This window comes from Antechinus flavipes, chromosome 6 (genome assembly GCF_016432865.1).
Source record: "Antechinus flavipes isolate AdamAnt ecotype Samford, QLD, Australia chromosome 6, AdamAnt_v2, whole genome shotgun sequence".
Taxonomy (NCBI): domain Eukaryota; kingdom Metazoa; phylum Chordata; class Mammalia; order Dasyuromorphia; family Dasyuridae; genus Antechinus; species Antechinus flavipes.
Window position 1 is genome coordinate 187,808,760 of NC_067403.1, and position 288,358 is coordinate 188,097,117.

Here is a 288,358-nt window from a genome sequence, read left to right on the forward strand (position 1 = left end):
AGTTGTCCTGTCTTTGCAACATCTTCTAATGCAGTAGTGTGGTCCTCTGGAGACCTTGCTTGGAAATATTGAAATGAGTGAAGCTTCAGAATAGCTTCTTAGTGGATTTGCTGCTCTAGTTCAGATCACTTACAGAATTCCCTTTCTTTATTAAGCATCTCTGAGAAAAGACATCTTAATACATTTATATTCTCCTTTGCTATGACAATAATCAGGTCAGATAGTGAGATCTAGCTCAAACCTTAATTCCACCAATATGAACATCACTAGATCAGAGAATTTACATTTTTAGGTTGGAAAATTCAAATAACTGAAAAATTTTAAAATTCTGAATCTAAATTTTATATTTGGCATATGTAATCACCTAATCTTGTTACAACTATTTATTAAAACCAATTTAAAAATTATCATTCTAGCTATTTTATTTTCTAGCTGTTTTCTTTTAGCTACTCATTCCTCTTCTAGGAGGATGAGATTTTGCTGGGGAAATATTAATAGAACACTGTTTTTTACAATGATAATGTGGGATACACAACTGAATTCATTTAAAAGTTGCCAAAATAATTGTAATTCTCAGAAAAAGTTCTGGAATGGAGCAATCAATTTCAGGGCAGTGCAAATCAAGTAAATTATTTAAATGAAAATAAGTTTGCCTTTCAATACATGCAGATAGTAATTATAACCCTAAGTAGGATTGGCTTTTCCTATTTAGGTAGCATAAGATATTCTATCATTATTTTTAAAAAAAAATCTCAAAACATTTCTGTTTTAGGTTTAATAATTAATAAAACAACAATTTGGTCCCATAAATTGTTCCATCAATACTCAATTATCCTCACACTAATTTTAGGAAGGACTAAAATTTTAGACTAAACTATTAAGTCATTAGAGTTGATAGAGACAATAATTATCTAATTTAGCATGGTTCAGTGTGATTGATCCAATCCTATAAGGAGATGTTATGGGCCAGAAGAAAACAAGGTACTTAGTAGAACTGATAGACAATAATGCTTGTGTTCACACCTTTAGAGAGCTCATATAAGCAAGACGTATTTAAGTACTCATTGGAATTCACAAGTATGGGAGATTCACAAAGTTAACTGTGTAACTTTGTGAATTCACACCTCCCTTGAAGCTCTTAGGGCCAGAAAGCACTCTGGGAAGAAACCCATAATCCCATTCTCCCAGAAGAGTCATATATAAGCCCAGTCAAGAGAGTTTAGTTGAATTAGATTGGAGAAGAGCACTCTGGTGCAGACACAGAGCACTCTGGGAGATTGAGAGCCAGAAGCCCTCTCTCGAAGGCAAGACAAATTCAATATGGAGCTGAATTGGAAGCTGAAGAAAGCAGAGGCAGAAGCAAAGGACAAGGCTGCAAGAGCTCTTGGAACCAAGCAGAGAGCTAGGCCTCTAAGCTAACCAGGCTATATTGGAGACAATAAAAGATCTGAACTTTTATCACCTGGCTGAATTTGGGTGATTATTACTTTTAACTGATACTAAGACTGCCTCCAGAAAACCTCCCCAAGAAACCTACTTTCTCCCAAGAAAACCCATCATATATATTATTTTAAAGAAGAAAAACAAGGCAAACTATGTATTAAATCTATGAAATATGGATTTCATATTGCATTTATACTGATAACTGCAATGATTATAGAAATTTGCCATGGAAAGAAAATAAGAACATTAAGGAAAAAATGCATCCCCAATTTTATGTCAGTTACAGACTAGAGCCATATATTTATTGAGCCAGGCTTAAAAGATGGGATATTTTCCATTCAAGAGGAAATCATACTAGTAGAGTCAGGAGAAGCCTCCTTCAGTCCCTAGTCATTCTCCCAGCTTTCTCCATGAGAGCTCCACCTGCAATTCATGTAAAATTACTGGCATCATGGATCATTATACTACTAGGATTGATGGTAATGCCTGGAATCAGACTCAGAATGATATCAATTACAGTTCCATTAGGTCTAACAGCAAGTTCTTAGCTTCATAATTTTAGATAGATTCTATTATTAAGTATTACATATCCTTGATATAGATAAAAAAATTCAGTGATCTATAATTTTATATTTCCAAAGCAGGCCATATTCTCAGATGAGCTTTGAAGTCTCCCTTCTAAATCTGCTCAATATAAAACAACTCAATATAAAATAGAATTAAAAGAAGAATTATTATTTTTAAAATATATAGTTCACCTGAAATGTTGGAGATTTTGTTTCATCAATGACTGAATTAGAAAGAATTAGAATTCTCTGTTTCTCTTAACATCATTAGATATTTCAAACAATTTTTACATGTAAAATTCTTAATCCAATTTGAACATTGTGTCACATTTTCCACTAAGTGATATCTCCCACTAATCATAAAGATTGTTATAGAATGTTATAGAGTGGTCTCTTATAAAATAAATAACTCACCACTTAAAAGGCCATTTCTAGAATACAATGGGAAGAGAATAAGATGATTTCCAACAGAGTCCATATACCCAAATAGATTACACTAGGACATAATTTCTTTAGTGAAAGTTGTGTATCAGAGAGAGCTGTGGTTTTAGAACCAGGGAACAGTTTAACCTTGGTCAAAGATTAACGTGGGCATAATAATAATCTTTTTCTGTAAGTGTTCAAATAGTGCAAATTAACAGATTGGCCATCAGTGAATGTGACTTGAAAGGCAAACTGATTAAAAGCCACAAAAGCTAGACAAATGGCTGTCATGCAATTTGCCACTGAGGTGGTTTCTGGAGTAACCCATTCATGCTTAATTAAATCTGTTGCCATCTGTTTACCACCCTTATGATTACCCTAATGAATGAAAAAGTAGACCTGGTAATAGAAGCTCTGGGAAGGAGTGCCTTACCTTCCTTATTCATGCAGACCTAAGAGACCTCTCTAGCTTTGTATTGCTATTTCTACTTCTTTACCACAATCATCACAATGAATAGTTGGTTCAAAATAATAGCATTAAAAAATACAATTACATGAGTTGCCAAATGATTCTAAATGACATCTACTTTACTATCAAAAGTTTTATTTCTTCACTTTGGGTAGCAAAGGCTCTAGTTTCTCAAATGCCAATGTTGCAGAGTTTGAAAACACCATGTCAGTAGGACTCATACCAAAAAATCTCATAATCAGAAATGTAAAAGGATTTTACCATGTTTTTCTCTCAACAGTAATTTACTATTGTTATTATTATTTTCTAGTTGTTTTTTAAATGTACTCTAATAATCATAATTATGTCAGATATATTTATAATATAACAGTATTCAGATTGAAAAGAGGAAGAAATTTGCTTTAACAGCTTCTCTTAGCCTTCTTGTATTTAAAAAGTCACCAAAACAGGTGATAAGATTTAGTTAAATATCTTTCAAACATATCAATTTATATAAAGTCATTTATCTTTTTACCCCTGGCATTTTCATGTTAATCATAGGATTTCACATTTCAAGTTTTTTCCCCTTGTAAATATTGTTAATACACATTGTTCTTTGAATCGTGTTGGGAAAGAAAAATCAGAGCAAAAGGGAAAAATTATGGGAAAAATTTTAAAAAAAAACAGAAAACAGAAGTGAACATAGCATGTGTGGATTTATATTCAGTCTCCTTAGTTCTTTTTCTGAATGCAGATGGCATTCTCTGTCCAAAGTTTATTGGGATTGCTTTGAATCACTGAACCACTGAGAAGAATCAAGTCTTTCACAGTTGATCATCGCACAATCTTGCTTTATTATGTACAATGTGTTCCTGGTTCTGCTTGTTTCTCTCAGCATCAGTTCATGTAAATCTTTCCAGGTCTTTCTAAAATCAGCTTGTCATCATTTTTTAAATAGAATGATAATATCCCATTACCTTCATATACCACAACTTGTTCAGCCATTCCCCACTTGATGGGTATCTACTAATTTTCCAATTCTTTGCTACTACAAAAAGAGTTGCTGCAAATATTTTTGCACATTTTAGTCTTTTTCCCCCATTATGATTTCTTTGGCTTTTTTTTTTTTTTTTTTGCCATGACTCAGTCATGGCACTGCTGAGGTCAAAGGATATGCATAGTTTTATAGCCCTTTAGGCATAGTTTCCAAATTGCTCCCCAGAATGGTTTGATCATTTCACAACTCCCATATTTCAAACTTATTCTATGTTTTGAAAGTTGCTTTTGTAGTATCCCTACAAAGTCTGGACATTACAGAGCTCATTCTTTATACAAGCCTGGCACTGTGTTCAGCAGTTTCCAACTGTGCATTTCTCTTAACAACCGGAGGAGATAAGTATAAATATTTATTATTCTCTTTGAACATTCAAAGATTGATTAAATTCTCTAATTTGCTACCATTACAATATTTTAAATCCAATAAAATTTGATTTATAATGACTAGTGACAACAACTAAATTTCATTTTTGCAAAAGTTTTTGTTATTTTAGGTGGCTTTGTTGTTGTTGTTGTTGTTGTTGAAGCAATTGGGGTTAAGTGACTTGCCCATGGTCACGCAGCTGGGAATGTTAAGTGTCTGAGATCAGATTTGAACTCAGGTCCTCCTGACTTCAGGGCTGGTACTCTTATCTACTGCATCACTTAGCTGCCTTGCTTATTATTATTTTTTTTTTAATTCGTGTTGACACTTCCAACTTCCCGTTACTGCTTCTTTGTTTCTTTTAGTTACCCAAAAAGCCAAATCAATTCCTTTAAACTTTCTAAATTATTAATCCTTTCGTATGACTATTTAAACCAGAACAAAGAAATAAACCTTTCTCTATCAATTTATTAACATGCATTTAAAAAAAATTTTAATAGCTTTTTATTGACAGAACCCATGCCAGGGTAATTTTTTACATTATCCCTTGTACTCATTTCTGTTCCGATTTTTCCCTTCCCTCTCTCCACCCTTTCCCCCAGATGACAAGCAGTCCTTTTCATGTTAAATAGGTTACAGTATATCCTAGATACAATGTATGCGTGCAGAACCAAACAGTTCTCTTGTTGTACTGGGAGAATTGGATTCAGAAGGTATAAATAACCCGGGGAAGAAAAACAAAAATGCAAGCAGTTTATATTCATTTCTCAGTGTCCTTTCTTTGGGTGTAGCTGCTTCTGTCCATCCTTGATCAATTGAAACTGAGTAAGATCTCTTTGTCGAAGAAATCCACTTCCATCAGAATTCATCCTCATACAGTATCGTTGTTGAGGTATATAATGATTTCCTGGTTCTGCTCATTTCACTTAGCATCAGTTCCTGTAAGTCTCGCCAATCCTTTCTGTATTCATCCTGCTGGTCATTCCTTACAGAACAATAATATTCCATAACGTTCATATACCACAATTTACTCAATCATTCTCCAATTGATGGGCATCCATTCATTTTCCAGCTTCTAGCCACTACAAACAGGGCAGCCACAAACATTTTGGCACATACAGGTCCTTTCTCATCTTTAAGATCTTTTGGGGGTATAAGCCCAGTAGTAGCACTGCTGGATCAAAGGGTATGCACAATTGGATAATTTTTTGAGCATAGTTCCAAATTGCTCTCCAGAATGGCTGGATATGTTCACAGTTCCACCAACAATGTATCAGTGTCCCTGTTTTCCCACATCCCCTCCAACATTCCGCATTATCTTTCCTTGTCACTCTAGCCAATCTGACAGATGTGTAGTGGTATCTCAGAGTTGTCTTAATTTGCATTTCTCTGATTAATAATGATTTGGAGCATATTTTCATATGTCTATAAATAGTTTCAATTTCTTCGTCTGAGAATTGTCTGTTCATATCTTTTGACCATTTATCAATTGAAGAATGGCTTGATTTCTTATAAATTAGAGTCAATTCTCTATATATTTTGGAAATGAGGCCTTTATCAGAACCTTTGACTGTAAAAATGTTTTCCCAGTTTATTGTTTCCCTTCTAATCTTGTCTGAAAAGGGATTAAATTTAAATTAGAATTAGTTACAATCATAAAGTTTTTGTTAGTGATAGACAAATAGATCACAAAAACAACTCACTCAGCACAAGTTCCTCATTGTCAAGTGTTACAGATTTTAGTAAGATTTTAGTAAGCAAAATGACTGGAGAAGAAGTCAGTCAATCTCCTCAAAGTTAATCTCTTTTATGCTGGAAAAGCATTCATCCAGCTATTATGATAATGCTCAAGGGGATTGGCCAAAGCCCAACTATGAGACAGGAACATAAAAATAATTATACTACTGGAAAACTATCTGACAAAGATTGTATTTTTTAGAAAGGCTCATTTTGTGATTTTTTTCCTATTTTATTTCTCTATTAAGATTCAAAATTAAATCAACTTATTTTGTTTTTAAAAATAATTTTGCAAGTTTGACTTTTCCCTCTGAAATTTTAGTATTTTAAACTATTTACAAGCCATATGTTGATTTTAATTTAATCTTTTATAATATGAGCACTCTCTATTAGATGTGCATGAACTTAATTTATTTCTATTATCTATTTTATATATATTCTTATTTAATTCTATTTTCAATAATTCTTTTCCTAACTCACTTTAGCTTTATTTATACAATTTGAACTTATTTTCACTAACCAATTGAGTTCAACTCAAATTTTATTGTGTTTTACTTTATCTAAACAATTGACTTAAATTACAGTAGTATCATTAAACTACACTTACCTTGAGTTGCTTTCTGATTTCAAACAAGTTTTCCTTTTCTGAGAGAATTTAAGGATTAACTTTCAATCCAGTGTCCTAGTCAGGACTTGCGCAATGTTCTCAGGTTGATTGTTTAAAGGAAGTAAATTATAGAAGTGTAAATCAACTCCAATTCTACACAGTTTCATTCTTTTCTGAAGATGATCTAAGATTTCCATGTTCTGCATTCTAATAATAAAAATTTCTTCCTATAATAAACCCATCCCAACTTTAAGTGAAGTTTTTAAGTATTCCTTTATCCTACATTAAAATTTAAACCAAATTTGCAGATACACTAAAACTTCAGACTTAGAGATTATCTAACTAAAACTTCTTCAGGCTTAGCAAATGTGTTTCCCTTTAACATTCTGAATTGCAGAATTATTTCAGCTCACAAGAGTTTAATCTAATTTCTAACCTAAGTGAATCTAATTTCCCCTATACAATTTTCTAAATTTTTCTTATTTTTAACACTTCCCTTGAATTCCTATTTTTCTGAGTCTAAAGTTTAGGAATATTGAACTTTGGGGAAAGTTCCACTTATTGTTATGCTTTCCAGTATTTTTTTTTAATGAGAATGAGTGTCTTATTTTGTGAAAAGTTTTTTATGTACCTATTAAGATAACCATATGCCTTTTATAGGTTTTGTTATTAATATGGTCAGGTATGCTTATAATTCTCTTAATAGTGAACCAGCCCTGAATTTTTGGTATAAATCCCACCTGGTCATAGTATGAGATATATCGATATAGTCTTTTTTAGTTGCATGCCCAAAAAGTATGATCTGCTCTTTCTCTATTTTATTGTCATAAGCATTTAGTGATATAAAATTTCCTCTAAGAACTGCTTTGCTCCCTTAAATGTTGGTATCTTTTCTCATTGTTGTCATTCTCTTTAATGAAATTATTGATTGCTTCTATGATTTGTCCTTTGATCCACTCACTCTTTTAAAAATATTTTGTTTTTTGCTAATTTTACATAAAAATAATTTTAACATTCATTTATTAAAATTTTCAGTGGCAATTTCTCTCCCTTTCTCCTGCCCTTCCCCCCTCATGGAAAAGGCAAATTATTTAATATAGGTTATACATGAGCAACTATGCAACACAATTCCATATTAGCCATGTTGTGAAAGAAAACAGATTTTAAAACATGGAAAACAATAAAGAAGTTTAAAAAACAGTATGCTTCAATCTGCATTTAGACTCCATTTGTTCTTTAACCCACTCATTCTTTAGAATTAGATTATTTAGTTTCCAATACTTCTTTAATCTATGTTTCCATAGACATTTGTTGAATGTAAAAATTTGAATGCTATACCATTTGCTGCATATATATATTTGGTACAGATATTGCTTCATTTTCTATCAAGATGTGTGAGATATTATATATATAGGCCAAATTGCTTTCCAGTTTCCCCAGCACTTTTTGTCAGAAGGTCAGAAACTCTAAATTTTCAAGAAATGAAGATGAGAGAGAAAGCAATGAAGAAAAAAAGAATGAAGGGAAGGAAGAAGGAAACAGGAAAGAAAGGGAGACACATACACAGAGACAGAGAGAGGAAGGAAGGGAGGGAGGAAAGGAAGGAAGAAAAGAAAAGGAAGGAAGGAGGGAGAAAGGAGGGAGGCTGAAACAGTCACATGGGAGTAGACTGTTTTTGTTTATCCCTTAACCATTGCAGAGACTGGTCTTTCTTCCTCAGTCTTCCTAGAGTATCCCAGACCACCGTTTCATTTCTTGGAGCCATACAGTGGGAAGCAGGGGCTAGTTCCTGGGGTAGGGGTGAGGGGCTGTAGGAAGTGTCTGGAGGTGTGGGGGAGGCGGGGAGGATGGGTGGAATGCCCTGACGGAGACTCCTGGCATCTAATGTGAGATACTACAGCAGAACCAACAAATCCACCGAGATGGTGTCTCGTAGAAACTGTCGCCTCTTTCCCTGCATATTCTGAGAGCCAGCCCGGGCGGCGGGTCGCGAGGAGACCGTGATAAAGCGGCCCGAGCTCTCCAGTCTCACAGCGCTAGCTCCCTTTGCTCTGGAGGTATCTGCCATGCTTCCGTCATCCTGAGGGAACTGACTTGGCCTCTTGGCTGCCGGACCAAGATAAACGTTTGTTTTCTTGAAATATTCATTTTCCAAAGGCGAGGGCAAGGGGAAGGAGGCTAGCTTTAACTATACCTGGTAAGGCGGGACACCTGAGGCCATCGTTGGAACCCAAAGCTGCCGGCGCGGCTTATTTGCGGCCGCAGTTCCTCCACGTTCCCCGCCCCGCCCCGCCCCCCAACACTCCCTTCCTCCCCACCAGTAACAGTATCACCATCATTCATTCCCACAGCATCTCTTCCAACCGGCTGTCCTGAAGGCCCCTCCTCTCCTCTTTTTTCTTATATTTTATCTCAGCTCTGGATGTCTCTCCACACCCCCATTTAGTCGGTCCCTTTATCTTTTTTTTTTTTTCCCCGTAATTTTGTTTCAGTCTTCCACTGTTTGGCGACTACACAAGGCACGCCCTATAATCCTTGATATGCAGTGTCGTTCTGTACTTCCAGCTTTAAGTTCTTAGCAGACTTGGCAGTGAAAGGTCTGCGATCTCAGATTTTTCCACGAGGCAGAGATAGCCCATCTTTAATTTGGGGGGCAGGAAAGAGCAAAAGGAAGGACATTTCTTCACCAGGTATCGATTGTCTTGCCACCTTGATGTCTAGAGTACCATGGGAGACTTTGCAAATCTAAAGCCAAGCTAGATCTATAACCACAACAGGTCTTCCAAGATACTGGACATGTTGGAACAATGCAATAGGAATCGCTTCTGTCCATCTGTACCAGTAGGGGTAGAGAGGAAGGGGAAGAATATCCTACAAGTTAGAGGGCCTGAGGAGAAAGGGTTGAGGTCTCCCTTCTTCTCTTGGGAGACCTTGAGTCTCACAGCTTGCTTTCTCTCATTCCTCCCCTGCAGGCTCATCCTTCCCCCCTCAAGTCAATAACCTCTACAATATCTTCTCTCCCACCCCCTCACCTTCAATTCCTATTCATATCTCTCATTTGATCTGTTATTGATGATTGTTGTGATTTGGAAAGATGATCCAAAGGTGTGTGATCTCAGGAAAAGGAAGCATTCTCTTCTTCAAAAGGAATGCCATTCCTTGTTGGAGGGGATGTGGGAAAACAGGGACACTAATACATTGTTGGTGGAATTGTGAATACATCCAACCATTCTGGAGAGCATTTTGGAACTATGCTCAAAAAGTTATCAAACTGTGCATATCCTAAAGAGATCATAAAGAAGGGAAGGGGATCTGTATGTGCGCGAGTGTTTGTGGCAGCCCTCTTTGTAGTGGCCAGAAACTGGAAACTAGGTGGATGCCCATCAATTGGAGAATGGCTGAATAAATTGTGGTATAATATTATTGTTCGGTAAGAAATGGCCAACAGGATGATTTCAGAAAGGCCTGGAGAGACTTACATGAACTGATGCTGAGTGAAATGAGCAGGACCAGATCATTATGTACTTCAACAACAATACTATATGATGATCAATTCTGATGGACATGGCCATCTTCAGCAATGAGATGAGCCAAATCAGTTCCAATGGAGCAGTAATGAACTGAACCAGCTACACCCAGCGAAAGAACTCTGGGAGATGACTAAGAACTATTACATTGAATTCCCAATCCCTATATTTTTGCCTGCCTGCATTTTGGATTTCCTTCACAGGCTACTTGTACACTATTTCAAAGTCTGATTCTTTTTGTACAGCAAAATAACGGTTTGGTCATGTATACTTATTGTGTATCTAATTTATACTCTAATATATTTAACATCTACTGGTCATCCTGCCATCTAGGGGGAGGGGGTGGGGAGAAGGAGGGGAAAAATGGAACAAAAGGTTTGGCAATTGTCAATGTTGTAAAATTACCCATACATATAACTTGTAAATAAAAAGCTATAAAATTAAAAAAAAAAAAAAAAAAAAGGAATGCCATTCCTGACAGGGGGCAGAGAAAGTGGCTGGGGGGGGGAGGGGAGAGGGAGACACAGAGAGACAGAGACAGAGACAGACAGACAGACAGACACAGAGACAGATACAGACAAGTGAAAAGTATTATAAATCTAGAATATGAAATTATTAGGGTAGCTTTTGTAATTATCTTGTTAATATAGATTAAGATGAATTAATGACAACTGTTGGAGAAAGTTAATCTGTGTGAATTGTCAAGAAATGAGAATGGTACTAGATTTCTGACAAAGGGGGGTGGGGGCACACTTCAAATCTACATTTCATCATGCTTTGCAAGGGAGAAATTACTTAAATTAATTGGAGGCCTGAAGCATGAAGTCAAGGACAGAAGTCTTTATTGTGCTTCATTTGTATGTGTGTTGCAATTGTAACACTTGAAGCAGTTAATGTAACTGCAGAGGTTACATGTTGACTTACATTATGTCCAGGCATTTCAGATATTTTTAGCATTAATTTGTTCAATTTAGGGTTGGACTTTGGAGACATTTTTATGAATGTTCATACATTTAGCTGTTTCAGATACTTTAATATTAACTAAGCACGATTCACTCCCACTTTCCTACTTCTCTAACCCCTGCCTCCATGATTAAAAAATGGTAGAATAATATCACAAATACTGATCTAATGAAATTGTGAGGAATTGACATGTTAAAAACAAAGATACTGAATTCAGAAGATAAGGGTAAGGAGAGGGAGAGACAGACACACACGCACACACACAGAAAGACAGAGAGAGAGAGAGAGAAAGAAAGAAAGAAAGAAAGAAAGAAAGAAAAGAAAGAAAGAAAGAAAGGAAGGAAGGAAGGAAGGAAGGAAGGAAGGAAGGAAGGAAGGAAGGAAGGAAGGAAGGAAGGAAGGAAGGAAGGAGGAAGGAAGGAAGGAAGGAAGGAAGGAAGGAAGGGAAGGAAGGAAAGAAGAAAAGAAAGAAAGAAAAAAGGGAGGGAGAGAGGACAGGAAAGGAAGGAAGGAAAGAAGAAAGAGAAAGAAAAAGAAAGAAAGACAGGAAGGAAGGAAGACAGAAAGAAAGAAAGGGAGGGAGGAATAGTGGGATGGATGGAGAGAGGACTGGAAAGAAAGGAAGGAAGAAAAATAGAAAAGGAAAAGACAATTCCTCCATTTATTTTCCTTTTTATTTAAAAATAAATAAATATAAGTTAACCGGTTTTTTGAGCATTTCGTTTCCGTATCAGTAAAATTTCCTCTCCATCCTGTCACGCACCCTCCTTTCTCCTTTTCCCTCCTCCTCCTCGCCCCCAGCCAACATGACTACTTATTATAGGACGCGCAAGGAGCCCTGAAACTGGATTTAAATCCAGACAATTTTCTTTCAGGGACGTGGTGGGAGGTTGGAAATGGAGCCGCTGTTGTCCTGCCGTCTGGAAGGTAGCACTCCCAGCTCCTGAGGATGCTTTGCCAAAGGACAGCGTCAAATCTCACCAACTCCTACAGAGTAGCGGTTAGGGGTGAGCTGTCTCTCCGGGGGAGAGTGTAAATCTCCCGGCCAGCTGTCCCCAGATCTGCAGCAGGTTTCCAAGGTGAACGGCCTCTGGCATGTGGAACAATGCGGCCAAGGGAAATCAGCAAGCCGGAGCCGGAACTTTGGAATAAGAGCTGGGGTCAGTCCGCTACGGCGTGAATCCAAGCGCCACAGTTGGATGAGGGAGTGAACTTTGGCCCTTCTCTGGCGTTTCGCCTGCCAGTGGACCACTTCTCTTGCCCCTCCTTTCCAATTTCGCCCACTCCCTGCCAGGTTCCTTCTCTGAAGCTCCTCCCATCCCAACCAACACACACACACACACACACCCCGTCAGCCAAATCTCTACAGCAGTAGGGGGGATTAGAAAGGGGCGCTGCATTAAGTACTAGGTATAGAACTAAAGGTTTTGGGGAAAAAACAGTCTATACTCTCAAGGAACTCACAATCTTCCGGGGCAGATAAGATACAAGCAATTGTATAAAAGAAGTGTGTGTGTGTGTGTGTGTGTGTGTGTGTGTGTGTGTGTGTGTGCATGTATGTATATATGTGTATATATGTATATCTAAAGGATATATTTGGCCATAATCTCAGAGTGTATAGACACAACCATTACGGAAAATCTAAGAGGCTTCTTGCCGGAAGGTGGGATTTTAGCTGAGGCTTAAAGGAAGTCAGGGAAATCAGCAGGCAGAGACAAGGAGAGGGAGCATTCCAGGCAGGAAAAACAGTCTGCAAAAATTCGGTGTCCAGAGATATTGTGTTCTTTAGCAAGGGAGCTGGGATTAATGAATCACAGATTTGCAGAAGCTGGTAAGGTATATTAAAAAAAAAAAAAAAGTTGGAAAGGTAAGAGAGGAGCCATGTTGTGAAAGGTTTTGTAAGCCAGAGAATTTTGTATTCAGTCTTTGAGATGATATGAAACCAATGGAGTGTACAGAGTAGGGGAGAGGCTGACATGGTCAAGCATGGGCTTTAAGGAAGATCCCCATGACAGCTGAGAAGAGAATAGACTGACAGGGAAGAGATTTGCAGCAGGCAGAACTGCTTGATTATTGCAATAGTCCAAGCATGAAAAGATAAGGGTCTCCACTAGGGTGATGACAGTATCAGAAGAGAGAAGAGATCATATTCCAGAAATATTATGAAGGTAAAATTGACAGGTCTTGGCAACAGATTCGCTATGGCTGAAAGAATTGGAGCTGGGCGACTGAGAGAACAGTGGAGATTTGAGGAAAAGAATAATAAATTCAATTTTGAACATGTTAAGTTTAATTTTTTTATGGGATACCCTGTTCAAGATACCCAATAGGCATTTGGTGATATGAGACTGAAGATCAGGAGAGAAGCTAGACTTTGACAAGTAGTAGATCTAGGGTCTTTTGCAGAGAGATTTAAATTGAAATCATGAGACTGATGAGATCACCAAGCAAAATAGTCACTGGTTCCCTTCATTAATTTGCATTATTTTTAAGGCTACAATGCTCTTGATATTCCCATATGATATTTTAAACATAAGATTACATATCCAATTGATATTGCCTTTACTCCCATTTTTAAAATTTTTTTTAAATTTTTATTTTTTATTTAATGATTACTTTATATTGACAACATTATTCCTTGCACTCGTTTCTTTTCCGATTTTTTTTTCCCCCTCCCTCCCTCCACCCCTCCCCTAGATGGCAAGCAGTCCTTTATATGTTGGATATGTTGCAGTATATCCTAGATACAATATATTTTACTCCCATTTTTAATTAGTTGGCAAAGAAATTATTTTTCTGAATAAAGTATTTTATAATTTCTTTTTTTCTTGTTAGGTTAATTGATATTTTAACTTCAAATTAAAATATCAAAGTCTGTCCTTTTATCCATTTCTCATTGTTCAATATCAACAATTGTTTTAAATAGGTCAGGTTGGAATTGACTTATATTCCCTCTCTTCTTATCCATTTTGTTACTTTTGTTTTCAGTACTGAGTGTGATTCTTGAGGTAATAAGGAGGTAATAATGACAATACATAGATAATTTTCAATTGAGTGTTCCATTGGTAACTGAATGCTTCCTGTCTATATGGTTGAGGTGATGTGTTTGGGACAATACTCTGGGTATAGTTGCAGAGAAAGCTCACAAATTGCATCACATATACTCTTCTGTTGCTAAGTGTGCCACTGTTAAGTGTCAAAAAAATTTTCAAAACTTTCCATGAACCAGGTATTAGCTGATATCTTTTCAATAGCAGCTGAAAGGAATTTTTTTTATTCCAACATAAATATCAAACAAGAATTCAGGGAATCCCAGTAAGGGACTAGCAGTGAATGAGTTGGGTAAGTCAAACAACAATAACAAAATCAGAGAAGAGTTCTTTACTGTGTAGCAATAACAATGACAAGTAAAGATAATTTTTTGGCTAATTAGATTGGACACATTTTCTTACTGGTTCATCTCACACACACACAAAAATAAATGATACTATTCTGTTTTTAAATTATTATTATAGTTTTTTTGTTTACAAGATATACACATAGGTAATTTTTCAGCTGCAAATCTTGCAAACAGTTGCAAATCGTTTTGTTCCAACTTTTTCCCTCCTTCCTCCCAACCCTTTCTTCAGATAGCAGGTTGACCAATACATATTAAATATGTTAAAGTATAAGTTAAATACAATATAAGTATACATGTCCAAACAGCTATTTTGTTGTATAAAAAGAGTCGGACTTTGAAATAGTATACAATTAGCTTTTGAAGGGAATCAAAAATGCAGGTGGACAAAAATAGAGGCATTGGGAATTCTGTGTACTGTATTCTGAAAAAGAAAAGGCACTAGAGGCCAAAGACAGTTCACAAGATGGCAGCAGTGAGACAGATGGAGTAGTAGCAGCAGCAATGACCAAGCAATTCCAAAGTTTTCCAATAGATGGAAGTATATCCTTTCTGCAGAAAATATCTTTCCCTCCTATTCTTGTGATTCTGAATAGAGATAGGAATATAAACCTTTCTCATGCATCAAGAAACTGATTCCCACAGTATCTGAAAAAGGCTTGAATAAAAGCTCTGACATTTTCATTGTAATGGGGGGTTTAACCCCCACACAGATTCCCCTTGGACTGTGTCTCCCATGGGGAGAAGCTGGAGATCCTACTTCTGGGTCAGTATCAATGACATGGAATGGAAATCTTTCTGATAGTTCCAGTAATTGATCCCCATCTAATATCCTTGTGGTGAATGGAAGGCTCTCTGATTGACCACAGAAGCAGCCCTTAAGCAGCTTCTGCCATGGTTCTCTGCCCTCAGGTCTTCAGCTGTTCTATTTGTAGTTGGAGTCCTTTATTCATAATTTCTAGAGACATAATATGAGGGAAGGAGCTTTGGAGCCTTCTCTCAAAGGTCATATGGCCTCAGTTCTTGGATCTCAAGTTGAAAGTAAAACGGCAACCTTTCAGGCTATCTTAGAAACAAGAGGGATAGATATAGCTAGCTTTGTTTTGGAGAGTAAGCTAGAACATACTCTTGCCAGACTGATTGGAACTGGCCTCTAACCTATGGATGGTGGGAGCCAGAGAGCACAGTCTAGACATAGGAAAATCAGGAATCAAACAAATATTTAGTAAATTTCAAAGTGAATAACATGCTTGCAAGCAGAAGTCCTCCTAAAGAGGAGAACTTAACATGCTGGGACAAAGACAGTGCTTTATATATTATATAATATGATTTGATATTATATGGATGTATATATATGACATGTATATGTGTGTGTGTGTGTGTATGTGTATGGGCTGGAACATGACATGATCATTCTTAGCTCTTGAGAAGCACTTCTCACAGCAGGTTGAAACATGGACAAAACAAGCATTACTAGGTCCAAGATGATTATCTCTCAGCAGGGTATAAAAGCAGAATTAGTGTGACATGAACAGGATATCTGGTTCAGTTCACTTAGCAGTTTCAAGAAACAGGGATTGTGAGCATGTCAAGAGGTGAGAGGGATCACCTGCTTCTGGCTTTCAGGTTCCCAAGAATCAGGGGGAATTGCCTTAGTGAACACTTGGTTCTGGCCAGAGCAATACATTTTGCCTGAGGGTGAGATCAATAAGATAACAAAGGATTGTTGTTATGCTAAGCTAAAGGTACAGCCTGCTTGCTGGGATTTAGCTCTTAGTTTTAGGCATTAACGGGTTATGTCTAAAATATTTTGACACTCTCTAGTTACTATTAACAATAGTAAGAAAGACAATCAAAAGAAGATCAATGTAACCTATGAATCAGCGCTCTCTAAGTCTCAAGGAGACCCTCCCTATTAAATTTGTGGGCACTAACCACTCTGTGCAGTCTCTGACTTCCAACCTCTCTCTCTAATCCACATACACTGTCCCTGACTTTTCTGGGGAACGGCTACTCTTTCTATTAAGTCAGAGGCCCTCACAATTTTCCTCAAGAAGAATGACTGACTTCAGTGGGAAGAGTAAGGGCTCTAGAGTCAAAAGTTTGGATTCAAATCCTGTCTCAAGAGCAGACTCCTAGTGTACTCCCATGCTTGTCACTTACCCTCATTTGATAAAAATTGTTGAGAATATTGAAAAGCATTTTGGCAGAAATTGGAAGTGGATAATACATTATTTATCAGACTTATTAATAGGAGAACAATTTATGTAAACAAGAGATAGAGAACATTGTGAAGTAGAAAATGGATAATTTTGATTGTATCAAATTAAAAAAGGTTTTGTACAAATTTAAAACAAATGTAGCTAAGATTTTAAGGAAAGCAGAAAAGTGGGAGAAATTGTTTCATAGACTGTCTTTCAGATAAAGGTCTCATTTCTCAAATATATAAAGAACTTTGTCAAAGACATAAGAATGCTATTCATTTCCCAATTGATAAATGGCCGAAGAATACAAACAGTTTTTTGATGAAGTAATCAAAACTATATGTAGGTATACAAAAATGCTCTAAACCATTATTGATTAGAAAAACACAAATTAAAATTCCTTTGAAACATCATCTCACATCTATCAGATTGGCAACAATGATAGATGCCCTTCAGCTGGGGAACGACTAAACAAGTTGTGGCATATGATTGTGATAGAATATTATTGCTGTATAAGAAATGCTCAAATAGTTGGTGGGGCGGGGTGGATAAAAAGATTTGCAAGAAATAATGAAAAGTGCAATGAGCAGTACTAAGAGAAATATTCTTCTAAAAACAATGTTAACTAATTTGTCACAAATATTCAAACTTCTTATAAAGGACCTGTGAAGGAAGATGCTTTCCACCTCCAGAAAAAGATCTGATAAATAGAAATATGTATGGAGGAGGTACTGAATGGTATGTTGGACTAAAGAGAAACTAAGGAATTAATCCCTGAGGCAAGAAGAGAGAAGGCATTAATAGAGAGCAGTTTAGCTTAGCGGTCACATCATCTGGAGAGGTCACTCAGTCAGAAATCCAAATTAAGTCAAATCCCTGAGACCCATCCTTTGTAGGGGAGTTAAACTCTCACATTGTCACTCCTGTCAATAGTCCCAGTCATGTCCCTGAAGTTAAATTTTCCCTATAAAATATCTTTAAATGCTGTCCCATGGCTGCTTCCTTCCTTTGGATCAGTCTGACGCAGCATTCTGCTTTGTGGTTTCTTTCTCCAGAATGACCAGAGAATGACCATTGTGAATTCTTCACATAGCTAAATCCCAGCTTTTGCTGCTTACCATCATCTGGGCTACACATCATGTATAGTGTGGTTTTATACATTTAAATGGATACACACATATATCTGTGTTTAATTGCAGCATTCTCTAGGGCAGAGAGGAAGGAAAAAATAAAGTATAAAGTTTACAGAAGAAAACATAAAACTTAGAGGAAGCACAGAAATACAGTGTAACTTGGAAAATAATGTGAAATATTTATTTCATTTTTTAAAAAGTAAACATTCTGAAATGAAAATTCATGGTTTTATATTGAATCTTCTCTTTATATTGTGCTGTTTATATAGTCTTTTTTTTTTTTGTCTTCTTGTGCTTAAGTTAAAAAATAAAAATTGAAAAAAATAAGCTGGAGAGAATTTAGAGAAAAAATTAGGAGGAATTAAGACAGAAAATGACTAGGACTGTTTTATTTCACCACCAGAGCAAAAGAAAGTGTTGATTAGAATGTGTGGTCCTTTCTAGGCTACAGTAGCCCAACCTAGCTACCTCTGGAGGTGAGGAGCAAAATTTTTGTATCATTCTAATTGTCCTACTGACCCCTATGAATCTTTTAAGATATGACCAGAAATAACATAGATAAGGTTTTCCCTAAAATAGATAAATAGTAAGACACCAACAAAGAAAAAAAATTACTCTTATGGCTTAGAGACTCATATATAAGATCTACAAGTTATAACTGCAGAGCTGATTTTTTTTTCTCTTATATGATTTATGATCCAGTGATAAAGGACAAATTAAAAAAAAATTATTGGGATCAACTGGTCAGAAGAAAAGAATCCAGGAGAAGGGACCATATAAAGCAAGAAAAACCAGATCCCTTGTTTCATAAAGCCAAGCATACCTGTAAATTGCATTTTCAGTATAGGCAAAATGGGAAAATACCTTCCCTACCTCTCACTTGGAGCACCCATGTCCCAAGACACAGTACTAACATCCCTTTGGGAGTACTCTCTCATTGCATCTAATAATATGTATATGAAGAAAATATGTCCTACAGCAAGCCCTAGTTATGCTCTTTAAAAATGGTTGAATGAACAGAAATGCCAAGTAAGCTTTTCTACCACCTCTTAGATGAGCTAATGACTATTCACAGACACTTATATACGAAACAGACACAAGAATAAATATACTTTGCCAGCCAAGTGATGGTTATTTGCTGCCCCCCTTGCCTATGGGATAGAACCAAATTAGAATGATCCAGGTATGGGAGAGAGTGGAAAATAATATGTTATATGTTTTGGCTGTGTATCTTAAAAACTGTATGCAGTTCATTATCAACACCCTAGTCCTTTTAACACCATAAAAATTAAACTTTTTCTGATGTAGCTCCCATGTCAGATGGACAAATAGACAAATGGCACACTATCTCAGGGATCAAAGGCCAAGTGATCAAAAGTCACTTGGAGATGGTCTTGCTATACCATTGACTCCGTGGGTAACTACACAAGGTATGCTGCTTCTCATGCAGAAAAAAATGGAATCCAATCAAAGGGGAAAGGCTCTGGATTCTATGAACTGAGGAACAAGCTCTACTTTTTACATCCAATAAGGAATGGGTTCAGGGAAGGGGCATGGTGGGGTATGTTCTTATGGCTGCCCTCTAAGGGATACCATTCCCCTTTAACTACCTCTTATAGAGGACAAGAAGAAAAGAGACAAAAGACTTAAAAACATTGAAAATGTGTCAGAGATGAAAGGAACCACAAAACAAAGACTGTCAGAACTCAAAAGGGCAGACAAACAAAGAACATCAAAAGAACCTTTGGACAGCAACTGAGGGTTCATCCTTCTCTTTCCCCCATTCCCACCTTCTAGCCAAGCTGTTTCTGAGTTCTATTGATTCCATCTTTCTAACATCTCTTGTGTATATATATCCTTTTTTTCTCCTTTGACACTGTCACCCTGTGGCAGGCTCTTATCACCTCACACCTAGATTATTTATAATATTTATTAATTATTTATAATTCATAATAGCCTTTTGATCTCTCCTTACTTTGGCCACCCTACATTTGGCTGTTAAAATGATTTCCTAAAGCTCAAGTATGATTGTCATCCTCGTTTTTCATAAACTCCAGTGGCTCCTATTACCTTTTGGATCAAATAGAAAAATGCTCTGTATAGTCTTGATAGCCCTTCATAACCTAGCTCTTTCCTACCATTCTAGACTTCTTATACCTTACCTCTTGCCACATACTCTGTGCTCCAATAACAATGGCCTCCTTACTGTTCCTAATACTAGAGACCCCGGCACTTTCACTGACTTTCTCCCACACCTGGGATTCTCTTCCTCCTCATCTTCAGGTTCCCCTGATTTTCCTAAATTCCACATTCATCTCATCCTGCTAGCAGATGAAGGAGGTATTCTCAGGCTGACTCCTTGACAAGAAATCTTAGAGAAGAGAAAAGGATTAGAGACAATAGAATTGAATAATTCAGTCTGTGAATATTTTTCCCCCCTAAAGCTTAATTTAGAAGCTTTAGTCCAATTGGATTATTCTTTCATTCTTTTGCTTCCTCCAGTTCAATGCCCTGAGGGAAAGGGGAAGAAAAAATGAAATCTAGGCAACCTGCAATGGAGTAATTAGAAGACAAACCCCCAAAATGAAGGATTTTCAATTCCAGGATAAAAATATTATACTTGATCTTAATAAATAAGAGCAATATGACCCTTGTTTTTCAGGAGCTCCAGGAAAGCAAGCAGCACCAGCTTCCTGATTATCTTTGGAATACTTCACAGACCCTTGTAATTTTAAGACAGTCATGTCCAAAGCTCAATCTGACCTAATGGCTGTGAAGGGGACTTGACATGTATCATTCACATGGAAAGATCCTGGATTGAGAATTAGCTGATCATAGATACAGAGCCTTAGGGAGTATCTAGCCCAACTCCCTATCTCTACAATGGAGGAAACTGAGGGACAGAAAGGTTAAAGTTACTTGTCTGGTATCACATATAAAGAAATATGTGATATACACATATACAAGATATACACCCAGGTCCTTCCTCTCCAAATCTTAGTCTTTTGCATTGTATAACACTATCCTTCGCAACCCATAGAGATGGGTTCTAGTCCAGCCCCAACACGGACAAAATATCCCTTTTCCTTATTTTTTTCAGTTATAAATTGAGTATATTAAAATTATCTCTGCATCTCTTCCAAGGCAGTTCTTGGGATCCAATAAGATAATGGATTTGAAAGCATTTTACAAGACATAAGGCACTTTTGTCTTATTATCACTATCATTTGTCTTAGAGACTGAGTAAAGTATTGGGAGAACTTCATATTAGAAGATTAAGGGAACAAATTATTTTGATGATGGACTATGACTAATGAATATAATTTCAGGGATTTTATCGGTGTAGGGAGCAAGCTAGTAAGAGAGTCTTTCTATCAAAATACGCTGGTAATTGTCCTATAACTTAAAATTGAATCACTGAAAGGATAAGTGACAAACCCCAAGTCCCTTTCCCCATATCTCAGAGACAGAATTTGATCTCAGATCATTCTGACTTTGAGGCTGGCTCCTCTATTACACTGAAACAACACCAACACTACTACTTGGTCTCTTCCCGCTTCCTCCTCTTCCTCCTCCTCTTTCTTCTTCTCCTTTTCCTCCTTCTTTCCCTCTTCCCCTTCTTGCTCCTCTTCCCCCTTCTCTTCATTTTCTCCTTACAACACTTCCTCTCTAATGCACTTGTGTTCTATTTTGAATCATATTCATTTGGGATTTTTTGCTGAGGCAATTGGGGTTAAGTGACTTGCCACCTAGCTGCCCCCTATTTGTGATTTCTAATTATGAGAAAGATAATGTTGGGAGGAAGGGGAGAGGGACTATATTTTGTTTCCTATGATTCTCCCGAATGGTCTTGAACACAGGAGATATTTGATGAATATTTGCTGAAGAATGAATGAATGAATGAGCCAGTGAGGCTCCAGTTCTGTTTTAAATCAATTAACAAGATTTATTTCTACACACCACAAGGGGGCAATAGAAGGAAGACAAAGAGCAGCTAATCGAATAGGAACTTGGCCAAAATTTAAGTGCTTTAAAGATCTTACAGCAATCCTATCAGCCCCACTTCTGATTCCCAGGGGGCAATCCTTCCACCCGCCTTAATGGCCTCTGTACCGGAGGTTTCAGTCCATTCTACTAATGGACCCAGCCAGGAAAGTCTTTACAGTGAGTTTGGCATCCTAAAGGTCCCCTGAAAGTCCCCAACTGTCAACCAGATACAACCGCTGGGAGCCCATCATTCCTTTAAATCAAGTAAATTCGTATATAAGAGTTTTCATATTTAAATACAAAATTTCAAAAAGGGGTAATATTTAAATCTTTAAAGAATTCTAATTTCTGTTAACCTTTCAGGTTACAAAACATGGAGCAATAATTAGAGAGTCCACCTCAGAGTCAGGGAGAACAAGGTTCAAGTCTAGCTTCTGATACACTGTGTAACTGCAGGTACCATATACCAATTGTATATGGTACAGCAGCAAATGTTCTGTATTGGTAGAGAGAAGCTTCCTCAGTGGAGAGTCTTTATACCAATGAAATTATACATCCAGTCCCCCCAGCCTCCAAAAAATAAATGTTTACCGACTATGAAACTTTCTTCACTATAATTCTGTGAAGAAATCAATATCAATTAACAACTTTATTATAAGAAGACTCATGATTACAATAACAGCTCCTCTTTATATTGTGCTTTTTTCCCCGCCTTGAGGCAATTGAGGTTAAGTGACTTGCCCAGGGTCACATAGCTAGGAAGTTTTAAATGTCTGAATCCAGATTTGAACTCAGGTCCTTCTTATTTCAGGGCTGGTGCTCTATCCACTGCATCACCTAGCTGCTGCCATAGTGTACTTTTTCAAGTTCTTTCCCCAGATGACCTTGGAAGGGAAGCAATTCAGGGTATGGATATTTTACAGGTATTTATAAATGGGGAAATTAAAATTCAAGAAATGTGAAGTAATATTCCCTCCAAAACATGAACTCCTCCTACTTTGCCAGTCTTATACCCCACCTCTTTATGTTCTTTGATTCAGTGACAATTGTTCCTAGCGCTAAATACTTTAAGTACTGGTTACAACAGTACAACCAACTGGTTGTTCTCCATTCCTTGAATATATTTCCTCCTCATTTCTGCCTCCTGGCTTCCCTTGCTTTCTTCAAGTCCTAGCTAAAGATTCAACTTCTACAAAAAGCCTTTTCTCACCCCCCTTAATATTGGTGCCTTCCCTTTGTTGATTATCTCCAATTTATCCTGTATAGCTTGTTTATACATAGTTGTTTGTATGCTTTCTCCCCTTTATATTGTGAGCTCTTTGAAAGTATGGATAGTCTTTTGTGTTTTCTTTGTATCTCCAATGTTTCACATAGTATCAGGCTCATAATATGTGTTTGATAAATAAATGTTAGTTGAATGGATGACCAACAATCATATTATTTGTGATTCTACGTCAATTCTTCTAATTCCTTCTTTAACATACCATACTAACCTTAACTCTCATCAGGATGGAGTGGGATAATAGCAGAACAAATCAAAGAATCTCAGGTTTAGAACAGGGAGTCATTTTTCAACTCCAACTAGTCCAACTTCTAATCCAATTTCCCATTTTATAGAAGAGAAAACAAAGATTCATAAAGGTTAAGGGACTTGCTGAAAGTCACACATGTATTAACTGGCAAGACTGGGCTTTGAATCCAGATTGTTGTTCTGTCAAAATCTAGTATTCTTTCTATTATACCATATTTGGCACATAATTCTTGGTGTATTTCACAATTTTGTCCAAGGTAGATGCTATGGGGAGCAACACACACACACACACACACACACACACACACACACACACACACACATCCCATGAACACCACCAGCTTTGCCACCATTGGAATCAGAATTTTATATAGCTGGAAGACAATCAGCAAATGACCTAGTTCCAAAATCACATTTTACAGAGAGAAAACTGAGGGACCTTAGACAACACCAGTTTCACAATCTTCATTTAAGAGAGAAAGATATGGAGACTCTTAGGAATCATCTAATCACAAACTTTTGTTTTACCTAGAAAGAAACAGAGCTCCAGGGAAGGGAAATGATCTAATTATCACATTGCATTTAAGAAATGAGAACTTCGTTTTTTCCGTGCAAGGGAAGTGCCAGAAGTGTTGGCTGGCACAGATGATTATACATGTCTTGCAAACTCTCACAACCACATAATTCAGCCATTGAGACTCAGCAAATTCAGCATCTGTCACTATGGAGCATTACGGATTTAGAGAAATCATTAGCTGTGAATGCCAGAATGCTTTAGCAAAAAAGGAAGCTCAAGAGTGTTACCATAGTTTCCTCCAATTTAGAAGCTAAATCATGATTTCCTTTGTTATGCAGTACTGTGAATCAAGCAATCTGATACTTAGCGAGGGAGCAACAGATATAAACATATGCAATCATGGCAAGCACCAGAAAAGAGAAGTTATTCCTCGTAAGCATCAAGAGATTGCTTAAATTGCCTGAACTTCGATCACATTGGGATATTTAATTTCATTTCAGTTCAATTCAGAAACATTATTAAAGATTTCTCTGACAAAGAGACTTAACTGAGTTTCATTGGATAAATGATGGACAGAAACAGCTACACCCAAAGAAGGAATACTGGGAAATGAATGTGAACTATTTGATTTTTGATTTTCTTCCTGAGTTATTTTTACCTTCTGAATCCAATTCTCCCTGTGCAGCGGGAGAACTGTTCGGTTCTGCAAATGTGTATTGTATCTAGGATATACTGCAACATAATTAACATATATAGGACTGCTTGCCCTCTTGGGGGGGGGGGAGGAGGGAGGGAGGGGAAAAAATGAAACATAAGTGATTTCAAGGGATAATGCTGTGTAAAAATTATCCTGGCATGGATTCTGTCAATACAAAGTTATTATTAAATAAAATTAAATTAAAAAAAAAAAAGAAACATTATTAAAGTCTATCTGAAAGACATCTTCAAGAAGCTGGAACTACAATCATCAAAACATAATTGTCAGGGACAGCTAAGTGCGAAGTGGATAGAGCAACAGCCCTGAAGTCAGGAGGACCTGAGTTCAAATCCGACCTCACTTAACTCTTCCTAGTTGTGTGATCCTGGGCAAGTCATTTAACCCCAATTCCCTCATCAAAAAAAAAAAAGAAAAACAACAACAACAACACAATAATCCCTGACTTCAAGAAACTAACAGTGTACTATGACATCCAGTTAAGGAATGAAAAGAGAAAGGAGAAAACAAACTGAGCATTCTAGAAATATTTGAAGAAGGAAAAGCAGTAATTAGAAGGACCAGGAAAGGCTTCAGAAAACAGACATCTTAGCTGAGCCTTGAAGAAAGATAGGAACACTGTTGTCTGTGCATTCTCATACTCGACACATAGTAGGTGCTTAAAAATTGTTAGCTGATTGATTGATCTTAAGATGTAAGAGATGAAAAAGGTGTGCAATCCATTCACAGATAAAGATATATGCAAATGCAGAGGTCGACAGCAGAATGTCAAGTACACTGATAATTCAATTCTGGCAATTCAGTTTGGACAAAATTTAGAAGTGGTTGAAAAGGAGTGATTTATACAAAATCATAGAAGGTTTTAGAAAAGATGAGTGAGATGTTTAGATCCATTCTTTAGGAAGATTATTTTGGCAGCTGGGAAGAAAAGAGAAATTGGAAACTGATGGGGAGGAGAATAATTAAGAAACAACTACAATAGTCTAGGGGAAAGTGAGGAAACACTGAAATATAACAGTGACCATGTGAGTGAAGAAAAGAGCTAAATGGGAGACTGAGGAGGGAAAAAGTAAAAGACTTGGAAACTTAACAAATATGTATGAGAGTGAAAGAGGAAAATATTAAAGATAAATCTGAAGTGTCAAGACTTTTTGACTAGAAGCTTTTAACACAAGTAAGGATATCTGGAAGAGGAGAAAGTTTTGAGCTGTGATGTAATGAAGATGAAGAAAATTGTGACTGATAGACACATTTTATCAGAGATTAGAGGGGACCTATATATAACTATGTAACTATATATATATACATATATATGTATATATATATATATACATATATATATATATATATATATATATATATATATATATATATATATATATATATATATATATAGTTCTACCCCTAGTTGGAACAGCTAAAGTCTCAGATGGAAATTCTTTATTCCTTCTCAACTCTAGTTGCTTATAAAACAAGGAGACAGTAAACAGCAATATGAATATGTCGTCATATTTACTGTGCTTCTGGGTTCCTAAATCAGCAGTTTCCCAGTTTCCTTCAAAATTCAGTTCAAATTGACCATCTACATGAAGCCTTTATTTTCCCCCACATGCTAGTGTCTCCCCACTACCTCCCCACAAATCTCTCCTTATATTTTATTTACATATATATACGGACAAGTATTTCTTCCAAATAGAATGCAATTTCCAAAAGGGCAAGAAATATTTCATTTTTGCCTCTGACTAATCCCTACTGCCTAGTTTATAAGCAGCTTTAATAAATGTTTGCTAATCATTGATTGAACCATTAATAGTGTGAAAATGTTATGGTAGCAGTTAAGTCAAGCTATAATCTTGAAATCAATGACCCATTTCTGTTATGGGTTTCTTGGTTTCCATTCCTCAGGCTGTCATGGAATTAATTGACCCATATATGTAATATAAACAAATTAATATAATGAAGAAAACAAATGCTGATGAATATTAAGTACAAACTTATAGAGAGATGTTCTTAGATATTTTTAAGGACTGTCAAAACTGTGCTGATGACTATTCCTGATTATTAGATTGTGAGCACATGAAGCATTTTCATAATTTTTTCACATCTGTACCTTGTGCGATTCAATTGAGACACAGCTGACTCTGTCTCAGGGTGCACGGGATACCAAAGATACACCAAGAGAAGCAGATGCCTCTATCATTTCCAACTTCTCTAATCCCAGGAGCCAAGACCTATCCTAGTCTGGCATTTAAAGTCCTCCATAATCTAGCATCCACCCAACCTTTCCAAATTTATTGCATATGGCACTCCTTAAAAACAGCTAGAGATTTTGCAGAATGGTAGAAATGAAAAGAACTTCAAAGATCATCAATTCCAATCTTTCCACTTTCCTGAGTGTAATCCAGAGAGAAGTAATTTGCCCAGTAGTCACCCAGCATATGAGTCAGAATCTGAAATTGGAATCACATTTAAGAAAGAAGCTCCAGTCCTCCTACAGTTATTTATGTTGTGATCTGCTTTTGCTTCCATCAACCTATCCTGACACTGCTTCATATAGACTGATTTCCCCTCCCCAGAAAATCCCTATTATAAAAATAAGCTAATTATACTTTTTTCCTGTAAAATAATATAGTTTATTATTTAAAAAATTAATAGCATTTTATTTTTTCCAAGTACATGCAAAGATAGTTTTCAACATTTACTTTTGCAAAACCTTGTGTTCCAAATTTTTCTCCCTTCCTTCCCTGCTTCCTCCTATCCTAGATAGGAAGCAATCTGATATAAGTTAAACATATCCAATTCTTCTAAACATATTTCCATATTCATCATTTAGCTAGTTATTCTGAATGTAAGTGGCACTACACATAGTCATGCATTTACTGGCCTACTCTGCCATCTTCCCATTAAATTAAATAAATGAATTTAAATTTTAAAAAAACATTCCTTAATCTTATAGATAAGGATGTTGTGGCCCAGAAAGGAAAAGCATCTTGACTAGAGACACACACTAGTAAGCAGCAGAATCAGGGTATAAAAACAGTTTTCTTGAATCTTAATGAAGTGTATTGCAACTAAGCCACAGCCTATTGCTATTTGGTGGATTCTTTAACCAAAACAGCATTTGGAGTCAGAGGACCTGGGTATGAATTCTGTTTTTGACATTTACTTATTTCTGTAATATCTGGAAGTCACCAAACTTCTTGGGCCTCAGTTTCTTCAACTATAAAATCAGGGATTAGATTAAATGTCTCTGACTCTCTTCTGGTTCTTAACCTGGGACTTTAGGATAATTTTGTCATGTAATATTGTGAGCCATTAGTTTCTCGGTGTGTTTTAACCACTTTCTAAACTAGTAACTCTCAGGGATCAGGCAATATACCAAATTTTCACCTCCCTTCCACTTCTGACCTCCTCTTCCCTCACAGAAAGAACTTCCATAATAAAATCGAAACAGATGGTATGCTAAGGTAGTCACTGCTGTATTTCTATATACTTGATCCATATATGACACATAAAATAGTATCATGACAGAAAGAACACTGAATTTCTAGTGAGAAGGCCTGGCTTTAAAGCCTAGCTCTGCTATTTACCCACCTTGGTGATTCTGGATAAGAGTAATAGGTTTAGACTTGGAGGTGCTGGTTTGAATCTTACTTCTACCTGCAACTCCTTTGGCCTTGGGCTCAAGCTTTTGGTGCCTGTTTTCTTTTGGGTTGAGCTAGTTATCTTCTGAACTCTTTTCAATTCCTAAAGCCTGTGGCTTTCTTTTCTTTCTTTCAATAGTATTTTATTTTCCCAATTACATGTAAAGATAGTTTTCAACATTCATTTTTGTAAGATTTTGAATTCCAAATTTTTTCTCCTTCCATCCCTTTCCTCTCCCTTCTCCAAGATAGCAAGTCTAGATTATACATGTACAATTGTTTTAAACATATTTCCATGTTGTTGTGAAGGAAAAATCAGAGCAAAAGGGAAAAACTATGAAAAAGAAAAAGGCAAACAACAATAAAAAGAATGAAAATAGTATGCTTCTATCTATATTCAGTCTCCATAATTCTCTCTCTGGATACAGATGGCATTTTCTATCCCAAGTCTATTGGAATTGTCTTTGTAGGAGAGCTAAATCTACCATGCTTGATCATCACATAATCTTGCTGTTACTGTGTACAACGTTCTGGTTCTGCTCACTTCATTCAACATCAGTTCATCTAAGTCATTCCAGTAAAGCCTGTGACTTTCAATTTTTATAGAGATGAATTAAATCTGTTATCTGGCCTTAGGGGAAAGTATAAACATTTTCCTACATATAGTTACCATATCTAAGAAAGCAGGAGAAAAGCAATGATTTTGATAGGAAGGGGTCCTTCTATTCAGTGGAGACAATCAGCAGATTTTTGGTGAGTCACCCAAATGATGAGAATCAATGAGAACCATTCTGCTTTTAAGGATACAAAGTGCTCTTTTCATAACAAGTTTTGGAAAGCAGTTAGAACAATTATTATTTCTTCCTTTCTACAGATGAGAAAATTTAGAAACCTTTTTATGGAAGAGGAAACTTAGAGTTAGTAACTTGTCTACAATCACACAAATAGTGATGGAGCCAGGACTGGAATGAATTCAGGCTTTTTTTCTCCAGCCAAATCCAGGGCTCTTTCAACTATACTACGTGAAATATCTGCATTGAAAATATTAATCCTATCAAATCTGGACAAACCTAAAAGTCTGAGAGATAAGGGACTACATGGTGGAAAACTGGATAACTATGAACAACATCATTCTGAAAGGAAAAGGATCATAGGATTTAAAGTTCAAAGCTACTTCATACATCATCCAATTCCAATTCCTTCACTTTGCAGATAAGGAAACTGAGATCAAATTAGTATTACCCACTAGTAAGGTACTTCAGATTCAGGTCTCCTGAATCCAAGGTCAATGCTTTTTGAAAACACTACATTTTTTCATCCATAAGCTATTTGGAACTAATGGATAGAATACTGGATTTGGAGTTAGAAAGCCCTGAATTCAAATCCTGCCTCAGACATTTACTAGCTATGTGACTGGGAAAGTTATTTAACCTCTCTCAATCTCGATTTATTCATTTGTGAAATGGTGATAACACCTACCTCCCAGGACCACTGGGAGGATGAATTGAGAGAACCTTTGTAAAGTGTTCTGCAAACCTTAAAGAGCTATATTAATGTTGGGTATTATTCTTATTATTACTAATATTTGTACTTCCTACCTCTCTGGAGCATTGTAAAGGTCATCAGAGTTGGTAAAAATGTACCACAATGCTAGCTAAATATGAATTGCTGGTGTATAAATATATAAATTCTTTATTTCTCCCAGGTACATCCTTCATTTCTTCCAGAAGAAAATGGTGACTTTCAAGACCTGACACAGTATGTGTATATGGACTCCACTCACTAGCATTTATAACCTTAACAATTGCTATCTACAAGTCTCCTAGGAAGGAATCACAACATCAAACCAAATTTAGAAACCCTATAAGTGACAAACATTCCACTGTATTCAAGAAACTATTTATGAAAAGTGAATCTGCATTAGTTTTTTAGCCAAAAGGCAAAAGATCTCTCCCAACACCCAAATAAAGAAAATAGGTAGAAAATTTGTCATCAGCTATAAATTTTCAAAATATTATATTCATGACACACAGTCTGCTAGTTATTAACGGTCCATTGCTTATATTACCATAGAGTCATAGACCTCCCTGTCAGAGATGTAAGTAGCTAGAAAAACAGCAAAATTTTAGAAAAATCATGCTTTAAAATAAATAAATAAATAAAATGAGCTCTAAAAAATATAATCACCAGGCAATCATAGTTACTTTCTCTGGGGTCCCAGTCATTGTTTTAAAGAGAAAATACACAACACATACATGCACACAAAAAAGAAAACCACTATTAGGTTCATTAAAATACAGCATCCTATAGTGCTTGGATAACAACCAACAGAATGTTTGTGAGTTATCAACATTAAGTAAGGCCCATAGTGAAAAATAAGTCTGTGTAAGCATTTGGGAATCCACAATGGCAATAGGAGAGCAATTCTATCTCTTGGGGCATGTGAGGAGTTTGTAGTTTAACTTTGAATTGACAATTAGTTTAGGAAGAAAGATACTCAGAACTGAGACTAAACAAAACCTCTAGAACAGGGCTTCTTAAATCTTTTTCACTCAAGACCCGTTTTTACCCAGGAGTTTATATGTGATCCTGGGTATATAGATATACAAAATAAGTATACAAATCCAACATTTACTACAACTAAATCATAAAGAAATTTAATTTTAAATGATTCTTTGATATATACAAAATTTTACCATTTATTAAGATGAAAACAAATTTGCACACCAATGAGATGGATATGTTTGTTTATTTTTACATAAAGAACTAAATCTTGGAGGAATATTTGATACCTTTTATTGTTGCCAAATTCAATTACAAGACCCCATATGGGATTTTGACACACAGTTTACAAAGCTTTGGTGTAGCCTTCATATGGTGACAGTAGATGAAGGAAAAAGCCACTGCTCCCCACTGCAGCCCATTCAAATTTGGATACCTCTAATTAAGATTTTTTTCCCCTTTAAATCAAACTGAAATCTGCTTTTCTGCTAGGTCCATCCATGCTCTTAGTTCTACCACTTGGAGACAAATGGAACAGGTTGAATCCCTCTTTCAGATAACAGCTCTTCAACTACTTGCAGAGAACTATGATATTCCCAGTTGGTCTTTTCTTATTTAGGATCCAGAATCCCAATTCATCTCACTGATTTAGGTATAAGTTAGCTTTGAGATTAAAGTACAGTGTTCTTTACTTAACAAAAAACACACTGTGGTTTTCCCACACTGAAACACTGGGAGTGTTCCCAGGAACACTGAGGATACTTAGTCTAGAAAAACAAAAGCTTGGGGCAAGGGCCTTGAAAGGTACCTTAGTCTCTTAATAACTACATATGGGAAAAGGATTAAGTTTGTGCTCAGGATTGAAGGACAGGATTCACACCAACTGATTAAAATTTCAGGGAGGGAAACCAGCTAAATATAAGGATCACCGGAGGTTCCTAAGTTTTGAACTACAGGGAACCTTGAAGATCACTTAGTTCAATCCCTTTTTTTTTTTTTTTTTTACAGATAAAGAAATTAGAGTTCAGAGGTTGTGACTTGCCCAGAATCCATAGCTAGTCAATATCAGAATCAGGATTTGAACCCAAGTTTCTCATGGCTCCTTGTTGACTTGTTATTATACCAACCAACCCTCTTTTCTAATAATTGTATCTGTGCAAAAGCAGAAAGGGTTCAGGTGGAGGAGAGCAGAGATCGGGGAAAAGGTGCCACAAGGAAAGTTGGAGAGAAGTACCTGTTACAGGAATTCTTCAAGTTAGCTGTGCTACAGACAGTGTCCTTCTTAAAGTCTTTTTTAAGAACTTTAGAATTGATTGACATGGGAGATACTGACATGGGACTGCTCAGCATGGCATGTTCTTATTAGAGAAGGTGCTGTGCTCTATGAGCAAAGTAGAATTGAATTAGCCTAGGAGAAACTTGAGATGCATAGTTAGAGATTTCACCCCAAATGTTCATAGGAACTATTTATATCTGACCTGTAGAAAAGCATTCCAAGCTCATATTGGTCTTATCAGCCACACTTGGGCCCACTGTAACTCTATTTTAACATAGTGACACCATTTTGGTCCTCTTCGAGAACAAAGGACAGCTACTAATCAACCAGCTCTGTATAGGAGTTGGACTAAATAGACTTTCCAATCCTTTCCAACTCAGAAATTCTATGAGTCTATGACTATAAGAGAGAAAATTCTACTTGGAGTTTGTCATGGATGGTTACTTTGTTCCTTCCCATGAAAGTTTCTTCTTAGCTGTGTGTAATGTAATTGTCAACTTGTAAAATGTAATGTTGAAGCTTTCTATCATGAATCCCTACATAATTCTATAATGTCTATTATGTACCATGTAGGAATTGGGAAAAGGAATAGGCATTTCCTATGCACATCCACAAATAAAAGAGCAGGGCTTTTTTTTTTTTCTTTTTTTATAAAGCTTTTTTATTTTCAAAAAAACACACGCATAGATAATTTCAACATTCACCCTTGCAAAATTTTGTGTTCCAAACTAAGAGCAGGACTTTTAAATGTGAATGAAGTGCATAGAAGTAAACTATTTACAGAAATAAAATTTTAAATGGATCATATAGCTTTGCAAATAAAAGTTCACTTCAAGGAGGAGGGGAAGAGGGAGAGGGAGAACTCCATATCTTTCAAAGTATATGAAACCAGGTTGAATAATTATATACATACATACATACCTATACATACACATAAAGAAATGGTTTTAATTTCCTACAATAATCTCTCTTGCATCCTGTTTTCCATGGCAATTCAAAAAGAAAAAAGGTTTTCTGTTCCTGGAAACACAGTTGCATACAGATGGAGTTTCCTTTTAAGAGTTTTCAGCATTTAAAAGTCTGGAATCATCCTTCCTTTACTAAGGACTGTTCTCTTTTCCAACCACACAATCTTGTCCCTATTGGTGTAAGAAATTTCTCAGCAGTTCCTGCCATGTGGAGAACCTTTTTAGCACTTCTGCCTACTGATCCTACATTTTCTTCCAAATCTCAGCTGAAAACAGATTGTTGGTTTTTTTTAGGGGGGTCCTGTTATTTTTGCCTATATACCTCTTTTAACTTTCCTTCTTTCAGGAATTGCCTCTTTGACTTTGGCTAAGACACCATTTCTCTCTGAGCCTCAGTTTCCCTTTCAGTAAAGTGAGGAGGCTGGGCAAGGTGGATAAAATGATCTCAAATTCCTTTAACTCCTATGATTCTATGGTTCCAAACACAATTGCTTGGCATTCTTAGGATTTAGGGTTAAAAGGGACTTTTCACCTTGTTCAACCTCCCCATTTTGCAGAGAAGGAAATTGAGGCAAGGAAAAAGGAAAGTGACATGTAATGCACAGAAAAGCAGTTCCCCCAATAAAAGTACCCCCAATTCTAGTTCTGCTTGGCAAGTTCTCTAGATTGCGCAAAGGGCTTGGGAAGTATGGTCTGGAGTGACTAGGAAAAAAATCATTCACCCAGCTCTCTCTGGTTCTAACTCAGACAGAAGAGCAAACACATCTGAACTTCTGTTGCCAGTCTCTAATACTATCCTAGAGCAGAGTACTTCTCTTCAGTCACTAATTCAACATTAACACCTTTCCCAGTCACCCCCCCCCCTTTTTTTTCCATATCTCCTGGATTTACCCTCCCTTTACACACATCTCCATCTGAGCCACTTTGGCCAGATCGGAACACGACCAGAAACCTTTCAAGGTTACCAAGAATACCAGGATTGTCATGGTCCATGTAGGCACTGCCTCCTGGCCTTCCCATCCATACCCACTCCCCATCCTGGACAGGATTCTGGGGAACAACAGCCCAGCCCCAGATGGAGGGGAATCACCTTCACTTGTCACCCCCTTGGGTTTGCTGTATTTTACTTTCAGAGATTTCTAATTCTACAGTCCCATTGAGATGATACTAGTCAACTTGCTCTTGGCCTAGGAGGCTGCCAACTAGCAAAGAGTGCAGGGAAAGCTGTCGGTAACTTTAGATCTCTGCTAGAAGCCCTTGTCTCTGGCCCCTAAATGTCGGGGGAGACTGGCAAGTGAGGTGTCTAGGGAAGGGTAGAACGGGAAGCATCAGTTGGGAAGAGGGGATGGGGTAAGGGAGGGATAGAAAAGGCAAAAAGGAGGAAAAAGAAGCTAACCTGGCTTCTGGGACTGGGATCTGACCGGGACTCCAGGTAGGAGGGTCGGCCAAGGAGTGCGCTCCGAGATTGTTTCGGTGTCAGAGCCAAGGGCTCCAGCCCAGAAGTGCGCAGGGCGCCGGGCGCTGCTCTTGCCGCCAGCCTTCCTCCTTCTCCTGGCATCCCTCTTCTTTCTCCACTAGCTCCTCTCGACTTTGATCTTCTTCCTCCTTCTAACTCTCCCTCTCTCCTCCGCGTCCTCCTCCCCGCCCCCTCCCAACCCCCCGGCAGAACTGAGTGGTACAGGCGGTAGCGCAGAACTAAGCAGCTGCGGGAGGGAAGAAATCGAGGAGGGCAGGGAAAGCTGGAGGAAGGAAGGAGGCTCCACTCCAGCTCGGATTCGCCCACTAGGCTGCCTGGGGTCTCAGAGATTCCGCTCACTCTTAGCTCGGGCCAAGCCAACAGGTGGCTATATGGCTGTACCAATGCCAACTTCGGGAGAGCAGGGGGGGGGGGAAGGGGGAGAGACGGGCGATTCTCTTGGGGAGGTAAAAATAAAACCAGGCGCCCTGCAGACCATCATCCTGCTCCCTTTACCTGCCCGTTACAAGTGTGGGACAGGAGTGACAAGTAATGGAAGGCAAGCCGGGCACCTGTGGTCAAGAAATAGGGGGAGGAAGGAAACCAAACCCTAGCTTTATTGGGGGGGGGATGGAATTTTTATTTTTACTTTTTTAATGTGTAAATATTTCTACAATTCCCTTGTCGCAAGAGAAAAAAAGAAAAGAGAGCAAGAAAACAAAATGCAAGCTCAGAGAACCTGAGTTCGAATCCCTATCTTGAGGAGTCAGGTTGTTCCTTGGTAAAACAAAATGAACCTTTTTCTTCTTTTCTTGTGTGTTTGGACGAGAGAAGTTCTGGGGAGACTGCTTAGTGTTAAAAAAAATCTCCTTTACAGAAGAGAGTACCCTATGCTCCTCCAGCCCACGTGTTTGTTTTTATGATTGACTTCTCTGGCCCTAAGGAGAGAAACCTAGGGATCTTTCTTCTTGCCTCATGGAGGGAGGACATTACCTCCCATCTGCTACCTAAGTTAAATTGTCTCATATCCTTGTTCAGTTTATTGCTGAAGAAAGCAGATATGTTCCACACCAAGTTTTTCCAACAGACGCAGTGCCTGGAAGAGGGTCAGGTACAGGAAAGAAAGATTAAGAGTCAAAAAGAAAAGAATCCATTATGGCTTTGGGGAGAAAAAAGAGGAAAACCTTTGGCCAGATTTATTTATTAGAAATACAGAATTTTGAGCTGAAAGAGATCACCAAGTCCAAATACATTTTCAGATAAGGAAACCGAAACAGAGAAACATCCAAAGCAAAACATTCAGCAAACTCCAGATTCAGGATCCAAGCCTAGTTTCCTTTAGATGTTAACTCCAAGCTAACTCCTTAGACTTGGTAGTCTAAATACTAATAAGGACTTCCATCCTCTGAAAGACCATCTTTAACTCTGCCTCCTAGGTGACTGAAATGCCACCAGAATTGTTATTTCATCAGAATTTTTTTCCTTTGAAACGAAGTATAGCATTTATCTTCTTTTTAAATGAAAATACCTTCTTTTTTATGATGGCAAGGAATTGGAAATCTAGTGGATGCCCATCAATTAGGGAATGGCTGAATAATTTATGATATATGAATGTGATGAGGTCTTGAATGGTGTGTTGGACTGAGAGAAACTAAAGAATTGATCCCTGAGGCAAGCAAGTAGAAAGCTCTAATAGAGATCAGTTTAGCTCCATGGTCCCACCCTCTGGGTAGGTTTCCAGTCTGAAATCCAAGTTATGTCAAAACTCCAGAGACCCACCCTTTGTAGTGGTCTCAGCAATCTCACCTTGCCATGCCCTCTCAGGAATCCCAGTCATGTCCCTAAGGTTAAATTTTCCCCATAAAATCTAGGTATGGGCCATCCCATGGCTTCTGCCTTCCTTTGGGCCAGTCCCACCAAGGCACCCTGCCTTGTGGTGCTGTTCCCATTCCCCTTCCCCTTCCCTTTACCCCATGCCACGTGTATCTCTCTTAACTCTACTATACTTCCCAATCCCACTTCTCCTTACAGCTAACTAACATTTTTAGGATACTAAGTCCCTTTCAAGATTTAGCTTGCCAATTAATGGCATGCCTGAACCTTATAGGGTGCTCCCTTTCTATTGGATAATCGTGACTTCCACTGAGGAACTTGTCTTTCATATGCTCTTCCACTCTATTTCATATTTACCAGTCCTGGTGTCTATTATATCCCTTTATTTTGTCTGTAACCTCTTCCCTAAATAAATCTACCTTTTGCCAAAGAGAATGGCCATTGTGAATTCTTCATATAACCCAATTCCAACTTTTGATACCTACCATCATCTGAACTACATAACCCATATCATTTTGGTCCTTGAACCATATCATTTGGTGCCTCACATCATAAACCACATCAAATGGAATGTTATAAGGATGAAATTTTTTGATTTCAGAAAAGCCGGGAGAGACTTACATGAACTGATGCTGAATGAAGTGAGCAGAACCAGGAGATCATTGTGCATGGCAACAACAAGATTATGTCATGATCAACTATGATAGACTTAGCTCTTCTCAGCAATACAGTGATTCAAGAAAATTCCAATAGATTTGGGATGGCTTTTGCTTTCCTGGTTCTTTTAACTTCTTTGACCATTGGTCTCCTTTCTGACTCTAAAAGCAAATTCTCAATTTGTTTACTCTTTTTCTTTTTCTTTCTCTTCCCCTTCAATCTATCCGACATGATGTTGTCAAAATAATAATAATCTTAACAGGCATCTCTCTGATCTTCTCATCTTTGACTCAAAATGACTTCCCACTTCCCATTTGTTAAAATGGTTTAAGAATCTGTGGTCTGGTGTTCAAAGCCTTCCCGAACTATATTTCAACTCCAAACTTTCTTTTTTTGACATTATGCTCTAGTCAAACAGGACTTTCATTGTTTTCCCAAAACTTATTTTTTTTCTACTGCTCTTATGCTTTTGTAAACCTTATGCCATATCAGTGTAAATTGTAACTAATTTTTTTTACTAGATTGTAAAGGCAGCTTGACATAGTAGCTAGCTAGGTTTGGAATCTAGGAAAAGCTAACTAAAAGTCCACTCCTTTTTTATGTGCAAGTACTGTGTGACTCTGGGAAGGCCTCAACCTCTTAGACTTAGGCAACTCTCTTAAGACCATGAATTGTACAAGTATTTCTGATCTTTGCTGAACTTTGGGAGTTCACTATACACATAATAATAAATAAATAAAAATATTAGCGACTACCATCTGTATAGTGCCTACTGTGTGCCAGGTACTGTAACAAGTGCTTTAAAGATATCTTATTTGATCTTCAAACTGCCCTGGAAGGTAGGCACTATTATTATCCCCATTTTACAGATAAAGAAATCAAGGCAGACAGCAGTTAGATGATTTCCCCAAAGTCATACAGCTAGTTCAGAAGCCAAATTTGAAATTCACATTTTCTGACTCCAGACCCTCTGTGCTATTCACTGTTCCAGCGAGATGCCTCTAATAAGTAAAATCACAGGTTTCAACAAGATAAAATGACTCAGAAAATGTATATTAATCTTTGCATTCCATTTATAGCATGATACCTGGTCTTTGTACATCATGGCTTAATTGAATGGATGAATCTTTAAGTAATCTGGTATAGTGGAAAGATTGCTAGATGTAGAGACAGTGGTGTTGAGTTCATGTCTTAACTTCTACTGACACTGCTTGACTTTGGCCAAATTACATTACTTTTTAGACCTCAGTTTCTTCATCTGTAAATTAGAGATAATAATATGTGCACTCTCTATCATGAAGAAATGTTGTTAGGGAAGCATTTTGTTACTTTAAGGTGATCTAGAAATGGGATTTATTATTACTAATAATCTTTCTTTCTTTCTTTTTTTGTTCTTGAGGAATTGGAGTTAAGTGACTTGCTCAAAGTCACACAGCTAGGAAATGTTACGTGTCTGAGGTCAAATTTGAACTCAGGTCCTCCTGACTTCAGAGCTGGTGCTCTAACCACTGCACCACCTAACTGTCCCCATTACTAATAATCTTATCTCCAAAAAAAGTTTTCTTAAATTGGTCTCATTTTCTTTCTTTTTTAAAATTAAAGCTTTCTTTTCTTTCTTTCTTTCTTTCTTTCTTTCTTTTTTTTTTTTTTTTTACAAAGCATATGCATGGGTAATTTTTCCAACACTGACCTTTGCATAACCTTTTGTGGCAAATTTCCCCCTTCATCTCCTATCCCTTATCTGGGGATATCAATCTCCCCTATCTGGCAGGTAGTAATTGGTCTCATTTTCAAGGCAGTAAAAACACAGAAAAAAGGAAGAAAGGGAACCAAAAGGTGTAAAATAAATTGGTTCTCTGAATTATCTGAGCCAGGTAGGAAACAAAGAAAACATTCTAGGTGTTTTCTACTGTAATGGGAAGAGATGATGAATAAAGTCTGGAACACAACTAGGATTTATGGGTGAAAGCTTTTAATGGGGCTAAATCTTTTTGTGGGAAAAGACTGGAGATTAAGATTGGTAGAAGGAAGACTAAATGTAAATAGCAATCATTTTTTCATTGGCCAGAAACCCTGAAGGTCTTCCCCTCCAGGATCAACTAATTAATTAATTCCTTTGGCGGCGGCTGGGGGGGGGGGGGGAGGGGGAGGTGGGTGAAAGAGGAGATTCTTTGCTTCGATTGCTACTTAGCTTTAATTACTGAATGGGTGTGGCCTCAGTCAAACTGAGACCCGTTAAAGACCTTAGCTTAAAAACTCCCAGTCTCCCACTGCATCCTGAACCTACTCCAGTCATCCAGATATCTTCCACTGGACCCAGATGGCTTTGAAGGAGAAAGTGAGGCAGGTGACCTTGCCCATCCCTCCCTCACTTAAATCCAATTCATTTGCATGTCATGGCATCACCTCCCTGATGTCATCATCCTCTGGGAATGAAAGACAAAACAACAACAATAAAGGGGGAACTACAATAAAGAGAAGTAAATTTTTTGTCAGGACCATGTTTTGGTATTTTCTTTACTAAGATATTATATTAAGACTTTAAAAAAAATAATATTACTTAGGTTACTAGTATCCGATTGGTGCCAAAGGGAGACTTGTGGCCAAATTGGCTTTCTTTCCAAATTAAATACAACACCAATGTTCCCAATTTGAATAAAAACACAAGAAATGACAAAGAGCTGTTATTCGGAGACATAAAAATGTGTTCTCATTTCACAGAATCCATAGATGTGGTTTGCTGCCCCAATTTCTTATTAACTTGGGATGTGTTCAGATAATGTACTTCATGTACTGTAGGTGATAGAATGTGTTTAGTTTGTATCATTTTCGACTGGCCATTTCCCAGCTTAGGAAGTGAGGTTTGTTCTGCAGGGGTCAAATCCCAGGGCCAAGATTTTGCATTTAGGCTGTGTCTGTGATGTTTGTCCTCAAGAATAAGGGAGGGGAAGTTTATTATAATGGAAACAGAAACAGGAATCCTTGTCATGGGGGGTAGGGGAGGAAAAGGTAGAGAGCTAGCTAGGCTAGCATTAGACTTAAATTCAGAAAGACATGAGTTGAAATACTGTTTCCACCACTTACTAGCACTGTGTCCATGGTCAAGCTACCTCATGTCTCAGCCTCAGGTTTCTCATCTGTAAAAAATAAATGAGACGATATATGTAAATAGCTTTGCAAACTTTAAACCCTATATAAAGTCAGTGTTTATTATTACTGTTGTGGTCGTTGTTATTGACGATGATGGTGGTGGTGATAATAACAACAACAATAATAATTAGAGCCCCTTGTTTTTATTCTAGCTAAGACAGCCAGGTGCTGGACCTCTTCCAACTTAACACACACAGCATTTATGCAGCGCTCCTTTCGCACACTATGGCCATCGTTGGGCAGCTTCAGTTTCTTCTCTTGTGAATTTCAGTGCTTGCCCTCGGGCCTCGAAGGAGCGGCCGGGATGTGTCCAGCTCGGGAGAGCTTCCACAGGACCAGGCTCCCCGCAGGTCTTGCGTCCCCCGCAGCATCAGGAACTCTCCATGGTAGCAATGTGTCAGGCTCCCGCCCCCTCTGGTTTTCAAAGACATTCCTCCTCCACCAACTACACAGTCCCTGGAACACTATTAATTGTAATTATCTGCATGAGCAAATTACACACTGTTTACACTATTAATTACACAATTAATGCTCTCATCTTCCCCCCTCCCCTTTCTTCCCTCTCACTCCAGCCTGAGGGAAGCGCGCGCGCTCCTGTGGCCTCCTCGGAGAGGCGAGCCCCCTCTGGCTCGCCGTAGTTGCCCCGCCTCAGAAGGAGGGGAAAGTGAGGGGGCGGGGGCGGAAGTCCTAGTACCAGGGATCGGCCTCGGTTCTCTGGGAGGTGTCTGGTCCCGGCAGGATGAGACTCCCGGCCTGGCTGCCGCCGCTATGGCTCCTACCCCTATGGCTTTTGTTGTCGCCGCGAGCGAACGGCCTCCGAGGCCGAGAGCCCGGCCGTCTGAGGGCCTTCGTGGTGCCTCACAGCCACATGGACGTGGGCTGGGTCTACACCGTCCAGGTAGGTAGATGCGCGTCCCTGGTTTGCCAATGTTAAAGGCTGCAGGGGTCTGACATTCCACGGGTGCAGCCACCTGGTACAAGGGGAACAGCTTAGCGTTCAGGGGGACAATCAGGTGTTGCAAGGGGGACAGCTCAGCCTTCAGGGGGACAACCAGAGGTTGCAAAGGAGGGCACTCAGCGTTCCAAGATCACAGCCAGAGGTTGCAAGGGGAACAACTCAGCGTTCAGGAGGACAATCAGGTGTTGCAAGGGGGACAGCTCAGCCTTCAGGGGGACAACCAGAGGTTGCAAAGGAGGGCAGCTCAGCGTTCCAAGATCACAGCCAGAGGTTGCAAGGGGGACAGCTCAGCGTTCAGGAGGACAATCAGGTGTTGCAAGGGGGACAGCTCCGCCTTCAGGGGGACAACCAGAGGTTGCAAAGGAGGGCAGCTCAGCGTTCCAAGATCACAGCCAGAGGTTGCAAGGGGAACAACTCAGCGTTCAGGAGGACAATCAGGTGTTGCAAGGGGGACAGCTCAGCCTTCAGGGGGACAACCAGAGGTTGCAAAGAAGTTAATTCAGTGTTAGAAGAGGACAACCAGAGGTTGCAAGGGGGACAGCTCAGCGTTCCAAGATTACAACTAGAGGTTGCAAGGGGGACAGCTCAGCCTTCAGGGGGACAACCAGGGGTTGCAAAGGGGGACTGGTCAGCGTTCCAAGATCACAACCAGAGATGCAAAGGGGACAGCCCAACATTCCAAAGGCAACTCCTCAGTGTTACAAGAGGGCATCTGGATGCTTCAAGAGGAGCAGAACATACATTCCAGCTGCCCTCATAGTCCCCAAGAAAGTAGAATATGTGCTTTCTTGAATCTCAGAAGTAGAGGACAAGTATATCTACAGTTCCTTCTCCTTTGCCTGTGTAAGGAATTTTGGAGCCCACCCCACTGCCAGAATTCAGGGATGAATCCTCTTTTGGAATTTTTTCTAATTCTGATCCAGAGTACTTGATTTGCTGTACCAACCTCTCCCCTCCTCCAGAAAGTCAAAATGAGGAATCAGGAACTTGTCAAAATATAGTCAGGGGGTGGAACGGACAGAACCCTGGACTCTGACTCATAGTCACTTCTCTGCTGTATGATCTTATGAAAATCCTCTAAAGCTTTCTGGATCCATTTTTCATCTATGTAAAATAAAGATGTTTTTTGAGGCTCCTTCTAGTACTGAAACAAGATGGTTGTAGAATCTCCTGTGGCTAAAACAGAATATACTCCATCTGGCAATTTGGAGTACATGATTGTTTCCCTGAGGATACCCAGTCTTTAGCCAAAAGGTCGGAAAGTTAGAAGGTCACTGACGGACCATTAAATAGAGTGAATTTTCCAACATCTAACACACATTCAAAAGTGACCTAGTAGGAATTAAGAGGTTGGCCCAAACCTGATTGCAGGTGGCCCTTTTGGTTGTGTGCTGAGCTCACTTAGCATCTTTGTCTAGAGTCACCTGAAAGATTTCTGGTACTTTCAGATTTGTCAGAGAAGATTGACGAATCCCTTAGAATCAATTCTAGAGTTAGAAAGAGACCTTAGAGGCCTTCAAGTACAAGACATTTGATAGACAGATGAGAAAAACTGAGGCTCAGAGTTGTGAATTCAATTGTCCAAGGTCATAGAATGAGTAATGGAAAAATCGATCTCCTGAATTCCAAGTGGGGTCTTTCCCATCACATTAGTCTGTCTCACTTTGAGCCTATCTCTTCCAAGAAGTCCTCCTTGACTGGTCATAAATTTATAGCTGCAAGACATGTTGGAAATCATTCAAAGTCTTTTATTCTGGTCCAGAGGACTCCATTTTACAATTGAAAAACAAGCCCATTGAGTTTAAACTACTCTTAAGTTCTTCTAGATCCCAAGATTCAAACTCAGGTCCTGTGATTTCCTTTATTCTTGTCATCATACCACACTGACATTTCCTCTTTGTTTCCTATACAATCTTACACTGGATTATATTATATTTGTTTTCTACTTGTTTCATGTATATAAACTTACTTTCCTCAATCAGGAGTTCATTTGCACTGGATATGCCCTGTTTACATCCCTGACTTGTAGGATGGGAGACAGCATGGAATAAGTACTAGATATGGATTTAAAGACTTGATTGGAGTCCCTTCTTTGCCACTTACTGCCTACATGACCCTGGGTAAATTAAGATGCTGGGGTTTATCTCTAAAGAAAGAGGTTAACTGGATATCTATATGATATATGATATCCCTTTAAGCTCTAACATTCTGTAAGCGAAGGTCGTTTCCAGCTCTAACATCCTATATTTAAGATATTCTTCAGCTCTAAATTCTATAGATTCAATTTTATCACTTATTATTCATATGATCTTGGGCAAATCACTTTATCCACTGGACCTGAGTTTCTTCATCTACCAAATGAGGCTAACCATACTTATACCCTCTACTTCTTAGGGTAGCTATACCATATACATATACATATTTGGTATCGTTTCTAAGGATGGATAATTCCATTTTGTTCATTGCAAATTACAGCCTTTCCTTTTCTGGTCCTTGATGGATGTTTAATAAGTACTAGTTGTTTGATGGACATGATATATTCCTGTGGCTGAGAAGTCATTACCCACTGGTCAGACCTTTGGTGATAAACCTGGCTACTTTTAACTAGGCTGGCCCCTTACATTACAAACAAACTAATTCCTATAGAAGAACTATATACTTGAAATCTTCATTTTGGTAGAACTGTTTCTGCCTTTGAGAACTCAAGGCCATGTCTACACTAAAATGAAGTATGAGAAAATCTCTTGACTTACTTGGGATGAATACTCCTTCCACCATTGCCTAACCCAACTCTTTCAGCCTATTAATCACGTCCAGTTCTTGTGTAGCTTTTCACAACTATCCCTCTCTCCAGTCCCTGTCTGCCCAAAAAATGTATCCAAAGACTGTCTTGTAAGTACTTTTAATATCTTGATAGTTCCAGAATAGTTCCTGGGCAGCTGGTCATGGAATCAAGAAGAATCTTCCCTCAAATACTTCATAGCTGTGTGGCTTTGGACAAGAATCTTAAACTATCAGTCACAGTTTCTTCATCTGTAAAATGAGAATAATAACACCTCAAATAAGATAACATAGAAAGTACTTTGCTTAAAAGTGCTTTTACAAGAAACCAACCTTTATTATTATTGTATATTAAACCATGACCTTTTACAACTGGATTCTCCTAATCAACAGAATCAGGGGCCTTTTTCAGTCCTTTTTTTCTCTGCTTCTGACTTGTGATTACACTGGATTTTCTCTACCTCCTCAGCTTCAGAGGTATTACAACTTCCCTGTTCTCCTCCCTATTCATTCCTTCAACATTTCAAAAAAAAAAAAAACAAAAAAAAAACCAAAACTACCACTACTTTCTCATCTTCTTCTCAACTCTTAATTCAGTTCCCCTCATAACTTTCCATAGGCCCTTTCACTTCTATCTGCACTTCCTATCTTGTTAATTGTATTCACTCTCTTGGTTTTAGCTACTACCTCTTATGATAGTAACTCCCAGATCTGCATCTCTAGTCCTGCCCTATTTTCTGGGCTCTCAGCTGGCATTTGGAGGCTGCATGGTCCACTCAGAACAATTCAGGATTTGACATCCAAGATCTTGCTTTCAAAATCCCACTAACCTGGAGTCTGGAATGTACTGCTAAACTTAGTTCTTATTTAAAACTCTCCTTAAATACCCTCCTTCAGAAATCTCACTCTAATTAACAACAACCTCTGTCCTCTTTGCTCACATATTGCTTTGCTTTGTATTTCTGAAATGTATTTGCTCCCATGCTTTGTTGCATCAATCACCTTATCACTGATATGGACACTTCCTTCAACAATGCAGATGGCAACCTTGCTCTCAGATCTTCTATAACTGTCTTTTTGGCCTCTAGTAAATCTGCCATAAAGAATTCATCCAATTTTCTGGAAGCCTTCTTCATCTCTTGGACATGTTTAATATTGTCCTTTGGAGCATACAAACTTTCTATTGTTGCCCCTTTTTCTTGCTCTGGATTTCACCCAGCTTCTTTTCAGTTGCCTCTCTCTAATGATATTTTTTTTTCCTTATTTTTTCTTATTTTTTTCCTCTGTGTGGGTATGGCCCAAAGTCACATAGCAGATATGTGGTAATTTGAATTCAGATCCGACTCCAAGATCCACTTCTCCACCTAGCTGCCCCTTTGTTGATAATTCTTTTTTACATTCCTTTTCCTGTGAAACCACAGCTGAACTGCCCTGAACACGGAAGGGAAATCACTACTGAAAATAGTCCTGATGAGGGCACCAGCCTTCTATTACCCTGAGTCTGGCTGCAGATAAAAGCACTCAGACACTGGGCTGGATTTGCCTGGGATCAGCCTTTGGGCTGATGTTGCTGTATGGAAGCTGTAAAACTGATTGCATTGGAAGTAGGGAAAACAGCCCTGGGAGATTTCAGTGGTACAGAGCAGGGAGGTTCTGTGGAGCCCACTCCCTAAGTAGCTGTCAATTTTTGTATTTACCCGAGATAGCCCTGTGGTGTACAAATTGTTTGCCTTGGGCAGAGAGAAAACTAGAGGGCTGGGTAATGACAATTTTGTGCTATCAAATCAGTGATGTTTTTGGCTTAATAGCAAGTCCCATCTTAGTTTTTGCCTAGTTCTTGGATATGCTTGTATTAGAACTTATAGAACTCTAGCAGCTGATTTCATGGCCAGTTGTCCATTTTGGGAAAGGGGTCATCTCCTTGCTCTGGCATCAAGCCAACATGCCCTGTTTTAAATCATGTTTGTGTAATTCATAGACGGTCATTTCCCATTTCCCCTTTCATGCTCCACTTCCCTCTCATTCTGCAGGAGAGCATGCAAGCCTATGCAGCCAATGTCTACACTTCTGTGACGGAGGAACTAAGCAGAGGGAAGCAGCGCAAATTTATTGCTGTTGAACAAGAATTCTTCCGGCTCTGGTGGAGCACAGTGGCCACAGACACCCAGAAACAGCAGGTGATTGTGTTTGATTTATTAATTACTGTGGTGGGAGCTAAAAAAGGCTTTCTGAATGGATACTGCAACATTCAGAGGAAAAGGAAACCACATTCAACCAAAGAGCATTGTAAAAGTACTCAAAGGACCACTGATCTGCTGTTAAATCTGATCTGCTATTTCTTCTTTTGATAAATGTGGTTTGCATTTTCTCTGAATTGTTTAGAATTCTAATTCTGGCTAATAGCCCCATTAGGAAATTTTACTATGATATTTGCACTAACATTGTGAAACAACTGTGTCTCCTGGTCCTTATCTGTAGGGTGAAGCTAAATAACATTATGGCTTTTTTATTGTTTGTAGATGAGATCAGGTCAGTATTTCTTAAGAGAACTTGAGAGGTCCCAAGGAGTTAGTAAATAAAGATAAAGCTTGGAGGACCTAGTTTCAAGTTCAGTTCCTTTCATAAACTGGAAATCTAGATATTTCTCTAACACTACAAGTTACAGAGAAGGTATTCATCTGCACGAGTTGACAGTAACTCCAATCAGGAGACTTTGATGCCAGTGAAATTCCAGGCCTGGGGCCTATTCTTTTTCCTTTTTTTTCCTTTGCCAAGAAAATTCTTCTTTTTTTTAAATAACTTTTTATTGATAGAACACATGCCAGGGTAATTTTTTACAGCATTATCCCTTGCATTCACTTCTGTTCCGATTTTTCCCCTCCCTCTCTCCACCCCCTCCCCCAGATGGCAAGCAGTTCTTTACATGTTGAATAGGTTACAGTATATCCTAGATACAATATATGTGTGCAGAAGCGAACAGTTTTCTTGTTGCACAGGGAGAATTGGATTCAGAAGGTATAAATAATCTGGGAAGAAAAACAAAAATGCAAGCAGTTTATATTCATTTCCCAATGTTCTTTCTTTGGATGTAGCTGCTTCTGTCCATTTTTGATCAATTAAAGCTCTCTTTATCGAAGAGATCCACTTCCATCAGAATACATCCTCAAACAGTATTGTTATTGAGGTATATAATGATCTCCTGGTTCTGCTCATTTCACCTATTCTTTTTCCTTATAGCATTCTAAGTAAATGACATTGCGCTCAACCCATTAATTTAAGGGTGAAGAAACAAGGTTGAGAACTTTAGAGGGAATGCTTCATGGGTAGACTACTTCTCTGTGTGGGACCTTGGACAAATCCCAGCTCTGACACTTCCTGGCTATGCGAGCTTGGCCCCGTCGTTTCCCTTTCCGGAATATCAGATTCCTAGTCTGCCTGATGGAAGGGTCAATGAAATGATCCCCAGAGACTTTTTGAGCCCTAGCTTTTGGGTTCTGGGTGAAGCAGAAGGCTCAGCAAATGGCTGAGAAGGCCAAGCTGTGTCATTATATATATAAAACAATCTGGACTTTTCTTGAGTGCTGATCTGTGCAGAGCAGTGGGTTAGGTGCTGGGAGAAATGAAAGGATCAATAAGACATGGTCTCCACCCTCTGTATTTAAAAAAAATAATAATAACAGCTCATATTTCTGCATTGCTCAATGGCTTGCAGAGTGCCTGCCACCTAAAAGCCAGGTGAGGTGGGCAGTGCAAGGATTCTTATCCTGTTGCAGGAGTTATACTGAGGCTCAGCCGAGTGACTTGCCCTGGGAGAAGCTACGTGCCATGAGGACAAGTGTTGCTAAAGTCACATCCCATCCCAGAGAGTTATGTGATCCAGGGCAAGTCATTTAACCTTTCCATACCTCATCTCCTCATCTGTAAAATCACAGGGAAAATCGTAACTTCTTTCTATTTTGTAAAAATCTCAGGAAACTTCTGGAGGTAGAGCAGAAAAAGGTTCTTTAAGAAAGAACTCTCTAATGAGCCAGATTTCTGGGCCCTTCCTTCAGGTTCCCTTTAATTAAGAGAGAGGCTGGTGCCTTCCTTAGCTTTCTCCAGACTCTCAGATCAGCTTTTTTGCCTCCTCCATTGAGCTGACCATCGTCATTGCGGGTTAGGGTAGCACAGCCCTGCTTATGGCACTTTTGTCCTAGCAGCTAAAATGGTATCTGTGCCACTCCAGGACAGGAATACCATGTCATCTTAAAATTAGTTTTTTAGCAAATGGCTGGGAGACAGGAGACAGGAGGCTGTGCTTCTGATTGGCTTTGCAAATCAATTCTCTAGGAGCTTCCGTTTCCTCTTCTGGAAGGTGGGGAGAATCCTCCCAACCTGCTGAGAGAATATTTGCTTTATATTTTGAAAAGCACTGATTCATTGCAACTTTTGTGTTGGCAAAGAACTGGAAATTAAGGAACATGCCCTCCAGGCAGATTATGGTATGCTGATGTATTGGAACATCATTGTGCTGTGAAAAATAACTAGACAGGACCAGAGAAAACTAGAAAGACTAAAATCAACTGAGGAAGAGAGAAGTGAGCAGAACCAGGACAATGAATATACAATGACCTTATAAAGAAAAACAACTTTAAAGTACTTGGGACTTTCATCAATGCAGTGACCAACCATAATAACAGAGGACTAAAGATAAAAGTATATCGGCCTCCTTCCTGAGAACAGAGACACTTGAGGTAAAGACATTCATTATTGAACATGAACAAGGTTCAGATTTGTGCACTCTCTCTCTGTCTCTGTCTCTCTTTCTCTGTTTGTCTCTGTCTCTCTTTGTTTCTCTGTCTAGCTCTCTTTGTTTCTCTTTTTCTCTTCCTCCCTGCCTTAATTCTTCCCTCTTCTCCTTCCCTCCCTTTCCTTTTCCTTTTCCCTTTCTCTTTCTCTCTGTTTCTGTTTTTCTCTGTCTCTTTGTCTCTCTCTGTCACTTTCTCTGTCACTTTTTGTTTCTCTCTCTGTCTCTGTCTCTCTCTCTGATTCTCTTTGAATTTGTCTCTGTCTTCTGTCTCTTATCTCTTTCTCTCTTTGTCTCTCTTCTGTCTCTGTCTCTTTCTGTCTCTGTCTCTTCAGTGGAAAGGAGAGAAAATGAATGTTAATTGGAAAAAAGTAACAAAATAACATTTTTAAAGGAAAAGCAAAAAAGAAAAAAGGAAAAGTACTGCCTGGAGGTCAGATAGTCAATAAGTATTTATTAAGTACCTACTATGTGTCTGGAACTATGCTGAGCACTGGAGAGACAAGGACAAAGATAATCCCTGCTCTCTAGGAACTTACAGTCTAATGGAGGGCAGGAATTGCCTCAGATATTTGGTGGCTGTTTGAACTTGGGCAAGTCACTTAACTACTGTCTGCCTCAAGTTTCCCAAGCTGTTGGAGATTAATAACATCTACCTCAGAGGGCTTTTGTGAGGATCTAATGATAAAATATTTGTACAGTGCCTAGCACATAGTATTACTTAATAAATAAATAAATTAAATAAATATGAGGAAACTGAAGTTCAAGAGTATAAGTTACATATACTAGGTAATGAGACTTAAGCTTTAATTCATAGAATGACAAAGCAGGAGACCTTAGCTATCCTCTGGGTCAAGATGGGCATTTTGTAGATGAGAATAAACTGATTCCCCAAGTGGGGGAGGGACTTATCGCTCAGGGCAGCACTGGCTGAAGTAGGGAGGTGCCCTTTGACCAGTGTGGTGCATCTGCTAGATGAGGGAGCCCGGGTCTTCAGGCTTGCCTCCAGTCTGCTACTCCCTGTTCATGTGGCTCCAGAGATTGAAACCAAACCCTTAAAACTCATACTTGCTGAGTAAATGTTTTCTAGTCTGATTATCGACTAGATTGTTAATGGAATTATTTGTTTTTTTTATTATCAAAGGTCCATCAGTTAGTGAAAGAAGGACGACTGGAATTTATTATCGGAGGCCAGGTAATGCACGACGAAGCAGTGACCCACATTGATGATCAGATTTTACAATTAACAGGTTTGTTTTCTTTACCCATTTAGTAATGACTCATTGAATGAATGAATGAAGCATTTTTGAAGTACTTACTGTGTGCAAAGCACTGTGCACTGGGGATACAAAGGGAAAAGTAAGAAAGTCTCTGCCCCACCAGGAGCTCACATTCTAATGGGGAAAATAATATGGATGAGAGATATCAGCTACAATTCAGATGGAAAGCCTCCCCCCCATCCTTAAAGTACAGCAGACAGTGATACCTCTTTTTAAATGTCATTTCCACTAATAAAATCCTCTCTGTTCTTCATGTTACAACATTGAACAATGTCACCAGAGGGTGGCAAATACTTTTATTCTGGGCCACTGACCAGTGGTGTAGCACCAGCAGGAGCAGTGACCCCTCTGCATCCCAGGATAATCCTATCTGCCTGTGGGGGACAGTTGTTGCTGGTTATGGTGAGGAAGGTGGGCTCCTTCTCCACAGGGGGGATTGTGGGAGCTGAACTGGAAACAGGTGTGTTGGTCTCAGCCCGGCCTCTTGGGCTCAAGCTCCTTGGCCATCTTTATTAGGGTCTGAGGGAATGGAGGTGGTTTGATTTTTCTGGTACTCAGTGTCCTAGCTCTTCCTCAGGATGCTTTGCTGCTTCAGCTGGGCAGGGCCATGACAAGAGCCTTGAACTGAAAGATGGAGACTTTGGCTTAATACTGGGCTCTACAACAAACTAGCTGTGTAACTTTAGACCAAGTGTCTCTGAGCATCTGCTGCCTGATTTACAATATGAGTGGCGAGGATGATATGTCCTTCAGGTCTCTTGCAGTTTGAACACTGTTCTGAGCTACCTTCCCATTTTAATAGTCTTTGTTTTATGTCCTAAGCCCTGTTCTAGTGCTAACGTTTTGGAATTCCAAGATTTTTTCCAGCTCTGACAGTTTACATTCTAGGATGTTTCTCTCCTTAAATTCTGTGATTTTATAAATGGTATCTTGGGGATTCCATAGAAGGAAAAGAGACAACACAGTCCTGGTGGAAGGACATTGGGCTGGGCTAGAATGACTTCCTCTTTGGGTCTCAAGTTTCTTCAACTGTAAATGTGATTTCCATATTACCTTCCCATTCTTCAAGCATTCATGCTGCTTTTAACTTCTGTAGCTGAATTTTTGGGATTAAATAAATGTTGATGGCTTGGCCTGGTAGATAACATCCAAGACATAATTCAAGAACTTTTTTACTCTTCCTATCTCCAGAAGTTTCTCAGGGATTTCAGACTAAACTCCAGTTAATTGTTAACTCTTTGTTGCTGGCAGTGAGTTTTTTTTTTTTTTTTAAATAGCTTTTTATTGACAAAACATATGCAGGGGTAATTTTTCAACATTGATCCTTGCAAAACCTTCTATTGCAACTTTTTTCCTGCTTCCCTCCACCCCGTTCCCTAGACATCAGGTAGTCCTATACACATTAAATATGTTAAAGTATATGTTAAATGCAATATATGTATACATATTTATACAGTTGTCTTGCTGCACAGATTTAGAAACAAAAATGCAAGCAAACAATAACAGAAAGAATGTAAATGCTATATTGTGGTCCACACTCATTTTCCAGTATCCTTTTGCTGAATGTAGCTGGTTCTGTTCATTACTGATCAATTAGAACTGATTTGGATGCTCTCATTGTTGAAGAGAGCCATTTCCATCAGAGTTGGTCGTCAATAGTATTGTTGCCATGTATAATGATCTCCTGGTTCTGCTCATTTCACTCAGCATCAGTTCATGTAAGTCTCACCAGTCCTCTCTGTATTCATCTTGCTGGTCATTCCTTACAGAACAATAATATTCCATAACATTCATATACCCAACCATTCTCCAATTAATGGGCATCCGTTCAGTTTCCAGTTTCTGGCCACTACAAACAGTTTTAGCCACAGACATTTTGGCATATGCAGGTCCCTGTTCCTTCTTTAATATCTCTTTGGGATATAAGCCCAGTAGTAACATGGCAGTAGTTTAAAAAAAAAAAAAAAACAGAAGTAGAGAAAAAAGCCAGTAGCATTGAGTAATCCCAAGGAATTTACAGTATCTGAGGCAATCTTTATCATCAAGATATTTCAGCCCTGCTCAGTGAGGGCCCCAGAGGACATAGATAAAGTATCAGGCAGGTGATGAACTTTTCAGAAATACTTGTTGTGCTGATCTCATTGGAATCGAGGCCTTATGCCTTGGGCCCAGTTGGTGCCATCCAGACTGACCTCAAATGATGAGGAATAAAAACTATCTGGAAATCTTAAACATGAATGGAAGGTGAGGAGAGGTATAAGAGGAGAAAAGCAAATAGTAATTGCCAATTCAGAAAAAGAAAAATGAAAGATTGCTCAAGAAGACAGGGACTAGGTGGTGTGTTAATACTAGATTTGGGTGTCAGAAGGGCCTGAGTTCAAATCCAGCCTGAGATGATGTTTGATGCTAAATAAGTCACTGAACTTCTCTCTTAGTTCCCTCATTTGTAATATAAAGATAATATAATACCTACAAGGAAACTATTGATAAGAATGTGTCCTCGTACCTCAAAAAATTTAGAGCAGCACTTTTTGTGATAGCTAAGAATTGGAAACAAAGTAGATGCCTGTCAAATGGGAAATGGCTAAACAAATTTTGTTTGTGATTATCATCACATTGTGAAGAATAGTGACTATGGTGATTTTTTTTCCCTAAGAACAATGAATATGAAGAATTAACTTATATTAACTGAGGGAGAGTGAAGTAAGAAAGATTAGATTTAGATTGTTGACTATAAGAACAATTTAGATGTTGACTATAAGAAAAAATGAATACAACTAAAAAAAATTTACATTAACTTAAGTTTTTTAATTTTTTTTCTCTTTTTTTTCTCTTTCAATTTAATGGTATTTTATTTTTCCAAAAATGTACAAAGATGGTTTTCAACCACATTCAGTCTTCATAGTTCTCTCTCTAGATGCTGATGGCACTTTCCATCCCAAGTCTATTGGAATTGCCACGTCCATCACAACTGGCCACACAATCTTGTTATGGCTACATACAATGTTCTCTTGGTTCACTTTACCTAGCATCAGTTCATGTAAGTCTTTCCAGATTTTTCTGAAATTAGCCTTCTTGTCATTTCTTATAGAACAATAGTATTTCATTATCTTCATATGTCACAACTTATTCAGCCATTCTCCAATTGATGGGCATTCAATCAATATCCAATTCCTTGCCCCCACAAAGAGGGCTGCTACAAATATTTTTGCACATGTGGTTCCTTTTCCCTCTTTTATGATTTCTTTGGGATACAGATCCAGCAGTGAGACTGCTAGATCAAAGAGTTTGCACTCTTTTATAGCCCTTTGGATATATAAGCTTATAATTATTAATAATGTCCTAGTTTTGTCCCCTGAAAAATTAAGGAGAGGTACCTCTTATCTTCCATTCCAGAATTAGGGGACTATGGGTGTGAGGCATTTCACATACTCACAGGCACAGTAGATATGTTGATTAGTTTTGCCAAACTTCTATATTTCTCTTTTTAAATCTTTCTTTTAAGGGGTGGGACAGAATAGAGTATACTTGGAAATTTTTTTGACATAAAGAAAAAAAAATCAATTAAAAAAAATTAAGCAATGGGAAGAAACAAAGTATTCCAAGGGAGGACTCAGCTGGCCTCTGCTTAAAGCTTGCACTGTGCTCTTAAGCAGTTCTCTTTCCTTCTTTAATTCTGTTTCCTTTTACTAAGTCAGTTGTTTTTTGTTTGTTTTTTCTTTCCTACTTCTGATCATCAGTGATTCAAGTTTGACATTAGGAGACAGATGTTCATATTCTGACACAGATAGAAAGCTGTGTCACTTTCTAGTTCTACAACAACAATATAATAATGATAACTATCATTCATCACCATCTTAAGGTTTCTAAAGTGTTAAACCTTTGATCTTCATAACACCTCTAGTAGGCAGATATTATGATTCCCATTTTACAGAAGAGGAAGCAGACGAACAGAAGTTGTGTTAATGTTAAGTGAAGCGCAGGGTCACATAGGTATTAAGTATCTGAGGCAGAGTAATCCCTAGAAAATGCAGGGTATCTTGATTGTTATGGATTTCAGCCTTCAGTTTTTCAATTGGCATGGTATCTAATTGAATCTGGAGGCTTTTGATAATATCAAAAGTCCCTTATTTCAACCAATAGTTCAACACCACTTAACTAAAAAAACTAGGTGCAGTTTATCACATCTCAAAATACTGGAGTTGTATATTATATACATATGTAATACATATTAAATATAATATATAAATTATATAATATTACATAATTATATTTTAGAATAGTGTTAAAATTGTTGAAACAAATCTTACCAAGAGACTGAAAGGTCATCTAGCCCCCTTTGTATTAAATAGTAATCTGAAGTAGTAATTTGCCTCAAATCATCCAATGAGTAAGTTGACAAAGCCAAGACTCAAACTTTGGATCTCATGACTTCCCATTTAGTGATTCTGCTACCATACTTTAGTACAGGAGTTTTTGACATTTTTTGTGTTGTCCAATCAATCCCTTTACTCAAAATAATATTTTTAAATACATGAGATAAAATTACAGAATTGCAGAGAAAACTAATATAATGAAATATATTAGTCAAAATATTTTAAAAATGAAGTTTCCAGATCCCATGTTAAATACCATTAGTATAGAAAGAGAAAAAAAGAGGGGTTCACGATAAAGGTTGGGTGACTCGCAGTTGCTGTTTTTTGTTTGTTTGTTTTGCTGAGGCAATTGGGGTTAAGTGACTTGCCCAGAATCATACAGTCAGGAAGTGTTAAGTGTCTGAGGCCAGATTTGAATTCAGATTGTCCTGACTTCAGGGCTGATGCTCTATCCCCTGCACCAATTAGCTGCCCCGAATCTCAGTTCTTAAAGGTTACCCAGTAGTCACAAACCATGGCAATGCTGCCAGACTGTAAAGGTGTCAAAGTGTGAAGTTGCTTGGCTTTCAGATGTGATTTTGGTTCCAGAAACACCCTAGCTCAAATCAAGAGAGGCTCCTCACCCATGGTGTGACTAATATGGGTGTCTTTTTTGACCATATCCATTCAGGAAACTCTTTTCTAAGACATGGATAAGCTGTGATCTGTGTAGGTGAAGGGAGATTCCTCATATCCCTCAAATTACAGAGCCATGGAGTGTTGAAGTATGTCTCCCCATGGACATTATTCAGCAATTTCTCACTAGTCTTTAAAGGTCAGACAGAAGATTGTGAGGGAGGGAGGGATGAAATATTAATTTATTTTTCCTGAAAGTTCACTGTCTTTCTTCTCTGAGAAAATCCAATTGAGGGACCTGCAATCCAAGATCCAAGAATCCAAGATTCTTGCACACAAAATACATGTGAAACAACCCTACGAAAGATAACAGGGAGAGAGTTGTTAGGTGCTAAGGCTGCCACCTTCTATCTGAATTTATCCATCAATCAGCTAAAACTTTTACTAAAACTTAAAATTTACTAAAACACAGACATAAACTAAAAACTACTGCGTGGGGGCAAGATGCTGGCAATACAAAGACAAAGGTGAAACCATCCCTGCTTAACTTTTTAAATAATTATTTATTTATGTAACAAATGATTACTGAATATACCTTCTATGGGGCAGGGCCCTGTGGGGCAGTTAGAGATGAATGGAATGGCTGGTGTCCCTGTCAAGTTTGGGAGAGAAATCTTCCAGATGTAGATTGGATGGTTTGCCCACTAAAGTCCATTCCAACTCTAAGATTCTGGGAATATTATGAAACCTGGTCTATGCCATGTCCTCAAAGTCCCTGCAAAGTCTAATAAAGATAAATATTATGGACTAAGGCCTGTAAGGAAAGGGTCTGAGTGTTGTGTGTTAGAAGAATAAGAAGAGGGAAAATACAAGGCATTACTTGGTATAGAGAGCTCCCAGTAAGAAACCTCTTCCAAGCATGAAAGTCAATCCTTTTCTGAAACATAAAGCCTTCAGAAGGCATCCAGAAGAGTGAAAAAGTATCTTTCCCAGGCTCACACGGCGAATGTGTTGGAATTAGAATTCCAGTAGAATTGAATCGAATCCAGTTCTTGGATCTGAAGCCAGCTTTCTATCCACCACAAAATGCTTCCTCTTCTGTAAGCACAGTAAACAAAGGGCTTTAGGAGCTCTGAGGAGGGAGAGATTCTCTTCATGGGGTATGGGAAGGAGGGCTTGCTGCAAGGGATCTGAGGGAAGCATTGAAGAATTGGCAGGAGTCTGATGTGTGCAGCTGGTTTTCTGAAGCCAAGTGCAAATCCTTATTAAGTGCCATTTAATTACAATCTGTTGATCTGTCTGCCTGATTAGGTGGGAATGGTTCTTTATTTAAGATTGTGATTCTTTCATCTCCTATGTTACTTCTATTCACTAGCATCCTTTCATCTGAAAATAGGAGAACGTTCTGTGTTCTTTCATCCAAGTCTGAGCTTGTGAGATTCTGGCTTAAAAATCTGAAGATCCCACTTCTGCTTTAAACCACTGGGTTGTTAATTGTTTTAGTTAGTCAGAAATAATCAAGAAAAAAAATCCCTGTTCATACTTAGAAGCCGAAGGTAATCTCTTTGGGATTTGCTGCCTTACTATCCCCATGCTAAACCTTCCTTAAGTGCTTTTGATGTGTGGCTAGCCGACAGAGGAAACCAGAATCCATCTCGGACCTGCTTCTCTGGCCCAGCTTCTGACACTTTTGTAAAGGGGCCAGCATGCTCACGTTGCACAATCTGCCTTGCCGTTGCAGAAGGACATGGCTTCTTGTATGAAACTTTTGGGGTGAGACCTCAGTTCTCCTGGCACGTCGATCCCTTTGGAGCCTCCGCCGCCACGCCGACCTTGTTCTCCCTGGCCGGCTTCAACGCCCACCTCATTTCCCGGATTGACTATGACCTAAAAGAGGACATGCAGAAAGCCAAGGTAACATTGCAGAGTCCGGGGGCTCATTTTGCTACTTCTGTCTTACCTGGTGTTCCTGGAATATAAACCACAAGGGGCTGAAAGCTGCCGGAAGGAGCCCTGGACTTGGTGTTGTAGGAGTGAAGGCTGAGTCCTGGCTCCCCTCGCAAAGCTGCTGCAGGACTCTGGGCAAGCCTTGGGTTTCAGTTTTCTTCTCTTCTGTGACCTTGGCCATACTTACTCTTTACCTCTAGGGCCGAGCACAGACTGTCTGGTATTCCAGACCCTTCACAACCTGGTTCCAACTTCAGTTTCCAAGTTTACTGTGCACTTATTCATTATTCTTGCATTCTGCAATTCATCCACGTTTGCCTTCTTGAGCCTTAGCATTGCTTATCCCATCATGCCTAATCTCCACCTCTTACAATCTCTAGTTTCTTTCAAATTTCACCCAAGTGACTCTCTTTGAGCCCTTTGCTTACGCCTATCTCCTAGTGCCTTTCCCACCACAATTACTTTATTTTTATTTTTATATTTAGATTATAAAGAATAGACTATAAGCTTCTTGAGGATAGAGAATATTTCATTTTTATTTTTGCCTACTCTTCACTTAGACCAGTGCCTGGCATATGGTAGGTACTTACAAATGCTTGTTGACTGATGGAGTAATTATATATTTTTAAATACTATATAAATATGAGTTGTCATTAGATTGTAAATTGCTTGAGGGTAGGGGACTATCTTCTGTCTCTTTTTGTAGCCCTAGCACTTAACATAATGCATGACATCTAGCAGGCACTTAATAAATGTTTGTTGAATGAATGATGTAACCATTAAAAGGTCCCATTATCCCTCTGAATCTCCATTTCCTCATCTGTACAATGGGTATAATAAGGCCCATACTATCTACTTTACAGTACTGTGAGGCTTAATTATATGTGTGTGTGTATGTCTGTATGTATATGTATACACACACACATATAAAAGACATAAAGCATTTTTTATCTCTGAAGTGCTATAGAAATGTTAACTAGTGTCATTGTTATTATCAGTATTGGGGGTCATCCAGATTGGAAAAATAGCTTTTTTTGTGTGGCATGGAATCAGATGCAGAATTCAGGCTGCAAACTCTGTGCAGACAGCGATAGTCTACAGTCAGTGACCAAGTAGAGACCCAGGTGCTTCTCTAGGAATCATTGGCAACAACTCTATTATAACTTAGTTATTTGACTTGGGGAGATCATTTTATTTCTCTGGACATCAGCTCGCTAATCTGCAACTTCTCATGAAGTTTATTCTAAGTCCCAAATAAGATAGTGTATGTATTGCACTTGGGCCTGCAGAAATACCAACTTTTTCAAGAGCATCCTTGGCATGCTACCTAACCTTCGTAGAACCTTTTGTGCCTGGGCAGAAAACGGATGCTCTGATTGTATCTTCTACTTTCTAGATTATTTTTTAAGACTGGAAACCCCAAAGCTCAATCTCTTCTTTCTGTGCTTTACCCCACAGTGTGTCTATGGTGTTCTTCCTACAAAGACACAGTTTGTATTATTGTTATTCTTTGGCTTCTGTTCTCTGTTAGGCTTCTGATTGCTCCCTCATCAATGACCTTATTCTGTGTTGCAGAAGCTGCAGTTTGTGTGGCGAGGGTCTCCCTCTCTGGCTGAAAGTCAGGAAATCTTCACTCATGTTATGGACCAATACAGCTACTGCACCCCTTCCTCCCTCCCTTTTTCTAACAGGTAGGTGCGTTTCTTCCCCTTGGTACCTGTGCATTGGTTACTTTTAGTGTCTGACATGGCGGTCTGCCAGCTGTGTTAGAATCCCAGAATGTCGGGTTGGTTCCCACGAACAAAGCCATCTAGTCTAACTCGGAGCTGAAGGGCGGTCCCTCAGCTGCACTAGGTCCCAGCAGTGGCCACCCAGCCTTTGCTCAGAGTCTTCCTGGGAGGTAGAAACCGCTGGCTGCCAAGGCAGCCCATCTGACTTTTGTGTGTCTCTGATTGTTGCAATGTTCTTCCTGACATCAAATCCAAGTCTACCCCGTTTTCCACCTCTCTCTCCTGGTTGGAGCCGAGCAAGACAAGCCTGATCTTCTAGGTGCTGGCCATTTAAATATTTTCTTCACTTACCCATGTCCCCTCCTTTTGAATGTTAGTTTCTTATGGCCTGAGCTTGAAATTCTTTATCTTGATTGTCCTCTTCTTGATGTTCTCCAGTTAATTAGCCCTTCCTAGCCTGGCTTCTGGAATTAAACACCATACTTTCAAAAGAGACTGAGCACATTGCTGGAAGCTACATCTCTCTTAGTGTAGCCTAAGGTCATTGTTGGCTTTCATTTCACAGTGTTGATTTTTGGTGAGCTTATAGTCCATTAAGACACCCCCCCACACACACACACACACACTTTTTTCAATCAGTCTGCAGATATTTACCAGATACTTTATTAAATGCTGGGGGGATAAACTAGAATTTATTGGGCAAGGGAGTGATGTAGTCTGAGGTATTTTGTTTTTAATTATTAAAGCTTTTTGTTTTCAAAACATATGCATGGATAATTTGTCAACATTGATCCTTGTGTTCCAAATTTTCCCTTCCTTCCCCCAAACTCCCTCCCCTAGATGGCAAGTGATCCAGTATATGTTACACATGTTAAAATGTTAGTTCCGAATATAAACATATTCGTACAATTATCTTGCTGCACAAGATAGATCAAATCAAAAAGGAAAGAAAATGAATAAGAAAACAAAATGCAAATGAACAACAACAAAAAGAGTTAAAATGCTATGCTGTGGTCCACACTCAGTTCCCACAGTGCTCTCTCTGGATGCAGATGGCTCTCTTCATCACAAGACCACTGGAATTGGTCTGAATCATGTCATTGTTGAAGAGAGCCACATCCAGCAGAAATGATCATCAATATAGTCTTCTTGTTGCCATGTACAGTTATCTCTTGTTTCTGCTCATTTCACTTAGCATCAGTTCATGTAAGTCTCTTCAGGCCTCTCTAAAATCAAGTCAGATGTACTGTTAAACAATATCAATATTGCATTTGTGTGCCAGTGAGCAATGCCATGAAATTGCTGGAAATACAAAAATGAAACACTCTCTTCCTCCCCTCAAGAAGCTTACAGTTAATAGGGGGAGACACTATACATATACATATATGGGTTTGCATTATGCATGCATGTACATACACATACACACATTTTCATTTTTTTATGTCCTGAATGTTTGGAAACATACATATAAACTGTACGTATGTGTATGTATATAACTGCATGTAATTAGCACTATTCCAAGAACATCTTGCCTTCACATAGGACTTTGGAGTGCATGTGACCTCCATGGAGTTTTGGGTTTTTTTTAATTTATTTTTTACACACATTGCTTTATGAATCATGTTGGGAGAGAAAAATCAGAGCAAAAGAGAAAAATCATGGGGGAGATTAAAAAAAAAAACACAGAAAAAAGAAGTGAACATAGCATGTGTTGATTTACATTCAGTCTTCTTACATATCAGTCTTTTTCTGGATGCAGATGGCATTTTCTGTCCAAAGTCTGCCTCTATGGATTTTTATAGAGATTATAGAACACAAGGGAAACTTTTTTTTTTTAAACTTTCAACAATACCAAAGAAATGTGCCTGCAATATAATTAACATTTCCAATGCATTTCCAATGCATTTCCAATGCATTGGAGAATTTATAAAACATTTTTATCACAGCAGCTTTATGGGGTAGATAGGATAAAAGTCTGGAGGGCTGGATTCAGATCCTGCACTTAATTGGGTGTGAAAGAATGGCCAAGTCAGTGTCTCTGAGCCTCAGTTTTCTTTTCTGTAAAATGAAAATAATAATACTTAGGACTACCTATTTCACAGGGTTGTTAGGATGTATTTTGTAAACTTTAAAGCATTATGCCAATAGTATTTGTTGTTATTATTCCCATTTATAAGCTTCCAAACACTTAGATAAGTAATTTAAATAACTTATCTGAGCATTCAGCTAATAAATGCTAGAAAGAAAATTCAGACTCAGGCTTTCTGATTCCATATCCAAATTTTTTTCTAGTTTTCCCTCAGCTTTCTTCCTTCAAAAAAGCAGGTCAGAACAAAAGAAGCAAAGCCCAGAGGTCATGCATTTGTTCCTTCAGTGCCCACTGTGTACTGCAATCCCATGCAAAGCATAGCTCTGTATATTATCCCCCACCTCACCCCACACTGCCAAGGGAAAAAACAGCTGTGGTCACATTCAGCCTTCCCAAGGTCGGGTCCTTCAAAATACTGCTTCAGATGGCACGAACCCTGGCCATCCTGGGGTGATCTCAGAGGTCGGTCTCAAAGGGAAACAGGCGACTCATCTGTTTTCATCTATCGTTCCATCTGAATCCCATGGCCCTGGGGAATGTTGGGGCTCCCATGTCTGCAGTGGCAGACACGTCTCATCTACTCCAGTGTCTTCATTTTACATCTTACGAAACTAGTAAGTGAAGAGACTTAGGCAGTCACATAAGTAGTCAGTAGTTGAGCTGGGATCGGTCCCCTAACTCCACCACCAGCCTCAGTTTACTGCCCCTCACTGTCTGCTCCACTGTTCAGGAACTTCTGTTTTAGCTGATTGCTTGTTTTCTAAATAAACCCTTCCTCCCTCCTTCCAGTGAGTCAAGCCTTCATGGAGCATTGACTATGTGCCAAACATGTGCTAGAGGCTGGGGAAACAGTCCCAGCTCTTAAAGACACACCACGTATAAGCCGAGTCAGCCCCGCGTGACTCATGTCCCAGGACCATTGAAAGGAAACTTGTGTGAGACTTCCCCGGTGTATCCGTGGTGCTCTGATGGGTGATGGCAGGGAGGCAGAAGATGCTCTGGACCTGGGATTTCATTGGTAAAATCCCCGAAGAAACACTCCCTACCAGTGCAGATCAGCAGCTTCTGGTGTTAGAGAGTGCTGAGAGCCCTGGGAGGTTCAAGAAGTTAAATGTCTTGCTCAGGATGGCACTGCCTTATATTCAGGTTTCCTGGATCCCAGGTTGATTCCATCCACTATCCAGGGATCCTCAAACTTCGGCTGCGGCCAGATGCAGCAGCTGAGGACATTTATCCCCCTCACCCAGGGCTATGAAGGTTCTTTATTTAAAGGCCCACAAAACAAAGTTTTTGTTTTTACTATAGTCCGGCCCTCCAACAGTCTGAGGGACAGTGAACTGGCCCTATTTAAAAAGTCTGAGGACCCCTGCGACTACACCATGTTTTCTCTCTCACAGTCTTACATTACTCTCTTAAAAATATCTCACATTTATGTAGCATTTTAAAATGGATGAAATATTCTCCTCCTAACAGCTCAGTGAGGGAGGTAGATTAAAACGTTATTAGTCCTGTTTTACAGTTGGGGAAAAGGCCAGCTCCAACTCTGTGATTCTGTTCTCTGGGCTAATTCTGAAAGGGTTAGGTGAAAATTTGACATTGGACCCAGAGCCGGTGAGTGGCAGGCCCACAGCTTCTGGCTGCAGCCCCAGCCTACTCCTTTCCCTAACAAGTCACCCATGTTGTGGGACAGCACTAAAGAAACGAGAGAAGCTGTTACCAGCACTGGGGGCTTAGGTGTTGTCTCCTGGGTTACCACCTGGTCCACAAGTGGTGCTCTTTGGAGGGAGAAGGCTTCCCACCTCTCAAATGACAATTCTGAATACGTGGGTATCTATGTGCATCTCTGTATACATGCACGTGTTTATGTATGTACATGCACATGTATTTGTGCTTGTGCTCTCTCTCCGTGTGTGTATGTGTGTGTTTTTCTTCTACGGAAGAAATCTCAGTAGCTACAGGCTACTTTTCATTGCCACTGAGCTGAGAGCAAATACTGCTATTTTCCATGAAAAGGAAATCCGCTCCCTCCCCTCTCTCCTCCCCCCCCCTCACTTTTTACCATTGCACATCCAGCAGTTTTCTCATTTTTATTCCACTCCTCCTGAGGACTGTTCTCTGCTGTGTTACTGCAGTGCCTTAGCAGGAGGCAGAGCAGCTCTCTCATAAATGAAGGTTATCTTTCTGCTGGTCAGCATCTCAGGAAGTGAGTTTGGAGGCTTTTTTAGGTAGAATAGATTAAGTTTGGCAAGAAAGACAGCTTTGCTGTCAGCTGAGTTCTGGTTCCAAGTGATATTTTGCTTTCATTGATGATTTCTATTTTTACTAGTGACTTCATTTGGCTTTGAGTGGAATCTCTTCAGGATCTGTTACTATAGGACCTTGGAACATTGAATTTAGAGCTTAAACACCATCCAGTCCAACTTCCTATTTTTACAGCAGAAGGCTCTGAGGTGCAGTGAGAAATGACAGCAATCATTGATGAAAGGGATCTCTGAGATTTTCTAGTAATAATAATAATGATGATGATGATAAATAGCACTTTAAAGTTTACAGATCACTTCACAGATATCTCTTTTGATTCTTACAATAATCCTAAGAGGTGCTATTATAATCCTCATTTTATAAGTGAACGAATTGAATTATAAGTGAATGAATCGAAGTAGACATTCATTAAATGACTTGCTCAGTGATATAGCCAGCAAATATCTGAAGCTGAATTTGAATTTAGGCCTTCCTAACTCCAAGTCCAGCAGTTTATCCACTTTACTTGATTAGAATACTAAGTCCTTTAGAGGAAGAATGACTTACTTAAGGTCACAGTGTATAAGTGTCAGAATCAGAGCTCCAGGACCAAAGCTTTTTCTTTCTGAATTAGCCCCAGAAAACAGAGTTGGAGCTGACCTTTTCTCTAACACCTCCCCTTATTTTCCGTTAGAGAGATTGAGGAAATGACTTGTTGGTGGGCATATTGCTAATGGGCATCAAAGCCAGGACCTAGACTTTGTTCTTCTGACTCCAGATGCATCTTCTTTCTAGAATCAATTTCTTGCCTGGCATGTATTTGGTGCTAGATAAATGCTTATTCCCTTTCTTTTTCTCTTGGCAGTCTAGTGAAATCTATGAACACCTCAGAATAGTGTTTTTAAATGTATAATACAAAATACATAGTATTTTGAATTATATTTTATTTTTCCAAATACATGTAAAATAGTTTTCATCTTTGCAAAACCTTTTATTCCAAAATTTTTATCCTTTCCCTGACCCTCTCTCCTGCCCAAGACAGTAAGCAATCTAAGTTAAACATGTGCAATTTTTCTAAACATATTTCCATATTTGTCATACTGCACAAGAAAAATCAGATCAAAAGGCCAAGTTCATGGACTCCTGTTCTAGGACATAGTAGATAGATTCTTAGAGCTAATAGGACTGTAGAATATAGATATCTAATTAGAAGCCTTAGAGCCTGCAACAGAGATTGTTGAGTTGGCTCATATATATTATCTCATTTTGTAGTTGGAAAACACTTAAGGCCCAAAAGAGAAAAGATGTATTGCTAGGGTTGGGTGGGGTGGGGTGGAGAGTAAGTAGAAGACTGATCATAGTTGCAGAGAGAGGTATGGGAACAGTAATACTGATGATCATGATGATGATAACAGAAAATTTCTTAGAGTTAAAAGTGACCTTAGAAGTTACATAATCCAACTACTCTCCAAAATGTTTATTTAAGACAAGAACCCACTCTTCCTGAGTCCCTTCTACTTTCCCTCCAATCTCTACTGGCTCCTTTGTAAGTCTAAAAAGATAGCAGAAAGCAAGGGATAACTTGCTCTCCAGCGAATGAAACTTGCTCATTTGAAGAGAAATATTAGTCTCAATACCTACCAGTGTTCCCCTTGAATAAAAGCTAATGGACCAGCTTAATGTCCTGTAGAAGCATTATGGGAAAATACCCCTGGGCATTCTAGCACTACTGCCATGCTTAAGATCTGATAAAGATCATGAGCATCTATTTCTATATCCTGATTGTTAAAGTAATAACCATTTATGTTTATAAAAAGATTAGTGCTTCTCAAAACATTTTCCTGGCCATTATGTCTCATTCCAGGCTCATTTGAGCCCAGTAATCCGAGCTGCCTTTATATAGGGAAAGGATCAGGAGCAGCACAGGCTGAGTTTAAGTTATATTTTCTCCATTTGACATACTGAAACATTGAAAATTAGAGAAATTAAACCAACAATGCAAGGTCATTCAGCTAATAAGTATCAGAGCTGAAAGTAGAACTTAGGACTTTTACTTGGGCCTCTATGTCTCCCCTCTCCCTCTCTTCCCTTTTCTTCCTTCCCCCTTCCCCAATGTAAATGAAAAGAATAATGACACACGAAAAAAGTCCAAAGAAAATTAAATACAATTACAGAGATTGAACAGATGAAGAGATATGAGAAAGCATCCCCCAATCTACTTCTTTCTGGGGGTGGGAACTCCACAGTTATTTTACATAACACTTATTTTTGGACTTTTTCAATATGTTGATCAGTTGTGCTGACATTTTTTTCCTTTTTAAAAAATACTATTCACATAAGACGGCTCTCTGACAGAGGGAATGAGAGGGACACATAGGATAGCTGTGCTGATGTAAGAAACAGAAAATACCAATAAAAACTTGAACAAACAGAAAACTCCCGGGGCTAGTGAGTTATGTCGGCATTCAGCAGCTTTCTCCCTGTTAGCAACAGAATAAGGTTCAGCCTCTGCCTGACCCCAGGCTCTCTTTCATTTCCGGTATCTTATTTATACGATATATGTAAAGACCCTTTGCAAACCTTAAAGTTCTGAAGTGGAATCCCTTTTGATTCTGAAATCAGTCTGCTTGTTATCTCTTCTAGAACAATAATATCCTGTTGCTTTCATATATCATTATTTATTCAGCCACTTTGCAACTGAGGAGCACCCACTCAATTCCAGGTTCCTGCCTCTACTGCTACAAACCCAAAATACACGGAATTACAGAGCAAATAAATTAGTGAAGTGTTGGTCTTCTGAAACACCAAACTATTTCAATATCATCATCATCATGTGCTGGGCTCTATGCTAACAAATGTGAGGTATTATTGTTGGCAACGAGAGGCAGTGCGGCTGAGTGGAAAAAAAGCAGAATGTAAGAGGCAGAAGAGCCAGGTTTAAACGGCAGCTCTACCTAGTCACAGGGCAGTGACTACTTACCTTCTTGGAAATCCTCCCTCCCGCAGAGGTCTCGTGTGAGGGAAGACCAGTTGTTATGGAGACATGAGTTGTTTTTCTTAATGCTGAGGAACCACCACTGTCTGTTTTCTCCTCAGGTCAGGTTTTTATTGGAATGGAATTGCAGTTTTCCCCAACCCTCCAGGAGACGGAGTTTACCCCAACATGAGTGTGCCAGTGACAGATGCCAGCCTCAGGCTCTATGCCCAAACCATGGTGGCCAACATCAAGGAGAGGGCAGCCTGGTTCAGGACCCAGGATGTGCTTTGGCCATGGGTAAGGAGTTAGAGTCTCAATCACGGGAGGCCAGTTCTCATAACTACAGAAACAATATGATGTGGAGGAAACCATCTCTGGACTTAAAATAGAGAAATCCATCTGTCTTCAAGCTTTTGTTAGCTTGTTGATCTTAAGCAAATTGCTTGAACTCTTAGTTTCTTCATCTGTTAGATATGGATATTTGTACTACTGAGAGAGAGTATCAAGTTTTCCTTCTTTCCTTCTTTTTTTCCCTCCCTCCCTCCCTTCTTTCCTTCCTCCCTTCCTTCCTCCCTTCCTTCCATCTTTCCTTCCTTCCTTCCTCCCTTCTTTCTTTCCTTCCTTCCTTCCTTCCTCCCTTCTTTCTTTCCTTCCTTCCTTCCTTCCTTCCTTCCTTCCTTCCTTCCTTCCTTCCTTCCTTCCTACCTCCCTTTCTTCTTTTCTTCCTTATCTCCCTCCCTCCCTTCCTTCCCTTCTTTTTCTTCTTCCATCCCTCTTCCATTTTCTCCTTCCTTCCTTCTCTTGTTCCTTCTTTCCTTCCTTCCCACCCCTTTCCCTTCCTTCATTAATCAAACATTTATTAAGTGCCTACTATGTGCTAGTTGCTTTGCTAGGCGCTGGGGGACAAAAATAAAGTTATCACTGCCCTCAAGAAATTTCCATTCTTGGAAGTCCTCCTGACTTAAGGGCTGGTTCTCTATCCATACCTAGCTGCTCTGAGTATTCACTTTTTAAAGAAAAAAATTAAGCTTTACAGAGCCCTTGCCCCAAAAAAGCTCTCTGAGTTTTCAATTGCTAGGATTATTATTCCCCACTTCACTAGTGAGAGAACTTAGACCTAAAAAGATAAAATGACAAAGTTTAGAGAGCTAGGGTTTGAATCCAGGTCTGGTGCTTTTTCCATTCAGGCACAGAAATAGCAGAGGCACTGGATAGAGGGAGGATGCAGTTTGACTTCAAGAAGGGGAAACATCACAATCATTGATGAGCACAGACAGCCGGTAGGCTCTTTGGGAGCTTAGAAATTCATTAACTAGGAAGCTCCTAAAAGGTGTATTCTGAGTGGTTTGATCACCCATTGGAAGCTTCCTTATTCCTCTTTTTTTTTTTTTTTTTTTTTTTTTTTACAACATTATCCTTTGCACTCGTTTCTGTTCCAATTTTTTCCCCTCCCTCCCTCCACCCCCTCCCCCAGATGGCAAGCAGTCCTTTATATGTTGGATATGTTGCAGTATATCCTAGATACAATATATGTTTGCAGAACCGAACAGTTCTCTTGTTGCATAGGGAGAATTGGATTCAGAAGGTATAAATAACCCGGGAAGAAAAACAAAAATGCAGATAGTTCACATTCGTTTCCCAGTGTTCGTTCTTTGGGTGTAGCTGCTTATGTCCGTCATTTATCAATTGAAACTTAGTTAGGTCTCTTTGTCAAAGAAATCCACTTCCATCAAAATATGTCCTCATACAATATCGTTGTCGAAGTGTATAATGATCTCCTGGTTCTGCTCATTTCACTTAGCATCAGTTCATGTAAGTCTCGCCAGTCCTCTCTGTATTCATCCTGCTGGTCATTTCTTACAGAACAATAATATTCCATAACATTCATATACCACAATTTACCCAGCCATTCTCCAATTGATGGGCATCCATTCATTTTCCAGTTTCTAGCCACTACAAATAGGGCTGCTACAAACATTTTGGCACATACAGGTTCCTTTCCCTTCTTTAGTATTTCTTTGGGATATAAGCCCAATAGAAACACTGCTGGATCAAAGAGTATGCACAATTTGATAACTTTTTGGGCATAATTCCAGATTGCTCTCCAGAATGGTTGGATTCGTTCACAACTCCACCAACAATGCATTAGTGTCCCAGTTTTCCCGCATCCCCTCCAACATTCATCATTATTTTTTCCTGTCATCTTAGCCAATCTGACAGGTGTGTAGTGGTATCTCAGAGTTGTCTTAATTTGCATTTCTCTGATCAATAATGATTTGGAACACTCTTTCATATGAGTGGTAATAGTTTCAATTTCATCCTCTGAAAATTGTCTGTTCATATCCTTTGACCATTTATCAATTGGAGAATGGCTTGATTTCTTATAAATTTGAGTCAGTTCTCTATATATTTTGGAAATGAGGCCTTTATCAGAACCTTTAACTGTGAAAATGTTTTCCCAGTTTGTTGCTTCCCTTCTAATCTTGTTTGCATTAGTTTTATTTGTACAAAGCTTTTTAATTTGATGTAATCGAAATTTTCTATTCTGTGATCAGTAATGGTCTCTAGTTCATCTATGGTCACAAATTTCTTTCTCCTCCACAAGTCTGAGAGATAAACTATTCTATGTTCCTCTAATTTATTTATAGTCTCGTTCTTTATGCCTAGGTCATAGACCCATTTTGATCTTATCTTGGTATATGGTGTTAAGTGTGGGTCCATGCCTAATTTCTGCCATACTAATTTCCAATTATCCCAGCAGTTTTTATCAAATAATGAATTCTTTTCCCAGAAGTTAGGGGCTTTGGGTTTGTCAAACACTAGATTGCTATAATTGACTATTCTGTCTTGTGAGCCTAGCCTTTTCCACTGATCCACTAATCTATTTCTTAGCCAATACCAAATGGTTTTGGTGACTGCTGCTTTATAATATAATTTTAGATCAGGTACAGCTAGGCCACCTTCATTTGATTTTTTTTTCATTAATTCCCTTGAGATTCTCGACTTTTTATTGTTCCATATGAATTTTGTTGTTATTTTTTCTAGATCAATAAAATATTTTCTTGGAAGTCTGATTGGTATAGCACTAAATAAATAGATTAGTTTAGGGAGTATTGTCATCTTTATTATGTTCGCTCGGCCGATCCAAGAGCACTTAATATTTTTCCAATTATTTAAGTCTGACTTTATTTGTGTGGAGACTTTTTTATAATTTTGCTCATATAATTCCTGACTTTCCTTTGGTAGATAGATTCCCAAATATTTTATGGTATCAACAGTTATTCTGAATGGAATTTCTCTTTGTATCTCTTGCTGTTGGGTTTTGTTGGTGATGTATAAAAATGCTGAGGATTTATGGGGATTTATTTTGTAGCCAGCTACTTTGCTAAAATTATGAATTATTTCCAATAGCTTTTTGGTAGAATCTCTGGGGTTCTCTAGGTATACCATCATATCATCTGCAAAGAGTGATAGTTTGGTTTCCTCATTGCCTACTCTAATTCCTTTTATATCTTTCTCGACTCTTATTGCCGAGGCTAGTGTTTCTAATACGATATTAAATAATAATGGTGATAGTGGGCAACCTTGCTTCACTCCAGATCTTACTGGGAAAGGTTTCAGTTTTTCCCCATTGCATATGATGCTTACTGATGGTTTTAAATATATGCTCCTGACTATTTTAAGGAAAAGTCCATTTATTCCTATGCTCTCAAGTGTTTTTATTAGGAATGGATGTTGGATTTTATCAAATGCTTTTTCTGCATCTATTGAGATGATCATGTGGTTTTTGTTTGTTTGGTTATTGATATAGTCAATTATGCTAATAGTTTTCCTAATATTGAACCAGCCCTGCATTCCTGGTATAAATCCTACTTGGTCATAGTGTATTATCCTGGTGACAATTTTCTGTAATCTTTTTGCTAATATTTTATTTAAGATTTTAGCATCAATATTCATTAGGGAGATTGGTCTATAATTTTCTTTCTCTGTTTTCAGCCTACCTGGTTTAGGTATCAGTACCATATCTGTGTCATAAAAGGAGTTTGGTAGGACTCCTTCAATCCCTATTTTTTCAAATAGTTTATATAACATTGGAGTTAATTGTTCTTTAAATGTTTGGTAGAATTCACATGTAAATCCATCTGGTCCTGGGGATTTTTTCTTAGGGAGTTGATTGATAGTTTGTTCTATTTCTTTTTCTGAGATGGGACTGTTTAGGATATTTACTTCTTCCTCTGTTAGTTTGGGCAAGCTGTATTTTTGGAGGTATTTTTCTATTTCATTTAAGTTGTCGAATTTATTGGCATAAAGTTGGGCAAAGTAACTCCTAATTATTGCTCTAATTTCCTCTTCGTTAGTGGTGAGTTCTCCCTTTTCATTTTTAAGACTAACAATTTGATTTTCCTCTTTCCTTTTTTTAATCAGATTTACTAAGGGTTTGTCTATTTTGTTGGTTTTTTCATAGAACCAACTCTTAGTTTTATTAATCAATTCAATAGTTTTTTTACTTTCAATTTTATTGATCTCACCTTTTACTTTTAGAATTTCAAGTTTAGTGTTTGACTGGGGGTTTTTAATTTGTTCCTTTTCTAGCATTTTTAATTGCAAACCCAATTCATTGACCTTCTCTTTCTCTATTTTATACAAATAGGCCTCTAGAGATATGAAATTTCCCCTTATTACCGCTTTGGCTGCATCCCATACATTTTGGTATGATGTCTCATTATTATCGTTTTCTTGGGTGAAGTTATTAATTATGTCTATGATTTGCTGTTTCACCCAATCATTCTTTAGTATGAGATTATTTAGTTTCCAATTATTTTTTGGTCTACTTCCCCCTGCTTTTTTGTTGAATGTAATTTTCATTGCATCGTGGTCTGAAAAGGATGCATTTACTATTTCTGCCTTACTACATTTGAGTTTGAGGTTTTTATGTCCTAATATATGGTCAACTTTTGTATAGGTTCCATGAACTGCTGAAAAGAAAGTGTATTCCTTTCTGTCTCCATTACATTTTCTCCAGAGATCTATCATATCTAACTTTTCTAGTATTCTATTTACCTCTTTGACTTCTTTCTTATTTATTTTGTGGTTTGATTTATCTAATTCTGAGAGTGCAAGGTTAAGATCTCCCACTATTATAGTTTTACTGTCTATTTCTTCTTGCAGCTCTCTTAGTTTCTCTTTTAAGAATTTAGATGCTACCCCACTTGGTGCATATATGTTTAATATAGATAGTGCTTCATTATCCATGCTACCCTTTAGCAAGATATAGTGTCCTTCCTTATCTCTTTTAATTAGGTCAATTTTTGCTTTAGCTTGATCTGAGATCAGGATGGCTACCCCTGCTTTTTTGGCTTCACCTGAAGCATAGTAGATTTTGCTCCAACCTTTTACCTTTAACCTGCATGTATCTCCCCGCTTCAGGTGTGTTTCCTGTAAACAACATATTGTAGGATTCTGGCTTTTAATCCATTCTGCTAACCGCTTCCTCTTTATGGGGGAGTTTACCCCATTCACGTTTATGGTTAGAATGACCAATTCTGTATTACTTGCCATCTTGTTAACCCCGGTTTATGCTTTCCTCCCTTCTTTCCCCTTTCCCCCCCTTCCAAGTATTAAGCTTGTGAGCACCCCTTGCTTCTCACAGCCCTCCCTTTTTAGTGTCCCTCCCCCCGCCTTAGAGTTCCTCCCCCTATCTTACCCCTTTCCCTCCCAGTTCCCGTATTCCCTTCCGCTTAGCTTATTCCTTCCCTTTCCACTTTTCCCTTCTCACTTTTCAATGAGATGGGAGAAGTTTCACCATAGATTGAATATGTCTTAAGATTTTTCACTTAAAGCCAATTCTGAAGGCAGTAAGATACCCACTATATTCATCCCCCTCCATTCTTTCTCTCAGATATAATAGGTTTCCTATGCCTCTTCATGAGATGTACTCCCCCCACTTTACCCTTTTTCTGGTACAATGTCCTTTCCACATCAATTTCTAGAACAAGGTATACATGTATTCTTTATACATCTATATAGTCAAAATATAGTTCCCAAGATTAATCTTTACCTTTTTAGATTTCTCTTGAGTTCTATATTTGTAGATCAAACTTTTTGTTAAGTTCTGGTTTTTTCATCAGAAATAGATGAAATTCGCTTACTTCGTTGAATGTCCATCTTCTTCCCTGGAAAAAGATGCTCATTCTCGCTGGGTAAGTTATTTTTGGTTGCATACCAAGTTCCTTAGCCTTTCGGAATATCATATTCCAGGCCCTTCGATCTTTTAATGTGGATGCTGCCAGATCCTGGGTGATCCTTATTGTGGCTCCTTGATACTTGAATTGGGTTTTTCTAGCCGCTTGCAATATTTTTTCTTTCATCTGAGGGTTCTGGCATTTGGCCACTATATTCCTTGGTGTTTTGATTTTAGGATCCCTTTCAGTGGGTGATCGATGAATCCTTTCAATGTTTATTTTTTCCTCTGTTCCTATGACTTCTGGGCAGTTCTCTTTGATAATTTCCTGGAAGACAGTGTCCAGGCTCTTTTTTTCATCATGTTTTTCTGGGAGTCCAATGATTCTCAGATTGTCTCTCCTGGATCTGTTTTCCAGGTCTGTTGTCTTCCCCAGAAGGTATTTCACATTTTTCTCCATTGTTTGATTTTTTTGGATTTGCTTGACTGATTCTTCTTGTCTCCTCGAGTCATTCAATTCCACTTGTTCAATTCTGATTTTCAGTGAAGTATTCTCTTCACTCACTTTTTTAAAATCTTTCTCTAATTGTCCCATTGAGTTCTTTTGTTCTGTGGAATTTTTTTCCATTTCGCCAATTTTGTTTTTTAGAGAGCTGTTTTCTGTTTCCAGTTCACTAATCCTATTTTTCAAGGATTTTACTTCTTTATCCACTCTCTCTTTAACTTTCTCCAGGCTCTTTTGCCAAGCCTCCCTCTCCTTTTCCCAAGCCTCACTCTGCTTTCCCCATTTTTCTTCTAGCTCCCTTGTGAGAGCCTTTTTAATCACTTCTATGAGGTTCATCTGTGCTGAGGAACAGACAATCTCCTCCTTTGGGGAATCACCTGGGGACTGCCTGTTTTTAGTCTCCTCAGGATTTAGAGTCTGCTCTCTATCTGTGTAGAAGCTGTCAAGGGTTAAAGTCCTCTTCAGCTTCTTGCTCATTCTGTCTATTAATCAGGGACAAACTACCAAAGAAAAACAGAAAAAACTGGAGTCTTTCTTTGGGGGGGGGGGCTGGGTGTGTTATCGAGCTTCCTCTACAGACTGTGGGTGGCAGCAGTGAGTCACTAGCCCTACTGTGCTGCGCCTGCGCTCTGAGATCCCAAAGCGTGCTGAGTCACTGAGGGGGGGGAAGGAGGGGGGCGGCCAGGTCCCGAGAGACTCCAGCTGTTTGGGGTTGTATTCTTCAGCCCCGGTGTTTTTAGCTTCTCTGCTGGGCTGTTGACTTGCTGCCGGAGGAAAGTATCCAAACCTGTAGCGAAGCTCTCCCCGCAGAGACGGCTACGATCACTCTCCACCCCCTCTCCAGTCTGCTCCCGTGCTCTCACTGCCGCTGCCCGCCGCCTGCGCCCGATCTAAAACCGCCCCAGCCCTCCAGTAAAGACAGACCTTTCTTGGTGGATCTCAAGGATGGCTTCTCTTGGTAACTATTTGTGGGTTTTTTTCAGTCAAGCATTGATTCAGAGGCTTGTAATGAAGTGGATAGTGAGAGAAAGCGCGGAGCTTATGCAACTGTGAGCCTCCTCTCCGCCATCTTAACCGGAAGTCTCCTTATTCCTCTTGAAGGAAAATGGAGTCCTTAGTACTGGTGGAGTATGGTTTGGGGGTTGCCTATCTGGGAAAATGGTACCTGGCAAATGTAGGGGGGAGGTCCAGGGGACTGGTGGTATTGTCTGCAATTCACAGATGAGAGGAAGCAGGTGAAACAAATGCGTTGCCCATAATTGCTCAGCTAAAGAGTGGTAGAGCTTGGGCTAGAGCCCATCTCTGCCAGGCCAGGCTCTTTTGGCCTCATTCTGTTTATTGAACTTAGTATGACACAGTAGAAGTGACCCTTCAGCCCAGACATGCTACATTTCCATGGAACTTGGTTCTTATAAGACCTCTCTAGTTCCACCAGTCTTGTGGACTGAAGTCCCTTTTAGCTCTAACGTTTTGTGTTTTATATTCTAAGGTCACTTCCAATTCTAGTGAGCTGTTTTCTATATTCTTAGCTCCCCTTCAGCTCTAAAATTATATATTTTGGGTTTTGACGTTCCTTTCTTCTCAAACAATTCAAAATGAGTTAAGGAAAAGGAGAAAAAAAAGTCTCTATAAGACTATATCAGCAGAATGCTTTATTTTTTTTTCCTTTAAATTTTTATTTAATAATTACTTTATATTGACAGAATCCATGCCAGGGTAATTTTTTTTTTTTTTACAACATTATCCTTTGCACTCGTTTCTGTTCCAATTTTTTCCCCTCCCTCCCTCCACCCCGTCCCCTAGATGGCAAGCAGTCCTTTATATGTTGGATATGTTGCAGTATATCCTAGATACAATATATGTTTGCAGAACCGAACAGTTCTCTTGTTGCATAGGGAGAATTGGATTCAGAAGGTATAAATAACCCGGGAAGAAAAACTAAAATGCAGATAGTTCACATTCGTTTCCCAGTGTTCGTTCTTTGGGTGTAGCTGCTTATGTCCGTCATTTATCAATTGAAACTTAGTTAGGTCTCTTTGTCAAAGAAATCCACTTCCATCAAAATATGTCCTCACACAATATCGTTGTCGAAGTGTATAATGATCTCCTGGTTCTGCTCATTTCACTTAGCATCAGTTCATGTAAGTCTCGCCAGTCCTCTCTGTATTCATCCTGCTGGTCGTTCCTTACAGAACAATAATATTCCATAACATTCATATACCACAATTTACCCAGCCATTCTCCAATTGATGGGCATCCATTCATTTTCCAGTTTCTAGCCACTACAAATAGGGCTGCTACAAACATTTTGGCACATACAGGTTCCTTTCCCTTCTTTAGTATTTCTTTGGGATATAAGCCCAATAGAAACATTGCTGGATCAAAGAGTATGCACAATTTGATAACTTTTTGGGCATAATTCCAGATTGCTCTCCAGAATGGTTGGATTCGTTCACAACTCCACCAACAATGCATTAGTGTCCCAGTTTTCCCGCATCCCCTCCAACATTCATCATTGTTTTTTCCTGTCATCTTAGCCCATCTGACAGGTGTGTAGTGGTATCTCAGAGTTGTCTTAATTTGCATTTCTCTGATCAATAATGATTTGGAACACTCTTTCATATGAGTGGTAATAGTTTCAATTTCATCCTCTGAAAATTGTCTGTTCATATCCTTTGACCATTTATCAATTGGAGGATGGCTTGATTTCTTATAAATTTGAGTCAGTTCTCTATATATTTTGGAAATGAGGCCTTTATCAGAACCTTTAACTGTGAAGATGTTTTCCCAGTTTGTTGCTTCCCTTCTAATCTTGTTTGCATTAGTTTTATTTGTACAAAGGCTTTTTGATTTGATATAATCAAAATTTTCTATTTTGTGATTGGTAATGGTCTCTAGTTCATCTTTGGTCACAAATTTCTTTCTCCTCCACAAGTCTGAGAGATAAACTATTCTGTGTTCCTCTAATTTATTTATAATCTCGTTCTTTATGCCTAGGTCATGGATCCATTTTGATCTTATCTTGGTATATGGTGTTAAGTGTGGGTCCTTGCCTAATTAGCAGAACGCTTTATTAACAAACACTGATCTCAGCACTAAAGGGTCCAGTTCAATCATTCATTTTCAGTTCTCTTAAGCAACTTACTTCCTCTTTCACTTTGTTATCCTCATATAAAATAGCATTAACATTAACATTTCACAAGTGTGAACATAGTACTTTGCTGGTTACAAAGTGCCTTCATATACACAATCTCCTTCCTACCTCACAACAATATTGTAAAGTAGGTAAAGCAGGTATTATTATCCCCATTTGCCTTGAAGGAGGATTGAGGTGAAAAGAAGGGGAAGCCCAAGGTGTACACAGCTAATTAGGAGCAGAATCAGAATTAGGATCCATCTTGTGAGAGCCCCTAAATTCAGAGCTCTTTCCACTCTAATACATCACTTCCTTAATATCATCAACATTGTCATTCATGGTACATCATTTGTGGTAAGTGATGGCCAGCCGTGATTGGATGCACTTGACTTGCCTGCCATGGGCTTGTGGGAAATGCACTTGACTTACCTGCTATGGGTTGTAGTAAGTGATGGCCAGCCGTGATTGGATGTACTTGACTTACTTGCCATGGGTTTGTGGGGAATGATGGCCAGCTGTGATTGGTTGCACTTGACTTACTTGCCATGGGCTTGTGGGAAATGATGGCCAGCTGTGATTGGTTGCACTTGACTTACCTGCCATGGTTTGATGGCCAGCTGTGATTGGTTGCAGTTGACTTACCTGCCATGGTTTGTAGGAAATGATGGCCAGCTGTGATTGGTTGCAGTTGACTTACCTGCCATGGTTTGTGGGAAATGATGGCCAGCTGTGATTGGTTGCACTTGACTTACCTGCCATGTTTTGTGGGAAATGATGGCCAGCTGTGATTGGTTGCACTTGACTTACCTGCCATGGTTTGTGGGAAATGATGGCCAGCTGTGATTGGTTGCACTTGACTTACTTGCCATGGGCTTGTGGGAAATGATGGCCAGCTGTGATTGGTTGCAGTTGACTTACCTGCCATGGTTTGTAGGAAATGATGGCCAGCTGTGATTGGTTGCAGTTGACTTACCTGCCATGGTTTGTGGGAAATGATGGCCAGCTGTGATTGGATGCACTTGACTTACCTGTTATGGGCTTGTAGTAAATGATGACAAGCTGTAATTGGTTATATTTGTCTTACCTACAGTACTATAAGAAGGCTGTACAGCCATTCAAGCTAAACATGGTATCTCTGTCACCTGTGGATACCATGCTCCACACAAAACAGGCAGATCAGCCCATGTTTTTATATACTGTACATTTCAGCCAAGATGACCTGCTGGATGTTCAGAGTATTTGTTACTCCATCTCATGTTTTTTTCCTGGAATATGCTCCTTTATCTCCATCTCTTAGAATTCATAGTGTCCTTCAAGGGCTCAGCGCAAAAGCTTCCTCTTACCAGAGGATAGATCTTTCCCAACTCATCTCTCCCTTCCACTAAGGTGTTAAGGGCTTTCTTCTTTTCCATATTATCTTAAATTGACTTACCTGTTTGTGTATATATTGTACTTCAGGCCAAGCTAAAAACATTGATAATAATGACTGACATTTATGTGCTCCTTTAAAATGTACAAAGTATGTACACACATTATTATCTTATTTGAGCTGCATAACAGTTCTGGAAGATAGATGCATTAGATAATATCCCCATTTTATAGATGAGGGAACTGAAGCTTTTGAACACTGATTTGTCCACAGCCATATAACTAATAATTATTGACAGCAAGTTACGAACACAGGTCTTCCTAACTACCATCACCCTACACAACAATCCTTGCCTTCAAGGAGAAGTTATCAGGACTGTTTTATTTTGTTTTGTTTTTGTCGATCTATTCCCTAATACAGTTACCCAAATAACTTATATTAACTTATATGCTTAAGAAATAGTTGTTGGATGAATAAATAAATGAATACTAAAGGCCCAAAAGGTAGAAATCCATGTCATCTTTTCGTCTTGTGAAACTGGTTGTTTCACAAATTCACAGATTACTAGTATTAACATGAATTCTAGAATAGAAAACACAGAATGTTAAAGCTGGAGCAAACCTCAGAAATTATTTTATTTAACCTTTTTTATAAAAGTGGAGATGGAGGCCCAGAGAGGTGAGGTCACAGGACTAGTTAATAGCCCAGAAAGGACTAGACTCCAGCTCCTCTGGCTCAACTCTCAGACCTAGGCCCTTTCTACAGCTTTTGGATATCTGCTTCTTTTAGTTTGTACTTCCACTTTGTTCTGGGATCATGACCACTTTGGGGCAAATTTGAGGGTCTTCCGGTGGTCTGTAAAGATGATGTAATCACAAACAGATCCTTCACGCCCCTTAGGGGAAGTGCCATTGGACAGATGAGGGAGAGGGAAGTGTAAGCTTGGAGTTCTGACGGGAACCCAGGTCTCCTTGCTCCTGGTGCCATGTTATCCTTTTTTTTGGTGAACTGCAGGGTTGTGACAAGCAGTTCTTTAACTCATCGGTCCAGTTCGCCAACATGGATCCGCTTCTGGCCTATATTAATAACCACTCTGAGGAGTTCGGTGTCACTGTGGAATACGCCACCGTGGGTGATTACTTCCGGGCCCTTCATGATCGAGATGTCACCTGGAGCACACGGAACGAGCAGGACTTTCTTCCCTATTCATCAGGTACTTCCATCGCCAGCTTTCCCCCTCCCTTTGGGTTAATCTAGAAATACTTGGGGTTTATGTGTGTCTTACCTGTGACTTCCATTTAGGGTCCTCAGACTTTACCAGGTCTCAAAAAAGTAAGCTTTCATTAATTGCCTTCACTAAGCAGGATCCTGTGGGTGCAAATGACAATGACCATCCTCAAGATACATCCCTATAACATTTATATAAGACAAAAAAATTCAGATCTGTGATTAAATTCTGATTTTTTTTTTCTCTCTCAAAGAACATTCAGAATGTTCCAAAAGATCTTTAATCACCAGGGCAGAGAAGGACTTTGGAGATCACGCAGTCAAAATCACATAATCTGAGTTGTAAGGGACCACCTGGGCAAGCATAGGACTCCTACGTTATTTCTCACAAAAAGTCATCTAGCTTTTGCTTGGAAGCTTCCAGAGAGGAAGGAACAACTGCATCCCAAGCCCATTCCATTTTGGGGCAATTTTCATTGTTAAAAAGTTTTCCCTTAAATCAAGCCTGAATTTGCCTTTTTGCAATTTTTACTTATTGTTCCTTTGAGACCAGTCTCATTCCTTCTTGTGATGGTCTTTTGTGACCTTCAGGATATATATTATATCCCTACTAAAACTTCTCGAGGCTGAATATCCTAAGTCCTTGACCCTTACCTATCCTTAGCCATCATGAACTTAAGACCTCTCACCATCCTAATTGCCCATTTTTAGAGCCTTTCCAGCCCTTGGATTTCATGTCCCCTCCCCACTCTACAGATAGAAAAACTAAGGACCAAAAAGGGAAATAACTTGGTAGTTTAGAACTCTGCTCTCTTTTTTCTTAGCCTAGTGTTCTTTGGACCACACTGTGTTGTCGCATAAGTGAACAAAAGAAGTCCAGTGTTTGCTGCTCCCCTTTTTTGGGAGGGAGACTCAATTTAAGGACCACCTCCTGCAAGAGACCCTCTCTGAACCCTTCTCACCTAATGTCTTCTCATCTCAAGTGGTCAGGTGTTTACTTTGTATATGCCATGTCTAACCTTTTAAAAAAATTTTTAAAGTTTATTTTTAATATATATTATTTTATGAATTATGTTAGGAGAGGAAAAAGCAGAGCAAATGGGAAAAAACATGGGGGAGATTTAAAAAAAAACGAAAAAAGAAGAGAAACAGCATAGTGTCTATCTTTTAACATGAACTTGTTAGCTTCTCTGGTAGACTAGAAGCTCCTTGAGGGTGGGAACTGTATCATGTTTACCTTTGTATTCTCATTAACTACCACAGGGACTGACACATAGTAGGTGCTTAATGAATGCTTGCTTATTAATTGATTTTTTCTGGGAGCCCCACTAGCAGATTTTATTTGCCTGTGAGGGAAACTCAAAAAACTGAAGCTAATTTCCTAAAATTTTTATTATCTTTTGTTTTTGAAATACAAACAAATGCTTTTCTCCAGCAAAACATCTGTTACAATAGATTTTTTTTTCAAAGTAAATAAGCAAAATTAACCAACACATCAACGGGGCTGACAGTATATGAAATATTCTACTCCCATATTCACTCCCCTGCCTCTGCAAAGACCAGAGGGAGGTACATTTTCCCCAGAGGTTGGCCTCCTGATAGAGGGCATTGTAATTCCATAGCATCAAGTGAAGCTAATTTACAAGCAGATTGCATGGTCCAGCTTCAAGACAGGTGCTTGAAAAGGGTTGCCTTTTTTGTAACTCTGCTGACGGGTGTGTGAGAGCTCAAGAAAAAAGGAACCTCACTCATTCTGGTCTTCTCTGAAACTTGAACAAAAGCCTTCATTCTAAATGGCCGATCCAGGGGGCTAGGTTCTCTACTGCCCAAGTGGAGGGGAGAGTCACCCTCCCAACCTGACCCAGAGGGTCCCCAAGGGAGGGGCTGCCCCTGCAGCCACGAGAAGTCACACACTCCTCGCTTTGTCCCAAACTTCCAGAACAGCGCAGGATGCACGATGACCCCTCTCAGAGGCCTCCTCAGAAGTCATGGCCCTCCTGCTTCCCCACTTAAAGATGAAATGGAAGAGTTCAGATTAATTGTGGCTCTGGGACAGACTGCTTCCTATTTACCTCCCTGAGGTCAAAACTGAAATAGCTCTTCTCAGAAACCTAGAGACCTTGGCGCCAGCTCCAGTTCTGTCACTGTCTCTATAAGTGATTTCATTTCATTTGCCTAGTCCTCAGTGTCCTACTCTCAGAAGAGCTTTTGAGACTAAATAAATGCTGCTGAGGTCCCTGTGTTCTAAAGTTTTTGTTTTTTTTTTTTTTAATTCTGAGTCCCATTCTGTTCTAGGCTTTTGGCTCCCTTCTACCTCTTATAGTCTTTGTTCTGTGTTCTTTAGTAAGATTTCTCATGGCTCTGACATTCTCTGATTGTCCAAAGCCTTATTTGGCAATGCTTCCAAAGTAAGCTCTGTCTCTTTCTCTTTCTCTCTCTCTCTCTCTCTTCTCTCTCTTTCAAAATAAAGCTTTTTATTTCAAAACATATTTATAGATAGTTTTCAACATTCACCCTTGCAAAACATTGTGTTATAATTTTTTTCTACCTCTCTTCCCCTTCCCCCTCCCCTAGACAGCAAGTAATCCAATATATAATAAACATGTATAATTTATATATATATGTATATATATATACATATATATGTGTGTATATATACATATATATATTTCCACATTTATCATGTTGCACAAGAAAAATAAGATCAAAAAGGAAAACAACCACAAAAAAGTGAAAATGTTATGTTGTGATCCACTCTCAGTTCCCACAGTCCTCTCTCTGGGTACAGATGGCTCTCTCCATCACAAGACCTGAATCACCTCGCTGTTGAAAAGCATAGCTCTCTTAATCAGTTTACTCTCTGTTTAATAAAACCATTGCTATCCCTTGCCAAACCTCCCCAGCTTTTTTCCTTTTTCCAGAATCATAGTTATCCCCTCCTCTGCATCTTTGTACAAGCTGCTATCTTTTCTGAGAATGACTTAACCTTGCCCTTCCTTCCTCTTGACGTCTTTCCCATCTGTTAAAACCCAGGCCAAATGCTACCTCCTGTTGGAAACTTCCAGGATTGCCCCTATGGAAATTGACTTTTCTGTTTGTGCCCTTTTCTAACTACTCACAGGATGGTTGTGAGGGTCAAACAAGATATTTTCATAAACTACTTTGTAAATTTTAAAGCACTATATAAATGTTAGTTATTAGTGTTTATGTTATTAGTGTTATTATTAATGCTAGTTGTATTTGTCTGTTTTTCCTATTAGTCTAAGCTTCCTTGAGAACAGAGACTATGTCTTTTTATTTTCTATTTTTATGCATAATAAGCATTCAATAACTATTTATTGATTTTATTTATTCAAAGAGTTTGATTTATCAAACTTCCTCTAATTTGCCCAAGAGGAAACTGAGGCCCAAAGTGATTACGACAAAGTTGGTGGTAGGACCTCAGTGTTCCTGACTCTCAGGACAATGATCCAGAAGTTACTTAACCTCCATTTGCCTCGGTTTTCCTCACTTGTAAAATGGGGATAATAACATCACCTACTTCCCAGAATTTTGTGAAAAAATCAAATAAGATGATAATCATAAAAGTACAATACTTGGTACCTAATAAGCACTATAGAAACACTTATTCTGTTCCCTTCTCTTCCCCTTCCCTTCTATAATATCATCATTGATATATAATATCAAGGTTAAGTCATTCTCAGAAAAGGTAGCAGCTTGTACAAAGATGTAGAAGAGGGGATAACTATGATAATATAATATCTTGGGTCACAACTTAGGTTAAGAATTTTTTTTGCCAGGGTACTTCTTTTTTTAAAAAAAAATTATTAAAAATACAAAAACAGAAAAACAAAACAAAACATTGTCATGTCCTAGGTTAAGAATTTTAATACGATTCCTCAGAGCAAAAAATGAATGATCAAGTTGAGTTCTCATAATAATAGTAATAATAATAATAATTATTATTATTATTATAGCTGATGTTTCAATAGTGCCTTATGATGTATGTTGTCTCATTTACTCCTCACAACAACTCTTAAAAGTAAGTGTCATTATTTGTCCCCATTTCCAGATTAATAAACAATTCCTGGGAAGGGGGTTTATACAGCTAGTAAGTCTCTAAGTGTAGACTCAAACTCAATTCTTCTTGACATTTTCTGTATTACCAGGGCCAGCTCACTGAACTCCATTTTCTCTTCTGTATAAAGGGCATAAAATGCATACATGCATTGCCTAGTCTTCTGGGTTATTGTGTTACTTAGTTGTAGTTGCCGAGTTATTTTTCAGTTATGCCCAACTCTTTATAACTCCATTTGTGAGTTTCTTAGCAAAGACACTGGAGGGGTCTTTCCTTCTCCAGCTCATTTTATAGACGAGGAACCTGAGGCAAACAGGATCAATGACAGGACCAGAGTCACCAGCTAGTAAGAGTCTGAAGTCAGATTTGAACCCAGGAAGGTGAAGCTTCCCGATTCCAGCCCAGCTCTCTGTGAGCTGGCCCACCCAGCTGCCCAAGTAAACATTAAGCTGTGCTGGCCCCATGGGCTGCTGTGGACTATTAGAGTTGTACACTTGGAGCAGTAAAGACCCTACCCCCAGCCCCTCCAGAACCAAGCCCTTTATCTTAAAAATAGGAGTTTGAAGATGGGAGAAGCAGAGTTACTTTCCCGGCGTCCACAGCTGGAGAGAGTACAGTTGGAGCTGGATGCAGGCTGTCTGGACTCCAGGTTCAGTGCTCTGTCCCCGACGCCATGCTACTTCTGAAAATCACCCTGTTGGAGAGTTAGAAGGGGCCCTAGTGGCTGTTTAGTCCAGCTTGTACACGAAAGGAATCCCCAGCGGGACACATCAACCTCTGCTGGAAGGCCTCCAGGGAGGGAGCTCCCCCCACCTCCAGAAGCTTTTAGACAGCCCCATTTGGAGGAGGGAGGTCCTGACCTTGAGCCTAACTGCCTCTTCACAACTTATACCCATTCCTCCTTGCTTTTATCCTCTGGGGCCACATGCAGTAAGTCAGGCCTTTTCTCTCTATGACAAATCTTTGGGTGCTTGAAGATGGGCTTCTCTGGCTAATCATGCCCAGTTCTTTTGATCCTCCTAGACATGGATGCTGGCCCTCCTCCATCCTAGTGGTTCTCCTCTTCATATTCCAACTTTTCTCTGCCCTTGCACTGTGGCAGCTGCTGCCAGGTTGTGGTCGATGTCGTGTTGCACATACCCAGTCACTACGATGTGGTCTATCAAGGGCTTGAGGAACCCCCTGTCCAGGGCAGCCTCAGGGGGCCAGCTCCCTCCCTCACTGGCCCCCAGCACAATAAGCAGCTCACTGACCTAGACTTACTTTCCACTGGGGATTTTGGGAGTATCGTAATAGAAAAAGTGCTAGTAAGATGAGGGTGTAAATGCCATTATTTGGGGATGAAAAAGTCTGGTATGAAGGGAGCATCCGGTCACAGCAGGGGAGAGCCTGGTAAAGTTGGGAGACTTGGGCTGGTGTTTGGCCTTGCGTCCTTTGTCCCCGTGGGGTGTGGAAGCCTTGGGGCACCCTTCCACTGGGAGAGGAGGAGGGGAATTCACAGGGGTAGTTGTACCTGGTTCATGACGGTGCTTCTCTGGAGCTTATTCCCAAGATGGAGGACCAAATGAGAGCATGAAGTCAGCTCCAGGGCCTGCCCTTTAGAGTGTGGTTCTTGGTTTGGGTCGGTAATCCTGGGTGCTCAGACTCCCAGACCTTGCGTCATTAGCAATGTCAGAGGGCCCTTCTTGCCTTTAGTTCTATATTGTTTCTCTCACCTTCTTTCTTAGAGCCATTCCAGAGCTGGACTGGATTTTATACGTCCCGTAGCTCACTGAAAGGGATTGCCCGGAGAGCAAGCTCCCTTCTTTATGCCGGAGAGTCCATGTTCACCCAGTATGTTCGGAAGAAGCCCCAAGGTGCTCTGTCTACAGCTGAGTCCTTGGAGCAGCTGCAGCAGCTTCGGTGGGCCGTTGCAGAGGTAAACTGTCTTCTTCATACAAATATGATATTCACTACTTCAGCTAAGAGTGGGACTCCGGTTAGGGTCATCCGTAACAATGCTGGCAGGCGTCATCGTGGCTTCACGGGGTGACTCTTCTTCTCCCAGTAATAAGAATAGTAGCCAACATATCTCTAACATCTCAAAATTTGCAAAACCCTCTCCATGCTGTCTTTCACTTGAGCCTCCCAGCAGCCTCTGAGGTAGGAGACAGAATTATTCTCCACAATATGTGGATGGTGAAACGAGGGAAGTTAAGTGATTTGCTCACAATCACATAGTATGTGTCAGAGAGAATTTGAATCCAGATTTTCCCCATCCCAAACTTATTATACTGCTACTGAACAGCGAGCCATCTCCTACCTCAACAACACTTTCTCATCTAGTGGCCAATTTGGAGAAATAGTATCTGCAAAGTGGAAAAATAGCTTTTTCAACCTTTCTGAAGGTAGTGTGTCAAAACGGACAGGATAAACTCTCAAGGTCCCTCCTACCTCTATGATATCCAATTAGAGCTGAGTATTAGGTCAATAATGGCCTATTTGTTCCACTTCCGGATATTTAGACAGATGGTTTTGAGGTAGAATAGCTTCCTAAACCATAACTCCAAATACTCCAGTGGTTTCATATAGTAGATTCCTAGTTCAAGTTCCACAAGTGTGGTGGATATTTCACAGTTCCTTTGCTGCATATTAGGGTTCTAGATTGGAATTTATAACCCACTTTTTTTTTTTAATATAAGTACTTTTAGAAATCTGTTGATGCCTATGGACTTCTTCACAGAAGAATATTTTTAAATACATAAATAAAATACATAGAATTAAAAAGATAACCAATATTTGTGAAATACAGTTGACAAAATATTGCAAAACTAAGTTAATGGATTCCCCTCTCCTCAGGGGATCACTATATTGGTAACCCCCAATCAGCTTTTAGCTAAGAACTCCCAGCTCAAGCAGAGAACCAGCCCCAGCCTCCCACGGAGCAGGGGTGACAAGCATGATCCCTAAAATGCAGCTGCATGATATCCTTCAGATAAATCAAAGTGTCTCTCCAAGGGCACCTCTGGAATATCTGGAAGAATTCCCCTATTTGAGGAAGTGTAGATAAGTATTTCCCAACCATCAGTACATACTAAATGCTTTGATGATTAGCTTTGAAACCTTTATTTCCAATACGCTTTACTTCTTCTAACTTCTAAATCCAAGAAATGATATCATGGGTTAGAGAGCTGACCTCACAGTCATGGCAGTCTGAATTTAAGTGCTTACTCTCGTGCCTATTGGCCATGGGACCCTGGACAAATGTCTAATCTCTCAGGGTCCCAAGCAGCCCTCCAGTTACAAAGCAGCTGCCAGTCTATATAGGTAATTCTTGGGGAATTTCCTACAGGAAGGAAATCATAGGTTCTGAATTTAAAAACCTTAAACCTGACTCCATCTCTATACATTATTCCTCCCTTGTAAATCCTCTCCTGTTCTTTCTTCTCCCTTGTTCCTGACTTCTATCCACCAACGACAGAATGGTGAGCGGGGAAGAAGGGAAATGCCTTACAGGTCCACATTCTTCTTCTTCAGGTTTGGGAAACACTGGTCTAGGGTGTTCTATTGTTCTATTGTAATATTGTTGTAATTGTTATTTTGAAAGTTCATAGTTAACATGAAATGGGCAGGGACTTTCCATAATAATACTCTTTTTTAATAGATTCTAGAATCTCTAAAGATTCACTGAATGCTTGAGCTGCAGGGGCCTTAGGAACCAGCTGGGCAGCCCAGCTGCTTTACAGAGGAGCCAACCTGTGTAACTGCTTCACAGCCACTTCTGGTAGGGACCACAAACCTCACCCCAGAGCTTCTTTTGCGAGTCAGTCCTCAAACATTTATCCAGCACCTACTTTGCATCAGGCATTGTGCTAAGTGCTGAGACTACAAAGAGAAGCACAGGGCTGTTGTTTGCACCACCTTTTTTATTATGATTATTTAAGATTTGGATTCTCTATTTGACATAAGGTATTTTTATAACTGCTCATGAGCTTACTGCCGCTAGGGGAGATGGTATAATCTCCATCCCCATGTAGGAGACCCAAGCACTTCTACTCTCTGGGCCTCAGTGACAATGAAGTTAATGGTTTTTAAAGTTCCTTCAAGCATTAATATTGTTGATTCCTGAATTTAAATAGGGATTTTTTGTTTTGTGTGCTTGGAGGCAGAAAGTTTGGAACTGGAGAGCACCATGTTTAAAAAAAATTTTTTTAATTAAAATGTTAAAAAACAAATTAGGATAATAGTTTACTTTAGGAAAAGGATTAATCAGCTTTTATTTCTAATGGTGAGCTCCCCCTTCTGAATTTAAATCCTATTTTGTGTCCTATCTTGGAATTTTCAAACTGGAAGAATACTAAAATATAGAATGTTTGAGCTTTATGTGACCTGGGATACTATCAAATCCATTGGCCTTTTTTTTTACATGTGAGGAAATTGAATGACTTTCTCAAAGTCAGGTCAGGACCCTCTAGATCCCAGGTTTGCTTCCTCCTCTCTTTCCACACATCATAGCTGTCTATAGCATCAAAATAAAGTTGTGGGTCAACTTTTCAGCAATACCTATAATTCACAAAGCAAGCAGCCATTGAATATTTGCATGCCAGCATTTAATATTTGCTAGTTCAGGAAAAAAAAATCAGCTGCTATGTTTACTTAAACTCATTGTTTATAAGCAGTATATATATATATATATATATAAAAATCAGCTGCTATGTTTACTTAAACTCATTGTTTATAAGCAGTATATATATATGTTTTTAATAACTTTTTATTGACAGAACCCATGCCAGGGTAATTTTTTACAGCATTATCCCTTGTACTCGCTTCTGTTCCGATTTTTCCCCTCCCTTCCTCCACTCCCTTCCCCAGATGGCAAGCAGTCCTTTACATGTTGAATAGGTTACAGTATATCGTAGATACAATATATGTGTCCAGAACCGAACAGTTCTCTTGTTGCACAGGGAGAATTGGATTCAGAAGGTAAAAATAACCCGGGAAGAAAAACAAAAATTCAAGCAGTTTATATTCATCTCCCAGTGTTCTTTCTTTGGGTGTAGCTGCTTCTGTCCATCCTTGATCAATTGAAACTGAGTTAGATCTTCTCTTTATCGAAGAAATCCACTTCCATCAGAATATATCCTCATACAGTATCGTTGCTGATGTATATAATGATCTCCTGGTTCTGCTTATTTCACTTAGCATCAGTTTATGTAAGTCTCGCCAGTCCTCTCTGTATTCATCCTGCTGGTCATTACAGAACAATAATATTCCATAACATTCATTGTGTATATATATATATATTTTAAAGGTTCAACATCACGATGGCATAACAGGGACAGAGTCCCCCAAGGTGAACGATATGTACCTGAACAACCTAATGGAAGGAATGTTTGCTGTGAAGAAGCTAATGGTCTCCATCATTTCTGACATATTCCGGGCAGAGAAGAAAGAAGAGCCAGCCAAGCCAGGTGTTTGTCAGAGACCACAGGCTTAGACGGGAGGAACAATGTAGTGCTGGGTATGAAACCAGAAGACTAGGCTTTTTAAGTTCCATCTCTGAGTGGTTATTTCACTTTTTGCAGCTCCATTTTTCTTGCTTATAAAATGAAGATAAAAAATATCTGCCCTGCTCCCATGGTGTAGCAGAAAAACCTTTGGATTTGGGTTCAGGTCCCACTTGGGCCATCTGTCATTTCTATGGCATTGGGCAAGTAGCTTTCCCTCTCTGAGCCACTGTTTCCTTAGCTCAGCCAACAGATATTTATCAGGTGTCTCCCATGAGGCAGTCATGGGCTTAGGCCCTGGAATATAAAGACAAGTGAAAAATTTCTTGCCTTAGAGCTTGTAGTCTATCAGGGAAGATAATAAGTAAATATATAGATATCAAAGAGACACAGGGAGATTGAAAGAACAAGAGGTTAGCAGTAGCCAGGGGAGATCGAGCAAGATTCCCCATAGGACGTAACGCTTGAGCTGAGTATTGAAGTAGATGAGGAGATCTAAGAGGTAGAGGTAAGGGGGACTACATTCCAGACGTGCGGACCAGCCAGTGCAATAGGGAATTAGAAGAAGTCCAGTTTAACTAGATCAGAGAGTCTGTGAAGAGGAAAAATCTACAGTAAGGCTGAAAAGGCAGGTTAGGTGGGAGAACTTTAAGTAGTAGAAGAGTTTATATTTGACAGTCATGGTGATAAGCAACATTGAGATTAATAAGGGGAGTAACATAGTCCTGCTCTGGCTAATAGGCAGTTGGTACTATGGGCCTGGAGCTTATGACAGAAATTAGGGATATCTATCTTTTGATTGATCCATCAATCCATTGATTCTATCTCTTTTTCTATCTATAAATAGATGGATCGATCAGTAGATAGAGCAGTCGATCTGGAAACCATTTGCATGGAGATAATAATTAAATTCAGGAATGAAATCTAATGAAGTCACTAAGTGAGAATAGTTAGAGAGAAAGTGTTCCCAGAGCTAAATCTTTAGATAGATCCACACTAAAGGGTTGGTTATGCATGGTGGTCTAGTAGAGGAGACTGGGGAAGATGGGTAAGAGGAGAAGCAAGAGAGCCATGTCCCATCATCCCAGGGAGGAAGGGTGTCCAAGAGAAGTTGGTGATTGACAGCATCAAAGGCTACAGAGAACTCTAGAAAGAGGAAGATTGAGGGGGAAAAAAGCCCAGGTTTTTTAAATTAAAAGACAGTTGATAATTTGATAGAGAGCAGTTTTAGCTGAGCAATGGAATCAGAAGCCACATTGCAAAAGATTGATGATGAAAAATGAATGATAAAGTGAAAAGTCACAATTTAAAACTGAGAAAGGGAAGAGAAAGGCAATGGCTTGAAGAGATGGCAAAATGAATGGATTGGGTCAAATGGCCTTTAAAACTCTTTCTTCTAACTATAGGAATAAGATCCAATAAGTGGGTCTTCAGGAAGATATAAGACTGTAACCTGTCCTGCCTATCTGCTTCCACATTTGATTCACACAGCAAACTGTGACCTTATCAGGAAACACAGTATTCTATCCCATTTACATTTTAGGAAACTGAGGTTCAGACATATAGATCTGGTTGCCCAAGCTCCCACAGCTAATAGTGCAGTGCAGTCTTCCAAGGCTGCTTTTAGAATCCCGCACCTCGTGTTATTCTCATTAGATAGGAGGGGCTGAGGTATTGAGGTGTTATAGCAACCCAAATGCCACAGCCAGAGACCCAGGCGTGGGAGTGAGCCTGTAGAGGGAAGGCTGGTCCTGCTGCTTTAAACAAAACTTGTACTTTAAAAACACTGCAGGGGAAAGTGAGGTAAGGGGCTTTGCATAGCCCTCCGTCATTTAAATCTGATTCACTTGCATGTCATGGTCCTCTTGGAGAATGAAGAACAAACAACAACAGTGATACAGTCATATGGTGTCCTGTATAATAATAATAGGTTTATAAAGCATGTTACACGTGTTCTCTCACGCTTGCTACCTTGTGAGACAGATACTCTTATTCCATACAGAGGAAACTGAGTCTGGGAGAGATTAAACTGCTTATTGAAGGTTGCGCAGCTAGTCAGAGTCTGAGGGAAGATTGGAACACAGGGTCAAGTGCAGCACTCTGTGCCCCATACTACCCAGTGAGCTCAGTCTATGTGGGTGTCCCTATCTGCATTGTACAGTAGCACTCTGTGTATTATACCAGCATACACGCGCACAGGTGTGTCTGTGAACATTTTGCCTTGGTGCCTTTAGCTTGCGCAGACAGCAGACTTCCAAGTCCTCTGCTCTTTTGCGTGGCTTCGTTATTGACTCATGTGTTTGATTTGTCTTCTCTGGAAAGGCTCCGAGGTGGAACCCTGTGCTGTTGTCTATAACCCCCTGGCCTGGACCATCACCACCTTTGTCACCGTGACCGTCGGTTCTCCACACGTGATGGTCTTCGATGAATTTGGACGTCCTGTGCCTGCCCAGGTAGTGTATTTGTTCCCTCTCCTCCAGGCTGCGGTTTGCCCTAAGCTTGCTGATGGAGGCTTGGAGTCCCAGGCCGTGGCCCATGGGATTCAGAGCCGAGGGCCCTGCCCCACACTGCCCATACTGTCCGAAAAGCCCATAGTCACCCCAGAAGGTACGGGAAGAATTAGTCCCATTTTACAGCCCAAACGTGTGAAATGACCTGCCCAAATTCACAGTTAGTAGCAAACTCCCTTTCAGACCTAAGTCTGCCGGCCCCGAGTCAGCCGTTCTTTGTGCTTTGATAGTACGTGGTCTCACCCAATGTGGATCTCCTTGGGAGTAACAGAGGGGCTGAGAAGGAGTTTTGTTCTGGCTCTTCCTGACTGCATGACCCCAGGCCCGAGGCCCGAGTCTCCTCCCCCATGCATTATGTATTTTGTGGGGGTTTGGAGAGGAAGGGTCCGTTCTAGGCCATGTGACGAAGTAGAAGGCACCCAATAGGAGTTAAGGGACCGGGTTCCAGTTCTACCTCTGACATTTAGTGGCTTGGTCTCTTTGGGCACATCACTCGCCTCCCTGCCTCGGCTGCTTCACCTGTAAAGGCAGTATTGGACTGAAGTACTTAGGAGGTCTCTTCCACCTGAAAACTAATCCTGTGATCCCATAAGGAAAAAGCTCATTAAAAGTATGATGCTAATGGGAGGAAAGGCTTTCCCAGACTCAGCCCATTCAAAGATTCAGTCCCTAAGAGAGCTGGCCTTAAGGGACATCATAGAGTAACAGTCTTAGTCTCCCATCTTCCTTCCTCAGTCCTTCAGCTTCCTTAATTCTGTCTTTGGCTCATTATGTCCACTTATAACTCCACTTATAAGGAAATTTGTTGTCAGTTATTGCATTCTAGTAGGGAACCTGTGAGGGTGGAAAGACTTCAAGCTTCAAAAAATTAAGCAATCATGCTGACATAATTGGAATTGGGTTCAACTCCCCCAGATCAATTAGAAAAACATTCATTGAATCCTTACTTTTAAGGGTTCCAGAGAAAAAGACACCATCCTTCTTGCTCTTCTAAAACCTTAAAAACCATTTGGAAAATGGAGCTTAAAAACACCAAAAGGCAACTAAGAATACCAGGTAAAACCTGACTGCAATGGGCCCTGGATTAGACCAGGTACCCCAGGATGTGTGGTGGGGGAACAGGGTAGGGAGGGAAGGGAACAAGCATCTCAGATGTTCAGTTCGGATGTTCAGCTCCTACTATGTGCCATGCACTGTGTTAACTAAGCACTTTACACTTATCTTCTTTGATTTTCAGGATAGTACCTGCCAGGTAGATAGTACTGTTATTTCCATCTTCCAGATGAGGAAACAAAGGCAAATAGTGACTTTCCCAAGCTCACATAGCTATATCTGAAGTTATAAATGTCTGAAGTTGATTTTAACTCAAATTCTTTGGAGGTCCAGCACTAACCACTGTGCCAGCGGACCTCAAGCCCTGACCTCAAGTGCACTATATTTTGTCCTTAAGGAATCTAAGAGGGAGCTGAAAGAGCCCTAGGAGTGAAGATAGAATTCACATAGAAGCTATTCTATTGTTTTTGGAACTCCCAGACATAGCTGCAGCAGAGGCTTGGCGTGGTATGGTAGATAGAGTGCAGGGAGATTTAGGTTCAAATTCTGCTCTACTGTACAACCTTGGACAATATATAATCTGCAAAGAGGATAATAATGGCCTCTATCTTGTAGGGTTCTTGTTTGGTTCAAAAGAGATGATTATAGAAAGCTCTTTACAAACTAGAAAAGAGTGTAAGTTTTAGCTTGAGGCTATAGTGTGTGAATCACTGTTCTTTGGGGCTGGTCTTCCTACAGTTCTCAAATGCAACTATTTATACATCATCTACTCCATATCTTTCCATCTTGGCCTACAAAGAGCTCATGAGAGATTTTATTAAGCACCTCATCAAAATATAATTTATGTCTGTTATCACTCTAATCTACAAATCTTGTGCCCCATTCAAGAAAAAAAGTGAAGTTAGTCTAGTGTAACTTATCCTTTTTTTGTTCTTTTTATTTATTTTGTTAAATATTTCCCAATGATGTAAAAAAAGTTAACATTCATTTTTGAATATTTTGAGTTCCAGATTCTCTTCCCTCATTCGTCTATTGAAAAGGCAAGCAACATGATATCAATTATGCATGTGAAATCATTTCCTTATTAGCCAGGTTGCAAAGGAAAATACAAAAAGCTCCAAGAAAAGGAAATAATGCTTCAGTCTGCACTCAGAGTTCATTAGTTCTCTCTGGCGGTGGATAGCATTTTTTATCCTGGGTCCTTTGGAATTGTCTTGAATCATTGTACTGATCAGCATAGCTATGTCTTTCACATTTGATCATCTTTACAATATTGCTATTACTGTGTGCAGTATTCTCCTGGTTCTGGTCACTTCACTTTATATCAGTTCATCTAAATTTTCCCAGTAGATGCATTCTGTTACTAATAGGCCCCCTCTCATAACTGCACCTTCTAAATATTCTCAAAACATTCCTTTCATACATTCTAGAAGTCAGCAGTCAGTTGAGCTTATTTTAGTCTGAAAACGCAGCTTTCTTCATTTTTTGGAAGGTCAAAATCCCATTTGCCCAATTCAAGTAATGTATTCTTAAGTCAACAGGCATTTATTCTGCATATTATGTAGTCATTGTGCTAAGTGCTGGGGATACAAAGAGAAGCAAAAGACAGTCACTGCTCTTGTAGAAAAATGGGAAAAAAGAATATGTAAAATAAGGAAAACAAAATAAAGTGTAAATTGGAGACAATCAACAAAGAGAAGCAGTGTTAGAGTTAGACTAGTATGACCTTGATTTTTCAGAAAATGAAGAGGATAGAGGGAGTCTTCAAATCAGAGGCCAGTGAGTTTCTTGGGAAATTATTCTGTATGTAGCTTGTCTTTACATAGCTATTGGTGTGTTTCTCCTCCATTAGATCATGAATTCCTTTAAAGTGGGAATTGCTTTTGCCTTTATTTTTTTCTCCAGTGTTGAGCACTATGCCTAAAACACACAGCAGACATTTAATAAATACTTGTTGGCTTGACTTGTAGCATCTATCCCACTCTATGAGACTTATAAAATCTTATGAAAAGTTCAGCAATATTGGACAGACCAAGACGAAATTATCTGACTGATCTAACTCTTTATTTACAGATCCAGAACTCAACTGACTCTCAGTTCACTTATGACTTGTACATTCTGGCCACCATAAAGGGTCTCAGTTACCAGCGTTACTACATTAAGGCAGCTGACAAATTTGAAGAGGCTCACCAGAAGTCAGCCTCCATTGCAAGAATCTTCCATTTTGGTAGGAAATCAAAGAAGTCTTCTTCACATGTCGCTCGCAAGCAACTATTTCCTGTGATAAACGACTGTTATTCTATACTTATGGACCAAGCCACCAATTTAATGCATAGCATCACGGAGAGGTAATCCACCTGGCTCGTCTGGGTTTGTTGCTGGTATGTCTTGCCCTTGCATGCTAAGGTGATGGTTTTCCCCTTAGAGACCACTGGTCCTCAGGCAAAAAGAAGCTTCATTTGGTTTTTATTTCTTGGAGAAATATATAACATATAAGTCACAGGCTTTTCAAATTAAGAAGGAACACAAACTTTTATTATAATCACAACTGACATTTCTATAGTGCCTTTAAATTTTCCAAGGTTTACTTACAATGCTTCCTTGAGGAAAGTGGTGAAAGTGTTAGTATATATTACAGTTAAGAAACTCAAGGTATGAAAGGTAGCTGGGTAACTCGCCTTTATCAGTTATATCAGAACCATAATTGAAAAAGTTATGTTGACAGTAAGTACCATTCGTAGTCTTTCTACTACACAGTATCACCATAAAAAAAATTTTTTTAATGGACTTGTGTTTTCAGCATACTAGGAAATGCCCAGTAGGGAAACTCTCTTTATCGATGGAGAATGTTGCCTGTTTTGCATCTTAGTCTTAGAGAATTACCAGGGCACAGTGAGATATGAAGTGTCTAGAAGGGAGTGTAGTGGATAGAGACTTGGGCCTATAGTCAGAAAGCCATGGGTTCAATTCCCACCTGTGACCCACACTAACTGTGTAATCCCTAGAAAAGACCTAAGTACATTAAGTACAACAAACAAACCAGACTATTCAACTCATCCGGCATTTATTAAAAGCTTGTTCATCTGACAAAATTTAGTAAGTGCCTGTCATATGCCCAGCACTGTGCTAAACTTTGTTGATTCAAAAACAAAATAAAACTGATTTAGCCCTCAAGAAGGGCTCCTTTTATTCTGTCACTGCTACAAGTATTGTTTCCATCTCCAAGGTAAAAATCTTCCTTCCTGTTTTTTAATGCTCTCTATCCAATTTCTTACTAGGTTCTGACTTTTTTTAAAGAGACCGTTAACTACTGTAAAATCATTACCAAAACTAAGAGGCCAAAAGAATCTAGAAATTGCCTCTGCCAAAAATTCTTTCTCTTTTGCTAGGCATTGGGGAAGATAAAAATTTAAATACAGTCCTGACTTGGCCTTCATGGGGCTTAGGCCTTTTTTGTTTGGTAAAGAAACATAATATACAAAGAAATTTTAAGAAGAAAAATGAACTATCTGAGGTCTCATAAACTAGTGGATGCCAAAAGAGTTTTGAATTAAAATCTTTAAAACCTAGCGTTTATAGCTGGACTAGTCTGTCCTCAGTGCTGCTCTACTCAGGTCTGCCCAATCCAGATAATACCTAGATTTTTGATATCCCTCCCTTCCCCCTAAAAAACAAAACAAAACAAAAAAACCAAAACATTAGTCCTTGTGGGATTTATTCATCTCCTATCCTGAAGGAAAGTATCTGATGAACTCTTCATTGACGATTTAATGAACTCAAATTTAATGCATTAAACCTTTTGATTGTAATTGTGTATTAGCATTCTTTAATGCAAAGGTGGAATTTCAAGTATCCTTGAGAAGATTGCAGGGAGAAATATTTGGGGGCAGAGAGGTTTTTAAAAGATAATTGCCAATATTAGCTAGTTCTTAATTAGAACTCTTTAGAAAAATAGAAACATAAAATGTCAGACCTAGACAGGACTCAGAGATCTACTTATTCATTCAGCCACCGTTTATTAAGACTTGCTTTGTTTAGAGTACTATCATTTGAGAATTATAAGGATAAATAAAGCCACCTCTGTCCTCCAAAAATTCTGAGTTTAGCAAAAGAAATTAAACATATAAACATATAAAAGTTCTGTTCAATAATATTAACATAGATTGAACCAAGAGAGTCTTCTAGACTAAAGTGTCAAAATGTGTGTGCCAAAGGATACTTCTGATTGCAGATACTCCTGAACTAGATAGATTCAATGTCATTTGAAAAGTATTTAACAAAATAAAATATAATAAAGCAAACAAAATGTTAATATGTGGGGTTTTTTAAAGTTAGTATGCAGCCCACAGGGCTCCTCAGGTACAATTTGGTGTCTTCTATTTCTATTTGAGGGGCACCTGGGTGGGTTAGAGTGCTAAGCTTAGAGTCAGGAAGACCATCTTCCTGAGTTCAATCAGGTTTAACCCCAGTAACTTAATACTTTGTGACTCTGCCTCAGTTTTCTCATCTAGAGAATGAGTTGGAGAAGGAACCCAGTATTTTTTTTTTCCAAGAAAACTCCAGAAGAGGTCACAAAGACAAGAATGACTAAATTCCATTTCTACTTGAGTTTGATACCTGTAGAAGTTGAGAATCCCAAGGCTCCCTTCTGAATTCAATCCTCCCTGTGCAACGAGAAAACTGTTCAGTTCTGCACACATATATTGTATCCAGGATATACAGTAACCTATTCAACATGTAAAGGATTGCTTGCCATCTGGGGGAGGGGGTGGAGGGAGGGAAGGGAAAAATCGGAACAGAAGTGAGTGCAAGGGATAATGTTGTAAAAAATTACCCTGACATGCATTCTATCAATAAAAAGATATTAAAATAAAAAATAAAAAAAAAGAGAATCCCAAGGCTCAGAGGGAGGAATGTTTTTCACAGGATCATTCATCTTATAAGGTCCAGTAGCAGCTAAGACTAAAGACCAGGCATCTAATTCTATTTTTAAAAAAACTTCAAATACTTGAGGGTAGTTGGGTATAAACCCTAGTCTGCTTTGACCAAGCAGTGCCCAGAGCATTGAGCTATTCACCCTGAAGGTAGGGACCGGGCCTTTTGGCAACAGCATCCTCAGTCCAATTTGCTAATGGCCCCTGACCACCCAGTGTATTCTGGGGGAGAGATGCTGGGGAGGAGTAAGAGAGACTTTCTGAGAAATCTTGCAGCATCTGCCTGTGCAGATGATATCAGAACAATCTGATTTCATTAATTTTCCAACGTGTGATTAGACACCAATAAGCTTGCTTTCAGTTCACACGTTCTACTGAGGTCAAAAAAATTCTGAGTTGTACATTTCACATCTTAAGAGCCTGTGGGAAGTACTGGGCTAAGATGTGAACAGGAAGAAGATGCTTGTGGCTGATTATAGACTGATTAAGTACTTGCTGTGGCCAAGGTACAAGATGGTATCCTTCCTGCTCACAGTTTAGCGTAGTGTGTCCTCAGGGCCTGGCCTGCAAGAGTTATTCAATTAATGTGGATTGATTTAGAGAAAGAATATCACCGGGAGTCAAGAGAATCAGGTCCTTGCCCCAGGAGGTGTGTGACCCATTGGGCCATTCGTTCCTCAGTAAAATGAGCCTGTTGGATGAAATCACCCATGAGCACTAACATTGTGTTCTGCGGGAGGCTTCCTGGTACAAAGAAAAGTAGCAGAATTGGAATCCGGATGGCCTGGCTTGGGATCCTGATTCTAGCTCATTAGCTGTACATAAGCTGTGGGAAAATCACTTACTCTGGGAGACTCCATTTCTTCCTTTGTAAAATATGAACCTCTATCCCAGTACCTCACTGAGTTATTGTGGGGTTCAAATGAGCATTAGAAACTCTGTAAACTTTGGAGCACCATAACAGCTTCGAATGTTCTGGGATTTCTTCAGCAGCTCTCACATTCTCAGATCTCTTGTGACTACCTAGAATCTTACAGATACATGTAGTGAATTTATGATGAAAACTGGACTGTCTGTGTGTCCAGAGAGTGGTCCCATCCCAGCCACAACCCTTGAGGTTGGTGGGACAGGGATTATCCCCACTTTACAGATGAGCTAACCAGCTCCTATTGGTTCATAGTCTGGGCAGAATGACTCTTTCCAATCTCTGAACTAGAATACCAGACCTCCCTGCACTCTGTTGTGCTTGCTGCCTGCCTTCATTTATTGAACAACTTATTGATTGAATGATTTTCTTGCTCTTCTTCACATATGCTTTTTCATGCATCTTCAGGGCTCCTACCCTTAAAATGCCTCTGAAAACCCTTATTTTGGTGTCAGTTCCTGCAGTATCTTTACACATGATTTCCCTATGTACTTCTCCCACCCAGTTGCATTTATTTTGTTTATATTTTGCATACATTAGACTTGCATATTTCATTTCCTTAATAAAGCTTCTTAAGGCAAGAAATCATTTCATTTTTTTTTTTTATCTCCAGCACCTAAAGCCACACTTAGCATAAGTCATCACCTAATAAATATTTGCTCTGGCTCTAAATCCAGTGGTGTTTCAATAGCAGATGATTGCTCAGGTTGCTACATACATCTTTCTTTTTTCTTTTTAATTGAATTGGTGTCTGAACATTAAAAAAATTAGTAATAGTTTTTTATTTTCAAAATATATGCCAAGATAGTTTTCAGGTTTCACCCTTACGAAACCTTGTGTTGCAAATTTTTCTCCCTCCCTTCCCCTAACCTTCTCCCCCTAGAGAGTAAGTAACCCAATATAGGTTAAATAGCTACATACTTTTCTGTGAAAATAATTGGATGAGCAAGGAATGTTTTCTCTCTTATATCTTTACAGAGAGAGTAACCAGACTATACAAGTCACCCAGCAGTTCCTGGAGTATAAAGTTAATGCTGATTTGGAACATGGACCGATTTCAGACAACTATTTATTTACCCCAGATGGATCAGCAGTTCAAGCATCAGATGTGGTGGGGTTGGAAATTGTGGCTGGAAAACTTGTGACAGAGATCCGGCAATATTTTTACAGGTAAGGTATTAACCATTTTAACTTCCTGCTTGTGAGTAGTCTTTTCAGTCTAAAAGGCTTCTTTAACTAAGGAAGCAGTTTAGCCTTTTTATCTGAGTATTCAAGCAGCCTTTTCTCCTTAATAAGTTTATATTTATGAAATTGAAATCAGAAACCAGTTTGTGAGTTGCCATCTCTTCCAGATGCCTTCAGGCCACTTTTCTTTCTTTCTTTCTTCTTCTTCTTCTTCTTCTTTTTTTTTTTTTTTTTTGGCTGAAGCATTTGGGGTTAAGTGACTTGCCCGGGGTCACACACTTCAGTCCACTTCTGCAAGATCAAACAGTTGCTTCTCATCAGACTCGGTTGTCCTATCAATCTGATATGGACGCCTACTCCCCATCCTTCAGAAGCTTATTCTCTCAACCTTTTGAAATTTGTGAGATTATAGCTTAATCATATACTTCACCTAAAACCAGGAAAGGACAAATGCAAAGAAACTCATCTTGTCCACATTTTGACTTGGGTAAAAAAGGGCGTTAGGCCTGAAGTCTATAAACTTAAAAGTCTATAGAATGTCTTCTTCATTCAAGTTATTCAGGCAGGAAAGAGGGGTAGGTTGCTCTGCCTCCCAGTTCTGGTGCAGTAGTCCACTGAGAAGGCCCATCTTCATTCTCAGATAAGAGCACCAGAAGCAGTCAGTATACCTGTCTGTGCTCTGAATCAGAGAGGAGGCCCCTTCTGGAATAGCTCATCATACCTTTCCACGTGGGATGGTGGCGAGTAGGGCAGTGCTTGGGAGACAGGCCTCTGTTGGCCAACTCCCCCTCCCCTGTTACCCGTGAAATCTCTCAAATTCATCTATATCAAAAAACTTAAAATTCCTAGAAGAAAAAAGTACAAAACTCGAAGTCACTTTTCCAGGGTATAATTATATTGCTTGATATAAAATGTTCATTTCTAGGTAATATTAGTGATAAGAACTTACATTTATATATTGTTTTAAGATTTGGAGATTATTTTACATACATTATTTCATTCAACAACACTGTGAGGTAGGTACTCGTACTATTCCCATTTGGTAGGTAAGGAAACTGAGGCTCAAAGAAGTTAAGAACAAAGCCTCACACATATTGGGCACTTAACAAATGTTCCTTGATTGACTGATTGGCTTGTCCAGGATCACACAACTAATAAATGTTGGTAGTCAGATTGAATTCAGGTGTGCCTAACTTTTTAAATCAGGCCTCTGTCCGTGTGAGGCTTTTCATCAGAGAAAACACTGGATTTGGAATCAGAAGAGGAGCTCTGGTTCAAGGTCTAACACTTTCTGGCCATGACATTTGCATGAATCGTCTCATCTTTCTGAATTTGGTTTTCCATAATTCAATAAGTTCAACAGACATTGAGTAATCACTTGCTTAGAGGCACTGTGCTAGGCAGTGGGAGAGATACAAAGATGGATACACTATAAAACTCTTAGGGTTATCAGAATAATCAACAACAAAGATATATGTAAATCCCTTGTAACAAAAAAGCAATTAGTCAATCATTTATTCAACAAGCACTGTCTAAATAAGTCTATAATTGGGGACCATTACAACTATCCCCTTGGGTCTGACCCTATGACTGACATTTGGACTGGAACATGGAGCATGAGGAGGAATCACATGACTGCTAAATTACCCTGCTGAGGTCAGTTAGTGTGGTGATCTTCTTCTTTTAAAAATAAGTAGAATAGTTCTCTCTGGGGGAGAGGTGCAGGTTTCTCGGGGGAGGTTTTTTTGGAGGCAGCTTTAGTATCAGTTGAAAGTAATAATCACCTCAAAACTCAGCCAGGTGATAAAAGTTCAGATCTTTTATTGTCTCTAATATAGCCCGGTTAGCTTAGAGCCCTCCGAATGTCTCCAAATCCAAAGGTTCTGTCCTTCAGCCTCTGCCTCTGCTTTCTTCAGCCTCCAGCCAGCACAAAGATGGAATAAATCTCTTGTCTCCTTCACTTGGGGCTCGGCTAGCTTTCTGGTGAGTCTTTCAGACCAGCTTGGTCTCAGTGGGGAGAGTGCAGGAGCCCAGCCACCAACCACAGTGGTGTGAGATGAAGATGAATCTGGTTGTCCACTGAACTCTCGACTCCTAGCTTCTTCCTCTGAAAACTCTTCTTCCGCCACCAGCCAGCCAAGTGGAAAATATTTTCTCTTGCCTCAGAGAGAGGGCTTCTGGCGTAATTCTGCTGAAATCTGACTGAGAGCCTCTGTCTGTCTCTTTTATACAAGAGAGAGGGATTATGGGTTTCTCTCATAGTGCTCTCTGGACCTAAGAGCTTCAAGGGAGGTATGAATTTACAAAGTTACAAGATTTACTTTGTGAATCTGGTATGCTTGTGAACTCCAATGAGTAAAGGTGTGAACACAAGCATTGTATTAATTAGTTCTACTTAGTACCTTCTTTCAGATTCTGGCCCAAAACTTCTTGTAAGATCAAATCAATAATCTATCAACTCTAATGAGTTAGCAGTTTGTAAAGATTCCAACATCTCCCCCTTTCTTTTGTTTTAGAACATAGGATGATCATGGCTTCCCTGACTTCTCAAGGAGGTGAGAACCCCCCCAAAAAGGTGATCCTGACACCTCAGGAAGGGAGATAAAAACACCAAAGGAAATAGGAAGTCAAATCAGATTAGCGGGACTCACTAGAAACAGGTACACATAAATCCATCAATATGGGCCAGAACTTTGAAATAGATATACATGGTATACGTAAATCCATCAATATGGGAAGCATTATACATAATTTACATAAGCACATAGCAATATAACACAGGCTAGTAGTAATGTAACAAATAACAAGAATCAACATGAAAATTTAAGTACTGCAATAGTCTCATCAACAATTTTTCATCTCAAGAAATCCAATGATTCTTGCAATTACATAAAATACATAAGCACATAGCAATATAACACAGGCTAGTAGTAATGTAACAAACAACATGAATGAACCTGAGAATTTATACATGTCCATAAGTCCTAGAAATAGTCCAAAAGGATTCCATTGTCCATTAGTTCATGTGCCAGGAATCCAATAGTTCCTGTAAGCTCTGAAATACTGCAAAAGTCTCATCAACAATTTTTCATCTCAGGGAATCCAATGATTCTTGCTGGTTTTTCAAGAACTAAAACAGTTTCATCTTGTGTTAGGAAATCCAATGATTCCTGAAGATTTTAGAAGTCTTTTTAACCAGTCTCATTGTCAGCCATGCTCTTTCAATGGTGAGCACAATCAGCAACAGAACCACCCGATATTTCTTGGGTCTTCTCCTTTGTTTCAAGGGTCTGCTCCATCTCTCTGCGATGGACAAGGCGAATGCGGCTCGTAGGCACCCATCTGATTCCTTCTCCACATGTAGAGATGCAAGCAAACCCTCTCCCCCAAGCAGTTAGCCTATCTGGTCCCTTCCATTCACCACTTTCTGGGTCTCTCCACATCACCTGGCGATTATCTAAAGATAGTGGAGCTGCTCGCACTGGACACTGCTCTTCTGGTGGGTTATAAAACCTGTCTGCCGGAGCCAGTGCATCTTTATCAAAGATTAAAAAATTAATGGTATAGAGAACTAAATTTAGAAGTTCTCTAGGGTTACCCGTGGCTCCCCCTTTCTTTTGTTTTTGGAGGAGTGTCTTAATGTCCCTGTTTCTTCTTTCTACGATTGCCTGTCCTTGAGGATTAAAAAGTATGCCAGTGGTGTGTAAAATCTTATACTGTGCACAAAAGTGTGCAGAATGTTTGGAGGTATATGCAGGTCCATTATCTGTTTTATTTCTTGTGGCACACCCATAATTGTGAATGCTTGAAGGAGGAATTCAGTGACCACTCGGGCTGTCTCTTTTGCTGCTGGTATGGCAAAAGTGAATCCTGAAAAGGTGTCTACCACAACATGGATAAAAGATGGACGATCAAAACATTTATAATGGGTCACATCCATTTGCCAGATTTCATTGGGTCTCAAATCACAAGGGTTCTTCCCTGGAGGGAGCGTAGGAGGGTGGAAAGGAAGGCAAGTTGTACAGCTTTTTACTATACTCCTAACTTCCTCTTTTGTTATCCCAAATTGTAAACGCAAAGCTCGAGCAGCCTGATGGTATTTAGAATGTTAAGAATCATAAATATTTAGGCCATACAAACTGAATTAAACTAGTAACTAACTAGAACTAAGATGAACCAGGAAAATTGTTCTGTAATGTAAGTGCCTTGGAATATAAGTGGCAGCATGATATATAGTAGTAGAAATAGGAAAAAAAAAACCCAAACCTTGGAATTCAAACTAGATGAGAATTTTGGGAAACATCACAAGGCCAGGGGATGGATGTAGTGGCAGCCCAGTATAAGCAGAAAATCACCAAGGTTATTCGGAAGAGAGTCAGGAGTCTAATTTACTTTATTACTACATTTTTCCACAAAAAGAACCAAAAAATTCACTTCCACATAAGGAATTCCAGTAGTTCCCCACAATCCCCTCATTTTTCCACTTATTTCTCATTTAGTCATCCCACAGTACCAATTATTTTTTTTCTTAATAGAAATTTCACAGAAAAGGATTATATCTACGCTGTCTATTCTCGGATCTACAATATCCCCAAGGGTTACGATGGGAAACTACTCTGCCACAGGATAGAGCAAGAGTACAGAGTGGGTCCTTTGGAGCTGAACCGTGAAGCCATCCTGAGGACAAGCACAGATTTAAACAATCACCAAGTCCTTTATACAGACAATAATGGCTATCAGATGCAAAAAAGGACTTACAACACATATGTGAATAACACTGTGGCTCGGGTAAGCATCGCTGGGTTTTCTGAAAATCAAAAATCTCAAGAACCTTCAGGTCCCACTCTTAACAGAGGCTTCTCATTCAGCCAACTCTAGTGAGGAATGAATTGAGGAATCCCCTCATTTATAACTAAATTCTCAGTTGTAGGCAGTAGATCTTTGTCTTAGTGTGAACATTTAATTTTTTACTTTTTTAATAATTTTAATATATTACTATCCCTTCTCAGAGACTCCTTTCCCCTTGTATTTTCCTTCCCCTCCCCCCCTTCAAAAAAAGTATTGTGTTTTTGTTTCTTTCCTCCAAAAGCATTGTTGAGCAAAACAATCAACACCATGACCTTCTTTGGCGATGTGAGACTCTTTCCATCCTGGGATTCCTTCACCTTTCAGGGGAACAAGGGAAGGCATGCTCCACTATCAGTCAACTAACAGTCAACAAATATTGATAAGGCCCTTACACTGTGCTAAGGCCTGGGTATAAAAAGTCCCTGCCTTCATGAAATACACAATCTAATGGAAGAGAATACACTCTGATGTCTAGGTACCAACTATACAGAGACCAGATGCATGGGAGATAAGCTTAGAGGGAAGGTATTAGCATTAAATAGGGGGGGATGGTGATTAAAGCTTCTTGTAAAAGATGGAATTGTAGCTGAAAGGGATCAGTCCTCTGAAATCACTTTAGGTTACTGCATTGAACACAGTTAATATATTCCTTTTACATGGAAAGTTTTCCAAATTGTATTGTATTATATTTGCCCACCTTTCAAAAAAGTAAAATTTTATTGATGTATTTTATATTTCCTATCAGAATGTATTTTGATTTTATACCACTAACATTTCTAGATCCCAGCCACACACCTGAATTCTCCTTTGTAACAGGAAGAATCCATAAAACCAGGGGCATAGTGGACACACTGTGGACATATCTGACAGTGCATACCCTGTTCAGCATCTCCCATTTCTCCAGATTGTTGATTTTTATTACCAGTTCCCTGGGACCAAGATTAATCATTATATGAGTTTAACTGCCTTTTAGTGTTATTTTTGTTCTGTATACTTTTGCATCAGTTCATCCAAATTTTTCATGCTTCTTCTAATTCCTTGTAATCATTGTTTTTCATAGTTGAATCATGTTCCATTATATTCGTGTATCACAGTTTGTTCAGCAGTTCTTCAATCTTTCTTTTATGAAAAGTGCTTCTATGATTACGTACATATATAAAAATATCATTATAGTTAAACATTTAAATATATATGTGCTTACGTACAATATTTATCTCTGTATACATACACACAGACATATATACATATACACCCCTCTTTGTTTCCTATTTGGATCCTTAAGTCAGAGAATATGAATAGTTTTTGATTTTTCTCATAATATCCAATTATTTTCCAGAACAAATATATCATTTTTGCAAATTTACTATCTTTGCCAGCACCTAAGCTCATCTGAACAGAATTTATTCTGTCCTTAATAACTTAGCATTATAATCAGAGCTTCAGTTATTATATATATACATATATATTATATATTTAAAAGATAGTGATGGCCCTAAGCTCTGTTGATTTGCTTAGGGCTTTTTTTCACTCAACAAATATTTACAAGTTACCAGCTGTATGCAGAGGACAGTTCCACATTCTAAAGTCAGATAAAAAGTTTAAATAAGATCTAGAGTCTCTGGAGCTTTATAGTCTTAAGTGGATATGACACATAAGGAGAACTGTACTCTCAAAAATATATTAAAAGTGTGAAACAGACTTACATATGAGGTCTGAGGGGGAAGGTGTTGGGTGACCCATGGCATCAGCAACCATTTCATGGAGTAGATAGCATGGAATTGGACTTTGAAGGCAATAGGGAAAGAAGAACATTCCAGGAATAGGGATGTGTGTGAGCTAAAGTTTGTGTTCAGTAGGCAGGGAATGTAGAAGCTGGATGAAGAATTAGAAGATAAGGCTGGAGAATAGCCTCGTGCCATATTATGGAGGGCTTTGGAAATCAAGCTAAAGATTATCTTGGAGGTAATAGGGAGCCATTGAAGATTTTTTGAGCAGAAGAATGATGTGACCAAATTTATGCTTAAGGGCTGTATACCCTGATACTTAATGGTCCAAGATTCCAGGCTTGTCTGATTCTTACACTTTTTCTCTTTCCTCTATCACTGTCAACTCTCATTGAACACAGCATGTCAGTGTTCCTGCATTTTGTAGTGTTCCCCGGCCTTCTTCCTAATTTACTGATTCTAACCACATATCCAAACTTGTAAAAGTATGATGAGTAAATTGACTCTAAATAAAGACCCAAGGATAGCTTCCATAAATTAAAACACATTTTTTTGTAAATGCTCATTCACCTCTTGGTTTTTTGTTCGGTTTGGTTTTTAACAATTTACTTCTGGGATTTGTGCCACTTTGGGGTAATTGAGATTGTTGGAGATCGAGTGGACTTTCATATAGGTTTCATATAGGATTGCTGTTCTTTGCTCAAAGTCATTCACTTCATTTCTTGGTCTTTCATTTCTACAGAATTACTATCCCATGGTGCAGACTGCCTTCATTGAGGATGACAGAAGCAATCTTGTCTTGCTGTCTGAAAGATCACATGGTGTCTCTAGTCAAGGAAATGGGCAGATAGAGGTAAAAGAAGAAAGATCTTTTTCCTTTTATTTCCCTGCTTATTAAGAGAAATAGAGGAAGAAATGACCACCTGTATGACTTTTTTTTTTTTTTTTAAACAGGTGATGCTACATAGGAGACTGTGGAACAACTTTGAATGGGACCTTAATTATAACCTCACTTTGAACGACACATCAGTGGTTCAGCCAATTTTCTGGCTCCTTGTAGGACCCAAGCCTGTCACTACTGCTCTGTATCAGATGAGCAGAATGGCTTTGGAGCACAGACCAGTTGTTATACTTGAAGAATTACCTAGTAAGTCAGCATCCAAGTTTCAAAACACTTAGTGACCTATGTTTGAGAAATAGCTATACACTCACTGGCAAGTTATTTCTAATGTGATATAGGAGAAAGAATACAACATTTAGACACAAGATGGGAATTCAGATCTTGGCTCTGTTTGATTGAGCAAACATGTTATTATCTCTGGTTCTCGGTTTCCCTCTCTTTAAAATCAGGGAGCTGAACTATAAATTATTTCAAATTTTTTTTTGTCATAATAAATCATGTATTTAGCCAGATTCTCTAACTGGATCCTCCTGTTAATCTATTAGGTCAATGAAGAAATAAGTAAAAATCGCTGGCAATATGAATAGAGCACTGAACCTGGACTCAGGAAAATCTGACTTCAAATTCAGCCTCAGATATTCACTAATTGTGTGACTAAGTCACTTAATTTCTGCATGCCTGTTTCCTCATCCATAAAATAAGGATAGTGGTAGCACCTACCTCCTAGGGTGGCTGTGAGAATCAAAGGAGATAATAATGGCAAAGTATTTAGCTCATTGCCTAGCACATAGTAAACACTATAAATGTTAGCTGCTATCATCATCATCATCATTATTATTATATGAGATAATATATGTAAAGTACCTTGCAAATCTTAAAAGCACTATATAAATGCTAGATATTCCTATTCTTATTACTATTAAAATAGAGATCTTTAATATTCTCTAGGGTTAGCTCTTCCAAGAAACAAATATTATACTTAAATCTATTATTACAAAGCAATTTTTAAAAAATAGCTAATCATAATTTGATATTTTTATCAGTTATCTATGAAATATTGATTATTTTGGCCTACTCTTCTGAATTGTAGCTTGCTGTCAACTAAAATTTTTGTAGAGAAGAATTAGTATAAAAATCTTTATGGATCTTCAGTATTTCATCTCTTGCTGTCCTCCTGACTTTATCCTTAAATGTCCTCAGGATGATTTTGATTAGTTGGGTTTCTGAGCTTTCTAAAAATTAAGTGCACTAGGGTATTTTCTAGAATTTTTTGATTTTCTTTAATGGTAGTTAATTTATATTGGTTTAGCTTCTTTAGGAAATGCTAATAATCTATTGATTTGTTTTTTAAAATATTTTTAGTTTTGGGTAAAGGTTGCTTTTTTTTTTCTCCTTCTTTAGCAGTTAGCTTAAATTGGACAGATGGTATTACCTCAACATATAGTATATCATCTAATTTCTAGTCTTTCTCCTAGTTTAATATTGATTTTGACCTTTGCCCTAAGGAATTGATAGGATAATTGCTCAGACAGCCATAAATGGAAATTACTAGTCTGGAACATTCAAAGTCAACCCTGACACAGTGGGCAGTAGGAGACCACATCAGAAGTGGTGTAAGAAAAGCACTGAAAAAGATATATGAGAAAACAAAAAATTACTGGTGCACAATTTTGCAGAATGCTGACATTATTACTAAGTCTTGACTTTCCTTCTGTGTTCTTTGCAAATCATGAAAAATACCTTGTCTTTGGTTCATCTTGCAGTTCATAGCCAGATGCCACTAGGATACCTCCAGAAAGATGCTCCAGCCCTCCCTCCCAATCTTCACCTCCAGATTCTCAGTATTCCTGGTTGGCAGTATAGCTTGAACCACACAGAGCATCTGCAGAATCTGCAGAAAGGTGAGACATGCTTTCCTGGGAGGATGGGATGGTGATAGTGTTAACGGTTCTTTTTAGATTAAGATCCTACCTATCATAGTTCCCCAAGAGATTACTCATGAATGTGCTGACTGAATGACTTCCCTAATCCCATAAGGGATTTAACTTTAAATCTGTCCCCATGGTTAACTCTGGTTCCCAGTCCAAATCTCTGTAATACTTCAAAACCTAGCTTAAGAACTCCCTCTTCCAGAAAAACTCTCCTGTTACTACAACTCCAGCTTAAAGAGATCCTTTATTTTCTCTAGACTCCTTTAGGAATCTTTATCTGTATGTATACTCTCTGAAGTCTTGTTAAACTTCTTTCTGTGGCATATTAATAGCTGATATTTCTAAAGCGAAGGGTAATTTGCTTGTTTGTTGTTACAAATGATAAATAATGTTTTAACTGTTATAAAGAACAAAAAATGTACCTCATATAATTATTATGAGGATCAAATGACATGGTGTAAATAACCTGCTTTTTACAACCTTGAAGTACTATATAATCATTAGCTGCTTTTAATATTATCATTATGTTATTTTTTTCTCTAGAAAACTGAACAATATAGTTTGTGACATCAGTACCTAAGTATTTCTAAGTGTTGTATACCCAGCATGGTTAATGAGACATAAAAGATGTGTGATTGTATTCATTCTAATAATAGTTCCCATTTCTGTAATGCTTGAAGATTCTTGGAGGTGCGAGTTGGTAGTCTTGGTTTTAATAGCACCATTTTAAAGATGAGGAAAAAGAGGCCCCGAGAGAAAAGGGCTTTACACAGGGTCACAGATGGATCAAGCCGTCGCTGCTATTTGACATCATCAACTGCTCAGGACAGGGATCTTTCCTATAGCAAGAGCTGTAGTCTCTATTCTCAGGATACTTCTTCACCCCACCCACCTTCGGTCCACTTGAGGCAATGAAAGCAAATAGAACAATTAGAGAACAATTAAACTTTAAATGACGAGTCAGATTGTCGGTGCCAACAAGAGAGGAGGGAAAAGAGGGTCCTTGTGGGCTGGTGTACTCAGCAGGGGCTCTTGGAAGAGGAAGCATGTGGATTATGCCTTCGTGGGAAGAGCTGCATCCTGAAGAAAGAATTAGGTCACTGTAGATTCCTTTCATGTTGACAGACATTCTGTGCAAAAGACCCCTGGATTCTTCTTCTGACACAAGAGGCAAGATGTGGCAGCACAGGGAATATTTGCTAGATTTGAAATCCAAGGACTGGATTAAAATTCTGCCACTTACTTCTTGACCAGTCACTTAGCTTCTGGGCCTCAATTGCTTCTGTGAAATGAAAGGGTTGGATTAAGTCCCTCCCAGCTCTAACTGTGATGGTTCATCTGAATAGAAGCTCTTTGAGGGCAGGGATCATGTTTTTGCCCTTCTTTGTATCCCTCCCATTCAGCCTCGTACCCAACATATAGGAAATGCTTAATAAACCCTTGTTGGATTGAATCATTGCTCATCTCCCTGCTTTGTTCTGTATCTCAAGGTCACAGAAAGGAAAGTGGGCCTGACCTCAGCCGGGTCTTACTCCGCATCTGCCATTTATACGAGGTGGGAGAAGACCCAGACCTTTCCCAGCCAGTAACTGTGGACCTAAAGGTAATACCTGCCTCCTTCTCCTCCTTTCATCTTGTTGCAGTGAGCAGGGGGTTAAAGGAACTACAGGAAGCAAACATCACACATAAGGACCCAGCCTCCCCAAAACTGATAAGTTAGAGGAAGCCCTTGGGCAGAGGAGCCTCCTTGAAGCCAGGAAGATGGATTCAAGTCCTCCCTCTGAAATTGCTCGTTTAATTGGTCAGCATCACACATAATTCCAAAGCTTCACCCATAACCTTGGAGGTGGGTCTTGCCTCACTAGGAGTCACTCTCAGAAACCACAGGCCTGGCCAAAAAGCTCCAGAGATTTGGAGTCAAATCTGGAATTCACCCCCATGCCTGAAGTGGCCGTAGGCCACTTGCATCTTTCCTCATCTATACCCTCCTTCCAGCCAGGTGGTCGATCTGTAGCAAGGCTAAACTTTTTCCACATGTGATCTTATTTCATCCAAAAAATTCTTACGTAGCCTTGGATATATAAGCACATAAAATAGTATGCAAATCAAACATTTACTGATAATAAATCACAATTTCATGATCCCCACATTCAATTCTGCAGCCCCATATGGGATCACAAACCTCAGTTTAAGAAGCTGGGGTCTATAGTGTACTCCAATGACCAATCACTTTTTTCTGTCAACTTTCATCCAAATACTCATCATCATGCTTCTCCTCTCGCTCAGGTTAGGGAACCAAATGATGCGGTTAGTGGCCGTGCAGAGAGTGTGGGAACCCTTCTTGGTGGGCGCAGGTCCAGAACCCGAAATATTAGACAGGCAAAAAGGAAGTTTATTGTTGGCACTGCAGAAGCCAGATTTTGCTAGGAAGACTGACTTCCGAGTAACAGAGTCCTGGCAGAGAGATAAAGGTCCTAGCAGAGAAATCCTGGCAGAGAGATAACAAAAGATTTATCACTGAGAAGAGAATGTCTCTTCACAGAGGGCAGGGGTCCTGGTAGGCAGCTGTGCCGAGGGCAGAGAGGTCCCGTGGTATGGCATGATTCCTACTTCAGGCCTCTGCAAATCATGAGTTTAAGATTGCGTGTTTTTATAAGGAATCAGAGATTCCTTCAATGTTGTCATTGCCCCCAGGCCTAGATTTCTGGTTGAATGGGACCACTTACTGGGAGTGGTCCTGAGCAATTTTAGCTCAATAGAGGGTGCAGCTAATCCCCTCCAAGATAACAGAAGGAAACCACTTTATCTTGATTCCCTGAGGCGACCTCTCCCAGAGGGGAGTTTTCCAGAGTTCAAGGAGAGTTTCTCCCCCCCCCCCCAAAGTCAGGGCAGTTTCAGGGTCCCCCCATCAAAACCATACGAGGAGGCAGATACTCAGTAAGCCGCTACTAAGCATGTAGAGCAAGGCATTGTGCTCGACACCAGGAAGCACACACAAGGTTAAGGGAGACAGCCCTTCCTTGCTGGGAGCTTGCACTCTAATAATGAAATATCATTGTTTTCCATTGTCTTCCCGTTTCCCCTCTTCCCAAACTCTCTCAGACTTAACTCCTCAGCCCATCTGAGCCCAGGGGCCTCGTGCGTCCCCATGGCCCAGGCCTGTTCCACATATTCTTCATCTTTCTCCTCTGTTCCTTCAGTCTTGTGGGGCCCAGACTGGTCCTTGCATAGGTCTGAGGGCTGCTGTTTTCAGCCTTGTTTCCTTTCTGTCCTGCGGAATGAGATCTTGTACGCTCTTTTTTGGTTGCTGCTTCCTTGACTCTAAAATACTTCTTAAAAGTTTCTTAGTTATTTTTCTCCTTCCCCCATCTTTGAGACGCCCCAACAGGAAGCACACAGTCCTCTTCAAGTGTCCTCCATGGGTGGTAGGTGGCAAAATTCTTTTGGTTGAGAGCCATACCGCTTCCTTTCCTTGAGTCGTGAGAGCTGGGCCTGGCAGGACTTAGCTTTCTTCTCTATGGATACCTTCTCTCCACTTTCTCTGAGATCACACCACACATTTCCTTTCCTGCGAACCGAGGGTTTCTTTAGGTCTCCTTCTGTTATCTTGAGATCTTGGCTGTATTCCCTCTCTGCAGACAGTCCTGAGAAAAAAGCACCAAGACCCCATCTTTCACTGCAAAATCTCATTTCAGGTCAGGATGCCAAAAGCTGCTAGATTCAGTTAAGTCTTAAAGGAGGAAGGATCATCTTGGTCCAGCTCATTTTGTAGATATGAAAAACTGAGCCTAGAGAAAAAGTGGCTTGTCCAAAGTCACATGAAGTAGGAAATCGCAAAGCCAGGTTTTTTGGCTCCTCATTCAGGATTCTTGCCCATATTCCTAGCAGTGTGAGGGAAAAAAATAAACAGATGAGGTTCTTGTTCTCAGTTCAAGCATCAGCTCTGACCCTTGCTAACCAGTGGGAAAATGCTGTCCATTTATCTCTACTTGCACCTTAATTCAGACGCTTATTCACCTTTCATCTTGACTGTTGCAATCACTTACTAATTAATTTCCCTCCTTAAATCTCCATCCCCATTTCAGATGCCAAAGTGAGTTTCTTAAAATGTAGGTTATCTCCTCCCTTCCCACCGTATTTAGTAAACTCTTTCTTATTAACTCTGTGATTCAGATAGATAAATATATTTTACCATTCCTCATTCTTCCCTATCTCCATGCCCAAGATGTTCTCCCTCCTCATCTTTTATCTCTGGTTTCTTTCAATACTCGGCTCTAAACACCTCTTTTGCAGACTTTTCCTGTCTCCTCCCCGCCTCCTCCCCTCAATCTCCCTTAATTACCAGTGTCTTTCCCTCTGGGGTTACCATCCATTTCCTTTATTTTTATGTTATTATTTACAAATTGCCTCTCTTCATTAGAGAGACAACATGGCTTAGTGGATAGATAACTGGCCAAAAAGCCAGAAAGGCCTGGCTCTGACATTTTCTGGCTGTGTGACTCTGGACAGGTCACTTCATGATATGTCTATAAGATTCTGACATACATAAAAGGTACTGACCTACATTGGTAGAGTCTTCTCATCTAGAGATTTGCTTCCTTCTCTAAAGGGGAAAGAGAGTTGCTGCTTTCGCTCATTCACTAACTGTGGGCCTTTCCTCATCCATAAGTGGATCATGTTTTTATAACAACTTTCAGGTGATGGACTGATTTTCTCTCAGAAGCCCTTACCTATCCTCATCTGCATTTTATAGATCAGGCAGCTGCCATCTGTCAGGGATGTTATTAATTCACTTCTATAAACATTTATTAATCATCTAATTTGTACACAGCACTCAATACAATTAAGTACTTAAGGAGAAACAAAGAGTAGGTAAGAATTGGTTCTGGTTTTCATGGAGCTTACTGTCTAGAAGGGGGATATGACCTTTTAAAAAAAATCAGACTTAATTTCATAATAGGGAACTTTTAAAATGAAAATGCTTCTATCGATGCAGATTGACACCTGATTAGCAACCTGGAGTCTTATGGCACTGCTTGAGGTTCTTATAGGCCAAAGGATCAGGGAGGGCTTCATGGAGGAGTTGACAGTGAGTTAGAATTTAGGATGTTCGGATTTAAGGATGAGTAGATATTGAGCGAGCAAAGATAAAGATTTCTCCTAGAAAGATTTGTGAAGGTGATTCCATATGATTTGTCGGGTGGATTGCATTACAAGTGGGAAAGAATGATTTAGTTATCCAGTACCTGAGAGAAAAGGGGAAGTAGCAAGAACCCCCAAACAGGAAATGTTTACCAATGTCTAGTATAGGAAATATTTATTACCACCTGTGAATGTGATCATTACAGGAAACTCAGCAAGAGGACCACTGCAAAGTGCTGTTTTTCACAGTTAGCTGAGGAAGCTCCTAGATTTGTCATGTTGAGGTAGAGAGGGATTTTTCTAGATAAGGGAACTGAGGCTTAGATAAGGAAATGGGTCCTCTTGAGGTCAGACAGTGAGAAGGGGCTGAACAGCCCAGAAGCAGCTGAGCTCTCCTCAGTTTGGTGTGGTCTGTGCCATCCCAGGCTCCTCTTCTCGGCCTGTGTCTGCCGGAGACTTAGAGGTACAGCTGAACTTCCTCTTAGCAGGGGGGCCTGGTGGAGGGGCAAGGGCAAAATGAGCTGCGGCTTCTGCTCATTCACCACCTAAGGCCTTTCTTCATCCATAACATGGAGCAGTTCATGTTTTTACAACAACTTTCAGGGGATGGACTGGTTTTCTCTCAGCAGCCCTTACCTATCCTCACCTGCATTTTATAGATTAGGCAGCTGATTCCTGGACAGGTGACTGATTTGACCAGTGTCACGTAGGTGGTGAATGTCAAAACTGGTGTTCTAGTCTCACTGAGGTCGATACCCGGATTTGCAGGGTGGACCAAAATCAGAGAATATTTCACCAGGACAAGCATGGTTTGCCCATTATTCTTTTTTCTTTTCTTTTTTTTTTAATTTTTTTTCTTCATTAAAGCTTTTTATTTTTCAAAACATAAGTGAGGACAGTTCTTCAACATTAACATTTGCAAAACCTTGTGTCCCAATTTCCCCCCCTTCCCCTACATGCTCCCCTAGATGGCAAATAGTCCAATATATGTTAAATATAGTTGAAATATATGTTAAATCCAATATATGCACACATATTTATACCATTATTGTGCTGCACAAGAAAAATCAAATCAAACCAGTTTTTTTAAAAAAAGAGAGAAGCAAAACAAAATGCAAGCAAACAACAGAAAAAAGAGTGAAAGTGCTATGTTATGATCCACACTCAGTTCCTACAGTTCTCTCTCTGGGTGTAGATGGCTTTCTTCATCACTAAACACGTGGAACAGGTTTGAATCATCTCATTGTTGAAGAGAGCCATGTCCATTAGAATTGATCATCACATAGTCTTGTTATTGCCATGTACCATGATCTCCTGGTCCTGCTCATTTCACTCAGCATCAGTTCGTGTAAGTCTCTCCAGACCTCTTTGAAATCATCCTGCTGGTCGTTTCTTACAGAACAATAATATTCCATAGCATTCATATACCACAATTTATTCAGCCATTCTCCAATTGATGAGCATCCACTCAGTTTCTAGTTTCTAGCCACTACAAAGAGGCCTGCCACAAACATTGTTGCACATGTGGGTCCCTTTCCCTCCTTTAAGATCTCTTTGGGATTATTCCTTTATTTTTAATAAGGCTTTGATTCTAAACTTTAAACTTTTGAAAAACTCAAATAAACAAACTATAAAGCTGAACCCTAATAATCCTGTAAAATTAGAACAATTGATAGGAATAAAGAGAGAAAAATAGGAATAACATAATATAATTTTTTTTAAAGACAATTCATTTGCTTTATCTCCTGCCTTTTTTTTTTCATCTGTTTCTTTATAGAGTTTTTGGCCAGTGCATATGCTGCTCTTCTAATTCTTCTAGCATCATTTTGTATCACTTCACATACATTTTTGTGATTTCTTTGTTTTCAAATTATTTGAAATTATAAGGTTAGAGGGACCTTAAAGGTGTTCTGGTCTAACTCCCTCATTTTTCAGATGAGCATGCTGAATTCCCCAGCATGGGAAATATAAAAAAGAGCCAAGATTTGTCTTCCTACTCCAGTTCCATGTCTCTCATTGTTATAAATATTCAAGTTAATCAATGAGACAATTTATTCAGTTATTCCTAGCATTAAACATCTGGGATGAGTCATGTTTTTTGGCAACACAAACAAGTGGTGCACCAGATAGAGTTCTGGGCCTGGGCTCAGAAAGATCAGAATTCAAATTCGGCCTAAGATAACTATCTGTGTGACCTTCAACAGCCATTTAACTTTTTTATTTGTCACTTTTACCCTTCTGTGAAACTGAGGGGGTGGGAAGCCTCCAAGGTCCCTTTTGACTCCAACTTTAGCTCTTGTTAGATGTTAGTTTCCTCCAATTTAAATCAAGGAGATTGAATTCAGTGACCTTAAACTTCTGGTTCTAATATCCTCTGTTTTAAGATCCCTTTTCTCCTCCATGAAACTCCATGATCCTTGTTTTTAGCTCCATCTTTCCACATCTTTTTTTTTTTTTCCCATCCAGATTATGACGGCAAGGACTGTATCTTCCCCATCGTGACATCCCTTGCAGCAGCTAGCATGATTCTAAATTTTTAAATCATTGCTATCTTTATAATTGTCCCAGATAGGAAAAAACTGGGACTGTTTCTATTCTGTTCTTTTCATATGAATGATCTTCATTGGGACCATAGTTAACTTTGAATTATTCCTATTTATCAGGAGAAGCCATACTTTATGAGGACTTCAGAAATGTCCTTGTGAGTCCCCACAAACTCAATGATCTGTCTCAGGTATTATCGATTTGGGAGCATAATTCTGATCATCCCAAACGATGACCAAGTCAGAGCATGAGTCTATGGCTGAAATTGTGGGCTTAGAGTTTATGACCCACATCTATTTGCATCACTATGAATTTTATTTGATGCCTATTGATTTTCTGTTGTTGAAATTTCCCTCTGTATATTTCTCTTCTGCTCACTGAGCCACCCTATATGACAGCAACAACATTTTTAAAATTATTTTTAAATAACTTTTTATTGATAGAACCCATTGCCAGGGTAATTTTTAAAGCATTATCCCTTGCATTCACTTCTGTTCTGATTTTTCCCCTCCCTCCCTCCACTCCCTCCCCCAGATGGCAAGCAGTCCTATACATGTTAAATAGGTTACAGTATATCCTAGATACAATATACGTGTGCAGAACCGAACAGTTCTCTTGAGCAACAACCTTTTTTAAGGAAAAAGAACAAGAAAAAAGTAATCAGCAAAACCAACCAATATAGTTTAAAAATTGTGAAAATATATGCAATGTAACACACCTGTGGATCTCCTAATTCCACAAAATAGTGAGTGGGTGGGGATATCTTCTCTTACCTCTTTTTTGGAAGCAGGCTTATTCTATGTGATTTTACAACATTCGTTTTCAGATGTTTGGTAGTGGTGGTTCTTTCCATTTACAGTGTTCTAGCCGTTTTTGTTTTCTTGTTGGAGACCATTTTATTTTAAGCAGACTTTTCAAAAAAGTGGTTTCATGCAGGTCTTGCAAATAACTCAATACCTGAAATCTTTGTTTCTTAACAGTCTCTGCTCCAGAGTATGGGGACAGTAGCTTTGGTGGAGGAGCGTTCCCTCACAGGGACCTGGGATGTGAAAGACCTGAATCGCTGGAAGTGGAAAACAGCCAAATTTGAAGGCCAAGGTTTGAGAAATCATAGGTTCCTCCCCTTCCTATCTGTGTCCCTCAGGTCTTTTGAGACTTTGGGCAGCTACTTTGCTTCCAGCTAGCCCCATTACTCTTCACTGGGTCTCATGTCATCTAGGCTGTGACCTCCTTGAGAACCTAGACCGTTTACCTTCTACTTTTGGACTGGCCCTCAGTGTAATCTGAAGCAGACTCAGTTTCTTTAGCCTCTCAGCTTTTTCCTTCTATGTTTTTTGCTTCTCCCTCCTTAAGAAACATCCCATTCCCCTCAGGTCCCAAAACCCTTTTCATTTTAATAAGGATCGATACTTTCAAGGAAAAAAAGCTTTGACATATCAGGCTGTAGCCAGGGGTGGGAGAACTTTGAGGAGTATTGAATCCTTTTCCTGAAATCTTTTTGTCCCTGGTCATGGTGCCCTTCAGAAGGAATCCATCAGTTGAACTTAGAGTAGCATTTACACGTTTGGGACCAAAATATTCCAACATTGAGGATGTACCAGAAGCAACCTGCCAGAGCCTTTTACTGCAAACAGGAACTCAGGAATGTTAGAACTGGAAGGGCCCAGACAGCACAGAATGTAAACTCCCTAAGAGAAGGGACCGTGTCATTCTTTGTCTCCCCAGTGGCCGTCACCTGGTAGGTGCTTGACAAATGCTTGTGGACTGAAGGGACCTTAGAGAATACCGAGTCCAAACCTTCATTTTAGATGGGAGGAATCTGAGTCCTGGGGAAGGGAAGTGCCTTGCTCCAATTCACTCAGCTAACTAACGAGTGAGGGCCGTCTCCCTCGGAGTCTGATCCTGGCGAGAATGAGGCTTTGTATGGTTTAGCAGATTACTGTTGCCACACCTGACACGCATTTATTTGGTGTGTGTTTGGGTGGGGGTTAGTTCCCTTTCCTTGCAGCCTGCTTCCTCCCTCTCAGCTCTGCCTCTTGGCTTCCCATGGAAGGGTAGGAGGCAAGGAGGAAGGGGACATTGTGAAAGGCCCACCTGGATTTCCCGTTCAGCGGCTGCTCTGGTCACTCAGCCCTCATCTGAACCACCTCCCCCCCCAGATCAGTGACAAGCATCGTGTATTGTTGAGCTGCTTCCAGCAGGTGGCAGCTGGAAAGGGACCGCCCGGCATCATCAGTCCAGAGAGTCCAGAGTCATGAGAGAAGGCTGCCTGTGGCATAGCTGCCCCCCGTGACTGGGGCACGGCCTGGGCTGGCAGGTGCCGCTGTCTCAGCTGGGGACCTTCCTGCACAGACTGAGGAAGCAGGACTAGGTCCCCCAGCTTCCCTTGCAGCTCCGAGCATTGTGCTAAGGCCCCTGCCAGCTGGGACGTTCCATTTCCCATCAGCTCTCACGTTTTCTGGTCTAGGCTGACGAGTTAGATTGAGTGGGGGCTTGGGGAGTGGGCCCAGGCAGTTAAGAGGGATTACCAAGCCTGGCACAGGAAGAACTAGTGACTAGACCATTAGAACTGAGGTCAGGACTAATCCTTCTGTGCTTTTCAGACTTCCACAGGTGTTCCAGGGCATCGCTGGGAAACTCCACCTTCATTCTGCACCCAAAGGAAATAAAGACCTTTTTTATCCACTTCCAAAAGCAATGAAATGCTTAGAAACCATCCTTGCCACTGTCCTGAATGTCTTTGAAGCCTTGCATGTGGACTGCCAAAGGGGTGATAAAGGCTAGTGGGAATTTATAGAGGAAGAAAGATGTATATTTTGTAATAAACTGTAAATTATGCAACTATCAGTGGCTTTTTCTTCTTACGGACATAAAAAGTTTGGTCTTTATTTTCTCTGAGTTGCCTCTGTCCCTTCTACATGAATATTATAAACATGAAACATAGGAGAACTGGGAAAAACCAAGAGAGATAAAAAAAAAAAAGCTCCTGTTTCTAAGAATTTCCTCTTTATGACAACATGAGGTAGGTCCTATTTTTCTCCATTATATAAATGAGACTCAGAGAAAAATGACCTGTCCTAGGTTACCAAGGTAGTAAGTATCAAGGCAGGACTGAGAGGTAGCTGCTATTATTATCCCCATTTTACAGATGAGGAAACTGAGGCAGACAACAATATTGCTCAAGATCATAAGCAATAACTTTTTGAGTCCAGGTTGGAACTTAAGTCTTCCTGATTATGAATCCATTGCTCTATCCACTGAGCCATCTAACTGCCTCTATAAAAACTAAAAGGAAACATTTCCCACCCATATTCCTCCCAGTTCCAATCTGAGTCTTCCAACTCCAAAGCAATCCTTTGTCAGCTATAGCAGCGGTGGCAAAATCAAATAGAAATGAATTAAATTCAAGCTACAAATGAACATTATCTGTGTTATATCATATTTTTATTTATTATGTTAAACATTTCCCAATTACATTTTAATCTGGTTGGGAGCACTCTGGAGTTTTGTCCAGAGTTTAGTGACTTTTGCCTCACTGTGATTCCTGAAGAAAGAAGTGGGAGTTGAAACCCAGAAATGAGCTTAATGAGGAAAGATGGTTTCATTAAAGTACCTAACCCTAGGTTTTCTTTTCTTTTTTTTTTTCAAAGAAAATATGTATTTTATTTTGCAATGATAACCTAGTATGATGTATGGTTTAATTATATTATGAAATATACCTATATAAAGGAATTTAGCAGACTTCTTAATTCTGACCAAGCCAGAACTGCAAAGCAATAGTTTCAGACAATTAGTAACAAGCATTTTGTGAAATTTCTTTTGATATATATAAATTCATATATTTCCTTTATAATTCTCTGACATTTGACCACAAGTTCCACTTTCTTAATAAGCAATGTTTTTAATGTTCTCATTTAATAGTCCCTGAGTTGAGACTACTTTCAGTGTTTACTAAAAGGCTTCAAGTATTTTATATTAACCATATATACAACAGAAAATGTCTCCCAAGGTATTATACTTAGTTAATGAGAGTGCCCATGTTCACTATGGGGACGGAGAATTGAAATTTTTAATCAATCAGGTTTACAACAGTTCTTTTTATGTAGTTGTTTTTTTAAACTTCAGTATCCGAGTATTTAAAAAGTCCCTAACCTAGGTTTTCAAAATTCTGCCAATGAAATGCAAATTCTCCTGGACTTCTCAGAAAGGAAGGACTTCCCAGAATCATAGACCTAAAACTGGAAGGAATCTCAGAGATCACCTACATCTCTCTCCTAGTCCCCCCCCTTTTTTTCTTTATTATTATTATTTTTTAATAAAAGAGAAAGCAGACCCAGAGACATAATGTGACTTGATGCCTATGATGGTATTTGAAATCAAGAGTCAAGGAGACTTCAACATCTCCAATAGTAATCTGTATTCTTATCTCCTTTGCCCGTGCTGTTCCCCTGGTCTAAAACAAAAGGCCCAGTATCACCTCCACTGGATCTTGTAATTTAACATAGACTCATTCTCCGTGGATCATTTTGTACACATCTCATTTCTCCCCAGCCGAATTCCTTGAAGGGAAGCAGATTAGGAGCTCCATGCTTCTTTCCCAGAGTATTCAGGTCAAGCCTAAAGTGGCTGCTCAGTTATTTGTATTATTATTATTATTATTATTTTATTATTATAATTAATAAATATAATTGTAATAATATAATAATTAAATTATAAGTAATCTGACAAAGTTGAGGAGGTAGAACCCTTCTGGTAGAGAAATGGGGGATTGAATTTCTCATTTCTCCTTTCCCTCAAGGCCCAGTTCAGATGCTCCTTCCATGGAACCTCTCTCATCTTCCTTCCTTCAGTTTCTTATGGCACTTCGCCTGGACATTTTTGAATTGACTTGATTTTGCCTTCTATCATTTCTTTGTGTATTTTTTTTTTAATGTATATACCTTTCCCCTTTTCCTTGTAGACTCCTAAATTAGAGTGTTAGCTCCCGGAGAGCCAGACCTGTGTTGTATCTACATTGCCTAGAAAAGAGCCTTGGACATGGTAGGCCCTTCATAAGGGTCAAATGGAATTGAAACTGTACTTGTGCGACAGGAGGGGATCTTTTAAAGTATCTCTTTATCCTTGCAAAAGTAATCCCTACTATTCATTCAACACACATTTAGGAAGTCTCTACCACGAGCAATATGTTGGACTAGGTACAAACGAAGGTCACTGAAAGTGGGAAGTGGAATGATGGAGCTGGGATGAGGCATTTGTGCTGGAAATGTAACAAATACATTCTTGTGGGTCAGGGAGAGTAGGCTTCTCTGGCTTTAAAAATGTGCATGTCTGTACAAAATCATGTCAAAGTGACTCATATCCAGTGATAAAAATATATATCTCTAGATAGATATATAAATATATATACAGATATAGATATGTGTGTGCAATCATACACAAATATACACATATATTTCAATATATAATCATATTTGTATATCATATATTTAGGTTTGATCTACAAATCTTAAAACTTATTAAAATATTAGTTGTTATTATTACTACCACCCCTTCTAAATTCATTATGTTATTTTTGAAGCTGCCGGTTTTGTCTGCCTCTAATATTAGCTCTGAAAAAAAATAACCATTGCCTGCATTCTGGGTTTTTTGGGACAGTGAAGGCTACCTATGACAGCATTAGCCCCCCCGTTGCGGGGTGTGACTGATATGGGTACATACAAATGATTCCATTGCCTAAAGGGTCTCTTTTTGTCAATGTGGAATGTTGCCCCCCAGAATGTGCTGGGGTGACCTTGGCAAATCACTCTTTCTGTGATCCACTTAAAAAAAGTAGGGGGGGCAAGCTAGATGGCACAGTGGATAGAGTGCCAGTCTTGAAATCAGAGGATCTGAGTTCAAATCTGGCCTCAGACACTCTAAAGTAAGGATAATAATATGTGTAATACCCATCTCACTGGACTGGTTTGAGAAAAGTCAACCTTAAAGGACTAGCTGTGTGAGCCTAGGCAAGTCACTTAACCCCAGTTGCTTCAGCCAAAAAAATAAAAATAAAAAAATAGGGATTAGATTAACTAATAAACTAGTGTTTCTTGTACTCAACATTTTGTGATTCACAACCTGTTCCATCCTTTAATATTCCTCATTCTAAGATCCCTCCCGAATCTAACATTTTATATTCTCAGGACCTTTCGAGTTTTGACATTTGATATTAGTGGTGTTGAATTCAAGTAGAAGAAACGGATGCACCAAACCCCACAGAATGATCTTTCCAGACCAGCTATTAGCTTAGAATAGCACATAGTGATATTATCTACATTTTAATATAATTTTATTTATTTTGTTCACTATTTCTCATTTTAATCTGGTTTGAGCCATAATTGAGACTATTGTAAGCTAAGGGCTGCATGTCTGACACCCTCTGCTCTACATCGTAAGGTTCCTTCCCTCTCTGACATCCTATACCTTCCAGCTTCACTATTCTGTGTTCTCTTGTTCCTTTCGGTTTTGACATTCTACATTTTAAAACCCCTCTCACCATTCATGTTCTGTGACTATATTGTAGAGAGCCTAGTGCCAGAAAGGGGAGAGGGAAACTTGGCCAAAGAAGCAGTGAGTGAGGTCTTTTCTGTGTTCATTGTGACAATGCTAGTTTGTATTTGATGAGGCATTTCGGAAGAAACACTGAAAATGACCTTTATATTCAGCGCTGACCATCTCCCCCACCAAAGTGCGCAAGGTTTTCAGCTGTCAAAGTGTCTGCTTTTAACAACTGAGTTCAGTTCCATAGCCTTGTTTTTTGTTTGATTTCTTCCCCTGCTTCACATATGGCCATTCTACCAAACATCTGCCCTCTTAGAGAATGCCAGATGTCAAACCCTGAGTGATAAAGCAATTAGACCCCTTCCTCACCTTTGAGTTAATGAATAGAAATTGTGCGCCCACCAGCATCCGGGAACTTTTAAAGGAGATGCCTGTTTTTAGTCTCTTGCATAATCACACATGATTTTCTGCATGTGGATTTGAATGCTGAGTAGGAGGCAGTCAGGAGACCTGGGCCTGACTCTGCCATTTAAGAGTTCTTTAAGCCTGAGTAATTCAACCCTCATTTCCTCACATTTAAATGATCAGACTAGGGAAGTTTTAAGGGCCTTTCTAAACACAATAGCCTATAAATCTGATTCTTATACTCTACAATTCTAGTTCTAATTTTCTCTGTCTCTCTCTGTCTCTGTCTCTGCCTCTGTCTCTCTCTCTGTCTCTCTCTTTCTCTTTCTCTGTCTCTCTCTTTGTCTCTGTCTCTGCCTCTGTCTCTCTCTCTGTGTCTCCCTCTCTCTCTGTCTCTGTCTCTGTCTAGCTCTCTCTCTCTCTGTGTGTCTCTCTCTCTCTCTGTCTCTGCCTCTGTCTCTATCTCTCTGTCTCTGTCTCTCTCTTTCTCTTTGTCTCTCATCAGTAAATGTGACTCTGGTCCAAGCATCACTTCTTTCATGTAACAGAGTGGATTGGGCTTGGAATTGTGTTCAAAATTCAAGTTGTATCCCCAACCCTTAATAATCCCCAACCCTATATACATGTTTTAATCTCCACTATACTTTTGACCCTATCATTTTCTCAGGCTATTTCCCTGTATCTGTCTTCCCTTCACTGTTAAATACTTGTTGAGTTGTCACCCTTTAGATAACAACCTTTCTGAAGCTTCTGTTTCCTCATTTCTAAAGTAAGGATAAAGATATGTGTAAAACCTGTCTCACTGGACTGATTTGAGAAAAGTGATTTGTCAACCTTAAAGGACTATAAATTATTACCTTGGTTTAGGGACTTAGGAAAATTCATTCATTTCTTTGAGCCTCGATTTTCACATTTCCTACATGTTAATTGGCTTTGATCTTTTAAGGAAAGTAGAAAGCTAGATTTTCTCCTGAGAAGGAAGAAGCAAAAAGTGTTGTTGTTTTTTTTTTTTTTTTCAGAAGAGGACCTCCCTTCCTAATTCATGAAATAGATTGAAGACATTCCTTATAAATTCCCTCTCATCCTTTCATTTTATCTCAGGACTTCTCTGCGTATTCACCTAACCCTTCCTCTTGTTTCAGTCTCATTCCAGAGGTGATATATCCCTTTTCTTTTCTAAGGCTAATACCTTCCCTTATGTCCTTGGTCCCAGAGGTCTCCTGGCTCCTTCAGAAGCTTGGTCTGCAGATCATTCCTACTTTTTCCCTCTTCAATCTCCCCTTTTTGTGGGCTGAACTTTTTCCCTTGCCTACAGACATCCTCTGCTTATCACTATCCTTTTGACCCTACTATTTTCCTCAAGCTATTTCCCTATATCTCTGTTTCCTCTCATTGCTAAATTCTAAGAAGAACTCTCTTTCTTTATTATGTACCCACTCTTGACTCCCTTACATTTTGGCTTCAGACCTCACCATTCCACAGAACTTGCAAGTTTCTTAGAGAACACCAGTGACTGATACTTACTATTTATGTGATCTTGGGCAAGTAATTTAATAACCTCCTTGATCCTCAGTTTCTTCATCTATAAAATGAAGATATTGGACTAAATGGCCTCTGTCAATCCTTCTAATTCTAAGTCTATATTCCAGTGATTCTGATGGCCTTTTCTCAATCCTCATCCTTAGAGATTTTTTTTTAAAACAATTCCTTCCAAGAGCCCTACCAAATTCTTTTTATGACACAGATATGTTACTGATACCTAAACCAGGAAGAGCCAAAATAGAGAAAGAAAATTATAGACCTATTTCCCTAATGAATACTGAGACAAAAATCTTAAAATATCAGTAAAGAGTTTTCAACGGCTTTTCACCAGTATAATACACAATGACTAAGTGATAGCAGGATTGTAGGGCTGGTTCACTTGCAGGAACACTATCAGCATAATTGACCATATCAATAACAAATCTAATAGAAATCATATTATCTCAATAAATGCATAAAAAAGCTCTTGGAAAAATATAACAGCCATTCCTAATAAAAATACTAGAGAGCATAGGAATAAATGGAGTTTCCCTTAAAATGATAAGTAGCATCTACCTAAAATAAAAAATGATAAGTAGCATCTACTTAAACTATTGGCAGATATTATATGTAATGAGGATAAGTTAGAAACATTCCGAATAAGATCAGAAATGAAATAAGGTTGCCCATTATCACTACTATTATTCAGTATTATACTAGAAATGTTAGCTTTAGTAAAAGAGAAGAAAGAGAATTCCTTCTTCCTTCAAAAGTTCCTAACCTAGGATGCATGGGATCTTTTTTTAAATGAATATTTTGGTAATTATTTCAAACTAATGTTGACCTTGGCAATCCTATATATTTTATGCATTTAAAAATAATCCAGTTGGGGCTCTCTTCAACAATGAGATGATTCAAACCAATTCTAATTGTTCAGTAATGAAAAGAATCAGCTACACCCAGAGAAAGAATTATGGGAAATGAGTGTGGACCACATCATAGCATTTCTACTCTTTCAGTTACTGTTTGCTTGCATTTTTGTTTTCCTTCTCAGGTTTTTTTCTTTATTTCTAGATCCAATGTTTCTTGTGCAGCAAGATAACTGCATAAATATGTATACACATATTGTATTTAACATATACTTTAATGTATTTAACATGTATTGGATTATCTGCCATCTAAGGGAGGGGGTAGGGGAAAGGAGAGTTTTTGCAAGGGTCAGTGCTGAAAAATTACCCATGCATATGTTTTGTAAATTAAAAAAATAATAATAATCCAGTAATAGATACATAGGTTTCATTAGACTACTAAATGGGCCCATGACACAGAAAAGATTAAGAACCCCTGTTTCGGATATCTCTCCTTCCCTGGCTCCTGAGATACTGTTTCTCCAGGTTTTCCCTTTACTAGTTTGACTCTTTATTTTTGGTTTCATTTTCTGAGTTATCTACCCAGAATTGTATCTTGGATCCCCTCTCCTCTTTATAATCTCTCTGATGGTGATCTCATCCATTCCTATGGATGAGATTTGTCTAGATTACTCCCAAATTTATATATTTTATTTTCCTCCTGAATTCCAGTCTTGCAATTATCCATTGGATATCTTCTTCTGAATGTCCCCTCATGTCTCAAAATCACCATGTCCAAAACAGACCTCATCATCTTTCTATTGAAACCAACTGATCCCTTCCATTTCTCTATTTTTGTTAATGAGACCACCATTTTTCCAATAACAATGGTACCTTGCATTTATATAGTACTTTAAGGTTTAGAGTTATTTTCATATGTTAACTCAGTTGATCTTAACTTTGAGAGATGGGAGCTATTATCAGTCCCATTTTACAGATGAGGAAACTAAGACCAAGAATATGCCTAACTCCTAAATCTAATCAGTGACTGAATCTAGTCTTTTTGATTTTGCATTCTTCACACTATCCATTATGCCACCTAGCTCCCTCTAAATCAATGTTTTGTAGTCATCTTCAACTCTCTTTTCTCTTCTCTACTTTCATCCGCTTGGCAAGTTCTGTCAATCTTATTTCCATAATCTCCTTTGCCACTAATTTTCCATTCTCACAGCCACTACTGTCAGACACTGAGTAAGTTCAGACAGATCACTTAATTTCTGCCTCAATTTCCTTAAAATGGGGATAATAATTACACCTACCTCCCAGAGTTACTGTAAAGATCAAATGAGATAATAATTGTAAAGGACGGGAGCATTAATTAATGCTTGTTTCCTTCTCCAGCCTAATTCAGATCCTTATCACTTCTTATGTAAATTATCATAGACTGGCATTTATTAAGTGTCTTTTATTCCCAGCACCCTGCTGGACACTGGGAATAAAAGACAATAAATGAAGTGATTCTTACTCTTAAAGATCCTCTAACTTCCCTTCCCTTTTTCTCTCCATTCTATTTTTTTTTTCAGAGCCACCAAAATAATCTTGCTAAAGCATACCTGGTCTTATCTGTTCCTGCTTAAAAACCATGAAATTTCCTCTTGCCACATGACAAAACCCAAGCTCTTTGCCTGACCTAGAAAGCCATCCAGTCCAGCTTATCTTTTCTGGTGGCCTCTTTCATATTCCCTTTATACACTCTATGTTCCGGTCAAAATAGACATCTGGCTCTTTCCCAAATTCAGCTGCCACCTTCAGGCATCCAGCATTGCCAGCAATATACTCCCTCATCTTCTCATTTCAGAATCCTTGGCCAAGGACCAGGCCAGATGCTGCTTTCTCCATGAAACTTTCCCGAATTCCCCCACCCACCCACCCAAAGGCATTTTGTCCTTCCTCTAAGTTTTTACAGCACTCTCTGTCTGAATCTCTCCTCTCCTCTCCTTCCCCATCACAGAGTGCCTTGCATGATGCTTAGCAGCATTAATACCACATGCCCACCTCCCCATTGAATGTAAGCTTTTTGAAGACAGGAACTATATTTGTTTCCAGTTCTCTTTTACTTTGCATAGAGTAGTCCATTAATAAATATTTGTTGAATTCAGTTGAATGTGGTATCAAGGAAAGAGCACTGCTTTTAGAAACAAGGGATCCATGTTCAGATCCCACCTCTGCTACCCATGTTACATTAGCTAAATGAGAGGCAGGTTAGTGGTACAGGAAATAAAACACCAGGTCTAGAGATCTAGAGTCAGGAAGATCTGAGTTCAAATCTGGTCTGAGATGCTTGTAGCTAATAGCTGCATGACTTTGCTTTGTCTGCCCCAGTTTATCTGTAAAAAATGAAGATAATAATAGCACTTACTTCATAAGATTTTTTTCAGGATTAAATGAGATAATGATTGTAAAGCACTGGGTACAGTGCTTAGTACATGGCAAGCAGTATATAAGTATCTTAGCTATTATTATTATTATTATATCACTTCTGGTACTTCTTCCTTTATAAAATGAGTGGGTTGGACTCAATTATGTCCAAGGTCCTTTCTAGCTCTATATCTGTGATACTATGAAGCTCTTAATATTGTTGGAGTTTCCCCTTGAGTTCTAGAATATTTCTGATCCAGAATATGTTTAACCCTTTGACTCCAAGATCCCATCAATAGATATATATCCCAAGAAAGCAATACAAAAGGCTCCATATACGACAAAATATTTCCAGCATCACTTTCTGTCAGGGCAGAGAATTGGAAACAAAGTAGATGGTCATCAGATGAGGAGATGCTAAAAAAATGCTATATCAACATGATAAAATGTTCCTCTGTGGTAATAAATTACATTATATATAGGAACATGGAAAGACTTCTATGAACTGATACAAAGTGAAGGGAGCAGGGCCAAAGAAACAATAGATACAGTGATTGCTACAATGTAATTGAAAATAACAACCATCACAAAATAATTGAAAGTGATTGTTTTAAAGTTACAAAGTACAAGTGTAACCTTCTCCCTGTAGTTCTCCTCAGGAGTGAATCTCCAGATTCAAAGAATCTGGAACATGTAAGATTTTTTTTGATGTATTGATTAATTTTATTGATTTTTTCACTTTCTCTATTCTCTTTTTAAAAAAAGTCTCCCTTATAAAAGATGGCTCTCTAGGAGGAAGACATACAGGGGAAATATAGGTGATATTAAAAGACATCAACAAATTTGTAGTTTTTTTTAAGTTTATCAGCTAAGAATGTCTTTTAAAGAAGGTACAAATGTAGTGAGTGCCTCATCAACTTGGAAACTTGAGGTCAGAACATCCTACTTTTTAACGTCAACTCTACTCTTTTTTCCTTTTGTAGAAAACCAAATCAGTCTAATGTTCTGTGACTGAAAAGGTCAACTATGTGTGGGCTGGTCTTTTCCTTTTCTTAACTGATGTCAGCAGATTGTTACTGAAAAATAAATCCCAGCCTGTATATATGTCAGAATGACCCTCCTTTAAAAAAAAACTTACCAAATTATTCAATAGGAGGAATTGAATTCTAAGGTCTACTTTTTCTACTCCTTGCTCAGCTCATGTGCCTAAAATATATATATATATATATATATATATATATATATATATATATATATATATATATATATAAATTTCACTGTTGCTAAAAACCCATTAAAATAAACCTTAGTAATTCCAGCAGTGGGAAGAAGGGCTGCCAGTGAACAAGGGGGTTTTAGAGGAAGGGCCCCAGATTTGGCACAGAGAATCTGCCTTCAAGCTTCAATTTGAGTACCTACATGCTTTGCACTCTTGAGCATACTTACCTGCAGAGTGAATCAAGATTGCTTATGTTAACAGTACATACTCAGAAAGGTTATTGTGAAGTGAAACAAGATGGTGTGTGTGTCTAGTGCTTTGAAAACTTGGAGGATAATGATGATTAAAATTAATAATAGTAGGCTTTATGTAACACTATGATTTTCAAAACTCTTTACAAATTTTATATCATTTTATTCTCACAGAGTAGATGCAGACAACTAAAGTGCACAGTGGATAGAACTCTAGGACTGAGTTCCAATCCAGCCTCAGATGCTTACTAGGTATGTATCCTTGGAAAAAAATCACTTGACTTCTGCCTCAGTTTCCTCAACTGTAAAATGGGGTTATAATAATTATATATATATAATATAATATACATATTATATATGACATAATATAATGTGACATATGTGATATAATATGTGACAAAGTATATAATAGCATACTTTCACATATTTAATATGTATTAGAATACCTGCCATCTAGGGAAGAAGGTGGGGGGAAGGAGGGGAAAAGTTGGAATAGAAGGTTTTGCAAGGGTCAGTGTTGAAAAACTACCCATTCATATAATTTGTAAATAAAAAACTATAATAAAAAATAAATATGTATATATATATACATATATGTATATATATATAATAACAGGAATCAAATGAGATAATATTTGTAAAGTGCTTAGCTAGCTGGCTTAACAAATCTAGTATTTAATAAATTCTTCCCTCACTTCTGACCGGGACATACTATCACAGGTATTATGACACTTTTGGACAGTCTCATACAAGACAAAGAATCACGAGTATCATAGATTTAGAGCTACAAAATCTCCAGCTTCTTCATTTTATAGATGAAAGGCATTGAAACCAATGAAGTTATCAGTATCCCCAAGAGCTGAACCTTTCTTAGTGTAACCCAAAACTTTAGCACGTTTTATCCATTGACTTTTGAGTGACATTGACCTTGCAGACCACTAAAAACCTCAAATCCTCTTCAGATAAACTGTTTTACCCATATCTCTATCTTATTGGAAAGGAAGAGAGAAGGAAAAAGAAGGGGAAACATGGATTCTAAGGATAAGGTCTTAAATTCATGTATTCATGGGAGGTGTTAAATTGAGACCATGGGGGTAGGAGAAGAAAGCAAAGAAAAAGGAGGAAAAGAAGGGAAGGAAAGCAGGAAGGAGAGAGAAAGAGCAGGAAAGGGAGAGAGGAAGAGTAGAAGAGAAAAAGAGAAAGAGAAAAATGGAGAAAGAGAAAGAGAGAAAGGAGAGAGATGTATGAGAGACAGACAGAGACAGACAGAAAGAAAGAACAGTAGAAATCTGGCAAACTGTGGTAAAAGGGGCAGTTGGTTGTATTGCCCTTCAGATTTCTAGCACCATGCAAGCACTGAAGTGATAAACATGGCAGGTTTTTTTTTTTTTTTTACTAATTTATCAGCCACAGAATTCTAGAGATAGACAGCAGCTTGAACACCAAAATGCTGGGTGATAAAGACATTGTGAGGAGTAGAACAACTCTACCTAGGATTTCCTTGGAAGTCTATCTGTGGCTCAAATAGGCTTGAAAAGCATTTTCATTTGGATGGAAAGCTGCCAATGGTAACCTAAGATTGAAGGTCAGATGGTGGAAACAATGTAGAAGGCAAATGACCAGGGTTTTCAATCCTGAACTTGCTGCATTAACTCAAATTAAGTCAGTTTTCCTTACTGACCCTCAGTTTCCTCATCTGAAACAGAAATTGCATGATCTACAACTCAAAAGTATGACAAAAGAACTTTGTAGACCTTAAGATGCAAAGGAAATATAAGTTGTTGTTTTTGTTATTTTTACAATGCAATATTCAGTTTGTTCCCTGGGCTTGGGTCTGCCTGGCTCTTAAAGGTGATAGGCCCACTCATCCACGAGATGAGGGAGGCGGGCCCCTGGTACCTCAGCATGAATGTATTGTTGTCAATAGCTTTATGGTTGCTGGGGTTTTGAGTTCCTGTCTCTGTGATGTGGGCTCAAGGTCTTCTTCCTCCCACAGCAGTTACCAAAAGAATTTCACAAGAGGATCATCTGAAATAAACAAAATTTTGATCCATTTCTGTTCAGAGAAAAATGTAGTGGCCCATTGAAGAAGTTGTTGAAGCTGGGCCTGATTGTGGGACCTGCTTGACATGGCTTGGTTGTTGCGCCTGATTCTTCTGGTGGCTCCCTGTTACCTGGGTAAGAGCCCCTCTCCCTCCTTCTCTCTCTCTCTCTGTGTCTCTCTCGTTCTCTCTGTTTCTTTGTCTCTGTTTTCTCTGTCTCTCTCTGTGTCTCTTCCCCATCTTTTTCCTTCCTCTTCTCCCTCTCCTTTTATTTCCCTCCCTCCTCCTCTACCTCTTCCTTTCATACTACTCCTTTTTCTCCTTTATCCTGTTTTTCTTCCTCTCTCTTTTTCTCTGTCCTCCCTCTTTCTTCCTCTTCATTTTTCATTTCTTTCTCCCTCTCTCTACCTCTCTTTCTTTTCCCCTATCTCTTTTTCCCTCTTTTCCTCCCTCCCTCTCTCTCATTTTCTTCTTCTCTCTCTTTCTCTTCTTCCCTTCCTCTCTTCCCTTGCTCCCTCTTTTCCTTTCTCCCTCTCACTATCCTTCCCTCCTTTTCTTTCTTCCACCTTGCTTTGTCCCCCTCTCCCTCATGATCTCATTTTAATCTCCCTACCATATAAATACATGAATTTAAAATATTATCCTCAGAATCTATGACTTACCTTAAGTTACACCTTGAGAGAATGAATTGATCTTTAAAAGACTGCATTTATATAATTCTTTCTTCATAAATTCTGTGAGGTAGAGAATACAAGTTCCATTTTGGAGGAAAAGGAAACCGAGGCTCAGAGATTGCACTAAAATCACATAATGAGCTGGTAATACAACCAGGATAATCTGATTTAGAGTGGAAAGAAAGAAGGACACAAGCCCTTATTAAGTACCTACTAATGTGCAAGGTTAAGTTCTTTACAAATATGATCTCATTTGCACCTTATAACAAGGCTGGGAAATAGGAAGGGACTTGATAAATGACCTAGCCCTACTCTGTCATTACAGATGAGGAAACTGAGACCTAGAGAGGTTAGTTGTCTGAGATCACAAAGATAGTACATGGTAAAAACCAGGACTTAAACCTAAGCTTTCTAACTCCCAAGTCTAGAATCCTCACTGTTAGACCATGTTAGATCCTTCCCTCTTTTTAGGTGCATACTGAATATCCAGAATATCTAAATCCCATCCTACAATTTTGTAGCTTTCTAAATTAGGGGGCAGCTAGATGGTACAGTGCTTAGAGAACAAATCCTAGAGTCCTAGAGTCAGGAGGACCTGAACTCAAATCCAACTTTAAATACTTACCTCTTACTGGTCAGAGTTGTGTATCCTGGGCAAGTCATATTGCCTCTCAAAAACAAAAAAGCTAAATTTGCACATATGTAGAATTTTTAAAAAACCTGCTTCTTTTGGTAGCCATCTCTAAGGGGGTGTGGGAAGAGAAGAAAAAAGGAAATTTACATGATAAATTTATTATATATTGAAAAGGAATAACAAGTTGCAATTAAATGTACAATAATCTTTTAACTTATATATGTTATGGAAATGCTTGTCTTATTCCATAAATTAAAAATTAAAAAAAAAATCTATCCCAATGTATTATATATAGACTTAGAGGCCATCTAGTCCAAGCCATTCGTTTTACAGATAAGGACACTGAGGACCAAAAAGGTAAAATAATTTACCCAAGTAAGAGAGAGTCCCAATAGAGAATTGAGGTGGGGAATCCCCTCTGGTCGAAGAGGTAAGTCCAAGGTGAAAAAATTTGCAAACCTGAAATCTGAATGGCAAAAGAGATTTTTATTGGCACTGAGAAGCCAGTTTGCTAGAAGACAGACTTCTCAGTGGCTGAGGTCCGGTCAGGGAAAATGGCAAAGGTTAACACTGAGAAGAGAACATCTTCACAGTGGTCAAGAGTCCCAACAGGCAACCCTGCCAAGAAGAGAGCTTCCTTGGCAAGGCTAATTCCTGTTTCAGACTTCTGTAGAGATTTGGAGTTCAATATTGTCTTTTATTAGCAATCTGAGGCTTGGGCTTCCATTCAAAATTGAATGAATCCCTCAATGTTGTCATTGTCCCCAGGCCTAGATTCCAGTTGAAAACAGAGTGTTTATCTTGGAGTTTCAAGCCACTCAATAGGAATACCAGGCTGAGATCTCCAAATGAATGAGACCACTGAAGAGGGCGTTATCTGGGAGAGGTATGCTTTTCTTAGGGGAGAGCTTGAGACCCCAATCACCCTTCTTTTACGGATTAAAGAGGACACAGTTTCAGGATTCACCTCCATCTATGATGCCCTATCCCCAGCTCTTTCCATTACTACCCCATGATAAAACCTAGAAAGCCTGATTGTTGCATCTTGAATGAAGATAATAAAAATAATTGGAAGGTGGGCTCTTGGAACTTTTCTAGGCCCATATTTTTCTCTAGGCAATGACCATGTTATACTTTATTGACTGCTAAAAGGGTTGAATATAAACTGGTTTCTAATATGGCCAGCAAATTCTACTAAATGAAACCCTTGAATTTCATTTCATTTTCAGAACTGGTTTTTAATATAAAATGTTTTCACAAGAACAATTTTGTGAGTATAGAAATGGAGAACAAACTACTACTAACTTGAGCAATCACAGGCCCATAATTGGACTAATAGGAAAAGAAGGAAACAGGCTTTATTAAGCCCTATTATTTGCCCAGATCTTTATAAATATCATCTCATTTGATTTTTATTACATCTCTGGGAGGTAGGCGCTATTATTATCTTCATTAAATAGTAGAAGAAACTAAAGCAGACAGAGATTAAGTACCTTGCCCAGAGTCACGTGATAGTAACTATTTGAGATGGATTTGACCTAGTCTTCCTAGTGTAAATGAATTCATATCTGTAAACACTTAGCCTAGCATCTGGTACCTAGTAGGTGCTTAAAAGGGATTATTTCCTTCCTTGATTTTGATTCTAAATAAGATGGTCCTAATTGTGTTATGAGTTTTGAAATCTTCCTGATCCAAGTTCAGATCTTAGCTACCTCTGAAACTAGATTGAATATTTCTGAATCCATAGATGAGTGGGAAGATGAAGCCACATTATAATGGGCAGATGAATGAGAAAATCCCAGTTTCAAGTACAATTTGTGACACATTCTGGTTGTGTGACCCTGATCAAGTAACTTAATCTCTCTGAGCCTCAGGCAACTCTTTAAAACCTTTAAATTATATATAAATTGCTAATCTACATTAATGAAGTTTGCACACTAGGAGTTCCGTACTTGGGGTCATTGAAATAGTCTGGAACAAAAAAATTCCTCTTAATATCAAGCTTAATGCCTTTCAGGTAATAAATAAATATTTAATGTTTGGTGAATAAATGAATGAAGAGCTTTCAAGTAGAACTTGTAAGACAGCTTCTGGCAGATTCCCCTGATGCTATCCTTTTAAGTCATTAAGTCACCCAGACTAGATTCTGAGTCTACTCAAGCCATTACTCTTTTGCTTGAAAAAACAAACAAACAAACAAAAAAACCCTTAACAAACTCAGCAATGTTACCTGTCTCCCAGTCTGAACTTGTTCTACTTTTAGCTGCTTTTCTTTTGTGTGCTGATTCTTTAACAAAACTATTTTTTTTCTCTTTCCCCTTGGTCTCCAATGCCTGGAGTGACTAGGCTTTGTGATCAGGCTCTATGATCAGGCTCTGGCAGAAGAGGCTCTGTAATATTCAGTCAGCCATATTTGTTTAGACCTCAGGGCTAATTGACTCTAACCCTAACCCGCTATATGACCTTCAGTAAATCTCTCTGGATCTCACTTTCCCTCTCTACATGATGAAAGGGCTGGACCTGTCCTTGGGAACATTATTGTAGAACTGGAAGAGACCCTAGATATCATCTAATTTAACCCTTTCCTTTTACAGATGAGGAAAGTGAGACCCAAAGAAATTATGTAACAACCAAGTCTAAAATTCTAAGACTATTTCTCTTTTTTAACATTTTTTTTAAAAATGGATTTTTAATTGCAAGGAATAGCTTGGGATCACTAAAAGCATTACATTCCTCAAATACAACCCAGCTCATCTTGATCTCTTATCTGATTAGATTTAGACTCATCATACAAAAACAAAAATGCTGACAATGAATAGGTTATCAGCTGGATCATTTTCTGATTTCTTCTTATCTCTCTTTCTGTAAGAAGATGTCAGGATCAGGGCCGGTTATCCATAAAAAGTCTAGGTCTTGAGAATTTGTAGGGAACTCAGCAGCCACAAAAATCAGCCTCTTCTTTTTACAGATAAGGAAATTAAACCTTACAAAAGTCAGGTAGCTTGTCCACAGTCACACAAAGAATATCTTTGCTTGGGGCAGAACCAGCCTTAGATTTCTAGGCCTGTGCCACTGAACAGAGTCAATTTAAACATGTTTTTGTTTTGTTTTGTTTTCAGTGAGGTAAATTTTCCTTCACTAACACTCACCCCTCAATACCTCATCCATAAAATAAGAAGGTTGGATTATATGAAGTCTCAGATAAATGTGATCTGGGATTCTTTAAGGCTATGACTGAAGAATGCAAGATGGAACATCTTTATAACTATAAACAGATTTATAGGCTCCTAGATGTAAGGCTGGAAGAACTTACTTATCATGGAAGACTAACCCCCTCATTTTACACATGGGCAAACAACTTCAGAAAGACTAAATAATTCACTCTTGGTCATACAGATGGCAGATGGATAGCAGGGTTAGGATTTGAATCCAGGTCCTTTCCTTCTTCCCCACATCTCTCTTGACTGTTGAGTAATCCTTTCAGGTACCCAGCCTCAAAATCTAATTGTCATCTTTGACTCCTCATCTCATCACCCATATCCAATTTCCAAACACTTCCTAAACTAGCCCCTTTCTACCTTTCTAGTCTTCTCACACATTACTCCTTTCTGTGTACTCATAACCCATTGACAAGAGCCTCCTTTCTCTGACAGCAGAGAATTAACTGTCTAACTCAGAGAATTATCACTACAATCCTGCTTTCTGCACAAAAATTTCGATGGTTAATTCCTTCCTTCCCTCTGTTGATTATCATACATGTGTGTATATGTATGTATATGTATGTGTATATGTGTACATGTATACACAATTGTACATGCTTTTATATGTATATGTGTACACAATGTGTATGTGTATAAAATCTTATTTATATAGTTTTTTAAATATATCATCTACCTCATTAGACTCTGAGCTCTCTGAAAGCAAGGAATTTTTTTTGCTTTACTTATTACTTATTAGCTATGTGATTTTGAATGTTACACAGCCTCTCTGGGTCTCATGAGTTTTGCTCAAATGTAAAATGGGGAGTTGAGATACCTATTCTCTAAGATCTTTATCAACTTTAAATTCAAAATTATAGGTAATCTGCTCTACCTGCTTTATTTTTCAGATAAAAAAAAAGTCAGGCCATAGATTTTTGTGAAACCCTAAAAAGGGATTGGGATGTCCATTTTGAGGATATTTTGGTTTTCTCTTGAGTAGTAATATGGTGATAATTCTTTTTTTTTTCCCTAAAAGCGCTAATACCGAGGGAAAACTTGATAATCACTCAGAGTCCTGCAGGGAACCTGCAGCTACAAGTAAGACAATCTGTTGAAATAACCTGCTCCTGGAATGTCTCTTCTGAAGTGGAACAGTTTCGAGTTGAATGGAAAAAAAGGAACTATCCCAAAGACAGTGTAACCAGTCCGTGGATTCTAGACCAGGGAATTCTCATTCAGAAGCACTTGTACAATTACACTGTCAGTCTACAATTCAGTTCAGGCCTCAGGAAGGAATGTCTAAAACTGGAAAATGTAAACAAAAATCACTCTGGAATTTACTTCTGTGAAATAACAATTGAAATACCTACATTTGTGCAAGGAAAAGGAAATGGAACTTTTCTGACTGTAAAAGGTAAGGCACTAGTGATAACTCTCTCTCTTAATCCTCATTTCATTTTATGAAGAAAGACAATAGGGCTAAGGAGGTCAAATTACTTCCCCAGATTCATACAGTAGGCATCAGGAAAAGAATTTAAACTTTGGTCCTCTTCTGTAGAAGCAATTCTTTCTCCATCGTACCTCTCTGTGCCTACAGTATCCACTATGTCCACCTCACTGTAGCTACCCAAATAGAAATCCATTTTTTTTTTCAAAAAGTAGAAACATTGGTGATCATAGGATGTGAAGCTTTTAAGATCCTTTAGTCCAACCCACTAGTTTACAGACTGAAAAAAAAAAACAAAGGTTCAGAAAGGGTCCATAATTTGGGCAGTTGCACAGGTAGGGCTTTATGCAGGAGTTCACTGGTAGATATTTAACAACCAGGGTAGTGGGAGGTGGGAAGGGGAAGGAGGAAGGAGTGCATTGGAATATATCCATGACATACTTTTAAATTTATTCTACATTTCTCCAACATTTTCTTAAATCTAGAAATCAATGAAACAATAAATCAGGTCTTGATTTGTTGCTTTGCTGACTTTTGAGGTGTAAATATACCAAAAATTTAAGACAGCTCTCAAGAACCAATTTGAGCTGGTTCCAGTACACTCATTACATATCTATTTATCTATGTATATGTATATATTCTCTCATTTGATCTCTACCACAACTTTGTGCGACCAATGTTATAGAAAGCCCATTTTACAGAGGAGAAAATTGAGGCTGGGGGGAAGGTGCCTTGTTCATGGTTATACAGCTGCCTTTCAGAGACAAAATGTGAACACATGGCTTCCTTATTTGAAGGATGGCCTTCTATGCAATATATAATGATATCTCTTGGCAGGGACCCTGTATTAAATTTTTCTTGTGCTTGAGTCCCCTCCTTGAACTCTTTTGTGTATACATTCACACATACACACAGCCCACCATAATTATCAGCGTAGCATTGAAAAGATACTCAATAACACCTTATTGAGTGAGTGATTAAAAATGATTAATTATGAATAATTCCAACTGATATGTTAGATGTAGGTCAATACAGTACTATCGGCCCATTTCTATCAAGAATGAAAGCATCCACTGATAGAAAACACTCAGAAATGAGTCATACCTGGAGACAGACAACAATTGATGTTTTTTCCTCCATCCAGTACCTGATCTTTGAAGCTGCCATTTATCCTCCTCAGATTATGGGCATTAACCAGTGTTCATTTGATCAAAAACAAGTTTAAAATAGCTAATAAATAAGAAATTAATGGTTTTTAGAAGTATCTAATAAAAATTCTAGTGGGATCTGCCCAATGTTTTTGTAAATTGAGGCTCAGAGAAGAAGCCATTTGCTCAGGTTCACATGGGTCATCAGTAAATGGCAGATCCAAGCCTTTTACACAAGGCATTTGGTTTACAGACCAGAGTTCTTTCAACTGCAGAGTTTCTTCAGCAAGGAAGGGAAAAGAAAGAACCAAAGAAAGAACCAAATGAAATATACAGATACAACAGCAGCAATTTTCCATGATGGATCATTATCACCAGTACTGCCTGAGCATCCACTTGGGCTGCACATTAGACTTTAACCTCAATTCAATTCCATAACTATTTATTCAGTGTGACATGGCCACCAAAGAAAGTGAGCTCCATCTTAATTTGCATTAAGAGAAACATAGGATCTAAAATTAGGGAGGGGATGTGTGCTCACTATATTCTGCTCTGGTCAAACTTATTTGCAATATTGATTGTTAAATGCTAGGCACCACATTTTACAAAGTAAACTGATAAACTTTATAATGTCCATATCAGGACTACCAAGATAGTCCATGGGATTTAATATATCCTATGTGAGAATTGATTGAAGAAGTTAGCCTGGAGATGACAAGATTTGGCAGGGAAGTTAGTAGAAATGATGACTGTCTTCAAGAATTTGGAGGATATCTTGAAGGAAAAGGATTTGACTTACTCTGCTTGGCCCTAGTGGGAAGAGCCAGGCTCAATGGAGGAAGTTGTAAAGAAACATATTTAAACTTGATAGAAGGAAACCTTCCTAACCAGAATGAACTGCTTTCGGACATAGTGGGTGCCTTCTTTATTAGTGGTCCTTTCCAACCTCACTTTTCTGTACCCAAGTGTTCTCATAAATAAAATGAAGTGCTTTTTGTTGTTGTTTGCTTGCTTTTTTCTTTCCTTTTTTTCCCTTTTTGATCTGATTTTTCTTTTCTTTTCTTTTTGTCAGGCAGTAAGCATTTATTAACTGTACTAAGGATATAAAGAAAAGCAAAAAATAACAACAACAACAAATCCCTGCCTTCCAGGAACTTATATATTTTAAAGCACTCCTGCCATCACTCTTCCTCCCAAGTCAGTTCTCTTCCTCCATGGCCCTCCACCTTTTGTGTGTTGTCTTCCTCCAATAGGATTCCTCCAATCATGAGCTGATTTTTCTTGTGCAGCATGATAAATGTAGAAATATGGGTCGAGGAATTGCACATGTTTAATCTATATTGGATTACTTGCTGTTTAGGGGAGGAGTGGAAGGAATGGAGGGAGAAAAAAAAATTCAGAATATAAAGTTTTGCAAGGGTAGATGTTAAAAACTATCTTTGCATATGTTTTGAAAATACAAATACAGAACTGGCTCTTTCCAGCTTTGAAAATGTTTTCCTAGTAATATTAACTCATAATATAAATATGTACATACATTATAATAAGTGGTAATATATAATTGCTACCACTTATTAGTTATGTAACAACTTAACCTTTCTGAGGCTTAGTTTTCTCACATTGAAAATATAAATGGTAATTGTTGCCCTGCCTGCAATCTTAAAGTTTTTGTGGGATACAGATGTATGTAAAATACTATATAACTGTATAATGACATTTATTATTATAAACATTTTTAATTGATTCTATGGCCATACTCCTACCCCCCCCCTCACCCCCCTGGAATTAGAAGAGTTAAATTTTCATAGTGGTATCACTAAACTATTTTAGGAATTAATTTTTATATTTCTAGTGCTTTAAAGTAATAAAAATAGATGACATTTGTCTATTTTCTTTGTAGAAAAGGATGAAAAATCAAAATTAAAATGGCTCTGGTGGGCTTTGGCCATCTTTCTTTTCCTAATATTATATATCTGCTTGAGCTATTACTGCAAGAAGCAAAGGAATTCACCCAGATTTGGTAAGAGTTGTTTCAAATGTTCTAAAAATGTTTTGGGGGAAGACAGGAATGTACATTTATTAAGTGCCTACTGTGTGCCAGGTAGGCTAAGGCTCTCACAACTATCCTGAGAAATAGGTGCTATTATTATATTCATTTTGTAGCTGAGAAAATTGAGGCAGGCAGAAGGGAAATGACTTGTCCAGATTCATATAGTTACAAAATGTCTGGAACTGGATTTGTACTCAGGTCTTCCTGAACCCACAACTAGCCCTCTACTTACTAAGCTATTTTCTAAATATTATTATTGTTATTGTTGTTATTGCTTATGACTAATAATTATGGCTAATAGCTAGTAATAAAATATTAATAACTCTTTCTTTAAATACATTTTCCCTTATGTATAACCTAAATTTGTCATGTAAGAATTTCCTTTTTTTGAATTATCATTATGATGCTGTTCAAGTGGCAGTGCAGAGAGTTGAGGTGGGAATCCCCTTCTGATTGGATAATGAGGTTAAACATGAAAGAATTCACGAACCCAAAATATTAATGGCAAAAAGGAAGGTTTGTTTTTCACTAAGAGGCTGTCTCTTAGTGGATAAATCTCTTAAAGAGGTTTGCAAAGAATGAGGGAACAGAAACCTATTTTATGAGCAGATCTTGGGGGTAGTTTGAGCTGATTATCAGAATAGGATCTCCCAATGAATGAAAATCACTTCAAAGGCTTTTTCAGCCTAAATGGGGGATCCAGTTTCAATGAGGGATGGTTTCCAATTGAATGATACTGGTCTGGAAAATATGCCTCTTCCTAGATTCTCTGGAGTCTTGGAGGCCAGGAATCAAAGGGGATACAATTTCAGAATGTTAATTCTACAGATCAAAAGGAGACACAGTTTTGTTTTGTTTTTAACAAAGTTCACCGCATCAATTAGGGATAAGGACTAGACCTGTGATTTCATTGATATAGACAATGTCTAAAGAAGGAAGCCATACTAGTACAGGTCAGGGTTATCTCTGACTTAAAAAACTGCCAAGAAGTAAGATAATTGTATAAATATGTTTGTGTATATTGGATTTAACATATATTTTTGCCATGTTTAACATATATTGGATTACTTGCCATTTAGGGGAAAAGCGGGGAAGGCAGGGAAAATTGGAACGCAAGATTTTTCAAGGGGTTAATGTTGAAAAAATTATCTATGCATATGTTTTGAAAATTTTAAAAAAAGCTTTAATTTAAAAAAAGTGGGAGGGAGAGAACTAGGTTCCTGTTAATTAAATACTTAAAATGGGAAAAGAAAAAGAAAAAAAAAAGAAAGAAAAACTGCCAAGAGTAAGTGGGTTATCCAGAGTCACATATCTTATATATGACAAAGACTAGACTTTAAATTAGGATTCTTGCCTCCAATATCAGTTGATATGGAGAATACCATGCTACTTTTTCTATCATCATTAACTCAGCAAATGTTCATTAAGCTCCTATTGTGTGCTGTTAGGGATGCTAGCTGATGAGTAGGGGGGAAAAGGCTCTGCCTTCAAGGAACTTTTAGACTAGTTGTAATGTAAAACAGTTTTCACTCTGATTAACAAGTAGTCAAGTTTTTGAAAATTATTGTTAGTTCATCCTCCAAACAATTCTTCTATGAGTTAAATGTGTTAAATCTTAATTAAAGGGAACCAGAGTCATCAAAACACAAAAGTTTATTTTTAGTCCCGTCTTTGTGTCATTGTAATCAGAAAGACAGTTTCACAAAGAAGGTAACAGGTATAGACAATAACTCTGGCACTAGTTTCTTGTATGTGTGGGAAGCTAGGGCATAAGAAAGTTTTTAATTTATTTTTTTATGTGTGGATTTAAAAATAAATTCAACAAGTTAATTATTGATTATTTTTCTATGAGATGATAGACAAAGATGAAGATACAGTTCTTGCCCTAATTTTTTTTTTTTTGTATTTAATGGTTTAAAGATGGTATAAAACATTCACTTTTGAAAGATTTTCCAAATTTTTCTCTTTTCCTGCCCCCCTCCTTAAGACAGCAAGCAGTCTGAGGTAAATTCTACATGTACCGTGATGTTAAACATATTCTCACATTTGTCATGTCATATAAGAAGAATCAGAACAAAAGAAAAAAACAACCAAAAAAAAAAAGTAAGAATAATATGCTTGAATCTGCATTCAGACTCCATAGTTTTCTATCACAAATCTTTTGGAATTTTCTTGGGTTCATTGTATTGTTGAGAAGAGCTAAGTCTATCAAAGTTGATCATTGCCCACTGTTGCTGTTACTATATATGATGTTCTCTGAGTTTTACTCACTTCACTCAGCATTTAAGTCTTTTCAGGTTTTTCTGAAATCTGCCTGCTCATCATTTCTTATGGCGTAGTAGTGTTCTATTTCATTTATATACCACAACTTATTCAGCCATTCCCCAATTAATAGGCATCCTCTCAATGTCCAATTCTTTGCCACTACAAAAATTGCTCCTATAAATATTTTTGTACATATGGATCCTTTTTCACTTTTTAAAATAATCTCTCTGGAATACAGAGCTAGTAATGCTATTGCTGGATGAAAGGGTATGCACAGTTTGATTTCCCTTTAGGCATAATTTCAAATTCTTCTCCATAATGATTGGATCAATCAGCAGTTCCACCAATAATATATCAATGTTTCAATTTTCCCACATGTTCTCCAATACTTATCATTTTCCTTTTTTATCTTAATAGCCAATCTTATGAGGTGAGGTAGTACCTCAGAGTTGTTTTAATTTGCATTTCTTTAATCAATAGTGATATAGAGCATTTTTATATGACTAAATAGTTTTAATATCTTCATCTGAAAACTGTCTGTTCATATCCTTTGACCATTTATCAGTTGGAGAATGGCTTGTATTCTTATAAATTTGAGTCATTTCTCTATATATTTGAGAAACGAGACCTTAACACTAACACTAATTGTAAAAATTGTTTCCCAGCTTTCTACTTTCCTTCTATCTTGGTTACATTGGTTTTGTTTGTGTAACAACTTTTTAATTTAATGTACTCACAGTTATTCATTTTGTTTTTTCATGTTTCCTATCAAACATGTTTGGTCATAAATTCTTTCCTTATGTATAGATAAGTAAACTATCCCTTGCTCTCCTAATTTTCTTATGGTATCATCCTTTATGTCTAAATCATGTAACTATTTCAAACTTTTCTTGGTATAGGATGTGAAGTGTTGGTATATGCCTAGTTTCTATCATACTATTTTCCTGTTTTCCCAGAAGTTTTATTAAATAGTGAGTTCTTATCCTAGGAGCTGGACTCTTTGCATTTATCAAACATTAGATTATTATAATCATTTACTACTGTGTCTTGTGTACCTAATCTATTCCACTGATCTACCTTGTTAACCAGTACTAAACAGTTTTGATGACTGCTGCTTTATAATATAGTTTTAGATCTGGTACAGCTAAGCCACCTTTCTTTGCATTTTTCCATTAATTCCTTTGATATATTTAACCTTTTGTTCTTCCAGATGAATTTTGCTATCACTTTTTTCTTACTCTACAAAATGATCTTTTGTTAATTTGATTGGCATGGCACTGAATAAGTAAATTAATTTAGGTAATTGTCATTTTTATTATATTAGCTCTGCCATGAGCAACTGATGTTTCCAGTTTAGATCTGACTCTATTTGTGTGAAAAATGTTTTGTAATTGTGTTCATATAGTGCCTAGGTTACTCTTGACAGGGAAACTCCCAAATATTTCATATTATATATATAATATAATATGTTATATTTATATTATATAGTTATTTCAAATGGAATTTTTCTTTTCATCTTTTACTGCTGGATTTTTTTGGTAATATATAGAAATACTTATGATTTATGTAAGTTTAATTTATATCCTGCAAGTTTGCTAAAGTTGTTTATTGTTTCAATTAGTTTTTAGTTGATTCTCTAGGATTCTCTAAGTATAGCATTGTATAATATACTAAGAATGATAGTTTTGTTTCTTTATTGCCTTTTCTAATTTTTTTGATTGCTTTTTCTGCTCTTATTGCTAACATGAATATTTCTAGTACAATATTCAATAATAGAGTTGATAAGGACATCCTTGTTTCATTCTTGATGTTACTGGGAATTCTTCTAATTTATCCTATTACATGTAATGCTTGCTGATGTTTTTGGATAGATACCGCTTATCTAAGAAACACTCCCTTTATTCCTATGCACTCTAGTGTTTTTTAAATGGATGCTCTCTTTTGCCAAAAGCTTTTTCTGCAAATATTGAGATGACCATATGATTTCTGCTAGTGTCATTATTGATATGGTCAATTATTCTAATAGTTTTTCTAATATTGAACCAGTCCTGAATTCCTGGTATAAATCCCAATTTGTCATAATAAAATATCCTCAAGATAAATTGCTGTAATCTCTTTCTTATTACTTTATTTAAAGTGTTTGCATCAATATTCATTAGAGAAATTGGTTTATAATTTTCTTTCTCTGTTTTTGGCTCTTCTTGGTTTAAGTATCAGTACCATATTTGTATCACAAAAGGAATTGGTAGGATTCCTTCTTTGGCCGTTTTTCCAAATAGTTTACATAATATTTGAAGTAATTGTTTTTAAAATGTTTGGTAGAGTTCACTTCTAAATCCATTTGATCCCAGAAATTTTTTCCTTAAGGAATTAATTGATGGCTTATTCAATTTCTATTTCTAAAATGGGTTATTTATGTATTTTATTTCCCCTTTTGTTAATCTGGGAAATTTATGTTTTTATAAATATTCATCCCGTTCACTTAGATTGTCAAATTTATTGGCATATAATTGGGCAAAGTAGCACCTAATTATTACTTTAATTTCCTCTTTCTTAGTGGTGAACTTACCTTTTTCATGTTTGATACTGGTAATTTGATTTTCTTGCTTCTTTTTTTTCTAATCAAATTAACCAAAAATTTATCTATTTTATTGTGCCCTTTCCCCTCATCAAACCAACTCTTAAATTAGTTCAATAGTTTTATTTATTTGTTTGTTTTGTTTTGTTTTTTTACTTTCAATGTTGTTAATCTTTCTTTTGATTTTTAGAATTTCTAACTTGGTATTTAATTGGATTTTTTTTTTCCCTGAGGCAATTGGGATTAAGTGACTTGCCCAGGGTCACATAGCTAAAATGAGTTACATGTCTGAGGCTGGATTTGAAGTCAGATACTCCTGACCCACTGTACCACCTAGCTGCCCCATTAATTGGAGATTAATTGTTCTTTTACAGATTTTTAAAGTTGGATTCAATAATCTCTTCTTTCCCTGTTTTATTCATTAAGGCATGTCAGAATTTAGAGATATATAATTTCTCTTAAGAATTGCTTTGATTGCATTCCATAAGTTTGGTAAGTTCTCCCATTATTTTGTGGTTAGATTTGCCTAGTTCTGAGAGAAAGAGGTTGAAGTCCCTCACTAGTATAGTTTTGCTGTCTCTTTCTTCTGTAATTGACTCTACTTTCCTTCTAAGAATTTGAATGTTATAAACCATTTAGTACATATGTATTTAATATTGATATTTCTCCATTGTCTATGATACTTTTTTTTTTTTTTTAGCAAGATGTACTTTCCTTCCTTTTAATTAGGTCTAGTTTTGCTTTTGCTTTGTTTAAGATCAGAATCAATCTCTGTGGTTTTTTCCCCCCTTCATCTGAAGCATAATAGAGTCTGTTCCAGTCTTTAACCTTTACTCTGTGTGTATCTCTCTGCTTCATATGTGTTTCTTGTAAACAACATGTTGTAGTATTCTGATTTTTAATCTACTTTGCTATCTAATTCCATTTTATGGAAAAGTTTATCCCATTCACATTCACAGTCATGATTCGATTAATCATATATTTTCCTCCATCCTATTTTCTTCCTGTTTATGCTTTTTTATTTCTTTTCACCATGTCCCTTTTTGCCAGTGTTTTGTTCTGACAAAAACCTCCTTCTATCTACCCTCCCTTCTATCCATCCCATCTCTTTTTTCCTCTTTCCCCTCCTACTTCTCCCTTCCCTTCTGTTCTTCTATCAATCCTCCCCTTCCCCCCCCCCCCCCCCGTTCCTTTCCCCTTTCCTCTTTTACTTCTCTATAAAGTAAAATAAATTTCCATGCCCAACTGAGTATCTGTTATTTCCTCTTTGAGCCAAATCCAATGAGAGTAAGGTTCAAACAACACTCATTCCTTTCCTTCTTTACCTCTAATGTAATATTCTTTTGTACCATTTCATGTCATGTAATTTACCTTATTCTATCTTCCCCTTTCCTCTTCTCCTAGTACAATCTTTTTTTTAATCCCTTAAATTTTTTAATATTCTCACATCAATGTCAACTTATACCACATCCTCTGTCCATGTAGATATTCCTTTCAACTGTCCAAATAGAAATATAGTTCTCAAAAATAATAAGTAGCATCTTCCCATGTAGAGATGTAAACAGTTTAGTCTTATTTTTTTCTTCTTTCCTGTTTACCTCTTTATACTTCTCTTAAGTCTTGCATTTGAAGATTAAATTTTCTGTCTTTTAATCAAGAAAGTTTGAAAGTCCCCCATTTCATTGAATGTCCATCTTTTTCCCTGGGGGAAAAATATGCTCAATTTTTCTGGGTAGTTAATTCTTAGTTGTAATCCAAGATTCTTTGCCTTCTGGAATATTATACTCCAAGCCCTTTGATTCTTTAATGTAGAAGTTTCTAGGTTCTGTGTAATCCTGATTGTATCTCCTTGATATTTAAATTGTTTCTTTTTGGCTGCTTGCAGTATTTTCTCTTTGACCTAATAATTCTCAAATTTGGCTACCATATTTCTTGTCATTTGGGGATCTCTTTCAGAAGGCTATTGGTGGATTCTTTCAGTTACTGTTTTATCCTCTGGTTCTAGGCTATCAGGATAGTGTTCCTCAATAATTTCTTGAAAGATGCTGTCCAGTTCTCTCTCTCCCTTTCCTCTCTTCTTCCCTGCCCCCCGCCCCATCGTGGCTTAGGCCAGTTGTTTTTCCAATGAAGTATTTTATATTTTCTTCTATTTTTTCATTCTTTTGATTTTGTTTGACTGATTCTTAATGTCTCAGAGTCATTAACTTCAACTTGCCTAATTCTAATTTTAAAAGAATGATTTTCTTCAATTAGCTTTTCTACGTTCTTTTTTATTTGGGCAATTCTACTTTTAAAGGAATTGTTTTCATCAGTGAATTTTTTTCCAATTTGATCAATTCTTTTTTTTTTTTAAGGAAATGTTTTCTTCATTTTTTGTGTGTGCTCCTTCCCCCCCCCCAGCTATTGACTCTTTTCCCCCCATAATTTTCCTGTATAACTCTCATTTCTTTACCTAATTTTTTTCTATCTCTCTTAATTGCTTTTAAAAATCTTTTTTGAGCTCTTTCAAGAGGAGTTTTTGATCTTGAGAACAATTCATATTCCTCTTTGATGCTTCATATGTAGGCATTTTCACATTGTTGTCCTCTTTTGAGTGTATGTTTTGCTCTTCCCTGCCACCATAAAAGCTTTCTGTGGTTAGGGTTCTTTTCACTTTTTTTTGCTCATTTTTTAAAGTTGAGCTCTACTCCTGGGGTAGAGAGGTCACTTTCCCAAACTTCTTGAGCTGAGGGCCTGGTCACTGGCTTTCTTTGGCAGAGTCTCAGGTGCTGGCAGCTTGCCCACTGCCCTAGGTTAATTTGGCCTCGTTATGCCTGTTATATTGGGGTTCTAGGGCTGGCAGTTTGTCTTCTGTACAGGGACTGGAGGCTTCACAACTGGCCTGCAGTGTCACTGACCTTCTAAGGCAATATAAAGGGGTTTCTGTTGGTGATCTGTGCTGTGGCTAAGGGCCTTCCTCTGATTTGCCAAAACACCATCTGTGCTAGGCTGTGCTCCCCTTTTACCCAAACGAGACAGACCTTTTCTGAAGTCCTTCTAAGCTTTGTTAAGTTGGAAAATCATTTCACTCCATTTTCTTGTGGACTCTATCACCCCAGAATCCATTTAGAGGCTTGCTGTGACATTGTTTCTGAGGGAAACTAGTGAGAACATAGGCAATTTCCTGACTTCTGTCTGCTATCTTGCTTCTGCCTCTAAGAAAGCCATTTAGTTGGTGTTTATAGTTGATCCATTCCATGGGAAAGGGCAAGAGAATTACATGAAATTTCTTCCTGATGAACTGGTGTGGCTGTGAAAGTCTGGTTTTCTAGGTAGACTTCTTTATGTGTCCATATTTGCATTGTCATGTGTTAGCTGTTCCGGGCCCTGTCCAAAGGCTTGGGCATGGAGAATCTTGAGGGGTTGAGGCAATTATGACAATGCATCCCTGACAGAATCTTGCTCTTTCCTTGCTCTTTAGGGTAGGCCTATATATGAGGTCTTGAGATTCTGACACTTTGTTCTGGCCCTTAATCCAACATTTGAGTTTGTACAACCTTAAAAAATTAGCACATGACAAAATAAAACTGATATTTAATGAGGCAGGAACAATGGATGGGAAGTCAACAGACTTTGGATTAAGGCTCAGCTCAGCAATTTACTACCCATATGACCTTGGATAAGTCACTTGGTTACTCTGGATCTCAGTGTCCTCTTCTGTGAAGCTTGTGGGATTTAGAATTGTGCATCTCACATGTAGCTGTAGCTTGGGTGGTATGATTACTTCTCCTTCTATCTCCTTCTACTAGTTTATTTTCCTTATTTATTTTTATCCCAAGTTCTAAGACAATTAAAGGATATATTTTGATATTCCACTACTAATTAATAGTTGCATTATCTCAACTAGAATTATAATATCAATTTTCTAAGCCTCCATTCCAGTTTATTAAATATTATTTACTTAGTAAATATGAGAAAACTATTCTTCTAATGGTTTTGATTTATCTCTCACATATTGAAGTCCTAAATCTTCTTGCCTTAAGTAAATGTTAAGGCTCCTGGCTGTAGTATTTATTTTCAATGTCATAAACCTTTTTTTTTTTTCCTCCTCAACATTTTTGCTTTGAGCAAGATTACAACCAAAGGCATATCACTATACCTACTTCTCCATTCTATGTTTCTTTATAAATGTGTTAAGCATAGTTTTTTTTAAAGAAATAACTCTTAATCCTTTTCCCCTGTCTTCTTTTCCCATCATAGTCACTCCCCAAAAGACAATGAAATTCTCCATCTCACAGACTCCTTAATAAGTTGTCCTGTAAATTTACTATTCCCTCTTTTTTTTTTTTAATAAATAATTTATTATTCATTTACTTTCAGATTTTTTTTTTTTTGGCATTCCAAATTCTTTCTCTTCTCTTACTCATTGAGAAGACAAGAACAATTGCCTCTTAAAGATATGGAAATAATGTATATACTGGGTGGGAGAGTTTGTTGAGAGTAGTATCATAGATTAAATCAGACATTCTTAAATATTTTAGTCTCAAGACACCTTTAAATTCTTAAATATTATTGACAAACCTAGAGATCTTTTCTTTATATCGATTCTAACCAAGGGTGTGCTGGAACTAACCTGCACTGGCATGGAAGATCTGATTGTTAAATTTTCAGTATAAGCATTTACACTTCAAAATTATGAAAATGCTAAAATATTTTTGCTGATTGCTTAAACTTAAGGAAGAGATGAGAAAAATGTTTATATTTCAAATTAAACTTAAAAGCATGTCATACCTTTGCAGAGAATCAGTTGTTAACATTTATCAGCTAATACCTGCTTATATCTATTAATATTTATCTTTTTTTAGCATTAAAATTGATTAATTTTGAAATAGTTATTAATTCATTTATAAAAATAACAGTAAATCCATTATGTATAAAATATAAGTATTTCAATGAAAACTATAGTTTCCGAAACAAAAAAAAAATAGAAAATTGGCATTGTTTTACATATTTTTGCAAATCCCTTTAATATCTAGATTAATGGAAGAGAATTGGATTATCATAGCGGTTTCTACATTCAAACTGTTGCAATATATTGTTTTGGTTGAAGCATATGAAAAAAATCTGACCTCACACATATATGTAGTTGGAAGAAAGAAGAGTATTTTAATAGTACAAGCTTTAGTCTTATTATGAAAGTAGTTTGGACCTCACATTCTCCCTGAAAGGAACTTGGGAACCACAACAGATAAGAGTCCACATTTTGGGGCAATCTGGACTAGATTACCTCTAAGGGCCCATCCAGATTGAATGTTCTAAGGGCCTGTGAGGATTTGAGTGCCTAAAGATGGGGATATAAACATTATGTTCATATCTACAGGGTATCATTAAGTCAAGGTATTAATTTTTTTTTTCTACTAGACTCTAGAAGTCAGAATTAGAAATTGCAGGGAGAACTTATCAGGAGGCATCTATCAGTTCTATAATAGAGCTTATTAATTTTTTTTCTGCCAGCACCCCTTTTTCACCCAAGATAATTTTATATGATTCTGGTATATAAGTATATTAGATAGGCATACAAATCAAACCTTTCGTGATAATAAATCATAATTTCCACAACCCCCATATTCAGTTACTGAACCCTATATGAAGTCATGAACTGTTTAAGAGACTGGACTACATAAGAAGGTTTTTTATAACCATTGGAGATATTTAAAAATGGAAAAGACTGCAATCCCCTGATCCTGGAAATCTTCCCTTTGATAATGGTTAACTAATTTTCAAGTTGTTGCAGAAAAGATTCAGGCTTCAGGTATGGGTTATATAAATTGACCTTGAAGGTCTCTTCCACCTCTGAGATTCTATGATTTTAGTCAACAAGCTCTTGGTATATTGGGACTCAGAATACCTTCACTAATTAGTCAATCAAGATTAATAGATCAATCAATTAACCTTAAGTGCTTGTTGTTCTTGGTCCCTTTAGAAACAATCTGCCCTGTACTAAGCTTTCCCTCTGCTAATAGTCTCAACTATTCCTGACCATTCTCCTATAGTCAAATCTATTCATCTCCTGCTATAGAACCAATGGAATTGGATGACAAACTTTTTAAACTCACAACCACTTAATAGGAAGCCGAAGAACACCTGAAAGAGCAAGTATATACTCTGAACCAGGCTCATAGTAGGATCTTAAACTGATTAGAAAACTTCTTAGAAACTTCTTGATTTAAAGAGGGGCATTTCGTGACTGACTGGGGAGAAAGCTTCAGTATTTTTTGGAAACCACATTGAAAAAGAGATGAATTCTGTTTCTATTTAAGCTCCATATTCATATTCAATTCTATTTAAACACCATACAATTTAAGAGAGAGAAATCTCTCAGAGTTACTTGGTGCCTCTACTGCCCTCTCTGATTTGAAAGAGAGAAAAAGAGATTTTGCTTCTGTTTTTCTGTGCGAAGAAACTAGACCTGATAGGAAATTCACAATCCTGTTGAATTGAAAGGCTGACTGGACTTGTGTGCATTGCCTGGAAAATCACCCTGAGAAGTTTTTTAGTTCTTTGACTTAAAAGGAACTCCTTCTCCTTAGAACAGTGTAACACTTCTCAGCACCATTTAAGTATGATTGTAAATTCATTAAAAGCTTGCCATTGCTTCTTTAGCTCTAAAGCAAGAAGGAGCAGATTTGCATCTAGGAGAATGATGAGAACCAAAAGGTGAGGAGGTAAGGGAGGAACAGCTTCATATGATACAAACTGTTCTTTAAGTGGCCAAGGACATCAAGGCCTATAGTCCAAAGTTCTAAATTGCCCCAAGCATGTAGGTTATCCCATAGTAATCTACTAGGTTTTTATGAATATGTGACTATACTTCCCCCCCCCCCCCCAGACAGTATACTGATGGGAAGGCATGATCTGGATATATGAATAGACTGTGATGCTTTGATTATTCCTATGTTTATTTTCCATTGAGTAGTCTTGATGTTAAAATTATTATTGCTTTTATATTATTATTTAATGAATGTTTTATGTTTGCGCCAGTGGCATCATGTTGACCAATTTCATGTAATTGGCTAACACACCACTGAGAGACCATGAGCTACAGTGATGAGTAGTGGGAAAGTTTATCACTCTACAATAAGGTTAGCTCTAAGAGCTTGAGAGAGTATGAGTTGTAGTAGCATGGGGAACACTATGGGAAACACTGACCTGCAAGTTTGAAAACTGATTACTCTTCATTCAATCCCTAGAGTCAAACAGAACTGACGAGGAGGAAGGAGAAGAGGATGAATATATTATCATGGAAAACAAACATAATAAAGTAGAAAGAACCCTATCTAATACAACAGAATGGGTAAGTTTAATCACTGCCACTGTGCTAGGATATCCACGGGGTGCATTGATTCATTATTCAGTTTTGAATGATTATTCAGCTCAGTGTCAGCTATATAGAATAATAAATCTCAAAAGGAATTGTGGGATCCCTAGAAGCCCCTTTTGAGGGGCTTAGAAATACTGAAACAGGAATCTCCAACATCTTCAACAACTATTCATTTAAAATTCCATTTGAAGACCTTTAAAGATGGGAAACATCCCCTCTCCACCCCCAAATAGTCCCATTTAATTTCTTACTAGCTCTAATTGTTAAGAAGTTTTTCCTTATGTTAAGGTAAAAATCTGTCTCTCTGTACCTATTATCTATTACTCTTAATTGTGCCCTCTGAAACGAAGCAGAGAAAATGCTCTGATTTTTCCACTCACAAGTCCTTTGACTATTTGAAAATAATGATAAAGTCCTTCTCCACATCCTCAAGCTTTCCCTTCTTTGGGCTACTCCCTCCAACTGATTTTATCAGGTCAAAATTTCCAGTTGTCTTACGATCCTCTGGGCATATTCCAGCTCTCTGTCCCTTCTTCCTAAAATATGGTACTTAGAATTGCACATGCTACTCCAGAGAGTAGGGAAGAAAAAGATTTTAATTTCCCCCTTTTTAGATACTCTGCTGCTCTTAATGCAGCCTGGGACCACATTTGTTTACTTGTTGAACTGAATTGAAAGACTGCATTTATACAAAAATAAGACAAAATCCCTCCACACTTATTCCCATTCCAAATTTTACTTGAAAATCCAGGTTTTCCTTAGGTTCTCAGAGTTAAAAGAGTTCTTTCTCCAAGACCTTCTAATCTAATCCAAAATTAAACAAACTTTCCTGATTTAACTTGCTCAAATGATCATAGTGCTTCCGCCTGAAGGCAAATTACCATCATCATCATCATCATCAACAAGCTAGTGATAGCCTATAAATTTTCAAGCCAATTTATTACACCTTTGGATAGGGCTAGTTAGAAATTTTTCTTCATATCAAACTTAAATTTGCCTTTCTATAATTTTTCTTTATTTCTCCTAATTTTGCCTTTGAAGATCCCACAAAACAAGACTGAGCCTTATTCTATGTAACTTTACTTCAAATAATTGAAGACAGAGATGATGTTTCCCTGAAAGTCCTGGCATTTCCATTTCCTTCTCCTATCCTTCATATGACTTGATCTCAAGACTTTTCACTAACTTAGGTTCTGTCCAGTTTATAAAAGTCATTTACAATGTAGCCTTTAGACCTAAATGCTATACTTCAGGACAGTCTAAGCTCAATGCTATATTTAGCATGTCGAAGTCTTTTGATCTGGCCATTTGTGGTAATTATTTCTCCCAGCTGTGATGAGTATGCTCTTCATTTTGTTGTCCAAGTTTTTGATAGGAAGTTGGGACAGAACCTATGATTGAATAGATATAGGGAACCCTCTGATAAATAAATTCCCTCTACCAGTGAAGGCTGACATTTTCTCTGAAATTTATGGCCCTATAAAGCTGTCTAAAGCCCAGTTTCTTAAGCTATGAGACACAACTCATATGGTCTCTCATAACTGAATGTGGGGGTCATGAAATTATGATTTATTATCAACAAATGTTTGAGTTGTATGCCTGTTTCATATATCTTTAGACCTGGGCTCATATAAAAAAAAAAGAAGCTTTGGACTAGAACACTGAGAAATTAAAATTACTTTCTCAAGGTTGTGCAGTTTATCAGAAGCAGGACTTGAATCCAAGTCTCCTAGCTTTAAGTTTAGTCATCCTTTCAGTGACAATTAGTGATTGTTTGTAATGATTCTTGAAGTCGTTCTTTACTAGCAAATATAAACAACCAGTAAAAACTAATAACTGGGTTTTTTATACAGCAACTCTCAGTGACAAATATTTTGAAATCCACTTCTGTTGCTTGGGTACTTCCTTCAAATATAATATCTATATGACAGAAGAAACTTCAAAATGAACTAGTTTAATCCCTTTGTTTTGTAAATGGGGAAACTGAGGTGGGAGAAGCAGTGATTTTTAAAAAATCACTCAACTCAATGGTGACAGAGCTTAAACCTGACTCCTAGCAAACACATCAGTCAATAGGTCAACAAGCATTTGTTAAGTGCATCCTGTGTACCCAGCCTTGTGTTAAGCCCTGTGTGACTATACCACACCTCCAGCGCTTTTTACATCTTTCTCACATCAGGCAGCGTTATGAGTTTTCAAGACTTGAGACTTTGGGCAAATATTTGTTTGATAAACTGTGGATTTGGTCTTCTGACTCAATATTAAGAAATTATTTGCTTCACTGCCATTTCAGTCATTGAAGTTAAATGGAGATAAAGGAAGATTAACCAAAAATTCCCAGAGCATATAGACAAAGCTCAAATATGGGAGCGGATTCCCTTTAGCATTATAGAATATTGAAACATCAGAGCTGAAAGAGATCTTAGAACAAAGAATATAAAGTGTTAGAACTCCAGGAGATCTTAAAGGACAGAATATCAGAGCTGAAAGAGCCTTAGGACATAGAACATTAGTACTATAAAAAAACCTCAGAACATAGAATGTTAGAGATGGAAGGGATTATAGAATGCAGAATATTAGTGCCATAGAAAATTATGGAACATAGAATGCCAGCAATGGAAGAGCCTTAGCAAACAGAAATTGGTGCTATAAAAGATCTTAGAACATGGACTATCTAAGTTTATGGAGACACTATGGTAGAGAATGGGAAGAAGAGAGGGAAGGAGAGAGGGGGAAAAAGGAAAGAAAAAGAGAAAAGGGGAAAAGAGAGAAAAAGAGAAAGAGGAAGGGAGGAAGAAAAAGAGAGAGAGAGAGAGAGATGGATATATAGACAGACAGAGACAGAGACACAGAAAGACATAGAGAGAGACAGACAGGAACACAGAGATAAAGAGAGGGAGGAAAAGAGAGAGAGAGAAAGGAGGAAAGGAGAGAGGGAGAGAAAGAGAGGGAGGAAAGGAAAGAGGGAGGGAGAGACAGGATGAGAAAGGGGAGAGAAGGAGAGAAAGAGGCAGAAAAAGAAAGAGGGAGGGAGGAAGAGAGAGAGAAAGACAAAGAGAAAGAGGAAGGGAGAGAGGGAGAGTAAAAGAGGGAAAAGGGGAGGGAGAAATAGAAGAATGGAAGGAGCGAGAGAGACAGAGAGATAGAAAGAGATAGAGACAGAGACAGAGAGACAAAGAGAGACAGAGAGACAGATAGATTCAACCCAGATTGTTGGGAAGTGAGTCATAAGACCAAGCATCAAAGTAGAGGAAGGGTTCTGTGTTCTAGCAGTGGGCAGATGGAAGCATTAGTATCCAGACAGAAGGGATAAAAAGGAAGGGGTATTGGCAAGAAAATTGGGGAGAAGTATTACCCCTAAATGCCCCACAAGGCTCTCTAATACTCCATAGCTCTAGGAGGCAGGCAGGATAAGAAAGCTTAGGGAGAGGACACTCCATGGTGCCCATTGCTGTTGAGAGCCCAAAAAGGGATGAAGGAAACTCAGGGCTATCAATTCTGACTGCTCATTAGCCTCCCTGATACAAGGGTTGTTGGGAAAGATATTGTAACCTGTTGTTTTTGCTAGTAATTGAAATGATCATAATCTTCATAACAAAAAAGTATTGATAATCTTTCCTAAGATTTCAGTTACCTAAGCCTATCCTGTATTCAATGAAAGAATTAGGGAATCAGGGGCAGCTAGATGGCTTAGAGCACCAGCCCTATAGTTGGGAGGACCTGAATTCAAATGTGATCTTAGACACTTAACACTTACTAGCAGTGTGATCCTAAGCAAGTCACTTAGCCCCAATTGCCTCTCAAAAAAAGCAAAAAAATGCAATTAATTAGTTAAAAATCAAGAATTAGAGAATCACAGAGCTGACTTTAGAGTTTTAACCTCTACCAGACAATTCAGTCTTAGTTGTAGTCTCTCTAACAGTGGTGGCCAATTAAGTTTTCCTTAAACACTTCCGTGTTTAAAAAACTCTCTGTCTTATAGACCACAATTTTCATGATAGATTCAACTATTCATCTTGCAATCCTTTTGATTCTATTCATAATTCTCCAGAATTCTGTAAAATGATTAACAGTAACTTCATTCTTCTGAATTATTCATATTAATTTTCCTGGCTCCTCAAACAGATTAACTGGAGCCAAAGTCAACAGGACCTGATATGGAGAGTTTGATACCCAGAGCAAATATTGACTTGATAAAGGGAGGGATGGTCAGTCTTCTGACTCAGTATGAGAAATCATAGAAGTCTTTTCCCTCACACCCATTTCAGTATCATTGTAAAGGGCACTCTCTGGGGGGAAAAGACCTAGCAAAGTATGGATATATTAAAACTGAGTTCAGCCCCCTTTGATATCATCAACTACCAAAGCAACAGTGGGTTAATTTCAGGGTTGCAATCAACAGTTAAATTAATATATGTTTTCAAAATGTGCTTTTTTGAACCCTCTGTCCATTTTTTTTTACCCCTGTCACTATAGAAGTGGATGAGGATCCTCAGAGAACTGTGGATCATTCTGTATTTTTCTTTGATTTATGAATTGTCATAACCAAAGTATTCATCACATAGGGGCCAGTTTATAGAGAATGAGCAAAATGATCAATAGAAATGTTTACGATAGGTGCAAGTAGGATACAGCACATTACTAAAGTTGTTCAGGAGAGAAAACATATCACTATTATCAGAGACAGTATTGTTATTGATTATGTACAAGGTCTGTTCAATGAAAGAATTAGGGAATCAGGGGCAGGGTGATTCTATGATACTATGATCCCATATGACTTTGGAAAAGTATGTGAGCCAGTCATGTATCTAGAGTAAGGATTGACTATTAACTATACACATACTCCTTGCAATGTCTAGACCTTTGCAATGTCTAGAGATCTAGAGCAAGACCCCCAACATGAAGATTTATTATAGAACATACAGAAGAATTGCACAAGATACAGAAGAATGGAAGGGTTGCAATCTATACCACTGGAAGAAATGTGAATGTCAATGAGATCATGGAACTGTCCAGATACAAGTGACATCTGTTTCAAACCAAGAAAAGGCATCTAGTAGAGCCCACTCTCTAGAGCCCACAAGGTTACTAAGAAGTGACGAAACATTCAAGTTGTTTTGTAATTTCCAAGCCCAAGTCAACCAGAGTCAGTGTTTTTGACCAGAGCATGTTTAGTCTTACAAAGTAATCCAATCACAGACAACAGATTGTTCCAGTGGGATTTCTCGATTAAGAGAAGACTCTATCTAAATGCATATTAACTTAGTGATATTTCCCCAAAAGTATGGTTTGAAATCTTTGTGGAGAAAACTGTCATACCTGATGGGGAATTATGCATTTTGCTTTTCATTTGATTTTCAAATTAGGTTCTAATGGTATTATAATTTTGTTATAAGTAAAATGATCAGAACCCACATTTTTGCCCAAATCATGAGCATTTTGGTTGATTATCTGTGATGATAAAAGTAGGTTTTCTCCTCTTGGAGCATTAAGATTTTGTTGTGCACAGATAGTTGCTGGACCTTAAGAAATCAAATGCCTTATATAAATACTCTCTGGATGCAAAACATTACTATACTATTTAATTGCAAATGTGCATTATATCACAGATCAAGAGCAAACAGAAATTGGCAGCTATGTTTTATATAATTCCCTTTCAGCAAAGCCCATTCTTTCAATACTAATGTTTGACATGATTAATTCTGATTATTTTGTTGGAATTCTTCTTATTAATAAGAAGATACTAAATAGATAATTTTTAATTATCCTTAAGTAACATTTCGCTATTAATGGTTTGGAAAGAGTGATAAGCAAACCAATTTGAAACAAAATATAAACATGTGGCATTGTGTTATAACATTATACACTTCTTTGACAGTTAAAATCTTTCTTTTTAAAATTTTGTCGCATGTAGTGTCTATGTTTATATATATAGTAAAGAAAAGTATAGCCAAATGGAAAAAAAGTTGTTTTTTTAAAACCCAATAAGAGTATAAAGTTCAATAATCCTAATATATTGTTATCTTAATCAGTTAGATTGTAAAATTTGTCAGTGACAAAAGTCATATAAATACCATCTGAGCTGAGGCTACAAAAAGTGTTATGGAGGGAGTAGGCTATAGTTAAAAACTATTATTATTATTATATATAATATTATACATCATATGTTACATATATTACATTATATATCATATATTACATATATAATATTATATATTATTATAATACCATAGGTAGTCAGTTCCCATGTTAGATTATTATTATTATTTCTATGTAAATATACATTTACATAGCATATATGTACAAAGGGCTCACAATAAACACAATATACTTTATCCTCATTTTATATTTAAAGAAACTTAGGCAGCGCTTTAATAACTTGCCTGGGGTTCCACAGCTAGAAAGTGACCAAGGCTGGGTTTGAACTCAGCTCTTCCTGATTCCAGATCTGTTGCTCTATCCACTATGCCACCTTCTTGCCAAAGCACAAGAACAATTCTGATTAAACGGGTCAGTCCCTGTAAATGGGGACATGTCAGATGAATGACAGTATGTTGAAAGGAAATCCCATAAGCTTTTAGAGTCTATATTATGACAGGAGTTTTGATTGCCACATGAATCTTTAGCATACTACTTGGCTTCCATGCATGGGTGACCCTTTCACGAGAAATAGGATGATTAGATTTAGCAGAATATTCAAAGATGCAGGATCTCTGCTCTATCATTAGAACTGAGATTTCAGAAAATATTCAATAAGATCATCACAATACCACTCATTTATTATTATTATGGGTTTTGATGTTCATAATACTATGAAAGTTTCAGGGGTCCTAGAAATTTGAATTCTATCCACACTGTGTCCTCATGGGATTTAGAGTTAAGCAGAGGTATATAAAACATGATAGAATATCTATAATACACAATATTACAGGGATAAGTGCAGAAGAGAGGAGTAGGTAAAGGGCTATGTTCCCATGGGTAAAACAGAAAGGAGAGATGGAATATAATCTTGATATCTAGAGAACCAAATCACCACCCTTGGCCTACTGAGCAAAGTTCTTTCTACTAAATAAGTCATAGAACTGGGAAGAAGATAAAAAAATTCAGCAGATTGATACTGAGATATTTGGGGTTTATTGTATGTTTTTAAAATACCAGTTACAATGCTACTATCTTCTCCTCTAGATGATTCAATATAGCATCTCCCAAATTCCAGGCCCCTTCATATTCTAAGCCTCATCATGTCCTTGAGATTCTAAGTTCACTTGCTTAGTGACAGGAAGTTAACTAAAGGCCCCCCACTCTTGTTTTGCCTTGTAATGATGACCAAACCAGATTGGCAGAGGTGACAACTACATGGAAAGTCCCCCCCAAATTTTTGTACCTCTACACCAATCACTTGTTTGATAGGAGCAGATGATCATTTTATGACCTTTTAGATCACTGACTGTGATAACTTGTACCATTTCCTTCTGCTCAAATTAAAGAGAAACCTGTCCATCTTATTTGGAGATATTTCTTGATTCACCCAACTCGTGACCCTGCTGACATATTATTTTGCTTATTCAATAGTATTATTCTGTATTTGGTATAGCTATCCTGGAATGGCTGGACATCTAGCCTATAAAAATAGAGCCCCAGAAACACACAGATCGTGAGGAAGATCAGAGGTCCAATTCATTAGAGGGGACTATGGACCCTCTAATAAAGTATCATTGGCTCAGACCTTTGCCTCAGTCTCTCTTATTGTAGGTGGGATAATTTTAATCTCCACACTCTAACAACTACTTAGGGAGAAAAAAAAAGGGCCCAACTTTGGTATCATTTAGTTGCTGTTATTTTGTAGTGATTATTCTTTCATTTACATTGTGCTAGAAGTTATTCTACTCAGAATAGATCTAAATAGGTCTTGGATTGTCTCGGGTGTTAGATTACCAAAATCTTAGCTATTGTAGATAGCTTATTCTGACTCCAGCTGATTCTGAAGTATCTGGGGTGCTAGCGCCATAGTCACAGTTCTGAGAAAATCTAAGAAGATGAGCCTTCTGCAAGCCACAGGATTTGGTGTTTGATTTACCTCAGAATCATTCAGTTCCATTTTCCTTCTAACTCTGGTGAGAAAATACAATTCACAGGTTCTCAAGGCTGAGTTCTAAGATTGGACAAGGATGGAAGGTTTTCCAGCTGTGTGACTCTGGCCAAGTCACTTAGCTTTTCTGAAACCCAGTTTCCTTATCTTTAAAAAAAGGAGAGTCAGTGACCAGGACTTCTTAAACTTTTTCTACTCACAACCCCTTTCTGCCCAAGAAATTTTTATGTGATGCTAGGTATATCAGAATATAAAATAGGTATACAAATCAAACATTTACTTAAAAAAAGGGGGGGCACATAATTTCATGCTATTAGAAACACATTCTTGAAACTGAAGATCAAATTTTGAAGAAAATTTATTAAAGAAGAATCTTAAGGAATCATCTTAACATTTCTGACCAGAAGCAGGCTCTACCCCTCTTTGGGAAGAGGGACCCCAGAGCACCGAAGTAAGAAAAGCTTTAACTTGTTAGCTTGGCACAGTCCCTCTCTTTTGAGAACAGATTGACAATCTTTCTGATAGGCCACTATATGGTTCCCCATAAATATGTATTAGCATGTTCCCCCCTCCCTCATCATATATCCCATGTTTAAAAATGGTGGAAAACTCCTTCTCTAGGATGTGTTGTTTCATATTAGATTAGCCTATTAAGGGGGCACAATGGTAATTTGGTCAAGTCAGGTCATTGACCCTAACTAGTTTGGGCTGGATCAGCTATTATCTTAAATTTGTGATTTTCTCAAAATCACAAAACTTTCTGATTGGCTAAATCCATTTGTGCCTTCCTAGTCCTCCCTCCCCAATTCCTTGTTTGCTGAAGGTTTCTATTGATCACTTAATTGTTCTGTGGAATCTTAACCTTCCTTAACCTCTCACATTCTGAAAACCTACTGGTCAATGGTGCTTGCTATTCTACTTTACAACACTCTGTGGAAACCCAGCTTTTCAGTATTTCTCACAATTCAGTTATGAGATCCCATAGGATGTAATTCATCATTCCTCCATATTACAGTGTGAAAAATGAGACCCAGAAAGAAGTGGCAGTTGTTCTATCTACTTTGAGGGTTAGAAATGTCTCATTTTTGGATCCTCAGCACTCAACATTGTGCTGGCACAGATTAAGTACTTTTAAAAGTGCCTTTTCATTCATTCATTTATTCCTACACTAAAGAAATGTGAACTATTTTATTATAATTGCAGTTATAATTATGTGTTCTGACTAACCAGAAGTCTGATAGCAATTACAGTATTCTTGGCCTTAGAGGGAATAATTTCAAATAGATTGAAAGGTCTCCTTTCTGTAATGAAAGGCTTTCAAGAAAGGATTGAGTGGAGGTGGGAGGAGGGGAGTGGGCTGAGATAATAAAATTTTACTAATCAGATTAGAATTTTTAAAAGACTTAATAGCTCAAGTGTTTATTAATTTTTGAATAGGACACAAGAAATTGTCTTGAAAATGAGCAGAAATAGATAGGGCCTGATTTGAATAAATGAGTCAGCATCTAGGCCTTCATTCTAAACATTTAGATTTGACTAAATATTCCAAGGAGCGTGGCAAAGTGAAAGAAGAAGATGGACCAGAGTTTGAACTCCAGCTCTGCTACTTCCTAACCATATGATTCTGAGCAAGTCACTTCTTTGTTGTTGGCTATTCTTTAAAATGAGGGGATTAGATTAAATGATCTCTAAGTAGGATTCTTTTGGATTGTAAATTTGTGATTCAGTAATTACCCAGATCTGAATGGAAGAAATCTAGTCTCTGCAATATTGTAATTAGAAAGATATTACTCACAGTAGCCTATAATCAAGAAAGTGACATCTTCTTTTTCCTGTCTGCTCTTATTGGCCATTTTCCCAGGGATTTGAGGGAGTTAAGGCTGAGCTTCAGGAACTGACTCCCATGAATTATTCATGAGGTGTGGTGAGCTGATAAACTTTTCAGATAAGGAAAGCCACTAAATAAATCTTTCACACCTCAGTTTTGCCTTTCCTTCCTAATTATTCCTAGAAGAATCCTGCCTGGTTCTTGCTCCTTTATAAAATATCCCCATTCTTCCTATTTCTAAGAAACTATTACAATATAGTTTAAGGGAAATTATAGAATCTTAATGTTGGAAGAGACGTGGATACAGTGCTCTTAACTGGGGTAAATGATAGGGTTTTTGCGCTGAGACACTAGCATAGTTGAGGTTGGGTGAAGCTTCTCTACCACTTGCTTGGAGACTATTTGCCCAATTTCCTGTGTCTTATAGTCATCTGCCTTTTTCCTTTTCCCTCAGCTGGTCTGGGGGTTACCATCATCTCTGTACTTTTCAAAATGGCTGTTGGACCAACCTCCTCCCACTCCTATCATTATGTGATCCCTCCCCTGGAACCTGCCTTCCCTTATCCTAACCCTTGTGAAAGTACCAATTAGATTCTCTAGAATGGGCCACTCCCACTTTTTAAATTGATTTTTTTTTTTCAGTTAACAAGATTTTCATTCCTTGATGCTTTCCCCACCTACTAGGAGGAGGGGGCAGAAAGACAAAGAAAATCCATGTTACAAATATGCATAATCAAGCAAAACAAATTCCCCGCATTGGCCATATTCAAACATGTGTGCCTCATTCTGAATCTTGGATCCCTTGCCTCTTGCCATGAAGTGGATAGCATTCTTCATCATAAATCTGCTGAAATTATGGTTGGGCACTATGCTGATCAGAGTTCTTAAACTCTTTCAAAAATGTTCATTTTTGTGGTATTGTTATAGATTTAGATTTGGGGGGCATAATTCCAATTGTTTTATGAATTGCTTTTTGGCCGCCCTCTTTTCCAAAATGACTGTACCCACAGCCAGTCTGCAATTTGCCTTACTATGTCCTATCTTGCCACTGCCTCTCGACCAATTGTTTTGCCCCCATTAAAAAGAATCCTTGCTTGTATTTTGGAGACCTGACATGAACCCACTATGGTTAGTCATCTTGTATGTGAAGAACTGCATTGTGGGGGGGGAAATGATTTTTTTTTTTCTGTTTAGCCTCAAACTAACCAGAATTAATAAATTTCAAGTAACAAGGAGGCCGACTGGCTCAAGATAGGGAAAAAATTCTGGACCAGGCTAAAAATGGAAGATGCTCCACTGGGATGAGGGAATAAATACCCTATCTTCAAGCAAAGGCTGAGTGACTATATTTACTGATGTGGCATAATGGCTAGAGTGTTGAGCTTGGAGTCAAGATGGCTGGGTAATCTCTGACATCCTTTCAGTTTGTAAGATTATGTGATTCTAAGGGATAAATAGATATGTATAGTCCTGGATAATCATGTGTGTCAACATTTTGATAGTAAGTGCTTTTGCAGCCCAGGAGAATAAAAGATTTCATTGTCATCCAGGATGATTACACAGAACTCCCTGAAAGATATAAGATTTGAATCATACAGATCTTTGATTTGGAAGGATCTTAGAACTCTCATCTCTCATCTATGGCAGAAATTCCTCTACAGCATCCTTGACAGATGTGTTCACACAAAGACTGGATGATGTTCTAATTAATAAAGAACTCACTACCTTATGAGAGAGCTTTGAATGGTCTAATTTATTGAAACTTCCTTCAAAGGATCATTAGGATTTTGGATAGGGATGGAAAACTTTACCAGCTTGAGTTGTTTTCTCAGCCCCTACTTTCTTTCCCAGTGGTTTCTCAATGGCTACTTAAGCCATGTGAGTGTTTCCATAGAATTTATTCCAGATACATTTATTAAATGTTTCCTGGAGGCATAGTATGGTCAAATAATAAACTTAATGGTACAAATAAGATGAAAGAAAAAAACCTTTTATTTTGGGGGGAGCTTTTGGAGCTCCTGGCTAATTGTTAAGACTAATCAGCTATGACTAGAAAGCTAAAACCGGAAATGAAAGAAAAGTTGGTTTTTTTTTCTGTCAATAATTCACACCAAATGCTGTAGCTCATTAATTACAGTTATTTGTAAAAATACAATACTCAACTAGCATCTCCCATTAGTGCCCTATGCGTTTTCAGAGGTTATCCAACCTGGCAATGCTCCATGTATAAGTCCTAGGATATACTATGAGGTCTAGTCTAACCATATCCATTCAGTATGGGCCAGGCCAGCTGCCAGGTGATAATTTCAAAAAAAAACAACTTCCAAGTCTCAGATGGGCTATCCTCTGCATCTGTATAGGATGTATCCATACCTATGAAATCACAGATTTTTGAAGGTTAACTCACACTGACATAGGACTTCTTGGCTACAAAATACTTTACGTTATTTAGTTTAATCCTCAAAAACAACTCTGTGGGGAAACCTGGGCAAATATTATTATTCCCCCATTTCTCAGAAGAAATTGAAATTCATCAAGTATAAGCATCTTGTTCAAAGTCCACAAAGTAAGTAATGGAACTGACTTGAATGCAGATTTTTTTTTGGGGGGGGGTTGGGGGGCTGAGGCAATTGGGGTTAAATGATTTGCCCAGGGTCACACAGCCAGGAGTTGTTAAGTGTCTGAGTCCAGATTTGAACTCGGGTCCTTCTGACTTCAGGGCTGGTGCTCTATCCACTGTGCCACCTGGCTGCCCTAACACTGATATTCTAATGTCAACTCTGGCAGCTATTTTTAAACAGTTTTTTAAAAAAATGTTGATAGAACTTATGGGGAGGAATGGAGATTCAATTACTTCTAGAAACCCTCAAAAATGGAATTAAATTGCAATAGAGTCAGAGAATTAGATCTGAAAGGAGCCTTACTTCAGTTCTCTTGCTTTGTAAAGTAGCAAATTGAAAACAGAAAACAGGTCATTCTTGTCACCTTTCCTAAGGGTGAATATCAGACTCAGATTTGAACCCCAAGTTCAGTGTTCTGCTGCTTCATCATAGCTATCTGCCTTGAAGTGTTTCATCAGATCTAAACAGGATATAATTTTGTTTTCCAGGCTGTTTCTGTCCTTTATGAACCCATGAACTCTTTTGCTAAGAAGCCAGTTGAACTGAATGATAATGACATCTACACTTTAATCTATTCAAATTCATTACCAGCACCGAATACAGAGCCATCAGCCATTGAACTCACCACCAGCCCTTGTGCTCCAGAAGCACACAGAGAGGTACAAGGGAAGGGAAGAAGCCTAAATGTCAGTTATAGACAGAGTTCATTCTCTTCAGCCAGTACCGACTTGACCTCACCCACGATCCAAACAAAGCAAGAGACTGGTGTCCAAGAAAACAAAGAATATGAAGTCCTGGAATATCATCTAATTAATTCAACCTCTCCATTTTGCAAAGAAAACTGAGGCTTAGAATGGAAAGAAAATGACTTCTGTCAAGTTCAGTGAGTCAAGATCAGGACCCACGTCCCCTTTCCAGAGCTATTAATTTGGACTTTAATAGACACTAGATCTGTCTTTCTCCTGATGGACTAGAGCATCTGGGGAAATCCTTTGAATGGAAAGTACCCTTCAGGAATGGGAAGAGCCCACAGGTACTTCACCTCAACTGAGCTGGGGGTTAAATGGATAAAGATTCAACCTGTGATTCATTCTACAGAGAATCCCAGATGAAGAAGCTCTCTTTACTGATGCAGGTGGGAACCTGCTCTGAAATCTCATTTCACTGAGTTGCTTAGGGCAATGAGACTTGCCCAGAGTCACAAACTATTATGTGTGAGAGGCAGAATTTGAACTCAGATCTTTCTGGCTTTCTATCCACTATGCTATGGATATTCCCCATTAAATGATTGTAAAGTATGGGCTAGCTCCCTAGAGGCTTTAGGGTCAGCCAGATTCAGGATGAAATAAAGTCCTTGGTCTTTAGGGGGAGAAGTGAAGGAGGCAGGCAAGCAGAATCCTTGATTCTGGAGTCACCAACTTCTCTCCTCCTTGTCCTGCTGCCAAGTGACTCTGGCCCCTCTTTCCCAGCCCTCCAATCCTTGCCTACGATTAACTTAACATTAAGCATCCAGCAGGCACCAGTGGGAAGAGCCATTTATCCAAATATATGCTAATAGAGTCATTGTCTCACATCAAATAAGTAATTAGCCTTATGTGCTCCATTGTCTGATTCAAGCATACCTTTTTGAAGTTTCAGCCTTCTACAAATGATGCTGCCTGGACGTGTGCCTCCTTGTTTGATTTCTGATCATTCTTTTAGTTTTGTTCTCTCTGGCTTTTGAGCCAAAGCTTTTAAAGCCTACCAGTACACTCCTGCTTGATCCATAGTCTATACTTTTACTTGGTTTGATATTTCTGTCCTTGGACATTGGCCAGTTTTTGGATTTTGCTATGGCCTCCTAGATGGGCAGGTCTCCATTTTTGGTATCCACCCTAAGAAGATTCTCCACCCTCTATTGTTCACTTGCAGACTGCTGATTAACCAGAGGTCTGATACCACTCACTAATCTCATAAGGTCTCTTGTTACTTCTCACCTCCGATTACATTCAATTAGTATAGTTAGTACAGTGTGGGAAGAGTCACCAAGATTCATAGAACTGACACCAGACTCACAGAACCAGAGAAATCCTTAGAGATCATCAAGATCTACCTATATCTGAATTGGCAATCCCTCTATGATATCTGAAATCAGTGGTCAATCAAGGTTTTGTTGGAGGACTTCCAGTATTGGAAAATCCTGGAGGGAAGTGAAAAGATCCAAAGTGCCATATTTAAAATGCTTCAATATTTCAAAAAATCCATGATTTCATTTGTGTTAGTACTCAATCACATAAACTGATTTTGTCAAAAATCTTCATCAGCTAGTAGCCAGTGGGATGAATCATTCTGCTATTATCTAAATGCCTTCCCTCACCCCCATCCTTACCTCCAGCCCTTGGTGGGAATAGCCTCAGTTCCTATGAAATTCCCTTAGCTCATCTTTTGCATTTCTATCCTTCACTGTGTCCAAGTTTTTTTTTTTTTACTTCCTGTATGAAGCTTTTCCTTACCCCTGCTCCCCCAACTGCTAGTGATCACTTTCTCCACTCTATCCCATAAGCCTGGGAATAATTCAGCCCTGAGTACGATGCCTAATGGAACCAAAGCAGCTTCTCTGGAGATCAGCTCTTCCACTTGAGATTGCCAGAGAGTTCACTCTTAACTATTTTCTAAATTTCCATGAATCCAACAGATATAGTAACAAAATCTTGACTTTGAAGTCAAAAGACCTGGCACTGAATCCTAATTCTGTTGCTTACTGGGCAAGTTTGTGGATTCCAGGTTAAGTCTGAGGACTCTTAGAACCCCTGGACTAGCTCAGTTTTCTTTTTTTTTTTTTAATTTTTATTTTTTGAAGTATTATTCATTTTTATTTTTTATGATAGACTCTTTTTAAAAATTAAAGCTTTTTATTTACAAAACATATGCATGGATAATTTTTCAACATCAACCCTTATAAAACCTTGTGTTCCACATTTTCCCCTCCTCCCAAGCCCTCCCTTAGATGGCAGGTAATCCAATACATGTTAAATATGTTGAAACATATGCTAAATCCAATATATTTTACATATTTATATAGTTATCTTGTTGCACAAGAAAAATGGATCAAGAAGGGGAAAAACATTGAAAAAGAAAACAGAATGCAAGCAAACAACAACAGAAAGAATGAAAATGCTATGTTGTGAATCACACTCAGTTCCCACAGTCCTCTCTCTGAGTGTAGATGGCTCTTTGTCACAAGATTATTGGAACTGATCTAAATCATCTCTTTGTTGGAAAGAGCCACATCCATCAAAACTGATCATCACATGGTCTTGTTGTTGCTGTGTACAATGATCTCCTGGTTCTACTCCCTTCACTTAGCATCAGTTCATGTAAGTCTCCCAAGGCCTCTCTAAAATCATCCTGGGATCATTTTTGTAGATCATTTCTTGTAGAACAATAATATCCATAACTTATTCAGCCATTCAGGTATCCACTCAGATTCCAGTTTCTTGACACTACAAAAAGGGCTGCCACAAATATTTTTGCACATGTGAGTCCTTTTCTCTCTTTTAGTATCTCTTTGAGATATAAGCCCAGTAGAAACACTGCTGGATCAAAAGATATGCAGTTTGATATCTTTTTGAGCATAGTTCCAAATTACTCTCCAGAATGGCTGGATGTATTCCCAATTCCACCAACAATGTATTAGTGTCCCAGTTTTCCTGCATCCTCTCCAACATTCATCATTATCTTTTCCTGTCATCTTAGCCAATTTGAGAGGTGTGTAATGATATCTCACAGTTGTCTTCATTTGCATTTGTCTGATCCATAGTGATTTAGAACACCTTTTTATATGAGTAGAAATCGTTTTAATTTTTCATCTGAAAATTGTCTGTATCCTTTGACCATTTATCAATTGGAGAATGGCTTGAATTCTTATACATTTGAGCCTCAGTTTTCTTATCTGTAAAATTAATTATTGGACTAGATAATCTTTGAGGTTTCTCTGATTCTTTCTTTTCTTTGAGAATCTCTGATTCTTATGATGCTTCCTGTTCTAAAAGGATAGGGTCATAGTATCCAGCTCTCCTCACAGCCTAAAGGAAAATAACATCTTTTCTTTTAAAGCCAGTTTTGGAATTCTTCAGTACCTCTCTCTGTGATTGATTCATTTTTCCACTACCAAGATCTCAGCCAATCAAGAAGCCTCTTGATGGCATAGCTAGTCAGCATTGAGTATCACAATTCTGCACTACAAGTTGTTCAATCATTCCACTAATAGGATATCTAACAGAGTCAAGCTGAGAAGACAAGAGAGTAACACAGTCAGACCTGAACTTTAGGAAGACCATTTTGTTGGACAAATAGGTAAAAAGGACAAAAGCACTTATTTCATATATATATGGATATATACATACAGATATATATACTTTATGTGAAGATAATAGCGCCTATTATATCTCTATATATCCATACATATATAATAATGTGGGATATAAAAATAGTTCCCATGGTTGTAATAAAGGTCAAATGAGATAATATGTATAAAGTCCTTTACATTTTATATATTATACATTTAACTATCATTAGTAATAATCATAAAAATGACAAGTTAGTAGAGAGTCTCTTGGATTTCTTCTAGCTGTACCATTTTCTATTCCATTCCTGGTTCTGCCATTAGCCAATCATATGTCTCTGACCAATTCATTTTCCTTCTTTCGATCTCAGTTTTCTTCTCTGTAAAATAAGGGTATTAGACTAAATGGACCTAGATGACTTCTGAGGTCCTTTTTACCACGAGGATTCTAGGACTGTGATTCTAATTCTACAGATCTAGCTACAATTTCTGTATCCCACTAGGGACAATAATTTTCATGGTCCTTTTAGTGAGAAATAAAGTAAGGGTGGAGCATCTGGGTCTTTGTCCTGGGACAGAAAATTTAGGGACTATCAAAAGCACTTACTTGAAGGGACTTCTGCCTATTCCCACAGAGACAGAGACTACTGCCTAGTTCTGAAGATGCTTCCTCTCTTCAGAAGCTTAGAAATTTATTAGATTTCTGAAAGTCAAAAAGTAACAACACCAGAAGCTCCTAATTTTTCCTGATTCCTTTAAGGTTTTCAGTAGATAGACGCAGATAGATGGATAAATGGATGAATGATAGTGAGATAGTTAGATAAACAGAAAACATCTGTTAAGCTCTTACTCTCTGTCCAACAATGTACTAAGCATTGGATACAATTTCAGGCAAGGAAGACCATCTATCCTCTCAAGGAGTTTACATTCTAATGGGTAAAGGCAACACTGAAAGGAGCTAGAATAGGGGTGATGCATGGGACAATGCTGTAGAAATAACCAAGAAGCAGATGACTTTCTATTCTTTTCTCCCTGTTAATTTTGGGGCATTCCCTCCATACCCACATACTGTTCTCTGGGTAAGTCTCCCCAATTGTTCCAGGTTCAAAAATTATTAGCTCTGGTTCCACCTTTGTTTCAGTGCCTTCCTTGAGCCCATTTCTTACCAGAGAGTGCAAGGGAAAGTTGCTTCATCATAATAATCTAGCAATGCACAAGAAGATAATGAGTAAATATACAATTGCCCTTTCAGTTGTATATCCTTGACTCTGTGGAAAGGAAGTTTTAAAAGAAAACTACTCCCGTGGACTTACACAGATCAGTCAGGGAAGGTGTAACATTGCTAAGTCACAAGCATAGTCTGGCAGATCAGACTATGGGACTGATAAATCCCATGAGAGATGCCCAAAGAAAATGGCTCCATGTCACTTATTTTGTATGCCCTGATATTCAGAACAGTATAGTACAGTGGAAAGAGCAATGGTCACAGAGGAGGTCTAGTTCAGCAAGTAACTAACTTTATGATCTTGGGTCAAGTATGGCTCTCCCTGAACATCAGTTACCTATAAAATGAAGGTGTGGATCCTTTCTTTCCTGTCACTCAGGAAGTCCATAAAAGCACTTAGAACATTCTCAAAGGTTAAGCTAAACTTTGTTCTCCTTCTAATAAACAAGAGATTGATATAAATGTAAGTTTAGAAAAGATTGCAGATATCATCTCAACTAACTTCCTTCTAAGCCTGAGGAGGAAAATGAAGCCCAAAGAAGTTGAATTTTCCAAGTTTAAATAGGTAATAGATCCAGAATTTGAACTGGTCTGATCTAAATTTCACACTTAAAAAAAAGAAGAAGAAACAAATAAATTTTATTGACATCTTTTGTTTTTACATAAGATAAATTACTCCCTTTAGTCATCTCCCATCCCAAAGAGCAACTTCTTTTAATAATTTTTTTAAAACTATAAGCAAAGAAAAAAAGAGGAAGAAAATAAGAATTCAGTAAGACTGATTAATTGAAACCAATATACTGTATTGAAAAAAATCTAATGCTATATGCAATGTTTCATACTTTTGGACATCCCATCCTGTTTTAGTAAAAGAGTGAGGAATGGAGTTCTCTCATATCTATTCTTTAGAATCATGATTTTTTTTTTTTGTAATTTGAAACATTCAATTTTTTATTTTTATTTTTTTATTTTTAACCCATGCCAGGGTAATTTTTTACAGCATTATCCCTTGCACTCATTTCTGTTCTGCTTTTTCCCCTCCCTCCCTTCACCCCCTCCCTCAGATGGCAAGCAGTCCTTTACATGTTAAATAGGTTACACTATATCCTAGATACAATATATGTGTGCAGAACTGAACAGTTCTCTTGTTGCACAGGGAGAATTGGATTCAGAAGGTATAAATAACCCGAAAAGAAAAACAAAAATGCAAGCAGTTTATATTAATTTCCCAGTGTTCTTTCTTTGGGTATAGTTGCTTCTGTCCATCCTTGATCAATTGAAACTGAATTAGCTCTCTTTATCGAAGAGATCCACTTCCATCAGAATACATCCTCAAACAGTATCGTTGTTGAGGTATATAATGATCTCCTGGTTCTGCTCATTTCACTTAGCATCAGTTCATGTAAGTCTCGCCAGTCTTCTCTGTATTCATCCTGCTGGTCATTTCTTACAGAACAATAATATTCCATAACATTCATATACCACAATTTACTCAACCATTCTCCAATTGATGAGCATCCATTCATTTTCCAGCTTCTAGCCACTACAAACAGGGCTGCCACAAACATTTTGGCACATACAGGTCCCTTTCCCTTCTTTAGTATCTCTTTGGGGCATAAGCAACATTCAATTTTTAAGATTTTCTTTTTTTTTCTTTTTTCCACTTAGTTTATTTTTAAAACACATTGCTTTATGAATCATGTTGGGAGAGAAAAAACAAAGCAAAAAAGAAAAATCATGGGAGAGGGAAAAAACAGAAAAAAGAAGTGAACATAGCATGTGTTGATTTACATTAAGTTTCCATAGCTCTTTTTCTAGGTGCAGATGGCATTTTCTGTCCAAAGTTTATTGGGATTGCTTTGGATAATTGAACCACTGAGAAGAACCAAGCTTTCATAGCTGATCATCGTACATTCTTGCTGTTACTGTGTACAATGTATTCCTGGTTCGCTTATTTCACTCAGCATCAGTTCACAGAGATCTTTCTGTGCTTCTCTTTATTCATCCTACCCACCATTTCATACAATACAGTAATATTCCTTACATTCATGTGCTACAATTAGTTTAACCATTCCTCAATTGATAAGCATTTGTTTTATTTCAATTCTTTGAAAACAGAAAAGGTGCTGCTTTGAACACATTTTTGCTTATCACAAAAAATACTGCTTTAAACATTTTATTGCATATGGAGCCCTTCACATATCAGAAATGTTGGGAAGGTAGATGCAAGACTTGGTAATAGACTCCTGAAATTTTTTGAAATTCTGAAATTTAGAAATTTTTGAAGAAAGACTTTAAGAGTATTTGAGTACTAGTTAAACCAATGAATACAGTGGGAAATAAGAAAATGAAATGATTAGCTGTGTGACCCTGGGACAAGTCACTGAATTCTACTTGTCTCAAGAAAGAAAGAAAGAAAGAAAGAAAGAAAGAAAGAAAGAAAGAAGAAGGAAGGAAGGAAGGAAGGAAGGAAGGAAGGAAGAAAGAAAGAAAGAAAGAAAGAAAGAAAGAAAGAAAGAAAGAAAGAAGGAAAGAAGGAAGGAAGGAAGAAAGGAAGGAAGGAAGGAAGGAAGGAAGGAAGGAAGGAAGGAAGGAAGGAAGGAAGAAAGAAAGAAAGGAAAAGAAATGAAGTGAAAGGGTTAATGAAGGCTTCTTAAGCCTTTTCCAGTTTTACCATTTCTTGCTCTCTTTCCTCATATCTTCCCAATTCTGCCTCTAAATAGAAAAGAACCATAAACTTTAAAATTAGCCTAAAAAGCTGTCATTTTTATGACTATTACTAATGATAACTAAATGTCTATAAAGCGAAAAGGACTTTATACATATCTTATTTGACCCTAATTACAATGTGGAAACTCTTTTTATGTCCCATATCATATAGATATATAACATATGTATATATGTATGTATAATATTACACACATATGTGTGTGTATATTACATATATATGTGTGTGTATATATATACATATAAATATATATATGTAATAGATACTATTCCATATTGTCTTTAACCCAAACAATATGGGTTGTCTCAATATCAAAAGATGGAAGTAATTTCAAGGTCACCCTGCAAGTTAATGGCATAGTGAGGATTAGACCTAAGGTCTCATTACTCCATTGTTCTTTCCACTATAGCATAAAAACTAGGATCTTAGGATATTAGAACTGGAAGGATCCTTAGAGATCATCTGTTCCAATTTCCTAATTTTATAGATAAGCATATGGAATTTACCCCAGGAAAGAGAATTAACTTTTCTAAGATCACACAGATGGATAATCAGTAATAGTACCTAGATCCAAAAGACAGATCTTCTGACTCCAATTAAGTATTGGAATAAAATGAAATTGTGAAGAAAAGTCCAGATCAGGAAAACATTTTCTTCCCAAACACTTCCCCCATATTTCTGAGGTCTATGGAAGTGAACACTAGATTAAGGTCTTTTAAGGTGATTAAGAGACCCAGGGTATCATTATGTACAAATTGAAGTAACATATAAAGGTATTTAATAAATGCTTGTTAATTCAATCTCTCATTCAAAACTTTTTTTAATTAAAGAATGTTTTATTGATGTTTTTCTTTTTAAAATATTCGCTGTCAGTTAAAGGTATGAAGTACATGTACACACATGTATACAACATTAAGACTTCTCTTTAGAAGATCCAATTCAGTTCCAATTGATCAATGATGGACAGAATCAGCTATACCCAGAGAAGGAACACTGGGAAATGAATGTGGACTACTTGCATTTTTGTTTTTCTTCCCAGGTTATTTTTACCTTCTGAATCCAATTTTTATTGTGCAACAAGAGAACTGTACAGATCTGCACACATATATTGTTTCTAGGATATACTATAACATATTTAATATGTATAAGACTGCCTGCCATTTGGGGAGGGGATGGAGGGAGGGAAGGGAAAAGTTGGAACAGAAATGAGTGCAAGGGACATTGTTGTAAAAATTACCATGCATATGTTCTGTCAATAAAAAAAACTATAATAAAAAAAGACTTCTCTAACAAAAACAGAGGCAAAACCCAACCTTTACTCTAGCAGTATATATGACTTTCTGTTGAGAGGAGGGGCATCTTTTTCGTTATCTATTTGCTTGGATCTTTGGTCAACATAATTAGTCAGAGTTAACTTCCTTTAGAATTCAATAGAATTAGAATTTAGAAATCAACTGGTTTTACTGGCTTCACTCTGAATCACTCTTTTCATGTTTCTCTGAGTTCCTCATAGTGATCATTCTTAACGCATAATAATATTCTAATAGACAGTCATCATGGCCTACATAATAGAAAGTTGACTTTCAGAACCAGAGACTGAGTCCTCACTGACATACATATGGTATAAGTCTTGTCAAATGACTTAATCTTTAGTGTTCTACAAAACTCTAAGACCATAAGATGCAGAACCATTGCCTCTTTGAATTGGTAGAGGAAATTTCCTCACCAGAACTTCCCTAACCTGAAGAAATCAAGGCTCAGGCCAAAAAATTAAGCTATATTCCATCTCACATGATTGTATATGTATATAGATTGCTCCCCATCTCAAGGAGGAATTGAGGAGAAGGGAGAGTGGAATTTGGAACTCAAAACTAAAAATTATTCTTACGTATAATTGGGGAGAAATATTATTTTAAAATATATACATATATATTTCACACAATCCACAATCGAGCCTCTATTTTGTCTGCAATTATTTGCTATCACAAAAGTGCTGCTTTCTTTCTTTTTCTCTCATGAACATTGAAAATCTCCTTTTTAAAGTCTTTCTTTACTTGTGCAGAAATCATTTTGAAGTTTTTTTTTTCATAAGTCTCAAGTATATCTTGATAGACTATTTTCTGCATATGGTATACATTTTGTAGTTATTTTTATTTTTTAATAATAGCTTTTTTATTTTCAAAATATGTGTAGATAGTTTTCAACATTCAATCTTGCAAAACCTTGTGTTCCATTTTTTTCTCCCTTTCTTCCCCCCATCCCTTCCCCTAGATAGCAAGTAATCCAATATATAGTAAACATGTGTAATTCTTCTATTTATATTTTCACAATTGTCATGCTGCACAAGAAAAGTCAGATCAAAAAGGAAAAAAATGAGAAAGAAAACCAAAAGCAAGCAAACAACTACAAAAATGGTGAAAATACTATGTTGTGAATCATATTCAGTCCTCACAGTTCTCTTTCTGAATGCAGTCCTCTCTCTGGGTGCAGATGGCTCTCTCCATCACAAATCTATGAGAATTGGCCTGAATCACTTTATTGTTGAAAAGAGCCATGTCTGTCAAATTGATCATCATATAGTATTACTGTTGAAGTATATAATATTCTCCTGATCCTGCTCATTTCACTCAGCATCAGTACATGTAAGTCTCTCCAGTCTTCTCTGAAATCATTGTGCTGATCATTTCTGATAGAACAATGATATTCCATAACATTCATATACCATAACTTATTCAGCCATTCTCCAACTGATGGGCATCTATTCAGTTTCCAGTTCCTTGTTACTTTTGTAGTTTTTTTTGAGATGGAATTTCTTTTTCTATCTTTTCTTCTTGATTTTTGTTAGTAACAAATGAGATACTAGTGATGTTTATGAATTATTTTCTATCCTTCTAATTTGTAAATCATTAAACATTTAATAATATGAATTTTGATGATTCTCTGGGGTAAAAAGGCTTACTTTGTGTGTCACTAAAAATGGTACTGAAACATGTAGGAAGCATGGACTGTATACATTTGTAAAAATAGCAACAATAGAATGAACTGATTTAAATAGAACCTGCAATCTATTTTGGATATACAAGACGGAAAAGAAACAGGACTTTTGAAATTACTAAGCTAAATGTGGAAATGTGTTTTGCATGGCTTCATATGTATAATGGATATTATAATTCTTGCATTTTCAGTGATTATGAGAGTAAGTGAAAGGAGGAAGAGAATTTGGAACTTAAAAAAAAAAAAGAAATTACTAAGCTAACTAATCACCACCCATTTTGTCAATAGTGAGTCTTGCTCTATAAAAAACATCAGTCTCCCAGCTTGCACACATTGTCAACCAAACCTGTTTCTGGAAAGAAGGGAGGTCAAGAGCATAGAGAATATGTCAGAACTGGAAACAGCCATGGCAATGCTCATTGATGTCTTTGACCGGTATGCAGGATCTGAAGGCAACAAGGAGACTCTGACTAAAGGGGAACTAAAGACCCTGATAGAAAAAGAGTTCCCAAACTTTGTTAAGGTAAGAGTTTATTACTGAGCAATCACGAAGTAAGTATATTTGGAATCAGAACAGCTGGTTTCTAATCCCAGTTTGTCATTAATTATTTGTATAATATCATTTTTTCAGCTTCATCAGTAAAATGAGATGGGGAAGAAAGTTTGAGGTAAAGATTGCTGGAAGATCAGAAATAAGTTTTTAACTTCCTTTCCATCTCTATTTCTATGATTCAAAGAAATTCCATAAAATTGACAATTCTTGACTATGGAAGGATGTGCTTCTAGATGTAACTATTGTTAGTTTACATCTCTCATGTTTAAGAAATGTTTAATGATTTATAAAGTCTCTTCTCTACAAAAATAAGATACTAGTTTCACTTTGGATAAGTTTAAAAGTGCTTTTTAAATGGAAGGTTCCTGTTGTTACTGCTATAATTACTTGTTTTATTATCCCCATTTTATAGATGAGAAAACTTAAGATCAATAAAGTTGAGATTTTTTAAAGATTTCATTGCTAATAAGTAGCAGTATCACATCTTTCTGATTACAAATCCAGGTTTCACAGGCACTTTCAGATTTAAATAAAATGTTGACTGCTTTAAATAGGATAGGAAAAAATATATTGAGAGTTGGGAGGGAGGGATGGAAATGACCCATGTAGTATACCTAGCCATCTAAATAAAAGAAAGTTGAGCTGATCAAAATTGCTAAAACAGATAATCAAGATGGCCCCCAAACCAACCTGCTTTAATGAGCTCTGTACATCTTATTGAAATATAGTCAGTAATATGGAAATGTTTTGCATGATTTTACATGAATAACCTATATGAAATTGCTTAGATCTCAGGAAGGATAGGCGGGGGGAAAATTTGAAATTCAAAATTTTTTTTAAATGTCAAAATTACATGTTTTACATGTAATTGGAAATAAAAATAAAATATTACTTTTAAAGAGTTGGGATAAAATAACTATATTTAGAGATTGTCTAATCAACCCCGCTCATTTTACAGAGCAGGAAATTGAGACCCAGAGTGATTAAGTCACTTTTTTTCCAAGGTTATACAGAAAGTGTTTGGGATGGGTAGATAACCCAAATCATCTTATTCTGACTCTAACTTTACACTAAACTATTCTTTCTAAAAAGAAATTTAGAAGTACGCTGTGGACTTTCAAATACAATAGAAATGTAAGCTCTTACTTTTAACAATTATAATAAACAGAAAAAAAAGAATGTTGGAGATTAAAGGGATCTTGGAATCCACAAAGTCAGAGCAGAAAGGACCTTAGGATAGTTAATGTCACAGCCAAAGAAATTTGTTAAAATAGCTATAGTAAAAATGGCCTGATTTAGTTTCTAGAATAGAATTTCATTCTATTATCTGGGAAATCTTATACAGAATGTCAGAGCTGAAGAGATCCTACAACATAAAATATCAGACTTCAAAGGAACTTTAGACATCATCTAGACTGAGATCCTCAATTTACTGATGAGGAAACTGAGGCCCCCAAATGGGAAGTGACCTTTGCCCAAGCAAGCTAATTGGCAGAGCTGAGCCTTGAACATCAGTCAGAAGACTGTCATCAGAAGATATCACTAAACCTTTTACAATAATTCCTTTTAAAAAACTTATTTTCAATTTAAAAGCATTGTCCATTTTAACTTCATCTTTTCTGGATATAAATACTTTGAAAGAAAAGGAGTCCCCAGCATGGTCTGCCCCAATCTGCCGTACCTTTGTTCTCCATGGGAATAGTTGCTCTGACCTCACGCCGCCTTGAAACAGGCCTTTTGTCACTGGTAATATATTTGAGCATTCTGACAGTATTCTAGCTTTCTTATCTTCAGGCTGGGCTCCTTTAGCCCTAGAAACTTTTAGTTATCCACTGGCCAGCTCCATTTGATTATTGCTATGGACTAGCTAGATTTCATTCATGTGTCTCTGGGATTGTATTGAGAGGTAACAACATAATATAATAATATCTCTATGCCCTGGGAGAGACATATGTATTCACATCTACACCATGCTAAATAGTCTTATTAAATGCCGCTGTTCTACCCCAGTACCCATTTACATTTACTTTATTATTTCCAGACTCCTGGCTTTTGAATGATTTTCACCTACTTTGGCATTTTAATTCTGTTTTGTATATATTCCTTACCACAGTCCCATAAGTGACCAAATTTATCTGATCATAAATTTGGACCTCGAAAGATCTGATCATCTAATGCAATCTCCTTGATTTACAGATAAGGAAACTGAGACCTGGAGACAATTCAATACAAGTATTATCTCTATTTTATGGCTGGGGAAACTGAGCTTCAGATTGGTGAATTAATTTGTCAAAATTCACCTAGCTAGTAAGGACAGAACTACCATTTCAACCCATTTCCCAACTCCAAGTGCAGTGCTTTCCCCACTATGCCATATTAAGAAGTTATCTTTAAATTTTAAAGCCAAAAGGAAATTTAGAGCTCATAGATTTATAGAATAAACTTTTAGAGATCATCTGGTTCTACCTTTTCAATTTAATGAGTTAAATTAGAAAACTGAAATGATTTACCTGACATCACAGAGCCAAAACTAAAGTTCAAATCTCTCAATAGATAATAATAACTATTTTTTTAAACAGGGATAGAGACAGACCTGTAATTTCATTGCTATAGGAATCTTCTATACCTATAGGAATCTAAAGGTAGATCAACAACTTTCTTGCAACTCGTAGTCTTAAAGAATGGCCGAGAGCACTGAGAAATTGACTTGTGCACAGACAATCCAATAAATCCAATCCAATAAATATTTATTAAGCACCTATTATGTGCTAGGCACTGTGCTAATCTGTTATGAGTCAAAGAAAAGACTTGAACTCACACCTTCCTGACTCTAAGATCTCTTGGAGACCTCTCTCTATATCATGTCTTCTCTTGACATTTGTATACCATTTTCAATATAATAAATCTTTATTGAGAACCTACCATGTGCTAGTCACTGTGAAGGCAATGAGGAGACAAAAAGAAAAATGAAACAGTTTTGACCTTACAGACTTACATTCTGCCACAAGGAACAACATGCACACATACAAATACAAAGTTTAGTTATAACTATTGAAAAGAGAAGAGGAAGGGGAGAAAGGGAAGATAGGATACTAAGAACATGGGGAAATCCAGAAGAAATTTTTATTTAGGAACTAGAGTCTGAATTGTTCTTAAAGAGATTTAGGGACTCTAAGAGGTGATGAAGAGGGAGTACATTCTAGACATGGGCACTACCAGTTCAAAGGTGGGTAAACAGGTAATGAAATGCCATTTATAGAGAATAGCTGGCAGGTTACTTGGACTAGAATGTTGAGAGTGTGAAGAGAAGAAATATGAAAGAAGACTAGATGGATAAATTGGAGAATTTTGAGGCCACGCTGGAGCTTTAGCTGCCAGGTTTTAAGGTTTGCCGAGAGATAGATATAAGGATAGGGATAGCTAGGTAGATGGATGGATGGATGGATAGATAGATGGAAAGACAGACAGAGAGAGATAGATAGGTAGATCATTTGAATTTTACAACAACCCTGAGAGGTATATCCTATTGGTTCATGTATTATCTTGCATATAAGGAGAGATACCAAAAGCCAAAGTGACTTGACCAATTGATAAATGGCAGAGTCAAGGCTTGAAGTTGAGTAGACCAAGGGTTATATTTCCTAATGAAGTCCTAGCGCTAGGAGTTGCTGGGATTTTTGTGTAGTTTTTGACAGAGCCATCTCCAGCTCCAAGCAGAGCAGGGATGATCAGATGTCTTGCCTCTAGGTTCCTTTGCAGGTTTTCCCCACAGGATACCTATAAAATAGAGTATTAAAGGATTACAATTGAAAGAAACATCGTATCAAAGACAGGATAAAAGAAATCTTTGGCTTTTTCTCTTGCCCTTTGTCTTCCTTGTCTGTATCTAACTCTGCTTCCCCGTTCAAGCCTTGTTTTCATTGTTCTATATCAAGGAAACTTTCCCATCAAAGTCTTTCTGGTGACCAAAGTCACCTGTCTGTCTTCATTCCTCTTCAGACTGCACTCTTAACTCTTTTCCTGAACTATGTTTACAGTAACCCCTCTCTAGGGAGGGGATTGGGGGGAAAGAGGGAGAAAAAATTTGGAATACAGAGTTTTACAAAGGTGAATGTTGAAAATTATCTATTCATATGTTTTGAAAATAAAAGGCTTTAATTAAAAAAAAATAAAATGTAGCTAAGATGACATTTTAAAAATATACATAGAATAAACCTAGCAAGAATTTCTCAGTTTTCACCTTCAAGCAAAAATGTGTCTTTTAATTTACTTCATTAAAAATTATCAAATATTTCCATCCATTTTCCCCTCAGGTAGCTCCCACGCCACTGCCTTAATCAGTACATTTGTTACATGTCATTTGTGCCATCTGCTGGTGATTTGCAAAATAGCCTCTGTGAATTGCCTATAGTGGGGTGGGGATCACATGTCCATTGCCGTATTGCGGTAGTCTCACAGATTCAATTTTGAAATACTAGTGTTGAAAGGGACCTTAGGACATAAGATAATAGAATCGAAAGGGGATTGGGAACATGAAATGTTAGAACTGGAAGGGCCTTAGAACAAAGAATCTTAGGGCTGGCTAGGGCCTTATCAATAAATCAAGCATTCATTAAGTCCCCACTGTGTGCCAGGCACTCAGCCAAGATATATGGATACACATCCATACTGAGGCAATCCCTGCCCTCAAGGACCTTAAATTCTTAACTTTAGAACATAACACATGAGAAATGAGAGTCAAAAGAGACTTTCGAACATAGAGCTTAAAGATACCTTGGATATCATATAGTCCTCTCGGAGAACCTGAGGTACAGATAAATTTATATCAAGATTCAAATCCCTGGAAGGAATAAAAAAATGTAAGAGTCAAATATTTATGCTTAGTAACTGGTATATTCTTTTTCTCATTGTTACTGAGCTTTATTCAGCCTATGGCTCCAGGGAAAACTTTTTTTCTGTAGCTCTGTGGAATGAGCTATTATCCAACAGTGCATCTGTTTCAATATCAGCAGAGACTTGTGAAGGTAGATACTAGGTATGAATGAGCTCTAAAGTTGTGAATCCCTGTAGGACTTTTACCATCTGTTGCCATGCACTCGGTTCTTAGAATATGCTCCCTTATAGTATTACGGTATTTTAAAGTGCTCATCCTGTCTGCTTAACTAGGTTGAAGCTTTATGATCTTGAAGAAGTCATCTTACCTCTCCTCCCTAATTTTTTCTCCAAAAGTTGAGGGGGTGAGACAATACAGTCTTTAATGCTTTTATCTCTACTGTCCCTTCATCTTGTTTTTTCTTCTTTCCTAACAGCAAGAAAACTGGGATTCTGGAATTCTGGCTGATTGATAATAGACAAATCATTTCCATTGATGGTTTCTTCATCTATAAGATGAAAACAATAATAGTACATTACCTGCCTCACAGGATTGTTAAGGGGGAAGTACTTTGTAAATTGAAAAAAAATTGGAAATAACAATCATAATTACTCAAATGTATATAATTTTCCAAGATTGATCTAGTTCTTCTCACAAAATCTTGGTTAAGTAGTTGGCTCAAAAGGACAGTTTTCTCTCCTTTTTGCAGGTACATTACCTGTCTCATGGGACTGTTAAGGCAGAAGTATTATAAATTGAAAAAAATTTTGGAAATAAAAACAATCATAATTACCCAAATGTATACAGTTTTCCAAGACTGACAGCTCTTTTCACACAATCCTGTTAAGTAGGTGGCTCAAAAGGGCAATTTTCTCTCCTTTTTGCAGGTGAGGACATTAGGGAATGATATAGAATGTCCAGAGGGACAAGTCTGTCCTTGGTTGTCCTTTCCCTGTTAGTCTTATATCCATTTCTTTCTCTCTTTTAGACTGGGCAGAATAATGATGCAGTTGAGAAACTGTTCAAGAACCTGGATGAAAATGGGGATTCTCAAGTGGACTTCAATGAATTCATCATCTTCGTGGCTGCCCTGACTTCTGCCTGTCATCAGGGCTGTCACAAGAAAGGACCTAAATGATTTTATATCAGCCAACTACAGATGACAGAATCTTACTGATAGAAATACTGTGCTATTTAGAATTAAAAGGCTTTGTTTGACAAGAAGTCCCCGTTTTCCTTGTTTTCTGTATTTCCATTCTGCTGGATGACAGACAGTTCAATGCTTTTAGTTTTAAATAAGCATGTTCATATTAATTCAGCCTCAAACTAGGTTTTAAAAATGTCATTTAATGAAATTTTTCCTCAGGAAGGGATTTGAGAATTGCTAAAAAGCTAAAAAGCCATTGAAGAGTTTTTTTTAATAATGTGGGAAAAAATATTAATAATGTTAGTGATGATAACCTAAAGAATATAGAAAGTGGCTTTTTTATCTCTATTAAGTTAACATAAAATGTTCTTGCTTAAGATGGTTTTCATCTATGTAAAAAAAAAACAAAGATTGAACTAGATATAGAATTCTTTTCTTTTTTTTGAGGTTAAAAAATTTAATTTTAGTTATTTTTAACATTCTTTTCTTTTTAAAAGAAATTTTGAGTTCCAAATTCTCTTTTTCTATTCTACCACCTCTATCACTCACTGTGAAAGTAAACAATAGGATATCAATTATGCACATAAAAGAAATCATTTAAAACACATTTTCAGATTATTCACATTGTTTTTTAGAAAGCAAAAAAAAAAAAAAGAAAGGGAAAATTATACTTCCATTTGTACTCAGATTTTCTCCTTTGGAATTATCTTGGATTATTGTATTGAGCACAATAGCCAAGTCATTCACAGTTGATCATCATTACAACCTTGTTGTTACTGTGCACAATTAAATCCAAGAATATGTGTGTATATATGTGTGTTTGTATATACATATGTGTATATATACACATACATGTGCACATATACATATATAAAATGTATATTTTCCTTATATTTATTTTATATATCCTTTACACATTTAATAGTATTTTTCCCAATTAAATTTTTAACATTCATTTAAAACAAATTTTTGAGCTCCGAATTTTTTCCTTTCTTCCCTCTCTCACCATACTCTCCCTAAAATAGTAAGCAAATTATAGATCCAGGATTCTTCATCTGGTGTCTGTTACCTTGTTTTTAAAAATTATTGTGGTAACAGTATTTCATTATAATTGACTTTCTTGGTATTAGTATGTGTTTCATTTTATGCATTTAAGAACATTATTCTGAGGATTCCATAGGCTTTACTGAACTTCCAAAGAAATCCATGACACAAACAAGTTATGAACCCTTGGCCATATACTGGTAAATCTAGGTCACATACTTGTAAATGTTTAACAAGCAGCTCTCCAAGAAAAAATATACCATGGCACACTTTTAAATTTAAATCAAATCATTAAAAAAAAATTCTCACTTTCTTAAATCTCCACAATTTACAAAATAAAACAAATCCTGATGTGTAGTTTGCTGATTTCAGAAGTATGAATGCTCACACAGAAAGTTTAACAACCAGAGTTCTGGGGCCAGTTCAAGCTGCCTCCAGCATACCTCGGAACTAGATGTTCTCCAACTCTAAAATTCAATAATAAAACCCCCAACTGTGGCACATAGATTTAATGATGATAAAATCTTTTTCCACCAGGGGGTGATATGGCTGTGAGATGAGGAGGCTTTCTCTCTGACACTGGGTGAATAGCTGCTGTCCCTGACCTCTTAATTGAGCACAGTTTTTAACCTTGTTGCTCATCTTAGAAACACAACAAATCTTTCATTGAAGAAGACATTTTCTTTTCTTCTGATTTTCTTTCTTCCTCATCTAGCTCAACTCATTCTCTCATTATTGTTGTCTGGGGGGATTGTTGTTATTGTTGATCCTCCGGTCTCTATGGAATTAAAATTGAAAGGGATCTTTAGAGATAACCTGCATCAATAATCTTATTTTATAGAAAGTAAGGTCACACAATTATACAATGGCAGAATTAAAACAAGAAGGTAGGTCCTTCCAGCTCCAGATCTGTGATCTCATGGTTTAAGGAACCTTGGTCTCCTGATTCCCAGTCTATTACAATTTGTACCCCCAGGATGTGCTAGAGCCAGCTTATATGTCTGGATGGCTGATTGTTAAATTTTCAATATGGACATTTACACCTCCTGAATCAGCAAATGTTGCAAATCAATCCTTCATTTATTGTTTTCTCTCTCAACTTAAGGAAATGATGGAAAAAATGATGGATTAAACTAAAAAGTGTACCATGGGTATTTTTTATTTTATTTTATTTTTTTGGAGAGCCAGGTATTAAGTTAACAAATTAACCCCTTCCAACTTGATTCTGTTGAGTAGGCAAATAAGGCCATCTTTTGTCTCAATTCTTATCTAGCCTTAAATCAATGAATGGATGTTGCCTCAGATAAATTGAGAAAGAACTTAGTTTATAAATGCCAAGGTCTTCTATAACCTGGGTCATTGCCAGTCATCCTGACCTATGTCTTGCCGCTCGACTCACATGACCTTAGTTCTTCTACTGCATTCTGGGTCATTGTCAATCGTCCTGACTTATGCACAGCCCAATTTCACTTAAATCTTATTCATTTGCAAGTGAAGACATCATCTTCCTGATGTCATTGGTTCTTTTCAAGAACAAAAGAAGAAAAAATAACAACAAATTCATTAGACATTGTTTATCTTCAACTTGGGAAGATGATTATCTACAATAAAATATAAAGTAGTTGTATGTTTGATTGTGGGGAAATGAACAATGAGTTTGAGAAATCCTTCATAAATCTTATATGGAGGCATTGTGTAGCAGCACAGGATGATTTCAGTGATCTGACCATAGGCTGGATCATGTTGTTTACAAGCAAACCAGCAGTTTATCAATTCTGGATTCAATTTAATGGTCCTTTTATTTTTCAAAAGGTAGAAGAAGTTAAATGTCAAGGCTAATTTCCTGGGCAGCAAAACAATAAAAAGAAAACTTGAAAGTAACCATGAAATTTCATGTTCACTTAAAAAAAAATTCTTTTTATTAATTGTTTTTAAGTTTTTTTTATTTTTAAAAACCTCCAAACTCCTCCATAGATGGAAGTTGAGTGTAGACTGATATAATCTTAAAGCTGGAATAAACCAGTTTTTAAAGGTTCAAAGAAAAAATTCAGTAGGACCCCATGGCCTAAAACCCTATAGCAGAAATTGGCCAGAGAAGTATAAGGCACCTTCAACACTGAAATTCTGAGGACATATAATACAAATGGTTCCTATGAGTAAATAAAAGGAAGCTCTATCTAAAGAGCAATGTGGCTTTGTTTGTTGGGTTTTTCAAGTCCTTTTCAAACCAGCTTCCAGCCTACATTTCTAAGTTTGTTGCATATTACTCTTTTTCACACATTATTTCCAGCTTAATGACTTTTTACCATCCACTATTCTTCTTTTTTCCTCATCTCTGTGCCTTTGCAGCTGTCCCATGTCTCAATGAATTCCCATCTTCCTTTTAACTTCAGTTCAATAGCTATTTCTTCTAGGAAATTTCTCTTGATTCCCCCACTTCATAGCATCCTTCCTATCACAAATGAGTTGTATATATTATCTATTTAATTCAGTTTATTAAATACATTGTTTTCCCCTAATAGAATGGAAGGTTCTTGAGAGCAAAGACTTTCACCCCCACCTTTGTTTGTATCCCAAGCACCAACCACAGGACCTGGAATCCATATGAAGCATTTAAGAAATACTTGCTGAATTGAATGTACAGGGACTATATTAATCAATTTGTATTTTTAAAAAATGAGTACAGGAGATGGAAACAAGGGTGGATAATTTACTACAGATAAAATAGAGTATCATGATTCTGTGAAAATAATTTCTGGAGCACTAAAACAAAAAGGACTGGGAACTCTGATGAAGGCTAAGTTAGGAGGATAATAAAGGGAGCTAAAAAAAATTCTGCTGAAGGAAAGATAATGGAAAATAGGCAGAATTATTTAATTTCAAGTTTGCTATTGCATTTCCTAGAAAGGAGAAAGAGCTTCACACTTGGAAATACATAAGAAATATTTATCAGGAGAGATAAAACCTAAGATAAATACAGAGATTGTAAGAAAGTAACTTTTGTCTTCACTGGGTTAAATAGGTCCAGATAAAGTGTATAGCAGAATACTGAAAAACCTGGTGAATGTGATTGCTAAGTTACTATTATTTAGTCACTAACTAATTCATTCACTCACTCATTCATTCATTTATTAGAACTTGGGGGAACCCTAATAAATGAGCCCTCAGATTACCTCAGATTTGAAACATTTTATAAGTCAGTATCCATTTAAAAAAACATTTCTCATAAACCCCCACTGATAGGTTTCTTGTACTAGACTAACCAGAGAATCAGGTCAAAGCAAAGATATTAAACCTATCAGCACAGCAAAATAAATTAACAGATATTTATTGTATCTACTCTGTGCAGGTATTAATACTGCAGTTACTTATAATAACTGAGCCACTAAAGAACTCTCATGGAGGAGTACATATATAATGAGTACATGACCAGAGAATATATGTCAAGGAGCATAGCCAGGAAACACATATGGAAAGACAACTTATACCATTAATATTACAGAGCCAGCGGATGTCACTTGTTGATGTTATACTGCTCTCTGCTTTTTTCTGCCTACCTTTCTGTAGACCTAGCATCTCACCTAAGCTGCTGTTGCTACCTGCTTCTATAGTCAGTATGTTAATAAGTAGGCAATACAGCTTCTTTGCTAAGCTACTAATTTTAATAGTTAATAATAGCTAACATTTATATAGTGCTTACTGCGTGGCTACAGGCACTATATTTACAATTATCTCATCTGAACCTTACAACAACTCTAAGAAAGGTGTAATTATCCCGATTTTACAGTTGAGAGTTCTGAGACAAACAGGAGTTAAATGGCTTACTCAGGGTCACACAACTACTAAGCATCTGAGGTTGGATTTTAACTCAAGACTTCCTGACTTCAGATCCAGTGTTCTAGTCACTATGCCATAGGCTTTTCTCCCTACAAGGAAGAGTCTTCCAGTTCTTTATCTTATTACATGATGTTAATTCTTTTTCTAAGTAAAGTAAAACATTTACTTGTTTTAAGTCTGTATTTTTGAATTGCTTTTTCCCCTACTGCCACTCAAATTTTCTCCATGTTGACTTCACATAAAGTTCACATAATAATAACTCAGGCCACTAGGCTGAGCCCACTTTAAACTAAGCAGGGATATCCTTCAAGATGAAAGGGAGGGGACCCAGTTCAGAAGAATTACATTTAGCTATACTAGCAAAGATTTTGGTGTAGCTGGGTTAAGAAGATGCTTTCAAACCCAATCATTCCCCTGGTGCCATATAAATATCATGTCTGGAGCAAAAAGGGATGGGTCAAACTGGTGAATATAGTGATCTTATTTTTCTGTGTTAACCATTACACTCAATTAAAATTATAATCTTAAAAACTATCAGCAATTATAAACATTCTAATACACAAATAAGAATTTATTAAATTCAAGAAATATCTTTTAAATTGTATGTAAGACACTGGGTAGGGATAGAGAGGAAGAAGAACAATCAAAGACAAAAACTAGAGTACCTCTTCTAAGGCCCAACTTCTTGAAATGATTTTTGATCCCATATTTATGTGTGTGGGGGGTGTCATTAAATTATGATTGATTATCAATAAATGTTTGATCTGTATACCTATTTTATATACATATATACCCAGGGTTATGTAAAAATTTATCTGGCAAAATGGGGTCTTGAAGGGGAAAAGTTTAAGAAGCATTGGTCTAAGGGAACTTACATTCTACTAATTGGATATAACTTGTGCGTAGATAAATAAATAATTGACAATTCAAAGAGGGAAAGATCACTAATAACTTATGGGAAATCAGGAGAGTCTTCCAGTCAAAAAAAAATATGTGAGATATGTCTTCCAAGAAAGAAGAAATGCTAAGAGACAGAGATAAGGCAGGAGTGCTTTACAGGCCTCAGGAATAGGTAATGCAAAGGTGTGGAGAATCAAAGGGTAAAATATATAGTACTGGGAACAGCTCATAAACCAGATTAGCTAAAGCATAGAGTACATAAAAGGGAGTAATAAAAAATAATGTACATGAAACTGTAAACGTCTATCATTTGCTATGTTTTATATATATTTAATTAAAAAGTAATAAACTAATTTAAAATTAATAATAAAATTAATAAAAAATATTATCCTCTTTCTGTGTCCCCCCTTATGAAAATTTTTTGTTCTTCTTCCAGTTTAATATTACAAACTGCCTATTCATTATTTCAAACTATATATCCCATAGGCATTTCAAACTCAGCATCTATCTTTTCCCCAAAATCTAACTCTATTCCCAAATTCCCTATTATTGTAGAGTGCAGTCAATGAAGTTCACAACCTAAGGCACCAAATCCTGTTATTTTTATACTGTTGTATTTTATTTTTTTGCCCTTTGTACCTGCCCCCTGCTCTTTACTTCATGACTACCCTTGTTTACAGCCCCTGTCCTCATTGAGGTCCTTATTAGATATTATTTCAAAAGCCCCCTACTTGGCCTTTCTGCCCTTCTCTCCAAACTCCCACATAGCAACAAAAGTGATTTTCCTAAAGCTTAGACTTAGCCATGTCATGTCCTACTCCAGTGGTTCTCAAACTTTTCTTTTCAGTGTCTTTGTCCTATTAAAAATTATTGAAGATCTCTCCAAAGCGTTTTTGTTTATCTGGGTTATATTTATAGACATTTACCATATTGGAAATAAAAACCATTTTTTTTTTGAATTTGTAGATCCTCTAAAAGGGTTTCAAAGGTCCCCAGGATTCTCTAGATCATACTTTGAGAACCACTGCGCCTACTCAATAAACACTATTGGTTCCCTATTACTACTACAATTATAAACTCTGCTGGGCATTTTTCACATGGTTCCTTCCTCTCTTTCCAGTCTTTTTACACATTATGCTTCTCTAAGCACTCAATAATTCAGTCATACTGATCTCCTTGCTCTTCCTCATATATATTATATGGTATGTTCCTCATATATGATACCTGATATATACCTGATATATCTCCTGTCTGATTTTACATTTTCCTGCTTGGTTCCCATGTTTGGAATTCTTTCCCTACTCCCCTCCACCTCACAGAATCAATCCTTGGCTTCCTTTGAGAGCAGATCAAGTGCCACAAGAAACCTTTCCCAGTTCCCTTAGCTTCTACTTTTCCTCCCCTAAAGTTACTATGTCAGTCTGGGGACTGACCAGAACCAGCTCATGTTCAAAATAGAATCAAATGAGCCAAATCTGAATTCAATCAAATGAATGATTCAACAATTAAAAAAGGAGAAAGGATATAGAACAAAGATGTAGCACTTATTTCAAGTAGATAAACCCGATTCCCTCATTTCCCTCTGAAATGCATCTGGTCAATGGGATGAGATGTAGTCTGAAGAACCCCAACTCTATGTAGGCAGTTTTCTTTTATACTTTTAGGTGAACAAAAAGACATAATAATGGGGCCTAAAGCCTCAAGAAACCTCATGGATAGCAGAGTGGATAATCAAATATTAGAGCAGCTTTATTGCCTTTTAGGGGGAAAATTAGCTTAATTCATATTGGGGAGTTGATAAATATTGATCCAATTATCTCCTCCACTATAAGGTAACATATGTAAGGAAGAGATAGTATATATTTTTGCTTTCTATTTCCAACACTTACCATAGTTTCTGTAACATAGTTAGCACTTGATAAATGCATTTTGATTGTGTGTATTTTTCTGAGTTTATTAGGATTTCTTGCTTAGTTAAAATTGTTGTGTATACTGTTCTGGTTTTGTTTTTTTCCTACTCAGCATCATTTAAATGTCTTCCCATATTCTTTTGGATTCTTTGTCTTTGTCATTTCTTACAATGTATTAGTATTCTTATATTTATAGGAGGCAAATTGTTCAGCCGTTCTCCATACATTAGATATGTCCCATTTGATTTTAGTATTTTGTCATTATAAGCAATGCTGCTAGGAATATTTTCCACACAGATAGAACTTTTCCCCCTTTTAAATACTATCTTCCCAGTATAGTCCTATAACTAACATCACTAGGTCATGGATAGACAGCTTTTGTTTGTATTTACTTCTATTGCTATAATTGATTGTTATAATATATAACTCCACCACTCACATAAAAGTAGCTGTTAATTAATCTATTAATTCTCAAATTCATTAGCATTGAATTTTAGGAGGGTTTTTTTTTTAATGATCTTTGTTAATTCAGTGGGTGATTTTTATGTTTCTACTTATAAGAACTGCTGATACACCACACACACACACACACACACACACACACACACACACACACACACACAATTTTTTTTTCATCACTTCCCTATAAGGAATTGAATTTTACTCTTGAAATTTGTGTTAATTGTGGATTGTGGATTGTAGACTTTTAACAGAAATGTTTGTGATAAAGATTTTTTTTCCTATTACTCTTATTTGGAAAACTGTATAGAACAGGAAATATGTCCCATAGTTAGAAGCATGAACTCCTGGTTCTGATTTTTCAAAAAAGAAGAAATTATACTTTTCAATCTATAGATACGTATTAAGTTTTATTTTGATTTCTGATAAAATTCTAAAACATATTATTACAGTGATGTTTTTGAACATGTAGAAAAAGAAGGAAGTCGTCACTAAAAATTAGTATGGCCTCATTAAGAAAAAAGAGACTAGGTGTACAGTGGATAGAATGCCAGGCCTGAAGTCAGGAAATCTCAGTTTCGTGAGTTCAAATCTGACCTCAAAGACTTAATAGCTGTATGACCATGACTCAGTTCCTCCTCTATAAAAGGAGTAAGAGAAGGAAATGGCAAACCACTCCACTCTTTGCCAAGGAAAACCAAATAGGGTCAGGACTGAAATGACTCAACATCATTAAGGAAAAAGTTGTTCTAAACTAACCTCAATTCTTTTTTTGACAATCATTAGAATGATAAATGCAAATAGACATTGTAACATGGATTTTAGCAAAATACTTGAAAAAATTCCTCAAGACATATAATAGCAAATTTAAGTGGAATTGGGAGTGGTTAAATCATTGTACCCAAAAAAGTAATAAAACACTGAAATGAGTTATCTTTTTAACAGACTTTGCCAGGATTCAGTCTTTAATTTTGTTCTATTCAAACTCTATTTTGTCCTATTCAAATTCTATTGTTAGCAATGGATTTAGATGCCACGAGAGGGCAGGGAGAGGAAGAGTGGGAAAAAAACAAGTTTTTTAAAAATACCTACTATGAGCCAAGCACTATACTAAGTGCCTTACAATTATCTAATTTGACCCTCATGATGTAAATTCTACTATCATTCCCATTTTTCAGTTGAGGAAATTGAGGCAGAGGTATGTTAAGTGACTCCTTAATCATATACCTAGTGTGTTGACTTGGGATGCTTACCACATATGTAAATAAGACAAAATTAGATGGTATTCTTAAAAGGCAGGACTCTAAAAAGACTTTGACATGACTAAAATTACTAAGTAAAGTTTTAAACATTCTGGCTTAACAGAATCACCTACACTGGGATAAAATTGGAGTTATTCTACAAGACAACAATTCTTATATAAAAAGATTCAAGAGTTTAGCAGACTCAAAATACAGTATGAATCAATAGAGTAATATAGTGGGGGACATCCTAATGTCACCTTATTCTGTGTGTGTATATACACACATATATAATGTGTTTGTGTGATGTACATATATGTAAGATATAGCAAGCGATATATATTACAAATAAGAAATTATATGGGAAAGAGATGTTAAAGGAGGAAAAAGGACCCACATGTACAAAAATGTTTGTGGCAGCCCTTTTGGTAGTGGCTAGAAACTGGAAAATGAGTGGATGCCCATCAATTGGAGAATGGCTAAATAAATTATAGTATATGAATGTTATGGAATATTATTGTTCTATAAGAAATGATCAGCAGGATGGTTTCAGAGAGGCCTGGAGAGACTTAACAGGAACTGATGCTGAATGAAATGAGCAGAACTAGGAGATCATTCTATACAACAACAATAAGATTATACAAGAATCAATTCTGATGGATGGGACTCTTTTTAACAATGAGATGATTCAAACCAGTTCCAATAGACCTGTGATGGAGAGAACCATGTACACACAGAGAGGACTGTGGGAACTGAGGGTGGATCATAACATTGCATTTTCACTCTTTTTGTTGTGGTTTGCTCGAATTTTATTTTCTTTCTCATTTTTTTTTTTTTACTTTTTGATCTGATTTTTCTTGTGCAGCAAGATAATTATATCAATATGTATACCTATATTGGATTTAACATATTTTTACTATGTTTAACATATATTGGATTACATGTAATCTAGGGGAAGAGGGGGAAGGGGAAGAAATGGGAACACAAGATTTTTCAAAGATCAATGTTGAAAAATTATCATTACCTATGTTTTGAAAATAAAAAACTTCAATTAAAAAAGAAATTACATGGGAGAAGCAAAGTAAAAGAGAGTAAAGGAGAACATTAGAAAGACAGGTGAATGGAAAACAAGACAGGCTGAGCAAGTTGTGAAATTGAGAACTGATTAAAGGTTAGCCATTGGCATGAGCATAATCAGTGTAAAGAAAGTGAAACCTGGGTGACCCCTTTGTGACAAATTTATAGAAGGAAATAGAGAAAAGTTACACAAGAGAGGCAGGTGTGGCTGGATATAATTTATATTTTGGAGGAAACACATTGACAAGATAGGAGATCTCTTGAAATACTGAAATATTGAATAGAATATGACAGGTGAAAATTCTGCTGTATTCTGCCCTGGCCAGGGTATCTCCGAAATATTGTGTTCAATTTTAGGAGACAGAGGAAACCAGAAAGTTGAGAGGAACCAGAATGATGCCTTGTGAAGATTGATTAAAGTAATTGTGTATGTTCAGCCTGGAGAAAAGAAGATTGAGGAAGGACACGATAGCTATCTTCAAGTATCTGAAAGGCTGTCACTGGGAAGAAGAATGAGATTTGTTTTGTTATGCCCAGAGGGCTAAACTGAGAGTATAAAGAGGAAGCCAAAAAAGGACAAATTTCAGATTAATAGAAGAATCCCTTACTTCCCTAATGATTAATGTGTTTGTTTCCTTAGGAAAAAATGAGTTCCTCACTTCACTGGAGGGCTTCAGGCAGAGTCTGGATGGTCATTTGAAGGATATATTATAGAGAGCATTTCTCCTCTGGAGACTTTGCACAGCCCTCCATCACTTAAATCCAATTCACCTGAATATCATGGTCTTCTTCAAGACAAAAGGACAAAAACAAAAACAAAAACAAAAACAACACATTATAGAGAAGATTTCTGCTAATGTAGAAGTCGGACTGAATGGCTTCTGAGGTCTACTCCAGCTCTCAAATTCAATGATCCTGTAAGTAGACAATATTTAGAAACAATGTGAAATAGCCAGAGCCATAGAATTCAGGAATATTTACTGTATAGACATGGCTGCCAAATTAAGAAATTTTTCTCTCAGGTAGAGGTGGGATGGGACGGCTCAAAAAAAGAACTCATTTGGGTGCCTTACTCCATGGGGATCATGGACACAAGGAATATGTGTGTATTATAGTCATTTATTTTTTAAGTTACATGTGTTCATTATTACCGTACAATATTAATTTTAGCAGTTAAAAAAAAAAAAACTATTGCTATTTTACAGAGAGGGTCTGTGGTAAGTGAAATGGATGGGCATCAGGAGACCAAAGCCCTCATCCATGATCCATTAGCAACTAACTTTGATTTTCTGGGTCTCAGTTTCCACATATGTAAAATGAGCATTTGTTTAGATGATCTTTAAGGTCTCTTTCAAGTTGAATATTAAATACTTATATATTGTCTAATTTATTTAAGTAATTCTTAAACAGGATTATGTTAATGCTAGAATTTGTCTTTTTTGCTGCCCTCTAGATTCACAGGTTTTGTTAGGACTATGTGATTTTGTGACTAAGAGCCATGGGTTACAAACTCAATTCTGTCACAACCCCCTTTGTAACTCTAATACATGACTTCCTTTTTCCACATCTGTTTCTTCCTCTAGCTTAAATTAATTTTACAAGTCCTTCCATCTCATAGATGGGCTGCTAGTAATAGCTAAGTATTATTATTGGCTAAAATGCTCAAGAGTTATGGAGTCTCTGTGTTTAACGAAATCAGGTCATCTCTGAAGTAGAAAGGACCATGGATACTGGTGAAGTCTAAGTCCGAAGCAGGGATGTCATCCAGAATGAATTCACAGGTTTAAACCACTTTCAGGTCAAGGATTAAAGCTTTGTAATGGTTAGCAAGCAGGCAAAGTTCCTAATGAAATAGCAATTAACAAGGATAGAGGTGGGACCTTTTATGAGAAGGAACCCAGACAAAGCTATGCTAACTGCACTTTAAATCAACTGGTGATCATGGCTGTCCAGATTGTACAATAGCCTCAGAAGGTGACTTCTATAGCTTAACTTCCAAATTGTATAAGGTAACAGTGGGTGTTAGTACAGGACACCTCTGTCTATACAAGATAATTCTACAGGGTCATCTTGCTCCTGACTGGAGCCCATTTAGAGATTGAGACCATTTTCTACAGGGACATGGTCTTTTGCTGCAGTCTATTTACCCCTCAGAGGTCAATCATTCCAATCACCTTCCTAAGTAAGCATCCACTCTATCTGAAAATTGGTTGTCCACTCTCTGCTTCAATACTTCCAGTCAGGATATTCACCATCTGCTCTGTTTTTTTAACATCCCTCATCATCAGAAAGATTCTATTTCCCCTTGCTCTACCCTCTGGGGCCAAAGAGGAGGTTTCTTTTTCCATAATTCTTGCCCTTTCAGATATCTAAAGACAAGGATTATGGTTTCCTTAAATCTTCCCTTTTCCAGGTTAAATGTCTCACATTGCCTCAGAGTAGACTCCACTCCAGAAAATCAGGACTCTTTGTTCAGGCTAAAATCTATTATTTCTCCCAAGGTCTAACAGAGGGCTCGGAACATAGGATTGCTTATTGTTGTAGTTCAATTGTTTGAGTCCTGTGTGACCTCATTTAACATTTTTTTGTGACAAAGATTAGTTTGCCATTTCCTTCTTCAGCTCATTTTACAGATAAGGAAACTGAGGCAAACAGAATTAAGTGACTTGCTCAGGGTCACACAGCTAGTTTCTGAGCCAGATTTTAACTCAGGAAGATGAGACATCCTGAGAAGAACATGGCAGGTGAGAAGCCTGCTGTACTCTGCCTTGGGGGAGGTTTGATGAGTCTTCCTGACTCTAGGCTGGGGTTCTATCCACTTGGCCACTAGCACTCAATAAATGTTTGCTGATTTGAATTGAATAGAACTGAACAGAAATGAAATGAGAGAATGAAATGAGCTAAAATAAATCTATCTGTGTGGATTCAATCCTAGTCACCTTCCTCTGGATTCTTAAGAGTCATTAAAAAAAAAAAATCATAGGATTAGCAATCTTTACAAATCATCAGAAATACATAGAATTATTTTTAAAATCCAAGCAATACATTGAAGAAAAAAGTTCACAGACCCTGTGAACCCGTTGAAGAACCTATTATTTAACAGAAAAGTCAAGCCCCAAACACCTACTAAGTGTTCCACCATTTCTCCAAGGAGGAGAAATGGGATTCAAATCCAGGTCCTCTGACTGGGACTAGGCCTCTTACTCCAAATAGTTAGTATCACTCCTTAAAGGAAACACATAGTATTGAGTACAATATTCCAAATGTGGGCTGACCAGGCATGGGACAATGAAATTTCTTGGAATTTTGAGCTGCATTAGCTTTGGTTCCCCTCATCCTCTCTTACTCTGCTCTCTTCCTCCATTCTTTGTGATTGTTTGATGTGAACACAACCTAGTAGAGTCCAGGTCCAGGATAAACACCTGAAAACAAATCCTAGTGGCTTCTGGATCTCCCTCTTCGGGCCAAGTATTACCAAGTATTACACATTTTGCAGGAACCTGTCACCTTGCTCAACTGGCTTGTTGTGCTTAAGGCATGTGGTCAAAAATGAGTCAAGTCACAGATACATGGCCCAAGTATATCATTCTTTCTAAAACTGAAAGGATGTCCTTCCCTTTTCTTTTTTTCTTTAAAGCCTCCCCAATTCTGATGCTGGTTTTTTTTTTTTTTTTTTTCTCTTCCACTGTTTTCCATTTCTTGACTTTGTTAATACTTCTAGAAATGTAAATACATAGTAGTTTCTCCCTAGAGAAAACTTGTTCTTCTTGATTGAGATCCTCAAGGCCCAGGCTACGTGTGAAAGAACAATTTATTCTTATTTTGAAAGGTATGGTGGGGAATATTTGGGACAAGGAAAGAGATGTCTATCAAATCCCATTTCTACACTTTACTAATTAGGTGACTATCATTTTATTTATCTGGGTCTCAGTTTCTTCATCTGAGCTATTACTGAGTTATTATGAAGATCAAATGAGTCGGTGTATGTGAAAGCATTTTGTGTGGTGAACAAGGCAAACAGATGTGAGGCAGCTAGGTAGTGAAAGTCCTCCTGGTTGCAGTCAGGAAGAACCAAGTGCAAATCCAACCTCACATACCTTTATTAGCTGCGAATCTGGGCCAAGTCACTTAACCTTTCTGTCTGTATCCCCATTTGTAAAATGGTGATATAATATCACTTGCCTCCCAGAGTTGTTGTAGGAATCAAATTAAATAATATTTATAAAGTACTTAGCACATAGTAATCAACTATTAAAACATTTATTAAGTGCCTACTATGTGGGGCACTGTGGGGATACAAGAAGGGGCAAAAGGCAGTCCCTATCCTCAAAAAGCTTACAATGTTTGTTTGTTTGTTTTTTGCAATTCTTCTATATATATTTCCACATTTATCATGATGCACAAGAAAAATCAAATCAAAAAGGAAAAAAATGAAAAAGAAAAAACGCAAGCAAACAACAATTTTTTTTTTAAATAGTGAAAATACTATGTTGTGATCCAGACGCAATGCCCACAATCCTCTCTCTGGGTGCAGATGGCTCTCTCCATCACAAGCCCATTGGAATTGGCCTGAATCACCTTGCAGTTGAAAAGAACCAGGTCCATCAGAAATGACCATCATATAATCTTCTAGTTGCCGTGTATAATGTTCTCCTGGTTCTGCTCATTTCCTTTAGCATCAGTTCATGTAAGTATCTCCAGGTCTCTCTGAAATCATCCTGATGGTTGTTTCTTATAGAATAATAATATTCCATAATTCATGTACTATAGTTTATTCAGCCATTCTCCAACTGATGGGCATCTACTCAGCTTCCAATTCCTTGCTGCAACAAAAAAAGGCCACTACAAACATTTTTGCATAAATAGGTTCTTTTCCCTTTTTTATTATTTCTTTGGGATACAGACCCAGTAGAAAAACTGCTGGATCAAAGGGTATGCACAGTTTGATAGGCCTTTGGGCATAGTTCCAAATTGCTCTCCAGAATGGTTGGATCATTTCACAATTCCACCAACAATGCATCAGTATCCTAGTTTTCCCACGTCCCCTCCAACATTCATCATTCTCTTTTCCTGTCATCTATGGTACCTCAGAGTTGTCTTGATTTGCATTTCTCTAATCAATAATGATTTAGAACACCTTTTTATATGATTAGAGATGGTTTTAATTTCTTCATCTGAAAATTGTCTAGTCATATTCTTTGACCATTTATCAATTGGAGAATGGTTTGAATTCTTATAAGTTTGAGTCAATCCTCTATATATTTTAGAAATGAGGCCTTCATCAGAAACTTTGGATAAAAATTCTCTCCCCCGCACCCAGTTTATTGCTTCCCTTTTAATCTTGTCTGCATTGGTTTTGCTTGTACAAAAACTTTTTAACTCAATATAATCAAAATTATCCATTTTGCATTTCATAATGTACTCTAGTTTGTTTTGGGTTTTTTTGGCCACAAATTTCTTCCTTCTCCACAGATCTGAAAGGTGGACTATCCTTTGTTCTTGTAATTTGCTTATAGTGTCACTCAAAAAGCTTACAATATAATAGGGAAAACACGACATAAATAAATATATACAAAGCAAATTAATTATTATTATTATGAGAGAAGAACTCTGGGGGTAGGTTGAAACCTTGAATGTATGGTTAAATAAAGTTATAAATAAAATTGAGCAGGTATAAACATTAAGCCTTCATAAACGTGGGCAGGAGAGCAAATTTATTCTAGGTAGGGAAGTAAGGCAAAGATCAGCAGCACTGCCCAGATTCTTCAGTCTTGCTTAGGTAGGTGGTGATTTCCAAGGACTGCAACTGGCATCCTGGGAGTGAATGACAAATTAAGACAGTTTGTCATTTGAAGTCACAGGGGAAAAAAGTGGATGGAAAGCTGGTCTCAGGGTCAGAAAGTCCTTGCTTCAGTTTCTGACACAAATCAATTAACCTTTCAGAGCCCATACAGTTCTCTGAGGCTGTAAGTTGCACAGTGGCTCTCAATATGCATTGACAGTGGGAGTTTCCTCCCTGGGTGTGTCTTCTACCAATAAAATCATAGATGTTATCCAAAAATAAATAAATAAATAAAAGCTAAGGACTTCCTGCTTGGCAGTCTGGTGCAGAGCCAAGTGAATTACAAGGGATTTGTCTGAAGAGACAAAGGTGTATACAGAGGGAATGCATCAAATAACTCAGATTTTTAAAAGAAAAATGTAGAAAATGGAAGGCGGGCCAACAAACAGAAGAATTCAAGATTCCTATAAAAATAGTAGGAGGAATGTTAAAGCTCAGAATGTGTTGAAATGACTGAGGGAAATTAAGGACAACAAAAGGGAGGGATTTTTTTTTTTTAATTTTTTGACTATAGAGGTGGGAGAAGATCAAAATAGGGAAAGGACCTTTGCTTTGGATGGATAGGACAATGACAACTAGTCACAAAGAGAAGGCAGAACTGATGCCCCAATTTTGATTTTGCTTTTGTTTTCTCTTTAAAAGAAAATGCTTTTGTAATGAAAACTGAACAAAAATTATCAGGAGGGATCTGACACACAAGATGAATGAGGAGATGGTAAGAGAGTACCTTGCCTTATTCCTCCTTCTCCTCTTCTTCCTTCTCCTCCTTCTCTTCCTCCTTCTCCTCCTCTTCTTCTTTCTCTTCCTACTCCTTCTCTTCCTCCTCCCCCTTCTTCTCCTGCTTCTCCTCTTCCTCGTCTTCCTCCTCTTCCTCCTGCTTCTTCTCTAGGATTCTGTCATAAACTATTAGCTATTCTTTCTAGTTCTGTCTCATTTATAAACTTGATGAATATGCAATCTATGATTTTATCTAAGTTATTGATAAAAATGCTGAAGAGCAGAAGGCCAAGTCCAGATTGATTCCTAGGATACTCTCCCAGAGGACCTCCTACCATGTTGATACTGATCCATTAACTTTTTGACACTGGATGTCCAGCCAATTCTTATTTTATTACACTTTAATCCATATCTCTCCATCCTTTCCACAAACACATGAAATATTTGATCAACCTTTGCCAAAAACTAGGAAATGCTCAAATTAATAGTATTCCCCTTATCCATTAGTTTAATAATCCTCTCAAAAAAAGGAAGTAAGGTTAGTCTGGTAATAAGTTCCTAATGAAGTCATAGTGACCTTTCTAAGTTATTGCCAACCATTTTTCTCATTACACAACCTGGAATTTTCCCCAATCAATGTCAAGCTCACATACCTATAATTGTAGACTCCCATAACTTTCTTTTTTATTTTTATTCTTAAAATAAGGACATTTACCCTTCGTCAATCATGTGCTGCCCTTTCTGTTTTCCATGATTTTTCAGATATTATTAATAGTGATTTAAGCAGCTTGGTGGAACAATGGATAAAGCATTTTTCCTGGAGTCAAGATTGAGTTCAAATCTGACTTATTTACTAGGCAAGTCACTAAAGCCTATTTATCTCAATTTACTGAGCTGTAGAAATGAATTAGAGAAGGAAATGGCAAACCGCTGCAGCATCTTTGCCATGAAAAGTCCAAATGGATTGGATATAACTGAAATGACTGAACAACAACAAACAACAACAACCAAAAAACTCAACTTCATTAGTTTAAGCTGGGGGAGGTATGGAAAGTCAGCAATTATTCTGAAAATGATATGGAGATTTTAAGAGACAGTAAATTCCAGACGAATCAGCACTAGATGGTCTGTGATATGGCAGCCAAAAAATCTAATGTGATCTGAGGCTGCAGCATTAAGAAAGGCGAATATTCCAGGAATTAGGAGGTGAGAGACCCAATATATTCCACCCTCATAAGACCTCATCTAGAGTATTGTGCTCTGTGTTTTGTGCCTTATCAGGAGCCTATATCATAGGAGGATTAGCAGGAGTTTTGGATCATTAATTTGAGTAATCTGAACCCAATCTGGTCCTTAAGGGCTTGAAAATAGCAGACAGCATGATAAAAGGAAAGGTTTGGAATACTTATTAAAGGCAATGGAATAGAGTCCATCAAGGAGGAATAAGAAGGCTGCTGTTCTATAATGAGAGCAAGAATTTGTAATGGATTCAGTTGGCACTCTCGCATGACCTCCAGTAGCATTTAGTTGTTATCAGAAAACGAGAAGGTAGATTATGATAGTGACCCAAGGTTGATCGTCAGGGAGTGAATGGTGGCTACACAAAAAATTGAGATATTCCAGGAGAGAATAGACTATATAAATGAAGTGATTGACAATATGGTTAAGATGGAAGAGAGGAAATTGAGCTCAGAGATATTGGAGATTGAAAGAAAGACTTTATGGTACCCAAGATGAACCATGAAGGAAGAGAAGAATTTGTGGAGTGGAGGGAGTGGAGATCAGGAGAGATTGCATTCCAGGCATGTTGCTGATCTGATTTATGAGATTGTGATTAGAACACTGTAGAGAGGAGTCAGACTGGCTGGGGGCTTAGAGTGTAATGAAAGAGAACCAAAGATCTCTTGTGATGTGCCCCAGGGATTTGTTCTTGGCCCTGTGCTCTTTAACATTTTATCAATGACCTAAATCAAGACATAAATGGGAATCAAAATAAAGGCATAGATTACATGCTTATCATATTTTCAGATTTAATAAGAAGAGGCAGCATGATGTACATAAAAAGTATAAGACCTGGAGCCGGAGAGGATCACATACCAGTCTGGACCTTTGCCAATTCTGTGATCTTGAGCAAGTTTGTTAGTAAACTAGCAGAAGCTGGTGGGTCTGCTTCCCACAAGTCTCTCCATAATCTAATCTATCTACCATTCAGCTGCCAAAGTGAGTTTTCTATAGTGCACTTCTGACCACATCACCTCCATGTCAAAAAAATCTAGGGGCTCCCTACGATCTTCAGGATCAAGTACAAGTAATACACTGATCACTTGGTGCCCCTGCCTGAAGGCCAGGTGTATAAGATTTCCCAGCCCCAAGGGTTCTCTGGTCTTCTGGAGATTGGGTAGTATCTGGGCTCTCTGCAAATGTCTCTTATCAACGTTGTTCCCTCAGTTGTTAGTGAAGGGTCTGCTATGTCTCCATTTTGTTTAGCCACTAAACAGTCTTACTAGATTTTACAAGAGTGTTTACTTCAAAAGATATGATCACAAATATATAAAAACACGCCCCTCAACTTGAAGAGTAATTTTTCTCATCTCCTTATACCTCCTCTCTCTGTGTGTCTGTCTCTGTTTCTCTCTGTGTCTGTGTCTGTCTCTGTCTCTTTCTCTGTCTCTCTGTCTTTCTCTCTGTGTCTCTGTCTCTGTCTCTGTGTCTCTGTCTCTCTCTCTCTCTCTCTCTCTCTTTCTCTTGGTCTCTTTCTCTCTCCCCCCCCTCTTCTCTTACTTTCTTTCTTCTGGGGAGCCATGTCACATAGACTGGCTGCACCATCCCACCCAAAATACTAGTTCCAAGGTTACCATGGCTTTAACTCTCCAGTCTGATAGAGATCACTGCCGACACTTGAAAACAGGTGGACAAATGACACAGGACACAAGACAGGACCAAACACCCCCAGGCTCATTTCTCAGAGCCATTGGCTAAAAAGGAAAAGGAGCAGGAAAAGGCTCTATTGGCTCTGTTTCCTGTGTCCATGCAGTCTCCTTCTAGACAAAGCAGGAAATGGCAGCAGAAAAAAGGGACCTGCTCAGTCTCATCCGTTTCAAAGGCACAGGCCCGGCTCTCTCATGTGGCTGGGGACTCAGATGCCTCCTCCCCAGGGCACCTCCATGTTTGCTGAGTTCAGCATGCCATACAAGTTCAGGTTACATTAAAAAAATGTTCTTCTGGCATTCAAAGCCCTTCATAAAATACCTTTCTCTGTTCCCCTCCTCCAAACTTTTCCAAATTTTTAAAATCTTTTTCCCTCCCATCCCCTTCAGTGTCTCCTTGCTTTTACACAAATAAGATTCACTCTCTCTTGGCTCTGGCATTTTCTCTGGCTGTCCCTCAAACCTAGAATACTGTTCTCATCTCCGCCTCCTGGTTGTCCTGGCTTCTGCCAAGGCCCAGTTAAATCCCACCTTCTATAGAAAGCCTTTTCCCAATTTTTCTTAAAGCCCAGTGCCTTCCCTCTGTTAATTATTTCCTATTTGTTCTGTATATTGTCTGTACATCAATGTTTACTGTCTGTTTCACTCCATTGATCTGTAAGTTTCTGAACGTCAAGAACCGTCTTTTGTCTCTTTGTGTTTACAGACCTTGGCAACACGCCTGGCATATAGCAGGTGCTTAATAAATGCTCAGTGACTGTTGACAGTGACAGCTTCAATTGCCTTAAGAGGGACCAGGATTAGGGAGATGATAATCCTCCTGTATTCTGCCCTGATCAGATCACATGGAGAGTATCATGCTGAGTCTTGAGCACCAAATTCTGGAAGAAGATTGATGAACTGGAGAGTGTACAAAGCAGGAAGGTCAAGATGGTAAAAAACAAACAAACAAAAAAAGACCCCAAGTTCTTGGTGTTGGGAAATTCCTTGAAAAAAACTGGGATTGTTTCACCTAGGATAAACACCAGGGAAAGACATATAAGCTTCCTGTAAAATAGAGTTAGTGAGATTTGAATCTGGTTTATTTAAAAGAAAGCCAGATGAAGGGAGGTAGAGACAGAAAAACAAAGACAGAGAGAAAAGAGATGGAAACAGAGAAAGAAGACAGAGACAAAATGAGAGAGAATGAGAGCAAGAGCAAGAGACTAGAATAAGAGAGAAAGAGAGACAGAACAAGAGAAAGAAAGAAACAGAATGAGAGAGAGAGACAGAAAGACAGACAGACAGAGAGACAGAGAGAAACACTTAGGGAAGGACATATTATTAGCTTCCTGTAAAATGGGGTTAGTGAGAGTTGAATCTGGTATATTTAAAAGAGGGAAGAAGGGAGGGACAGATAGGCAGAGAGACAGAGACAGAGAGAAGAAAGACACACAGAGAGAAAAAGACAGAGAGGGAGAGAGAACTACCCTTTGATTTCCTTCTTTAGAGCTCATAGTTTCCCAAAGGATATCTGTGACACCTTTGTGTCTCATAAAGAAATGTTCACTGCTATTCACTATGATTTGCCAACTTTTGCTCAGAGGGGTAAGGAGTGAAAGAGAGAAGTGGAGTTTGCCATGGAGGAGGGTGAAAATAGAATAATTGCTCTGGGTGTATTAATTAACCAATAAAACTGTTTATTAAGAATTTAGGTTATTGGATTTAACACGTATTTTAGCATAATTAACATGTATTGGACTACCTGACAGTTAGGGGAGAGGGTAGGGGGAATGAGGGGAAAATTTGGAATAGAAGGTTTTGCAAGGATCACTGTTGAAAAATTACCCATGCATATGTAAATATGTAAATAAAAATTCATAATAATAATAAAACAAAAGAATACCAAAAAGAAAAAAAAAGAATTTATGTGCTCTCAGGGAGGGGTAGGGGAGACTAGGAAGAAAGGATAGAATTTGGAATTCAAAATTTTAAAAAACAACCCAAATGTTAAAAATTGTTTTAACATGTAATTGGGGAAAACAAATAAAATATTATTTTAAAAAGAGAATTTATGTGCTTAGCATTGGGAATACATCATCCAGAAGCTTACTAGAAGCTTCAAGAAGCTATTAGAGGAAAGTAAAGCATAAAAAAAGGACAAAAAGGGAGGAAGGGTCCAAGGTATACAGCAAGGGCAGTCATGATATTTGTGGAATTTTTAAGTTGCAACCACGCAGTGCAACTAATAGAAAATGAAGAAGTTAGCTGGGAAATTCTGAACCCTTTAAAGGAAGACTTTGAGTACTCTACTCAATCAGAATATTATTAGCTTCCTGTAAATGGAATCATTTACAGCCGTCCAATCAGAAGGGAGAGGTGACTGAGTTTGCTGAGAAGGTGTAGGGTATCAAAGCTGGAGTAACCTATTTGATGATGAGATTTCAAGTGAAGAGTTTATTTAAGGGAGACATGATACTCATTATTTGTGTTTCTATAGACAAGTCATAATCTTCCTGGTCTTTAGTTTCCCCACATGTTAAAAGAAAGGGCTGATCCTTGGGGTCTTTTTAAAATCAATGATCTTCAGAAGCTAACTGTGGAGAGGTTTATATCATCTCTTTGGCTAGTAGGGTATTTATTAAATTTTTTGATGCCACAGCAATTTTCTCTTAGAGAAGAGGGGGAGATTTATATCAATGTAGATGAAATCACAGAGTTTCAAAGTACTAAAATAATATAATATTCTTCTCTGATATTCCTGAAACAAATTTCTAGGTCTCCCTCCCTATGTGCCTCTGCTTGTATTTATTTCAAAGCTGTTCACCTGTTAGCCTTATTTTAAATGCACTTTTTAAAAAAATTACCCACAGTATATAACCTGATCTTTTCTCCTGGAGATAAGTTTGTTTTCCCATAAGATTCTTGCACTTTCCCCTTCTATTTCTAGTCCTAGGCTCTTAACCTGTTTTGTGTTACAGATGTCTTTAGCAGGCTAATAAAGCCGAGGGATCCTTTCTCAGAATATGATTGTTAAAGGCATTAAAAATGCATAGAATTACAAAAGAAATCAATTATGTTGAAATACAGGTGTCTACATACTAAAGAAAAAGCTCACAGATTCTTGCTCTACCCAAGTTTTCAAGCTAGCCTTGTTACAAGTCAACCCCTTTCGTACTGCTTACCTTCAGTAAATCCTTCCTCAGAAAAGTTTCTCTGACTAATCCCAAGATAATCATGAGAATCTCGACTTTTCCTATCAAGTATCTTGAAATGAGGCATACTTAATATATCAGTCAAATGAGATAACAGTAATAAAAGAACTTTGGAAAAAACTAGTACTTTCTGTATAAATATTATAGGACTATTAATATTAATATTGGGGCAGCTAGATGGCACTGTGGATAAAGCCCTGTGAATAGGACTTGGAATCAAGAAAACTGATCTTGAGTTCAAATTTGACCTCTGACACTTACTAGCTGTGTGACCCTTAGCAAGTCATTTAACCCTGTTTGCCTCAGTTTCCTCATTTGTAAAATGAGCTAGAGAAGGAATTGGCAAACCACTCCAGTTTCTTTGCCAAGAAAATCTCAAATGGAGTTACAAAAAGTTGAACATGACTGAAAAGTGACACAACAATAAATGTTAATATTGTTTACATGTTTCTCTATATTGTCTTCCAAAATAAAATATTAGCTCCTTGAGGGAATGTTAGTTCTGCTGAATCCATGCTTCTTCTATATTACAATCTCCTAAAAGCTTAGCGTAACATAATTTACCTTTAATAAGCATTTATACTACCCTGGTTCTAAATTAGAGAAATATAACAATAACAGTGATAGCAATCATTCACTTTTTTTTTTTCTGAAGCAATTGGGGTTAAGTGACTTGTCCAGGGTCACACAGCTAAGATGTGTTAAATTCCTGAGACAGATTTGAATGCAGGTCTTCCTGACTTCAGGGATGGTGTTCTATCCACTGAGCCACCTAGCTGCCCCTAATCATTCACTTTTTTATGGTATATTCAGGTTTACAAAGGTCTTACCTCTCAACTATCCTGTGAGATAAGTAGCCCATCTTACAAACAAGGAAACAGGGTTGGAGAAATAAAGGAATTTGCCCCTGGTCACATGGCTAATGTGACTGAAATCTTCAGGCATGTGAAATTAAATGTGAAATGCTTTCCTGAAAGTGGATTCAAGAATCTCAAGCAAGACATGATTTGATCTTGAGAGCTGCATTTCTAAGGAAGTTGAGATTTGGGCTGATCCCACAAGAGTTGGCCCTTCCACATATTTCTTTCTCTGGTCTTTTTTGTGACCTTTAGGAATATCATGCAAAACTCATCCTTTTGGATTGAACTTCTCAGTTCCCTAGGAGGGAAGTGAGTTAGCTGTTTCACCTGTTCTTTAGCCATTCCAGTTGATTTGGATGGTGGATTTGTTTTCCTAAAGTCCATAAATGCATCTAGAGGCCATTTGGCAAGGAACCTATTTCTGAAGTGGCTCATGTAAATAATTAGAGTAAGGAAGGAGTCAAGCACTGGCTGGCACACATTCCTAGCATTTTCATGAATAGATCCTTTCAGTGAATAACAAGTGTGTCCTGGGACAGAGGACTTGAGTTCTGCAAAAATACAGCATCGGTTTTATGAAATAAAGATGAGGCCAGGGGTCTGTCATAAGAAGAAGCCTTTGAGTTATAGTCTTCTTGGCTCCCATGTTCATGGGAGACACTCGGTCTGAGTCCATGATGGGTCTGCCTTTGGCCATATTCCCCAGGCAGGGCCAGAATTATTAATACAGGGAAGTTCTTAGCTCTTCTAAAATGAAGCATTGCAATATAGAGAAGGTAGGAGAGATTCTTTCCCACCAGGAATGTCCTACTCTCTACTTAATCAAATCCATCTCATTCTTCAAGGATCCCTTTATAAAAGAAACTCCCATCTTAAAAAAGGGAAAGAGACCTGTATGTGCAAGAATGTTTGTGGCAGCCCTCTTTGTAGTGGCTAGAAACTGGAAACTAAGTGGATGTCCATCAATTGGAGAATGGCTGAATAAAGTGTGGTAATATGAATATTAGGGAATATTATTGTTCGATAAGAAATGACCAACAGAATGATTTCAGAAAGGCCTGGAGAGACTTACATGAACTGATGATGAGTAAAATGAGCAGGACCAGGAGATTATTATACACGGCAACAACAATACTATATGATGATCAATTCTGATGGACCTGGACATCTTCAGCAATGAGATGAACCAAATCAGTTCTAATGGAGCAGTAATGTACTGAGCCAGCTACACCCAGGGAAAGAACTCTAGGAGATGACTAAGAACCATTACATTGAATTCCCAATCCCTGTATTTTTACCCGCCTGCATTTTTGATTTCCTTCACCAGCTAATTGTACACTATTTCAAAGTCCAATTCTTTTTGTACAGCAAAACAATGGTTTGGACATGTATACTTACTATGTATTTAATTTATACTTTAATATATTTAACATGTATTGGTCATCCTGCCATCTAAGGGAAGGGGTGGGGAGGAGGGGAAAAATTGGAACAAAAGGTTGGCAGTTGTCAATGCTATAAAATTACCCATGCATGTAACTTGCAAATAAAAAGCTGTTTAAAAAAATAAAATAAAAGGACCTCCCCCATCTTTCTTCCTTGCCAAGCCCACCTGTCTTACAGCCATAAAAACATGGACTCTCAGAGCTAGAAGGAGATAATTTGGCCCAATCCCCTCACTTTGTAGATGAGAAACTGAAAGAGAAAAAAATCCAAAGAAAAACTGAAGCCAAGAGAATGTCAACCCATGATCACACAGTGGAAGATCAGAGAGTGGCTCAAAATATAGCTCTCTTTCTTCTATATCAACTCGGCTTGTTATTGGGAAGCAAAGTAAGGGGAAACAGAATAAAAGAAATCCTGTATATTTTCCATTCAGGTAGCTTAGTTGTTAGGGAATACAGGAAAGCCCAGTGGAAAGAAAACAGAAAATAACATCACTAAGTGGGGATGCTGGGATAACTTGCCCTGTGTCTTCAGGTCAAGAGCTTGTATTACCAAGCCATCCTTTAACACCTATCTCTTTCACCTGCTATAGTGGTCTCCAGCCCAAAAGATCTCCTCTTAGACATTATCCATCATGTTTATTCATTTATTTGTATCAAATTAGTCTTTTCTCAGATTGTTATTAAACAACTATCATGTACTAGACATTGTGGGGAATATAAAGTTATATATCAGTCAGTATCTAGGCGGGAACTGTGCTAAATTCTGGGTATACAAAAAAAAAAGGCCAAAAGCAGTCTCTGTTTTCAAGGAGTTCACAGTCTAATGGAGAGATGAGCCACAACTATATATGAACAGGATATATATAAGATAAATTGGAAATAACGGAAAAAGGAACATATTAGAACTAAAGAGATCAGGAAGGACTTCATATAGAAAGCAAGATTTTGGTTGGGATAATTATGGCATGGTTTCTGCCTCAAGTGGCTTATAATCTGGCTAGATTGCTTACATATACATACAGGAGAAGATATGTGTGTGGTAAGTGCCAATTGGGAGATACAGTGATGAATTCTGTTGATTCAGATGATTTAGGAAGACTTCAAGGAAGAGTTGCATTATGATCATAATCAGTATATTTTGTATATCGGGACCCTCAATGATAGAGAAGGTTTGGTTTTAAGTCTTCCAGGAGAATTTAATTAGATCCACCACACATTAAAAATAGCCTTCATTTAAATAAATAAGAAAATATATTTACTTAGTTCAAATTATTCACTGAATAGGTGCTGTGAGCCTTTAAAGAGGACTCTTAGAATTCTGGGAAGTAACCAGGAGACACAGATGGTCATGATTAGGGATAGGTATATATATGCAAGCGACTATAATGAACTGAAAATGGAATGGTCAACCACTCCCATTTGAGAAGTAATCTCAGTAGAGATACTGAGTCAAGGATGTTAAAAAGGGAATTTTTCCAATAGATTGGACCTAAATAGCTTTTAAACTCTGGGTTTCTATGAACCAATGAGAAAATTCTCTTCAAAGACTCCAGAGGCAAGTTAGTCCCTTCCTTTCACTATGTCCACCATTTTCCACCATTCCCCTCAGGCACTCCAATGGACATCATGTGGGTGGTGATTTTGTACACCAAATATAGGAAATTATGCCACATCCTGGAAAATTCTAGGATAAAGATGATCTCCACTGCTTACTTTAGTCTACCCACAATCAAGAAATGCTTTTCTAAAAGAAACTGTACTAGCTGTGTGACTTTGGGCAAGTCATTTAACCCCAATTGCCTAAGCAAAAAGAAAAAAAAAAAGAAACTGTACAGTTTGTGCTATCATAAACACTTCAAAGGCTGCCATATTGGGTAATGTTCTGGGAGACAAAGGGACAGGGATTGGGAAGGTTAGGATTTGATCTAGAAGTGTATAACCATAGGTACATAATGTACCTCCTATTGTTTTATCATCATAGATCCTATGATTTGCGTCACTAGAGAATAGCCATCTCTAGAAACACTCAATTTAATTCAATTGATAGGCCTTTGAAATTCATGAGTTCAGATGGTTAGATAAGGCTTGGAGGCATTGTGACCTGCTTCTTTAGAGGAAACACAGGGACTGAAGAAACCATAAATCTTTTGAAGTACAGAAGCAAACACAGACTAGTTACGCTGAGAGAAACTTTAAAACTTGGAATAGAAGATGTTAGACTCAGGTCAGAGAGACTTGGAAAATTATGTGAACCAACCATCTCATTTTACAGAAGAGCAAATTAAAATCTAGAAATGTGAAGTGATTTGTTGAAAGTTACATAGTGGCAGAATCAGGACTTGAACCCAGATCTCTTAAGTCCTGAGTCCAGTGCTTTCCTTCTCCCCCATGTCACATATATTGAGAAGTATCATATATATTGGTAGGTGTATAGATGTATATGACATATGAAATGTATGTATATATAAGGTAACATAGAGAATACATGTATAAAATATATTGTGTAAAGTCCTAGGGCTGGAGTGCGGTGAATCAATCAATTGGTCAGTCATTCAATCAATCAGTCAATAAAGAGGTACTGTGCTAAGAGCCAGAGGTACAAAAAGAGGCAAAAGATTGTCCCTGAGTTCAGGGAGTTTATGATCTAATTTGGAAAACAATAAGCAAACAAATGTACAAAAATCTATATGCAGGATAAATATGAAATAATTATGAAGAGGAAGATATTTGAATTGAAGGTTTGGGAAAAGCTTTCTAACTGAAGATGGGATTTTAGTTGGGCTATAAAGGAAGCCTGAGAAGACAGTGGGAGATGTCCCAGGCATGGGAGACGATTGTCTCGGTGCTGAGAGATAGTGTCTTGTTAATGGAATATTTGGAATCACTGGATTGAAGAGTGTATGATGAATAATAAAGTATAAGAAGACTGGAAAAGTAGAGGAGTCTAAGTTATGAAAGGCTCTGAACCTCAGAGGATTTTGTAGTTGATCCTAGAGACTACTGGGAGCCACTGGAGTTTATTGATATGGGGGTAACATAGTGGGACCTATGTTTTAGGAAGCTATTTTAGTGAATGAATGGAGTCAGGCCTGGAGGAGGGGTAGACTTGAGGCAAGCAGATCCATCAGGAACCTGTTTCAATATTGCAAGTGCGAGGTGATGTATCATCATACAGGGGAGCCTGTATCATCAGACTGGTAACAGTGTCAGAGGAAAGAAGGAACCATACTCCAGAGAAGCTGCAAAGGTGAAAATGACAAAAGTAATATATCCTCGAACACTATTCTCATCCTCAAGTAGTTCCCAACGATCTGGATGGTTCAAAATCACCTAATTCAGACTATTACATGGTACAATTGATAGACAGCTAGACCTGGAATCAGAAAGATCAGAATTCAAATATGGCTTTACTTGCTAGCTGCAAAACCCTGGGCAAGCAACTTAACTGCCCTCAGCCTTAGTTTTCATATCTATAAAATGAGGTTGATAATTGTGAGGATAATATGAGACTATTTCTGAAATGTTTTGTAAACCTTCAAATGCAAGCTATTATTAGGATGGAAACATGTAGTAGCAGGTTGAAGGTAATCAAGAACCAAAGCATGTGTGTTGGAGAAGGAAGTTTGACCAATGAATAGAACTTTGGACTTGGGTACAGCTCTGACACTTCCTAGGCTGGAGATGACATTTCTTTGAGCTACAATTTGCTCCTTTTTTCAATAATCAGTTATTAAGCCCTTACTATGTTCAAGCGATTGTGCTGGGTACTGAGAATACAAATATAAGGGGAAAGAAAGGCAGCTCCTGCTCTCAAGGAGCTGTTGCTCTAATAAAAAAAATACCACAGATAATAATAATAACACCACAGATAAATACAAATAATAATAATACTACAGATAAAATGAAACTGGAAGGGGAAAAAGGTAGCGGGATGAAGCAGAGAATGTGGGATGTGGCAGAGAAAATCCAGAGAGTCAGCACTATAGCCAGGAGGGTAATGAGATATAGCTGACCTGGACATCCTCCTTAAAGTAACGATTTTGCCTATATTGGATTGTTTGCTGTCTAGGTGGGAGGGGGTAGGAGAAGGAAAACAATTTGGAATGCAAGGTTTTATGAAGGTGAATGTTGAAGACTATCTTTGCATGTATTTGGAAAAATGAGAGACTAGTAAAAAAGAAAAAAAAAAAAGGTAGGTTATGGCAGGAACCAGCCAATTGGAGGGAGGCATTGTAAAGAGGAAGATACTTCCAATATGAAAAATAGTCTAGGGGCAGCTAGATGGTGCAATGGATAGAGCACCTGTTGAGTTCAAATCCAACCTCAGACATTTAATACTTAGTAGCTGTGTGACCCTTTAGAAGTTAGTTAATCCCAATTGCAAAAAAGGAGGAGAAGAGGGAGGAAGAAGAGGGGGAATTGTCTAGGGGTGGAGTAACCTCCATTATATATGCAAATTTAGGAAACAAAGTTAAATATCTACTATGCACACCATCTATTTCAATTATTGTAACAAAAATGCTTTATAAACTTTAAATAATAATAATAAAATAGTTCATATTCATATAGCATTTTAAAGTTAATGCAATGTTTACCCATATTATTTCCCTTGATCCTATCACATAAGTAGAGGAAATTGGGGATGAGAGAAGTTAAGTGAACAAATCCAGTGTCATTTAGCTTTTCTGTGGGAGGATTTGAATCCACATCTCCTTGATTCTTAGTCTAGTGCTCTGTCCTTTAAAGAATTTCAGAAACATGAGATGTTTTTGTTTTTAAATTCTCATTTAACTGAAGGTTCTCCTCGACTCTGGGAACATAACCTATCTGCTTTATTCTATTTCCCACAGAGCTCAAAGTGGGAAAAGATCTTAAAGGAAAGAAAGGGGATTAGCTCTAAGTGAGATATGATGGCTTTTTTTTTTTATGTCACAGATGTTCTGATCCGATTAGAGTCCTTTTTTAGGCTGATAAAGTTTCAGGCCAACAGAACTATTCTGTGAAGGATTCATTGATTAGAGTCACGATTAAACTCTCCAAGAAAGATTTTCCCTGTTATTCTTCTGGACATGCAGTGTATTGAGAACAGTAATGACTATTTTTTGGAACAAACAACTTCCTTCAATTTACCTGAAGTTAGAAGGCTTCAATACTAGCTTCCTGGCATTTCTCTCATGTGGCTTCCAACTGTTTTTGTTGTAGTAGTAGAGCAAATAATAGCAATGGTGGTGGTGGTAATTGCTGGTAGCAGCAGCAGCAGCAGCAGCAGCAAAACCAACAATGGTAATAGCATTCATAGCAGTGGTATGGGAAAGTTTTAAGTATGGACCCATTAATAGATTTAAAACTATTTTCTGAAGATCACTTTAAGTGCAAAGAGGCATTTCACACAGAGAACTGGCCACCAAGTAGTGATTATTTTAGTCATGACAGCTCATGAGAAACTCCTATTTAGACACTAGGGTTTGAGATCAATATTGTGGAAGGTGTAGCCACATAAATTAAATCATAGCTCTTTGAGGGATAGAGAAATTGTTCTTATTATAAATAATGAGAGATTATATGGCCTTGATGACAGATCATCAATTTGTTCAGGCAGAACCTACTTAGCTAGGGATGGAGAGATTCATCACCAGCACACTGGTCATTAGAAAATAGATATCACTAGAGGCAAAAAAATGTAATTCAATTCACAAAACATTTGGGATTCACAAGTTAAAATGTTCTGAGAAGTTACAAATGTGTCATGTGTCCAATATTATTCAGAAATTGTCAATCTGAATGACTATATGGTAAAGGGAATTTGTTTAAGTCAGGAAATAGAAAAACAAGAAAATGGCAGAGTCACAGAAATCAAGGATGGAGAGTGTTCAAGAGAAAAGTATTATCGAACAGGGTCAAAAGATGTTAAGAGGTCAAGAAGGATGAAGACAGAAAAAGTTGTGGAATGGTCAGTAACTTTGGAGAAAAAAAATTTCAGTCAGAGTGATGAGGTTGGAAGCCAGATGAAAAATTACTACTCGTTGATATTAATAATAATGGGATATTATTAACTTGTAAGAAACAAGGACAATAGTCTCAGAGAAACCTGGGAAGATTTGTGTGAACTGATACAAAATGAAGTGAGTAGGATTACAAAAATTTATAACATAACATTTACATTATGAAAATAAACAATTTTGAAAGACTGAAGAACTTTGTTTCATGTAGTGATCCACCACAATTTCAGAGGGTGGAAAATGGAGTATTGCATCTGATGGATATAGGTGATGTAGACATCAGATGATGGTAGATAAAGTTGTGGTTCAGTCATGTGAAGAATTAATGGCCATTCTCTTCGCCAAAAAGTAGATTTAGGGAAGAGATTACAGACAAAAGGAAGGGACACAATATACACCAGGAATGGCAAATATGAAATAGAGTTGGGAGAGTTTATGAAAGACAAGTTCTTCAGTGGAACTCACAATTACCCAATACTGAAAGGGACTTAAAAGAGTTAGTTAGCTATAAGATAGAGAAATGGAGTTGAGAAAGCATAGTGAAGTTAGAGGAGGTATGGGAGGGAAAGGGTAAGGAGAAAAACACCATGAGGCAGAGTGCCATGGCAGATAGAGCCAAAGGAGAGTAGCAGCCATAGGATGGCTTGTAAGTAGATTTTATAGAGAAAATTTAACCCTCAGGGACATGACTGGAATTCCTGACAGCACATGGCAAGATGAGACTGTTTGAGATTCCTACAAAGAGTGTGTCTCAGGGGTTTGACTTAACTTGTATTTCAGATTGGACAACTTCCCTTGAGGGTGGGACCATGAAGCTAAACTGATCTCTATCAGTGCCTTCACCCTGACTGCCTCAGGGATTAAATTCTATCAATTCCTCTGCTAACTATACCTAATATTGAAGACCTCATCAGTGTCTTCCTCTTCATAGAGATGTAATGGACTACCTTTACAGGAGTCATTGTTTTGGACTTGGCTGCTATGGAAATTCATTTTGCTTGACTTTGCATTTTTATTACAATGGCTTTCTTTTTTTCTTTTCCATTTTTAATTTTTTTTGGGGGGAGGGAAAGGAGGAAGAATAGGAAGAAGAGAAAATAAATGTTTAATAACTTTAAAAGTAACTTTATAAAGAAGTGAGTAGGAGATGAGGAAGTAAAGGCAATACAAACAGCTTCTATGGTTTTCCAGCTTAATAGAAACTGGCAGTTGCCCTTCACTGCCATTGGCATTTTCTTTGGCTATCATACCTGGCATGAGCTCCCTCCTTCACTCCACCTACCAACCTCCTTAGCTTCCTTTAAATCACAAATAACTCCCATCTTTTACACGAAGCCTTCTTTAATCCCTCTTAATTCTAGGGCCTTTTCTCTGTTAAGGGGGTAAGTCCAACATGCTATTTGTTTCAGGTCAACTATTCTACTGGATACTTATACACTAACCATCATTCCTGGCATGTTTTTTCTTCACTGAGAAGGTAGGTATTAAGTATATTTTGCTTGGCCCCAAAATACAGAATTAAGACCAATTTGTAAAAGTTTCAGAGTTCATTCCAGCTCAGTAGAGAAAAGAACTCTTTAATAATTAGAACTTTAATAATTTGAATAGGCTATCTATCTCCATGAGTAGTGAATTTCCCAACATTCCCAGTATTCAAGAGAGGTCACTTGATCATTATCATGGTCCCATACTTTATTAAAAGCTTTCACTTGGACATGCCATCCCATCATGCTATCATCTTATTGCTCTCCTTTTTACAGCCAAACTCCTAGAAAAAGCCATCTATATTTATGGGCTCTACTTCCTCACCTCCCACTCACTTCTAAATTCCTTACAATCTGGCTTCCAACCCCAACATTCTACTGAAATGGCTTTCTCCAGCAATCTCTTCATTGCTAAAACCAATGATTTGTGATTTAATTCTCATCCTTCTTTGGAGCTTTTGAGAATGTTTTGAGGATCCTCAGAAGATTCTCTCCTTCAGAGGATTCTCTCCTTCAGCTTTCATGACAATTCTTCTTTGGTTCTTACAGTACAGGTCTTACTGCTTCTTTGTTCACTTTGTCTAGTTGTGTCTAACTCTTTGTGACCCCATTTGGGGTTTTCTTGTCAAAGATATTGAAGTAGTTTGCCATTTCCTTCTTCAGCTCATTTGATAGATAAGGAAACCGAGGCAAACATGGTTAAATTATTTGCCCAGGGTTATATAGCTAGTAAGCATCAAAGGCCAGATTTGAACTCAGGAAAATGAGTCTTCCTGACTCTATCCAGTGCACCATCTAGTTGCCCCAGGGTATTCCTACACTGGATCATCATCTTCCTCTCACTCACTAAAAGTAAATATCCCCCAGACTCCTGCCCTGGTTTCTCTTCCATTCTCTTGCCTACATTATTTCCCTTGAATATTTCATCAGTTCCTAAAGGTTCAATGATCATTTTTTTTTAATGGGGATAGCTCCAAAACTTAATCTTTTTTCCTTTTAGTGCTTCATCTTTGGGACAGCTAGGTGGCACAGGGAATAAAGTATTAGACCTTCATCCAAATTCAGGCTAGAGCATTTACAAACTGTGTGATGATGGGCAAATCATTGGAGCCTGCCTCACTTTCCTCATATTTAAAATTGGGATAATAATAGCACCTCCCCCCCCAGGATTGTTGTGAGGATCAAATGAGATATTTGTAAAGTGCTGTACAAACTTTAAAGCTCTAGATACTTATTATTATTAATTGCCTGTGGGATATCTCCATTCATTTGTTCTATAGGCACCTCAAGTCTCTCTCTATATATGTTTTTAATTTTCAAAAAATTCATTGAATTTTTGATGAACAAAATAGTTATAAGGGAAACTCATTTTCTTAGAGTAAGAAGGAAAAGAAAAAGTTAAATGAACAAAGGCAAAAAGTTCAGTATTAGAGATTCATGGTATTATATTTTATTTAAACCTATATTTATTAAAAAAAACACTATTTAAGCCTATATTTATTTTAAAAGGAGTTTATTAACTTTATTATCTTTCTCCCAGCTCCCTCTGCCCCTGCTTCAACCTTCCCACAACTTTTCCTTGTCTATGGAGGACACCACTGTCCTTCTAGACACTTAAATTCTCACCTCTGAATTATCATCTACTTTTCTCTCTACTTTAACACACACACACACACACACACACACATTTGCCAAGACTCTTCAATTCTACTTCCAGAGTAGCTCTCAAAACTGTCCCTTTCACTAGACCACTACCCTAGTTTTTGGGTCTTCATCAATTGTTCTTACAATTGTAATACTGTCTTTATTTGATCTCTTAACTTCTCTCTTCCCCCAACTCCAATCAATTCTCTATACAAGTAACCAAAATAATCTTCCTAAAACATAGATCTGACCCTGCTCAAAAATCTTTAGTAGTTTCCTATTGATTCTAGGATAAAAAACCAAACTCAACTAGATATTTAAAGCTCTGCACAATCTCTCTCTCTCTCTCTCTTTCTCTCTCTCTCTCTCTCTCTCTCTCTCTCTCTCTCTCTCTCTCTTTCTCTCTTTCTCTCTCTCCTACACACACACACACACACACACACACACACACACGTTCTCTCCACCTCCACCCCCTATTTCTTTCTGTTAAGTGACTTGCCCAGATCACACAGCCAGTGGCTGGATTTGAATTCAGGTCCTTCTGATTTCCGAGGCAGTGAGCTATCCACTGAGCCATCTAGCTGTCGCTATAGTATTCTCTTTTATACATCTTATATTTTAGTCAAATTGGTTGGCCTGCTGCTCTCTAATGCAATGAGATTTCATTAGTAATAAAGAATAGAAGGACTAGGTTTACTTCCCATAGCTTATGGTTTGGGTGTCTTCATGTGTATAGGAGGATATTAAATTGCTCAGCCCTGCCTTTACCCCTAGAGGGATCAGAGACAAGGGAATCTACCCTATAGAACTTTAGATCAGTTTGTGTGGTTGTGCATAGGGAGGAGGGGAGTAAGGAACCCAGGGGCATGCCATGAGCTCATGATTCCTCTTGTTGTGATCCTCCTGTGCTTATAATATATAAGGTTCATGGGATTTATAGCTGAGCTGAATACTAAGTCACTCTCTTCGGTCTTTGTTTTTCTCTTGCCAAGAGAAAATTTTTTTATCTTAAAGAGAGGGCCTTCAATTCCAATAGACTTGTGATAAAGAGAGCCATCTGCAGCCAGAAAGAGAACTGTGGGGGACTGAAAGTGGACCACAACATTGCATTTTAAGCTTTTTTATTGTTGTTTACTTATTTTTTGTTTTCATTCTCATTTTTTCTCTTTTTGGTATGATTTTTCTTGTGCAGAATAATAATTGTGGAAATATGTATAGAAGGACTATACATGTTTAACATATATTTGATTACTTGCTGTCTAGGGGAAGGAAGGGAGAAAAAAATTGGAACACAAGGTTTTGTAAGGATGAATGTTGAAAACTATCTCTGCATATATTTTGAAAATAAGAAGCTATTATTTAAGATAGAGAGAAGAAAGAGACAGAGAGAGAGAAGAAAGAGAGGGAGGGAGGAAGAGAGAGAGAGACACACACACAGAGAGAGAGAGAGAGAGAGAGGAGAGAGAGAGAGAGAGAGAGAGAGAGAGAGACAGAGAGAGAGACAGAGAGAGAGACAGAGAGAGAGACAGAGACAGAGAGAGAGACAGAGACAGAGAAAGACAGGGAGAGACACAGAGAGAAAGAGCGAGTGCCAGAGAGAGCCCTGTTACGCAGTTTAGGACTGGTTCTCCTGGATTATTCAGTGCTTCCCCCACCCCCAACCTTGCTTCTGCCTCAGGAAGTATGTCCTGCAAAGAGCTTCTAGAACCACTGTTCTTTATTATTGCTTATTTTGCAAAACAAACACTTCACTAGATGGTAAGTAAGTTAAAGAAATTTTCATTCTGCATTCTTAGAGAGAAAGGACAAAGAAGAAAAATAACCTGGGGGAAAGAATTGATCAGCACTGACATCTAAACACAAGAACCAGAAGCATTCTGACTACAAGAAGCAAGAGAAGCTCCTGTTCCAGGGCTAGATCAGGAAAGGATGGTGTTGTTCATAATTAGTACCTTTCCCCCCTGTGGCAACCATGACTAGGGAAAGGATAGGATCTGTGAAGAGCTATCTCTCTCAGTTGGTTATACATTGAAATAAAACATTCACACCACTGGTAGCATCTCTGTTATTATGAATATTGGATGCAGCCATGGGGAAGATACTTCAACAGAAGTGATTCAGCCCATATATAAAGATGAAACTCCACCTGACAGTGCTTCTCTCCTCCTCATCTCCATTTTTTCTCCTCAGAAATGTCTGTGAGCCATTCATTAAACATAGGCACAGTCTCCAGAGTTTTTCTCCCAAAATCTCTTGCTGTCCATTTTGGGAATCTGAGCCATTCAAAATAGGGGCTATACTGAACTTATCATTCCATCTCCTGCCTTTTTTTTTTTAAGGCTTTTTAATTTTCAAAAGATATACATGGATAATTTTTCAACACTAACCCTTGCAAAATCTTGTGTTCTAATATTCCCCCCTCTTTACAAAAAAAAAAAAAAACAAAAAAACAAAAAAAAAACACCTTATTTTCTCTTCATTTTCAATTTTTAGATTGTTTAACTTCCTTCAAGGTTCAGGTCATAAGGTATCTCTTATAGGAAGTATTTCCTGATTCCCTTGTTTTTAGTGCTCTTTCCCTCCTTGAATTACTTTTTATTTAATTTTTGGTACATATGTTATAACCCCCAGGAGAATATAAGCATCTTGAAAGTAAAGAATATTTTTCTTTCTTTCTTTTCTTTTCTTTTTGGTCTTTGTATAGTACCTTGGACAGTGTCTTTCATGGAGAAGTACTAAATAAATGTTGAATTGAAGTGAACTAATCGGATTGAATGGATGTGGTAAATTTAGAATGTTTAAGTTCTCTTCAGCTCTAAGATTCTCTGTTCTCTAGTCCAAGATCTCTTCTAGTTCTAGAATTTTATGAAATTTTGTCAAGATTAAAGGTAAGAGATGGTCGGGAGAGAGGGGAAGAGATAATGCAATCCAACAAAATTTTACTAAGTAACTAAAATGTTCAAAGTAATATATTCAGTTCTAAGGATGCCAAAAGACTTTGCCCTCAAGGAACTTACATTCTATGAGGGAGATAAGTGGGGTATATAGTATGTAAACAGATTACACACATGGCAATTTGAAGAAAGGCAAGAGCCAACAACTAGAGTAAATAGGAAAAGCTCCCCATGAGATAGGGGCACGCACAAGCCATCTCAAAGGAAGCTAGAGATTCTAAGAGGTAGAGATGAGGAGAGAAAATGTTCCAAGTATGGGGAATAGCCTAAAAGAAGACACAGAATCAAAATTAAAATTCTGCATTTGAGGAATAGTAAAACAGTGTTGATGGAATACAAAGTATGTGAGGGAGAGGAATATACACTAAGACTAGAAAGATAGACTTGAGATCGGCAGTAAAGGATTTTAGATGACAGCATGAAAAAGTTATGTTTTGTCTTAGAGATAAAAAGAAGCCATTGATGATTCTTGAGCAGCACTTTGACATGGTTTGACTTGTTCTTTAAGCACTTATTTATATAATACTTATTATGTGCCATGCACTGTGCTGAGTACTTCTTTACAAATATTATCTCATTTGACTCTCACAACAATCCTGCTTGTAGATGTTATTATTCCATTGATGCTAAAATCTTAAATAAAATATTAGCAAAAAGATTTCAGAAAATCGTCACCAGGATAATACACTATGACCAAGTAAGATTTATACCAGGAATGCAGGGCTGGTTCAATATTAGGAAAACTATTAGCATAATTGACTATATCAATAACCAAACAAACAAAAACCATATGATCATCTCAATAGATGCAGAAAAAGCATTTGATAAAATCCAACATCCATTCCTAATAAAAACACTTGAGAGCATAGGAATAAATGGACTTTTCCTTAAAATAGTCAGGAGCATATATTTAAAACCATCAGTAAGCATCATATGCAATGGGGAAAAACTGGAACCTTTCCCAGTAAGATCTGGAGTGAAGCAAGGTTGCCCACTATCACCATTATTATTTAATATCGTATTAGAAACACTAGCCTCGGCAATAAGAGTTGAGAAAGATATTAAAGGAATTAGAGTAGGCAATGAGGAAACCAAACTATCACTCTTTGCAGATGATATGATGTTATACCTAGAGAACCCCAGAGATTTTACTAAAAAGCTATTAGAAACAATTCATAATTTTAGCAAAGTAGCTGGCTACAAAATAAATCCCCATAAATCCTCAGCATTTTTATACACCACCAACAAAACCCAACACCAAGAGATACAAAGAGAAATTCCATTCAGAATAACTGTTGATACCATAAAATATTTGGGACTCTATCTACCAAAGGAAAGTCAGGAATTATATGAGCAAAATTATAAAAAAGTCTCCACACAAATAAAGTCAGACTTAAATAATTGGAAAAATATTAAGTGCTCTTGGATCGGCCGAGCGAACATAATAAAGATGGCAATACTCCCTAAACTAATCTATTTATTTAGTGCTATACCAATCAGACTTCCAAGAAAATATTTTAATGATCTAGAAAAAATAACAACAAAATTCATATGGAACAATAAAAAGTCGAGAATCTCAAGGGAATTAATGAAAAAAAAAATCAAATGAAGGTGGCCTAGCTGTACCTGATCTAAAATTATATTATAAAGCAGCAGTCACCAAAACCATTTGGTATTGGCTAAGAAATAGATTAGTGGATCAGTGGAAAAGGTTAGGTTCACAAGACAATAGTCAACTATACCAATCTAGTGTTTGACAAACCCAAAGCCCCTAACTTCTGGGAAAAGAATTCATTATTTGATAAAAACTGCTGGGATAATTGGAAATTAGTATGGCAGAAATTAGGCATGGACCCACACTTAACACCATATACCAAGATAAGATCAAAATGGGTCCATGACCTAGGCATAAAGAACAAGATTATAAATAAATTAGAGGAACATAGAATAGTTTATCTCTCAGACTTGTGGAGGAGAAAGAAATTTGTGACCAAAGATGAACTAGAGACCATTACTGATCACAAAATAGAAAATTTTGATTACATCAAATTAAAAAGCCTTTGTACAAACAAAACTAATGCAAACAAGATTAGAAGGGAAGCAACAAACTGGGAAAACATCTTCACAGTTAAAGGTTCTGATAAAGGCCTCATTTCCAAAATATATAGAGAACTAACTCAAATTTATAAGAAATCAAGCCATTCTCCAATTGATAAATGGTCAAAGGATATGAACAGACAATTTTCAGAGGATGAAATTGAAACTATTACCACTCATATGAAAGAGTGTTCCAAATCATTATTGATCAGAGAAATGCAAATTAAGACAACTCTGAGAAACCACTACACACCTGTCAGATTGGCTAAGATGACAGGAAAAAATAATGATGAATGTTGGAGGGGATGCGGGAAAACTGGGACACTAATGCATTGTTGGTGGAGTTATGAACGAATCCAACCATTCTGGAGAGCAACCTGGAATTATGCCCAAAAAATTATCAAATTGTGCATACCCTTTGATCCAGCAGTGTTTCTATTGGGCTTATATCCCAAAGAAATACTAAAGAAGGGAAAGGGACCTGTATGTACCAAAATGTTTGTAGCAGCCCTATTTGTAGTGGCTAGAAACTGGAAAATGAATGGATGCCCATCAATTGGAGAATGGCTGGGTAAATTGTGGTATATGAATGTTATGGAATATTATTGTTCTGTAAGAAATGACCAGCAGGATGAATACAGAGAGGACTGGCGAGAGACTTACATGAACTGATGCTAAGTGAAATGAGCAGAACCAGGAGATCATTATAAACTTCGACAACGATATTGTATGAGGACATATTTTGATGGAAGTGGATTTCTTTGACAAAGAGACCTAACTGAGTTTCAATTGATAAATGACGGACAAAAGCAGCTACACCCAAAGAAAGAACACTGGGAAACGAATGTGAACTATCTGCATTTTTGTTTTTCTTTCCGGGTTATTTATACCTTCTGAATCCAATTCTCCCTATGCAACAAGAGAACTGTTCAGTTCTGCAAACATATATTGTATCTAGGATATACTGCAACATATCCAATATATAAAGGACTGCTTGCCATCTAGGGGAGGGGGTGTAGGGAGGGAGGGGAAAAAAATTGGAACAGAAACGAGTGCAAAGGATAATGTTGTAAAAAAAAAAAAATTACCCTGGCATGGATTCTGTCAATATAAAGTAATTATTAAATAAAAATTTAAAAAATGTTATTATTCCTATTTTGCAATCTAAGAAAATGGGACTGATGGGGTCTCACTGAGGTCCAGCGTCACCAGATAGTGTGTCCAGTGGGATTTGACCTTGGGTAACCCAGGCCCCAAACAGTATCCACTGAACCTAGGAAATGTTGACAAATATGTGGAGGATCTACTACAGAGTAGAAACTAGAAGCTGGTTATCTAATTAGAATACTGTTCTAGCTGTAATTATCTAGTATGGTGGCCATGAGAATAAAGAGACAGAGAGAAAGAGAAAGGATTTCATGGAGGTAGAAGTGAGTAAATGACGGTGACAGGAGAGGGAGAAGAGTGGAAGATGCCTCTTGATATGGAATGGAAGCCAAGGAGAGAAAGCAGGGCTGTTAAGTAGATCCAGGAATCAGCTACATAAGGAGCATAATTTGAACCCATAGAAGCAGATGAGATTGCTAAAATGAGAGTATATGTAAAGAACCTAGGGCAGAGTTTGGGAGGACATAATGCTACATTCAGAGAGTGGGAAGGAGAGGATGATTGAGCAAGGGAGACTATGAAGGGGTAGTAGTTAACAAGTAGAAAGAAAACTAATAGCATACTACTGAATGGGACTGATTGGATGAAATTTTCTCAATTTATGAGACTGGGCCTAAGTCACATAATCCCTATTATCAGAACCAGATCAGTCTTTGAACCCTGGGATGCAGGAAAAGTCACATGAAGTTACAGGAGGTGACTTTGTGACCCACAGAAGCAGAAACATTGGTGACCATTGGTCAAGGTTGGTTACGTCCATTTAGTCTATCCAATGAAAAGACTTGGGTCTTTTCCTATTTAACCAGGTGTTCTACTTCCTGCTGGTCACGTTGAACACATGGCAGGAGCTGGGATGCCTCCTGGGTGTGCTGCGTCTCTCCCTACAGGGACTAAATAAATACTTTCTCTTTGTACCTGAAGATGTCTCTGATTAGTTCATTTGGAAAGGGGGTCTAGCACCCATCCCACACATTGCTCTGAAAACCTGGGAACTCGAGGACATTCATAATGAGGGAGTGGAATATTTATAATGAGGGAGCAGGCCACTGGGCCAAACGCTGCAGAGAAACAATTGAGCCCATGGGATTTGGCACTTAAGAAAGAGAAACCAATTGCAAAACCTGAGTGAGAGATCCACCCTTCATAATTTCCTGAGGGGCAGGAAATTCAAGTCAGTCCTAGTTTCTCTTTGCAATCACCTCAGATTGGCAGAAAGCCAGCTACACACAATCTGCAAAATACTGTAAGGTGCAGTTGACAGACTTTTTCAGGAAGCTTTGCCTTGGACAGTCTCCATGAAATCTAGGAACTGCTGGGTGTGTTGTGGTTTTCAAATGAAAGACAAGCAAGTACTCAGATTGAGAATCATATTTAAAAGGCAGCAACTGGACATCATGGATCACTTTAGGAAACACTGACTATAAGCCATGAGCCATATTGTCTCCCTCTGCCTATAAACTTGAAGAGGTCTCTAAAAAGTTTTAAAAGCCTTCCTTTGACCTTTCTGTGTCACTCTATTCATTTCCCTTCTGCTCTTCACTACTAAGCTTGAAAAATTGTCCATACCAATTTCTCTAATTCATCACCATTCGCCAGAATGGATACTCTGTCTCTACTTTATAGAAAATCCTTTGTTAAAAATCACCACTGACTTCTTAATCACCAAATCCAATGATTTTCTTCATTTCTCATCCTCATCTTCTTTGACCTTCTACTTATGACATTGTAAACTATTTCCTCCTATCTCTTCCATACTCTCTTCTCTCTTCATCACCTTCTTTTGGTTCTCCTAACCCACTAATCACTCCTCTGTTTCATTAATTCTTCCTCCTTTGGATGGACAGAAGCAGCTACACCAAAAGAAAGAACGTGGGGAAATGAATATAAACTGCTTGCATTTTTGTTTTTCTTCCTGGATTATTTATACCTTCTGATCCAATTCTCCCTATGCAACAAGGGAACTGTTCGGTTCTGCACACGTATATTGTATCTAGGATATACTGTAACCTATTTAACATGTAAAGGACTGCTTGCCATCTGGGGGAGAGGGTGAAGGGAGGGAGGGGAAAAATCGGAACAGAAATGAGTGTAAGGGATAAAATGCTGTAAAAAATTACTCTGGCATGGGTTCTGTCAATAAAAAGTTTAGAATATCAAAAAAAAAATTCTTCGTCCTTTGGTCATTCAGTCCTGTCCAACTCTTCTTGACCTCATGGACTATACTGTCCATGGGATTTTCTTGGCAAATATGCTTGAATGGTTTGTCATTTCCTTCTCCAGTGGATTAAAGCAAACAGAGGGTAAGTGATTTGTCCAGGATCACACAGTAACTAAATGTCTGAATCTGAATTTGAACTCAGGTTTTCTGACTCCAGGCCTAGTACTCTATCCACATGGTCTCCTTTCTCTACCTATCCTCTTAATAAGGTTGTCCTCTGATCATCTGTCCTTGACTTTCTTCTCTTCTCTTTCTATCCTCTTCCCACTGACAATTTAATCATTTCTAGAATTTCAGCTCTCACCTTCATGCAGGTGATTTCCATATTTATATCTTTAGTCGTGACTTCTTCTGAGCTCTAGACCAACAATTGCAATTACCTACAGAACTTTTCCACTTGAATAAGTCACTGGCACTTCATGTACAAAACTGAGGTCATTCTGTTTCCTTTAAATCTACATTTCCTTCGAACTTTGCTATTCTTTTTGTGGTACCATCATTCACCCAATCAACCATATAAATTACTTTGGGTTTTTCTTTTTCCATTCCTACTCCTTTACCTCTCATATGTTATCAAATATCATCTTCTATTAATTCAATCTTCAAAATATTTCAGAAATATCTTTCACTCTATTGCCATTACCCTAACATAGGCTTTCTTTGCCACCTATCTAAACAGGTCTTCTCTCTCCTACTCTCTTCACTTTTATTCCCCAACTTTTTTCTGACCTCAATCCTTTTGCCACAACAAAAGACTTGCCATTCTTCCACTCCAAAAATTTTAATGGCTCTTTATTGCCTCCCAATATAAAGGTCAGGTTCTTCTTGGCATGATAGGAATTTTATAACCTAGCACCACCCAACCTTTCCAGCTTTATTATATCTTAACACTTCCCACACACACACATAAATATCTAGTTTCTTGTCACATCCTTTACCACAAGAGCTATCTAAAGGGTTAAACAATGATCATTAGACCTACTCTCAAGCCATAAAGAAGCCATAAAGAAGAAAGAAGGGAATTATAAAAGGGCTGCATCCTGTTTACTTGTGATCATACTCCATACCTAGTTAAGTGTCAAATTTATTTTTAAATCATAATAATCAATGATATATTAAATCATAATAATCAACGATATATGTCCCACTATGGTTTTGTCTGTAACTTTATTTATTTCAACATTCTTAGTAATAAGTTGGATCAATGGTTCTTAAAGTAAGATTTGTCAACCACTGGAGGTTTCAGAAGATCCACAAAATCAAAATTACTTTCATAAGAATACTAAGAAGTTTTAATTTCTAATGCGGTAAATTTTGCACAGAAAAAAAAAAAAAAGCTTTTCAAGGGATCCTTGATCATTTTAAAGAGCACAAATGGGTCCTAAAGCAAAATACTCCTGATTAGATGAAGATATTGATAGTAGACTTGTCAAATTTACAGATGATCCAAAAGTTTTCCCATTTATAAAATAAGAAGATTAGGTTTCATTTTGATTCAACAAATAGTTTTAAAATGCTTATTAGGAACAATGCACTAGGCTAGGGATTATGGATATGAAGATGGAAAAACTCCATCCCATCTATAAAGAGCTTGTAGTCTAACAGAACAAATAAATATGCTACTGGGTGGTTGTGTTAAGGGCAAAAGAACTAAGAGGGATCAGGGATGGCTACATGGAGGAAGAGGAAATGACCTGAATCTAGAAGAAAGAGAAGGATTTCAATAGGCAAAGCTGTGAAGAAAATAGGTTCCAGGAAAATACTCTGAATAAATTGGGAACAGGGTAGAGAGAGTGCTGGATTTACATCCAGAAGACCTTAGATCCAATTCTGGCTCTTCCTCCTGATAGATATGTAGGTAAGTGACTATTTTTCTAGGCTTCAGTTTCTTCATCTGTAAGTGAGATGATTGCACTGGATTATCTCCAAATTCTTTTCAAAGGCTAAATCTATGATGTTATGGCTGTAAGACTGAGAGTTGGCTGAAAATGAAACATAAAATGAAAACAAACTATAGACAGTAGTATGTGGACAGTGTGGCCCCATGTGTTGCAAGGCTCACATGTAGTGAGCCATATATATTATGGGGGTGCTGCTATATAGCTCAAACAGAGTTAGAACACCATTCCTAGCCTTTTGTTCCCTTACCCTGATCCATGGGAGGCTTTAATTCCTGCCAGGAAGGGAAGCAGGAGGTTGAGGCCAAAGGTCATCCTGTTCTCTGCCATGAGAAGGGCATCAGGTTAGAATTATATCTACCTGCTTCCTTAGATAATGTTAGATACGATCAGGTTCAAGCTAACTTTTGATTTCTGTGTAATTATGGAAGAGATAAGAAGACTCCAAGGTTTATATTCAAGGCTTGACTCCCTTCCTAGCAAATACCAATTTCATAATGAAGTCAAATAGTCAATAAGCAAAGAAAAAAATTCAAATCAGTAGCAAAATACAAGTCAGAGAAAGTATACATAGAAGTCAGATAAAGTATACATTGGGAGTTTCAGGAAGTTCAGCTCAACTGAGATAGTCCCAGGTCTCACTCAAGGGGAAACTCCCCAAAGGATCTAGTATAACAAGCTGGGGCTAGGGACAAGATAGAAATTGCCAGCTCCTCTAACATTTTTCCACAATGTTTTCCTTTAGCCATTTGAAGTGAGGTTGGCCCCTTCTAGTTTCCTCTTAAAACTGGAAACTGCTAAAGCAATTCAATCCTTGAAGAATCCCAGAGAAGACTGAACTCCATACTGGCCCTTATGCAGGGCAGCATATCCATCTCCACCAAAAAGAAGAAAGTCCCCCACCAGTAAGATCTGGGCCAGGAGTTACATCTGAAATCAGACTGGAGAGGTAGGTTGGCCGTAGATCCATTTAGGAGTTTTTTGAACAAGACCATAGATTCTTAACCTGGGATTTTTGAGCTTCTTTTCTAAGGAGAAAAAAAGAATAATCATATTTCAATATAATTGATTTCCTTTGTAATCCTTTATATTTCATTTTTTCATTCTTTTAAAAACATAATTGTATGAAGGGGTCCATAGACTTCCCCAGAGTTGTCCAGGAAACAAATAAAGTCAAGCATCCCTTTATTGATTAAGCAGTCTTACAGCCTTTTCCGGGGTTCAGTCTATGAATCTATGGTAGATGTTAGAATCAAGATGTAAACAGGGTAGAGCAATGGGCTGGATTGAATAAGATTCCATTTAGCATGAACGTCCTAGACTGACATTCAAAAATCAGTTGCAATTGCCAAAAAAAAAAGTGGGGTGATCTATGAGTTAATGTGGGGGGGAGAGCATCTCTGCAGTTTTTTTGGTGAATTGCAGGCTCTGTATGAGTCAGCAAAGTGTGATGCTGCAGCCAGAAGAGCTAAGGTATTCTTGGGCTGCAATAATAGAAGTCTGGCCTCCAGGGAAGAAAGAGAGCTCCTGGCCTTACTATCTTAGGTCTGGGTCTGACCACATCCATAAAACTGTATTCATTTCTAAGAACTCTATTAAAAAGGGCTGTTGACAGACTTCAAGGTCCAGTAATTCCCTGCAACAACGATATTTCAGCAGTTCTGCCTTTGGCACATACTGGCGTGGTGACTGTGCAGGTTACTTTACCACTCGGTATTTCAGGCACAGTTGTGTGATAAGCTGTTAAGAAGGGTCCCATCCTTATTGGTAGAAAGAGTTCCTCACCTGGATTCCATGCTCTAATTCAGGACCCTGTCTATACCTCTTTCAGAAATAGTAGTTTGAGTGGTCAGTCTCATTTCAGCACAGTGTCCTAGACTGACAAAGATAAACGTTCTCATTTGGGAACAATTTATAATTTAGTGGCTGAGATAAGACATATATAAGTTAATAACAATAATAAGAATAAGAAAATTAGCTACGTCCAGTGAAAGAATTCTGGGAAATGAGTATGAACCACTACATAGAATTTCCAATCCCTCTATTTTTGTCTGCCTGCATTTTTTATTTCTTTCACAGACTAATTGTACACTATTTCCAAGTCCGATTCTTTTTTGTACAGCAAAATAACTGTATGGACATGTATACATATGTTGTATTTAACATATTTAACATACATGTTAAATGGTCAACCTGCCATCTGGAGCAGGGGATGGGGGGAAGGAGGGGAAAATTGGAACAAAAGGTTTGGAAATTGTCAATGCTGAAAAATTACCATGCATATCTTGTAAATAAAAAGCTATAATAATAAAAAAAAACAAAGAAAAGAAAATTAGCTAGGCAGCTAGGGGGCACCATAGGGCACAGAGCATTGGGTTTGGAGTCAGGAAGACATTGAGTTTGAAGCTAGCCTTAGACAACTTACTAGTTGTGTTAAGCTGAACAAGTCATTTAACCTGTGTCTTCCTCAGTTTCCTCATCTGTAAAATTGGAGTAATAATAGCACTTATCTTCCAGGGTTATCATGAGGATCAAATGAGATAATATTTATAAAGTACTTAGCATAGTATTTGCACATGCTGCTGCTGAGTTATTTCAGTTGGGTCTGATTCTTTGTGACCCTGTTTGGGATTTTCTTGGTAACATTACTGGAATAGTTTGCCTTTTCCTTCTCCAGCTCATTTGACAGATAAGGAAACTGAAATAAACAGGGTTATGTGGCTTGCCCAGGGTTACAGAGCTACTGAGTAGATGAAGCTGGATTTGAACTCAGTTCTCTTCCTAACTCCAGATCCAGCACTCTACCCAATGTGCCATCTAGCTGCCCCCTGGTATATAGTAGGTATTGTATAAATAATAGCTATTATTATCTAGCTTTTTATGTAGCACTTTGTTTCACAAAGAATTTGACATATATTAACTCAATTGTTAATACAATATTAAATGATAATAATTCAAATTAATAATGTTCTAAATTATGTGTTTTATGGTTATAGAGAAAAATGACCTCATTCAACAGGCATTTATTAAGTACTTATTATATATAAAAACATTATGCTAAGACCTAGGGATGAAAAAAAAAAGTGAAAAGTAATACCTCCCTTCAAAGAGTTTATATTTGGCTAAGTTACAGCCTAAAGGCAACACAGCTATTTGTAAAAATTAAATAACCGAAGCAAGATGTCCAGTGCATTGAGTGGATCTCTTTGGAGAATTTATGGAAAGACATGGACAAACAACAATATGGCATAATAGATGAAAAGCTAGAGTTGGGGTCAGAAAGAGCTTGATTCGAGTTCTACCTTTGGCACATACTAGCTTGATGACTGTGTAAATTACTTTACCTCTCAGTATGTCAGGCAGATCTGTGTGATAAGTTGCTAGAAGGAGTCCATCTATGTTGTCAGAAAGAGTTCCTTACCTAGAGTCTATGCTCCAAAGTAGGGCTTCTTAAATTTTTTTCTACTTGTGATCTCTTTTTGCCCAGGAAAATTTTTACATGACCCCAAATATATAAAATAGGTATAGAAATCAAATATTTACTGATAATAAAGCATAATTTCCTGATCTCCACAGATAAGAGGCCCAAGATGAAATTTTGATCCACAGTTTAAGAAGCTTTGCTCTAATGAAATCACAGATCTGGTCCAACAATAGCAGACAAAATAAAACCAGTTGAGAAATATGGCTAGGAAACAACCTGGAAAAAACCCACAACAATATAGCACTTTAACATTTATAAAGACTTTTCCCCATGATAACCATATGGGGAAGGTAGTACAAATATAATTTCCATTTTACAGATGAGGAAATTGAGATTCATAAAAATAAACTAGCTAACTAGTAGTATTCTTAATTCTCCTGACTCCTTGTCTAACATGAATTTTACACTGCTCCTGCTTAAAATAAAATGTGGTAAATGTATGGAATATATTTATGAAATTATTTTAACTAATAAATTATTGATTTATGTTAAATGTAATTAATAATCACCTAAACTGTGATAAATATATGAAAGAGTTGCAAAGTGCTATGGGTTAGCCAAAAGATCCAGGAATCAGACACATTGGGATTGGATTGAATGAATTAGGATGTTGACTGGGAAGCAATCCCAACCTTCAAATTTGAAAAGGTACCATGGAACTGAATCAGAGCATCTCATTTTTTAATGTCATTCCCTCCATTTAGTTTCTACCATTCTTTGAAGTCCCACCTCTTCCAGTAAATCTTCCCTGAACCCAACCCAAAATAATCCCTCCCACATTGAACTTTCAATATTATACAATGGCAAGAGCCTTGACTGGAGTTGGAGGTTTACAACCTACTTCTGATAATTATGATTATGATTTATGTGATATTTGTTGTTGTATTATTGTCGTGTCATTCAATCTAGTCTGACTCTTCATGACCATAATATGCCAGGTCCCCTATCCATGTAGTTTTCTTGGCAAAGACACCAAGGTGGTTTACTATTTCCTTCTCCAGTAGATTACCTTTTATCAGAATTCACCATTATGAACCGTCCATTTTGAGTAATGCTGCATGATATAACTCATAGTTTCTTTGAATTATGTAAGCCCCTCTATCAGAATAAACCAGTGATCCAATGTGATCTTGAGCAATCAAATTATCTTCTCTGGATCTCAGTTTTCTCATTTGTAAAAATGAAAGGATTGAATGCTATGGTCTCTGAGATACCTTCTTACTCTCAGTCTATGGTCTTACATTATCTTTTGAGTACACTGGTCAAAAAAACATTGAATGTTAAAACTAGCAAATCTCTCAAATTCTTCTTTTTGCAAATAAAGGAAAAGTTCAGATAGGTACAATAACTTTTCTAGAGGATACCCAAGTTATAGGTGGCACAGCCAGATTTCAAACTAAATCTTCTAGTCTACGAATCTTTTAGAAAGTCCTGGAGTGATTTGCCAAGTTCAAATTGGCCAATTATTTTATCAGCTGGATCAACTTCCACTCTATGCCCTTTGTCCACCTTGATCAAGGCTACTAGACTGATTGATCAAGGAAATATTAAACACATGTATCTAGGTTCCAACAAGATATTTGACAAAATCTAACCTGGTTAGGCCCTGTGTTCTGGCATTTAAGTCTGTTCCCATTAAGATCAACTTTTCTTCTACATCTCAACAGATTTCTCCTCCTCTCATTATGCTCCACCCTGAAATATATCAACCCCATTTTTATGAGTTCCTTCTTTTACTCAGGATTCTCAGGTCTGGTCTCTTTGGATGTTTGACCAATCAAACTCTATTTTATTGTTTCAGGGCAACTAGGTGACACATTGGATAGAGCTCTAGACCTGGAGTCTTGAATTCAAATCCCACCTTAGACACTTACTAGTTGTGTCATCCTGGGCAATTACTTAACCCTGCTTATTTTTGTTTCCTCATCTGTCAAATGAGCTGAAGAAAGATTTTTTCTTCTTTTGAAAACCTTTCTAGTATCTCTTCCAGAAAATCCCAAATAAGAAAATCCACCAAGAGTGGAATATTGCTGAAGAACATTTAAAGCTCATTTTAAATTCCACCTGCTTCTCTGATCTTCTCCTCCCCTCATCATCAGATCCTTCAGATCTTTCAAAGCACTTGGTTTTCCTTTCTTTAATGTATTTATTGTTATTTTGTTTATAACAATTACTTATTGGTAAATCTTGCTTTCCTTCATCCCAACTGTAAGCTCTATGAGAATAGAAAATTCATGTCAACTTTGTATCTTATTCTAGGACAATTTAACTTTAATCCACTGGAGAAGAAAATGGCAAACCATTCCAGTATCTTTGTCAAGAAACCTCCATGGACAATATTACTATGCTGTGCCAATGGGATCTCAAGGCATCAGATACTACTGAACAACAATTGGATTGAAAATAATGCTGTTGATCAATCCAATTTCAGCACCTCTTAAGAAAGTCTGTTCTTAAAAACTATCCATCAATCACTGGAGTTAATAAACTGAGAGATTGTGCTTTCTGGTCTCTTACCTACTCCTAGAAAAAGCTGCTAACTAACAGAGGAAGAAGTAAATATCCTAAACAGTCCCATCTCAGAAAAAGAAATAGAACAAACTATCAATCAACTCCCTAAGAAAAAATCCCCAGGACCAGATGGATTTACATGTGAATTCTACCAAACATTTAAAGAACAATTAACTCCAATGTTATATAAACTATTTGAAAAAATAGGGATTGAAGGAGTCCTACCAAACTCCTTTTATGACACAGACATGGTACTGATACCTAAACCAGGTAGGCTGAAAACAGAGAAAGAAAATTATAGACCAATCTCCCTAATGAATATTGATGCTAAAATCTTAAATAAAATATTAGCAAAAAGATTACAGAAAATCGTCATCAGGATAATACACTATGACCAAGTAGGATTTATACCAGGAATGCAGGGCTGGTTCAATATTAGGAAAACTATTAGCATAATTGACTATATCAATAACCAAACAAACAAAAACCATATGATCATCTCAATAGATGCAGAAAAAGCATTTGATAAAATCCAACATCCATTCCTAATAAAAACACTTGAGAGCATAGGAATAAATGGACTTTTCCTTAAAATAGTCAGGAGCATATATTTAAAACCATCAGTAAGCATCATATGCAATGGGGAAAAACTGGAATCTTTCCCAGTAAGATCTGGAGTGAAGCAAGGTTGCCCACTATCACCATTATTATTTAATATCATATTAGAAACACTAGCCTCGGCAATAAGAGTCGAGAAAGATATTAAAGGAATTAGAGTAGGCAATGAGGAAACCAAACTATCACTCTTTGCAGATGATATGATGGTATACCTAAAGAACCCCAGAAATTCTACTAAAAAGCTATTGGAAATAATTCATAATTTTAGCAAAGTAGCTGGCTACAAAATAAATCCCCATAAATCCTCAGCATTTTTATACATCACCAACAAAACCCAACAGCAAGAGATACAAAGAGAAATTCCATTCAGAATAACTGTTGATACCATAAAATATTTGGGAATCTATCTACCAAAGGAAAGTCAGGAATTATATGAGAAAAATTATAAAAAAGTCTCCACACAAATAAAGTCAGACTTAAATAATTGGAAAAATATTAAGTGCTCTTGGATCGGCCGAGCGAACATAATAAAGATGACAATACTCCCTAAACTAATCTATTTATTTAGTGCTATACCAATCAGACTTCCAAGAAAATATTTTATTGATCTAGAAAAAATAACAACAAAATTCATATGGAACAATAAAAAGTCAAGAATCTCAAGGGAATTAATGAAAAAAAAAATCAAATGAAGGTGGCCTAGCTGTACCTGATCTAAAATTATATTATAAAGCAGCAGTCACCAAAACCATTTGGTATTGGCTAAGAAATAGATTAGTGGGTCAGTGGAAAAGGCTAGGTTCACAAGACAGAATAGTCAACTATAGCAATCTAGTGTTTGACAAACCGAAAGCCCCTAACTTCTGGGAAAAGAATTCATTATTTGATAAAAACTGCTGGGATAATTGGAAATTAGTATGGCAGAAATTAGGCATGGACCCACCTTAACACCATATACCAAGATAAGATCAAAATGGGTCCATGACCTAGGCATAAAGAACGAGATTATAAATAAATTAGAGGAACATAGAATAGTTTATCTCTCAGACTTGTGGAGGAGAAAGAAATTTGTGACCAAAGATGAACTAGAGACCATTACTGATCACAAAATAGAAAATTTTGATTACATCAAATTAAAAAGCCTTTGTACAAATAAAACTAATGCAAACAAGATTAGAAGGGAAGCAACAAACTGGGAAAACATTTTCACAGTTAAAGGTTCTGATAAAGGCCTCATTTCCAAAATATATAGAGAACTGACTCAAATTTATAAGAAATCAAGCCATTCTCCAATTGATAAATGGTCAAAGGATATGAACAGACAATTTTCAGAGGATGAAATTGAAACTATTACCACTCATATGAAAGAGTGTTCCAAATCATTATTGATCAGAGAAATGCAAATTAAGACAACTCTGAGATACCACTACACACCTGTCAGATTGGCTAAGATGACAGGAGAAAATAATGATGAATGTTGGAGGGGATGCGGGAAAACTGGGACACTAATGCATTGTTGGTGGAGTTGTGAACGAATCCAACCATTCTGGAGAGCAATCTGGAATTATGCCCAAAAAAATTATCAAATTGTGCATACCCTTTGATCCAGCAGTGTTTCTATTGGGCTTATATCCCAAAGAAATACTAAAGAAGGGAAAGGGACCTGTATGTGCCAAAATGTTTGTAGCAGCCCTGTTTGTAGTGGCTAGAAACTGGAAAATGAATGGATGCCCATCAATTGGAGAATGGCTGGGTAAATTGTGCTATATGAATGTTATGGAATATTATTGTTCTGTAAGAAATGACCAGCAGGATGAATACAGAGAGGACTGGCGAGACTTACATGAACTGATGCTAAGTGAAATGAGCAGAACCAGGATATCATTATACACTTCGACAATGATATTGTATGAGGACATATTTTGATGGAAGTGGATTTCTTTGACAAAGAGACATGAGTTTCAATTGATAAATGACGGACATAAGCAGCTACACCCAAAGAAAGAACACTGGGAAACGAATGTGAACTATCTGCATTTTTGTTTTTCTTCCCGGATTATTTATACCTTCTGAATCCAATTCTCCCTATGCAACAAGAGAACTGTTCAGTTCTGCAAACATATATTGTATCTAGGATATACTGCAACATATCCAACATATAAAGGACTGCTTGCCATCTAGGGGAGGGGGTGGAGGGAGGGAGGGAAAAAAAAATCGGAACAGAAACGAGTGTCAATATAAAGTAATTATTAAATAAAAATTAAAAAAAAAAAAGAAAAAAAAAAAGAAAAAGCTACTAACACCCCATCTTCTCAAAGGTCTGGTGATTAAGAACACATACTTAGGAGCTTTAGGGACTTTGGAGCCAAAAGATCTGAGTTGTTTTGCTTATTCTTAAGTATCTGTCCATCTCTAGAGTGCTGCAGAACTAGAGATTCAGAGAAGAGGGAGGGAGGACTTCCTGCACCTCAGGTTCTTTATGATTCAAGGCTGGAAGAGATCACCAAAGACAATTGTGGAATTGCTTCCCAAAAGTCTTTTTGTGTGTGTGTGTTTGTTCTCAGCTGATTTTGGTTTGTACCACGATTTTTTTTTTCCTTTTAATTCACTGCAATAAATATCAGTTAAGTTTCTTTTATATGGATAAGAATCCTGAACTAAGTGTTCAAGATATACAAAGCTTAGATGAGTGGGACCCCTTCCTGACCTCAGGGAGTTTAGGGGTAAGACTAAGGAGAATGGGTTAAGTGTATTGTTGCTACTTAACTGTATCCCTTGGAAATCTAGGAAAGAGAAAGGATCAGCATTTATATAGCACCTACTGTGTGTCACACACTATGTTAAACATTTTACAAAATATTATCTCATTTGATCCTGGAAGGTTGGTGCTATTATGACTTACATTTTATTATCTACATAAGGAAATTGAGGCAACCAGGCATTAAGTGACTTTCCCACGATCACACAGCTAAGTCTGAAATTACATTTAAACTCATCTTCCTGACTCCTGGTACAATGCTCTAATAATTTTGCCAACTAGCTGATTGCCTCCTGGAAGGATCCTTAAGAGATCCCACAGAGAGGAGCAGATCCTAACCCCTTCAGGCCTTTTCAATTTAGGAAATTCACATAGCTGGAAGTCCCAGAGAAAGTAAGTTAGGATAGAGAAGAATCTCAATATCCTGCCCTCACTTCAAGACTATAAAAAGAACTTAAGCAATCACTTTTTAAGTACCTATTGTGTGCTAGGCACAGGAGACAATATTTGTACTAGAATATAAACAAATTCTACTGATGGGGGAACAACAGTACCTAGGGATGTTTAGCCTGTAGAAAAAGACCATTCTTAACTTTTTTGTGTGTCTGGCGTCCCATGACTGGTAAAGCCATAGATAGCTCAGAAAAATACAGCATAAAGTAAGAATTAAGGATAATAAAGGAAATCAAAATTATATTGGGAAAATAGAAAAATTGTCAAAATGATTTTTAAAAACAACTTTACACAACCTATGTTACAAACTGCTGACTTGGAGGTTATTTTATAATTATCTTCAACTCTTTGTAGGATGGCTTCAGAGAAGAGGGATTTATTTGCCTTTTTCTGCCATACCAGGAGCAATAAGGAGGAGGGAAGAAAGTTAAGAGAAGTGGTTTCAGATTAGATGTAAGTGAGCCATTCCCTCTCCCTTGTCTTTAACAGAGATGCACTTGTAGGGGAGCAAGGTGCGGAGAAATAGTTTTATCTCATTTTCCTTCCTCCGACAAGAAAATGGAGATTCCATACCAGTCTCGGGGTTTTTAAACTCAGTGAGGGAAAGGAGAGACTAGCTGATTCTAAAGCCTGGAGCCTGGAAATGATGAGTGTTGCCTGAGGTGAGCCAAATTGCCAGCCGCATTGGAATCCCAGAGGGCCCAGCTGGAGACCAGAAGGGAATAGCAGATCTTGGGAGGAACAGTACCAGGCTCAACAATGAAGCTTCCCATTTCTTTCTTCCCTCTTCCCTTTCCTCATCTATCTGTCTGTCTGTCTGTCTGCATTTCTCTGGCGCTGGCTCTGGCTCTTTCTGTGTCTCTGAATCTCGCTTTGTGTCTCTCTCTGCATCTCTGTCTCTGTCTCTCTCCCTATATTTCTCTCCATCTCTGTCTCTGCCTCTCTATCTCTTTTTCTTTTTCTCAGCCTGTCTCTCTCTCTGAATCTCTGTCTCTCTCTATCTCTCTCTCTGTCTCTCTCTCTCTCTGTCTCTCTCTCTCTCTCTCTCTCTCTCTCTTCTCTCTCTCTCTCTGTGTCTGTCTCTGTCTGTCTCTGTCGGTCTCTCTGTCTCTCTGTCTGTCTCTGGGTGTCTGTGTGCCTGTCTCTCTGTGTCTCTTTGTCTCTCTCTGTCTCTCTCTCTCCGCATGTCTCTCTGTCTCTGTCTCCATCTCTCTTTCTCTCTCCCTCTTTGTCTCTCTTTCTTTTTCTCTCTCTTTCTCTCTCTTCCTCTTTCCCCCTCTCTTTCATTCTCTCTCCCTCCCTTCCTCTCTCCCCCCTCTCTCCCTCCCTCCCTTTCTCTCTCTCTCTCTCTCTCTCTCTCTCTCTCTCTCTCTCTCTCTCTCTCTCTCTCTCTCTCTCTCTCTCTGTTTTCTTCCCCTTCTCTTTCTCTCTCTTCACCCCATCTGTTTGTCTCTTTCCCTCTATCTCTGTCTTTCCACTTACAAAGAGACAATATATACCTAGCTTTGTAATAACTGAGTTTTTTGGAGGAATTTTTCCCTCCCAAACTACCGTAAAAGGAATGGGAATTAAATTCTATTCATTAGAGAATATGGCCAATAATCTTTCCTGTTGCTTTGCTGATCATTCTGGTCCTGATTATGCCTCACTGTTTCCACACTATTTTTTGGCTGGGTCTGTGAGCATGGTGAACAAAATAATATTTGAGCCAGAGTTAACTTCTGAACTTCCTACTTCTGGAGTTGAATTGGGCAAGAGAGCCAAAAGAAGTAAATCGGGGCTGATGTCTTATAAGCCTTAAAACATGATAGAATTGGTAGTTGTTAGTAAAGGCAATGTGAGGTGCAAATGGATAATCACCAGATCTGGAGTCAGGAAGACCCGAGTTCAAATTTTACTCAGATGTTTCCTATCATATGACCTTGGATAAGTCGTTTAACTTCAATTTCTTCATCTGTAAAGTGAATTTAGATTGAATTTGATTTGCTTATCTAAATCTAAGATCCCAGGACTTTGGGCAAGCCATAAAACTCTCTGGATTTCAATGTCTCCTTTGTAAAATCCAGAGGTTTTTGAAGTTCCATCCAAGGTTAAGTCTCTCTGATCCTTTCAATCGGAAAGACAAAAAAAAAAAAAAAAAAAAAGGAGGGGCAAGTGGGCAGGCACGACATGAGCAAAGGTTGATTGTGATTAGAATCATCATCAACAATAAACATTTGCTTAGGCTTCATTACTTTCCTGAACCTGCCTCTTGTGCTTGAGAAATATCAGGCACAGAGAGTGACCTCAGAAATGCACCAAAGCCCAGCATGCTAATGGATAACAGCCAATTCTGTGGCAGGCTGGGCAAGCAGAAATAGTCCTGAGACTGGAACATAATGTCAACCATCTTGGCTGTTGCTTGCCACTGGGCACTTCTTCCTTTGGTCTGGGAGAGGAGTGAGCAAACTACATTGTGAAAATCAGATTATTATTTTGAATCTAGATTGGGAATACAATTTCATTTTCATGCGGCTCCTCTCATTCAAGAATATGATGCATCAAAGTTTCAGAGGGTGCCAAACTAGAAAAGCCATTCCCCTGGGAACTGTCCCATGAGGAAAGCAAAAGCATATAAAATTTGCACATTCTGGGCTCACTGCTACATATAGGCTGGTCTAATCAAAGATAAATCAGCACTTAAAAAAAAAAAGATAACTAACTAAATTAAAAATTTAAAAATAATTTTAAAAATTTAAAAAAAAAAAGATATACCAGCTCTTTTCCCTTGGTCTGCTGCCTTGAAATTTCCTGGCTAATCGCAATCTGTCAAAAGTGCTGATACAGTCAAGTTCCAAATCAACCCGTCTGCTTACTAAAGTCTGAGTAGTGAAGCCAAAACAAACCCAAGATTTAGCGTCATCATATGTACTTGAAGGCCCTCCTCTCCCCCATCACCGTACCCTTGTCTGAAAGGAATCCCAGCTATGAGATCTCTGACCAGTGGTCATCTGCCCTCTCCAAAGGCTTCTGCTAAAGGAGAACTCACCGCTTTTTGAAATAATCTATTTCTTGTTTGGCTAGCTCTTTCCTAAGGGTTTTTAACTTAGGATGAGCTTGTTCTTTTTCTTTCCTTTTCTTTTTTAATTAAAGCTTTTTATTTACAAAACATATGCATGGGAAAATTTTCAACATTGACCCTTACAAAGCCTTCTGTTCCAAATTATCTCCTCCTTCCCCCCTCCCCTCCCCTAGATGGCAGGCAATCCAATACATGTTAAATTTGTTAAAATATATGTTAAATCCAATGTATGTGTACATATTTATACAGTTATCTTGCTGCACAAGAAAAATCGGATCAATAAGGGGGGAAAAAACAAAATGCAAGCAAATAATAGAAAGAGTGAGTATGCTATGTTGTGGTCCACCCTCAGCTTCCATGGTCCTCTCTTTGCATAAAGATGGTTTTAATCATCAGAATGAGCTTGTTCTTTAGAAAATATTTTGATAACTTTATTTCAACATGATTGGTTTCTTTTTTAATCTCATGTATCTTATCTTATGCATTTAAAAGCATAATTCTGAGATTGGTGTTCAGGGGCTTCATCAGGATTGCTGAAAGCATCTGTGACACACATACACAAAGTGAAGAAACCCTGCTCTAAGTGTCAGAAGTAATGAATAGGCCTTGGAGTCAGAAAAATCTGAGTTCCAATCCTGCCTCATATAATTAATAATTGTGTGATCCTGGACAAGTCACAAGTGACTTGCCTTTGAGTCCCAGTTTCTTCTTCTATAAAATGGGGTCAATAATGGCACCCATCACTCAAGATTGTAGGGAAGGTATCAAATGAGATAATAATTATCATGCTCTTTTTAATCTTTAAAGAATTTTGTAATTATTTTCCCATCACATTCTACTTTGTATTGTACCTCTTTGGGTACATGTCCTATCTCCCCATTAAACTGCAAAGCCCTGCTACATCTGGAGTATTGAATGGAGAAGTAAGGGATCTTTACATCATTTCCCCCCACCACCACCACAGAATTAAATTTTTTATAATAGCTTTTTGTTTTCAAAATACACACAAAGATAGTTTTCAACATTCATGCTTGCAAAAACCTTGTATTCCTCCCTTCCCCCCATTACCTCCCCTGGATAGAAAGTAATCCAACATATGTTAAACACGTGCAATTCTTCCGTATATATTCCCACATTTATCAGCATTATTATTTTTTTAAATCCTTGCATCCCCATTCCTGAGGAAAAGATCTTGCTTAAAAAGACAAGAGGGGTGAGAACTAAAAAGGAGAGCTGATTGGAGTGTCTTTTGGAAATTAAACAATTATTCTAATTATTCTAAGCTTCTCCCTCTGACAAAAGCTCATCTTTTTTTAAATTTTTTTTATTTTTATGACAATAACCTTCAAGTATTATTGCATTTGATTCAATTTAAGTCAAAAACTGGCTATTAAGCACACTAATGTGTTCTTAAACAATAGGTTTATCCCCATTTTACAAAAAAAAAAAAAAGAAACTGAGCCTTAGAGGTAAATAACATGACTTTCTTAGGCTCACACAGCTAGTAATTATATGAGGTAGGATAGAAATTCAGGTGAAGCCCTAGTCTGAGGACTACGTATATAATAAAGAAACTGTTAATACTCTTAAGGAACTTACTTACTAAGGAAAGAGAGGGAACAAGATGTACATAGAGAAGCAAAACCAAAATGTATCCCAAGTAAATAAGAAATTATTTCAGAGGAGGAACACTAATTTCTGTTAAAAGTAACAAATTGACATCGAGGATCACCTAAAAGACAATGAGAGAGGTGCACAGTGAGCATGAGTAAGCTTCAATACATTTAACAAATGAAGAATTAGACAATAGAAGTGGTATAAGGGATGTTATCAGAGAAATCTATAACTGGAGAAAAAAATCTAGGCCTATACTTCAAAGAGAACCAAGAGAAGAAAAGAACTCAAATACGTATATATGTAATATATATTATCATATAATATTATATTATGTTATGTAATATCACATTATTATATTATAGTATTGTATATTATACAATAACTGGAGAAAAATCCAGGCCTATACTTCAAAGAGAACCACGAGAAGACAAGGACTCATATATATATGTATATATTATCATATAATATATTATGTTATATATCACATTATTATATTATATTATGTAATATACTATTATAGTGCATTATATAATATGCTATATAATGTTATACATATGATCATATTATGTATAATATCACCTATATTATAATACATAATTATATATATATAAATATATTATATAATACATATATTATAATGGTACTTTTTTGTATAGTGGCAAAAAAAACCACTAGAAAATAACAGTTGTGTGTTTCCTGTCAGTTGGAGAATAGATGAATAAATTATATCATATAAATAGCATGGAATAAATATTACTGCACCATAAGAAATAAGAGATTCGAGGTGAAATCTGAAATATCTTGTATGAACTAATGCATGGTGAAATGAGCAGAACCAAGAGAATGATTTATACAAAAGCCACAACAACATCAAGACAAGCAACTTTGACAAATCTAAAAATACTGGATCAAATGCAATGATCAACTACAATGCCAGGGTACTGATGGTGATGATGCTGCCCCCTCTTCTTAAGGAAGAGGTGATAAACTCCAGATATTTCACATAGAGTGGAAATTTGTTTTCCTTGACTATGTATGTGTATGTGTGTGTGTTTTAGGAAAGTATTTTTTTTTTCTTTTTCAAATGAGGGAGTGAGGATGAGAGAGAGGAGAGTATAATGCGACAGTCTCTCCTCCTCAAAAAAAAAAAATGAAAAAAAAGAAAAATTTAAATATTTTTAAAAATATACAGAAGAGAATGGAAGGAAATACAGACAAGCACAACAGCTTTGAAAATTACATGTGAAATTTGTTATAAATTTTAAAAGATAAAGCAAACTGTAACTAATAGACAAAGTTTTGCATGTGATCTTTTCTGTTCTCCTTTGAATAGGCAAGTTCTTGTGTTATTAATGGTAATTATAAATTTAATTTTTTTTAATGATTAGGACTGGAGCTCAGGAAATTGATATGTACATCTGGGGATCAATTACATGAATCCATGGCATCATTTGTGAAATCTCAGCACCTAGCACAGCACTTTTTTTTTTTTTAAATCAGATTTCCCAAAGAGGAAACTCCATCTACCAATATAACCTCTCTGCAGTGAAAGGTTAAGTAACTTGCCCAGAATCACACAGCCAGTTTTTGTCAGAGGAAAAACCTGAATCCAGGGTTTCTGACTCTAAGCTTAGTTCTCTATCTATTATGCCATTCTGCCTCTCAGTTTATAGGTCAGGCCCAAGTTCCTAGAGTTCTGGAGGGAGAGAAAATTGAAATGTGACAATAGTAGCAATTACAAAAATGGCATCATGATCACAAAAGACCCCTGACACATACTAAAGTTATTAATTAATAATTGTTATTTATTAATTGCTTATTAATGGATCCATTCGAATTTCACTAACCTGGTTAGACCATATGTGAGATAATGTATTAAGTTCTGAATGTCAACATTTTGGGATGATCTTTGACCCACAGGAGGCACTCAGGAAAGAGCTGTGGCAGTTTATTTTGAAGAAGCAAAGACTGAGGAAGGGCGGAGTAACTGTCTTCAAGCATTTGAGTGATTGTTCTATGGGAGGAAAATTAATTTTTTTTTTCTTTTTGGCTTGGCCCTAGAGGACTGAATTAGCATCAAAGAGGGGGGATTTCAGAAAAGTAGATAGATGTCAACTTTGTAAAAGTAAAACTTCCTAATACTGAGAGCTGGCCATAAGTAGATGGGAAGTAATGAATTCTCACTCCTGAAGTTCCTCAAGCTAAAGCTGAAGTAGCATTTTGGAAGTGGCAGATTCATGTAATTGATCCCCAGATGTACATATCAATTTCCTGAGCTCCAGTCCTAATCATTAAAAAAATTAAATTTATAATTACCATTAATAACACAAGAACTTGCCTATTCAAAGGAGAACAGAAAAGATCACATGCAAAACTTTGTCTATTAGTTACAGTTTGCTTTATCTTTTAAAATTTATAACAAATTTCACATGTAATTTTCAAAGCTGTTGTGCTTGTCTGTATTTCCTTCCATTCTCTTCTGTATATTTTTAAAAATATTTAAATTTTTATTTTTTTTCATTTTTTTTTTTTTGAGGAGGAGAGACTGTCGCATTATACTCTCCTCTCTCTCATCCTCACTCCCTCATTTGAAAAAGAAATTGAAATTGCTTTTCAGATACCATTTGCAGAAATCCTTTCTAACTGGGATTAGTTAATTCTACTCCATCTTGTAGATTGGTGGGAATCCTTTGAAAATCACTGAATTTACAGAGTGAAATAACAAGGAAACAATCTGAATTCAAAAGGAAAGAATAAATAAGTATTGATTTTGCTTAGCACTTTACAAATATTATCATTTTAAGCTTCACACTAGCCCTGGAAGATAGTAGAGATTATTATTCCCATTTTACAGTCAAAGGAACTGAGGCAGAAATAGGTTAAGTAGCTTCCTCAGGATCAAAGGACTAGTAAGTGTCCGAGGTTGAATTCAAAGTCAGGTCTTCCTAATTCCAAGCCCAGAGTTCTACCTACTGTAAGATCTAGCATTCAGAGAGTTAGAGTTTGAATTTTGGCTATGTATCTTACCAGTCATGTGGTCAGTTCTCTGTAAAAGGGGATTTAAATTAGGAAGTTTCTCAGGATCTCTCAGGGTCATTCTACTTCTAAATCGTATAAATGATGGAATCAAAATTGGCTTGGAAAATGGGTTTTCAGCACCAGTCCTGAAGTCAGGAGGACCTGAATTCAAATCTGACTTCAGACACTTAACACTTCTTGCTGTGTGACCCTGGGCAAGCCATTTAAACCCAATTGCCTCAGGGAAAAAAAAAGAAAATGGATTTTCATACCCTTCAATGCTTTATTCATTTCTAATGCCCTGGCTAGGTTAAAGAAAGGTAAAGGTGTGGGAGCCGAGGGATCAGCCCAACAAAAGAGCAGCTGTCAATCTGTAAGGAATGTACAGTAGCAAGAAAGAGAAGCATCAATCACTTTCCAACAAGACCAACATCATCCTTCCTCTCTGAGGTCAAGGTCTCTGACCTCTCAAGCCCTTTGGGATCTTGTTACACAAGGGAAAGAGGAGAGACCCATGCTCCATTGGGAGCTTACTTATCCTGAAGAAAGGATCCCCAAGCCACCAGAATCCCCCTTTCTTCCCTCATCAGTCCAACATTTTCAAAGGGGATGCTACAAAATGAGCCCTTCTTTCTTAGCCCTTCCCAAGTTCCCAGTAGCCCTCCAAGCTAAAAGGGAAAATAGCAAAAATTGAGTATAAAAGGCATTAGACTTCAAGCTGGTTTCTAGTCCTACTTTTCTGTTTGCCACCCACTAAGCCCCACTCTGCTGGACTCTGGGCTCACACAGACAGGGTTTAATCTTGGGGGAGGGGAACTTGATCCCCTTTCCCCCCACTTTGCCTTGCCAATCTATATTATTAGGAAGCTCCAACTCTCCTTTGAATAGGTATGGGTATGGAATACTGCCTATTATGTCAGTTTTTTTTTTTTAATCTTGTTACTTTTGCTGAACTACTTTTTCTTTCTTTTTAATTTATTACAAAGGCATTTTAGGAGCCAGAGAAATAGAACGGAGGTTATATTGGGAAATGTAGGTTATATAAAAGCAAAATAAATCAATATTTTTAGAGGAAATGAAACAGAAAGGCAGAAGAAGGCCACCAATAATTTGAGGTCCAAGAACTCATTACTCAGGATTACATTGGCAAGCACAGGCCACTCACCATGTGCTTCTCCACTAAGTATCCATTTTCTGTTCTTGGCAGAATCCATGGACACGATCTAGCTTTAGTCCCATCATCTCATTTCAAGTTCTTTCTCTAAAAAGAAGAGGGTCCTATTCGATAATCTCCCAGCTCTCTTCTAGCTCTGAAGTTCTCTATTCTAAGGTTCCCTCTACTTCTAAACATCTAGGTTCTAAGGCACTGTCCAGCTCTAAACTTGTCTGTGTAGAGGGCAATTGAACGTTCTGTTCTTCTCTGACTACTGAGCCCTGTCCTTCCCTTCAGCGCAGCTCCCTGACCTGCCTGCCAGCTGAGCTCAAAACAGGACACACAAAGACACTGATTATCTGGAGCACATTGCATTCCTAGGAGAAAACTGAAAATAAAGATGAGCTCTCTCCTTGCTTCAAACAGACAAGTATTGTTGAGCAAGGAAGGCCCTGGCAGAATGAAAATGAGGGATGACTGAATCTGGAGCTAGAGGTGACTGAAGCATCCTCTCCACCAAAACAGATTGCAACCCATCTGTAATGTAGAAGGTCAGTCTTTGTCTCAGAGAGGTTAAGTAACTTGCCCAAGAACAGTCAGTAGCTATCAAAGGCAAGATTGGTGGCCTTTGATCAGCCTCCTGATTCCAAAATTGGTATTCTATCTGCCATATCATACTTCCTTCCAATTATAGCCATATAAGCATAGTAGCATAGACCCATTCTCAATGTAATTTCTAAGGCGTCTTCCAGCTCCCTGACTATCGTCAGTGTCTACATACAAATAATTACAACAATACTATTAGGCTCCATGAATATCCTCCAAAGCTTCATCATGATGTGAGGGAAAAGTGATCCTATGTTCCTTAAAAATTCTTCCAAGTTTCTCCAAGATGGAAAGGCTTTAAGTACGGGCTGAGCAAACACGGATGCATGTGGTTTTTTATTCATCTGTAAGCCATCCTAGGTCAGATCAGAAAGCGTTTGCAGCAGAAAACTGGAGCTAACTAATGAAATGTTCTTTTTGCCACATCAGCTTATGAAGGCAGGGAACAGCTCAGTCTGCTGTCCTTGTCTGTAAAATGGAGGGATTGGACTCATAACCTCTGAGTCCCTTCCAAATTCGAATTTTAACATAGGCTCAGAGATGTAGGGCTAGAAATGACCTCAGATGCCATCTAACCCCTGAAAGAAAGAGAATCCACTTTCCCAGTTTACTTAACCACAAAGAAGATAATTATAATGGGAATCTCAGGATTATTTACCTTTGTATTGGTGTTCTAAGAGCATATTCTCAAGGATTTAAGCTGAAGGGATTTAAGACTTTACCAAATCTAGTCCTTCATTTTATAAGTGGGGAAACTGAGGCCAGGAGAGATTAAGTGATTGATCTAGGATCAGTAAACTAGTTAGTTTCTGGCTTAGAATTTGAATCCAGGTCTTTCTGGCTTAGAATTTGAATCCAAGTCTTTCTGCTTTTAGGTCCAGCTATCACATTATCCTGCTTCTCTTATCTAAGAACCTATTTATCCTTTTAAATTGAAGTATTTAGATCAAGCAATAGAAACAATCTTATTAAGCCAATCCAGTAACTTGTGAAAACTGTTTTACTGCTTGCTCCTAGTCTATTTGGAAATGGATTAGGCCATCTGCAATTTAGCAAATACGATCTGCCCAGGTACAGGGGAGAAAAAAAGGCTTAATCCTGGCTAGAAAATTTTTTTCTAAGCCTTCAGTAAGTTAATCATAAAAGCAGGGGGTTGGAAAGGGAGAGGTTGCTGATCCTCCTGGGACAGAGTCCATCTGGATCATGTGAGAGAAGGGAGGAATGAAGGACTCAGAATTCTAGTAGACTCCATGGCTTCAGTGAACTCTAGTCACTATGCTAATGTCATGCAATTCTCCAGAAGTAACTTAGGCAGCTGCAGGATGAGAATGAAGTCAATGTCTCACTTCCCAATTTATGTCCTGAACTCAGGTTCAGAGCATGAGTGGTACGTGGAAAGTTATTTACTATTGGGGGTCATCTGACCTTAAAAGAGGAGACAGTCACATCCCCCAGCTTAGTGACTAAGGTCACAGTCTGATCCTCAGCAGCTATTTGCAGATACTTCAAGGTTGTTTGATTGTTTCTGGAGTAGCAGTGAGTGAATGATCTTGTAAAGCCTTATTTTTAGCTCTACAAATCAAGTTCTCAATTACAAGATGAAGGAGCAGTTCTTGAAAGTTCAGAATTAATTTACTGCTTCTTGGTCAGTTATCTAAAATCCAGTACATCAAACTAACAGCATTTTAAGTTGTATTGAGAGAAAGTGGCACTTAGATTAGGGAGAAGGTACCCTGATTGCATCCTATCCTGATCAGACCATATTCAAAGTACAGGGCTCCATCCAGTGATTGAACTGGGAGATTCTATGATGGGGAAACACCAGTTGTGGTGAGTGTTCAAGATGGTAGCATATGCAGATTGACTGAAGGAACTGAGGATGTTTTGTCCTGAGAAGAGAAAATTGGGGGACGCCATGACCTCTGTCTTCAACTATTTGAAGGGGTTTAAGGTAGAAGATAGATTCAGTTAGTACTGCATGGTTCCAACAGATAGAATTGGTGGAATGAGTAAAATGGTTCAAACATTGATTTGAGTTTAATTTAATGAAAAAAATTTTCTTTTTGGATTTAAAAAAAATTCTGAACTTCACAAACATCAATTAAAATAGACATTTCTACATGTATTATAGAATAAAAATAAAAGCTCATTTTAAAATCTGAATCTCTAGGATGTAATGCTTGCATTGCTTTTTAAATATATCAAATATGTTTAAATATTATGTAGTAATATAATAAGTATAATGAACCCAGCATAAAACTTTCAAAGTTTTCCTACTTATCTGTGCTTCACTTTGGTATTACTTCTATATTCTTTTCACAGGAAGAAGGTGAAAACTTATTCCTACCCCACAATCATAGGGTTAAGCCAAATAAATTTCCATACTAGCTATGCAAAAAAATGAATGTTTCATTCTTCATCTGAGTCCATCACCCCTATATCAAGTAATGGATAGTATGATTAATCATTAGTCCTCTGGACTCATCAATGGTCATTACATTAGTTAATTAGTCAATCAATGATTAGTTGGCATTTATATCAAATTTTAAGGTTTGCAAAACACTTCATATAAAGTAACTGATTTAATCTTCACAACAAGCTTGTAAGATTGGTATTAGTATTATCTTCCTTTTAAAGATGAGGAAACTGATACCAAGAGATCAAGTAATTTACCTGAATAACACAATCACTAAGTGTTTGAGTCTGGATTTGAACCCTTGTTTTCTTGATTCTTAAATCCAACATTGATTAGAGTTCTTGTATTTTTCAAAGGCTTTTTTCCTTTATATTATTGTTGTAACTGTGTAAATTGTTCTCCTGATTCTCCTTTTTTCACTCTGCATCAGTTCATATAAAACTTCCTAGATTTCTCCAAAGCTATCCTTTTCATCATTTCTTACAATATATATTCCATTGATGTCATTACATGTTCAATTATTCCAGTTATTGGACCCATCCTAAGTAGCCAGTTCTTTATCACTACAAAAGGAACTGCTGTAATTATTTTTGTATATAGGGTTTCTTTTGTTTTGGGGGGGTTTTTTTGGTTGTTAACTTAATGGTGGTAGCACTTTAGTAAAGTCTTTTCAACTATTACAGATCATCAAAAATGGAAGGACTACCCAGACACATAAGAGGGATCCTCTCTTACTAGAGGTCTTCAAGCAAAGGCTGCAGGACCCCTTCTTAGGGGATGTGATAGAGGCAATTATTATCTAGGTATAGATTGGATCAGATAGGTATGAGTTAGATTAGATGAGTTGGTCCTTGAGGTCCCTTCCAGTTCTCACATTTTATGATTGTGTGATTCTAGGAGTGTTGAACTCGGTTATTCAGTATTCTGAATTTGCTGACTCATGGCACTTCTCAAGTCTGTTTCTTGCCAGGTAAACACACAGCAAAGAAGAACAAAGTAAATATTTGGCCAATCCCCTCTCCTTTAATGCAGACTTCCCTTGAAGGTAAAAGGCCAAATTCCCCAAAGAGTTTCATGAAAGGAGGGATATGTAAGAGAGAGAGTGAAAAACAAAAGTCAGAAGGTTGGCTAAAAGGAGAAGCAGAGTGGTATTAAATAAAGTTCTTTGTGATTATTAGATGCCAAAGCCATAAAACAATTTACTGTGAAACTCAGGAAATAAATCAAAATATAGTAGCTTAAGGTTTGCAAAATGCTATCCATAGATTATTTCAGTTGATCCTTATAGTAATTTAGTAGTAAGATAAGCACTAGAAGTATTATTAGCATTTTCTACCTGAGGAAGCAAGAGGCCTGGGAAATTAAATAATCTTACAGCTAGTGTCAGAGAAAGGCTTGAACCCAAGACTCCAGGTCTAATATTTTTATAGCCATAATATTTTATTAATGTCTTAAGACTATGCTCACTAACTAAGTGCTCTATATACCACTCCTAATTCCTTCATCTGATGCCAGTTTGACTGGACTTCCAGTCTCCTTTTCATCTTGTTTGCTTTTTTCTGGAACTTCTCCTATATATCAGTGTCCACGGACATTGTCCTATGACACTAAGTACCAAATAAATACCTCTAGATTTGAACTGCAAAGTGCAGTGAGATTTTCACTTCCTCTCTTTATTCTCTAAGGTGGTTATCTCTTATAAAAAGATTCAAATTTTGGTGATCTGAAATTTATTAAGTTTATGATCTTAGAAGAATTACTTAACTTTCCTGGGTCCTCATCTATAAAAAGAGAGTTGGGCATATGACCTCTAAGCTCTCTTCCAACTTTAAGTCTATAATCCTATGATTTTTAAAAAGGACAAACTGAAGCTATCAGAAAAGAACATGAAAATACTGAAAATCAAATGAAGTGTTTCATTTAAAAATTGATATCTGCTTCTTATTTATAAATAAGAATGGAAAGCCCCTTCAAGACTACCCTATCCATCTTCTTCATTTTACTGGTGTAGAAATTGAGGCACTAGTAAGAAAAGCAATTTGCCCAGGTTTGTACAAAGTCAAACACCATTTGTAAGCCGGGACATGGTAGCTCACCATCTGCTGTGCTTTCTACCCTCCAACCCTAGCCTTAGGTCAGATAGCTAATGTGTGGAGCAGTCTTCTTCAGCCAAATGCCACCTTAATAAAAGATGTCAATCACTTCCCTCCTATTAGTTAACTGGAAGCCTGTCTTAGGTGATTTCATCTCCTATCCAGTTGCCAAATGCCTTTATTTTGTTAACCTGGACCAGTTCACAATCTTTTTATTCTCTCTTTTTTCTTCTTTTTTTTCTCTTTTTGTTCTTTTTTGGCACACACACCCAGTTGATGTAATAAGCCAAATTAGGTGATCTCTCAATTACTCTAGCCCTGCTTGAGATCTAATATACAAAGAGATTAGTGATCAGCTGGGATTTCACTATTATTTCTACTTAGCTCTCTGGGCCCCTGGGAAGACTGAGCAAAGCTATTTACCCTGAAGGGGCGGATTAAACTGATTCCTCTTGTGAAACATCTGTTACTAAGGCGTTTCCAAAATTATTAAGAGAGGAACCAAAAATGAACACAGCAGACTGTTATTTTGTGGTGAGTCTTTTAAGGAATGGTCTTGTATTGGAAAGATCACAGAATCTCAGAGCTAAAAGGACCTCAAAGGCCTTGTAGTCTAATATTTATCTAATAAAAATCTCCTCTCATCTCCCCACCAAGAGGTGATCTTGCCGTTTTTTGAAAACTTACAATAAGGGAAAACCCATCCATACAGACAGCACTAAAATTAGAAGGCTTTCCCCTATATAGATTTACTTCTTGGCAATTTCCTCTCTTTCATTGTTCCTAGTCCTGATGTCTGAAATGGAGTGAGAAAGGCAGGAAGGAAAGAAGGCAGGCAGGAAGGAAGGCAGGCAAGCAGGAAGGAAGGAAAGAAGGAAGGAAGGCAGGAAGGAAGGCAGGCAGGAAGGAAGGAAAGAAGGAAGGAAGGCAGGCAGGCAGGAAGGAAGGAAAGAAGGAAGGAAGGCAGGCAAGAAGGAAGGAAAGAAGGAAGGAAGGAAAGAAGGAAAGAAGGAAAGAAGGAAAGAAGGAAGGAAGGAAAGAAGGAAGGAAGGCAGAAAGGAAGGCAGGCAGGCAGGAAGGAAGGAAGGAAGGCAGATAGGCAGGAAGGAAGGCAGGAAGGAAAGAAGGAAGAAGGAAGGAAGAAGGAAGGAAAGAAGGAAGGAAGGAATGAAGGAAAAAAGGAAGGAAGGAAAGAAGGAAGGAAGGCAGAAAGGAAGGCAGGCAGGCAGGAAGGAAGGAAGGAAGGCAGATAGGCAGGAAGGAAGGCAGGAAGGAAAGAAGGAAAGAAGGAAGGAAAGAAGGAAGGAAGGCAGGAAGGCAGGCAGGAAGGAAGGCAGGCAGGCAGGCAGGAAGGAAGGAAGGAAGCTTTTGCTACTAATGACAATCACAGTGATGGCTGCTTACTTCTTTAATACTTCAAGGAACTTCAACAAATTGCCTCAGCTTTCTTATCTATAAAATGAAGATTTTTGAGCTGTGTTATCTTTATATTTCCTTTTAGTTGTGTCATGTGACCTGCATATATATAGTCTGCTGGTTTTTCAGCCAGAGAACCTAAATGCAAATCTTGAATCTGCCACGTACCAGCTCTGTGTTTTTTGGAAAGAAACTTCACTTCTCTGTGCCTTGGTTTCTTTATTTTAAAATGAGGAGGCTGAATCAGATGATCTCTGAGCCCTTTCCAGCTAAGCCTATGACCCTATGACACAGATCATCAGCCCAGCTAATGACGCCTTTAATGGGTTACTATAAATTGATTCTTGGCACCTTCCTGAAAAGGCATGGGCAGGCTTTGATCTGCACGGATGGAAGGAATACACACATGCCCACATCACTGACATCTCTGTTCTGCTAAAGAATCGCAGTTGTACATATATAGGACTGCTTGCCATCTAGGGGAGAGGGTGGAGGGAGGGAGGGGAAAAATCGGAATAGAAGCGAGTACAAGGGGATAATGTTGTAAAAAAATTACCCTGGCATGGATTCTGTTAATATAAAGTTATTATAAAAAAAAAAAACCTACAAAGAAGAAAGAATTTAAAAAAAAAAAAAAGAATCGCAATTATAGGTGAATGGTTGGAGAGATACAGTGACAAACAAGCAATCACTGAGACAGATCCAGGACATAAGGTGATAGCAGTCAGAAGATACAAAGTATACAGTGCAGGAACAACCTGACACTTCACACAGCTTTCTACTGTCTCACTTTCTTAGTTGCCAATAATAAGAGGGAGGGATTTTGCTAATGCCCAGTGTCCCTAAATAGGGTAATGTCCCTAAATGCCCCAGTAGCTCATTTACAGCCCTTGGGGTTGTATAACTCTGGAACTGTGACACTTTCAAAATGGGAGTCTATCCATCTATCCAGCCATCCTTCCATATTGATTGAGTAGGAAGATTTAGAGTAAGGACACCCTATTTACCAATTATGTCACCTTAAATAAGTCACTTTTCTGATCTAAGCCTCAGTTTTCTTCTCTATAAAGTAAAGTATTGGGCTAAATGGGTTCTCCAACCCTTTTCATCTCAAGATCCCATTAGTGGGAGAAGATCGGATGGCCTGGGAAATAGAGGAGCTTACTCTAGCTCCAACCACTGGCTGGATTCCAATCTTGGCTCAGGTTGTGGGGGATCTTGTGTGTCCAGTCAAGTCACCTGCCTTCAGTTTGCTCATTTCTTATTCATTTCAGCTTGTGTGAAGGACTAACCGGGACATGATGAAGTAAGAACACTGGGCAGGACCTGTTTTTAGCCTTAACGCTGCTCATAAATTATTATGCAGAACTGGGTAGTCACATCCCCTCTATTCATCTCAACTTTCTCAACAGTAAAACGAATACACTGGGCTAAATGATCTCTGAATTCTAACTTCCTATGATTTCAAAGCACCAGTGATTTCTAGTGAAGATCTCAACTAGGACAAGAAGTGTTTATAGCAGAAACTAGCTGACCCCCTACTAGAGATACTAGAGTAACTAGAGGTTACTGCACCAGGTTGAAAATTGGACTGATCTGGTGGAAAGAGTAATGGAGTTGGATCCCAAAGATTTGAGACTAAGGATTGGAATTAACTCTTACTATCTATGTGACTTTGAGACAGATGATTTCATTTCTCTGAAACTCTATTTCCTCATCAGGAAAATAAGGATATTGGACTAGGATTACATCATTTGGGGTTAGAAATGACCTTAGAGGGTCTCTAGTATAGCAGCCTGGGGTAATGATGTAGTTCTTAAACTTTTTGGTCTTAAGATCTATTTTAAATTCTTAAAAATTATTGAGCCCCCGACCCATAGCTTCTGTTTTTGTGAATACACCTATGATATTTACCACATGAGAAATTAAAACACATTATTATGAAAATAGTTTTGACTACACAGATTCTCTGAAAAGGTCTTGAAGTCCCTGGAATATATTTTAAAATTTGCTGAAATAATGTTTAGAACATTAGATTTGGAGTTTTATATTTTACAAAGGCCCAGAATAGGTAAGGTGACTCCACCAGGATTACTGAGGTATCCAGTGTCAGAGGCCTGGATTCAAACTCCTGTCGTCCGAGCCTACATCCAGAGCTCTTTTTCCTGTGTTATACTTTGGGATATCAAAGGTCCCCTCTAGATCTCATATTCAGTAAGGAAATCCCCAGGCTTCTTCCAACTATGGTTTTATGGTTCCATGGAATTTCCACATTTAGTGATAATAGAGAAACCTGGAGAGTGTAAAACCCATAATACCTAGAGGAGAAAAAGCTCTTCCAAGCCCGAGGCAAAGCTAGACAGGCTTTAATAAGACTGCTTAACAGACAAGAGGAGATAATTACCCGTGTTAAGGTTTTTACTATGTTCCTTAGCAGGAGGGAAGTTATTCTCCAGAAATCAGAATGGCTTCCCAGAGGTTATATAGCCAGAGCAAAATTGGCTCACAGACCTTGAGGCAGCCAATAGAGAGAAAAATCTTTTCTATTTCAGAAACATGGTCCATTAAAAAATATATATATATATGTATATCCAATCCTTCTTGTCACTTGAATTCTAAATAGATCTGGTACCCTTAGTTATCATAGATGTTACAAACTTTAGAGTTCTGACGATCTAATTATGGAGAAAATGACCCAGAGGAGAAAAAAAGGAAGGAAGGAAGGAAGAAAGGAAGGAAGGAAAGAAGGAAGGAAGGAAGGAAGGAAGGAAGGAAGGAAGGAAGGAAGGAAGGAATTATTGAATCTAACTCAGTTCGTGTGTGTGTGTATGTGTGTTTCTGTGTTGTACATACTCGTGCACCCAAACTGGTTATTTCATTGGTGTAAGACTCTTCCAGTCAGGAAAGTTCTTTAATCAATCCACGTCAACATCTGTCAAGCATTGTATTATCTTAGAAAAAGCAGGTTTAAGTAACTTGCCCAGTGTCACCTAGCCAATATTATGTAGCTTCCAGTATTGAAGAGCAGCATGGGATAGTGAATGAATAGAATGCTAGATTTGGATTCCAGAAGTCCTGTGTCCCAATCTTACCCTAGACACTTACTAGTTGAGTGATTCTTAACAAGTCATTTTAAGCTTTCTAGGCCTCAGACCCTTCATCTATAAAATGAGAGGGTTAAATGAAGTAATCTTTAAAGTTCCTTTTCAGTTATAAATCTGTAATTTTATGGTAACAAAGACAAGAATTGAAATTAAGCTTTCTTGACTTTGTCACAATTCTCTGTTCACTGTACCAAGCTAGTTCTTACTAAAATTATAACAACAACAACTCCCAATTATTTCACTAAAATAATAGAGTAGCTAGGTGGCAGAGAGCACCAGACCAGAAGACAAGAAGCCCTGAATTTAAATCTGGCCTCAGACACTTAATAGCTGTATGACTCTGGGCAAGTCACTTAACTCTGTCTGCCTCAGTTTCTTCATCTGTCAAATGAGCAGGAGAAGGAAATGGCAAACTATTTCATTTTCTTTACCAAGAAAACCCCACAAGGGGTCACAAAGGCATGATTGAACAACTATTATAAAATAATTTTAATTATAAAACATTTTCCTTACAACCATAATCATATTTTTTACATATTTATTACACCCTGCCTGTGGAAAACACTCACTATTTTAGACCCTGGGGAGAGATATAAGGATTAGGTAAACCATAGAACCTCCCTTTATGAAGCTTGCTACCTAGTAAGAGATAGGGTTCAAATTCTTGATCTGGGACCAAGTGGATGACTTTGGGAGTTTAACTTAATGTTGTGGGAATTCAGGTTCCTGCTATGAAAAATAGAATGAATGAGGTAAACTGTATGACCTAAGGCTGAGTTTTGGATCTCTAATCTTATGATTGTATATATTAAAACGGAAATTTCTGGAGCTTTAAGATTTCTATAGTGAATTACTTTGTCAGGTGATACAGGATTGGAATCTTAGAACATGAATTCGAATCCTGTTTGGGTTTTTTGTTTAGTTTTAGTTTTAGTTTTTTACTATTTGTATGACTTTGGGCAAATCACTTAATTGTAAATCTCCTTCGGTATTAACTTTTCATTTGTAAAATGAAGGGGTTAGAATGAATAATTCTTAAAGTCCCTTCTAGCTTTGATTCTATGATTTTCCCAACAACTTTGTGAAGTAATTATGTGAGTAGCATTAAACTCAATTTATAAATGAAGAAATTGAGTTTCAGAGATTTTCTTATAGCCTCTTAAGTAATAAAAATCTAAGGCTGTGTGTGGAATTAACTGAGTGAAGACATTCTGGTGAGAATATAGCCTTAAACTATACCTTAATTTTAACTTGAGACTTTATAATAATAGATGGAGCTAAAGCTAAAAAGTTGCTGGTGTTTGTCCCCTCCTGTTTCCCACCACCTCTTAATGAACACGTAAGTACTTCTTTTAAAGGCAATTTATTCTTTTATTTCTGGGTTAAATATCTGAGATTAGATTGTAAACCAGGACTCAGGGATGGGAGCTTCTGCCATCAGGGTATTTAATCTTGTGTTTTGCAGTTTATGGTTTGCACTCTTTTTTTTATTGACAAACACCTTGTCAGATGGGAGATGCCCTTTCTTGGGGAGATCATAATAAACCCCTTTTTGCTTTTCTTACTCTGAGATTCTCTGATTGTTTTTATGGTCGTCATTGTCCCATGCAGCAGGATACAAACTTAGATTCTCTGAAACTAATTATTTTTCCAACATTTTCCCAATATAATCTACTGCCTCTTAGTAGTAGAAGGATGATAACAAAAATAAAAGAAAGTAGAAATAATATAAACAATAACATTTATATAGTGATTTAAGGTTTGTGAAATACTTTATTGTATTATTTCATTTCGAGAATATACTTATAGCCCATTCCTTTGTAGAGGTGGGAGGTCCACAGATCCAGTACATTATATATAGTTTCAGATTTTCCTTCCCCACCAATGTTTAGATCAGTTTTCCTGGTTTTTTTTTTTCCTTTAAAAATATAATCTATAATATAGTATAGCTCTCTGGGAGTCAGAGGGAAAGATACTAAGAAAAAATTTGGTTTTGTTTGAAAAAAGACATCAAAGATTTATTTCAAAATACATAAACAAACTCATTCCATAAGAGAGCAATACATTTTTTGAAAAGTGAGTTATTTTAAACATATGAGGATGAGTAACTATTAGAAAGAATGTTCTAGAAAAAAGGAAATATTCTTCTTTTCTAAATTTTTCCAAAACTTGTATCTCCCCCAAGGTTGCTTAATAGATGTTTGTGGAATTGATTTGAAGCAAACTAAAATGAATTGCATGTATAAATGAAAACTTATAAATTTAATAACTATCAAAAACAGATGAAGAAATAAACATAAAAAGTAAGGAAGAAATTCTTATGTAAAACTCAGCATTTAATAAAATAGAGTCAACCATGTTAAAAGATGACAAATAAAGCAAAAGCAGATTTGCTCTGACTCCTCTGATATGTCCTCGAAAGTCTATTTACCTTTAACATTTTGGGGGTGGGGAGGTTGGGGGGGTGAGGAGAGGTGGAGGTGAGGGTGGGGGGGAGATAATCAAGTGGAGTTCAGTAACTTGCCCAGGGTCATTCAACTAGAAAGTGTCAAGTGTTAATATCTGAAGTCAAATTTGAACTCAGATCCTCTTAATTTCAGGATTGGTGCTCTATCCACTATACAATCTAGCTGCCTTTGACTTCTAAAATATATAGTTATTGACGATTAATTCTGACAAAGATGACTTTCCAACAATGAGATGATTCATGCCAGTTCTAATGATTTTATGTTGAAGAGAGTCATCTACACCCAGAGAGAGGACTGCAGGAACTTAGTGTGGATCACAACATAGCATTTTCACTCTTTTTGATGTTGTTCGCTTCTATTTTGTTTTCTGACTCATTTTCTTTCTTTTTTGATCTGATTTTCCTTGTGCACAAGAGATAAATGTTTACACATATTGGATTTAACATATATTTTAACATATATAACATATACTGGAATGCTTGTCATCTAGGGGAAGGGATAGGGGGAAGAAGAGGAAAATCTGACACAAGACTATGCAAGGGTCAATGTTGAAAAATTATCCGTGCATATGTTTTGAAAATAAAAAGCTTTAAAAAAATAAAATATATAGTTGTAATCACTGTGTATTCTGTTCTGGTTTTGCTGGTTTTACTTTGTATCATTTCCTATTGGTTTTCATGTACCATTGAATTGTCTCTATTTATCATTTCTGAGCCAGAATATTCTGTTAAAATTCCATAAGTATTCAAATTTTCAACAATTGTGAAACATATAAGCTGATTCTATTTAATTTTTCCCACTAAAAATAGGGCAGCTATGAATATTTTTTGTGCAGCTGGGCCATTCTTTTTTTTAAATGATATTTTAGGATAAAGTCCTAAAATTAGAATCACTGAGTCACAAGGTATGTTCCTATTTCTTGACCCTTATTGTATGTTACTTTCCAAAAACTTTGCAAAATCCTATGATTTATAACTAACTGGCATGTCAATTTTCCACCAATGGTGAATTCAGTTGTTTTCCATTTTTGCTTTTCTGCTAGATATAAGGTATTATGTTAAGGCTACCTCTATTTATTTGCATTAATCTGATTATTAGGGAATTTGAACCATCTCATGTGGTAATTAAAGATTTGTACTTCTTTCTTTAAAAATTATCTCACTGTATGCTTTGATCTTTGCTCCACTGAGGAGTTTCCATTGGTTTTGCATTATTACCCAGTAGATCTATATTTCAAAACTTTCAATTTGAGGAGTAGTGTGAGTTATCAGAAATAGTGGTTTTGAGGGCCTGGAGGCTTGCTTTTCTGTCAGTAGATTTCTATATGTACCTATTTTCTCTCTGAAAACTTTTCAAAATCTAGATATTTTTCAAATGTTCATCCCTGCTTTTTTGTTCTCTATAAAGCTTTGCTGAACAGATAATTCCAGGTCCAAGACCCCCCATTTGTTAATTTAGTATGTAATTTATTTCTATTTCTCTTTTCATCTATTGTGTTCCTCAAAAAGTCTATTGTGATCTTTATGAATATTCTTTAGGATATTCATTCTTTCTTCTTGTAGCTTGGGATACTTTTTGCTTATTGGAATAGCATGAAAATGTTTTTATAATCTGTCCAAAATAGTTGAATCTTGTGTACTTGCTGTTATGATCCTGTGGAATCTTCTTATTTGTATATTTTCATTTGACTTTGTTATTTCTGAGAGGTTTTTTTTGGCAATACTCTGGAGTCTCTGGTTCAAGTTCTTTGAAGATTTGTAATCCTGAGGTGGCCATGGGTGAGTGAGGAGGGGCAACTCCAAAGAGAGGTGGGTGAAGGGAATGGTACAAGACAGCATGAGAGTTAGTCAAAAATGAATAAATATTCATCACTTAAATCTGTATGATTCCCAATTTTTATCATGATTCTGTGATTTTTCTAAAATGCCTTTTGTAAAATTCATATTGTTGTAATTCTACTTTCTGTTACATTAAACATGTGATTGGTGACTTTTACTGATTTTTTTTGGGGGGGTGCTATTATAGTCTCCATATTTAGGTGATTTTTCAAAACAGGTTCTCCTGTTTTTTTTTTTTTAAGCACCTTTTAATTCTAGCTTTATTTCCTCCTGTTTTGTTGTTGTTTACTTTTTATAAGTTCTTCTTTTACTTGGCCCAGTGAATTTTACTTTGCCAATGTTAATTCTTAATTTATTTAAATGTGTCAGTGATCCATTTGAAGATATCTCTGAGGATATCTTGCATTTTTTCCCCCATTTACATGGCTTCTGGTATTTTAACTATTTTTGGTACTCAGTATTTTTTAATTATATTGGTATTTTGTCTTGTTTAATTCATTCCCTATTTTTATGATTTTGAAATTTCTTAGGGTTTTGGATAATTTTTCTCTTTGATATTTCTCTTTATTGTTTACTAAGGGACAAGTTAAGGAAGTCATTGTTTGGCAAGTTCAGATTTTAGTTCTAATAAAAGAGATATTTATTCTACAAACCACACTGAAAATTCCTGTTCTTATTTTGTGACCAACCCTCCCAAGTTCAAAAGCTTGGAAACTCACCTCCTAAAGGAGGTTTCTCCAAAAGAACATTTCCTGAAAAAGGAAGAGCATTCCCAACATTGCCCTAGCAAGTGAAGGGTGGGAACTATGGCACCGAAGTGAAGAACAGAGTATCTGGACCTTACATTGTCAATCCTCTGTAATTGCTTAGAAAGTGTAGGACTACACTGGACTACACTGACTTCCTGGAATCAGGAGAATCTGAGTTTAAATCCAGCCTTAGGCACTTGACACTTACTAGCTGATGATTCTGGTTCAGTCACTTAAACCTGAATGTCTCACCAAATACAAACAAACAAACACACAAAAAAAGAAAGTGTAGAACTGATGTGAAGGAACGTTCTTGTATAGTACATATACCAGGTTGGGGTGAAGGGAAATTTATGTATTTCTATGTCTATTCATACGCTGTTATGAGTCATTTGCATCTTGTGAAATTTTTTGTGGAGTGAAATTAAAACTATACAATATCTAATATCCATTTAGGATCTTGACTATCTGTGTCAGAGGTGGGTGATACCTACATTTGGCTCTAAGAGATATGGTATCTATGATATTGTGTTTGTTCACATAGGTAGTGCCTTTGTTCCCAAGTAGGTCTACTCAGATGGCTACATGGGAAAATCTAGACACAAGCTATACCATAATAATTTTTTTCCTTTTTAAAAAAATTTATTTTTTAAACCATTCTTTATTCTGAACTTCCCAAACACTAACAAAAGTACAAAAGAAGAGATGATATACAAAACTGGAGATCTTTATTACATCAGTTTTTTTTAAAAGTAGTTAATAAATTCCCCCTGTTATTTTCTCTTTTTTCTTTTTCTTTTTTCTTTCTTTCTTTCTTTCTTTTTTTTTTTTTTTTTTTTTTTTTTTTTTTGCTGAGACATTTGGGGTTAAGTGACTTGCCCAAGATCACCCAGCTAGAACATGTGAGAGGGCAGCCTTTGCACTCAGTCCTTCTGACTTCAGGGCTGATGTTCTATCTGCTTCACCACTTAGCTGCCCTGCCACATGTTATTTTCAAAGCTGTCCTGTTTATCTATTTCCTTCTGGAGTTCCTTATGTCTGTTCAATACAATTTTTTAAAAAGCTTCAATGAACCTCTTTTCTTTTCTTTTCATTCTTTCTTATTCTCTCTCTCTCTCTCTCTCTCTCTCTCTCTTTCTTTCTCTCTCTCTCTCTCTCTCTCCTTGGAGGGGACATGAGCCAGTGGTTACAATTTTAAATACCCAAAGCTAACTCCCTACCAACTCATCAATGATGGAAGATTTTTAGTTTAGTTCTAGTCTTAGTCTCAGACCACATTTACCAGTCAGATACCCCCTCTACATGAGCAGAATATGCAGAGTAATTAATCATTTGGCCTCAGCTGGCTGTGTAAGGTACACTTTGCCAGGTCCTGATACCTGCTTTCTATAGGGAAGATGAGTCCTCAAGGCCACACTGTCCCTGTGGCCACTTCCAATTCAGATGGCCAGTCTCTAAGGATTTGCAGGAATTACCTGCCCTGAATCCCTAAGTCTGGCAGCAAGCATGGGAGAAATACTCAACCCTTGCCCCCAAACTGCTATTTTAATGATCAAAAGTCTGACATCGCTGGAAAGGTGACTTCCAAACATTGGTATGAGGCATGGACAGGCAGTCCTTCCCCCAGCCCAGAAGTTATTATTTCATTCCTCTTCTTTCGCCTCTTCCTTAGTTTCTCTTATTCTCCCACTCCAAGGCCAAAATGGCCACCTCAGAGCCATCCCTATATTGTGTGGCCATATACATCTTGGGGCAGGCAGAGCCTCAGATCTTGAGTGTTTATATAGGAATAAAGTAGGTCTCCAGGCATGATCTCCAGGTGAAAAAGTCCTCAACAAGCTTATTGTACAATAGAATATGAGATAAATACACAAATACTTAGAACCTTCAACCTCTAATACAATACAATCACAAATGAGCCCCTATCTGTCATAATCCACGTTTTCCCCTATATTGAACAACCAATCAATATCAATTAACTTTTATGAAGGTTTTTACCAAGAAAATAGAATAAGAAGCACAGTATAAAACAGCTTCCCAACAGGAAAAGGACTTTCTGGGAATAGTAAGCTTAACTTTAAAGTAATTGGTACAACACAAATCTCTTGTCATCAGGGCTCACATTCTCTCCTATATACAAGGGAGCTTTGGGAGAGTGAGCTCAACTTGAATCACAAAGAAGTTGAGGCACTTCTCTAAAGAATACTTGGGCTGAGGGGGTAAATTGTTATTCCTAGCTATCGGGAGTTCTTTTCTTGATTTGTTTGTGTAGTCTTTACTAAGTTTACTTAAGGGTGAAGTGTCAGCAATGGGAGAGTCATTCCCTTACACAACTGGGCTGTCTCCTTCTAGCAAATGGCCTCTTGGCTGATGGTAAATCTATTGTTAGGCTAGATCTGGTGGTATCTCCTCTCCACTTCAGGGCTAACAGCTCTTCCAATCTTTTGAAGCTCACAAGATCCTAACCAGGTCAGTTCTACCAAAGATACTCATTCATTTAAGATCAGAAAAAAAAAATAAGCAAAAGAGACAAAAAGACACAGAGGTTCCATGTATTCAGACATATGGCAGGAGGGTGGAGAGATGAAGAGACACTGCCCCTCCCCTCATCTGGTAGTTCACAGTGTTCCTCCTGATTCCAAAGGCAGCAGGGAAATAAGTGAGAGAACTTTCCCTTATAACCTTTTGTACACACACTCTGTTCCAGTTCAGCTTTTTCTGATTCCTCAATCCTTCTGGTTCCAAAATCAATTAGAAGGTTTTTCAACATCACATAGTACTTATCCTGAGTCATCATAGCCCAAACCAAAGCCAGCTTCTCAAAGTTTTAGGTGTTGGATTGGAATCGGATAACAAACATCTTTGCATGTTCTGCACTACCCACCAGTAAGGACATGCTTTGAAGTCTAGGCTTCCCTTACAGTCATTGTTAACAGTTCAGTCATTATTCTTGACTCTTGCCATAATCCATGCTTAATTGTATAATCTGCAAAATGATAATTACAGGTGGAGAAATACTTGCAAACTTACAAGAGACCTTGTAATGAGATATGAAATATTTGAAATGAGAGCCAAGAATTCATTGGAACCACTTTAGAGTCCTTTCTGCCACTGAAAAGAACTCCTTCACTTACAATGAAAAGTCACATCATTAAATCTCATGGAATTCATCAGCATAATGTAGGAACCCAGACAGCTGGTTTGAGTTGGGACCAATCCTCTCTGTCTTTCTCTCTTTGTTGTCTCCTCAGTGTGATCCATCCTTTCTCTCTCCTTTGTGTTTGTTTCATTTCTCTCATCAACTTGTTCAAATCACATCATATTTCAGGACCTCAATAGTCTATCAAATGAAAAAATTGGGCTAGATCATCCTCAAGGTCCATTCCAGATGTGTGCTGTCTTTGTGTGTGTGTGTGTGTGTGTGTGTGTGTGTGTGTGCAAATGTGTGCTATATTCTGAGTTTTGACTTTCTATACTCTAGAGTTTCTTCTAGCTTGCATTCTAGATTTAAGATTGCTTAAGCACAGTCCGTGGCTTCCTAATCTCACTTCAAGGTCATTCCTGCTTTTATTTATCAATGAGCTTTCCTCTTTTGAAGGCTTCTTTTACTTGTTGCTGTCATCTCTTGAGTTTAGGATTAGTCTTTGAAATTTTTCAATGATTCTTCCTTTCTAAGCAATCATAGAGTTTGAGAGGTAGAAGGACTGTCAAAAGCTATCTACTCCAATCTATACAAAGAGAAAAATATCACTATTATATACCCAGAAATTGGTTGTCCATTCTTTGCTTGAAAACATATTGAATCTACTTTGGCAATATCTCTCTAATCCACCATCTCTTTTTCTTAGTTCCCATTTTAGTTCAGCTCTTTACTTCTGGTTTGAATTTTTATAATATATAATTTACATAACATATATATAATTTTTATGATAATTCCTCCTAAATGGTCTTCCTGCCTCTAATTTTTTCTCTCTTCAGTCTATCCTTCATACTTATGCCCAAATTATCTTCCTAAGGCAAAAGTCTCCATTCAAAAACATTTGTCACTTCTTTATTGACTGAGTAAAATATAAATTTTTATCTTGATATTCAAATCTCCTTAAAATCTACCTTTAATCTACCTTTCTGACCCTATCTTATAGCATTCCTCTTTATTTTCTATTTCTGTGTTCTAGACAATTTGTACTATTTTTTGCCCTCTACTCATATCCCATTGTCAACCTGCCCTCTATTATATCTATATATTTATATATAAATGCTTAAGAATACTTAAGAAATGCTTAAGAAAAACTCCTGAATGCACCAATATGTATTAAAGTCCTTTCTTTCTGTTCAGATCTAATTCAGGTACCACCTCCTTCATGTCTTCCCTGATCATGACTATCCCAATGAGTATGATCTCTTCCCCTTCAAATTTCTCCTGCCATTCCACCTTTACCTATCCTTTTGATTCATTTATATCACTAATGTTTGTCTACATTTCTCTCCTTTCTCCCATAAGAACATAAGCTCCAGGAATCAGGGATTTATGTGTTTGGTATTTATCTTTGTATCTCCAGTGCTTGGTTTTTTGTATACAGTAGATTTCAATAAACATTTGTTGAACTGGGCAGAACTAAATTCCAGGACTTTACAATGGAATGAGTTGTTCTAGTCTGTTGCATGATACATATTTCTCTACTACTGCATATATGCAATTCATTTCTTTTCAGTTAGCACATCTAAATGAAGAAGTCATGTGTCATGGGTGGGGAGGGGGGAATTTATTCATGAGCTAAGGAAAGCTCTTCCTATGTTCTATAAATTTAGGGATGGCTTTTTATATCGAAGGGGGTGGTTTTTCAAAACAGAATACTACGCTATGCATTGACTCTCCTCCCAATCTAAATCTTGTTACAGTTTATTTTCCCAAGTGAAAGGCTGGGTATGTAAATATCGGACAGAGCCATCCTTTAACTTAAAGAAAGATCTGTTTCTTTCCTTTCATGCTCTTGGGTTGTGCATCCCCCAGCTCAAAGCACTATTATTAGATTCAGAACTACCACAGCTCAGAGCACACACTCTGATTCTCTTTGTAAATGGCCAACTACTGAAAGGACTATAATCTAGCTTCTGTTTTTCAATCTACACAGAGCTTGGAGGGTCTTTATGCTGTTGTTTGGATAGAAACATTACCCATCAATGGCTTTTATTCTTTGACTGTTTCCAAATATGAAGAGAGAGAGGGAGAGAGAGAGAAAGAGAGAGAGAGAGAGAGAGAGAGAGAGAGAGAGAGAGAGAGAGAGAGAAAATGTGTGTGTGTGTGTGTGTGTGTGTGTGTGTGTGTGTGTGTGTGTGAAAGAGAAAGACAGAGACAGAGAGAGAAAGAGAGAGATACAGAGAGAGACAGAGACAGAGAGACAGCGAGAGACAGAGCCAGAGAGCCAGCCAGACAGACAGACAGACAGAGAGAAAGAGAAAGAAAGACAGATCAGAACCTTTTGATTCAACTGATATATTCATCCTTGGAAGGACTGTGCACACACCAATGTGACAAATGAGATATAGTGGAAAAAGAAGAGGATCTGGAGTCAGAAGCCTGGGATTCAAGACTGGACACTGCTTCTTAGTACTTGGGAGAGCTTAGACAAATCATTTAACCTCTCTGGTTTATTCAGTTTATTCATCGGTGTGATGAGAAGCATGGAATAGATGTTCTCTAAAGTCCCTTGCAACTTTGAAATCTATGGATAATCTGATTATTGCACTCATTTCACTCATAAAGATCACAACTTCTTTGTTTTTTGTTATTACGTGTGGTTCTTATACATGTCCCACCAGGAGAATGATATATACAATGTGTAGATAATGTAAATAAAAACAATACTAAAAGGTAGTCTAACTCAGATAACTTATAATGCCCAGTCATGACCCTGGAAAATAGATGATGATACACTCCTTCCTTTTGATAAGAAGATGGGAGACTACTGATACTGAATGGTGAATATGCTCCCAGACAAGTTAGCTAGGTTGTTTGGTTGTACTTTGCTATTTTTGATACGTTAAGGGAGGGTGGAAGGAGGTTATTAGAGACTGTTAGAAAAAAAGACTTGGATAGAAGAAAATTCAAATTGTTCCAGAACATAACTGATATCTAATTTTCAATATTTCTAATTAGGTGTGTAATTTTTAAGTGTAATAATAATTCTCTTTTCTGAAAGCATCTTTAAGATGATATGTCACTTGACTCCAAATTCAACATTCTTTCCACTACAAAATACTTTCTTCCTATAGACAAGCTCATGTATCTCCATCATCTAAATGGATGAAATTCTACCAGTAAAAATTCATTCCTTTGGGTTAAACATTGCTTTCTCTAGACACTTTTTTTAAAAGGACTTTTCCATGAATGGGAGTGGAAGGGGGGGAATGCATTGAGTCACTAAGCCTCAATTCACACAAATTTATGTGAATAAGTATATGCGATCCCTTCCCCACTGATAAGATAAATCTGAAGCAATGAGAGAACCAATTACTTAGTTGTAGGTGGGGAGCTGAAAAGAAAGGACAGAAAAGGGCAACATGAAATAAAAATACAAACTTGTCTGCTTTCACAATTTCATCTAAGACCAGCTCTGGTTGTAAGAGGAGGATACATACTATACACTATAAAAATTAAGTAACAGTAATAATAATTGACTTTTGGTGAGACAATTATCAAAATATTTATTTTTTTACTTTCTAATTTAGTACTTTATTTTCCCCCACTTACATGTAAAAACAGTTTTTAACATTTGTTTTTAAAACTTTTGAATTCCAAATTCTCTGCCTTCCTCCTTCCTTATACCCCTCTCCCCCAATTGAAAAGGCAAGCATTTCCATATAGGCTATATGTGTATGGTCATGTAAAATAACAACTGATATTTCTGTAGTGCTTTTAGAATTACAAAACATTGTCCTCATAAAAACTTTACTTGACAATATTATGAGAGAATATCTCCTTTCTGAATTCATGTAGTAGATATAGCTATTGGAATTTATCTATTACAACACAGAGGTAAGAAAAACTTAGGTCTTACTATTATGCTTAAAAATAGGTTCAAATTTTGGATAAAAAAGAAATCTGAGTCATCATTAGGATTTTAATAAGTCTTTTTGTGGGAAAAATTATATCAGAGTGACAGGGAAATAATTCTTTTAAATGTTGCAATTCTATACATTCCTTAGGCCATAAAAGTTTGTTGTTGTTGTTGTTGTTGTTGTTTAAGATAGATTTATAATCCCATGATTCCATCAATGTTATAAAAGTTGAATAAGTTTAATTAAACAGAATCATAATTTCATAAATAACAAACTTAAGTCAGGTTACAGGGTAAATTACATTTAGAGATTCACAAATAGAATGATGGAGTGTGGGATTTACATGTCCCCAAAGAGTCAAAGTCTGAATTCTTCCTCTGGCTTCCTATCTAAGGAATGTTTAAGGACTTAAGTAAATTTTCACATCTTGCAGGTTTGGCCAGGTGAGGTGAATATTAACAGAAGACAGGCTTTCAGTTAACCAAAAGTTGCAGAAAGAATCACCCTGAACTTCAAATAATAAAGAAATTAATAAAGGGAAATAAAATATCTAAAATTTTCTTACATCAGATAGAAACCTATCTGATGTAAGAAAATTTTTGATGCTTATACTGCTGAAGTTGTGAATTTGGAAGCACTTGAGCCCCATAATGTTCTAGAGGTAAAAGAGGAAAGCTGCTGCATTCATTTCAGGATGTGGCTGATAGCTTTTGATAGTTATTTAGTCAATAAAGATTTATTAAGCCCCCACAATTTCAGGCACTATACTAAGCACTGGGGAAATAAAGACAAAAAGATAGTCCCTGCTCTCAAGCAGCTCAGTCTAATTGGGGGAGACAATGTGAAATAATTATAAACAAGTTATATATAAGAAAAATAACAAGTAAGCACTAGTATTAAGGGAGATCAGAAGAGACTTCCTGTAGAAGATGACACTTGAAGGCAGCCAAGAAAACCACAAGGCAGAGATGAAGAAGAAGAGCATCCAATATGATACTTTAATACTCATTTGTCTTCATTAAATGTTTATTTTTTTTAATTAAAGCTTTATTTTCAAAACATATGCATGGACAATTTTTTAATATTAATCCTTGCAAAACCTTGTGTTCCAATTTTCTCTCCCTTCTCCCTACCTCCTCCCCTAGACAGTAAGCAATCCAATATATGCCAAACATGGTAAAAATATATGTTAAATCCAATATATGCATATATATTTATACAATTATCTTGCTCCACAAGAAAAATCAAATCAAAAAGGAAAAGGAGAAAGAAAATAAAATCATCAAAATATTTATTTTTTCACTTTCTAATTTAGCACTTTATTTTCCCCCAGGTACATGTAAAAACAATTTTTAACATTTGTTTTTAAAACTTTGAGTTCCAAATTCTCTGCCTTCCTCCCTCCTTACCCCCCCTCCCCCCATTATTGAAACAAAAAGTGAAAATGCTATATTGTATTCCACATTCACTTCCCCATAGTCCTCTCTTTGGGTGCAGATGGCTCTCTTCATCACAAGATCATTGGAACTGTCCTGAATCATCTCAATGTTAAAAAAAAAAAAAAGCCATGACCATTAGAATTGATTATTCCATAATCTTGTTGCTGTATACAGTGTTCCCTTGGTTCTACTCATTTCACTCAGCATCAGTTCATGTAAGTCTCTCCAGGCCTCCCTGAAATCTTCCTGCTGATCATTCCTTACAGAATAATAATATTCCATAACATTCATATATCACAATTTATTCAGCCATTCTCCAACTGATGGGCATTCACTCAGTTTCCAGTTCCTTGCCATTATAAAAAGGTCTGCTACAAACTAAATGTTAATTATTTCAATGGGGTTCTAGATTTAGGTCTGTTGGCATGATGAGCAACTGAAGGACTATACTGGTGCTAAATTCAATTGCTCCAATTGGATGCTAGGATGGTCCTTGTTTTATATTTTATTCCAAAGGGTGACTGTCATCCAAGATATTGAGAGCAACAAAAAGAAAGCCCAGAAAAGTCAAATAATTTGCTCAGTTCAAATGAGCAATAATGGTAAGGTCAAGCCTCAAAATTCCTATCTTTCTAATCCAATTTCATTTCTCTTTTCCCTACATGAACTTAAGGGTAACAGAAAATCCAGAGACAGAAACCAAGAAGAGTTAACAATTCTCAGCTCCTAGGGACACTTCTTAGAGATCTAAGATATTAGAGATTTGCTAAGGAAACATCTTTCCTCCTCTTCTTCCCCTCTTCCCCCCTTTTCTACTCTTTCATCCCTTCCCTTTGGACTCTTTCTTCTCCTGCTTCTTCCCTCCTTTTTTTCTCCCTCTATTTTTTCCTTTTTTCTCTCTTCTCTTCTCCTTTCCTCTCTACTCTTTGTATCTGCTCTTTCTTTTCTTTTTCTTCCTTCTCTCCTCTTTTATCTTTTTCTTCTCTTAGTTTTATTGCCAATAGTAAACAAAGTAGATACTTATTAAATGCTTCTTGACTCACTTATTGACCTAAAAGAAGCCAAGAAATGAGGAGGAGACATGCTGGTGTTAATAATAATAAACAAAAAGTATGCTAACAAAGTAATATGAAGCAGAAGGGTTCAAATGGAACTGTTCACTTGAGATGAGCATCGTGGCTTATAACCATACAACAGGAATGTATGGTACAACAGGAAAAGGGATTTAAACAAGCCTTGGGATGCCTTCGGAGATAGTGTATGCTCATCCAACTCATGTGGGTAGTTAGGAGAGTTGGGAAGTAGATGGCAGATCAGTCTGAGAAGCAATCTTCAGAATATAGTAAGAGGCCATGTAATGGGAATATATTTTTTTTGATGAATTAACCTCACTGATCAAATTCTTACTCAGAATAACAATGTTAAGAGAAGATGGAGAGATATTTTTCCTAGTTAAGAAGTTGTGAATTTGACCAAAGTCTGTCCCATAGAAGGTAAAAATTTATTTCATCTTAATTAGTCCTTTGAAAAGAAGCTAGAGGAAGACTTTCAATTGTCCCTGACCCATTGGCAACATATAAATTTTTCGCCTTAATCAGCCTATTTGTGAATCCTCTAAATGTACTTTTTCTGTAACCTGACATTTTATCTATAAAGTTCGTTTCCTCAGGGAATGTATGAATTTCTGACTATTTAATTAAGTTTGCTAGACTTTTTATGACATTGAAGGAAGCATTGGGATTATGAATTTATTTTTCCTTAACTTTTAAGATTTGAGGAATATACAAGATTACAATATATAAAATAATTATTTCACTGTCATTTTGATGTAATTCTGCCTGTAAGAAAACTTAGATTTCTAATGGGCATTCAGGTTTTCACCAAAGCCTGAACTTATGCTTGAACATAATAATAAAAGTTGGGTTTTTACTACTCTAATTTCTGCATTGTGGTAAACATTTTCTGGCAGCAGTTACATATCACATGAATTAAGAGAAAAGATATTTCTCCCATAATATTAAGGACAATATTATATAGTTCCTGGGCCCTTCTTTTTGTAAGAAGAATAAAATCCCTGTAGACCTTTGAGACTTGATTTTAAACAGCGGCGTTTTGTTTTGTTTTGTTTTGTTTTGTTTGCTGAGGCAGTTGGGGTTAAATGACTTGCCCAGGGTCACACAGCCAGAAAGTGTTAAGTGTCTGAGGCCAGATTTGAACTCAGGTCCTCCTGACTTCAGGGCTGGTGCTCTATCCATTACACCAACTAGCTGCCCCAACAGTGAATATTTTAAATATTTTAATGCTAACATACTCATTTGTTTCCTATATCAGCAGTTCGGTTATGATGGTTTAGTTATTTCTCAACCTGTCTTTCTTGATGCTATTGCATGTCATCCTGAGTAGCATGCCTATGAAAAGAATAATTAGAAACTTAGGTGCATGTGCATGTCTACGCTTCCTTGGGTGTCACATTTGGTCCATGTTTGGGCTCTATGTTTCTGTAGAGCTAGGACATATATATTCAAGTGATGTTTCAAGAGGTGATGAAATGTCCTATTGATTCATCCTCAGAGCTGCATATCTGATCTTTCACAACCGAGCTCATTCCTCTGTTACTAGAGGCACATTACTCAGCGGAGGTCATCTTCAGAGTAGATTAGGATAGAAAGACGAGAACAAACAAAAAGTTCTTTAGAGTCCTAAAGTAAGAAGGGACAAATAAGTTAGACAGCTGGTTGGCGAGTCCAAAGGCATCATTTTGTAAGGAGAATAGAGCAATTATGGACAAAAATTCCCTGGGACATTTCTTTGATTCCAGGATTTCAAGGAACATCTTGTTCTAATGGTAGCTGATCGAAATGTCTCTATTACCTTGAAATTTTCTGAGAAAGATGGTAGGAAAGACATCTCTTGGATTGAACTATCCTGTACATGGTGGGAAGAAAGAGTTTGGTAAAAGTGGGTATGCCAAGGGAAAGGAAATTACTGGCTTAGTCTAAGAGGAGGGTACAGGGGCAGTGAATAAAGTGTTGGGACCTGGATCTCCTCCCTTTGTGTCAACATTGGGGTTTTGTGGGAGTGTTTGCAGATGGCCAAGCTGATCCAAGGTCACTGTTCATCCTGCTCCAGAGCCAACATATAGTATGTGTCAGAAGCAGAGAAAGAGAAAATGAAAGCTAGAGTGGCTATTCTAAATAGTATTTGTTAGAATGACTCTAATTTCCCATCCCTGTAGAAAATTGGAAAGGCAGCTTGGTGTATTGCCGAGAGAGCAAACTCACAACCCACAGGCCCTCAGATGAACCAGATTAACATGTAATTGTGAAATGTGTAACAAAATCCATAAAAATATAATACAACATGGATAATACTATGTATTGTTCTAAGTAAATATGCAGCCTGTTTCTAAATATCATTTACCTATTGGATAGATAGGAAGCTTTAGGGTCAGGAAAACTTGGTTCATATTCTGCCTCTGATAAATAATGAGTGGGGAAAACCCAGGAAAGTCTCTCAACATTTCAGTATCTGCAGGCAACTCTAAAATCATCAACTTCAAATCTTTAGAGATCTGTACTGGTGGAGGGAATTTTTTCTTGGGAAGTCCCTCCATAAATGAAATTTCAGAACTAGGACAAAAGAAAGAGGAAGAATGACCAGTAATGGGTCTTGGGCACATAACAAATTATGTCAGTCTGCTCTGCTTTTCTGCTTCTTAAAACCATCAAAGTCCTCTCTGATTTAAAACCTGGGTACTTCTGGAAATTTGCCAAAATATATCCTGTAAATACCACTGCATGTGATTTGATTCAACAAACCTTAGTTAAATAACCATTGTATGAAGATGACTCTATGAGGCAATATGGGCAACTGGGTGATACCATGGAGGGAGTCCAGGGCCTGGAGTCAGTTTAAATTAGATTCTTACTAGATATGTGACTCTAGATAAGTCACTTAACCACTTTTCCTCACCTGTAAAAGGGGATAATAATAGCATATACCTCTTAGAGTTGTTGTAAGGATCAAATGAGATAATAATTCTAAAGAGCTTACTATAGTAAAGACTATAGAAATATTACCTATGAGTTATTATTAGAGTCAGGCTCTCATGGAGGACAAATTCAGCCTGCTGCCTGTTTTTGTACAGCCACAGATAAGAATGATTTTTACATTTCAAATATTCAAAATAAAGTTGGATTCCTAACTTGAAGAAGTAGTTTATTACAATTGACATCAAAGCACTTGGCTTTGAATTCTGACTCTGACCCTTATTATCTTGAGGACCTTAAGTAAATGTCTCACCTTCTCTGGGCCTCAGTTTCCTCAGCTGAAAAATCAGAGTACCATAATAGATAACACTATCCTTGTCTTCACAGAGCTCAGACTGTAGTAGAACAAAATGCCGTATTTGTGTAAAAGAGATGCTATGTTAAGTCTGAAAGGAAAAGGTCATTCCTGACTGGGGAATGATGGAAAGTTTCCTGGAAAAGGTGACATTTGAATTTAGCTCTAAAGGATAGATAATTCAACATGTGAAGAGGTTTCAGCTGGACATTTAACACATACAGAACAGTTTGAGCAAGAGAATGGAGGGAAGTACAAGACGGTCCGCAGTGATAAGGAGTGAACCAGTTGGAGCCAGGGCATGAAGGAAGTAGGTAGTAGCAGAAGGAAGAAGACTAGAAAGATAAGTGTGGTAACCAACAACCGCAAAATCATTCATAGTCATGGAGCAAAAAAAGGCTGGTTTTCTCATATTTACATTGAAGGGGTTAGGTTCAATGGCATCCCTGTTCCTCCAGATTGATGATCATATGACCTTAAAGGTCATCTGATTTCACCATTTGATTGTGTAAATGAGGCCTTCAAAGGGTAAATGACTTGTATGGATTCCGAATGAATTAGGGGCTGAGTGGAAAATTCAGTCCAAGTACACCATGTTCTTTTCTTTACTTGATAGAACCTCAGCCTTTGAAGAAACCTGAGGATATTTAATCTATGGGAATCAGAATCTTCTCTATAGTATCCCTGCTGATCAGCTGTTTAGCCTCCACTTTAAAGTCCTTGAAAGATGGAAAAATTCCACATCTCCAGAGACATCCCTTTTTATTTTTGTATGGCTCTAGTTGTTAGGAAATTTTTCCTTTTGCAAAGTTGAAATCTACTTTTCTGCCATATCTACATGTTGCCCCTATTTTTACCCTCTGAGACCAAGCAGAATAAATTTAATCCCTTTTTTCATACTTCAAATACTGCAAGATATCTGATCTAAGTTTTCTTTTCCCTAAAATAGAAGTTATCATCCCAAAGTTTTCTCTTTCCCAGGCTAAACATTGTCAGTCCTACAACTCATCCTTGTATGGCATAGTCTACTCTTCTTTCTGGCAGTTGTCTTCTTCTGATATACTCCAGCCTACTTCTACCCATCATGCATTTTCCCATAATTTTCATTCTTTCATGATTTAAAGCCATAGAGCATCATGGGAATAATATTATTAGCTTTGTGCTTATTTCCAGGAGGCTGAAGTTGATGGACAGCTTGAGTCTGGTAGTTGTGATCTGCAGTAGGGCCAAAGTTAATCAGGAGGCACCAATATTATGAATACCTACAGGGTCACAAGGCAGCTGAAGGAGGATGGAACAGGCAAGTCACTTTTCCTCTGACCTTCAGTTTCCTCATCTGCATAATCATATTTGTTTTACCTCCTTCACAAGGTCATTGTAAGAAACATGTTTTACAATGAGATGATTCTGGCCAGTTCCAATGATCTTGTGATGGAAAGAGCCATCTGCATCCAGAGAGAGGACTGTGGCAAGTGAGGATGGATCACAACATTCACTCTTTTTGTTGTTGTTTGCTTGTATTTTGTTTTCTTTTTCATTTCCCTCCATTTTGATCTGATTTTTCTTGTGCAACAAGATAATTATGGAAAAATGTATTAGAAGAATTACACATATTTAGCATATTTTGGATTATTTGCCATCTAGGGGATAGAATGGGAGTAAAGAAGGGGAAAATTTTTAGAATGCAAGGTTTTGTAAGGGTGAATGTTGAAAATTATCCATGTATATATTTTGAAAATAAAAAACCTTAATTAAAAAAAAACATGTTTTATAAACATTAGGGTATATTAACCATTATCATCATCATTGGGGCCAGGAGACTCAAGTTCCAGTTCAAGATCTAATATAACACATAAAAATCACAGAATCATAGACCGGGGGTTGAAGAAAACCTTAAAGACTAGCTAGTCCAATCATTTCCTTTTTTTAAGCTTTTTTAAAAAAATATTTTAGGGAATAAAGCAGGAATTTCCACAATATATTATAATAATAAAAAAAAATGACTGCACATGAAACTACAAATCTGTTATGTACAACTTATTATTTATTTTAAATATATAATAAAAGTATTAAATAGATTTCTTTTTTTTTCTTTCCTCCCTCCTCCTTTCCCTAAAGATGGCTACCATTAAATACAAATATTTATACAAACACATATATGTGAACATATAGATATACACATATATCACATATATGCACATAGATAAATACATAGATAAATAGATAGATATATAAAATTATTCTATACCTACTTCTATTGAAAATTAAAACCAATATCCTCCCTTTACAACTGTGGAAACAGAAATTCAGAAGTTATAACTCCTAAGGTCACACAACTAATCAGCATCAGAGGCAGGCTTAGAGCTCATTATCTACCAGACCGTGCTAGTTTGCTAAAGTCACCGTCTCTCAGTTTTATTTTCCTTATCTGTAAAATGAGGGGCAGACATAACATTCTATATCCCAAGATTCTTCAAGTTCAGACATTCTATTTTAAGGAATTTTTCACAATTCTAATAATTCACTAATTTCTAATAATTCTTTTTTTTTTCCAATGGAAATGTTTACTTTAAAACCTAGGATAAAGCCTTTAGTTTCCAGAGAATGAATATTCCAAGTTTGTTTCAAGAGCAAGAATTAGCTTGCTTTTTTAATTCTTTTTTTCTTTATTTTTTAATTTTGAAATTAATAAACACAATTATCAGTAACAAGCTTGTATGAAATATATACTACCTGCCAGTCATTGTGCTAAACACCTGTGTTAGAAACACCAACCACATAATTTCTGCTCTCAAGGAGATCTCATTCTAATGATTGATGACAACAAAGAAAATAAATAAATATTTGCAAATACAAAGAAAAACTGAGAAAGAGGAGTGAATTTGAAACCTTGACTCTTTTCCTTTCCAAGTTCACAGTTACATATGTGACCCTGGAAGCTGTCCTGTCTGCCTAAGATTCCTTCTGGTCTTTTTTTCTCTTCTCCTTTGTAGCCCACCCACTTTACAGATAAATTGTGGAAAGTAGATTTGTTTACATTATGTTTAAACTATAAATTGAAAGATTCTTCTTATGTATGACCCTGTGAAACAGAGCTGCATTTGGTCTCTGCAAGGTTCCATATGCTAGAGGACTTTTATGATGTGTGTAGGGAATTTCTTATTATTTATATTCAGCTGAAAAGTAATTCATTATTTTAAAAATAAACATTTTATTAAAATCTTAATATTGAGTATGAAAACCAAATAAACTTGCTATTTATATTGACATTTCCTAGTTTAACTCCTAATTTGCCTTTTGGCAAACTTACCTCAAGGAATCAGATGCAAGGGATCTAAGAAGTCTTTTATTCAATCTCCTGCCAATATATCATCCTTAAAAGTATAAGCTTTCTAATAATGGAAGAAAATATTAGGACCAATAATGTAGGACCTGAGCTAAGTCTCCTAGAGATTAAAGTGGTATGAAGAGAATATCTTGGAGGGATTCAGGGAAATTTGTTCTTGCTACATCTTTGAAGTGAATATCATTTTTTTTTGTTTGTTTTGAGGGTTTTTTTTTTTTTTGGCTTAAAAAAAAGTTTAGGGGACAACTAAGTGGCGCAGTGAATAGAACACCAGCCCTGAAGTCTGGAGGACCTGAGTTCAAATTTGGTCTCCAACATTTAACACTTCCTAGCTGTGTGACCCTGGGCAAGTCACTTAACCTCAATTGCCTCAGCAAAAAAAAAAAAAAAGAAAGAAAGAAAAAAGAAAAAAAAAGTAGTTTTTAATAGTATTTTATTTTTTCCAAATACATGCATAGTTTTCAACACTTATCTTTGCAAAACCTTTTATTCCAAATTTTTCTTCCTCTCCTCTCCCCACCCCCAAGACAGCAAGCAATCCAATATAGGTTAAACATGTACAGTTCTTCAAAACATATTTCCATATTCATCATGCTGCACAAGAAAAATCAGATGAAAAGAAAAAAAAAAGATGAGAAAGGAAAAAAAAAATACAAGCAAAGAACAATAACAACAACAAAGATGAAATACCATGCTTTGATCCACATTCAGAATCCTTAATTTTCTCTCTAAATATAGATGGCTCTTTCCTTCACAAGTCTACTGGAATTGCCTTGAATAGCCTCATTGTGAAAAAGAGCCTAGTCCATCACAGTTAATCATCACAATTTTGTGTTGTTACTATGTACAATGTTCCCTTGGTTCTTCTCACTTCCTTTAACATCTGTTCATATAAGTCTTTCTGGGCTTTTCTGAAATCAGCCTGCTCATCATTTCTTATAGAGCAATAATATTCCATTATAGTGAATATCATTTTGTAAAAGTTACTCAATATTAAGTAGCTAAATAGAAGTGCTGGTCGCTGGCTCCCAACCAATAGAAGGAACATGGCCAATGGGGACTCAAGCTAATGGTATTAGAGAACACAACTCCCAGCATTCCTGGAAATCCTGAGGGCAGACAGAACTGGTCTGTCCCTAAGAGAATGAGGTTACAGTATATATAGATATGGAAACATTCTCTAAGAGATTAAATAACTTGCCCAAGGTTGCACAGGTAATAAGTTGCAGAATCATAAACTGATCTCAGATTCTTTGACTTTAAAACTAATACTTTTCCACTGCACCTTCACAGAGTGAAGTTCCTTCCAAAAGTAATATCCTACAAAGCAATAAACGATTTAAATATGTTCTCATGGATGGATAATTAGGAATGCAATGTCTTCCATTGTTCTATATGTTTTCTTTTTTCTTTTTCTTTCTTTCTTTCTTTCCCCCTGAGGCAATTGGGGTTAAGTGACTTGCCCAGGGTCACACAGATAGGAAGTGTTAAGTGTCTAAGGTCAAATTTGAACTCAGGTCCTCCTGAATTCAGGGCTAGTGCTCTATCCATTGCACCACCTAGCTGCCTCTATATGTTTTCTTGAAATGGAAATTTATTGTTCCATATTTTGAATCCTCCCATAGGTTCTGTTGGGCACATGACAATTTTTTTTTCCTTTCTTTTTCTGACCTCTTTCTTTTTCTCTTTAAGTTTTAAATAAATAAATACATTAAAAATAGGTGTTCTCATTTTACCTTCAATTCAATCCTGTGAGTTAGGGAGTACGAATATTAACTAGACTTTATAGCCAAGGAAACTGAGACTTTGTAAAGAATAATGATTCAGGATATATGGTTACTCAGATAAAAAGAAGAGGTAGACTTTTAATTTGGGTATCCTGACTCCAGCAGAATGAAAAGTCATTGAAGGCAGGGCAGTTTTTCTCATCTATAAAAGAAAAAAAAAATGAACTAGCTGCCTTCTGAGGTCTTTTTGATTTGTTATTACTTTTCTTTTTTTTTGTCTTCAAAAATTTAATATTGAAAATCACTTCATATTTCATTGGCACTTAATAAATGCTTATCAAATTAAACTGAATTCTAACTTCACATCCAAGGCGCTTTCCTCTATAGCACAAAAATCACTTGGCATTTGGAAGAACATAGTTTTCAAGTTTGGCTGCATTATGCTGAGTACTGACACTTATCTTTGGGAAGACATCATGAAGCCTCCCTCTGTGGTGTTTAAAAGTTGCTTTGAGCACTTCTGTTGAAGTCAGATAACTAGACTACAGATAACTCTTCAACATGGAACTTGCTTTTGAATTTGCCTTCTAAAAAAAGCAGCCTTTTTTATGCTCTGGGGAAAGTGTAAAGGCTTAGAAATTGTTTGATGTGTGTATTTAAAATTGCACACTCAAAATTAGGGAGAACTGCGGATCCAGGTCATCTCATATGACTTTTAAAAAAACGTTTTCTTCAAAAGTTATCATGCCCCATGCTAAGAAGATGATTTGAAGACTAAAAGAGGTTTAGTGATCATCTGATCTAGCTCTCTCTAGAGAGAGATGATTATATGAAGGGAAAGGAAATCACTTATCCAAGGTCAAATACCTCCTTGCATAGAAGAGAGGCAGTTTGAACCCCAATTCTCTTGTTATATAGTGTTCTTTTTTGTATACCAAGCTGACTCCTCTAAGCTGTAGGGGATGGCTCAGATGACAAATCTGGACACCCAAGTTTAAAATAATCATTAGGCTATCAGCAGCTTCATCTTCCCTTGGAGGATCCATTCATCATCTCTTAGGAGCCAATTATTTTGGACACAGGATGTCCAAGTGGCTAATGAGAGCAAAGGAAAAAAAAAAAAAAAACAACTTCAAGATCTAAAACTACAAATGACATTAGAGATCATCTAGAACACCTCTCTCATTTTAACCAATGAAGAAACATTCCTAAAGAGGAGTAGTGAGTGCCCCATTTCACAAATTGTAAGTGGCAAAGCCAAAATTAAACTTCAGACCCTTCTAATTCTGAAGATGGTGCTTTTTCTACTGCCCCATAGCTGTTTTCCCCCTTCTTTTCTATTTTTAAATGGACTCTACTAGTGGTCTGCAGGAGGTGGGGGTGGTGGCAAACTCTGAAATTAAACTTGATGTCCTGCTCTCAGCTCAAAGGAAATGCTTCAATATTTCCCCTGAGCTATAGAGACTACATGAGCTTCTCTGGTTACACATCAGGCATGTTGTTTTCCCGGCTCCTTAGTGACTCAGCAGAAAACAAGAGGCATATTTGGATGGATTTTTACTCTCCATAAGCCCTATTTGGCCCTTCTTGGAACATGTCCAGATGCCAAGAGAGAAAGAAAGCAGGCCAGCATAGAGCTGGGAATTCTGATCCAAGCCAAGGTATCAAGGATTACTTCTGTATCTCCTCATTTATTACTATTCCTCTTTCCTATTTTCTATCCTGTAATTCTAAAAGCTAACAATAAACCTATGAGAAAGTCCTTTCCTAAGTCTACTGTTGTTACTGTGGAGATATAGATAGATTTCAGTCCAGTGCAGAGAGGAAAACCTTCTAACGATTTAAGCAACCCCAAAGTGGAATAGATAACTTTGTGAGGTAGTGAGCTGGTTAGTATCTTCAAAGACAGGATGACCACTTTGTCAGAGTACAACAAGGCTACTGATTGTTCCAAGATTTAAATGTGCTGATGGATTCTGAGGAAATAGCAGCTGTATACTCTGGAAGTGGAAGAGGTCTGGAAACCAGTAACTGATGACCCAACTCTATAAGATAGCAGCAAAATACTTTCTAAATACTGTTACTCAATGAGTGGGTATGGATAGAAAACCATCCCTGAGTATTATAATAAAGGGGGGGTCTGAGAGCTCTGGAGCACAGATTGTGAAGAACAGAATGTGGATGTTAAAATTCTTGGACTGGTGTAATTACGGCTATGATTAGTGAAAGAGAATGAATCATTAATAACACAACTTATATGGAAGCTGAGAGGATGAATCTAAATGTATATTATTGGACGCCCAGATATGAATTCATGAAGGTGTTGATTTTTGGTCCAAAAAGCTTAAAGGATAAGGGCAGCTAAGCGATGCTCTAGATAGAGCACTAGCCCTGGAATCAGGAGGACCCAAATTCAGATCTGGCCTCAGACACATGAGCTGTACTACTTAAGCAGTGTGGCTCTGGGCAAGTTACTTAACCCTGATTGCCTCCCCCATAAAAAAGAAGCTTAGAGTATTCTTAGAGGATCAACTTGAAGGGAGGAGGAGTCTCAGTGAAAACCCCTAGAGGGTCTGAAGATGTGGAATACGTAGACACTAAGGCAATATGTAAACTGTCAGATGCTTTCAGTGCTTGAAACCAAGAGATTAATGTGTGCTGGGTCCCTGAACTATTCCCGTATTTATGAGGACAAATTTCTGAGAGCTGCAGAATATCTGACTGGTCGAGTTCTAGAGACTCATTAGTCTATATGTAAGAAAGAATACCCAAAATGGAATAAGGAGCAGACTCAGAGCCAAAACATAATATTGAGGAAGTTAAGCCTCATATACAAAACATAATATTGAGGAAATTAATCCTCATATACAAGATTTCATCTCCTTTTCCTGTAGCTTTGTACCTAATCTCTACCACATCTGAAATGTTTTCACCCCATCCTCTACCTCTTAAGTTTCCCTGGCTTTTTATTGATAGGAGAAAAAACTGTAAATCTCTAAGTAAGAAGAAAAGTGACTGATTCCTTCTTCTCCCCCCTGAGGGATGACACATGACCATGAATACATGGCTCTTCTGTTTCTCTACCTCCTTGAGTTATTCTTTCCCAATCAGGTGAATGAGACAAAATGAGCCTGTGATCTTCAAATAAGCTATCAGAAGTCCATGGCTGGAGCATGAGTCAGCCCTGAGGTGTGATCTGCCTGACCCAATCTAATAACTGATTGATCCAACATTCTGAAAGCAAAGGGACTGGCTTGTCCATTGGCCCAGGACATGAATCTAGTAGTGGGAAGAATGCTTAGGATTGAGGTATAAAATGGAGAATATGCCCTACTTCAGGGAGATATTTTTGTCCTTTGATTCTTGCTGTAAAAATTAATTGCTGATTTGGAACTATGCTCAAAAAGTTATCAAACTGTACATATCCTTTGATCCAGCAGTGTCTCTACTGGACTTATATCAAAGAGATCTTAAAGGGAAAGGACCCACATGTGCAAAAATGTTTGTGGCAGCCCTCTTTGTAGTGGCCAGAGACTGGAAATTCGAAGGAAATTGAATTGCCCATCATTTGGAGAATGGCTGAATAAGTTATGGTATATGAATGTTATGGAATATTATTGTTCTATAAGAAATGACCAACAGGATGATTTCAGAAAGGCCTGGAGAGACTTATATGAGCTGATGCTGAGTGAAATGAGCAAGACCAGGAAATCATTATATATTCAACAACAATACTGTATGAGGATTAATTCTGATGGGCGTGGCCCTCTTCAACAATGAAATGAACTAAATCAGTTCCATTTGTTCAATAATGAAGAGAACCAGCTACATCCAGCGAAAGAACTCTGGGAAATGTATATGAACCACAACATAGCACTTCCACTCTCTCTGTTTTTGTCCATTTGCATTTTTGATTTCCTTCTCAGGTTATTTTTACCTTATTTCTAAGTCTAATTTTTCTTGTGCAGCAAAATAACCGTATGGATATGTATACATATATTGTATTTAACGTATACTTTAACATATTTAACATGTTATGGGTCTATCTGCCATCTAGGGGAGGAGATGGAGGGAAAGAGGAGAAAAGTTGGAACAGAAGGTTTTGCAAAGGTCAGTGCTGAATTACCCATGCATATATCTTGTAAATAAAAAGCTATAATTAAAAAAAAGTTGCTGTTAATTTCTTATTAGTGGTATTTTGGTCTTTCATTTGTTTTTTTCAATTCTAGGTATAGGGAGTGAAGTTTCAAATCTGGGAGCTCGAGCTATGGGGATACCAGACTCAGGATTTTAGACTGGATCTTGCCTCTGGCCCAAGAGAAAAGTCCTGGAGAATCAGAGTTCTTTGATGCAAGTCCATGAGAGCTTTGGATTTGGAACCTTGTGGAACTGGTGCTACATAGACCTGACCCAAGCTATGAATCTAACCCCCTTCCCCTCTTCAAGGATTGAGGGGACAGAGGGAGGATTATGGTGTTAGGTGGAAATGTTTGTAAATTTGCTCTTGTTATACTTTTGAAGTATATATTCCTGTGTAAAAACTAATCCACCTGCGAAATGGTTAAATGGATGCTTGGACCCCCAAAATGGGAGAATATAAACACTGGAGGCACAAGTCAGTGACAGAGTAGAGAAACCTTCCAACATTCTAAGATTAGTAAAGACCCCTGGAGGATAGAATGGAATGGAAATATAACTTATCTGACCTTTAGGCAATAATATAATAGTATATATTGAAAATATGCAAAATAAATGCAAAGCAGTTTGGGAAGTAAAGGCACTAAAATTCAGGGGAATCTGGAAAGGATACATTTAACCTGTGCTTCCTCTGAGTCTTGAAGGAGTAAGGAATTCTGAGAGAAAGAGCTAAAAAGGGACTGTATCCCAGGCATGAGGGATGGCCAATGAAAAGACACAGATTGAGGAGATGAAGCATCAGAAGTGAAGAAAACTAGTAAATGGCTCAATCTGGTTAGACAATAGAGTGAAACAAAGGGGAAAATGTATTAAAAAATTATGTATGAATCCTCTGTGTATATATGCAGAGAGATAGATAGATGAATGGATGGATGGATAGAAAGAAAGATATAGGGATTTAGACAGATAGATAAATTTACTTGATTAACATAGTAGCCCTTTCCAATCACTTTTAGACCATAAGAATATCATGGGTTGATCCTCACAAAATCTCTCTTAGAATCATAGAACACCATAGAGGGAAGGGACTAAAGTCCTCTGACTATAGAATGTCAGAGATGGAAGGAAAGCACTTCCTTATCATGAGTAATAATAACTATTATACCATTATCACTGTTATTGATATTGTAGTTCCCACTGACTTGCAAAGGATTTTCCTCTTAGAATACATAATCTAATATGGTTATCTTAGAATACCTAACATAAAATATAAATTGTTAGAGCATATAGAGACTTCAAAGATCATCTAAGTCAAATCCTTTCGTTTTGCAAATGGAAAAGGTGGAAGTCAGAGAAGTAATTTGCTTAAGGTCACACTAAGGAAAAACATGATGTATAGTGCAAAGGGTACTGGATTTAGAGACTGTGACTAGGGTTCAATCCTAGCTCTGCTATTTATTACTTGTATATCTTTAGATAAGTCATTTAACCATTCCGGGCCACAGTTTCCTTCTCTGTAAAATAAGGAGGTTAAACTAGATTACTTTAGAGATAATCTAGTATAACCTCCTTGTTTTACTTCTTGCTCTAAATTCTATGATTTTCATAGAAAGTAACAGAATTCAGATTCAACCTTGATTTTCAGACTCTCCTGTTCTTTGAATTTCATATAATACTGTGGTTGCTTTCTGGGGCATATAGTATTATTCCTGTTACCCATTTCATAGATCGGGAAACTGAGTTTCAGAGAGGTAATATCATTTACCTAAACTTAGTCACATAATGAGTTATTAGCCCAACTGATTTTGGCATCTGGTTTTCCTGACTTATCATTCAGTATAGTTCTCTGTAATATTGCCCTGATGAAGTGAATGGCAATATCAAGATTCAATGCTCTATGGAAACAGGATGAAAAGGGTGATTGAGTTATGATGTTGAACAATTGAAATTACAAAAATCTGATTAGATTCAACTATGAGCACATTAATTACGTCTATCTTAACTTTTGAATTATTTTTAGTCTTCATTAAGTCTTCTTAGCACGTTGTACAGAACATAGAATTAGTTCCGATTCTTTGTCAATGGGTTGATCATTTATGTAAGGATTGCGGCACCTACACTCTGGGGGAGGCATCCTATTATAGCATCATACCATTTAAGAACTGGAAAGAATTGTAGAGATCATCTGGAGTCACTCCAAAATATAGAGATCACACCCTCATTGCGTAAGTCTTATTAACCCCATTTTCCAGATGAGGAAGCTGAGGCTCAGGAGAGTGGCTTGCCCAACTTAGCCAGTGTCAAAACCAGAACTAGAAATCAGTTCATGTCAATAAACACTTCTTTTTATTTATATCTATTTATATCTCTTTTTACATTTTCATTTATTTACATATATCTATATTATGTATAGTTACATTTATTTATATGTATTAGAACTCTATGCTAGCTGCTAGAGAAAATATTAAGGTTAGTTAAGATGTGGTCCCTTTCCTTTTTGGAGAGTAGAATCTAGCAGGAAGATGATAGCACAGATTAATACAATGCCCAAATCCACATTTTAGAGTTGCTAGTATTCTTAGAAATCATTTTGAGCTAATCCCTTCAAATTATAAAAAGGAAGTTGAGGCTTCTAGAACCCAAGTGATTTGCCCCAGATAACGAAGAAAGTAAGCCATGTGTGATATCACTGAGAGTTTGCCCTGGGAAACAGGGCTTGAGAAAATTAGTTATAATTCTACAAATGGCCTTTTTCTGTTAACATATTATTCACTCTGAAAGCTAAACTAAATTTTATTCTTGCTCTATCAAGTCATGCACTACTCTTAGAAACTTTCAAAGAAACATAAACTAACAATTTTAAACTGTTGCCATAAACTGGCAACTTGGCAACATTCACTATCAAGTTAAAAATGTCTCTTTCATGGGGAAGCATTGATTTAAGAGTTTATGATAGAACAGGCTAAGGGGATTTTTGAATGACCCACAGAAAGGGTCAAAACCACGTTGAAGTATTTGGCACATTGACTCATTTAGACATTCTCAGGTCCCAGCCAGACCTCTCCCAATAACTCAAGGGCTATGCAGTGGATAGAGCACCAAGCCTGGAATCATATAGACTCATCTTCCTGAGTTCAAATTCAGCCTCAGACACTTATCAGCTGTATGACCCTGGATAAGTCACATCATTCTATTTGTCTCAGTTTTCTCATGTGTAAAATGAGCTGGAAGAGAAAATGGCAAACTATTCCAATATCTTTGACAAAAAAAAACAAAAACAAACAAACAAACAAACAAACAAAAAAACCAAATGGGGTCATGAAGAGTTGAACATAACTGAAAAATGACTAAATAACAAAATTTGTACACAGCCCTACTGATTAAAATTTCACTTACCCCTAGGCATTCTTGAAACTGAGATGTATAAAATATATGAGCCCTAAAAAAATTTCAGACACAGAATTTTAGAACTGGAAGGAACCTTAGAGCAGAGTAAAAAAAAAAAGTTGCCACAGAAAGGGATTTTAGAACATAATATTAATGCTGTCAAAACATGAAATATGGGATTGTGAGAGCTAGAAAGGACCTTAGCTCATAAATATGGGACTTTAGAATTTGAAGAACACAGAATGTCATATCTGAAAGGGACCTTAGAAGTCATCTACTTCAATCACCCACTTATTAATTAAATGAAAAAATTAAAACACATCAGAAAATGATTCTTAGGGGACCAAAAGGGTTTAGAAGCTATCCTGCAAATTAGATATGCTGGAGGGAAGATCCAGGAACTCTGAAGAATTACAAAATGTCTAGGGCATGTCTAGCACCAGAGACAAATAACCAGGGCAGCTTCAGAACCTAACATCAGATGTCTCCCTGTTCATTCCCCTTTCTGGCGTCCTTGTGATGCCAATCATCATTCCAAGTTAATGAGACATAGTAATTATCATTTATGTCTCCATCTCCTGCATGCAGCACCTTCTCATAAGGGCATAGCCAAGCACCTCGTCTTCCTAAACACTTTAATTAAGGCTCATGTAAAGCCAAGAAATAAGAGACCCATTTTATAGATTCAGAAAGACAGGATCACCATGGGACAGCAACCCATGCCCACAGTGCAAGAAAATTGTTTTGCCCCTTGTAAACTTTTCTATCCATTAGCTCAACCAGGAGAGCAGAATAAAAGAAAACACTTGCTGTTTTTCAGGAAGTTAAAAAAAAAAAACTAATTAAGACTTTGGTGTCTCCCTTCACTAGTCAGGGAGCCATGATTTTTGAAGAGTGAATCAAGGAGGTGTCATTCCTTAGCAGGTGGGGTTGGGTGGGAATGTGGAAGTGTGTCACCCATTGTCAACCAACTGCAAGTAGATCTGGCTTTTCCGGTAAATGCTGGCTGTTTGCTTGACATACATAACCTCATTTAAGAGACAGAGGCACAGATATAGTGACAGAGAGAGAGACAGAGACAGAGACAGAGAGACAGAGAGAGAGTGTGTAGAAAAAGGGGAAAGAGGAGCAAATAGAGAAAAAAAGGAATGTAAGGGGAAAATGAGAGAAGAAAAGAGAGGAGATAGTAAAAGGAAAAAGATGGGATGAGAGAGAGGGAAAATGAAGGAAGAGCAAAGGAAGAATTAAAAAAGGAAGAAGAAAAGATGAAGCTGAGAGAAAAAAAAGAAAAATGGGGGGGGGGGGGAGGTGGAGAAAAGCTCTCCCTTTCTTGAATCATGTAGTAAGAATGGAAAACAGCTTTTGAAGTTCAAGCTTATTAACTCTTGGCAAGACAAGCTTCCCATTTCTCCTTAGCATTCAGAGCTTGTCCCCAGCCAAAGCTCACAGACGACTTCCTGTTGTTAGTGGTGTTGCTGCTGCTAAGTATTGATGGAGTGCTGCCAGGTCTATATTTAAAATTGAGACGACAAGATACCTATTCCCAACAATCAACCAATATACAGGCAATGATTAAGCACCAGCTATGGACAAACCCCTTACCTAGGTGCTGGGATTCATAATAAAAAAAATCCTAGATCACCTTTATTTATAATTTACAAAATGCTTTTCCCCACTTGCTTTCCCCCAATAGTTCTATGAAGTAGCAAGTGCATGTCTTACTCTCCTGATGAGCTAGATCAGAGATATTTAAACTGAGGATGGCAAATTTATTTTTTAAAATTTGAATATAATTTGATTCTTTTGTGATCCTTGATATTTTATTTTGTGTATCTAAAAACATTATTCTGAGAGGGGATCCCTGGATTTCACCACCACCAACGCAAAGGGGTTCTTGATACAAAGAAAATTAAGAATCTCTGTACTAGATTATGTCTATCATCTCTTCCAGCTTCAAATCCTAGGACCCTCTGATCACCATTTTGCAAAGAAAAAGATGGACTGAGAAGTCATAGAACCATAGAATGAGAGCTGAAAGGCTCCTTAGAAGTAATATGTCAGTCTACCTCCTTTTTACAGATGGGGAAACTGAGTTCC

At 37.5% G+C, this 288,358-nt stretch overlaps 3 protein-coding genes and 3 long non-coding RNA genes across 6 annotated transcripts; 4 read left to right on the plus strand and 2 right to left on the minus strand.

Moving 5' to 3' along the window:
• Positions 1–40,826: 40,826 nt before the first annotated feature.
• MAN2B2 (mannosidase alpha class 2B member 2) lies at positions 40,827–118,407 on the plus strand. The gene is made up of 19 exons (XM_051965825.1): positions 40,827–41,002; positions 45,874–46,020; positions 49,774–49,879; positions 56,642–56,814; positions 58,423–58,538; positions 66,004–66,181; positions 78,090–78,288; positions 84,108–84,298; positions 87,671–87,830; positions 90,189–90,319; positions 93,503–93,777; positions 98,267–98,458; positions 103,009–103,261; positions 105,788–105,898; positions 106,000–106,192; positions 107,710–107,847; positions 109,368–109,480; positions 116,544–116,661; positions 118,167–118,407. Exons 1-19 carry the CDS (start codon positions 40,844–40,846, stop codon positions 118,262–118,264), a joined length of 3,051 nt encoding a protein of 1,016 aa, XP_051821785.1. The 5' UTR covers positions 40,827–40,843; the 3' UTR covers positions 118,265–118,407.
• Positions 118,408–128,814: 10,407 nt separating this feature from the next.
• Positions 128,815–167,604, plus strand: LOC127540078 (uncharacterized). Its single transcript, XM_051964621.1, has 6 exons — positions 128,815–129,017; positions 130,762–130,943; positions 136,352–136,729; positions 139,811–139,930; positions 152,033–152,136; positions 165,190–167,604. The coding sequence occupies exons 2-6, from the start codon at positions 130,895–130,897 to the stop codon at positions 165,544–165,546; spliced, it is 1,008 nt and encodes a 335-aa protein (XP_051820581.1). The 5' UTR covers positions 128,815–129,017; positions 130,762–130,894; the 3' UTR covers positions 165,547–167,604.
• Positions 167,605–176,291: 8,687 nt separating this feature from the next.
• On the plus strand, positions 176,292–182,622 carry S100P (S100 calcium binding protein P). Its single transcript, XM_051964593.1, has 2 exons — positions 176,292–176,495; positions 182,387–182,622. The coding sequence occupies exons 1-2, from the start codon at positions 176,358–176,360 to the stop codon at positions 182,534–182,536; spliced, it is 288 nt and encodes a 95-aa protein (XP_051820553.1). The 5' UTR covers positions 176,292–176,357; the 3' UTR covers positions 182,537–182,622.
• On the minus strand, positions 179,256–182,380 carry LOC127540058 (uncharacterized). Its single transcript, XR_007948090.1, has 2 exons — positions 181,299–182,380; positions 179,256–180,302 (listed from the first exon to the last, which is right to left on the minus strand). It is a non-coding gene; the product is annotated as an uncharacterized LOC127540058 (long non-coding RNA).
• Positions 182,623–197,257: 14,635 nt separating the features above from the next.
• Positions 197,258–200,289, minus strand: LOC127539682 (uncharacterized). The gene is made up of 2 exons (XR_007948019.1): positions 199,583–200,289; positions 197,258–197,836 (listed from the first exon to the last, which is right to left on the minus strand). It is a non-coding gene; the product is annotated as an uncharacterized LOC127539682 (long non-coding RNA).
• A 27,756-nt stretch (positions 200,290–228,045) lies between these two features.
• LOC127540929 (uncharacterized) lies at positions 228,046–233,444 on the plus strand. The gene is made up of 2 exons (XR_007948322.1): positions 228,046–228,408; positions 233,203–233,444. It is a non-coding gene; the product is annotated as an uncharacterized LOC127540929 (long non-coding RNA).
• Positions 233,445–288,358: the final 54,914 nt, after the last annotated feature.

What these genes read in the sequence shown, in the direction of transcription:
- MAN2B2 (XM_051965825.1), top strand. Translation starts at nt 40,844, where the DNA reads ATGAGACTCCCGGCCTGGCTGCCGCCGCTATGGCTCCTACCCCTATGG. An exon ending in TGAATAACACTGTGGCTCGG is followed by an intron (nt 103,262 to 105,787) that starts GTAAGCATCGCT and finishes TCATTTCTACAG; the next exon opens with AATTACTATCCCATGGTGCA. An exon ending in CAGTAACTGTGGACCTAAAG is followed by an intron (nt 109,481 to 116,543) that starts GTAATACCTGCC and finishes GTTTCTTAACAG; the next exon opens with TCTCTGCTCCAGAGTATGGG.
- LOC127540078 (XM_051964621.1), top strand. Translation starts at nt 130,895, where the DNA reads ATGGCTTGGTTGTTGCGCCTGATTCTTCTGGTGGCTCCCTGTTACCTG. An exon ending in GGTGGCTCCCTGTTACCTGG is followed by an intron (nt 130,944 to 136,351) that starts GTAAGAGCCCCT and finishes TTTCCCTAAAAG; the next exon opens with CGCTAATACCGAGGGAAAAC. An exon ending in TATCTAATACAACAGAATGG is followed by an intron (nt 152,137 to 165,189) that starts GTAAGTTTAATC and finishes TTTGTTTTCCAG; the next exon opens with GCTGTTTCTGTCCTTTATGA.
- S100P (XM_051964593.1), top strand. Translation starts at nt 176,358, where the DNA reads ATGTCAGAACTGGAAACAGCCATGGCAATGCTCATTGATGTCTTTGAC. An exon ending in AGTTCCCAAACTTTGTTAAG is followed by an intron (nt 176,496 to 182,386) that starts GTAAGAGTTTAT and finishes TCTCTCTTTTAG; the next exon opens with ACTGGGCAGAATAATGATGC.